Here is a 286,743-nt window from a genome sequence, read left to right as displayed (position 1 = left end):
AAGGATATTGCAACACTGATTGATACACTTAATATGGAATTAGGTAATATTTCGAAATGGTTTAGAAGTAACAAGCTTTCACTGAATATTGATAAAACATGTTTTATACATTTCCATACTCTTCAATCCCAACCCACCCTTCCTAAAAGTATTTATATTGATGGTATAAACATTGCTGAGAAACATTCAACCAAGTTTCTAGGAGTGACCCTAGATAGCGATTTAACTTGGAATACTCATGTGCAGAATATTACTACAGCAATATCTAAAACAACTGGTGTTTTAAGGAGAAAAAAGTATTTGATTAATGATCAAACTTTAATAATGTTATATAACACTTTATTTTTACCATATGTAATGTATTGCAATATTGTATGGGGCAACTGTAGCAAAAGTAAATTAAATACAATTTTTATTCTTCAGAAAAAGGCTCTTCGTATATGCACACACTCAAATTTTTTGGCTCACACCGATCCTATATTTCATCGCCTAAAAACTTTAAAAGCCCATGACATACATATATATCTAACTGCTATATTTATGTATAAACACACTCGAAATTTATTACCATTTTTTCATAATGCCTTAGTAACCAATGACCATATTCATTCATACCCAACCCGTCGTTCCCATGATTTTCATTTAAGTAATCCAAAGCTTTTACTTGCTCAAAAATCGATTAGACATCACGGTCCGGATACATGGAACACTCTTCCTGAGGAGTTGAAACAGTGTGCCTCCTTGTATTCATTTAAAGCAAACTTAAAGAAGCACATTTTATTACAGTATACTTCAAATATAAATTAAAAACAAATAATTCATATGATTAATGTTGGTCTCCCAAATACCAACATCGCATATTGTTCCCTCTTCCAGCAAACCAATTCGATTATTCTACATTCCAGCATATCTGCCCTTCTGCACTTTCTAGCACTTGCACGCACATCCACCACCATCACGTTTATTTTCCCCTGCTATCTTCGCAGCAGAATTTGTATTGTATTGTATTGTATTGTATTGTATTATTACGAAACTAGTATACGTCCCTACTTTTCCCTCTGGCCGGCCATCTTTTCAAGCTATGCTTACAATGGCGGCCCTCTGCATTATCGCTCCATAATCATAATTGTTGTAATCCCCGCTGCATAGACATGCATACTGTATATTGAATCATTAATTACCTTTTATATCTTTGTTTACGCAAGTCAAACGACTCTGTTTTGAATTTATTTTGTATATTTCCCACATGTTCATGATCATGTGCCTTATGTATATTGATTTGCTGATTGATTTGTTGATTTGCAGAAAATAAAGTATCTATTAAACAAACAAACAACTCCGGTTATCGAGACCATTCAGTTATATTCAGATATATGTTATATAACTCGTTAATATTATCGTACATTTCATATTGCAACATTGTATGGGCAACTTCAAAAAGCCACATTGATAGTATATTACTTCTGCAAAAGAAAGCTATACGTATATGCATAATCTCCGGTTATCGAGACCATTCAGATCCTTTATTTGCAAAATTAAAAACACGTAAGGTAAATGACATTAATTCTTTACAAAATTCACTCTTTATATTTAAGGGTCAGTTGCCATCTTCTTTCTTTTCACTATTCCAGTTAAACAAGGACATACATTCTTATCCCACAAGACAATCTGATAATTTCATTTATATAATCCTAAAACAGTGATGGCTCTGAAATCTGTCAGACACACCGGACCCGATGTTTGGAATTCTCTTCCTTCTGAAATTCGAAGTTTAAAATCCATGTACTCTTTAGAAAGCTGTCAAAACAATGTTGCTTTCTGGATATCAGCAATTTCATTGTCTTTGTTAGTGCATTATACACGAAATTCTTTCGCAGAAATATCGACGGATTTAATCTTTAACGTAATCATGTAACCGATCATGAACTGTATTAACTGTTCACCTGTACCTCGGTGAGAAAATATTTTGTCATGCCTTGCTGATCAGTGATACAGGTGAACTTACTTTGTGTAAACCATTAATGAAAGCAGACAGATCTCTCCTTTTCCCCTCTCCTTTCTATTATCCTATCTCTATAATATGCAAGTCATCCCTCCCCCCTATTCTCTTTCCGATGTGTAGTAGTGTGTACGGGGGCTGCACGCAAATCAAGCCACGCTTATGCTGTAGCCCCACTGTATTATTCATTGTTGTATCGCTCATACGTTTTGCTGTACATTGTGTAAAGACAGTGAAGAAAGTTTTGTCAAAAACTTATGTTTATGTATGCATATATACATGTACTATATGCGCGATGATAATACAGAAACCAATAAATCAAATCATATCAAATTGAGCAAAGGTAATACAGCAGTTTCATAAAAATCAGCCTCAAAATTAGGAAGTGAAAGAATCTTTTTTTCCCCGTTATTTACGTATGATCATAGTGTTCAATGTCACTCATTTCCGTTGATTTGTAATGAGGGACAATACCGATAGATATGGAAATGGCGATTTCGTTATTAACTTGTATCTCTAACTTTTCCAAGTTTTTGCATATCTTCAATTAATTCGTTACTGTACATGGAATGAAATATACAAATACGTATAAAACCAACCAAACCAATCTTAAAATTTCACCTTTTTTTATGAGCAACGACAACTATTTTCTACGCTTTTGTTTGTTTCATGTCCATCTGAAAAGATGGCTGGATAGCCCATATTCAGCTGCAATAGCTGGTCTTCCATGGGGTCCAGTTGGATGTAGTAGGCGGGACCACTCCATCGGGTTAAACACCCTTTTAATTCTATTATTTTATTATCAGTGTGTTTGTATTAATAGCGTGTTTGAGGATACATTATGTCTGTACATGGGAACCTACCTTTAGCCCGGGACCTTTAACTGTTTTGTGGAACATTCGCTTCTCTGATTGGTGGAAGCCGCTTGATAGTTATCTAATTTGCATATATTCAGCTGCAATAGCTGGTCTTCCATGGGGTCCAGTTGGATGTAATAGGCGGGACCATTTCATCGGGTTAAACACCCTTTCAACTATATCATTTTATTATCTGTGTGTTTGTATTATGGGCGTGTTTGAGGATACATGTCTGTACATGGGAACCTATACCTTTAGCCAGGGGCCTTTCACTGTTTTTCTGAACATTCGCTTCTGATTGGTGGAAACAGCTTGACAGTCATCTAATTTGCATATCAGTACTGCTGGCGATGTTTCTCTGTGTCCTGGTAATGTCTTTATAAAGTGAAGACAACGATTTCGAAACCATCAGAAGGAACATTGATTCTCTTCATCAGCCGTGAGAGGCCGCTGGTGAGTTGTGATTGTCTCATTTTTGTGAACCGCTATTTCTTTATTGGCAGACATGCTACAGAGCAAACTGTAAAATTTGGTGATAGCTGATAAACGATTTCTTTTACATCTTTCAATAGAAAGTTATATACATCATCTACGGCGGATCTAAACATTAAAGTCTAAAATAATTTCTATTTTGGAAAATAGAACTTTGTTTTGTTTTTAAGAAGTAGAATTATAAGCATAATGATTTCATTTTATATTAATGTTTCTTAGCGCTTAATCTCATATACATTCTTGTTTCCAACTAATGCACTGCATCTAATGACTTCAATTCTTACATCTTTCTTAGTATTTTCTTAGTTTTTTTTTTTGGTAATAAAGTGAAATCAACTATATCTGTATACATTATGTATTTATAAATGTATATACGTTGGAAAGCTTGGTGTCTATAGAAGTGTATTAAACAGCGAAAAGAGCAGGAAAAGTCGAGAATTAGCGACTTTATCAAGCTCCAGTCTTGACAGATTACAATACTTATTTGGTGTTTTTATTTTATCAATTTTTACAGGAATACATGTCATATCACTATCAAAACTTAAACATTTGAAGGATAACTTGCATTATTTTTCTTCTTGCTGTGTGAATTACTATTTTTTCGGCAAATAGGATCTGCTGCATTATCCTCAAAAGCATCATGCAGCGTAAATATTTAGCACTTTGCATGTTATGCGTCTATTTTATCAAAGATTGAGTTTAATGTTACATCAAGCATAAACTTATTGATTAAAACCTTCAGGGATGTTTGTTTATGTTGTGAGGTCGTAGAAATAGGGGCCTACTACAGTAATTCCCTTCAGTTTGTTAAAGATTTAATTTCAGCTGTCTTGTACTGTCGCAATGTGAATATCCATACCAGACAAGTTGACGACAATATTATAGAATCAAGTGAAAACAGAACAGCAAAAATCTAATCAAGGCTTGATAAAGATCAATAGAAAGGGAGGTTTGTAGAAACTGTTGCTAGCATTTTAATTCGGTTATAATCAAACAGATTTACCGACAATCTAATTGAAGCAGCATCGCGTGTCGTTTCATTTGCATATTAGTTAAATTGGGGTGATGGTCATTTTTCCGAAGTTCGCTGATCCGAAAATAAAAAGCTTCGTGAACCTACGGAAGTGGGAACATTATTTCGTTTTCGGATTAGGGAGTTTCATAACAAACCCCTTTCATATTTTGACTAACGAACCCTAGGGATATTGAGGAACTTTACTTCATTTTCGGATTAACGAACATTTGGTATAACGAACTCTATTTTGCTTTCGTATTACGAACCTTCGGAATAACGAACTGAAAATTCTACAGGTTACGGAAATCAGACGTGTTTGGTGCATGTTAAACTGTTATGTCTATGATTTTGAATTTTTTTCAAACATTAATTACACCTGACAAGTCATGAACTTCTTTACTTTTAAAAGCTCGATTGATCATCACTATACTCTCACAAATTCTCTTTTATATCTCTATCTCTCTACATGATTATCATGGGAACACCTTACCAGTGTGCTGTTGTGTACTCCTTTTGCCTGTTTGTGTTCTGCATATCAAAACAGTTATTGTATAGTTACAAAAAGGAGAAAAGTCCGAATATACAATGTGTGACGGAAATGAAGAGATTGATCTCATTCTTGTTAAGTAAAGCTAATTGATATTAGAGCTGTTTAACTCTTTACGTGCCACGTTCGCACGTCCGGCTCAGTCGACGGCGTGCCAACTTCGCATATTCTGCTCAACAAACAAAGCCGCCAAAACCGATCGATAAATCGCTAATCCCGCGGTACAATCAAAGCGTTTCTCACGCTTTTGTTCCTCTCACATACGGCTTCCATTCTATGTGGTGATTGACTATCAAGCGGTGTTCACAACTAGATTTGCGTGTACATTCTAAGTTTATGTCACTTATTTTATGTGCAAAAGTCATGCCTTTACAGTAATGAAGCTACTGGTAATTCAAAAGAAAAATTGAAAATAGAATTGTTATACATTGTATTGGGAAGCAAAGTTTGGCATTCCTCTTTAACTCTGCTCACTATTATGTCCAGCTTAAAAGAAATTTGTAGAAGTTATATAAATTGGAAAAACAGAATTATTTTTCAAAGCATGACTACCTTCGTGTCTCAGAATAACGTGGCACACAGGGGGTTTCCACCATGGCACATAAAGAGTTAAACAAAGAAATAAATAAGAGACTTTTATATGACAGAGTACTTCAAGAACATTCCATGTTTTGTTCAAAATCAGGTATCACGGTATCTGATGACAGGCTTAGTTTAGAATGTTTTGAAATGGCGCTTAGTCCATTTTGTGTTGAAACTCTTCATATTTTTTTTTAATTGAATTGCAGTAGAGTTCATTGAAAGAGAAGCAAATCGATATGGCCCATGAAGGGTGCTTAAGATCCGTATGAACTAAAATACAAATTTCCTGTCGTTCTAGCTTGAAGTTCAACATGGCATCGACATTCAACAAGTGTCTATTTGTGGTCATTGGTGTTGTGGTCACTCTCCTACCCTTCATTCATGGTCAAGTGGATACTAACGGTAGGGGATTGAAAACACAATTGCAGCTTAGTCCATCGTACAAATTGTAGCAGAACGTTTAACTGTGGTTGACTCTCAAATGCGAGTAATTCCAGCAGATTACAACTGATGAACGTGCTGTATTGTACCCAGATGAGCAGAGGCTCCGCTCCATTTCAGAAAATACGTTACCACAACCGTTCTGCATCTCTAATCATCAAGTCGATATTCCCTCCTGTTTGCAGTTACAGATTCTCATAACGCATTCCCTTGATCGAATATCACTAAGAAGTTTTATCTGCTGTCAAAAACTAGCTCAAGACGGAAGAAACCAGTGCCTCGCGATGATTGCCTGCCGATGATAAATAATGCACAGGTTAGACAGGGCAAAATGAAAGACTGGGGCAGGGGTGGCACTTGCCCTCCCAAATTATGTGAAATAAAATGTTGGGGGATAAAACGAGTTTTTGCCCCCCCCCCCCCGTGCCCCCTGTAACAAATAATGAATCAATTTTTAAAGACCAAAATGAACAATAAAGGCACTTCTCTTGTCTAAAAGTTTTCAATTTCATAACTGAAAATGCAAAAGTTTCGCCCCTAACGCGGCCAAAATCATAATTCATTATTAATATACATTATAATATACATACACTGATATCTACTTATGAGCAAATTTAGTGTATAGATGGTAGCCTCGCGTCCTCGTGTGCCCCCTGAAACGTATCTTTAGTAAACCTTACATTTTCTCTTTCTTCTATGCTTTTTAGCAATATAAAAATAATTTTTATTGCTTGAACAATGCGATCGCGTTTAAGCTTTTAATGAATACATTTCAGACGAATGGCAAAGTGAAAGTGGCTCGCTCGCTCTGCCCGTACATAGTAAAATTAACAATTTTCTTAAGTTAAGATGATAGCCCTTCGCAGTGATGTTTGTTTTACTACGTTTAATTCCCTATAAATTTAAATTGAAATGTTCTATAAACGCGACTTTTACACCCTGTTTTTACAAAAAGTCCCTACCGTCATACCCCCTCCAAAGCTCGGTCGCTTCCCTCCCTCTCCGAGGATCTCACACCGTCACATAATGTACCCACGTATGTTATAATCATAGTCCTTCGCACTATTTTTTTTCACTATGTTTAATTTCGTAGAAATTTGCTTTTAAATGCTCTTTAAACGCGACTTTTGTACTCTGTTTTGACAAAAAGTTCCTACCGTGGTATCCCCGCTCGATCGCTTCGCTCCCTCGCCGAGGATTTCACACCGTCACATAATGTGCCCCCGTCAAGATTTTGCCTCCCCCCCCCCCAAAAAAAAAAAAACACAGAAAAACAAAAACAAAACAAAACAAAAGTGTTCCGGCGCGATTGCTTAAGTTGTTTAAACACCATGCCAAACGACTAGTTGGAGCCCGATGGTAATGAAAGGCTTATAACAGATGATGTTACCAAATGCATTTTTTGACAGGTGTACTGTGAAATGGACCCGAATGGAGGGGGCTGGGTCCGTTAAGGCAAGTCCGGCATGGGAAGTGTCTGGCACTACGTCGAAGAGAACGGGGCGGAGGTCGACTTGGAGATCATCCCTCCGTCCAGCATCAAACAGATGATTGAGTTGAAATTCACCGAGTTCTTCGTGCAGACCGACGTCGTCTTCCTGATGGTTGGGGACGACAGCGTGAACCCATCGAGTCTGACAACGCGGACGATACCGTGATTGGAAGAAAGGAAGGTGTACATCGACGGATACGCCAACGACCACACTCGGCTGCAGTTCCAGTCAAATAGCGGTATTACAACAAGATTATTTTGTACCCACTAAAACTGATAGCTGTATAAGTATTTATTACTGGAATCTTTTCGTTTCATCTTACATTTGGAACTACACTTCAATGTTCATTACAACTGATTGACAAATTGCCCTGCATGGACGTAAATAAACATTGAATTGATCAGTGTTTTAGTAGTAGCCATGATGATAATATATTTGGCGTACATACGCGAGCAGGATTCGAACCTACGACCTCCTGATCTCTGAACAGGCGTCATCTCCACTAAACCATCGAGCTTTCGCCCGACAGCAAGTGTTGGTTCTAATCTTTATAGCATGCAGCGGGTACTGCGTAATTATTCAAATTCGTGAAATTCTTCCGTCATGATGTTTTCATTAGGCGTTTTCACATCAGCCCGATAAAAATCCAAGCTCCAGATATTTTTCGCAGAAAATAGCAAAATAGCGCGCTATTTTCTGACTTGGGAAATTAACCCGATCACGAAATAGCGCGCTATTTGATAATGTGAATACAAATTAGCGCGCTAATTAGGCGTTTTCACATCAGCCCGATGTTTCGAAATAGTGCGCTATTTTCTGACTTGGGAAATTAACCCAATCATGAAATAGCGCGCTATTTGATAATGTGAACACAATTAGCGCGCTAATTGTATCGCTCTGATCGAGAAAATTTCTCGAGTTCAACTCGGGAAATTTCTGAAATAGCGGGATAGTAGCGCGCTATTTGATACTAGGCGTTTTCACATCAGCCCGATAAAAATCCAAGCTCGAGAAATTTTTCGCGATTGCGAGTTACAGCGCTATTTCATTTCTTATTCACATCAGCCCGAAGAGAATCAGCCTGAATTTTTGTCGAGCTAATTCGACAGCTGAGCATGTGCAAACAGCATAAGTAATGTGTGTGCCCTCTCAAAAATTTCTCGTGATTTGTGTGCAGTTTGCCTGGATCGATGGGGTCACACACGCTAGGCATAATGGGATGCATCGCGCTAATTTCTCGAGTCGTTTTCACATTATCAAATAGCGCGCTACTATCCCGCTATTTCAGAAATTTCCCGAGTTGGACTTGAGAAATTTTCTCGATCAGAGCGATACAATTAGCGCGTTAATTTGTGTTCACATTATCAAATAGAGCGCTATTTCGCTATCGGGAAAATTTCCCAAGTCAGAAAATAGCGCGCTATTTCTAAACATCGGGCTGATGTGAAAACGCCTAATGTGAAAACGACTCGAGAAATTATCGCGATGCATCCCATCATGCCTAGCGTGTGTGACCCGATCGATCGAGGCAAACTGCACACAAATCATGAGGAATTTTTGAAAGTGCACACACATTACTGATGCTGTTTGCACATTCTCAGCTGTCGAATTAGCTCGACAAAAATTCAGGCTGATTCTCTTCGGGCTGATGTGGACAAGAAATGAAATATCGCGCTAATTCGCAATCACGAAAAATTTCTCGAGCTTGGATTTTTCATAGGGCTGCTGTGAAAACGCCTAATGAAAACATCTCGACGGAGGAATTTCATGAATTTGAAGTTCAATTTTCAATGAATTTTCAATTTCCTGTGTGGATATTGTCCTACGTACTGACGTACGGTATACAGATGGAAACATTATACTTCACAATTAAAAAAAAGAAAATCGCAATGAAGGTTGACTATCAACAAAGCACCGTCTTTACGTACGCAAAAAGGTGGCCACAGTGTTGTTATCTTTGTTGTAATTATACATCTTCTTGATGCCTCCCTGTCATTTTTCGCTATTTGTATTCTTTGTTCAGTCGATACCATGACGTGTATCCCTGGAAGTTCCAGCAAGTGTGGACAAGGTGGGACGCCCTCAGCCAATGGAGAGTCTAAACCTTTCTTCTTTGAGTCCGTCTACTTCGGCCCGCGGGCAGCAGGCGCAGAACTGAGCTCTAATCTTGCTGGTCAGTGGTTCCGTAACAGGTACTCCTGGAACGGGACCTACTATTTTGTGTTTGCAAGAAATTAGAAGCACTGAGCATAGCGACAAATTTTAATCATGAGACACCATATGTAACATAGACATTAGGGTTATTACACTTTGTCCTAAAAAGTGAGACGGGGGGGGGGGGAGGGGATTAGGCCTATAAAATGAACCAACAATGTAATCAATGAAGAAGAAATCAGAGCAATTTCACTTTTCCAAGTGAATTCTAAAAAAAAAGGTTAGAAATTCTTTTCACCACAATTCACAGAGCGCATATCTTTGGCGTCATTTTGGAGGCCCTAGGTCAGCACACGTTACCATTACTTGGGAAGGGCGGGGGACGGGGGTGCTCTCTCTAAGAACACGGTTGTTGCGAGAAATCTGTAGAATGCGATACAGAATGGACGTAAACCATGGCGCCCCCTTTGTTATTATTTTTTTTTGTAAAACAAAAGGAAAAATGTAAAAAGGCGCGTGCCCCCCTTTACTTTCTTCATGAAACCAGAATTGCGCTGGCCTTTTTTTCTTTCTTTTTTCTGCTTGTCAGCCGATGAAACCTTTAAAGGGGTCCTGAAATCCAAATGCATGCTGATTTGTGTTGACTTATGATACCCTCAACATCACTTTTGCGGTGAAACGAATATCTAGAAACATTCCATATTATATTTTTAACGATTTTTTCTTCTATTTTTCTTCAGATTACTCGGGAACATACAGTAACTTGCATGTTTCCTCGTCATATCTTTTGTTAGTCACATTAATATCACAGAAACATGCAAGTTATGCTGATTCGAGGGGAAGGTGCATTCCAATGTCTTTTGTTAAACATTTCAGTACTTTAGCAACGAGTGACAGATGAAGTCATCTGAGGAATATTGGTTTGGAAGAAGTTTTTGTGGGCGTTCCCAAGTAATCTGAAGAATAGAAGAAAAAAAATCGTTGAAAATATATGGAATGTTTCTAGTAGTTTCACCGCAAAAGTAATGTTGAGGGTATCATAAATCAACACAAATCAACATCCATTTTTTATTTCAGGGGCCCTTTAAGTGGTGCGAAATATATTGCGCTGAAAGCGTTTTGTTTTGTTTTGTTTGTTTGTTTATTTGTTTTTGTTTTTGTTTTTTATCAGCCCGGCAGTGGGATGAGAAACAGAAAAATTGCGCTCTAAAGCGGTTTTTGTTTTTGTTTTGCTTGTCAGCCGATGAAACCTGGAAGTGGCAGTAGAAATATTTTTTTTGCGCCTCCCTCCCCCCCCCCCCTTTACGGAATCAAAATTCTTCGATCCGCCCCTGCACAAGGTATGTTAAATCTACTAAAAACAAACCAGTGTCAATAGAGGCCACACTGACATATTGTGTAAAAAGTATGTTGTGATGGTGTTGAAAAGTCTTCAGCTGACACTTCGTGGTGTTAATTTGACACTGTAGCTGGTGATATTTTTGACACTGGTACTTGTGTTAATTCAACAATGACACTACGAGGTTTTAACCGTATCCGGGCAATTATCCCCAGAGGGCAATTACAATCTATAAAGATTATTATAAATACAAAGTAATGGACACATTTTTTAATCGCAATTATATCATGTATCATGTTTTCGCTCTTTCTGTCAACAAGCTAGCATTTTTGTTTATTCAGTTCATTTTTATTTGAGTGCCCGACCAAAATTGGTAGTAGGTTTGATCTCATTTTGAACAAGGCGGAATGAATCGAATGATTAAGAGTCTGACCAGATATCCAGTTGAAGCGTTAAATGCTTGTCCGGACACACGCAAAACATGTTTACACAAACATGCTTTTGTTATACATTGCATTGCGTTACCCTGTAAAGTGACTGGAAACTATCGACGCTAAAAATCAATAAAGAATAATCTTAAGATCATGTTGCTCTGTCTGTCTTGCTGTCTGTCTCTCTAATGAAATAATATAAATATATAAATATATATATATATATATATATATATATATATATATATATATATAATGGTATTATTATCCGCGTGTTGGAATAAAAGCATGAAGACGATGAAGACATTGCAACTTCACTTATTTGTAAACCAAATTTTCGACCCTTGCACGGATCTTCCTTAGGGTAACAGTGATATTTGTATTTGAAGCTCAGCACAGAAAAATAATAATAATAATATTTATTATTTATTATATGTAACATTTTTTTTTTATTATAATGATGTGACTGTGCATCACAAAACGAACAAAAAGTCGCACACAGTGAATTTGTGCGAGGACTGAAAATAGGTGAAATGTGTCAACCTAGCCAATCTTGAGTTTTTCATATTTCCTGAAAGAGCAAGTCTTCTTCTACATTATGTTAAAGTTTGGGATTATAAAACAAACAGAAAACTCTGTTTTTAGCAGTTTTTCTCAAACACTTTATAGTATAATAGCACAGTGTGATTAGATGTTTCTAATAGAGTCCACTTTTCATTTCTTGAAAATCCTGTACACACTCTTCACTTTCAACTCTGATAATTTTTGAAAGGATAATGCTACTTTTTTGAAAGTTGTCATCAATCATGGACAAAATGTGTTGATAACGCACACCTAATTTAAGCTTAATCTTATAATCCCTTCATTGTTATCGCTCCGGTGTTTAGCAACCCGTTTTTTGTCCCTTTCATGGCATAGCTATCGTGGCTTGGAAAAGATTAAGCGCTTGAATAGACTCTTTATTTCAGAGCCTCTTTTCTCAGTTCACACTTTTCCAGAGTGTGTGCTTTCTTTCCAACATTTAGATAGGTTAGCAGAGTCCATTTGAATTGAGTTATACATCATTTTAAAGCTTAGAGTCTGTTCTTTTAGAATCTGCCCCTAACTAAAAATCCATGTCTGGCGACTTTTTGTTTGTGCTGTGGTGCAGGGTCACATATTGTAACTTAGCATCCTTAATCAAGACATTTACACATCGCCTTTGTGCATGATACATCTTCTTGTGAATCTCCAGTTTTTTTTTGAACTTGACTTTCACTGTCTGCGAAGCAGTTTGCTTGGCTATTTCTGGGGTATACCATTCAGTATTGGGGTGGATTGTGACCTTGATTCGTTTCTCAGGTGCCAACTTATCAAGGGTAGCAGTGAGTAAGGTGTTATACAAATTCACCTCATCACATGAGATCCAGCTGATATAAGAGACTTAACATGAGTATCAGCAACAAACATATTCGGCATTTTAATTTTTTGATCTCTTTATTCATATTCACTTTGGGGCATTGGATTACCTTTAACCTCATTCAAATTAAAACTTTTTTCAACTGAAATTCGTAAGACAAGCACAATTTCGCAAATCAGTCATTTAATGTAGAATGATATAGTCACGAATTCGAATTAATTTTTGGGCATCCAATGTAACATGTACTGCAGTCAATTTAGTAGACATGTTTATAATTTTATTCTTTTTTTTTCTTCCATCACAGTTATTGTTTTGTATAAGCATTATAACATTCCATATTTTCGTATTCATTCTTTATTCTTATATCATCTTGGCAACAGTTCTTTTAATATGTCATCTTGAGATAAAAGCCTGTATCTAACTTGTGCTGTCATGACTGTAAGAAGACGGAGTTAATCTATAGCACTGGTACATGTTGGCCTATAATGACTTGTATGAAAGAAGAGAGACGTTACAGAACAAGAAACTCGAGTTATTTAGGGTCAAAGATATGATACTTTTACTATCTAACAGAGTGTGGATGAAACAAAAAGTCATATCTAATTCAAAATGTTTAGATGTTCTCACCTTTTCAAAATTGAAAAAACGTGATGTTAAATCTGAATGAATATGTTTGGAATTTGACTACCCATTCGCGAAATTGAATGATCGAAATACAGTGCTGGCGAATTTGAATGAATCTAGAGCATTTGTCTATTTGAGTACCATTTTTACAACTTCGAAAGACACATGTGCAAATTTCAATGATCAAGATGCTAAATTGAAAGTAAAAGTTGCAATTTTGAAAGACAAAATGTGCGATAACTAGGTTTATGCTAAATTGAATAAATTTTTTGGCCCATTTTTTTTTTTTTTTTTTTTTTTTTTTGGCGTTGGAGCAAAACACGTGCGAGGGTGACACTACAGAAGCTTCACCCGCTTTCACCCGCTGCAGCAGGATATTTTCATATCTTGGTAATCCCAGTATCTGTCCACATACTTCCTCTTTATGCGTGTGCGACTGTGCGTGTGTGTGTGTGTGTGTGTGTGTTGGGGTGGATGTGGTGGAAACCGGAAAACACACGCACACGCACACAGACACACACAATGAATAAGCACAATTCGTCGAAAATCATGTAAACGCTTAGATACATCCGCCCTTACTTGCGTCTATCACTCTTCATTCACAGTTTGAAGTACAAGTTGTAATGTTTTACTTACGAGCTATTATAAGTATTGTTCTTCAACAAACCATCTCAGCGAATGGATAAAAAATTGAACGATTGAATTATCAGCTTATCACAATATTACACATGGATGATAGGTGAATCAGTCTGTCTGTCATCTTATAGGGCCTGCATGGTCACACAGAGACTTATAGCCAACATCCAGCAACCAACAATTTCTGGCGACCATTCACAACCAATCCGCGACCAATCCCCAAATTTTTGATCGGTTGCTTACCGTTGGCAAACCATTTGACGTCCGGTTGGAGAGGTCTTTGCGAACATTTTGCGAACAGCAAAAACAAAAATGATGATGAACGGTCGACTGCTCGAAGAAAGGTTTGCAAATGGTCGGCAAATGATCGGCGACTTAATGGAAACCACTAGAAATTGACTGTCGATTAGTTGCTGATTTTCGTTTGGGGCTCGGCAACAATTACTACAGGATTACAATTAATGCGTATGCACGTAGACTCAGACACTCTAGAAAAAAGAAGGTTCTCAGTATTGATTGTTATACATGTAATCTGGTCGGCAACCACTTGGCAAAATGGTCAGCGATCAGTCTTTATTTGGTCAGCAATTGGTAAAATATTCAAGGGCCAAGGGCCAAAAAATCACAGCAGATAAGTCGGGTCTAGGGCAATCACCCGCTGGGCAATTGCCCCGGGCCCTAAAGCCTAATCCTAATCCTGAACCTAATCCTAACCCTTACCCAAACTCCTAACCCTAAACCTAACCCTAACCCTAATCTTTACTCTGACCTTACCACTGACCAGCATTTAGCAGGGGAGTAATTGCCCTGGGGAGAGGGGGGGGGGGGGGGGGGTATTGGCCCTGATACGGATCAGTCCTATAGACATTAGTAACCAGTCGGCGACCGATTGCTGACCGATTTACAACCAAGGGATGGTACTGTATTGGTGGAGATGAGATTTGGGCTTTTAACTTTTTGCGAGATACCAAGAAACCACTTATGAAACAGTAGAGAGCATACTATTTTAAGAGGAATTCAAAGATTAATTTGATGAAAATCGGTTTTGGAATTGCTGAGACATCCAAAAACAAAGTAAAACAAAGGGATCGTAATAAAATGTGGGTCCCACATTTTATCATGATTGCTCTATTTTGGATATCTCAGCCATTTCAAAACCAATTTTCATCAATAAACATTGAATTCCTCTTGGAATGACATGCTCTTTCACATTTTATAAGAGGTTTCTCATTATCTCACCAAAAATGTTAGAAACCTGAAGTTAGGTCTCAACTAAAACTATACGATCCTTTTGAAGACCAAGAACCTTTTGCCGACCAGTTTCGCTGGCTATATATCCGCCCTGAGATGATTGCAGTGCAGAGCATTCCGCTGCAAATCTGAAATCAAACACTTTCGTATACAATGCACAACACGATGTTGGAAACAGCTGCCCATTCCTAGAACCAAAACATGAAATAGTTTTTTTTTCTTTCAGAAACATAAGTTTCAATGCAGAATAAGTCCTAGACGTAATCCACTCATTTGTCGATTGGTTGACAATTATCACAATCATAACTTCAACGGTTACCATGGTTACACGCTTGCCTTGTGTTTCGATGACGCTTGACCGAATAGTGTTATCCCCATTCCATAGATCATCGGTCACTCGTCGGAAGCATATATATATATATATATATATATATATATATACATACATACATACATATATACATATATATATATATATATATATATCTATATATATATATATATATATATATATATATATATTCATACATGATGAGAGGCTGACAACTTTCATGAAACGGTACCCAGATGAACCCCCGATGGTCAGTGGAATGGGGGCTTAAATTCATACAGACAGAAGGAATTGACTCCTTGTCAATGAGTCACCTCATGCCACAACCAGTTAGCACAGGCGAAGGATTAATCGGGCATGTAGAGTTTGGCAAACCGTGGTAGCTGATATCCCCATTCCACAGAGATTTTTTCTCATCAGGAAGTAAAGTTTGTTGCTTCCGCCACCCAATGAAGGTATGTTGGATCGCAGTCTGATGAATCCGACTTGTGTTGGTCGACTATCAGGTCAGTGTCAGACATGTCGCCTATGATCCTCATTTGACGATCCTGCCTCATCGGATCACCGCCCGACATGTCGACCTGATAGTCGACAAAGACAGGTCGGATTCATCAGACTGTGATCCGATACACCTCGGTTGGTGGCTAGAAGCAAATAGCTTTGCTTCTTACGAGTGACCAATGAGAAAAAAAAATGTCAGTGGAACGAGGATTTAATAACTTTACAGGACAAGTTCACCTTCATAGACATGTGGGTTGAGTGAATGCAGCAATATTAGTGAAACACATCAATGAGAGTTTGAGGAAAATCCGTTCAAAAGTTATGAATTTTTGAAGTTTCTGCTCAGTCACGGCTGGATGAGAAGACTACTATAGCTTGTGATGTCATATGAGTACAACTATATAAACAAAGTATAAAGAAAATTCAAGATATTCTCACTTTTCTCACATAATAAAAGAACACTCGACTTCTCTCTTTCAGAAGTCAGGGGGAATGATATCACCCCAAACATAACTCAGTAACAAGTCGAAGAAATGTGCACTTCATTCAAAAAGTCAAGTTTTGTGAAATTCTCTTTTTATTTTCCTTATATCGTTGTACGTATGTGACATCATACACTGTAGTAGTCTTCTCCCCCAGCAGTGATTGCACAGATATTTAAAAAATTCATATCTTTTGAACGGATTGTCGGATTTTCCCCAAACTTTCACTGATGTGTTCTACTAACATTGTTGCCTTCACTCAATCCACATGTATATGAAGGTGAACTTGTCCTTTAATTGAAAAGTAATTTATGCAATAGCAGCAGAGCGCAGCGAAATCATCCATACAATGGTCGCATGCAGAGAAGGTCAAAGAGGCATTGAATATAATGAATTCATTTTATGACAAGTTAGTGTCAGTTTAATGTGTTCATTAAGGTCATCATCATTTTGCCGTGGAAGAGAAGCTCAGCTTCCTGCTTAAGAAGAAAAAAAAAAATTATCATCTCCGTCACCGATCAGGAAATGTCTCAGCCCCGTAATATCATATGATAATCGCAACTTGATAATGGAGAAAACGTACTGGACTCCTGACATGTGATGCTGAGCACGATATCCTGCCCGGCTCGAACTTCCCTTAGCACGTCGTTTTTGTTTGATAGATACTTTATTTTCTGCAAATCAATAAATCAATCAGCAAATCAATATACATAAATTACATAATCATGAACATGTGGGAAATATACAAAGTAAATTTAAAACAGAGTCGTTTGACTTCCATAAACAGCGATATAAAAGGAAATTAATGATATAATATACAGTACGCATGTTTATGCAGCAGGGATTACAATAACAATATTGTAGTTAAGAAGCGATTATGCAGAGGGCCGCTATTGTAAGCATTGCTTGAAAAGATGGCCGGCCTGAGGAAAAAGTAGGGACGTACTTGATTCGTAATAATACAAATTCTGCTGCGAAGATAGTAGGGGAAAATAAACTCTGATGTGTGATGGTGGTGAAGGTTTGACCATCTTTGTTTACATCTCTTGATGTAGATTGACACCTCACAATGCTCGAGTGAAGACAAGGCGAACCTTTACCGTAAGCCCTTCTCCTCATCTATAATATATCACTATGAAAACTTTCAATCAATTACACACAACTAAAACTCATTCTTTTGCTTTGTATCTTTTCGTATTGTATTATCTGTGTGTATACCTGTATTTTGGATATACACGTCTGTATGTGCAAGTGAGAATGTGCCCTAAAACTATTTTGCTACGTATGCCTTTCTCTGATTGGTTGCAGCACTTTTACAGTCTCCTAATTTGCATATCACTATACTGTTGGTAATGTTTACTAAATCTGTCATATATATAGTGAAGGCAACGATTTCGAAACCATCAGAACGAACATTGATTCTCTTCAGCTGTAAAGACCTCTGGTGAGTAGTACTTACCCTATTTTATTGGCACTTTATATGGCAGACATGCAGGCGATATAGATTGTGATATGAAAGTTTCTTTTTATTTTCAAATCGAAAGTTGAGTATTACATCTAGTGCCGATCTGAATTTCAAAGTCTAAAAAGAAAGATATATATTTTGAAATGTGAAGCTTTGCTTCATCATCAAGCATTATCAAGCACAGTGGCTGCGAAACGTTTTTCAGTGTGAGGGGGCTGCGGGGGGGGGGGGGTGTCAAGATCAATGCTCCCCCCCCCCCCTTAGACAGGAAGAATCTAACGGCGGAATATTTGGAAATTGAGATTCATGGGTCTTTGGATTTTCTAGAATTTTTGTGTAATTTTGGGGGGTGTGCTTTTTTTCGTTGGAATAGCAAAATATTTGTGTTTGTGTGTGTGTATGTGTGTGTGTGTGTGTGTGTGTGTTCGCGAAGCTATGATTTCAAATGTAAGATGGTCGTACACCAAGCATGACTCTCCATGGGACCTTATGCTGTGAACTTTCCTTTTTATCAATGTTTCTTACATTTGGAATAGGGGAGAGGGTAGACCAGTACAAATCTCTTGTGCTGTACTGAGATTGGCGTAATGATAATCGGTTGATGATGAACTTTGTAGAAATTGCTCCGCGAGACTCTTGCACAACATCGCGGAGGAATTTGAAAGACATGAGTTCAAAATCTTGTCATCATGCCAGCCGTGGAAATGTGAAGTATGGCTTTCTTTTGGACCAGAAGACAGCATCATTCTTTGTGTCTGGGAACTAGTAACTCATTAGGCATTCCATATCACATGTATGATATCACTGCGCTTGCAGTTCCGCGGCCCCTGTATCACTATGATATTTTAAATTAACCTGATGTGTCGATGTTTTAATATCATGGATGGTTGTTTGCAACGTCTGTACTGTGTCGATCTAGTGACTGGCTTTCTTCCCTTTTTCATGGTAGATTGTTTTTCTTTTGATAAAGTGAAACAAATCATACATGTGAATTTTAGAAAACATTGTGTCCACACACAAAAAAAAAACCGTGTTAAACACCGAATCAGAAAAGTCGAGCTGTAGCGACTTTAACTTGACACTCTCGTCCTGACGAGTTACAACAAGTTTAGGGTTTTTATTCATTTATACAGAAATTCATTTGTACGTATGTCATACCACAAGCAAAGTTCAAAAGTTTTTATAAAAGTTGGCACACACCTTTTAAGTTTCTTCTAGCGCTTCTATTTTTGCAAGTTTTCTTATGTAACATATTATCACCAGAGAGCGTATATGTATTTTGCATTTATTTGAAATTCATCTGGTATGAGTCCCTCTTATTCATGATTGAGACTAATAATACATCAAGCATAATTAAGATAAAAAGCAAGTCTGATAGTGAGTATGTTTGTGGTAAGGTTGTTGAAATACTATTGACAGTAGTTTACATCAGATTATCAAGATTTTATTTCAGCTGCCTTGTTTTTTTCACATTTTAATGGCAGTGTGAAAATCCACCGTGACTAAGCAACTTTCCCTTATGATGACATCATGACAGTATACTCTCGGAAACAGAACAACACAGACTTTACTAAGTCTTACAAAACAACTATGAGTCAGGGAGGGGTTATGATAAATGTTGATATAATGTCTAAGATTATAATCAGACACATTTTCTGACAAGCCAAAGAGTCTTGAGGCGATACATCGTCTTTCCTAAAGGGATCGTACACTGTGAAAACATCGGTGTTAGATTATCACCATGGGTGTTAAATCTAACATCGATCAAGTGTCAATATAGGACCACACCCACAGGTGTAGAAAATATGTTGTAATGTTGTTGAAAAGTGTTCACCTGCCACTTCGTGGTGTTAATTTGACACTGCAGATGGTGATATTTTTGACACTGCGCTGTTGTTTATTCAACAATAACACCACAAGGTGTCGATTCGATATTGTTGGTGTTAATGTCAATGGTATAACACTCGCCCAGCTTCAATAGTAGACCAATTCAACTGGTGTTATTGTGGTGTAAATGTGTTCACACTTTTTTTTTCGAAAATTAAGTACTTTAACGGAAAATTCTTAATTGTCTTATTGAAGTTTAAAATCAACAAGAGGAACAGTGACTAAGAAACTATTCAACAAACAATTTTATATTTTGAAGTGGCACTCAGAGGTGTTAATCCAACACCACAAATAAGCATCAGAAATTTAACACCAGCACGGTGTTTCATATTTAAACCGGAATTTTTGTAGTGTATAGTGTCGGTTGAAAACTAACCTCGGGTTTCTAGCATTTTGGGGTGAAATCAAGAGAAACCTGTAATGAAATATGGAAGAGCATGTGATTCCAAAATGAATTCTACGTTTATTTGATGAAAATTGGTTTTGAAATGGCCAAGATACCGAAACAGAGCAGTTCTGATAAAATGTGGGACCCACCTTTTATTATGATTGCTTTGTTTTACTTTATTTTCGGATGTCTCAGCCATTCCAAACCCGATTTTCATCAAATAAACTTTGAATTCCTCTCAGAAAGGTACACTCTGTACTATTTTGCAAACGGTTTCTTAATATCTCGCAAAAAGTTAAAAGCCCAATTCTCGCCTCTACCAATCTTGCATATATAGTTGGGTTGTGACCGAAATTACACAAGTTAGTGTCATGTGAATATCCACAAATTTCTAGTTTTTCGAACGTAAATTGTACGTGTCCAGAGTTATTTCCACTTTAAAAGTAGGATTGAACAAGAGGTATCCAGATTTTCTATTTGATGTAGTGCATGTTCCTTGTTGAGTTCATGTAGGCCTATCTGTTCTAAATTCGAGCACATATCAATATCTGCATCTTTAAATTAACTTTACATGATAACCTGATTCCAAATAAGTGATTTTTGTGCGATGCTCTACGTCATATATATATATATATATTTATATATATATATATATGTATATACACACCTACAGACTCTCTCCCTCTCTCTCTCTCTCTCTCACTCATTTTACAAAAATGTTTTATTGAGATTGCATTCAAATCAGAATTGAATCATCATAATGTCGAAATTCACTCAGAGTCATGTGTTCGACTTTATTAAGATAAAGTCCCAAAAAACCCAGAACACATACATAATCATAATATGAAAGTAATTTTCTTAAACTGTCATTAAATAGATAACTGATATGGATCATTGACAATATCAGCACTTATAACACAAGTGATTAATTTCGATAAAAATCTTGATTTTTGTACTTCCCTAACACCCCACATCCTCTCTTAAATCGCACATACCATAGTATGCATGTGCATGCACTCATACACACACACACGCACACACACCCAACCAGCTCATTGCACGCTTCCAGCCTTTCATGTTTGAGTTCCTATTCACAATATTGAATAAATCTGGCCTTGGTATAATTACCATCTTTACTTCCTGGCAGTAATGATGAAAGTGAAAGAAAGAAATGGAATCTACACACACACAGACACACACACACACGCACACATACGCACACACAGACAGACACACACACACACACACCCAACCAGCTCATTGCACGCTTAACCACCCTTTCATGTTTCAGTTTTTATTCACAATATTGAATAAATCTGGCCTTGGTATAATTACCGTCTGTACTTCCTGGCAATAATTGTGAAAGTGAAAGAAAGAAATGGAATCTACACACACAGACACACACACACACACACACACACACACACACACACATCCAACCAGCTCATTGCACGCTTAACCACCCTTTCATGTTTCAGTTTTTATTCACAATATTGAATAAATCTGGCCTTGGTATAATTACCATCTGTACTTCCTGGCAGTAATTGTGAAAGTGAAAGAAAGAAATGGAATCTACACACACAGACACACACAGACACACACACACACACACACACACACACACACACACACACACACAAACACACTTTCCAACTAAAAGCTCCACCTGTGTTGTACTTTCACATGATTACCACGAGGACACGTCAGCAGTTGCGTACTCCGTTTATTTGTGTTCTGCACAATAAAAGTGTTATTTTGTAATTTTACCACAAAAAAAAAAGAGGAAACTTCCCGTATATCATGAATCGCAGTCGAGGTCATGGCTGGAAAATGAAATTGATTTTGCAGTCACGAGGGGTGCTTAAAATGCTGGTAAATATAAAAGAATGTGTATAATCATTTCCCCTTCTTTCCAGCTTGGCTTTCAATATGGCATCGACCAGTAGCAAGTGCATTCTTGTGGTCATCGGCGTCGTGGTCACTCTTCTTGTTCATGGTCAAGTGGATGCTTATGGTAAGGGATTAAAGGGATCGTATAGTTGTGGTCAAGACTTAACTTCAGGTTTTTATCTTTCTTTTTTTTTTGGTAAGATAGTGAGAAACCTCTTATGAAATACGAAAGAGCATGTAATTCCATGAGGATTTCAACGTTTATTTGATGAAAATTGATTTTGAAATGGCTGAGATGTTCAAAACAGAGTGATCGTAATAGTAAAGTGTGGGACCCATATTTTGATTCGATAATTTTGTTTTACTGAATTGTTTTTTGATGTTTCAGCTATTCCAAACCCGTATTGCATGCAATGGAATATCAATGAGATTCTGGGGAAAAAAAAAACCCAGAGGAAACAGCTTGGTTACTGCAACACCTATTTATCAGTATTTATATCGTTGTTAGAAATCATTGTTCTTCTTATGATAATATGATATATATTAATATAAATACATATCATCAAGAACACGTATACTTGGAAGTATGATGTATAAGCTTTTGTATTTCTGATAGGTGGCTGTTCATCCTCTCTTGGTACCCCGGATAATCCTGCCTTCTCTTGTCAACATATACTGGATGTCTGCTATAAACCGAATGGATATTACTACATAATTGCTGCTGGAGTCTACATCAAGGTTAGAACAAAACAGGACAAGTGCACCCATCCAAAAACCCTTTGATACACCTCGATCCTGGTTATTTATCCTAAATGTATATGTGCATTCAGCATATATCAGTGAAGTTTGAGGAAAATCTGACAATCCGTTCAACAAATAAAATAGAACAATCAATCGATCAATCAATCAATCAACACTTAAGAAATCTTAAAGTTTGGTTAAATCCATGTGCCGTCATTGCTGGATAAGAAGATTACAACAACATACGTGTTGTTACGGTAAGGTAACGATATAAAAAGATATTTCAAAATTTTTCATTTTTATTGAAAAATACACATTCTGTGGACTTGTTTCTGACATGCATAAAGGATATTACTTCCCCCTGCCTGCTGAATGTGGTATAAGTCAAGTGTGCTTTCATCATGCTAGAAATATAAGCAGATCCAATCTTAGCAAAATACATATCAAAATGTCACCACCCATCTCTGCAGATTTTCATATGGGCGGCACTTAACCCGTCCTGTACGGGAATCTGGTGGCTGCATGTTGAGTCTATGGGCATTTCAGAATTCAGTATGGAACGGGATGATTAACGTAAACACTGCGAAGTAGTTTTTAGCCTCACATTAGTATTCCTCTGACATTTGGACTCTGAAATATTGATTTCTAAAAGATTATGGTGGTCATCCAGGATGCGAAAGTCACGGAAGGGCTCAAATTTTCATTTCAGGTCATTTATTATAACAAGTTTTATGAAACGGGACCCTGGGTTATACATAGACCACCAAATTACAAAGCTGAGATATTTTAGATAATTTTGATGAATATCTACATAGATTAACACAAGAAAACAAGGAAGTTTTCATTTTGCACGTTATGGGTGTTATAATATTGATAATATATGAAGAAAGTGGATATTTTAGCCTGATAAAAGTCCAACTATTCTTTTGTCGTACGTTTTTCATTTCCATATTGATAATCTCACAAGAATATCCCGAACATCTAAAACCCAAATGGAAAAGAAAAACATAGATGTAATTTCAGTAAATATGTATATTTTCATTTTAAAAAAAAACACTTTATTTTGCACTCCTCCGGGTGGGGAGGAAATATTGACATGATTGAAGATTGCTGAAAGCCTGAAATAGAGTAGGTCGAGTGGTTATGATGATATAAGTGTCTGGGTATTGAAGAAAATAGTACCATATATTTTTAGTCTTTCTCTGTGTTCAGGGATCTGTCCAAACTCTCTTAAAATAGCGAAAGCAGTTCCCGTTTTTAAAAAGGATGACCCTTAAAGGAATCGTATAGTTTTGGTTGAGCCTTAACTTCAGGTTTTTATTATTCTTTGGTGAGATAGTGAGAAACCTCTTATAGAATATGAAAGAGCATGTAATTCCAAGAGGGATTCAATGCTTATTTGATGAACATTGGTTTTGAAATGGCCGAGATATCCAAAACAGAGTGATCCTAATCAAGTGTGGGACCCACAGTATTGTTTGGGGAAACTGTGTCTCAACCAAAATAAATTCTTTTGTTGCTATCCAGTAGCCTATTGTGCGATTAATCACAAACTCTCATCCCCCTTTTTATCTCTTACTTAATGTATCAACTTGAAATATTGAAAATCAGTGATATTCATATTCAGACATATTCAGACTGCTGCTTTTATGTTGAAATACGTTGTTGTTGAAATAATTTCAATTATGATAATACGTCTTTTTCGTATTGTATACCACAACAAAATGTATGTCAATCGTACATACAAAGATGCCGCCACTTTTTAAGTTCTTGTATCACTGTATTGACAATGGAATGTAGAAATAGACTTAAACTGAACCGAACACCATGGTGAGACGGTAAACTTTAACTATCTTAACACAAATACATGTACTTTCAAAATGTCATTGATACTATGTACAAATAGGAGGCCGATGATAAAGAAAGGATTAAAGCAGATGATGTTAACAAACTTATCATTTGACAGGTGTACTGTGAAATGGACCTGAACGGAGGGGGCTGGGTCCGTTACGGTAAGTCCAGCATGGGAAGTGTCTGGCACTACGTCGACGAGAACAAGGCGGAGGCCGACTTGGAGATCATCCCTCCGTCCAGTATCAAACAGATGAGCGAGCTGAAATTTGCTGAGTTTTTTGTGGAGACCGACGTCGTCTTCCAGATGTTCGGGGACAATAGCGTGAATCCGTCTAATTTGACAACGCGGACGATACCGTGGTTGGAACAAAGGAAGGTGTACATCGACGGATATGCAGACGACCTCACCCGGCTGCAATTCCAGTTAAACAGTGGTAACAAGATTATTTCGTACGCAGTGAAGCTAAGAGAATTGAGCAGTTCTTTTTCATCTATATCTCAAGGTTTAAATCTTTATCATTTGTTCACAACCACATTTACAGAGGACATGAAATCAGATAAAGAATACTAAACGATTTTATAACTTTGATTTTTTTTTCAAAGTGAAACATGTATTTCTGCTTTCCATATTTATGTCACGTTAATGTATTTGTATTCCATTTCTAAGACTAGACTTCATGACTCGTTTGAGGATTTTTAGCGAAACGGGGGGGGGGGGGGGGGCAGTGAGACCTTTTCTTTATCGAGTAGTAGGTCCTACCTAAATAGTTGTTTAAATGATATTACTAGTGATAACACTGCAACAATGATAATATCAAAATATTCACTTCTAAGCTTGCGGAAATGGATTTTATTTCCTGATATACATACGAAAACCATAAATCATATAGGCCTACATGATAATAAACATACACTGTAAATTTCTTTCGACTACACTGAAAAACAGAACAAATCAAAACAGAGTTAAGGTTGGTTTTGTCTTTAATCATGCTTTAACTATAAGATAAAATGGCAGTTGTTATCACTTTGCTTATAGTATAAGTCCTCTTAGGACTTCGTAACATTCTTCGCTATTTGTATCCTTTTTTTCAGTTGAGATCATGACGTGTATCCCTGGAAGTTCCAGCAAGTGTGGACAAGGTGGGACGCCCTCAGCCAACGGAGAGTCTAAACCTTTCTTCTTTGAGTCCGTCCACTTCGGTCCGCGGGCAAAAGGTGCACGACTGCCGAGTCATTCTCGTCGATGGCATCGTAACAGATACTCCTGGAACGGCACCTACTATTTCGTATATGCCAGACATTAGAAGCAATACGCGTAGCGACAATCATAAATATGAATTCCTATTATAGTGTTTACAGGAAAATTAGCATAGGTATATTGATATTAGTGTTAGTGATTTGAATTGGTTTATTTGTCTTTAAATGGCATATCACTTTACAATTCCTTATTTTCTTTTCATGCAATATCATTAAACATAATATGTACATGTATCGTACTATATGCACACTATAGATATTTCCCACAATTTTTACAATTTTCATTAGACATACATCTGGGACATAATTACATACGTTTTTAAATACCATGACAGAACGGTCACATCGACTTAACGTTGGAAAATGAGGAAACAACAACTGCAGAGCATACATAGTTCATGATTGTACATCGCCCTACCAGGGCGTGTAGAAGAGCATATATTGCCCGACATACCAAGAATAAGAAGCAACAGAGACAAAATCTTATTCCACTTTATCCTATAAAACGAGACCGCTGGGGGAAGACGAACCAACAATAGAATTTAAAAGTTTGGTAGTTAGTCAAATAGATACTACATTTGCTTATGTTTGATTCAGTTCCTGTAATGATTATGCTTAGATTTCTATGGCAAAGTCGGGTAGAAAAAGTAAGAAGGCATGATGTTATCAAATAGTATTCAAATGGTGGATTAAAATGGTGGGTGTGGAAAAGCTGGTGTTAAATTTTAGGTTAAGGTGGATTGGGAGGATGGTTGATGACACGACAGCCATTTTGTGGAAAACCCTTGCTCATTATTGGTTTAACCGTTTTCGAGGTTTAGATTTGTTTTTGAATTGTGATTTTCAAGTGTATAATGTTATGTCCATTTTTGGTTAAAACATGCCTTCGTTTTATAGTGAAATGATGCGCGCCTGGTCCTTGATAGACAAAGAGATATTGGGAAAGAAGCCCCATGTCATGCCTGTGGAAAAGAACGTTTTATGGCACAACCAAAATATAGCTTTCAAAAAGAAGCCTCTGTTTTACAAAGAACGGTTTGAGAGTGGTATTAACCGATTAGAAGACATTTTGTTGGGAGGGAGATACAAAACGGTGGAAGAATTCCAACTCATGTCATTACTGAAATTTAGAAATAGTAAAAGAAGGGCAATGTTTGATTATTCGAAACTGCGGAAAGCTATACCGAAAATCTGGTTGACTCAAACATCTATGGACAGAGAGCAGAATATTTCATTAATATGTGCCCCACATTTCGAAATTTGAAAAAAAAAAATGTAAAGAGATTATGTGATGTAACATCGAAGTATTTTCATAATCAATCGATCAACAAGAAGGAGTATACACCAGGTGTTGTTGTTTTTTTCGGAAAGCGTATAGGGGATGAAGATAATTTGGAATTATTGTTTTGTACGTAATTTGGTTAAAGTAAAAGATAAGAATTTGATTTTAAAGTGTTATATGATTTATTACCAGTGAAGATGAATTTGTTTAAGTGGAATATAAGTAATAATTTTAAGTGTGATGTTTGTCAGCTAGATGAGGATATAACACATGCTTTTATTAAATGTAAACTGAACAGAAGTTTCTGGAATTATATTTCTTGGTTAATTCAGCAAATTTTCATGTTTCTGTTGACATTGATATTGCATTTTTGTTAAACAGCAATGAAGAAGAGGAGGTAGATGGTCTTATGAATATAGCTTTTTGGAGTATTACAGAGTTGTTGATAATAAAGAACGTAGATTGCGATATATGTTTCTATCAGAATTACGGAAAAGACTTGAAATAAACAAAACACGTTGTGGCAGACCTTTGTTTAATCTTCCAGATGATTTATTTGATTTTGTTTTAATTTCTAATTTATTCATATAAATGAAATTTTTAGTGTTATCCTTGTTGTTTGAAATATGAATAAACGTTATTTGAAAAAATCGATGAAGAAAAAATCAGAGCAATATCAGTTTTTCAGGTGAATTCTTTAAAAAAAAGTTAGGAATTCTTTTCACCACAATCCACTGAGCGCAGATCTATGGCGTCATTTTTGAGGCCCTTAGGCCAGCACACGGTACCATTACTTTGGAAGGGCGGGGGACGGAGGCGCTCCCTCTACGCACACGGTTGCTGCGAGAAATCCGTAGAATGCGATAAAGGATGAACGTAAACCATATAACAAGAAAAGTCAAAGCATCCCGAAGATTATAACGACTATAAAGGGATGGACGCATGTAATTGCAGTTATATCATGTTTTTGCTTTTCCTATCCACAAGCTACCCACATTTTTGCTTCCATTTTATTCAGTTCCTTTTTATTTGAGTTTATAACAAAAATTGGTACTAGGTTTGATCTCGTTTTGAACAAGGCTGAGTGAATCGAATGATTATACAGAGTCTGACCACTTATCCAGTTGTAGCGTTAAAAGTTAAATTACCCCGCTCTAAATTAATAAAGACGAATCTGACTATCACGACTATCATGCATCTCTGCCCCCTGTCTGTCTGTCTGTCTCTCCCAATCCTACATCGTGTCCCACAAAAAATGCTAATGGCACATTAAATGAGTATAATTTGAAAATTACCAAGTCATATTGTATGTAATTTCATAATCCTAAACTAAATTTTGTGCAACTGGCTTAAATTTTATGCCATATGGTCATTGAACACAGAGAAATGTGCCTTCTTTCAGCACCCATCAGAAAACTTCTCAATCCAAGTTTTGTTATTACGTTGAATAAAGTACATAGTCCAATTACGTGTGGGACGCTATTTCTCCCGCTACTTTGTCGAGGTTCTTGAATGAGGCTTTGCCTCATGTGGTCCATGTCAATGTTTTCTCGTATTCGAACTGTTACTCTTCTCCCGATCTGCCCTTATTAAGGTTTTTTCCCATTTCCCTGTATTTGAGCACATTTCTGAGTATTGTCGCCTTGCATGGAGCTCATTGATTGAGTTCTGCCTCGAATTCACTTTGTACCCTGTTCAAATTTCGATCAGATTTCGTCATGTTTCGCTGAACGCACAGTCGTAAATATGCAAGAATTTCTATTCATCAGAGAGGGATGAATAGATGTTGCACCACTTGAATAGATAACAAATCTTATTAGCTGAATCTGACTACACATACGTACTGACAACAAAACTTGGATGGAGAGGCTTCCTGATGTGTAATGAAAAAATGCTCATCTTTGTGCTTATTGGACCATTTATCTCATAAAATTTCATCCAGTTGTAGAAAATTATTTGTAGTGTACGGGTGTAAAGATATAAGCAATATAATGTTGTAATTTTAATATTATACCCATCTAGAGTGCCATTAGCATTTTTGTGTGGGACACGCTGTATATATATTATGTATATATATATATATATATATATATATATATATATATATATAGAGAGAGAGAGAGAGAGAGAGAGACATTATATATATTGTATTTGCTCCGCGTATTGGCAGTACTAGAAATAGCAATAATTATGCCATAATAGAGGAATGCATTAAATGCCAGTTGCCTTGATTTTGATTCAAAATCCGAAGTTTGGGGGGCCTCCTCCTTCGTCAGGGATGAAAGTGCTAATGAATTTTCACAAACAGTGAAAATTCACAAACAGTGAAAATTCATCTAAATGAGTCAGTGTGTTGATCCATTTGATTCTTTTTCTGATTGTTTTTTCCCCTTGGTCTACATTTTGCCATCAACTTTCACCTCTTGATTGATTTCTTTACTCTTCTAGCCTTTTCAATTTTGAGTGACTAGACGGGGAAAAAACGGTAATGCCTGAAACAAATCTTTGTGAGTATCAATTTCGGCGTAGATTCAGAAAACACGTGAAAGTTTTGAGTTATAAAACCGTAGTCTTTCTTTAGAGACCTCCGAGCGGAGTTTCAGCAAGAAAAATCCTTTTGCAATTTTCAGGACTTCAGTGAAATAATTTCCTCTACCTCGTTATCAAACTCGAAAGACGCCGAATATTTTGTGTATTTCAATTTTTTCTAAATTTCCAATTTTTAACACGTGTCAATGGTAATGATAAAAAGAATAATGGAGTTTTCTGAATGTGCCTTGTCTGTAAGATAGTGACACTCCTGATGCAGAAAAACGAGACCTCTTTTTGACATTGCTTCAATAGGGAAGAGCTACGATTGAAAGAAACACAAGAGAATGCAGGGCCCCCAGTAAGAACAGTACCTGCCTACTGATGGGGCTACCTTGTTGAAAAAAGACTGAATAAATAAATAAATAAATAAATAAATAAATAAATTAATTAATTAATTAATAAAATAAATCGAGAACACTGTTTAAAGGTACTAGCCCACATTTGTAAACCTGCAGCAATTGGTCTCATAGTTAGCATGGAGTTTGGGTATGATTGCAGTAACACCTGTGCAAAATTTCGTTCCAATTAGTCCATTACTTTCATAAAAATAAATGAAAATGCACCGTATGCATGCGTATAACGCTCGCTAGCTCCGGTCCACGTACGTACTACATGCATGCGATACATGACTGTGTAAGTTACATGTACGTAGCTAGCCCGCGCTCGTAATTCGATTTTGGGTCGGGTTGACCCGGTTTGAAAATTGATTTTAAAACGATGATTTTCTCTCTTTTATCGAATGGTATAGACAAAGAGCAACAGGTGAGGTATGTTACTGTTATAACTTGTACTTGAAGTCATATTGGACCTATTTTATGCAGTTTTGATTTTCGTGGGTTTGCAAATGTGGGCTAATACCTTTAAACATGCGAGACCTCTTAGGAAATTGCTGGTGTGAGACGTCGCAGGAATATGCAGGAAGGTGGATCTCTTCCACCTCCCGGAATATGTAGCTCTGGAATCTTTTGGACAGGATTTCCCGTCACTTAGTGAACAGGACATCCTGATATCTCGGTACCAATATACTTTACTTTTTTAAAAGTAATGATATGGTCTTACTATTAACCAAGAAAGGGGGGGGGGGGTGGAGGGCATTTCCTGAAGCGTTTTGTCAGATTTTTTTTTTCTGACAAACTGTTATAAGCTACTGAAATAGTTTGCATCTGATTGGCTGAGATCAAATTTGTCGGACAAAACGCTTCAGGATATTGCCCCCCCCCCCCTCCCCCCGATAGCCTCTCTATGCTGATAGCACTGGTCTTCCAGAAATCGCGCCACTATCATAATCCCAAGGCAGATGGACACATAACTATTTTCAACATCTGACCTAGGGCACGCAGGAAGCAAACTCCATCAGCTCTTGATTAACTTGGTGAGTTGTGTCTGTCTCATTTTTGTGAACCGCTATTTCTTTATTGGCAGACATGCTACAGAGCAAACTCTAGGATTTGGTGATAGCTGAAAAAGGATATCTTTTACACCTTTTCTAATAGAAAGTTGATAGCTGCTCTAGGGCGGCGGATCTGAACGTCAAAGTCTAAAATAATTCTTATTTTGCAACGTACAACGGCCTTTGTTTTTGTTTTGAAGAAGTAGAATTATTAGTATGATAATTTGATTTGATCATGTTTCTAAGCGCTTAATCTCATACTTTCTTGTTTGCAACTAATGCACTGCATCTACTGGCTTCAAGTCTCCTCTATCTTAGTAGGTTTTTGGTAATAAAGTGGAATTAATCATGTCTGCATAAATGTACTGTATATACGTTGGGAAGCTTGGTGTCTAAAGAAGTGTATTTAACACCGAAAAGAGCAGGAAAATCGAGAATTAGCGACGTTCCCAAGCTCCAGTCTTGACAGATTACAACACTTGTTTGGTGTTCGTATTTTATCAATTTTACAGGAATACATGTCATATTACTATGAAAACTTAAACGTTTGAAGGATAACTTGTAGACGCCATTACTTTTCTTCTTGCTATGTACTTTGCTATCTTTTTGGCAAATATCTGCTGCATTATCTTCAAAAGCATCATGCAGCGTAAATATTTAGCATTTCGTATGTTATGCGTCCACTTTATCAAAGATTGAGTTTAATGTTACATCAAGCATATACTTAATGATTAATACCTTCAGGGGTATATGTTTATGTTGTGAGGTCGTAGAAATACAACAGTGATTTTCTTCAATTTGTTAAAGATTTAATTTCAGCTGTATACTGTCGCAGTGTGGAAATCCACACCAGGCAAAGTTGACATACAATATTATAGAATCAAGTGAAAACAGAACAGCAAAAGTTTAATCAAGGCTTGATATAGACCAATAGAAAGGGAAGGTTGTAGAAACGGTTGCACCTCGTTATTCCGAAGGTTCGTTAATCCGAAAATGTGATGAGGTTTGTTATTCCGAAGGTTCATTAATCCGAAAATGAAATAAGGATCGTTATTCCGAAGGTTCGTTAATCCCAAAATGAAACAAAGCTCTTTGTTCCGAAGGTTCGTTACGGACCCTATATCATTTCGGAACAACGAACCTTTGGAATAACGAACCTTATTTCATTTTCGGATTAACGAACCTTCGGAATAACGCCACAAATGTTCGGATTAACGAACCCTTTTTCATTTTCGGATTAACGAACCTCTAGGTATAGGGAATTGTGTGTTTCGGATTAACGAACCTTCGGAATAACGAATCTTCGGAATAACGAACCTTCGGAATAACGAACAGCACCCGTAGAAACTATCGCTAGCATTTTAATTATAGTCAAATAGATTTACCGACAAACCAATTAGGAGCGGCATCGCGTGTCTTTTCATTTGCATATTAGTTAAAGTGGGGTGATGGTCGCTATTCCGAAGTTCGCTGATCCGAAAATAAAAAGAAACTTCGTGAACCTACGGAAGTGCGAACATCATTTCGTTTTCGGATTAGGGAGTTTCATAACAAACCCCTTTTATTTTTGGATTAACGAACCTTCGGGGTATTAAGGAACTTAACTTCATTTTCGGATTAACGAACCTTTGGAATAACAAACTTTATTTTACTTTCTATATTACGCACCTTCGGAATAATGAACTGTAAATTCTACTGGTTACCGAAATCAGACGTGTTTGGTGCATGTTTAACTGTTAAGTCTATGATTTTGAGTTTTTTCACACATTAATTACACATGACCTGAACTTCTTTATCTTTAAAAGCTCGATTGATCACGGGGCACAGGGGCGGATCCAGGAATTCCGTAAAGGGGAGGCGCCCTTACAAAATTAAAGGGAGGGCGCACGTCCCCCCCCCCATTTCTTCTTCTTATTTCTTTTGTTCTGACAAAAATAAAGAGGGTACTGTATTACAAAATTACTTTTAATCATAACTTCAAGAACATTCCCTGTTATGTTAAAAAATAAGATATCATGATACAGCGTATCTGATGACGGACTTAGTTTAGAATGTTTTGAAATGGCGTTCAGCCCATTTTGTGTTGAAACCCTTCATATATATATATATATATATATATATATATATATAGCGAAAACTTTGAGCAAAGAAAATGGGTTTTCATTGGGATTCGAACCCGAGACCTCCGGATTACTAGACCGGTGCTCTACCGACTGAGCTATTGAAAGCCCTAGATCGGTATTCGTCCCAAACCCTTAACTCTCTTTGCTCGTGTGGTCAGATGCTATAGTGTGTGCATGTGTGCCACACACACACATTAACCTGACATAATTATTTTTCGCTATTTATTATTACAATTGTTTCTGGTCAGTTTTTCCTTCCCTGTTTCAATATATATATATATATATATATATATATATACACACACACATAATATATATATATATATTTCATTGAATCGCAGTAGAGTTCATGGAAAGAGAAGCAAATTGATATGGCCCATGAAGGGTGCTTAAAATCTTATGTCAGTATGTACTAAAACAAAAATTTCCCGTTGTTCTAGCTTGAAGTTCAACATGGCATCGACATTCAACACGTGTGTATTTGCGGTCATTGGTGTCGTGGTCACTCTCCTACCCTTCATTCATGGTCAAGTGGATACTAATGGTAAGGGATTAAAAACACAATTACAGCTTAGTCCATCGTACACATTGTAGCAGAACATTTATTGATGGGGTTAAGCTCCGGTCACACAGCACTCCACGTCTAAATCACGTACAAAAAGTTATGAAAATCTGGTGGACGTGGTCGTAAGTGGTAATTTTTTGGTCAATTTTGGTTCGGTACGGGGTTTTGTACGGGGTATGGCCGTTGGCGGCTGTTCCACTGCAGAAGCACTGTCTAAGCACGGCTAACCACGTCCAGCCACGTGTATGTACGCGGAAAATCCATTTGTGAGTGATAAGCCGCTAAACACACGCTATTTCCCGTGATACCAACGCGTAACACGCGTCAGATGACCGTGCTCTGCCCGTGACAGACCGCTAAACTTTCGCGTCTTACCGCGTCTCCCCAAGTTTTAATCACTGCCGGAACACGGATTATCACGTGTGTTTCACGTGTGTTGCACGTCTTTACCACGTGCGCCGCCCGTGGTTGTCCGCGAAATAAAATTTTGAGCAGTTCAAAACTTTTTACCGCGTCCGACGCCGTTCCGATTTTTCCCCGCGTCCTGTCACGTCTATAAATTGACCGTAGCTCGTCTTAAACTCGACATCAATGCGAACAACATCGTCTGCTTCACCAACGTGAGTTATTCTAGCAGATTACATTGATGAACGTGACATATTGTTCCGGATGAACAAAGGTTCCGCTCCATTTCAGAAAATACATTACCACAACGGTTCTGCATCTCTCAATATCAAGACGATATTCCCGCCTGTTTGCAGTTACAGATTCTCGTGACATAATTCCCTTGATCGAATATAACAAGTTGTATATCTGCTGTCAAAAACTAGCTCAAGAAGGAAGAAACCAGTTCTTCGCAATGACTATCTGCTGAGTATAGATAATGTACAGGTTAGATAGGGCAAAATGAAAGACTGGTCATATGATTGCTCTCAGCTAATCATTTGATAAGGATCGATATAACAATTTCATAAAGCCAGCTAGGGTTTTACTCGCACATTTTATTGTATTTTACTTAGCACACATTTGATTTAATATAAGTAGTGATATGCATTACTTACTAAGGAAATATCATGATTTGAGATTCTGCGAAAACAGAGGGAATGTAAGTTTTTATGAGGTATTCATAAATAATTGTGCTTCTTGTGATCACATGACATATCAATAAAAACATGAAAAACCCTGCAAACTTGGTATGATTTAAACATGAATGTGTTTGGAATACTTTAGGTGGCTGTTCATCCTCTCTTGGTAGCCCGGATAATCCTGCCTTGTCTTGTCAACATATTCTGGATGTCTGCTATAAACCGAGTGGATATTACTACATAGCTGCTGCTGGAGTTTACACCAAGGTAAGAACAATTAAAGCAGGACAACTGGATCCATCCACAAACTTTTTTATTCACTTCGATCCTCTTGGTTTGCTCCGAACATGCCTAAAGGGGAATTCATTCCAAATAGATATGTGGGTTCAACACATATTAGTGAAGTCTGAGGGAAATCATCAAACAATCCGTTTCAACGAGTAAAATCAGTCAATCAATAATCAATCAATCATTCAATCTATCAATCGACCAATCAATCAATCAACACTTAAGTAATCTCAAAGTTTCGTTAAATCTACTGTATGTGATGTGCCGTCAATCCTGGATAACAAGACTACTGTTTCGAGGTGTTCTTCAGGATACATTCTAAAGTTGGCAAACGGCATGCCAAACGTTCACAATCTCAACACAAACCACTGTGAAAATTCCATCGATACTCCCGCTGTGGATAAGTAGTTAGAGCCCGACGGTAATGAGAAGCTTGTAACAGGAGATGTTACCAAACGCATTATTTGACAGGTGTACTGTGAAATGGACTTGAATGGAGGGGGCTGGGTTCGTTACGGCAAGTCCGGCATGGGAAGTGTCTGGCACTACGACGACGAAAACGAGGCGGAGGTCGAGTTGGAGATCATCCCTCCGTCCAGCATCAAACAGATGATTGAGTTGAAATTCACCGAGTTCTTCGTGCAGACCGACGTCGTCTTCCAGATGGTTGGGGACGACAGCGTGAACCCATCGAGTTTAACAACGCGGACGACACCGTGGTTGGAAGAAAGGAAGGTGTACATCGACGGATACGCCAATGACCACACCCGGCTGCAGTTCCAGTCAAATAGTGGTATTACAGCAAAATTATTTCTTACCCAGTAAAACTAATAGTAGTATAATTATTCATTACTCGCATCTTTAAGTTTCACCACTTTACCTTACATTTGGAACTATACACTTTTATTTTCATTAAATTTGAATTTCCTGTGCCGATACTGTCCTACGTATTGACGTCCGTTATACAGATACAAACATTACACTTCATGATTTAAAAAAATAATAATCACAATGAAGGTTGGCTATCAACAAAACACTGTCTTTACGTACGCAAGATGGTGGCCAGTTTGCTATCTGTGTTGTAATTATACATCTTCTTATGCCTCCCTCATAGAGTTTTTGCTATTTGCATTCTTTGTTCAGTCGAGATCATGACGTGTATCGCTGGAAGTTCCAGCAAGTGCGGACAAGGTGGGACGCCCTCAGCCAACGGAGAGTCTAAACCTTTCTTCTTTGAGTCTGTCTACTTCGGGCCGCGGGCAGCAGGATCACACCTTCCCTCAGTCCATTCTGGTCAGTGGCATCGTAACAGATACTCCTGGAACGGGACCTTCTATTTCGTGTATGCCAGACATTAGCAGCACTGCGCATAGCGACAAATTTGAATCATGAATGATATAGGAACTCCCGTGTTTGACACGATAAATAACATGGACATTAGTGTTATCCCACTTTATCCTAAAAAGTGAGACCACTGGATGGAGAGGGGATTAAGCCTATAAAATGAACCAACAATGTAATCAATGAAGAAGAAATCAGAGCAGTTCCAGCTTTCAAAGTAAATTCTAAAATAAAAAATTAACGAATTCTTTTCACCACAATTCCCAGAGCGCAGATCTTTGGCATCATTTTGAGGCCCTATAGGTCAGCACACCGGACTTTGCCATTACTTGGGAAGGGCGGGGACGGGGGCGCTCTCTCTAGAACACGGTTGTTGCAAGAAATTCATAGAATTCGATACAGGATGAACGTAAACCATTATTTCATATAAAAAGAAAGGGCCAAAGCAACCAGAAGATTATATGAACGAATCTAAAGGGATGGACACATTTTTTCGCAGTTGTATCATGTTTTCGCTCTTCCTACCAACAACAAAACAAGGTGAGAGTTTTTGTTTCCATTTTAATCAGTTCCTTTTTATTCAAGTGTACGACCAAAATAGGTACTAGGTTTGATTTTGGTTGAACAAGACTGAGTGCATGAATCGAATGATTATGATTATACAGTCTTACCAATTACCAGCTGAAGCGCAAAAAGCTAAATTTCCACGCTATAAATCAATAAAATACGAATCTGAGTCAGATTATCATGCAGGTTTGTCCCCGTCTGTCTGTTTGTGTCTCAATATATATATACATATATATATATATATATATATGTCCATATACATATATATATATATATTTATATATATATATATACATATATATATATATATATATATATATCATATAATATATTATGATGTATATAAATCATGAAAGGCGTGAGTACTAACGAGAGAGAGAGGGCAAGAGGGGGAGGGAGAGAGAGGGAGTTAGAAGGGGAGTATTGATCATAGGCATAAGACCCATAGGCTCTTTATTCTATTTATTTATTTTTTATTTTATTTATTTATTTTTTTTTTTTGGTGGGGGCTCAATTGTTTGGCATCGTCCGTTGCAAAACACGTGCGAGGGTGACACTAAATGAATCGTGTGTATGCATGGCGAGAAGATGCACATAGGTATACTGCGTCACCTACTGCAAGGTATATCTAAATTTCGGCAAAGCCGCGATTCTAAACGTCCTTCTTTTGAGGAAGTGTTGGAGTGTGGGGGAAAAATGAAGTCACACACACACACACACACTCACACACATACACACACACTTATTTTTTTACCAATGATATTTATTCACTTTCATTCAAATTATACAAAAAATATGAATTACATTTGGTATTACTCTTATAGTACTTAACAAAAACATTTCCTTTTAACGTCAAATTTCCGCATGTAGAAATAAAAATTAACAAAGGTAATGATTGTAATTGAATCGAAGCCTGAGATGATCGCTGTGCAAAGCTGCATTCCTAGGCAATTCAGAAATTAATCAAAGTCATTATTTATCATTTTCAGATGAAATATACACCAGCTTTAGTACTTCAAAATAGTTCTAAAACGCGAGTTATGGATAGAAACAACGAATGTAAAAATGTTAATCAGTATTATTAATGTTAAGTATCGTTTAATATATAAAATGTGAACAATAGTTTCATGAAAATTGTTTCTAATACATGTATAAACCGTCTGCAGTTATGGTTTATTGACAAAAATAGTGACATCTCCTTATATTTCAGGCTTTATTGCGAAATTTTTATACCTTGGGATGATTTGTGATACAACTGACCTTCATGGACCAAAATATATGTGATAACTTAAATATCACTGCTCCCTATGGTAAACAGTGGCTTTAAGCATTTTGATACACAATGCACTAAAATGATGGCAACCACTACCCATGTACAGCTGTCATATTTTTGATAAAGCATCATAATATTCAGAATAAGAGACATACACTTGTCTTTTGTAATATGCGACAATTCTTTTACCAGCTAGCACAGCAATACCCAATCGAAGTATTCCTTCAGTAACATATAAGTTTCAATGCGTGTCAACATAATCCACTCCACTCCACATAAATGTAATTTGTTTTTTTTTTTTTCTCGTTTTCTTTACTATGTATAAAATGTATTTTGTAACCGTATGATTTTTGAAGGTGATGGCTAGTAACTGATCAGTGGGAATCAGTGGGGATGCTGGGAGATGATTTAAGAGTATATCATTGTTGTGTGAAAATTGTTTGCTTCAGAATGGTCTTATATTTCAGTAATGTGCAGTTCAATGTTAACGGTCGCCGCGACACTGTACAGGCATGCTAACCTGGAAACATTGAACTGCACATTACTTGAATATGAGACCATTCTGAAGCAAATGATTTTCACACAACAATAGATATACAATGAACTCTCGAATGAATCTCATAAGGATTGGAACAATCATCCCTCAGCATTCCCACTGATCAGTTACTAGCCATCCCCTTTAAGCTACACGGACTCACAGAAGAACAGCAATTGGCTGAAGTGAGTGACCCGTGGTGAAATAAACTGATCTCAACTCAAACTCAAACTCAAACTCAAACTCCTTCGTAGATTGGTTACCAAATGTGTAGCACAAGAATCAACTTCAATGGTTACAATCATGTGTGGTTTGATGACCGTCGCATGGCCGGCGTCAGACTTCTGGTACCACTTCAGGTTTTCACCAGCTAACAAGCAACAAACAAACAAACAAACAAACAAACAAACAAACAAACATAACAAAACAAAGCAAAACAACACAAAGACAAGGTCTTCAGCGCAAAAACAAATAACTTATTGCGCTCACACACATCAACGCTTCTATCTACATGTATTTGTTTTTTCTAGTGCCACTTAAGGATTTCCGGGGTAAAAAAAAAAGAAAAAGTGTGTGTGCGGGGGATCCCAAAGTGGTGACACCTTATGTATTCCTATGTATCGTACAAAAAAAAAAGGCCCCCCCCCCCCGTTCCGCCGGCCCTGTGTCGGGAGAATTAGGTCATTATTTTTTCATACAGATCGAAGAAGTGGACTCCGATAGCAGTCCGTGAATTTTGTGATGTTGCTAAAGCCACTGTATCTTGGATAACTCTCAATGGGTCAACACATGCCACAACTAGTCTCCACATATGGAGATTTGAGCGAACCGGGGTATCGCTATAATAAAGGACATGTTCACCTTTATAGACATGTGGATAGAATGAATTCAGTAATTATATGTAGAACACATCAGTGAGAGTTTAAGGAAAATTAGACAATCCGTTCAAAAGTTATGAATTTTTGAAGTGTCTGTGCAGTCACTGCTGGATAAGAAGACTACTACAGCTTGAGATGTCACATGTGTTTAACAATATAAAGAAAATACATATTACGCTTCAACATAACTATCGAAAAGAGGTCATTAATGCAATGACGAAATGACAGCGATATCGTCCGTACGATAACGGTCATGAATGTGCCATAATCGTCTGGAATGTGAATCATTTTGACGGCGAAATGTAAGGGCTTTTTACACTTGTAAAATTTTGCTTAGCCCCGGACTAACGATGGGGCTAAGGGGGGGGGGGGGGGGGGGGGGGGCCTTAGCCCCACCGTTGGTACGGGACTATCCTTAGCCCACTTTCTGTTTACACTCGTTTTTGCCAAAGTGGGCTAGCCCCACCGATAGTACGGTACTATCTGGCCCTGCAAAATAGCAGGGGTTAGCACCGCAATTGCGGTGCCAAGCAAGTGAGTGTAAACAGAACGAAAAAATAATCCTGGGCTAAGCGACGGAGACGAAGTCCGACCCTCACTGACCAATCAGAAACGAGGTAATCAAGTGCTGCCGGTGCGTGCGTGTACGTGTACAGTACACAGCGTAATTGTGAATATTCATGTGGTTTGGAAAGTCCGGGGCTTAGAAATACGAGTGTAAAAAGGTCAGTTTTCTCCTTAGCCCCGGACAAGAGATAGTACGGGACTATTATTGGCGAGTGTAAAAAGCTGAAAAAATTGGTACGGGACTAACGATAGTCCTGGGTCAGAGAAAGTCCTAAGAAACACAAATGTAAAAAGCCTTGTAATGTCTCATTTAGCCGTGGAAGATACATCATGGAGAGAAACTCAATGGGACATGCCACGTCAGCTTCGTGCTCATGGCCCATGGGGATGTCATCTCCGCCATCGATCGTGAAGCTCTGTACTGTTGAAAATGTTCTGGATTCTTGAATGACTTGTGCGAACGTACGCACTTTCCTTCGGCAAGACGTTTGATTTTGATTATCTTCATCTAAGTTGGCACGTGGACACACACACAACGACACACACACACACACACACAAAAAAAAATGCTTTTTTACGCTCTATTAATAAAACAACGATTCCACTACAGTGTGATTATCAATTACCCGCATAGAAAGTAGGTGACTACAAGCATTGATGATGGGTTAAATACACATATTAGGCAAGCTCTGTGTGTTTAACATATTTTAGTCGAGAACCGCTTGCATATAAACTCACACACACACACACGCGCACACACGCATATTATACAATAATGACAGTTGACCTGACGCTGTATACTGCGTGCAGACAATGAAATTAATGCCACATAATATCTGCCTAAGTAAAAGGAAATTATATGTAAAAAAACACAATTACGTGAATATGAATACATTATCAGGTCTTTGTTTGGCATATTGATTTACTCTTGAATTCCTAATGAATTTAAGAAATTAGATTTACACATAAGTACTTATATAATACACGCGTAATTTTAACAGAAGGAAATGAAAGGTATTAGCACATTTTGATATACAAATTTATGTAATAGCAAATACATGGTGTGTTCTACAACTTGGACTGCGTAAGGCACTGGGTTTATAAGTTACAAAAGGGAGCTTTAGATTTTCACGACGGGGACGTTCAGAGGGGTGGGGGTTAGGGAAACATGTTCTGAGCATGCGCAAAATCGTGTATCAAAGTCGATCTATTTTTAGCTGAGTTTTCACTACGCGTTTTGCGCTATTTTTACGTCCGCTCAATTCACGACGTAGAGAGCTTATACTTCATGCACCGATCATAATAAATGGGGGCGCCATTTTGATTTTTATAGGTTGCGTCTCCTTTCAACACGACGCAGGGAGACAGGAGAACGCCCAGCTCGAGCATCGACTCAAACGTCCGCGCCGCAAATCTAAAGCTCCCTAATAATTTATGTGATCTCTTCAATACGACAGGGTGCTTGAATTCAAAAGCTGCGACAAACTGTGACAATCAAAATCATATTTTTTGTCAGTCATCTCATTGCACTACAATCGAACGCAGTCTCACGTTGCAATACATGAAATCGCTTAAAGATGAAGCAAAATGGGAAGAATATCTATTTTACACACAAAATAATGTGAATGTGCGCGGTTTCTGTTTCCGACAAACCTGCCTCACAAAGTCAATGTAATGCCTAACTTAAGTCATTGAGATATTTCAAACCTCGATCACGACTACTTACAGCAGTATAATTTTCAAATACTGTAACACTATCTCGTAGGTCCTACATGGTGTGTCATTCACGGACATTTTTGGACAGGGGGTTACTAAGCAAGACTTTACTTGTCTACATCCTAGTTAAGCTGAAGTACTTGTACAAATGTACGTCATCTCAAGAGCAGGTCGATCCCTCGGCTCAGCAGCTCGACAAATCTGGCATAAGTCCAATGGGGCGCCATCTAGCGGTCATTGTTTTGCTTCGGGTTTTCGAAGTACATGAAATCCTTTTCGGGGAAAAGAGCACAATCAATATAACAAATATAATAACAAATAATAACAAACAGCAATATCAAAATATGTATATAAACAAAAATAGAATGGAATGCGCTCAAGATGGGGAAGAGATAAGTGACATCAAATCCGAATACATATCACAGATTTCAAATGAATTGCAAATTCACCGGAAAAAAAAAAAAAACTGTTACGAGTTTCACAAGATATTCATAAATTGATCTTGTCATTTCAGTACTGAAACTGAAACTGAAACAGTAATATCTGTGAAGGTACGTCTGTTTTCCGGAAGATTTCTATTTGTACATATTCATATTGATACAAATTTACAATTTGATCCAGGCGTATAGATATTGTAATTTGCAGTTCTCTGTCTTCAAGGTGCATCATTGCGATTTGCAGACTGAATCATTACCTGTCGCTCGAAGTCACAATAACAAGGTCTCTTCTTTAAATGTTTTCTTCATTGATAAGGAGCAGTGATGTCAGTGATAATAGAGCATTAACGTTTAGAAATATGTTTATGATTGGACACTAGTGATTCATATATTTTTCATTTCTACATCTGTTGATTAAGCCAAAGCATCACTCGAGTGGAAGGAATGTTGAAAGTGAACAGTAATTTATAAAGAATGTCTCAGAATGTTACTTGTTTTCACAATTGTATTCATAACGCGCTTTTTTTTTCGGAGTCGCTGGTGATTGATTGATTGATTGAATGATTGATTGATTGATTGATTGATTGATTGATTGATTGATTGATTGATTGTTTGATTGATTATTTTATTGTGTGCAATGGAAATTCATAGTATATTGAAACAACAACGATGCATGAAATACATACAACTACACCCAAATATATACAAGTGCAATTGAAACTGAAACTCAAGAAACATTGTGAAACAGTGCTAGAAGTACTACGTATACAGTCTGGAACATCAACTCACAATCAGGAATGTGCTTGCGAGGATGAGCGCTTTCACTTTCACGTCCAAATCTTTGGGAACTGATGAAAGAAAAAAGGAAACATTTTAATCATCCCCTTATAAATACGCGTCAAATTTGGTGGACACGATTATACAAGGGAGGGTGAAATGATTTTTACCTCCCTTGTTATACTTTGAAACCTACACTCAATGCAAAATGTTCTTACGCATTAATACAAGGACCTAAAATGTGTTCTAAACTCACCCCGAGTAAAATGTACAAACTTGGAAACAGTATGGTACAGAAAAAGTGGGAAAGTCCCCCCCCCCAAAAAAAAAAAGAAAAGAAAAAAAAAACAAACAAAAAACAACAACAACAACAAACAAACAAAAACATAAATAAGAATGAGAAAGAATTTCAGATTAAATAGCGCCTAGATATTTCATTCTCTAAATACTCTGCCAAAAAACCGATGACCACAGCAACGCAGGGTTTCCACGGTGGTCACATTTCAGAGTCAATAGCATGGCGCTTAACGTGCTCAAAGTGTCTTTGTTTTTATGATAGACATTTCCTGAATAAAGTCCTTCTGATTGGCGACTCGGATTAGTCAACTTTGGATTGGTATTTCTGTTAAAAGGTGATCCGAATTCTGTCTGAACTGGACGAGGCATTTTGAAAGGACTAACAGGTAACTCATTCAATGTTCCAACGAGGGTTGGGTTAATTTATAGGAGAGCGGCCGCCTGCGTGTTGTAACACTATTTTGTGCTGTCACTGCTGTCGTTATCATTTCGAGGGTTTTGCTTTTTCATGCATGACCTTTATGAGTTAAATGTACGCTTTTATTCATTTATGAATTCATTCTGTATAATATTGGGCAATGGATTTGTGAGTCAAAAGGACATTATCGTCTTTATTTAGAGAACCTGCTAATGGTACTATGATTTCAGTTGTGTCTTCACGTATTACGACACAGACTTGTCAGGAGGCATTACAGCTTTCACAAGTAGCGTCTGCAATGTCAATATTACCCACACAACGACACAATCCTGTTTTACATGGTAACATGATTCCTACCTCAGAAATTATATAGAAAAGATTACGAAAAGAAAAGAGAGTAGAGCTAAGCAAATATTCACTTAGTTTAGGCAAAGAAGAGAATCGCAGACGAAAGATATCGTTCCGAAATGAAGAGGTGGATGATCGTGTAGGGTAGACGCTGGAAATGGCGTGATTAATGCCATTGCCAATTTCTTAAGACTTACATGTGGCTCCGAAATTGTCTGCTTGTGTGTAGTTCTCCCGGAAAAAGCCTCCCCACTGCTTCGATACCTTGCCTATCTCCTCACTCAGATCATTCGTCAAGATCTGTGAATCAGGAATTCATTCAATATTTCATGCGTAAAATGAAGCAAAACAAGCAAAAATATACGCGTATTCAAACGTTCGTTGTCATTGTCAAACTTTGGAGCGGTATACCTCAATGTGCTTTGCTTGTCCCACAATGAATAAAACACGTCTTTTATCTACTGTGCATCTTAAAAGCCGAGAATTTATTAAATTGGTTGCAGAAGTGACATATCATGCATATTGTCTTGATTGTCACTGGCTAAAAATAATTAGGTACAGACATAGGCGTACCCAGGATTTTTTAGAGGGGGGTGTTCAGTGGCGTACCGTGGGTCAAGACATTAGGGGGGGGGGGGGGCGCACCTCATGGCCGGAAGCAACATCAGAATTGCATAATTGTACAATTAAATGCGAGCGAGCGGAGCGAGCGAGCTTGAAAATTTTGATATTTTACAGTCCCCAAACTGCCGTTTGTAGCTATGTATAATAATATATGTATATATATATAATAATATATATATATATATATTTGCTTTGGAAATTAAGGGGGTTGCACCGGGTGCAACTGCTGGCAGTTGCTGGCAGTAACATCAGGAGAATGGCATAACGATTAAATGCGAGCGAGCGAAGCGAGCGAGCTTGAAAATTTTGACATTTTAAGTCCCCAAACTGCCGTTGGCAGCTATATTTTTTTGCTTTAGAAATTAAGGGGAGGGGGCGCACTGGGCGCAACTGCTGGTAATTACTGACAGCAACATCAGGAGAATTGCATATGCGAGCGAGCGAAGCGAGCGAGCTTGAAAATTTTGACATTTTACAGTCCCAAAACTGCCGTTTGTAGCTATATTTTTTCGCCTTAGAAATTAAGGGGAGGGGAAGCACCGGGCGCAACTGCTGGCAATTACTGACAGCAACATCAGGAGAATTGCATAACGATAAAATGCAAGCGAGCGAAGCGAGCGAGCTTAAAAATTGTGACATTTTACATTCCCAAAACTGCCCTTTGTAGCTATAATTTTTTCGCTTTGGAAATTAAGGGGAGGGGGCGCACCGGGCGCAACTGCTGGCAATTGCTGACAGCAACATCAGGAGAATTGCATAACGATTAAATGCGAGCGAACGAAGCGAGCGAGCTTGAAAATTTTGACATTTTACAGTCCTCAAACTGCCGTTTGTAGCTATATTTTTTCGCTTTAGAAATTAATGGGAGGGGCGCACCGGGCGCAACTGCTGGCAATTACTGACAGCAACATCAGGAGAATTGCATAACGATTAAATGCGACCGAGCGAAGCAAGCGAGCTTGAAAATTTTGATATTTTACAGTCCCAAAACTGCCGTTTGTAGCTATGTATAATAATATATGTATATATATATATATATATATATATATATTTGCTTTGGACATTAAGGGGGTTGCACCGGGTGCAACTGCTGGCAGTTGCTGGCAGTAACATCAGGAGAATGGCATAACGATTAAATGCGAGCGAGCAAAGCGAGCGAGCTTGAAAATTTTGACATTTTAAGTCCCCAAACTGCCGTTGGCAGCTATATTTTTTCGCTTTAGAAATTAAGGGGAGGGGGCGCACCGGGCGCAACTGCTGGTAATTACTGACAGCAACATCAGGAGAATTGCATAACGATTAAATGCGAGCGAGCGAAGCGATCGAGCTTGAAAATTTTGACATTTTACATTCCCAAAACTGCCGTTTGTAGCTATATTTTTTCGCCTTAGAAATTAAGGGGAGGGGGCGCACCGGGCGCAATTGCTGGCAATTTGACAGCAACATCAGGAGAATTGCATAACGATAAAATGCGAGCGAGCAAAGCGAGCGAGCTTGAAAATTTTGACATTTTACATTCCCAAAACTGCCGTTTGTAGCTATATTTTTTCGCTTTGGAAATTAAGGGGAGGGGGCGCACCAGGCGCAACTGCTGGCAATTACTGACAGCAACATCAGGAGAATTGCATAACGATTAAATGCGAGCGAGCGAAGCGAGTGAGCTTGAAAATTTTGACATTTTTACAGTCCCCAAACTGCCGTTTGTAGCTATATTTTTTCGCTTTGGAAATTCGGGGGGGGGGGGGGGCGGGGGCGCACCGGGCGCAACTGCTGGCAATTACTGGCAGTAACATCAGGAGAATGGAATATAACGGTTAAATGCGAGCGAGGGAAGCGAGCGAGCTTTAAAATTTTGACATTTTACCGTCCAAAAACTGTCGTTTGTGGCTACATGTATATATATATTTTTTCGCATTGGAGGGAGGGGGCGCCCGGTGCGCCCCCTGGATCCGCCACTGGTCGTCAAGGGTGTCGGTTTATGTTCATGATTGGGGGAGGTATGACCAGCGAGCTTGAAAATTTTGACATTTTACAGTCCCCAAACTGCCGTTTGTAGCTATGTATAATAATATATGTATATATATATATATATATATATATATATATATATATATTTGCTTTGGAAATTATGGGGGTTGCACCGGGTGCAACTGCTGGCAGTTGCTGGCAGTAACATCAGGAGAATGGCATAACGATTAAATGCGAGCGAGCGAAGCGAGCGAGCTTGAAAATTTTGACATTTTAAGTCCCCAAACTGCCGTTGGCAGCTATATTTTTTCGCTTTAGAAATTAAGGGGAGGGGGCGCACCGGGTGCAACTGCTGGCAGTTGCTGGCAGTAACATCAGGAGAATGGCATAACGATTAAATGCGAGCGAAAGTCCACTTGATATGCTTTTTCGAGCACTTAAAAGTTTTTTTTTTTTGAGGGTGATATAAAATCTGATAAATTTAAGAGGGGTCTTTTGAGGGTGATTTAAATGTATAAATAGGCAACCCTAAATTTTGATATATTTTGGCGAGCGAGCGCAGCAAGCGAGCCGAAAATTTTTATATTTCAGCTTTATACATAACATGGAATTCTTGTCTTTTTGGTTATTAAATCTTCAAATTACAATTCTAATCATAGTGACGGCCTTATAGCTAACGATTTGTTCCAACAGTGTCCAACCCCATCCCGGTAGGGACTTAAAAAAAGTCCACATGATGTGCTTTTTCAAGTACTTATAGAAGGGGTCTTTTTGAGGGTGTTTTAAATGTAATAGATATTGAAGAATTTTGGCGAGCGAGTGCAGCGAGCGAGCCGAAAATTTTTGTATTTCAGCTTACAAAACATGGAATTCTTGTCATTTTTGGTTATTAAATCTTCGAATGACAATTCTAATCAAGATATAGTGACGGTCTTATAGATAACGATTTATACCAACAGTGTTCAACCCCAATCCCATCCCGGTAGGGACTTTAAAAAAGTCCACTTGATGTGCTTTTTCGAGCACTTAAAAGGTTTTTTTTTTTTTGAGGGTGATATAAAATCTGATAAATTTTGATAAATTTTGGCGAGCGAGCGCAGCAAGCGAGCCGACAATTTTTGTATTTCACCTTACAAAACATGGAATTCTTGTCATTTTTTGGTTATTAAATCTTACAATTCTAATCAAGATGGGATAGTGACGGCTTCATAGATAACGATTTATGCCAACAAACTAAGGACTTGGAAAAATACTCTAAATTACTACGAGTGAGTGACCCGAAATTTTTATATTTCCACGTCATCATTACGTTTTGTTCTTCTTTTTTTTTTGGATAAATTTTGGCGAGCGGGCGCAGCGAGCGAGCCGAAAATTTGTATATTTCAGCGTTACAAAACATGGAATTCATGTTTTGTTTTTATCTTGTTTGATTTGGTTTTCTGTTTGCGCGTCAGCTTCGCGCGCGGCGCAGTAACGTAGTATTAACACGTACTGTACATTCACGAGTTCTTTAGTGCGTATAATATTATGTAACTCCATAATGTATCATCATCCACACAAACATTAAAACAAGGAAGAGAGAGAGAAAAAAAAATGAACGCAAAAGAAAGGAAATGCGCAATTCAAAACGGAAATAAAAGCGGTAAAGACAGCTTTTGTTTCATTTGTCAACATCTAAGCATTGCTGAAGAGGGGTGTGGAATAGCTCAAACACCTCCCTCTTGCCCAAGGGGGGTGTTTGAACACCTTAAACACCCCCCTTTTGGCAAAGGGGGGTGTTTGAACACCCAAAACACCCCCCCTCGGTACGCCCTTGGGTACAGAGTATGAATGACTAGTTAAAGAGTACAAATTATTAAAGGGGCATTCCGGACGATTTTCATAATTTCACATCATGCAGTACATAAATCGACAGCTCCATGTATAGATTCGTGGAATTTATTGTGGTCCTTGAGCAGAGAAACCAATGAATTTAAAATCTTAAACAAATTACACTGAACAGTGTTGATGACATCAGAGCCTCATATATTTCAGAAATGTAGCAGTGTAATTCCATTATAATACCACTTGCTCAACAAGTTCACCTGTGAAAAATATATGCATGCCTTCTTCTTTTGTTCTGCTTCCTTGAGCCCCAACTCATACATTCTTATGGTGAGGCTGACATGTCATCATCCTTGTTCATTGCAATTTGTTATAAATTTTGAAAACGTTCTTATTTCTCATCCCAATCACTATAAATTCCAAAACTCTGTACTCAGTTTAACTAATTTATAGTTGTTCAAATGTAAAAGTCTGAAAATCATCCGGAGGTCCCCTTTAATGACAGAGATTAAACGACTATTTCACAGAGTATAAAGACTAGGTACAGAGTACAATGAAAGGAATTAAACAACTATTTCACAGAGTATAAATGACTAGTTACAGAGTTCAAATTACTAATGACAGGGATTTTATTTTATTTGATTTGATTTATTCCTGCTTAATTCCGTTACATCAGATATGATTATGTACACGTCATTTATGACAAACAGTATATCGACACATTATTCTTAGTACAATTATACAAGACAAATACAAACAGCTTAGGGAACTTAAACAGAAGGGTCTCCAATATAAGCCGAGGCTTGACGGTATGGAGACTATGCTGAGCTACTCTGAATAGAATAGGGGATAGAGAGAGAGAGAGAGAGAGAGAGAGATAGGGAAGGGTATAGGGGAAAAGGGAAAAGGGAGAAAAGGGAAAATTACAGCAAAACTGTTAGTGTTGGTTCTAATCCTTATAGCATGCAATGGGTACTGGGTAATTACGCAGTACCCGCTGCATGCTATAAGCATGCTATAAGAATTAGAACCAACACTTGGTGTCGGGCGAAAGCTCGGTGGTCTAGTGGAGATGACGCCTGTCCGGTGATCAGGAGGTCGAGGGTTCGAATCCCGCTCGAGTATGTATATACTCCCATGGTTTTTTATCATGGCTACTACTAAAACACTGATCAATTCAGTGCTTAATACGTCGATGCAAGGCAATTTGCCAATCAGTTGCAAGTAACCACTTGCTGCACACTATAGCAGTTGCTCTAATAGCAATTTTAACATGGGAGTGATAATGTGAATACGACATAATTTTAGGGTTTAAACATTCCGGCTTCCATAGACACGGGGAAAGATTCGAAAAATGGAAAACATGAATCAATTGCAATTCCTATATGTGATATACCAGCCAGCTGCAATGCCGCATAAAAAAAAGGAAAGAAAGAAAGAAGGGGGAACTATGACGCTATGCGACACGACCGAAGGTCTTACTTGAAGTGGAAGGAAAAACATCGATTAAAATGTCTATGGATTAAGATGAGCGAGGGGGTAATAGCTTACGTTGAATTCGATGTCACCCGTGCAACAAATGGTCTGACATCGGCACCAGGGCCCACGGATTTTCAACACACTCTCGTTCTCCGCGTTGCAGATGTCAAAGTGAGGAGATATGAAACTCCGTCTGACAAGACAAATAAAGGGGGAAAAGAATGTTTAGAAGTAGTAGATCAAACGACAGGTAATGTATTCCTATTCAGTATAATTCATGTCCACCATCATGCGCCGTAAGGATTTAGTCTAAAGGGTTTTCTGAAAGATGAAAAAAAAAAACCAAAACAAAACATAGTGTTCATACTCTCTGAATGCAACGAAAGCATTTCATATTTCAAGAGAACTTCTTCCGAGAGCCACAAGGACTACATCGTTACTTTGATGTAATATGGCGTTCTTTCATTTTTCAGCATAAAGAAGACAACATACGCTTAAGTCATTGTAAGTTACAAATATCTTAAGTGCCTAAAAAAGTAATGCACCCAAAACAACGCTTAATCTCCGTTAAGTTGAATAAAAACAAAAACAAAAAACAAAAACGGAAAACCCTTCGACTTACGTGAAATTCGACTTAAATAATAAAATTAACACAAAGTCATGTTTGTCATTTATCTGGGTATAGTTTTTCTTCGACTCATCCAATTTTTCGACTTACGCGACGTCGACTGTATCACCTTATTCTCTGAAGGGCCTATACTGGAATGTTCTAGTTGTATGGTAAACCCGGAGGACGCTCTTTCATCATGAACGAATGTTCGCTCCTGACCTATACCCCTCCTTTTGGGAGCCAAAACCTGTTAATGCCCTCCACCCTATGTCATGTTCACTGACCGCTGAAGTTTTCTATCGTTGGTAGAGTTCAGCGCGCACCCTATGCTCTGATTGGATAATATCTCAACTTACGACTGCTTGACGTAGCCAATGGGAGAGCCGGGCGGGGCCTCCACTGTAATCATGTAGGCGCAGTAGTTGTCATTGGCACACCAGCAGCATCCGGCGCAACACTTGAACTCTCGAAACACTCGAATTACTTCCTGTGGGGTCAAGAAGAGAGTTACAAGAATCATATAGGGCTCACACGGGTATAAAGGTTAATTCCCCATAGAGACGTGTGTTAAAATTCAAAATATTCAAAAAATTCTGTAAACTAGCTGGGAGAAATGAGATGTTTCATGTTCGGTAACCTAAAAAGTGAGATATACCCTTCACCCATCAAATTTATAAAGGGGGTTCTTCGGCTCAAACTCTTTCCAAGGGTTTGCAAAGCCAGACTACGAGTTCTTTTTACTCAAAAAATCACATATTTTCTGCACATACACCCAAGCAAATACAGTCCTTTCAAATTCCATGAGAAAAGCTTTCATCTTCCAACCAAAATGCAGTTTGTAGAGGAATTCATACTCAAGATCTGCAGGTATTCAATTTCTGCCAAAACGCCTTTTCTGATTTTTTATTAAATTTTTTCTTCATTTATTTTAGTATCTTTGGTACGATTTTGTGATGCGGTCAGGGATATTCTATGATATTTACAGGTGTGAGCCCTACAGAATAATATTATGAATAATCACTCCATACTATAAGTTTACACATCACATACATTGATGTTTTGTTCTTTGTTCGATTATCTTCTTCTTTAATCAAGTGAATACAAATTCCCTTCAACTGACAATAAATACGATAAAGCCATAACATGTCAGATGCTGAAACTCTCAATTCCCTATCGTTTTCAGGAAAAGTTTATTAACCTTTGCTTGAAAGAAATGCGTGCTCCTTGCGACCTTCTTGTCAAACAAGTATCTATAGTCTATTATACATAGGATCCCATGATGAGCCGAGAACTGAATAGTTCTGCTCATATTTCCAGATAATCAATCCCATGACAAAAATGTTACTTAAATTTGGACGTAGTATATGGAATATTTAGCTAAACCCTGCTAGATTAAGAAGTAGGCCTATCCACATCGACTATAAAGCTCTGTCATAGCGATTACATTATTCATAAAACTGCGAGAGGACAGACTGCCTGACATCTTCTGAGCGGAAATCTACAAGGGATTATAGCCACCGTCAAAGTGTCAAAAGAAACTATTATCAATGTTACCACAATTTTTTTCTAGACAAACTGCCGTGTTTGGACAAAATATTTGTCTATCATAATTCGCATATGAATTGTTATATTCGCATGTGTTTCATATGCAAATATCTATTGATATCATTCATAATGATTATGAAAGGTTGAAATCAAGACACAACAAAAACATACAAATTACAAAGAAAGGTTGCGAGGTCAAAGAGCATGAAAGTAAATAGATTGATTGAACATGTTGAAAGGAGAATCTAAATACCCTGCTAAAGTTGTCCAGGATATGGAATTCAAACCCTCTGGCGGCTCCACACATGATACGCATGCACGGATCGGACTCTGGAAAACAACAACCGTACAATTTACATTGATTTGATAGAGAGTGGTAAGATGATAACAATTCTCACATATCGTCATTGCACATAACATGTAAAAGATACAGCTCGTTATTCCGAAGGTTCGTTATTCCGAAGGCTCTTCAGTCCGAAGATTTGTTATACCGAAGGTTCGTTTTTCCGAATTTCATTTTCGGATTAACAAGTCTTCGGAACGAACCTTTCTTCATTTTCGGATTAACGAACCTCTAGGTATAGGGAAATTGTGTGTTTCGGATTAACGAACCTTCGGAATAACGAACCTTCTGAATATCGAACCCTCGGAGTGACGAACAGCACCCCACGTAACACATACAACTAAATGAAAACCTCGTATAAGTTTTACAAACTTGGAACAAGTAAAAACAACTGAAATGTTTTGTGGAAGTTCCACTTTTCAGTAAGAATAAAATGACATGGTGACGCAAACTCTTGGAAGGATAAAGCATTAACGCAAATTATCATAGACACATTTCAGAAATATCTTCCTTATCAGAAATAAACAGCATGGCATGCACAAATCAACCCCAAATGACATACATTGTATACACGTTATGGGCTTAATTCGCTCCATCGGCCTCCACAGTCATCTTTAAACCAAGCTTTATGTATAACATCTTTTTTTCCCCCTGAAAATCAGACAGCTATTATATCGAAGTTTGCCTGGTTTGGAAGCAACCCGAGGACTTAACCAGGTTCCTGACATTTGTCTACAAGGGATAGCTGAAAATAATGCTATAGATTACTTTCGATAACGGACTTAGATATACACACTAAAGTGTAAACTGGTCCATTACAACTTCGCTTTAATGTACTTATTTCCGGGGAAAAACTCCGAATACGTCAGCAATAATCAATTTGAAAGGGGGTATCTCACTGAGCGGCGAATGCTTGCGAGCGTAGCGAATTCTATATTATTATGTATATAGGGAATGTTAGGTTATGTTGCAATCAAATTCGTAAACAATTGCATTCAAATTCGCAAACTGTTTACAATTAAAACTGTTTGCGAATTTGAATGCAATTGTTTACAAATTTGATTGCAACATGTTAACAATCCCTGAAAACCTTAGAATATTCGCTACGCTCGCAAACTTTCGCAGCTCAGTGAGATACCCCCTAATTAGGAAAACATGATGACCACCCCCCCAAAAAAAACAAAAACAAACAAAAACAAAACAAAACAAAACCGAGAGGTATCGTGGCACATACCTTCCGTAGCAAAGAAAACCTGTTGTCCCACGTTGTTTTTGATGAGATATTTGTTTGCAAAATCGACATTTAATAACACTAAAGAAGAGGAGAAGAGGGAGAGAAAAATATAGAAGCAAAAATTGCGCATTCAGAGAAATTGTTACAATATTCAGGGCGCATACGTATATTTCATAGATTGCATATAGGCCTATCTAAGATGTTTATAAAAAGTTTGCCTTCATTTCGTCATCACCGCGCCAAGAAATCAAAGATCATAAGACATGGCAAAGTTGATTGAAATGAAATTTGATATCTAGACTTGGTTGATTTCAGAAATTTATAAATAGATATGAAGAAAATTTCTGAGAATGTGGCTTTGTTTTTAGTGCCTGGGAAGGGGTTTTCATTGTAAAGGGCTGTGAGCGACACGTTATATATATATATATATATATATATATATATATATATGTAGACAAAATGACTTTAAGCGAAGTATCGATGAAACGACAAATATATCATATTTCTGTATCTATCAGATTGTATATTCTATATTCTATTCTGTATTTATCAGTCTATTTGCATACAAATTTACATATACATGTACTAAGGTATATTGTATATTTTATGCAATTATCTAAATCTTTGTGTTTGTATGTATACATGTTTCTTTATGATTAAAACTCATACTGAGATACTGCCTGACAATAAAAGCAATAGGGGTCAATAAAAGCCTAGGGTTTTCTGACCGCACGCTACGGCGAAAGCTTACCCTCTGCTAGTTCTATCTGTTGATGTATGAGGAGTTGGTCCAACTGGGACAGGTATTCCAGTCCGGGGGGACACCCCGGTATACTGGGAGGAGCTGGCATCATGACAATCGGTGCCGGCTGTCCGGGAAGTTGCATCGGCTGCGCCATCGGTTGTCCGGGTTGCATCATCGGTTGTCCCATCGGTTGCCCAGGCTGCATCATCGGTTGCCCAGGTTGCATCATCGGTTGCCCAGGTTGCATCATCGGTTGCCCCAGGTTGCATCATAGGTTGCCCCGCCTGTCCCATGTACGGCTGGCCGGGATACGCACCAGGCGGACCCTGCTGCGGCTGTCCCGGGTACTGCGCCATAGCGATTCCCTGCTGCGGTGGATATGTACCAGGAACCATTTGCGGCTGAGCTGCGGGGTTCCCATCGGGAGGGAGCTCACCCTTCTCTTGATTGGGGTTTTCCTTCAGTAATCAAAAGAATGTAAATTATAAAATTATAGACATAATAATACATGCAATAACAGAAATAACATCTAACATTCATACTGGGCTTCATTATACGGGCTTGTTTCTATAAGCGCATTGACAAACGGAACAAAAAAAAAATGAATTATAAGATACAGAATAATAGATACGAAATTTGTGATATGCATATGGCAAAAAAAAGAAAAATATATCATGAATGATAGAATAAGTATAAGACGGTTTTGAGCATCGATTTAAACTTGTATACACTTTCCATTATGCGTATTCGTATATTTATATCGATATGATCATATTGGAATTTTCCTCGTGTTGGACTTCGAATATTATTATAAGAAGAAGGAGTGTATCACATTATAAACACTGACGAAGGCCCGAGGTGGGCCCAAAATTTTGTGAATAAAAATCTTTTTGTTGGAGCTACAAATGGCGTACTGGAGACTCCTTCTTATATATATATATATGTATACAAAGAGAGAGAGAGAGAGAGTTCCAGCAAAATAAGGATATGAATGCACATAATTTAATTATATATATTACATACCCTATATACACACAGTGTAGGTCCTATATTTCATACAATGTGCAAAGAAAGATAAATAGGAATGTGCAATTTGCAAATGAAACGTGGTATATAATATATATAATGAGTGGCCCACATCTCTACAAGCTTGTCTTATAGGCGGGCCTCTCTTTTCCAATGATACAAAGATTTTAAATACATAGTTCTGTCATGTATGTTTTTATTGTTGTATTGAATGTTTCTTTTTGGAATTGTGAAATGTGATATTAGAAACAGAATTTGTTTTGAATTGAATTGAGATGAATTTAGTATGTTTTGTATTAACATCAATCATTATACGGGTGGTGTAATAGTCACTTATTATTATTTCTGCTATTCTGTTTGTCTGATTTTTATACACTTTTAATGTAACATAATTATAAGGGCGAAGGGTATATTCATAGCGAAATAGCCCGTTGTTAACACACAGACACACATCACATTCAGATAAGTCACCTGGTTTAATCAGACAATATATCGCGTATCCAAACAACATACCATGCACACAAGATCATGTCGCAAACTATAATGGAATCATTCCTATGATCATAACTGGAAAAATAAAATATATAGATTTGCTTCACAATGCAGTGACGTATATAGGGCCGGGCAGAGGGTAAGACATAATGGGCCTAAACGACTCTGGAAACAATTACGTGCCCCAGGCCATCAAGCTAAATGTGTTCTTCTTTCTGTTGTTTGTTTGCACACAATCTATTGGACACCGACTGATCAAAGGTTGATTTACAAAATTAGCAAGCCTTCGTTTCCCCACGTAATGGCATCTTCGTAACGCAAATCAGCGATATAATCATTTCAAGCTGTTGTTATATATAAACGTACACTAAATCTTGTCATGCATTAGACTAGCGCTCCACCCCCCCCCTCGAAAAAATGAAACTGTAATATCATAGTTGTCAAGTTCAAATATATACAATGACTTTAAAATCACAAGAAGGCATGATCAAATTGGCATAAAGATATTGAAAATAAATTTCAATTCTTTGTTTTTCTTTTATGTCGGCTACCACTACTTGAATAGAATTGGGAACAAAAATTCAAAGCATGCAAGAAATGATAATTGTATTGTATACATAAATCATGAAAAATCTGACTGTAATCTACGGACAGGACAATGAACACTAAATCAAGAGGTTCTTAGTTCGAGTCCTTTGGCAGCTTCGGTTGTGCCCTTAAGCAAAGCACTTTATCCTCATTGCCTAATTATTCGGAGAGGATTTAAAGAAGCGTAAGGTGCTGATATGCTACGCAGATGTTGGACAAAATCCTTCAAGGTTCCAAGGTCAGAGGTAAAAGGTTGCAGAACCTTGATTTAAATGATACTTTCCAGCTGTAACTTTATGAAGAACTTTGTAGCAAATGGTAGAAATAAAGCAATTGTTTATACATATTGTTTACATAAGATTAGTGTGATAAAAATGTGTATTACATGATTATAAGTTATTTGAGCTCGGAATGGTTTGTGTGTGTGTTTTGTGTGGTTTTTTTTTGTGTGTGTTTGTATGTATGTGTTTTGTGGAAGGGTAGAAATGAAAAGACAATAAAAATTGTTTCCATGGCCAAATCAGAATATTTATGCAATAGCTCAAAGGTTAATGTCAAAGGTCACTGTTTTCAGATACAAGATGATTTTTAGCCATAACTTCACCCAGTACAGTGCAATGGTAATATCAAGATTTAAGATTCAAATTTATCTTCATTTCCATAAAATAAACAGAAATAGTATATACACTGTATAAGCGGAACATATTTGTAATAATTGCAAAAACGTAACTTGACAAAGTACATGAGAAAATGAGTAACAATGAAGAACACACAATTGTATTTCTTTTTTAAATATAATTATAGGTATACCTATACACAGGTTATGCATATAATACAAGCAAATAAAGGGTGGGAATGGAAATGGAGGGACCACTAATTATCATCTAAATATCATCTAATGAGAACGAATAATATTCCTAAACATTCCTATGACAGGAAAAGGTGAAGACCAATCTCATTTCGACAAACAATTGGGAAAAAGGACATTGTTATACGTGAGCAAATTGCGTATTTGTTTTTTTCTTCTTCTTTTTGTCGTAAAGCTGTTGTCGACTCTTCTCTACGCGTCAAAAGTGGAGTCATAAAACACGAATTTCACAGATTTAGATCAGCAGCTATCGGGAAATGTCTATTGAATCTAAATCAAGCCTTTCTGGCATAGGTCAGACAATGGTCAGTTTGTGTACCAAGGGCCAGTTGAAATCGCGGACTTTTGTTTGTGTACAAAGAGTACAATGAAGAGACATCAAACCTTTACCAATAAAACACCGGGATGCGATGGAATGTCTCCTTTATACAACCGGGTTAAAGTTCAACATCTTACTTCGGTCATAAATATGACAAATTTAAATAGACGCAACAATTTTAGTAACTATACGCACGCTTGTTCACATTGTACACAATGGGTAAAGTTATTTTGGTCGTATTCAGGCATTTCTGTCAAAATGAAATGAGTCCTTCATAGAAGTGTACCCGCCATCCCCCTTCATATACCAAAGATGAAAGATTATAAAGGATAAGCACTAATTATTTCTCGGCGAGACTTGCTATGCTCACTCACTGTCTTTTTAGAGCTAATTTATGTCCGATACCGGGAAGGGTCAGTTTGCAGTTTGTTCGAGATTCAAGATTCAAATTTATTTTCATTTCCATAAAACTATAAACAGAGAAATTATATACAATGTATAAGCAGAACAAATTTGTAATAATTGCAAAAACGTAAATTAACAAGGTACATGTGAAAATGAGTAACACATAAAGTAAACATAATTGTATATAAGTGTTTTTTAATATAATTATACATATGCATATTTATAATGGAGGGTCCCACTAAAAAGCATAGCTTGTACGATATGGAACCCTCGGAAAATACATAAGACAGCGTATAATGAATTAACGGAGCTACAAACCGATATAAAACAAAATCAAACGAGCCAATGTCAACTCACATAAAATCGAACTGGGAAGGAATAAAAAAGAAAAAAAGAAACTACAGCATGTGCCATTGTGGACGTAAGCAAACTGGATTCCATGATGTAAGAGTAATGATAAAATACAACCTGGACTGAATACATCATTGCAAAGAATTTTGTACATAATAATCTTGAATCTTGTTGAATATTGCTATTATTATTGTTAGTGTTGAATAGTATTGCTATTTTTGTTAATGTTGAATACTGTTGATCCCCAGGGCTACAAATTGGTCACTCAGTGATCAAAGCTTGGAAAAGTAGACCCTCTAGTTTCACGAGGCTTCCTAATCAACTCAACTCCAATAATTTGATCATTGTCCTCGATATCTCACGACACCACCAATATCTACGTCACAATGCAGGGATGTACTTCCGGGACAAACTCGACAGTCCGGTCAGGTGCTGGTCATAGAAGTAATAGGCCTTCTTCATGAAATTTGAAAATATGACTTTCGTTTTATATGGATTGTGGAAAAGTTTCAGCAAGTTCGATTGAATATATATCAAAACTTATACAAATAACATCTAAAAATAACATCAATCTAAAATGGAAGTGACAGGTGACCGTTGTTGCTGAAAGAAGAGTATTGTAACTCGATCGGTGCTGGATAGGACTACGGATTAAGAAGTTCCTGATTCTATAGTTGCCTGGATACAGCATGATATGTCCGGCACAGGGGTGGATCAAGGAATTCCGTGCACCGCATGGAGAGGAGGCGCCTATACACAAAATTATCTAGCGTATGCACCCCACCCCCATTTTTTCTTTTTATTTCTTTTGTTTTTACAACCCCTGCCTGGATCCGCCACTGGGGCAGACAAGTGCCCTTTCCTGGTCAAGCTCTGCACTTGGACCGTCATTTCCTACGTCTTCAGAAGGGATTTATACATATAGCCTTTGGTTTCGTTATTTGCTTACTATCTTAGCTTTGCTTCCTTTAACCGTCACACAAAATAAAATCATTCAAATAAATTCAAATTCAAAAAGATTCCGACATTCTTATTCGCGGATGAGTTTTGCTTTGTTTTTTGACGGCGCAAAAACAGAGGGGAGTCACCAGTCATGACCCGATCACCAGTCGTTGATTGGTATCTTGTTAAAAATATCAGAACCATTTAGACATGGTGTATCTAGCTATTACTGGTAAGTTCGTTTTCAAGCCTCCTCAGCGGCCATCCATGGACCGCTACGTTCGTTGTACTTGCAGGTCCATGATACACCCAAACACTTGGTTCAAACGAAAAACATCACGTATAGAATACTACATAAAACAGTGTTATTCTTTTAATGCACTGAAAATATGCATGAAGAAAAAATTACAGGGAAATATCCAACCGATATGTATTCAGTTTCTTACCGAATTAGCTTGATCCGCCATGTCCGTGCAAAATTCACCTTAGTCCGTTCTTCAGAGTAAAAATTTTAATGAAGAACTCAAAGCTACACTGTGCTACGTCCTGTACAGCGGGGTGTGGTTAACTTAAATGACCGTGCGCCTGATGGATTGATACCCATTCTTAAGAGCATTGCGCTAGACCAGGACTTCGTACACAAACAGTGTGGCTCTTATCAGATAAAGCGACACACTTGGTGATGTGCAAATTTATCGGTTCATCTCCGAGATGACGCAAATCATTCATTTTGATAAAGCAAAAGAGCTTCCTTCTCACGTTGCTCCTTGTGAAGGATACGGATTTAACGGCTTGGTTAAATGGAAAGCATCGTGGCGACAGCCCACTGAAACAGCACTGAGCATGTTTTCTCTCTCCAAGGACGAGTCCACGTCGGGAATATCTGCTATATGTGACCCATTTTCTCAATGAATTCCTTTCTGTTTAAACTAATGATTCTTGCGTCCAGTTGTATTCCTCTGCAAGTGATTGACAAATTTACCTTCATCGACGTAAATAAACACCTATCGTACACTGAATAAACGTTGCATCGATGTGCTTGCCTTATCATAATGATAAAGGACATTTATATTGCGCAGCTACTATAATGATATACTCTACTGCGCATAAATGAAGGGCAATTTGTCAATTAGCTGCAATAAAAACAAGAAAAGTTGCTATCGGCGACCTAGTATGCCTATGCTATATCGCTTTATCCTCCCATGAATAGCCTACTGCAATACACCTGTACATTGTAACAATGTGAGACGACAGTTTCACATGATTGGACAGATCTTTGACCCTTGACCTCTGACCCTAGACCATTTTAATCTTTCCCTATAGACATATTGTGCGGTGATGTATGACCAGTTTGAATTCAGCGTAAATAGGGGGGGGGGGGGGGAGTCATTTCCAAGGTATGGAGAAAATATCTAGCCGTTAATAGTGTAATTTTAGCATTCTAAAATATAGCATTCTAAAATATAACAGAACTGTCCTGTATCGTTGAACGTGTATGAGTTACAATGTCACGCTGGTCTAGAAATCCGTTTCATATCGATTGAGAATCTTCATATATTAGGCCTAATGCCTTTCTCTGTTTTGCAGAAACTATAAACAGTGAATACATTATCTGTCCATGGTATAGACCTGGACGTAAAAGAAGTCCAAGTACAACTGTCCATAAGCGAACCGAAGTTCCTACACTCTCAAGTTTTCGTTTGGTGAACGCTTTCGAATGCACACACCAAACGTTCCGGTGATTCACAGCCTATTCACGGCGAGTCTAATTAGAAGCTTTAACGCCAACGAAGCTTTCAATTTTGTTTTGTCCCCCTTTAATGTCATATTCATTTCGCATATCTACACAATCATTCAAATCATGCATAATCAACAATATTCGTATTTTTTTTTTCCAGCGCTGTGAGTTTTATAATAGCGTCATGACTGCTGTTTTTATCATTATCATTGTCATTATGTAGGAGCGTATAGTTATCACATTAATCTGTTTTATTTATTAGTGTTGTGATATACCGGCACTTGATTGACGCGGCGGTTACAGTACGTAATTTCGAAGGTTCTTTAGTCCGAAGATTCGTTATTCCGAAGGTTAGTTATTCCGAAGGTTCGTTATTCCGAAGATTCGTTATTCCCAAGGTTCTTTAATCCGAAAATGTGATAAGGTTTGTTATTCCGAAGGTTCATTAATCCCAAAATCATATAGGGTTCGTTATTCCGAAGGTTCGTTCGTCCAAAAATGAAACAAAGCTCGTTATTCCGAAGGTTCATTACGGACCCTATTTCATTGTCGGATTAACGAACCTTCGGAATAACGAACCCTATTTCATTTTCGGATTAACGAACCTTCGGAATAACGAACAGCACCCGACGCGACACGCCCTATCACAGCGGTCCTGGTCAGTCAGCTGATTTCGCCTGTACATGTGGCGTCACACATTCCTGTTCGCATCAACTTGAACGTTGACTTACGTAGACCTGCCACAAACGACGCAACATAGACATTGAATAATGACGTAGCCTCCTGTACAAACAACTCCTGTTATCTCTGACATCTTGCCCTCTTGCAAAAATCGACTCCATCCAATGGCTATAGTGTATGTCATCTACATTAAAGGGGTGGTTTAGTTTTGTTTGAGATGGGACCTCAGGTTTCCAACTTGTTTTTAAAATGAGATAATACATCCATTCATTTATGTTATTTCCACACGGTAACTCGTTTAAGCCACAGGCTGTTCTTCAACAATTTTTTTGAACCTAAATAAAAAACAATTACATCACGTATAATACAAAAACATCATAATACACATGGCCGGCGGAACCGTGGGGGCCGTGGGGGCTCGGGCCCCCACACTTTTTGTGCACCATAAAGGAATACATAAGGTGTCATCACTTTGTCAGGTGAAGAAACCCGGAAGTGGAAGGGGGAGAGAGATAAGCCGAGGACCTTTTTTTTTTTTTTTTTGCTTGTTAGCTCAGGAAACCCGGAAGTGGGCCCCCACACTTTTGAAAACGCTCCGCCGGCCCTGATACACTGTAAAAACATCGGTGTTAGATTTAACACCATGGGTGTTAAATCTAACACCGATTAATCTTCAATAGAGGACCACATCCACAGGTGTAGAAAATGTATTGTGACGGTGTTAAAAAGTGTTCACCTGGCACTTCGTGGTGTTAATTTGACACTGTAACTGGTGATATTTTTGACACTGCGCTAGAGTTAATTCATTAATGACACCGCATGGTGTTGATTTGATATTGGTGGTGTCAATTTCAATGGTATAACACCCGTCCAGCTTCAATAGGGGACCACACCAACTGGTGTTACTGTGGTGTAAATGTGTTTACACATTTTTTTCAAAAATCAAGTACTTTATCGGAAAATTCTTCATCGTCTTGTTGAAGTTCAGAATTAATAAGAAATTCAGTAACTAAGAAACTAAAAAAAAAACAACAATTTTATATTTTTGAAATGACACCCGGAGGTGTTAATCTATTACCATGAATGAGCACCGGAAATTTAACACCAGCTCGGTGTTTCATATTTAACACCGGACTTTTTGCAGTGTACACACATTCATACTGGAAAAAGAGGAATAAAAGGAAGAGGGAGAGGAAGAAGAAGAAGAAGAAGAAGAAGAAGAAGTAGAAGAAGAAGAAGAAGAAGAAGAAGTAGAAGAAGAAGAAGGAGAAGAAGAAGAAGAAGAAGAAGAAGAAGAAGAAGTAGTAGAAGAAGTAGAAGAAGAAGAAGAAGAAGAAGAAGAAGTAGAAGAAGAAGAAGAAGAAGAAGAAGGAGAAGAAGAAGAGGAAGAAGAAGAAGAAGAAGAAGAAGAAGAAGAAGAAGAAGAAGAAGTAGAAGAAGAAGAAGAAGTAGAAGAAGAAGAAGAAGAAGAAGAAGAAGAAGAAGAAGAAGAACACTTGATCTTACAGGCTATATGATAAGAAAACTCTTATGAAATATTAAGGGGAGCATAATACAATATGTTTAAGGAATTGAAAATCTATTTGATGAAAATTGGTTTTGAAATGACCGAGATAGGAACCCATCTTATATCAGGACCATTTTGTTTTTGGATATCCAGCCGTTTCAAAACTGATTTTCATTAACTTTATGTTCTTTAATATTTCATAAGTGATTTCTAGTTATCTCGCAAGAAAAAAAAAGAAATACTAGAATCTGAATCCTTACCTTAACCAAAATCGCAAACACTCATATGTGTCTCCCTACCTCTCTAAGTAATATATCAAGTCTTTAATGGCGGCAAATAAACAGCAAATCTTTGTTAAAGTCTGAGGCGAAACATTTTGATGCACAAACTTTAGCGATGTATTTTAATCTCTTGTAACAATTACAGGCGGTCAAGTTCAGAAAAGGTTCAGAAGGTGCGAAGTTCCGTATGGGTATCCTCGTGTGTGTACACAATGTGGCTTACCCGATCATAGTTCATCCTGCATTTCGTACACGCCTTTAGTGATTATGGACGTGAACAAACACATTTCGGTAACATCTATAAATAGCTCAAATCTGTGGCCCACATTGCCATACAGCGTACTTTCCGTGGCATTCTACGCTGTGCTTCATGAATATTCATGAACATTAACTTCGCAATTAATTAACTCAGAAAGCTGGGAGTGTACATGCGAGTTAATTGTTAACTTTTAAGCCAAACTAAAACATCACTGTATGCATGCGGTCTGCATTACTCATCTGCGTGGGAGTCAGCGCAAGAAGGGAAGAAAAGAGAAGAGTAGAAAAGAAGAGAAAAAATAAAAGGAAAGAAGGGAAGAGGAGAAAGAGTACAGAAAAGGAGAGAAGAGAACGAAAGAGGGAAGATAAGAGGAATGAGAGATGACGAAAGAATCCTAGTTATTATTGCACCATGTTTTTTTTTTTTTTTTTTTTTGTATTCCTTTCATATTGATACCTGTACCTGAGTACACTGTATTTTGAGACAATACAGTATAAAAATATTGACCTGCTATCGCTATTAAATTGCTTCAATACATTTTGGATATACCGCGTGCGTACAGGTCTTTCTATTTTTTTTTTGATTTTTTTTTTAATATCAGAAATAATTGGGTAGTAATAATTTCTATGAAATTCCCATGATAATGACACCAAGCCTTTTTGGCTCGGACGTCCTTTTTTTTTCTTAGTTCGTTCAATGTTTTGCATGTTAAATATCTGTATTTTTTTGTAATCTGCTCTTATAAAAATGCACATGTGTACACGCACACACACACAAATATATATACAGATCTATCATGTATGTATGTATATATATATATATATATATATATATATATATATATATGTATGGATATACAGGCCCGTAGCCAGGGGGGGGGGGGGGGGGGGGGTGCGTCGGGTGCGTACGCACCCCCCCCCCCCCAAATTCTGAAAGGTCCACTTTTTCATAATAACGGTTTTTAGCAATTCTCAAGATAACAATCCAAATAAATATAAAGACACATTATATGCTACGTAAATGTGGAAGAGTACGTTTAACAATGTTAAAAATAATTGTACGAAACCCTTTTGTTGTATGAACCATCGGATCGTCCCCATGCACACAAACACAAATGTTATGTATCAATTTGTGCGAGCTATTATCATATTGGCACTGCATGCCATGGCCCTTGGCGCGTGTGACCGGTGTTTTTTTTTTCCACTGGCCGCCCGAGTACGTGCGATTCGTGGATGACATTGAGGTTGACACTTGCATTTTTTCACAGGAACAGAGGTAAGTGGATGAAAATCTAATAGCCTCAAGTTTACATATATGATAAAAATTAAAGAAATTTCCTCGAAATTACTATAATCGAAAACCTGAGACATTTTATATCTATACGTCTCACAAAGATATATAGTACATGTACATATAAGTACATGTTGGCATGATAATGCCTGGGGATAGATTATTATGTCAACTATTTTCCATTATGAATGCATGCTCCAATCAAATTGTGAAAAGGTGGTCATGAATTAGCATTTCTTACGAACGATCAGGAGAGACAAAACAAAATGAAAGGCCTGTCTTACTCCAGTTCTCTATTAGTTATACATTTTCTCATGTTGTGACAATTCGATTGGTTCTCATTTTGAAGTGAGCCAAAACCTAAGAACATTCTCACTTATAATTTCCAAAGAGTATTATGCAGGCACGCAAACTAAATTTAGTTGTATTTCATTTAAATGTAATGGGTAAGAGGGTATGAGAGAGAATGCTGAGCTATGAAGTAAAATGGTAAAGTAAAAAGTTTGTCAGATAGTATTACAAAAGCCTGAATATTGCAAGAGCTCCGGAGTAAAAACAGTCAGGGAAAACCCCTATGTATGATAACATTGTGAGAGCGTTAGACTGCATTGTGACGCGTCGTTATTTAATTTACATTCTTTATTCATATTTTTCATAAAAAACACAGGTAATGAGCCGGATTGGGTTAAAATTCTCACTTACAGCTTTGTAGAAGTCTGAGTCAACAGTATCACACAGTACTTCAAGACGTATTAGTACAAACGATTTCTTGAGCCTGCACCGTTTCAGGCTCTGTTCTGGATACGGCGGTAGAAACTCATTCTTTTTTGTTGTTTATTTTATCATTATTTACTAATCTCTTTTCTAACTTACAGGTAGCGGATTTCTTTGCAGGCCAAATTCGGAAATGTACCGTTGATTATTACTTATACATTTTCTCATGTTGTGACAGTTCTATTGGTTCTCATTTTGAAGTGAGCCAAAACCTAAGAACATTCTCACTTATAATTTCCAAAGAGTATTATGCAGGCACGCAAACTCATTTTAGTTGTATTTCATATAAATGTAATGGCTAAGAGGGTATGAGAGAGAATGGAAAGTGCTGAGCTATGAAGTAAAATGGTAAAGTAAAAAGTTTGTCAGATAGTATTACAAAAGAAACTCATTCTTTTTTGTTTATTTCATCATTATTTACTTATCTCTCTTCTAACTTAAAGGTAATGGATCTCTTTGCAGCCCAAATTCGAAAATGCCTGGAGACAGCTAGTAACCAAATATGCTACTATAATTTAATAAATAAGAAATAACCATTCCAGTATATATCTTAGTGTGCACAGTAAGACAGATCAAATCAAATAGGAAAACATCTGAGCACTAAGCCTGAGGTCTGAATTTGCACTCAACTTCTTCCAATGGCTAACGGATGTTTAATTTTTGAATTTCACTGACCTCCAAATTTCATAAAAGAAAACCTTCTTAGCATGATGGTTAATATGACATTTGACTGACATTGGAGATGTTTGCGAATCGGATCTACTACCTTTAATATTATTAAATCTAAAATGATTATTTGAAAGTTCGGAAATGCTGGAAATATCCTACCACAAGGAGGCAAAATATAAATGGTTCATATTTACAATTCATTTTGTTTTAAAAATTTTCTTATTTATTTTCGTTTTTGACAAACTCGCATACCAACGGCTGATATACTGTATAGTAAAGTGAATGTTTCATCTTCCAAACAGCATCCAATGGGATGGAAAACTCCAACTGAAAGGTGGACATCGTGACCATACTCGCTAAAGAAAACGCGTGATAGGGGTCGTTTTTTCTCACGGATTAGATGGAAAGTGTGATGTACGAGCGTATATAATCAAAGGGTATCAAAAAGGCCGAAGTTTGGGAAAATGGTATATTGTTCAATCATGATGAAGTACTTCTTTAGGGTGCAGGAAACATTTAAGGAATACTTGTTTTTAAGGCCCGAAAAAATCATATGATCATTACTCGTTTAGGGGCCATTTTGAAAGTCCATGTATGAGCATGGTGTCCACCTTTTAATTGTCGCTACCCCTCCCGGGACAGTATCAAAGGACCGTTTTGTTAATTAACGCAATCCCCCCTTCCTTTAAAAATCCTGGCTTCAGGCCTGCTAACGCGGGTATACAATAGAAAAAATAAAAGTTAAAACAACACCAGGAAAATCACTATTCTCAATTTTGCGGCGCGCTACGCGCGCAGAGTCTCGAACACAATTAAACTTTGCAACTTCCTGGCAAAATGAGTTTTTACTATTTCCTAGATGAAATACCGTAACGCGATTGCATGCAACAGACAAAAATACAAATTTCCTCGAGACTTTAAAACGTCATTAAAACAGTCAAAATTCACAATTTGCGGCGCGCTTCGCGCGCAAATTCTTATACAACTTTTGTAGTTCGGTCGTCCAAAGAATATATATATATATATATATATATATATATATATATATATATATATATATAATTGTGTGTGTGTGTGTGTGTGTGTGTGTGTGATCATTGGTATTGGTACCGAAGGTCCGTTTTTTTAGTGACCGCACCCCCCCCCTTGAAAAATCCTGGCTACGGGCCTGATATATAGTAAATATGAATATATTTCTATACATTATATTCCCTTTTCTTAAAGGGATAGTACAGTATTGGTGGAGATGAGAATTGGGGTTTTAACTTTTTGCGAGATACCAAGAAAACACTTATGATATAGTACAGAGCATACTATTTTAAGAGGAATTCAAAGTTTATTTGATGAAAATCGGGTTTCGAATGATTGAAAAATCCAAAAACAAAGTAAAACAAGGCGATCGTAATAAAGTGTGGGTCCCACACTTTATAAGAATAGCTCTTTTTTGGATATCTCAGCCATTTCAAAACCAATTTTCATCAAATAAATGTTGAATTCCTCATAGAATTACATGCTCTTTCATGTTTCATAAGAGGTTTCGCATCCTCTCACCATAAAATGTTAGAAACTTGAAATTAGGTCTCAACCAAAACTGTACGATCCCTTTAACAGGAAAATATATAGTATATATACATACACACACATATATATAACACCAATTAGTTTCTACTCGGAGTTAAAGAAAGTATATATTCACAATAGTACATGTAGTTCAATATGAAAACTCCGTGACAGAAGTAGTTTTGAAGAATTTTCGCCCCTAGGGCATTGTCAAGTCAATGGTAGATTTTATTTTGAAGCAGACACAGATCAAAATAAAAGAAGCGTCGTCAGTGGTAGCGCGTCCATAACAAACTGCGCATTTATATCTGCTTCAAAATCAAATCTGCCATTGACTTGATAAAGCCCTATGGGCGAAAATTCGTCAAAACTACGTCTCTCACGGAGTTTTCGTATTGAAGTACTGTTGTGAATATATACACCTTGTATATATATTTATCACATACACCCGTACCTATATTTGGAAACATCAGACTGAACTGAATTGAATTATCACTACGTGCATTACATAAAAACTTGAAAAGAAAGTAGTTTTGGTTATCACAAAACGTGTCGAATTTCCACATCTTTTTTTTTCAATTTTCATGACTTCTCTTTTTATTTGTTCTTTATTCCCACAACTTTTCCCAGCCTGGAAAAACGTGTACAAACATCCAGGACTCTTCTAGGTGTTCTGGAATGGAAGGTCTGTTTTCAGGAGCTCAATTCATTTATTGAAATGAATGAAATAGACCAGGCGCATTAATTTCACCGATGTCATTTGCATCATATGTTCTTAAAATTGTGATGTGCAACTTTTGATGTATACCTGCAATTTTCTAAATGGATAATCGACCTGTTTATGTATGTGAAACATTTTCTTGAATAAAGAAATGATTCAATAAAAAAAAAGTCCCAGTGGAACCAATTCCTTTGTGTATTACATTTCTCCGAATAAATAATTCGAGTTGTCGTTTTTATTGAAACTTATTGACAAAAATTGCATTTTATCAATGTAAGTAATCACCGATTATGCAGTGTTTTAGTAGTACTGTATCTGCAGCCATGATAATCAGGGTCTAGGGCAATTACCCCGGACCCTTCCTCTGATCTAACCCTAACCTTTACTAACCAGAATTTAGCAGGGGGTGGGGGGGGGGGGGGGGGGGGCAATTGCCCTGATACAGATAATCACCATGGGCATAAACATACTCGGGTTGAGCCTGACGCAAGAATCATGAAAAAAAATAGATATGCAGTACCCACTGCTGGAAAGGATTAGAACCATCACTGGTTATCAGGAGAAAGATCAGTGGTTCAGTGGATACATCACTTGTCTAGCAATCATAAGGTCATTACTTCAAGTGCAACCCGAGTATGTATGCCCATGACTTTTATCACGGCTACTACACATGTACTAAAACACTGACTGAGATGTTAATTTACACCAATGAAGGGCAATTTTCAATCAATTGCATTAATTTTCTTTCATTTCTGATTTACCATGTACATGACATTATAAACACAATTTCCCAGTCCCAAAGGCTCTTCACAACAAGTGTTCACTTGACATTTGCATTTCTAAACCAATTAAGAACCAAGAAAAACACACTCAATCTTTCAAGTAGTAGTTGGAAACAATTGTCATTTATTTCAAGTTTGTTAATTAAAACTCACAGACAGATAGCTACAACACTTTTTCACTGACACACTGAACCTTACTCCATATCTCTCGCCACCTGGCAATTAAAAAAATTAAACTAATTCATCACTGATTCATTCAAATCAAATTTACTCCCCTACCAAAACAAAATATAAAATTCAAGAGTGCAACACACTGCAGGTAGTCCATGACCCGACAAACTTCCAAGGCCAGCATGTACTTGCCACATTTACCGACAAATGACTACGAGCAATACAATGCTGTTGTTGCTGTCGTTGGGTCATCAAAACTCTTGATTACATCTTTACAAACACGTTATATCCAGATGTGGCCTGAAGAGGCCAGACTGAAATTGCTCAGTGATTGGGAGATAATACCCTTTGATTTTGCCTCAGATATGGACATAGTCACAAAATGAAAGGACACTGCAATATGTTGCACCCTCATAGCTAGAGAGAGTTAATTTTTTTTTTTTCAGGAGGTCCGATAAGACAACGCAAAATTAACAGGAATCAACGCACATTGGATACATTTCTCCACACTTTATCCTCTTCGTTCATCTGAATGACTCACAATCACTGAGTGCTGAGTGATAATCCCTAAAACAAAGGCTGGTTGCCTTTACCAACCGTAACAGATAGTTTGTTCACAGATTCTACGAAAAATACACAAGTGAATGCTTCCTATGAAAATCTCATACAATTGTACATTAAAGTCAATCTGTTCAGCTCCATGCATCCCACATTTTCACATCCTCCATTGCCAACTTTTCTAAAATACTTCTGAGCATTCAAAACATTCTTCACAAGCTCGGTGTACAGATGGCTCTGGTCATACTGCTTGTACTTACACACCCTCTTCAAATATCAGAGTTAAGAAAAAACTTGCGCTTATCTTTCAACCAATCTTTCCCAGTCCCATCTATACATCGAGTATGGCCAACTCTAATCACATGGGTAGCACAATGGTGGCATGATACTTTGTTAGGCAAGCGTGTAACAGAGGAATGTAAGCCACATTGCAAAGCAACTGAAACCAAGTTGGCCAAACTCGGTCTACAGATGGCGCCAGATATACTGCTAGTTACATGCCCTCTTCAAATATCTGGCTGAACAAAGCACTACTTACATACATCACTCCCCTCTTATAACTGAATACACTGTATTCATACAGACATATGACATTTCTTCCTGATGCATTTCTCCCTCTCGAAGATAATATCAGTACAAAACCTCAGTGAAAACATACTTCTGCTCAAAGTACTCATGAAATACTGTCAACCTCGTACAGGTGAAATCTACTACGAATCAACAACAGTGATAACTGTTAAATCATGTTTCGTCATCAATCAATTTTGAGCTTGCTTCTTGGAGGGTAGGCTGATGTTGTGAGGTTGACAGCATTTGAATATCATGTGTCTTGCTCATCTCCCATGCCGACAACATTAAACTTACAAATCAGTAGGAACTTGTACACCCAACAACTCTTACTGAAAGATCCTCTCTTCCTCATCTTGTACATTATCTAAAATAAGGTACCTTCTTTGCTTGGTCTTTGCGTACATTGCAGTCTCACACTAATGTACCTCATTTCTCTTCAGACATTGCCTCCCTCATTCACATCTTTCCCATCCTTCCTCCCTTTCTTTAGCCATGTTCACCCTGTTTCTGAACTTTCATCATTTTCATCCCGCAACTTAAACAAACAAACAAACTCTGTCTCTACGAAAAATCCTCCCGCCTCCCTCCACTTCCAGACCACCCTTCAGAAACCGGCTTTCGTTGTTATCTCGTTTGCTCTTTCCACGAAACTCCGTCACTCAGAAGTCGCTTTCACCTCTGGCTTACAAGCAGAAACCCTTCTCAGGAGCTTGCATGCATGAAACACACAGTAATCTCCACTTTGGCTTTGACAGGGTTAAACGACTTACCTTGAGTGACGTTGTATCTCGTGCTACGGAAGATTTCGGTCCTCAGAGGAATGTGTGTAATGAGTGTGAGGCTGGCACGTCTTCATGAGTAGAGAAATTTTCTCAACAGCTCTGAACATTTGCAATGTACCAATGTATACTCTTCTCCTTACCTTACATTGCTAACTACACTGGAAAACTGTATCAGTTCAAAGCTGAATGAACAAGATCAAATAGGTTAATTACAAGTACTTATAGATATTCTGTAATTTTGAGCACTAGCCAATTTTATGCAACACTGTTATATATTTACATGCACATTACTCTTTTCAAGCATAAATTTTACAAGCGTTTCGCTCCCAAATATTGCTACTTTTGTGAGACAAGTGCTTTTACCTTGACGCATTTTGATTGATCGTGTAAATGCAACAAGATTGGACTCTTGAAACAAAGCAGTAGGTATATTTTTACAAATTTGTATTTTGGTGATTTTTCGCTATTTAACTTTACTCGACTGACAGGAGAAAAAAAGAGCAATGTCTACGGCATTGGACTGAGTACAGGACTGAGTAAAACCTCTGAGTGCTTGATAAGACAAACATAAACAAAAATGATAATTTGGATGTCGGTAGCTGTAACATCTGAGGAAAGAGTGCCGAAAGTATTTATTCAACAACATATGATTAAACTGCTTTAAAAGCTGGAGAAATATGAGGGCAATATTTTGTCTATGAACATTACAGTAAGAATGTGTAGACTCATAGATAGCAGTATTTGACACTGTACAAGAGAACAGAACCTAAGCTAGTGACTTCATACCTACCAACCAGATGATTTGTTGAAGAACTGGCCCCCTGAATCTCCGCTGCCTTGCGTAGACTGACCACTCCATGAAGGATTGGAGTAGCCCACATCTCCCTGACCCTGGCCGGTGCCCTGGCCACCACCTCCCGATCCACCTCCACCCTGCCCCGAACCTCCCGAACCTCCCCCTCCTCCTCCCCCGCCCCCAGGACCCATACCCTGGGCCAACATGTTACCCATCATGCCAAGCCCCGCCTGACTCAGGGCCGCGGCAAGGACCGCCTGGTTCAACTGCATCTGGTTGAGGTTACCCTGGCCACCCCCTCCCCCACCTCCACCGCTCCTGTCCATGTGTCCGCCTCCTCCACCACCATCCCTACCCCCACCTCCACTACTCCCTCCATAACCCCCTCCTCCTCCTCCTCCCCCATACCCACCCCCACCACCTCCCCCATAGCCCCCTCCCCCACGGCCATCTTGCCTGAAACGGCCTCCATCGCGTTGATACCCGCCTCGATTGAAAGCTGCCGAAAAATCGTGCAAGAGATGCAAATAAAGTGACCAGAATATGTCTTCCTACACCGAACAAGTAAGCAAAACAAGTTTTCATCTTTATCAAGCCACAAAATTGAATCCCTGCATCTGGACTTAACTGTTTTACTTCTGAGAAGGGATTCACATCCAATCCTGGAGGCTGCATCAGCTTGTCTGATTTGGTGGCGGGAAAATGTTATTAGCGATAGGTACTGATGCAATGTCGATGTTATTGTTACGGGTCAGACAAGCCGATGAACGCTCAGGATCGGACCTGAAATGGTCCTCGAAAGTAAATAAGTAAGTCCATATGAAGCAATCTAACTTTGGGCCTTAGTTACATTGAATGTAATCAAGATGAATCAGAACTTGCATCAATCGTTTTAATCTGAGGTAATTGTCAGCCATTATTGTAACGTTCCTTAACCATCAATCCTCTGCTGGAAATGGTGTTTGCTTCTTACTTTCTCACATAATTAAGCACAGGATACAAAATATGAAGTCAGACTAAAGGCAACTGCACAGTCCGATGACTTTAGAAGGAAGTAAAACTGACATATCCTAGGGTTGAAATGCAACATTATGTAAATAAACCTCCCTCTAAACAATGAATGTAAATGTCAACACAATGATTGCAACCCCTCTAACATCTTTTCTGTTTATTTTAACTGTCTTTGGTTTATATAATCTGAAAAGATATCAAGCAGAGGATTCTCCTATTGCAGCACAGTGAATAGCAGCTGTGCTATAGAAAAGTACCTTTCCATCATTTTCATTATTTGCTGGATTTTCCCCTTATCTCTCCTTATTTTATTACTATTGATACTTTTTTTAATTAGCCTGTCCTATTAATAACTTGCTAAGTAAATGGTGGCGGATTGCCCTTGTAGAAAAAATACATACAAAATAAAAACGAATAAGGGTTGACTTACAGTCCATGCTTCCGTATCCTCCGTTGCCACCTCCTCCGCCGTATCCTCCACCACTACCATAACCAGCACCACCACCACCTCCATCGCCATAGAAACGGTCCCCCTTGTTAACCACACGCTCCTTGGGTTCAGCTCTGCTGATGTAGACACTGTTTCCCTGAAGAGTGGGGCAAATAAAAAGGGAAAAGATTATGTAATCAATCAAACTCTACAACTCCATTGTATATCTGCCCCTGCCCTTTATCACTCTTCGCTGCATTACACGTAATCACTTGTTTTGGCCATCATATTATGTTTATACTGTATGCAACTTTTGAGTATGACATTTTCGGGAATGAGGCCCCAGACATTTTGTGAGATGTTTCGTGATTTGACACTGAGGTTATCATTGGTGTACTAATGCCTGTCCATTCACTTTGCAAATTTAATGAGATTAAGATCAAGTGGCGATATTTTTGTGTGTTGTTAAAGTCGCAGTCTAACTGCATTTTGCGACATACTGTATGTGAAAACAAGTACACAATTTTGCCAACAGAGTTTACGTAAATGCACATAATTACCCACAAATGCACAGTGCTGTGTTTTCAAGAAATACCAACGATGAACAAATTGGCAAACTTTCCTATTGCTGCGATGTTACATCCTGCAGTATCTGTAAACTGTCGTAGCCTGCTCAGGCAACAATGACATCACATGGACTTAATTAAAAGTTTAAAACTTTGTAACTCCTGAACAGATCATCAAATTTTTCTCAGGCATCATTGATGTCATGTTCAAACATTCTATTAAATCCATCAACTGAATTCAAATATTCAACTGCATTCCAATCCACCAACTGAGACCATATTTTGGGCAGAGTCCCCTAAGAGCAACTCACATTGATAATGAGGTCTTCTTCGATGATCTCATCGGCATCCTTGGAGCTGTTCATGGTGACAAAAGCAAAGCCCCTGAAAGGCTTTGGGATGAAGACGTCCACCACCTCGCCAAATTTGCTGAAGATGTCGTACAGATGCTCCTTGGTGATATCCCCCGACAGTCTCCCTATGAACAGCTTCTTCCTGCTCGGTTGCTGCAGGGAACAGAAAGAGCAAAAGGAAAATCAGAACAACAGACTAAAGGAAATATTTGTACCCCTTTCAAATTTATTGAATGCAGGAGCTCTACAGCAAACCTGTTCAGATCTAAATCTTAAGTGCATATACATTTTGTTATGTCCCCATACATTGTATCTTCCTCTATAAAGAGCACACAAACTCTGTTCAAAAACTAACCTAAGCAGAGTGGTATTATTTTTACCATGTGCCTGGCACTTCTCATATTGAACCCACATGGGCTCATTTCTACCACTATACCCAAAAACTCGCTCCAATACAATACATACAATTCAATACAGAGGGAAACCTTGTACAGTGTAATATTGAGCATTCATACTTACAATGAGGTACTTCTTTCACAAGGTGAATTCTGCAGTCCTGATTGTACATTATTGCCTGTAGCTGGTCTTGATAAGATTTTTTTATTTTATGTTTTATCATAATCTATGCTTACTCCCCTCCCCCCCCCCCCCAAATACAATAAAAAAACATACCAACTAACCAACCAACCTACATTGTACTTTTGGTCTTCTCGATTTGCTATCAGAAACATATTCCTACATGTACACTTTCTATGTTATTACTGCTAACTATACTGTTTACTGCTACACTTTGTTTAAACGCATATTTGGTTTTACTTGTTTCACATGTTGAAGAATGGAATTTCATTAATAAACACACGCATGAAGTTGGCGGTTACACTGTCATTCTTCATATATGAAATGAGATATTACTGATGCTGATCCATCAAAAAATTTTGTTCTGTATTTCTGAAAACCTTACATTTGTACTTTTACAATTTGTGTCTTTGCAGGATAATATATTGTACAGCTGTCTTCCTTCATATGCATTCCTTCTACATGTATGTATACTGTATCAATGTGACCCTGCATCACAAAACCAACAAAAAGTTGCCAGACATGGATTTTTAGTTAAAGGCAGATTCTGAAAGAGCAGACTCTAAGCTTTAAAATGATGTATAACTCAATTCAAATGGACTCTCCTAACCTATCTAAATATTGGAAAGAAAGGACACACTCTGGAAAGTGTGAACTGAGAAAACAGGCTCTGAAGTACAGAGTGTATTCAAGCGCTTAATTTTACCAAGCCATGCTAGCTGTGGGATAAATGGAACAAAAAACAGGACGTTGACCACCAGAGCAACAACAATGAAGGCATTATCAGATTAACCCTTTGAACCCGAAAGGCCGGAAAACCGGCCGCGCTCAGAACGTGCAAATACCCTAAAGGCCGGTATACCGGCCAGAAATCATGTGACTTTGATAACTTGAGAGTTAACTGTCAGGTGACCCCCTAAATATAACGCCATCTCACGACAACGATGTGGAGAGGTTCTTCGGTCTATACTTTCGTTGATTACGGTTTGGATTTGCAAGTTTTGAGCTATAAAAATGACAAAAAGATGCTATTCTGCAGAAGAGGCTCATGCGATAATCTTAGGTGAATCATCTGGTGATTATGAGGAAGCTATTGACAAGTCATATTATAGTCAAAATCAGTGATTTTGAAGATGAAACGGACACAGATGATGAGCTAGATGCTGCACAAGGTGATGTACAATCTTAGCCGGGTACCAGCGGGGGAAATAGCAGCTGGGATGCCGTTAGAGCTGGAGCTGGAGGTGATCATGTTGGTGATCGTCGAAGTCAAGGGGGCGTGGCACAGTCAGGGAGTGAGGTTGTTTTTATAGCTAACATTACTATTGTTGATTATCATTATGATTATAATCATTATATTGTCATGCTGAGCTATTATTGCAGCTCAAATAAAATTGGAGTAATCATAACCACACTTCACAGACCTTTGGTTATTTGTTTTTGTTGTATTTTTTGTATGTATTACCAATGTATTCAGTCATTTAGCAAAATATGCTCAATATGTGCAAATAATGCAGGGTGAGGGTCACGACCATCTCAAATAATGCAGGGTTCAAAGGGTTAAGCTGAAATTGAACATGCTTCATTATCACATTCTGCAGATGATTAATGCCAACTTTCAATGCAGCAGCTTTAATCTTAGTTATTAGAGTTGAAAGTGAAGAGTGTGGACAGGGTTTTTAAGAAATGAGAAGAGGGTTCTATGAGAAATCACACTATTCCACCAAAAAGTGTTTGCGAAAAACTGCTGAAAACACAAGTTCCTGATTGTTTTATGATCCCAAATTTTGATATGATAGAGAAAAAGACTTGCTCTTTCAGAAAATATGAAAAAAAATCAAGATTGGTTAGGTTGACCCATTTCACGTATTTTCAGTCCTCACACAAAATCACTGCATGTGACTTTTTGTGCGTTTTGTGATGCACGGTCACATACACTGTATGCACAAACTAGATGCCCACTCACCGCTCGGCCTCCGGTGTCCGGGTACTTGACCTCACACCAGCGGCTAGCCGGGTCAATCTTGTGTCTCTTCTCCACCACACTCTCCTGGGCATCTATGTCTTTGTAGCGAATAAAGCCAAACCCCTTGGATCTGCCTGTTGTTGGGTCCTTTTTCACCTGCATTAAAACATTTGCAGTGTAGTAGATATGGGCATGATGATGCCTTCAAATGCATGTACATTGTACATGTAACCTGTAATAGTCTACAAACTTGAAAATAATTATACAGTGTATAGACAATTTGTCTGTATCTGGTTTACAATTACATGTACCTCTGCAATGAATACCAGACCTCATGGTAAATTTGACATTTATTCTCAATCAAAGTCCACATAAGGACAGTAAAGATTAAACAAACAAGAAACAGAGGACAATCATTCTCTACCATTGTACTGAATGCTTATAAGTACACACTCAGCTACATGTACAGTATGCCAAATGTGTTGCAAATGTGCACTTTATATCCCCCTGATAACACATAATGCTGATTTTAATATCCATGAAATAACATTATTTATGGTTATTAAAGGGACTGTACAGTACTGGTTGAGGTGGGGATTCATGTTTTGAACATTCTTAAGTAAGATAATGAGAAACCTCTTATGTAATATGAAAGAGCATGTAATTTTAAGAAGGATTCAACGTTTATTTGATGTAAATTGGGTTTCAAATGGCTGAGATATCCAAAAAAGTGATAATAATAAAAGGCGACAGGTCACAACTTTATTAGGATCTCTTTGTTTTACCTTGTTTTTGGATATCTCAGCCATTTCAAAACTGATTTTCATCAAATAAAGTTTTGATACCCCTTAGAATTGCATGCTTTTTGACATCTCATAGAGTGGTTTCTGAATATCTCACAAAACGTTAACAGTTAAATCCTCACCTCGACCAGAACTGTACACACCCTGCATATCTTTCTAAAAATTTTGATTTGTGTAGCATTATTTCTATTCCTTTTTTGGCCAGACAGTCTCATAACAAGGGACTTCATAACCTTGAAAGGGCAAGTGGGCCCAGCATTCCAGTATTAAAGCAACAACTGCTAGACTTGACTGAAAAACTTTCCTTTGGTTCCCATGTTTGAACTTCAATGCAGACAGACGCACAGAAAAAGATCACCATAGTGCTATACCTGTCCCATGACTAATTCGCCATATTTCCCAAAGTACTCCTTCATCTGATCATCGGTCGTGTTGTAGTCAAGGCCTAGGACTATCAGGTCTGTGGTACGAGGGTTGTCAATCTTGCGCGTCTTTCCGGTAGGATTTTCCCGCGTGTCATCTCCTTTCCTCTTGTTATCTGATGATGTTAATTCAGCTGCAAGGGATGAAAAAAATCCACATCTGAGGTAGACCAATACAATATAGACAGTATCTCATATGTACATAGACAAGATCTAGCTGTCACAGTAGACCAAATGACTTGAATTGTCCACGGAAAATTTGTAAAGAACTGTCGCTACATTCCACTGATCTGATTATCATCACTACTTTAACATTATCCCCTTTATTTAGGCTACACACTGTGTAGGCCCTATGTTTATCTGCCTTTGTAAATTTAAACATCTCCTTTTTTGTTTGAAATGAACTGGATAGTACAAGTTAAGAAATATTATTATTACACATGTAATTACTTGTCACTTGTTACTTGTTGAAGTAATCCCAAAACTGCAGCTCCGTTGAATGGATGTACACAATAAAGCAGGCACAGAAGAAAAATAACACATTAAATAAATATATCCACTGGAACCAAGCCACTGATTCTGGTGCTGCATTACCAATGCCTGGATATAGCTTACATACTTTGTACAAACTGAACATTGTACAGTTGTATGTTAAAGTGGCTATAAAGAAACATTAGAATACTGTATAAGCTGTCATTTTTGAGAATTAGAGGGTCACAGACATTTTCGCGAGATGTTGCTTTCACGAATTGACACCAACGCTATCTTACATGCATTGTTACCCTAGTGCATGGCGACATTTTCGCGCGTTGTTAAATTCGCGACCAACTGTGAATGTAGTGTGATTCGCGAAATTTGCAAATTAAACCCTTGCGAAAATAACTGCTTAGAAACAGTAAACATGTATAACAAGAATCAAGATAATTGAATTCATCCCTTAACCCCTTGTTTGTTGGGCTTGTTCCGACGTGGAAGATTCTTGTTCTTGTTCTGTCATGAATAGGCCAAAAATATATGACTAGATCTAGATCTAACATTACAGTAAAGAAATACAGCGAGTATGAGTAAATTCATGACTTCTAAATTCTATTTCGATCATCTAGTAGATCTAGGGGGTCTACTTCATCTACACTTTGTGAACCCCCCTGACCCTGTCTGCACGTCTGTGGAGTGTGTGTGGGAGCGGGCTGGTCGCATCCACAGTTACATCAATCAATGACTGCAGCATGCAGCAGGAGTAGATTTATTCTACTTCAAATTAAAAGGCACTCTCCCAAATAAAAGTCGTAGAAACTAGTGTACTGTAACACTGTTACGCCGACCAATACTCACAAGCTCCTTTTGGGAACGTTGCAACGTAAATCAGGTCGTCCCATGAACCATCAGGCCGTGGGGCGAGAACCCGTTCGTCGATGACTCGCAGACCACGTATTCCCCCACTATCGGGGTTGCGGTATTTCAAGCCCGTCGCACCGGGGAACTGGGCGACAATCGTTGAGAGCATAATGGCCCCATCTGGCTCTACGGGCAGTTCGATGATAGAATCGGGATCGGTCTCTCCCTCTGTCACTGCGACCCGAATAAAGTCCATTTTCCTTGTGGGTTGAAGACCTAACTAGCTCAAGATTGTCTAGAAAACTCAGGGTATGTACCTCAATCACTTTTTATGCCATGTATCAGCTGAAAATTGTCACACGAACTGGTTTGAGAACAGTACCCAGTACGACTTACCACACGTGTGAATAGATCAAACATGGACGCCACGCGTAAGGCGCATTTTGGAGTAGTCTTATTATTCATACCTTACCTCATTGTGCAATTACCACATTATGACACTGCACTCGGCACAGCTGTGGCGCCATACGCTCTCACAGACGAATAAAAAGAAATGAAGCAAAAAAAAAAAATCCTCTCATGGCTCCTTTTGACATAAGAATAATCTTAAGAAATATTTGTGTAACTTGACTTAAAATAGGCCTAATTCATTATCTTTATTGTGTATCAGGTCCGGTAGGCCTACTGTTTTGCTTTGTTTTCTCTTAGAGCATGAATTATCAGATGGATTTGGCACCTTATAAGTAATATATATTATTATCATTGTTATTATTATTTTTTATTATTATTATTGTAATTATTATTATTATTATTATTATTACTATTATTATTATTATCATTATCATCGTTATTTTTGTATTTCTGGATTTTATTGATCAGAACAAAACATTGTCCTTTTTCATAAGTCATATGACATACATTTTTGACATCACAAAAACAAACATTTTTAACAGCATTCAATGATAGCAAAATTACCAGGCGTCTGATCCTTTTTGGACTATACTCTCTAACACGTTAACATCAATTTACTCTAGAATCATATACACAGAAAACGATGGGGGAAAAAAAAATGAAAAATAGCCTTTAGTGGAAAAACTAAATACTACCCAAAACAAGACAAAACAAACCAAAGGCACAAAAACACACACTACAATCTTTAAAAAAAATCAATTATCATCGTTATCATTGCTATTATTATTATCATCATCATCGTTATTATTATCATTATTATTATTATTATCATTGTCTTGTTCTTGTGAATATGATGCCCAATTTCCTCTTCTTGCATTACTTTTTTGCACCCACCTGACCAACATCTACATACTTCTGTCAAGTTATTACAAATACAATCTTTAGAAGTAATAAGAATACTTGCCTTTCTCTAAATCCGTTATGTTTGTTCTTTTTTTTATACTGTATTACTGGTTTCCACTGCTGATTGCAACTCCTGTCTAGTCTGTTACACAGTATTCCAAGTAATTTTGAAATGAGGTCTGCAAAAGAAACTAGCCCCCAAGCCACTTTTGTTTTCTTGAGCTTTTCGTCCCTTTGTATCGAATGAACTCGTCCGAATGAGACCGGTGCCTTATTTTAGACATAAACCGTGGATTAGCACCGTGGCTACTTTGAAAGGTAAAAGTATCACCAGTCGAAGGAGCGTCTCGTCGCCGTGGTGTTTATATTGCACTGTCTTGTCCCCCTTCATACAATCAGCAAAGTTTGCTGTACAGCCGTCTACGTAAACTTCTGAAGTAGGTGCAAGTGGATTTGAGCTGTATTAATTTGAGCGGATAAAAGTTGAATACACCTGAGATAAGATGCCTTCTAAAGTCAAGAAGAAACGAAGCAAGTCCAAGTCGCCGGCTTCAGCTGATAGATCGAAAGTGCAGCAGAATCAAGATCCAATATCTTCCCAAGATCTAGGACCAGAAAAACCGAAGGCGTCCCATCGTGAAAGTGTAAGTCATTCATCATGACTTTGATCGTACCGTGCGAATGTATAGACCCTACATTGCAGAATGTTGGTTGAAGTTGTAGAATGGGTTTACAGATAGCGGTTCTAGAATAGAACGATAACGGTCATGAACTCAGTTGTAATCAGATAACGTAGTTAATGTTATGCGGTGTTGATACAACTACACACAACAAGTTACAATGGTGATGCATACCAGCAGAATTATTGCAAACAATCAATGAAGTCTGACATGGGGGGGGGGGGGGGGGGGGGGGGGATGTATGGGTCAGATCAACACTTAGTTGTTGTTGTTATTTTAATTTTTTGGCGTGTATCATTCATTTACGAATATTTACGCCTAATGCCTGTTAAAATTTATGTGAATATCTGTTTGATTATTATTATTCAACACAAATTCAAAAATTTTCCGCTGCATTATTGCTGCAATTGTGGAGATTTTATAAACAGACTGTCACCCACCCATTGGCCGTTTTTGTGTGTTACTTTAGTCTTTAATAGTCTCTAGGCTTACTTACTGTTGTCAGTTGTTGTTGTTGTTTTTTTTTGATTTTTTTTTTTTGGGGGGGGGGGGGTTAGTGTTTGAGTTTTTTTTTTCTTTTATTGAGACTACAAGCGGGACCAATTTCTTTAGGTTGTTCTAAAGTTTCTAATTTTTCTTCTTCAAACTACATTTTGTAGCATAGATGCAGTAAATATTTCTGTGCAAAAGTACTAGTGTAGAACTGAGTCAGTGAGTGCACTTTTGATCCCCAAGACTTTGAATGATCTATGATGCAATTTTTGCAATTTCTTCTGTCATTTTGGAGACCGATAAGTTTTGATACTGAAAGTGAAATTAGTGATAAGCCGTCACTATTGTTTTCATCAGTATTAGTATTACTGTTGCTCTATGTGTCATTGATTTTCTCTATATTCAGCTTCAAGCAGTACTGACTGGTGACCGTGTGGACCTGCAGACCAAAGAATTTATGGGATGTCGTATTTCAACTAAAGTTTTTGAGCAGCTGACCACGCATGAAATTCGGGACCTGAAGACGGTCTTTGATGCCTTTGCAGACAAACGAGGGTGTGTCAGCAAGTCTCTACATTGTACAATCTAACCTTTGATCCTTTTTCATTTTTTTAAAGATGATATAAAGTTTTGGTACCTCAAAAGTTTCCCTGAGTTTCCTTGTCTTAGTTTGTGTTTCAGGTTAAAGTACAACACCTTTCATATAACTAACACTGTGAGACCTACTCGCCCCAAAGTGCTCTCATGTTTTAGAAATCATGCAATAATGGTTTCGTACAATACGTGTATATTGATTGTCGCGGTACCACGTCGAGTCAAACTAACGGCTCGTTCAAATTTTTCAGAGCCCACTCTGCTCTGGTACAAAACCATTATTGCATGATTACTAAGTCATGAGAGCACTTTGGGGCGAGTAATTCTCACAGTGTTAGTTATATGAAAGGTACTTTAACCTGAAACATGTAAGACAAGGAAACTCAGGGAAACTTTTGAGGTACTAAAACTTTATATTATCTTTAAGTCATGTACTCACTCCCACCAGAATCTATTGCAATGAACCAGGAAAAATTTTCTTGTGATTTTAACCCGTTGAGGATGAGTCCCAACTTTACTCGGGCAGGTGTCTATGGGAAATGCATGTTGTAGCAAAATCAGTCTGTCCTCAATGGGTTAATGAAATTTGCTGAACCAGTGATATTGTTATTTGTTCAATCTGGTGAAAGATTCATCCATGCCTATACAATGTAATAGTCATTTACATAGCCCTGGATTTCATCAAGATGATAATCTTGCAATCAAATGAGAATCTATCAATCTCATTCATCTTCTATAGTCATTGCAGGGCCTATTCTATATAAAGTGCATAGAACTATGTAAATGGCAACCACAGTGCTGTAGAAGTAAAATATATGTTCTACACAGGAGTTTTAGAGTGAATGTTTGAATAGGTTTTCTCACTTTTCTTTGAGATCATCTACATTTGAGTCATATGGAAATAAATCTTGTCATAATTTACAGACTTCTCTTTATTTTTCTTCCTCCTGTATGTATTTAATCATTATTGAAGTTTGCATTTTAACTTTCTTTTCTCTTCAAGTTGTCATGTTGTATGTACATGTAGAATTACGTACATTATTCCAGTTCAATGATTGTATGTTTCACTATGTAATGTGAAAAAGGAACTAAAAGTGGAAGTGAACTATATCTCAAATGCAGACTAGCAATGAACTGGTACAGGGAATACATTCTGCAATTAGAAGTATATTGACCTTTAACCCCTGCGGTCTTCCTGCCTTTGTGTGCTAGGATGATCCGAGCTGACAACATCCGAAGAGCCATGCGGTCTCTGGGCTTCAAGGTGTCCAAGTCAGAGGCTGCTGACATGGTGGCTGATATCGATCTTGACAGATCAGGGTGAGTGGTCGGAAATCTTTACCACTTGAGAAAACTAGCTCGGAGTATACTTGAGCAGATGTATGTGGGAAGTGCATGTTACAAGAAAAATTATCACTCATCCTCGACTAGTTAAGACTGAATATCCAGAATGACATAGTGCTCCATTAGACTGTTTGACAGTGTGCTAAATTTTCGTGTAATTGCATTTTTCTATGGCAGTTGGCAAATGTGATGAATCCGCTTCAAAAACTGATATCATAGTTTATACTTGATATGCAGATTGCATGTACCACTTGTTACTATGTTGAGCAAGCCGTAGGGCATGTTGGGCAATATTGGTTTTCACTTTATAACTCCAAGAGACAAAATTATTGTATGAATGATCTACATTACTTTAAAAATTCTGCTCCAGCCGTCACAGAGGCTTTTTTTAATAGAATTTCCTACATTTATAATAAACAAAAACCTAAAACCAAATTCTCATTTGAATCTTATCACCTGAAAAGGAGGACAGTTAGACTGCTAGAAATTGAGTGTTTTCCCAGCATCATGAATAAGGTGGCATGGAGGCATTATCATGATAATGCTGTGTTTTATGTCACAATTTTACAGTATTTGTTTCGTTTTCTTTCTTGATACTTACAATCATCAGGACTATTGATTTCAATGAATTCCTGCTGTTCATCATTGACAAGCAAGGAACAGCCAGGGATGTCCAGGCAGAGATCACTCAGGGCTTCAAAATGATGGATTATGGTAAGAAAAGAAATGCAATCCATCCTCCTCTCGAATCACAACTATAAAAAAGGGTACCTGGTGGGACACTGAACATTTACCATTAATAGCTGTGAGCACACTTGCAAAAGCTTGTGAAGTTCAAGATCGCGATTTTAAAAGTATCCAAGTTTTACTAGACGACAGCAAACTTCTCGCGAAACTCCCCGCGAAACTTCCCACTCAAACTTAAGATATTTCTCTGACTCCTGCCAATCTTCTTGATCTTTTGACAGTGTTAATGCTATCAACTGAAACTTTGCAAAGTTTGTCACGTGACTAGTCCACCATCTGTTTGCGGGCGGTGTCTCCAAAGCACACTTTTACTGTGATGTACGTGTGTGTGCACCGGCTGCCAGTGTGGACGGACGACCAAATATCGCAAAGACTTCATGATCCTTAACTTCGCAATCTTTTGCCAGTGTGACCATGGCTATTTTCTTGGAAAGTTTGCTGCAAAACTACCATCTTGACATTATTCCATGGGCACCTCTGACTTTCATTCCGTATTTCATTTCAGAGAAGGATTTTCTAGGAACTGGGTAGATCCATTGAATCTGCAAAGAATCAGACAAAGAACCCCAATTTTTCAGTTTTAAAAAGGAGGAATTTTAACATTCTAAAATGTGCTGCCAGTGTAGGGATTAGTGGAATTCACTCAAGTTAGTATACAGCTTTAAAAAAAAAATTATGTAAACTAGAAAAGCACTCAGAGAATGCAGTTCTCCGCCAAGCCAGCAACTCACCCATACACACGTTACCTATTTCCCAACATAAAAGCCTTTTGTTTACGTCATCAACTTTCACCTGCGTGGCAGCACCCTGCCAGAGCAGAGCACACACAGCTAGAACTCCAAGTTCATTGACCTTATATGCCAAAAGATAACAAAATCCTTACAAAATCCATAAAAATTCCTAGATCACTACCAAAATTTAATCATCTGTTCCTTGTGTCATTATTGACTTTTCGTTCAAGTTTCATTTGAATTTGGTTCTGAGTCATCGCTACGAGCTCATTATAAGTCACCCATTATGACATTATTTGTGATGTCATAATAGGTCAAAATAATTTCACACAATTCCACGTTTGGAGGACATCAAAGGGGAACTTGGTCAAGGTCTGTTAGAAGACATACATAATAATGTGGAGAGAAATCAAATCTTATTCAGTTCTTTTTATAATTCCTACAAATCGTCGGTCTGTTATGACATGGATTGATAGTGGTACATAAAAAGGATTAGTGGAGGATAAGTAGGTCCGTATGTGAAATATCTCTGCTAATCGTCGGCTGTATCTTTTGTTTCCTGTAAGATAACACTGGTAAGCTGACCCTGGAGAACCTGAAGAGGGCAGCAAAGGAGTCTGGGGTGAAATTCACAGAGGCAGAGCTTCGAGAGATGATCGAGGAGGCGGATCGAAACGGGGACAATATGGTAGACCTCCAAGAGTTCAGTGCTGTCATGCTGAAAACCAATCTGTTCTAACTTGAGCTGATTCTGCACAGTTGGAGTGTCTGTAGGCCTGCTCAGTGTGGTGCAATTAACAAACTGTGGACTATTAAAGGGATCGTACAGATTTGGTTGAGACATAATTTCAGGTTTCTAACATTTTTGGTGAGATAATGAGAAACCTCTTATGAAATATGAAAGAGCATGTAATTCTATGAGGAATTCAACGTTTATTTGATGAAAATTGGTTTTGAAATGGCTGAGATATCCCAAAAAGAGCGATTCTATAAAGTGTGGGTTTTATTGTGATCGCTCTGTTTTACTTTGTTTTTGGATGTTTCATTCACTCCAAACCCGATTTTCATCAAATAAACTTTGAATTCCTCTTAAAATGGTATGCTCTGTACTATATCATAAGTGTTTTCTTGGTATCTCGCAAAAAGTTAAAAGCCCAATTCTCATCTCCACCAATACTGTATTATCCCTTTAAACTTAACCATTAGAAGGCAGAAAATCCCCACCTGTGGCAGTCTATAAATGAAGACTTCATTTTACCTGTGCATTATTGTTAAAGGGATGGTACAGTATTGGTGGAGATGAAATTGGGCTTTAACTTTTTTGCAGGATACCAAGAAAACACTTCTGAAATAGTACAGAGCATACCATTTTAAGAGGAATTCAAAATTTATTTGATAAAAATCGGGTTTGGAATAGCTGAAACATCCAAAAACAAAGTAAAACAAAACGATCTTGATAAAATGTGGGTCCCACACTTTATTAGGATCGCTATGTTTTTGGATATCTCGGCCATTTCAAAACCAACTTTCATCAAATAAACATTGAATCCCTCTTGGAATTGCATGCTCTTTCATATTTCATTAGAGGTTTCTCACTATCTCACCAAAAAATGATAAAAACTTAAAGTTAAGTCTCAACCAAAACTGTATGATCCCTTTAAACTTACCAAAAGCTCTCGCATTGCAGAAGACTATTATGTACATATGTACATAGGTTTTGTACAATATACTTACAAATTGAAATTATCATATTATGAATTTATGAACAAAATATAATGGGAGAATTCCAGATCAATATGTTCATTAAATGTCTCAGTCAGTCAGGAGTGTCAAAAGTACCTTGACCTACTGTATGTAATTACCTTGTCAGCTGGATACTGTTCAAAAATTGCACTAGCTATTCCAAGAAAATGATGTTCAGAATAACAATATTTTGTTGGTCTACTTGGGGGTTTGAACTCCTGACCTGGGCCCAGATTCATGAAGAGGTATGCACTTGCTGTTTACCTGCAATAATGTTAGTTACCACGGTAACACATTTAATGCCTTCAGATGATGGTGTATTGCTGCAGTCATGCAGTGTCGCTTGATGCAGATCTTGTACAATATGGCCTTGTGACATTGAGGTTCTGGTCCTCGTCCAGATTTTAACCTCCTGCGAAATATTCCGTGGTAATGCATCCATCACTTTGCCTCTTCCAGTGAAATATCACCATGAGTTTGAAAATTGTCAACATATGTACTAAGAGCTGTTCTTCAAATTTGAATAAGATTCTAGCATATGCCATGCTGTGGCAAGGCATGACATGAATGTGAAAACCCACATTTGCTCCTTGGTGCACTAGTGTAGTGTGTAATAGTAAAAAGAATCCATTATTCTGTCCTTGAAAAATGGGGTCTGTATGTAGCTACCATGACTTCATTATCAAGGTTTGTTGTATCAGTCAAAGGGGGCAACAGAGAATCAAGATGCACAGTGATTTCAGAAAGAAGTTTGAGAAAGAAGAGGAATCCATCTGTCTTTGAACCAGATAACACCTTGCCACAGGTAGAAAGCATTCAGAGTTGCAAGTTTTTTTTTTTTCTTTAAGGACAAGTTCACCTCCATAGACATGTTGAGTGAATGCAGCAATATTTAATAGAACACATCAGTGACAGTTTGAGGGAAATCTGACAATCCATTCTAAAATTATGCATTTTTGAAGTTCCAATACAGTCACTGTGTAGAATGCATAGAACGATATAAGGCAAATATGAATTCCATAAATTTCATATTTTGAAAAAAGAACACTTTCCCTTGACTTACCACTGACATATGCCAAGGGTTATAATTTATTCTCCCTACCTTCTGGAAGAGTCAAGTTAAACGCTCTTTTATTATGCAAGAAAAGTGAAATAATTTTCTTTAAATCATTCTACACACATGACATCACCAACTGTAGTAGTCTTCTCATCCAGCGATGGTGACACTCACATTTCAAAAATTCATGTATTTTCTTCAAACATTTACTGATGTGTTCTATAAATATTGCTGCATATTCTCAATTCTCAAGTATATATGAAGTTGCACATATCCTTTAGATAAGGCTGACTAGTTGACTCTGTTTTTGTGCAATGAGAAATTAGACACCAGAGCAACCCACTGGAGAAAGGAAAAAAATTGCAAGGGACCACTTTGAGCAGGCCAATGGTGAGCAACCACCCAGGATCAAAGTTCAGAGCGACTCTTGCTATACAAGGAATGTTGATAATTTAATGGATTCAAAGGTTGATGTGTTCTGCATGTAATATAAATCACCCTAGTATGAGAGGCTTATCAAAATGTTGTTCATATGTTGTTCATACAAAGAAGTCAATTATTGAAAGACAGTTTATTACAAAGAGAAAGCTGTTTTGCAGCTTTCTGTAACACCCTGTTTATTACATTTATATAATGCATTCCACCAATTGCGATGGAGTGGGGGGGGGGGGGGGGGGGGGTATTGTTATGTGCTCTTGCCAATTTTGATAAGTCTTTATGCATTGACCTGGCATATCTTATGGACACAAAGTTCATTTGTTTTGCAGTTCATGGTTTTTGCAGTGATATTTCTTCAAAAGTAAACATTTTATTCCTTTAAAAGTCGTTCTTTACTCGTTCAAGACTAGTCCACGAATATACTTGGGCAGGTGTCTATGGGGAATGTGTGTTATAGCAAAATCAGCCGTCCTCTACCGGTTTTAAAAAAACATCAATTCTGTTAAATCCTCAGACATACTGTAGTACATTCTGTGGATTCAGGGCTTCTGAGTTAATTTTATAACTTTCTACAAAATAAAAACAAAACAGTGTTCACTGGAGCATGAAAAAAAAATCTCTCTTCTCTCTCTTTTTTTGTTTTTTGTTTTGTTGTTGTTGATAGCACAAATCAAAGCTGTCCTTATTAGGAGATATGGCAGAAAAAGAGGCTGATTATACAGTGGAAAAGTTTGTGTACTGTTAGCATGCATGCTTCCTCAATGTGCCATATGGAGGCAATGTCAATCTACCCAAACAGTTTATAACCAGCTGCTTGAGACCATGGAGAAGCCCCCATTTTACATTTATCAGTTATCTCATTACATGAGATAGAAAATAAAAAGAATATAAAAGGAATGAGACCTGCAAATTTACTGTGTTATATGAGGTCATCTCTTTATATGCGACCGTGTTATAATAAGAGTCCAAGGTATTCTGATTTATTACCGCCACAAAGAAAAAAAGTGCAGACCAGACACTTTGTACATTAGATTGCATAGCTTACAGTATATCTACAAAAGTAATCAAAAGGGCTTTTTACACTTGTAAATTTTTGCTTAGTCCCGTACCAACGGTGGGGCTAAGGGGGGGCCTTAGCCCGACCGTTGGTACGGGACTATCCTTAGCCCACTTTCTGTTTACACCCGTTTTTGCCAAAGTGGGCTAGCCCCACCGATAATCCCGTACTATCTGGCCCTGCAAAATAGCAGGGTTAGCACCGCAATTGCGGTGCCAAGCAAGTGAGTGTAAACAGAACGAAAAAATAATCCGGGGCTAAGCGACGGAGACGAAGTTCGACTCCCACTGACCAATCAGAAATGAGGTAATCAAGTGCTGCCGGTGCGTGCGTGTACGTGTACAGTGCACAGCGTAATCATGAACATTCATGTGGTTTGGAAAGTCCGGGGCTAAGAAATACGAGTGTAAAAAGGTCAGTTTTCTCCTTAGCCCCGGCCAAGAGATAGTACGGGACTAATTGGCCAGTGTAAAAAGCTGAAAAAATTGGTACGGGACTAACGATAGTCCTGGGTCAGAGAAAGTCCGGGGTTAAGAAACACAAGTGTAAAAAGGGCTAACATGTAGTAACCTGCCATAACACAAGCTGTTGTTACAGACCAAATCTAGAAGATGCATCTTGGGAGAAACATGTACATGTATGTTGTTGTTTTTTAAGTGCATATATATGTATTTTACAGATGTTTATATCACATGTCACTTTATGAACATATATCAATGTGATGGTCAAGAATTATATATCAGACATATGTTACAATAAATGTGGCAAAGATGAGTAAGTTGAACTGCTTGAAAACCCAATTGTTTTCCTTGCATTGAATCTCCTTCTCATCACACACAAATTACAATGCCTAAGACTGTGATATGAACCTCATCTCCTTCTCATCACACATAAATTGCAATGCCTGGGACTGTGGTTTAGACCTCATCTCCTTCTCATCACACACAAATTGCAATGCCTGGGACTGTGGTTTGAACCAAGTGGTTGTCATGAAATAGTTTATTTCCAGTCATATCTTTCAAGGCATCCGATATCACAAATTTGATAAAAATGATTTCTCGTTAGACACGAGTAAAGATTTGATGAAACGCTCATATAGGTGAGCGTACAAATGCATGAACAGAACAAATAAACATAGAATCTCTACCGTACCTAACAAATCACCACATACATGTCATCAATCAATTTCAAACAAAATGGTAAATTCAGTCCAGGATATAATATAATTATTCTTTAGATGTGAATATACCCCAACATTTATTCTTAAGTTCTTTACTGAATAGGTATGAGTTGCTAGCACGAGTTGCTAGCACATGTTGCAAGGCTGGTTACATTTACTGTTTGCAATCTCCTACCTTTCTAAAATAGTGATTGGCTAGAACAGACTTTAATACCATCATGAACATGTATCTAGATTTCTGATGGAGTTTTAGTTGATTCTCTCCAGCAATACATATACAGAATTGTTTTAAAGGAGATTAGTTTTCTGGAACACTTGCAACTATTCGCCTTGATTTATCAGTATTTCTGTGGATGAATGAACAAATGTTTTCTTAGCACCCATTGTCATACAAACAACTGATTTTGAATTATATGGATGTTGACCCTCATCCCACAAGAGATACTGTAATAGGCAAAACTTACAACAGGGCATGCTAAAATCAATCTTAGCACAGTGCACAGTGATGGCTTAATAAGAGTCAGTCAATTACAGATATTGACCAATGAAAATGTCAGACCTACCATATTTGAAGGAACGACAAGTTTGAAGGAACGACAAGCAATGCATTCTGGGACGATATTTTGCTATATGCGATATGGAGAATCGTCAGATAGTCTACCTGGGCTAGTGCCACGAATTGATTTTGACATGGATCTGTCAATGATCTACTTAATTCTATATGGATCGCTTTGCAGTAGGTTTCAATCTTGGCAAATGCTTACTCGTACTAATCCATACATCTAAGCTCTAGAATGTTCAAACACTGCAAATACTGTTGGGGATTTGTCATGTGATGAATTCAAACTCTACTGGCCATTCGCATTGAGTTTGTCAACTGATGAATCTCACGTTTACGGTCATTCCTGGTATTTCCAAATTCCAGTCGCTATCACTGCATACTGTAAAACATGATATATTCGTGGCATGAATTTTTCGCGAATTGGAGCCGACGGCCTTTTTTGCGGCACGACATTTTCGCGAACTGACACTGGCATTCAGTGCATATAGTGTACAGAAGAACTTTCGCGTGCATTTTAATTTCGTGAATCTTCACGCTCGCGAAATTCGCGAAATTAAAATGCACGCAAACATTTCTCGTTTCACAGTATACATCAATACCTTCCTAATAGAAACTCATTACGAAGAAATCATGCAGCCTGAATTTCCATATCATATCATATCAAAAGTTGTCTGAAAAGTGTAAAAGTTACAAGTAATAGATACAATATACATTAGACACAGACCACAATATTTTGATAGCAGGTACAGTATTATACTAAACATAACCATACCAAATCAGTACAATAAATAATAATTCCTAAAAGTCAAAGTCAAATCTTTCAAATGCAGGTAGCCATCTGAACTTTTCTCACAGGGAAAATGTCTCTCCGAGGTATAAAGCCTGCCGCACACTATACGACTCACGACCTTACGACTGACAGACTGTCAGTGACAGAATGGGTTCTGATTTCAAGATTTGGTTAAGAGTTAGATTGTACTAAAATAAGCTGAAATATGTGACTAAGTAAATTTTCATGAATTTTCAATATACGTTGTTTTGCCATCTCAAGGCCACATGTTGATTTCAACCCTAAAAATATAAAACAAATGGTAAACCCTGAACGGCACATAAAGGCATGATTTTTTTTTCTTCATCTTTTGAGCATGTGGTACTGGGTCTACAAGACAGAGCGTACTGACATGAAATCATTCTTGGAGTACAATTTGCATTCGTGCAGTTCCTGGGAACAAGTTGGTTTCTGGTGACTGATAAAACATCTGATAACATCTGGAAGAACAATGACAAATACTGACCAATGGCAATTCATTGAGAATGATAATAAGTCTACACAAAGTTTAGATTCTACTTCATTTGTGACAATGAAAATCTCACTTCATATATTACATTCATTTTTCCCCCTCTCTCTCTGGTTTGTGACCATATGTGGGTGAGGTAATTCAGTGGTGTTTTTTCTTTTTCTCAGTAATACTGCTAGTTTCATCCATGTCTGGACAAGGCATATGTGCAGGCCAAAGAAAAATATTTTTGCAGAAATATTATGACCCGACAGTCTGTCAAATCATTATGTATTCCATGATCAACACCATTGAGTAAGTAGTAATTAGTTTAATACATACATTATAAATCATGATGTATGTAAAATGACCCTAGATAGAGATCTATTTCCCCACTCTTTTTGCAAAATCTATCTGTTTGAATAAACCTTTGTCATCAAATTTCAGAACGTTGCTGAATAGTGCCAAATATACACAATAATCAAGCTCATTCCTGTTCAGTGAAAGCCGTATCTAAATTGTTGGCTCTGAGTTACCACTACAGTCTATTAAAAGAATTTATACCAGCCACACACGGTTCCTGTACATGATGAGTTCATTAGTCAGCATAGCGTCTGCGTGCATTTCATGTAACATACAGACTGATATCAACATTAAGTTTAGGGGAAGGCTGGTTTTGACAATATACTTTTGCCTATACTTGTTATTATTGTAGTAGTTCCTGTTATTGGATTTTATCCAACTGTTCAAATAGAGTCATGAATATTCCCTTAATCTTTAACACCACGACATCCCTTTGCACCTAATATATAAAATAATGATTCATGAAATCTGCATATATACATTGCCGACAGCTAGTAGAAATATATCAATCCTCTGCAAGATCTTGAGGTCAACTGCAAAAGAAGACATCATATGCCAGTATTCTTTTTCAACCAAATAGAGTCCTTTCAAAACAAACAAACAAACAAACAAACAAACAAAAAGCATGCAATATATTAGATTATAACTTTGGACAGGAGAAATTAATGTTTGCCATGAACAGTGTGATCAAAAATAAATCACATAAGAAAAAAAGAAAGAAAAAGCTGTCAAAAAATGGCAGTAAGACCAAAAATGTGTATTCTGGACTGCAAAGGGCAAGAACTTTTCAAAATCAATTAAAGATGTTTGAATCTATTAACATAAAAGTATAAAGAAGCAGAAAATAAAAGTCTTATATTCAACACATATGAGTGACATACATTTAATAGGAAAAATATAATAAGAGATCTACCTACATCAGACATTCAAGAAAATAAAATTAAGAGTGTTTTGTACTTGACAGGAGACTAATCTATTAACACTCCCATGCAAAGGGTATGCAAAAGCAATCAATTCATTCATGAGCATTTAAAATACTAAGGCTGCTTTCAGACACACCGATTTATCATATATTGACCATATATGTTGTATTAATATGAAACATATTGATATGACATCATTCACACCGATGTACTAGAGTTACATACAGATATAAGGTGCATGGATATGAGAGCATTCAGACACAGCAAGTGTTCCCATACTATGTTAATCATATTCCAGCATCAGAAAGCAAGGAACTTGTGCTTGAAGCTCCTTGCAGGACCTGTGCACTCCTGTATAAGCTGTTATTTCTCCGAGGGTTTAATTTTCGTGAATTTCACGAATCACAGCTGGATCGGGACTTTAACAACACCAAAAAATGTCGCCATGCGCTAGGGTACTGGTGCATTTGTGATAGTGTCGGTGTCAGTTTGTGAAAGTCCCGTGCAAATGTCTGCGACCTCAATCACAAAAATAACAGCTCATACAGTATCATGTTTCATACGAAGCTCATATGTATGCACGAGTCTCTCCCTTGTGCAGTATGAGCCCTGTGTATTGTTTATACTCTGCAGTGCGTTTGACCGGTAGTTCGTGCTAAAACCTGAGCGAGCACTGCAAATAAGCCCCGTCTACTCATACAACGTACGGATATGAGAGCATTCAGACATAAATAAATGTTGTATGGATATACGTCATATCAATATATGAGCATTCAGACAAATACATATTAAACATTCCACATCCATATGTCATATATCCATCTGAGAACTCTCTAATCTGGATGGGGGCTAACACATTTGTCAAATCTATCTCTCTGCATATAGATTCTCACTCCAAAATAAAATTTTGATGTACGTATTGGTATGAATGACATATTTCCATAAAGTCAGGCCATATCTAATTCTTTGAGTCAATATTTTGATTGACAGAAGATCAGGCACTTTGAACTGGAAACTATGTATCTAATAGCAGAGGTAGTGTTACTTTGAATAGTGTTCAAAAGACATGTCTCACTGTAGACTGACGGCTGGTTTTGATAACTTTATGTTGGCCATTTCAAACAGGTAACACACAAACTTGAAAATTTGTTGGGCTTTGTCATTAGCATAAACCGCTAATTGGTTGCGGTTTCTGTATGTAGCAAGCCTGGGAATTCACCTGGGCCATAGTTCTTGCTTCCGACCTTGGAGCTCCGATGGAAAGTGAATTTCATGATACTTGTATATATTATACAATTATCAGAGTGGCAGAGTTATGCTTCTATGCACACTGCAGAATTTCATATTGACTTGCCTCACAGGTAATCACAGACAAGGCAATCAATTACTGTATACGCCATATATTTCACGAGTCTAAATTTTCGCGAATCAGGAATTCCCGACGATTTCGCGAGTGGTTAAATTCGCGATCGTGGAGTCTGTACCGAACAGAGAAGTGTACACGCGTACGTCACATTCACATCGGCATCAGAGTCAATATTTTCGTGTGTCTTTAATTTTGCGAATAGCACCTGACTCGCAAAATTCGCGAAAATAAAAACCTCGCAAAACATTTGGCGTATACAGTATGCCCCACCTTTTCTGTGCAGTCAAATGACATCTAGTAACTGGGGAAAAAAATTGATTTTTTTTTTTTTAAGAACAAGGTCAGTCTACATTGATATATCCTTGGTATTTTGTTCTAAAACTGGATGAGGTCTCCACATATGACATCCATTAGATTCTATCATGTGAAGAGTAGATGGAGAAAGTGATTTCAGGGTAACTATTAAAGATGGCACATTATACATAACACAAATCATACTAGCTCAATGAGACTCAATATGATTTACGGTGTGCAATAAAATAAAATCAAACCAGTTATACCAGGGCCCTGTTTCATAAAGCTGTTTGTAAAGTTACGAACAACTTACGAGCGACTGGTGATCAGTTCTGATGTGCTATACTTATCAGAATTTCCATAATTTAGCACAAGAACCAATCACCAGTCGCTCGTAAGTTGTTCGTAACTTTGCGAACAGCTTCATGAAACACCCCCTGTATTATCAAGAATATTCTGATTGGCAAATTGCACAGAATAAGACAACTACTGATAGTTTGAAAGACATTTAAAGCTACTGTAAAACAAGAAATATTCATGGCATGAAATTTTCGCAAATTGGAGCCGAGGGTCTTTTTCAGGGCATGATATTTTTGTGAATTTTCACTGGCATTCAAAGCAAACAGTGTAGACAAGAACTTTTGCATGTGATTAAATTTCACATATCTTAGCTCCTCACGAAATTGACAAGAATTTCTAGTTTTATAGCAAACGCTACCCAAATGAAAATAGAAAGTGGCATGAATTAACCACCACTTGCCTTGAGTACATGTATTTAGCACAAGAATTCACAAAAAAAAGAAATGAGTTTAAAATAAGAAACATTTTCACTCTAACTAATAAAGATGATAGACAATCCCCCCCCCCCCCAAAAAAAAACACTCTTTTAAAATAATATCTTCATAGAGTTCCTGTTTTGATAAAGAAACACTACCCGCAGCATATCAAATAAATAACTGCACAAATTGTGACGATTATGACATTCCATATGTAGATACATTGTATACACAGAAAGCAAATAATTGACAAAATCAAAGAATGCTATATGACCCATTCTATTTCTAGCTTTCCTGTGTGTACAGGAATACATTTTGGTGTGCCCAAGTTTTATGTTAAATAACCAGTATCTACTTGTGATCCACCAAAAATGAGTAACGCTGAAAGCTGACACAATGTGACAAATTTTTCTTCTTGTTATTATTGCGGTGAGAGGCATAAATCAAATGATCTAAGCATTGCCACAAGCTATATACAAAACAAAACAAACAACAAACATAATCATATTGGCATACCATAATTACCCAGGAAAATACATATCGTTTTTTTTGTTCTTATATGCAAGTAATGGACAAATTTCTGCAAAGTTTTATGTCATGCTTTATAAGCAACATCTTTTCGCATTTCAGCAGCTGGTACTGCATTCCCTCTCTCATTAGCATTTAAACATAAGGAATAAAATTCAGGTGTTTCTTGAAAAGTGTCGAGCAGAAAACTTTTCATTTGCACAATAACATAAAACAAACACAAACAGGGAATGAATAAACATGAATTATGCATGCTCACACAACTGGATTTTGACTTGCAAAAGAAAGAATAGGCCTGTAAGAAAGTCAGCATTTACATGCCATGTTATTAAAATCTAGCGCCACAAATCAGTAGTCTCCAATCCAGGCACATGACATTATAGCAGGTTTCATTCATCCTAGCCTCCAGTCAAGTGATATCAAAGCACACACCAACATGGAAGCACTTCACATTTCATGCTCATGATATTTCTGCCTATCATGCCCACGATGCAACACAAGCATAGACGAATGCAACATTTATATATCTATCAGAACGCAAGTGCAGAAAAGCATAACGAATAAAAGACATCAAAATGTAGGGCAGCATCATATGGATTATTGAAAACACAACATGCACTGATTAACACAATACTTGTGTGTAATATATCGGAACAGACCAAAGATTCTAATTTGAGCTGGTAGGTGGGACTAACAGAGCATTTAAAAGATTGTCTTATTTCATTAACTTCCCTTCATCCCATGCCAACGCGGACTGCCTTCAACAAAAACAATCACAACAAGATGTGACAACAAGAACCTTGACTCTTTTTCAGAGGAATGACACAATTTAACTTGACTACCTGAAGTTTGTCTTCTGCAAAAGACAAAATGTTTTCTGACAAAACTTTGTAGCAAACAAATTCCATGCCTTGCCTGTAAGCTACATGTCCATGAAAATTCCCTACATAAGATAATCATGAATCTGAAATTCACTCACAGTGCTCAGTATGGACTCGGTTTGTGTTTGTTTGTTTTTTGCTCATACAGATACTAAATACGGCATTTGACTAGAAGAGAAAGAATAGATTTTGCTCACAATGAAAAACAACTCCCCAATTCCCAAACACAGTCAAAATTTGAGATTCCTCCCAACCAAGTTGTACACGAGTTGTACAATGTATATGAGTTATATGAGTTGTATATATGCTATATCCAGTTTATGTGAACAGACATCACTATACAGCCACTAATATTGCATTCACAATGTTCTGTAGCCCCAACTGAAATGATGGGGATTCACAAAGCTTGACCCCCCTCCCATTAAAAAAAAAAAAAAAAGACTAGGTCATGTGAGCCACATTAATGCACTACAGAAAAGGGCAAGTTTTGCTCAACATTTCTGCAAGATCACTTTACAGTACATGCAATTAAAACAATGCATCACAAGCACTTTTTAATAGTATGCCAGTTCATTGTTTTGCATGTCCATGAGCGGAAAAAGGTCATTTGCATGAACAGGCATGTTGATTTCTAAATTCACTGAGATAAGCATCTGTGATGCAATCCTTATAGATGGTATTTGCTCGAGGTGTAGCACATCCACCTGACTGCAATGTAGTGTTTATTACAGCCTGTGGTATTTGGCAAAATTAATAGAAAAAGTTTGTTGATGCATTCTATGCAAAACAATGACATGAATGCTTCCAAAAGTGTGAATGGCTGTATTACTCTGGTAGCTTAGTTTACACAAGTTCATCGTTTGGTTGAACATGAATGCTATAAATCGTTAAATCAGGCAAGCTTATGCATTGTCGCTTTGAAAACAAGTAAGTGAGTAACCAACTTGAACTAATGTGCACATGAGCTAATTACGAACTGGCTTATTGGATTAGCTTTGCACAGCATGGCTACAAGACACAACCCTCCATTGCAAATTGAGGTATAGTCGTAATTTATTTGCATACAAAATTCTTTATCAACACACCATCAAATGAATTACACATTGAGTACAGCACTTTACGAAAGTTAACATCGCTGACCTCAATAGCAAAATCTCTGAGTTGCATTAAAATGCATTGAATATTTGAAGCGTGTGTTCTTAAATCAGCTCAAATTATCCTACCTTTCAATAGCAAAAAGGCATTTAATGTCTTATCCTATCTTTTTCTTTAGAATATATATACATCCAAGGCATTATGTTTTGTTTTGTTTTTAAATACACAGGTCTACTTCATGAGTAAAACGTTTTTTCAAGACATATTCCAAATTGTCAGGAATGGTCATTCTGTGAGAGGGTCAGCAAGATTCTACCTCAGACCCCATACGTGGTCTGCTGAGACGGTTTTCCAAGATTTCCCGACCAGTAGCAAAAAAAAAAAAAGGTAACTGACCACAAGGTGCAGGTCACCTGCTCTGGGGCATGCTGACCACTAGATCAGTGCCTTCACAGCATCCTATTACAGACACTCTATGTAAGCTGGTAATCAAGACACGTCTTATTGTTGACCGTCAGAGTCCAGAGAGAAATTCTGGCACATTTTGGAGAGTTTTATCATTTTTCGGATATTGTCAATTCCTCATCATACTAAAACAGGAATTCTAGCATGAGCTTTCAACTGATAATATTCTAAAACTGAATTTTTACCCCTTGAAAATGCGAGCAGATAATTTTCCAGTATATTTGATGTATTACGGTAAAAACTTGTCTCCCATAGAAATGCATCGAGTACACAGAGTGAGGTTGGAGGGTGAAATCTCACAGCAGCACTATTTCGCACAATTTCACAATCACATCACCTGCCGTTGTGCACCTCACGCTTGTGATGTCCATTTGCCGCATCTGGACATCAAGATTTCAATACCTGAAACACAACAGAAGTGGCTTCAAATTGGCAACGGCAGACTACTAGCTTGCATTCAGTGCAGGATTGGATGAAACCTTCAGGCTTTCATTTAATAATCAGAACACTAGTATTGCATAATCATATTCTCAATGCAATATCCCAGATGCATCTTATTTCATTGCGCAAAATTCAAAATGCTACATTACAAATATTTTCACGTACATGTTTAACTTAGAGGAGTATGCAATGAGATTTTTCAACTAACTTGTCCTTATCAAAAGCGGCAATTGTAAGAATTCAGTCTACCTGTTGCTATGTTAGGCAACTCCAATAGGCTTTCTAATTGTCAGGCCAGACCTTTTCTAAACTGATATGAATAAGATTTGAATAAATTAAATAGTTAACTTGTTTCTCAGATCAAAACATTGCTGTACATTTTTATTGAAATGACACAAGAAAATTTGGTATCACAATGCATCTGCACCATATGAGAGAGAGAGAGAGAGAGAGAGAGAGAGAGAGAGAGAGAGTGTGTGTGTGTGTGTGTGTGTGTGTGTGTGTGTGTGTGTGTGTGTGTGTGGGTTTGTGTGTGATAATCTCTATACAAAGTGAATTGCCCTTTTGTATGTAGATGAGTGTGATGTGCAACGTTTTCTGGTATGAATAAACAATGACTAAACTACACTCAATTCAAGTGTATCTTTAGTTCTACATTATGGAAAAGACAGTCTCTTCCTTTTTGAATAAGAATATGAGTCAGTATTTACTTTTGCAAGGGACAGAAAATAATTTTCTGAATAATAGCTTAGTTATAACTCATGGCTTACATACATAGTACAATTAGAAGAGCACATTTAGCTCCAATCCTATTCTATGTTAAATCAGAAAAAAAAAATATATATATACAAATATAGATCAAGAAATTGGGGACGAGCAGTAGATTTACTAGAAAAATGACAAATTTGCCAGAAGATTGTATTGTAGTTCAAAATATTCACATAAGGTTAGGGTATACAGAGCATTTTGTTGATATTTGGGTATATATCTCTCTCAGAAAATGTAATACTGTGCAGAATCTGAGCATAATTATCAGCTCTATAAACAATGTTTGTGGAATTTCAACTTTAAGGCACAGTTTATTAAAGTTTCCAGATAAATTATTCGGAGCTGTAGGATACGCAAGTCTCTACTACTGTTTAAATATGAAGCTTTAAAAAAACAACCTTAGGTTGACCATATAAATGCTTTGAAAAAGTGAAAATTATCTGTGGGAATCTAAATTTACCACAGTCAATATTTCCTACAGACAGAAATGTTAAGATCAAAATTGAGTACTAAAACACATTAATTTATTTTCATGGCGATATTTGTAGATCTCTCAATAGCACCAGCATAAAATACAAGTCTTGTTCCCTGGGAGCACTTTCTCAGAAATTTGAATGTCATTATACAGTTCCGTCAGTGAAATTTGACAACCTAAGATATGGAGTCTCCCTGATGATAAATACTGCCTGTATGACAGGTGGAAAATGGTGTTTTATTCAGAAAATATATTAACCCATTGAAGACTAATACGGTGTATGCAGGAGATATGTGTAAAAGCAAAATTGGGTTGTCCTCGATGATTTTTGAGTGAGGGGATATTTTCACAGTATCTTCCTTGGTGGATTCTTCAAACAATTTATGAACAAACTTTCAATCACATCACATCTGCTGTTCTGCTGAAACCTCACCATCCACTAGTTATCCCACCTGCAAAAGAATGCTATGCAGCCTAATTATAAATTTGAGTGTACCTGTTTCTCATATTAAGTTTCTAAATTCATGAATGCACCATTCAATCATTGGATTGCACATGCAACACTGATACACAAACACACGAACAGACAGAACAAAATGCTCACAAACAGAACTGAACGAATAACATTAATATTGTCATTTATCTGCTATTGACAGCACAGGGAGTAATGATTGTAAAACTGTTTTCTCTACAGCTCAGCACTATCCATGTGAAACAATCATATCATAATAACAATCTAATAGCTTAGATATCTATAAATCCTTCCTATCAGAATAAACAGTAAATACAAGTAGTAAAGGTACTAAATAGCTTCTCTGATGATTTGTCTATCAGGACAAAAATAACTAGTTCTAACAATCAACATGAAATGTTCTCTATAAACATAGTAAGCAGGCAAAATCAATTCCAAGTTATTTTCTGTACTAATTTAATTTCTTTGAAGTTCTCTCTGCCAATACAAAAGCTAATATTATCAATCATTTTGAAATTTTCTCCATCCAAATATTAAAGCATGTACTGCTGGACAGGGAAGCATATTATACATACCACATGTCACACCCAAGAGCAGAAACCTAAATAATTTTGCTTCCATTACCGGGAATTACTAGACCCTTCTGATTATCTTGGTTATATTGAACACAAAACAAATAAGAAAACCAAACTTTGAAAAAAAAAATATATATGAAAACAGAGAGCATATGTACAGGGATATCCAGCATAGCAAGCAATAATTATCCATCTTCACAAGCTACATGCTATAAAGTTGATATGTTCCCTATTAACTGTGCAGAGTGATACCTACTGTATCAAAAACAGTCGCAGTGATAGTGGAAAAATTGAGCAAAGAAGATGGGATTCCATTGGGATTCAAACCCTAGACCTATGGATGCTAGCCCGGTGCTCTACTGACTGAGGTATAGAAAGCCCTAGTTCAGTGTTTGTCCCAGAAACCCTAAATTCTCAATGCTCGGATGGTCAGAAGCTCCAAATGTGTATACATGTAAAGTGTGTTGTGTGTGGAACACACGCACACACTTAACCCTGGAATAAACCTGAAGGATAATTCAATTTGGGGATAAATGCGAGGGATCACCAAAGTGGTGCAGCTTTTTAAGTATGTAACAAACACAAACAGAAGAAAACTGACCAGATATGAATAGTGACAGACAAGTAGTGATAAAGAAAATCACTTTATATGCTGAGATGAATATGCTCAAAATGGCATGCATACCTTTGCATGTCTAGCATTGCTGGTTAGCAGCAGTAAAACTATTCTGTCTATAACAATCAAACTTAGAGAGAATCTGTGACTAACATATCTTTAAAAGCAACAATGGAAACAGACATTGTGCAAGTTATTGCTTCAAAGTACTGACAAGATGGGGGGGGGGGGGGGGTAGGAGAAGGAGGAGGAGGAGGTAGTCGATGCCTACATTGGTAAGATATTCTCATCGTGCTCCTCTTCCTCATCGAGGCCAAGTTGGTCATCGCCGAGTCCCTTGTAACTCTTCGACTCTTCCTTCTTTTGACATCGACATAAAAAGTCACAGCCATCCTGAGAAAAATGAAAATGTATAATATACAGGTACATAATAATGTGTGGGTATGTTTGCAATATACAACTGAAAAGGTTGATACTATTATGAAGTTTTGGTGAATAGGAGGCGACGCCTTTCCACGGCATGATATTTTTTTTTTTTTGCGAATTGCTGCTGGCATTCAATGCATTTAGTGTAGAGAATAACATTTGCTGCCACTTTACCTATTTGAATCTTGGCTCTCGCAAAATTAAAATGCATGTGAACATTTCTAATTTTGCAGTACAAGCAGTGTTAACAGACATTTTAATGTGGTAAGTGCTTTATAAATATGTGTATTGTGAATAATCTTTTATTATAACACAGTTGGCACAAATACACGATAAATTACAGATCAATGGCAGAGAATAATACGAAGAATATAAGACCAATACTTAGCTATCCCTATCATTTGTTGCCCTCTATTTGTCAATCTAAATTCTGTAAAACCGTACATATTCGCATGCATTTTAATTTCGGAAATTTCATTAGAGGCAAGATTCGCAAACTTATAAAGGACACAAAAGTTCTCCTTCACTAAATATATACTGAATGTCAGTGGCGATTCACAAAACATTTCTTGTTGTCAAAAAGACAGTCGGCTACAATTTGCAAAAATTTCATGCCGCGAAAATATCTTGCTTTACAGTACCTAGTCTACTTCCTCTACACTGATATGCAAGTTCTTTTGCAATTTTGAAGGACTATATAACATGTGTCCACAAATAAAAGACACTCACTGGGCTTCCAGAGACTCCAACTCTCCCGCTTTCGACGGGAGATCTCCCGCCAAAAGCTAATTTTCGCAAAATCTCCTGTTCTCCCGCTTGAGATGTAATTTCTCCCTATGGCTCTGTGTCTCTGCCCTAAGATGTATTTTCTCCCACTTGAAACGATCTTTCTCCCGCCAAAACATCTTTTTTTTTTAATATGAAATGAAGTTTTATCAAGCCAAAATATATGATTTTTAGTACTATCATATGTTGAAAAATAAGCCTGAAATAGCACATATCAAGTTGGAGTCTCCTGTTTGCTAGGGGTTTCAGGCGGGAGAATCTCCAGATCAGAAGGTGTTTGGGGTTGGAGTCTCTGGGCTTTTACTTCATTAATGAATTCTACATCTTCACATGGGGATAGTTTGGCCATAAAGGAAGCAGGCATAAATGTCAACTGGTAGGACTAAGCAAATCAGTGACATGATTGCAATTATATAACACACACACACACACACACACACAAGAATCCTGTAGCTTTGGAGAAAAACATTCACGTCTGAAATAAATCTGTAAAGCTTACCGCCGTTAAGCTGCCAAAATTCATCCAGAAATGAACGTTGGGTATCTGCTCCCTGCCCTTGGCGCCCAAAACGAATCTTTTGTACGCCAGGCCCAGAATAAGGTAGGCTCCTGCCACACTTAGCGCCCTGGGCAGAAGCAGAGATTAGGCAAAGAATGATTATATTCCACTGGCATGAACAAATGGATTGAAGACTGATTTACATATTGTCCTGTCAACACACACACACACACACACAATTAATGATAGTCATCAAACATCCATTCCTAATTTGGTACCCATAAATATTCAAGCTCTATGCTATCCAATGATGTACATCTTGCCCCACTTCATATAAAAAGAAGTCATCAAAATAGGTGATGTGGCTGGCGACAAAATTAAGACAATTTCATGAAAATCACCTTGAATATATAGTACATTCAGTCGAACATGCAATGAATTGGCTACATAAAATCATTGGACAAATAAAAAAAAAACATAGTAACATGCAGCCTGCCAAAAAGAAACTGAATAGTCACAGACTTCAAAACATTTCTACACTGAGTTATTGAGATGGATTGCACTTAAAAAATCAAACTCTGGATTCCTCAACAATATATACATTTGTACATGTTATACTGTAAGAGCCACTTCACGTTGTTCTCAGTATTGACATCTGTGACTGTAGGGCAGTGTATCACAGGTAATATGTAAGAGTCACATGGATATTTCCATAAGTATGTTCTGAAAGTAAAATTAGAGACACTCATGGTAGTATTCTGGGTTAATATGCAGGGCTTGCCCACAATATTTCCCATACAAGTTGGAAACTGAAACTCATTTTGTCTGAAAATAGGATCAAGAGGCCTTGTAAAATGCCCCAAATTAAGAACTGCTCGAAGGATATTAGGGAGTTTGATATTGATACTATGTACAGTAAGTGATGAATTGTAATATTCTGAACAACTAAGACAGATACTAGGGTAACAAGTCAATATGAACATAATGTAATAAAAATATCCATTGGGCATTTCTTTTAGAATCATGAAAAGAATGTGGGATGGATGGATGTACAGACATGGGAACAGAAAGAAGATCATGCCTCCAGAAAAAAAAAATGACTAATACTGTTGCACATGGACTTAAATATATGGATATCTTCTCGCCTTCCAAAACTAGTAGTTACCATAAATAACGGAGTATTAACCACACTTTTTCTCCCACTGAAATGGGTCAAAATGCAGGGGACAGTCTCTACACACCGTTACAGCCAATACCTACTACATGTCTGCATAATCGTGTGTAGACAATGTATGTTATCTAGAAATGTGTACAATCTACCATTCTCAGCTTGTCTGTGGATGGTTAGGATAGTTGAATGTTCAAATATGTCATGCATTCTGCTGCATATTTCCTTCTGTTTTTATGGCATGAATATCAACACATTTTCTCTCCCAAACATCTTACTCAATTCAAGCAACATGTCGGCAGTATCTTCATCCATTGCAAGGTAGTATTCGGCAGGCTGTAAATCCTTTTTTTTTTCTCCCCATGGCCGAAAAAAAGGGGGTGAGGTTAATAAATGGGTGTGTTAATACACCATTATGTACGGTACATTCCAGCATACTCACGTTATTACGATGATGCCACCAACACCCATTCCTGACGAGGGCGCTGTTGTTGAATTTGAACACACAACAGAGCTGCCCACTTCAAAGATATAAGCACACCCCTCGTTTTTTTCATTGTTTTCCTCTATCAATGTTGCTTCCCCCTGTATATAGAGAGAAGACAGGATGAAAGTAAAGTTATTTCCTGATTCACACTAGATTTGGTGTACTTTAAAGGTTAGTTTGAAAAGAAAGATTTAAATTTCTATTAGCACAACAGTGATGATTGGATCAGGATTGCATAAAAAATTAGGGATTTTATGAAACTGTGAAGCTTTTCTTATTTTTGTAAAATTCTAACAGCTGATATGAATATGCAAATGAGTGAGTTGATGGTGTCATCACCTCACAATTTTGTAATGATTGTGTAAAGAAAAAAAACTGACAAAACTTCAAATTTGTCTGCTGTAAAGTGTAAAACATATATCATTTTATATCTTGCTGAGTAACTTAAAAAATATTGATCAGTGTGATATAGCGTACCTTGTACAGATTAAAGGGTGTGTATAGTTCTGGTCGAGGTGAAGATTTAGCTTTTAACATTTTGCGAGATATTCAGAAACTACTGTATGAGATGTCAAAGAGCATACAGTTCTAAGGGGTATCAAAAGTTTATTCGATGAATATCGATTTTGAAATGGCTGCGATATCCAAAAACAAGGTGAAACAAAGATATCCTAATAAAGTTGTGGCATGTCGCCTTTTATTATTAGCAATTTTCTGGATATCTCAGCCATTTGAAAACCAATTTTCATCGAATAAATGTTGAATCCTTCTTAAAATTACATGCTCTTTCATATTTCATAAGAGGCTTTTCATTATCTCACTTAGGAATGTTCAAAACATGAATCCCTACCTCAACCAGTACTGTACAGTCCCTTTAAAGCATAATTGTGTTAGAACAAAAAGATTGGAAATTTCAAGATTTTGTATACAAACGTTTTGGCAAGTTCTAAGGTAATAATACCATTAACTCTCTCATCTGTTGCATTTTCATATTGACTGTTCAAGTACTGTTTTTTTTGGTGAAAATTAGCGAAACTTCATAATTTCATGACTTCCCTTGCACTTGAATCCAATCTTGATCAAATTTCATCTGTTGTGCTTATAATAATTTTACTCTTTCCTATCAGACTAACTTTAAAAGTCGTCTGGAATTTCCTTGGAAAAATTGCCACTCAACACAACACAACCCTTTTGCATCCAAAACTTTCTTGCAGCACCGGTTTACTGTACTGTCACACTCCTCAATGGAGGACACAATGCATTTAATACTTGAGGCGGACACTACAAACAAGATCGTGACCCGCTACAACAAAAGGATCCTAAAGTCGCTGACGGGTGAGCCGAGAAAATCAAGTTTGAAGTCAGATCATCACAATCCGTCAAAACATTAGGATTTCTGTTTTTGACATAATTTTGTAGTCTAAATGTATCTTCTATCATCTGCCGAAATTTCGAAGCTAAATGATCAAAGGAAAGGCAAGAAAATAGCATTTTTCTGGGCCATGATTTTCAGACTTTCAACGGAACGGGAACGTGTCCAAAGATTTGGATTTAGCGCCGCAGCTAGACTCCGCCCCTAGCAACGAGGGAGTGATCTCATTGGTCAGTGCGTGGCATTCTGGTTACTGATTGGTCGTGCGTAGACCGCTGGCGCTAAGCTCGAATGAACATCATGGAGGTTGCTAGGAGCGTACCTTCTATTGTCAAACGGTGAAAACTGTCTTGCTTCCCCTAAGATAGCCTTGGAAGGAAAACTTTGAAGGCGGTTTTCTCGAAACGCTGATTTCTTAAATCATCCGACATGTGCTAATAAAATCAGCCATATCTCCGCAACTGAGTACTTTAACGAGCCATGTAGATTGTTATGTACAATTTGTATGACATTAAAGTGGAAGAGTAAGGGAATTATGTCATGTCATTTTCAGAAAATTGTCCTCCCCCGACTTTTGGATCCTTTTGTTGCAGCGGGTCAAATATCGTGGCATGAATTTTTTTGCGAATTGGAGCCGACTGCCTTTTCAGCTGCAAAATTTCCACTGGCATTCAATGCATACACTGTAGACAAGAACTCTCAAGTGCATTTTAATGCCGCGAATCTTGGCTCTTGCAAAATTCACGAAATTGAAATGCATGTGAACATTCCTCATGTACGGTGTAACAATAAATTGTAGAGTGAAATGATACAGGGGTGACACGGTACATTCATCATGCAATGAAACGCACTTACTTCCATATATCTCTGTGCCGATACACTTGTAAACTCTTCTATCCATATGCACACACACACACACACACACACACTGCACAAACACGATATGTATAGGCAAAGAGAGAGTAATAAGAAGAAATTTCCTGATTTGGGACATTTTGCACAACTACAATGTATGTAAAGAAAACATCTACAGTGTACATCAATGACAAAAGGAAGCAGGACTTTAAAATATATTGAAATTTTTTAAGGAAAGTGAAAAAGCACAGATTGAACACACAACGTGCACTTGTGAGCACTGACACAGTTGAATAGGAAGCTCAGGCTTGAAAGTGAAAGTGATTTATTTATTTCTGTGTGCTTCAAGTACAGCAGACAAAGAAAGCACCATGAGACTTTTCCCCATGTCATACAATTTGAGACAATTGATATTTCTATGGTACAGTATTCCATATATGATATAGATAGGCTAAAATAGATCAAGGAATATTGATCGACTTGAATATTTTTGGAGAGGGTTGATCCATGAGGTACAGGTGAGTTAATGAGGGCATCATATTCCATTGACTCACATAACATGCCTACACATTATAGTTAATGAAGTGAGTGTATAGACACATGACTGTATGCTTTTATTATTTTTTTTTTATTACTGGTCATATCAGTTTTTACCAGAACATCTTTACTGACAAATAGCTCAATGATTTAATGGAAGTGAATGTTGCTTATCTATTTTCATCATGTCCACTGACACTGACATACAAATGCATTTAGTGCAAAATCTTACCAAAACAACTCGGAGTTCATGGTCATATCACCTTTTACCAGAACATCTTTACTGACAAAGAGCTCACTGGTTTAATGTAAGTGAATGTTGGACACCTAGATAGTAAAGAAATATAATTTTATGTCCAGCAATCAGTCAGTCAGAACTCAGATTTTCTGAGACCAATTTTATAATTAGTGTCTGATACAGTGATTTCAATTTCTTTACTACTGTGCTTCCTTTAGCTTCTACTGCGCTTTATTCACAAATAGAAACATCCGCTAAATTGTTTTCGCTGTCGACCAGCACAGATGTCTAGAAAGAGTGAGCTATAATGACGCAATCCCCTAATCCCTTGAGGGTACTGTATAAGTTTTTATTTTTGCAAGGGTTTAATTTTCACAAATTTTGTGAATCACCATTGGGTCATGAATTCAACAACTTTCTGAAATATCCCGAATGGGCAGGCATTAGTGCACTTAAAATAACCCAGATGTCAAAACACAAAAACAACATCTCATGCAATTGTCTGTGACCTCATAATTTGCAAAAATAACTGTATGTGAAAATAACAGACTGCTATTAAAGTAAGTCATTCAAAAGAAAGTGACATGAATTTGGTGGATTGATATGCTTTATGCATCTAATATCTATTAGATATAAATCTATTCAAATTAGTTCGTACAGTGCAGCAAAATAGCATTAAGGAACACTTGTAGTGCAGTAAACTAATATATAGACATACAAAGTTTCTGCACACATTAAATGATTTATTATTATTATCATTATTGTCATTATAATTTTTTTTTTAAAGTTCATGTTCTGACTACCTGTTATGTGAACATAAAGGGTTAAATAGGAAGTCAGCAACTATGTATAATCAAGTTCATTTTAGTATTAAGAGTCAATCAACATACACAATCAGACCAAAAGAAATCATTGAAGATATTGATGGATTTAAAGTCTCATGTGTGTGGACAACCAAATTAGGAAAATGTAGACCATACAATAATCTCTGGGGTTTGCATCCAATTTTCACTTCAAACACTCTCTTTGTAAAATACATCTGAAAGAGTAAATTGTATGTTTCATATCAAATCATCTCTCAGTTCTGATACCAGTAATCTAGCAGGAGCAACTCTTCAAAGTGGCTGTTATTGTTGCTTGGTAACCAAGAATAAGAAAGAGTATCTGGGCAATTCCGCGGTTAGTAACGTTACATTTAAACAAATTTAGATACGTATTTTTACTGCTAAATCACCATTTATTCATTTAAAGTCAAAATCATGTTAAAAACATGTTTGTCCTTCCCAGGTTTATGATATAGAAAAGAATGAATACTGTCCAATAACTATTAGAATTGCTATGGCAACTAAAAGGGCTGGTTAGTAACGTTACGAAAAAAGGACATGACAAAAAAATCAATGTCTTGTAACAAAAAGTGTGCAAAAATTAAAGTTACTTCAAACAAAGTGTTGCATTAATTTCAATTAATGCATCATGACAAATGTTCACGCAAATATTTCCAGCAATTTGACCGATAATTTATCAGCTACACCGCCAAAAGCATGGTTAGTAACGTTACGGTTAGTAACGTTACATTTGTCCGGAGTAATTCCGCAGGTCATTTCATCCTTTTGTAATTGACAAAATGTACCATGACTTCTGGAGTACTTAAATGTATTCATCTTCTACCCTTTAGCAAAACTTTGAGGAAAAATGTCCAAAGCAACCCACTGTAATTTGCATTGAAGTGAATTTCAGCATCCCCAGTCCCACATGTACATTTTAAATGATGGTTTCAGATCTCGCAAAATCAATAAATTTGAAAAATAAAATCTACTGAACTTGAAAGACCTTAATGATTGGTGAACATCCATGGCATTAGTTGATACCTAAATTAAGAGTAAGATAAAGAGGCACATTTCTTTTATCCGTGTCATGTCCACCTAACTGCGGAATTGCCCATCTGCATAAACTCTTGGATCACAAAAAAAAACCAACAGTTGTGAGGGAACAGCATCTTCATCTCATCTAGAAAACATGAAAAACTATTAAAGTCAGTAACTTACTTATTTTGGTGTGACCGTTGTAAAATTGTCTTAATCCTGTTGTGGTTGTTGTTGTGTTGTTGTTTTTTTCTCATTTCACTCTATGTCTTATAATAGCATTCACAAAAAGGGAGCAGAATTTCTCTTCAAACACTACCTTCTCAGCTAACTTACCAAGAAATTGTTTGGGTCACACATGATAAAGATGGTAGCTCTTCTGGCTTCCTGGCCACAGTGGCTGTGATATGGTTCTCCATCACGGTATTCAAGGAGCAGCCAGTTAGCTGAAAAAAACAAAACAAAAAAACATATGAGATGATATTTACCATCACAAGACTGGGTTTAAAATATAGATTGGCATCCGTGCTTGGTTGAACAGGGTGACTAGCCTACTGTAAAAGTGGAAATTTTCGCGGTGTTGAAATTTTCGCACATTTCGCGCAACGAGAAGCTAGCGTGAAAATAAAAGCACGCGAATATACTTGCATGCCATATGTTCCAGTACTTGATGTCTTGATTCCGCGGAATTAAAAACACGTGAAAGTCTTCTGACACGGCCAAGCGCGAAAAATTAGTCTCACGAAAATATCCACATTTACAGTATCTGATTGTTACCTCTGCCATGGGAGAAGCGTTTTCATCGGCCTCAGTTTGTTGGTTTGTTTGTTTGTTTGTTTGTCCGTGTGCAAAATAACTCATGGAGTTGGAAGAAACTTGCAAGAAAGGTTGATAATGACACAAGGAACAGATTCTTAAATTTTGGTGGTGATCAGGGAATTTCTATGGATTTTATTAAGGATTTTTGATGATTTGGCAGGTAGTGTCAATGAACTTTGGAGTTCAAGCTACGCACATTTGAGGTTTGCCTACACTCACTAAAGTGCGTACTCTTAGTTCTAGAGTCTGCTGGGCCGGTGAGGTGCCACGCAGCTGGAAATTGATGACATAATAAAAGGCTTCTATATCATTGGGAAGTCGGGCGATTTTCAGCATGCATACAATGGGTGGAAATCAGTGATCTCATTTGGAGAACAAGATCAGTGGTGGAAATTAGCTGCTTGGTGGAGGTCTGTGCTCTCAGAGTGCTTCACTACAGGGTGTCTACAAAAAACTATACACTTTTGAAATGGCTGCCGAATATATGATTCTGGGGGAAAAGGTTTATATGTATGGATAGCTTATGGACTCAACTTTCATATGACACCAAAAAGTCTAAAAATAATTCATGCTTGAATGAGCACTGCATACTTTTGTAAAGGGTATGAAAATTAGGCTGTGCAGGAATTATCTTTTTAAATTTGCAACAGGTGAGTCTGTTGGAGCTTACAAAATTGAAGTTGACATGATAAATTTATGATCAATTGCGATCAGTTTGGGTTTGCTGAGTGAATTTTATGGTTAATTAAACCAAACTTTTATGCATGAGTAAACCGCAGTTGCATTCATTTTATTGTAACATTGCAAGTTTCCCTGGTACACTCAGTGGTGTGTTCATGTGAGTCTTTGCAATGAATAAATGAAGCGGGATCTTTTATGTGCATGAGTTGTGAATCTCTCACACACGGGACCTCTATTTTATGTCCTATCCGAGGGACAGAGTGTTGTGATTACACACAACATTGCTCAGTCCAGACTCGGGTATCAAACCCAGGTCGCTTGGGTCGGAGGCAATAACAGCAGTAAGCCACCAGCATAGAATTCAGTCACTTTTCTCCATTTGGGGATGCAAGTGCCTCTAAAGTAAACAAGCAAAATGCACACAAAAGTCCTACATTTTCCTGATATTTGATATCTGAACCGATTCATATTTTTCATCATTTCAGTTTGCCGATATTTAAGAAATTGAAAACATGGAAAAAAAGGGAGCTTTGTGGTCCTTCACATATTGCATTATCTCTAGGCTGACTACTGCCCTTAACATCACCCAACACTCTTGTCCATCCAATTAGTACAGTTCGACCTCGATTATCCGGCCTCCTTTTATCCGGAAATCTCTATTATCCGGACGCGTTCACGCAGTGAAGGACTTTTTTTTTTCCATCTAAAAGTTGAGAAAAAACAGTGACTTTAAACTCAATTAAAATTTCTAAACAACTGACACAATTTACCTACAATATTCCCCACAGAACTAACATAAATTCACACCACATTATCTTCGTAAAAGTAAGCAGTCATGATCTATAAATTCACCATAAGAACATGGATGGAAAACTTGTCGGTAAATCACAACGTAGTCGAGGCCATTACACCACCGTTGCGGGGTACGCTACCTGCCTAGCTGCCAGTGCACTGGGACGGCAGCTTGCACGGCAGCTATACATTAACATTGTGTCTCCCATATCCGGCCAATACGCTTATCAATCTGGATTTGCACCGGTCCCGACATGGCCGGATAATCGAGGTTGAACTGTATGTTCAAATCATCATGAGCCAGAGTGTGAGCTTCTGAACAGGGATGCTTCTCAGAAAATGTGTCTAAGATCGCATGCTAACTTAATCAGCATTCAACGCATTCTTCATCGTAATAAGACGATGACTCGTGACACTTTTGACGATGGTCCATCACCAGTGTCTGGCATGTCTGCCAGTAGACAAACAAACCAACAAACAAAACCACTGGCAACTGAGAGAAAAATGAGTATAGCTCTTAGTATACTCACTTCCGGCCATAATGTTTGTAGCTGTGATACGACCGATGACATTGATGTGTCTGTCGGGATTGTGAAGATCAAACTGTTCCACTCCGGCATCTACAGCCTCTCCCTTCTTCACTGGCTGGCAGAAGCTGATGTAGTATGTGTAGTTCTCGCTAACATCTGTTACACTTTTGCTGAAAAAAAATATGAAGAGTTCATATATATGCAAAAACAGATGAAAGACATATTTTCATTTTTTTGTTAGGGTCATTGTCAAATAGAGAAAAATTGTATATTTCTAGTTACACTGCATTTGTTACATTAACAAGGAACATATGCGAAGAAATCATCAGGTATATTTTAATTATGTTTTCGGGCGAGACTTCCATATGTAGTCACCTCCCCCCCCCCCCCCCCCCCCCCCCCATACCCCACCAACTGCCAAATGTCTGTGAGTGCATGCAACCATGCATAAACAAGGATAGGGTAATATAAAGTGGTATGGTAAGATAAGTGGGGGGGGGGGGGGAGGCATAACAGATTCTATCCATTACTATAAATCTTAGTGTCTGTAAATAGGGAAATGTCAATTGATTTTGCTGTGCTTTGGGCCTCCTAGTGTCATCAGTAAAAATCACACACTTTTAATGTTTTTTTCCTCCTCTTCTGATGATGACTGATGTGGAATGTACGTATGTATGTTGTACAACAAAATATATTCCACTGAGCTCTGCCTGCTGTCTACCTCATTATTAATAACACAATTCCAGGAATCAACACTGAAATTGCACTCTAATATCTAATTGACATGAATTTCTGTGGCCTTCTTCTTCTTCCTTTTCTTCTTGTGAAGTACAGTCCACCTTCTGGTGTACATACCAGAAGAGATCATAGAGATCACAGATCATCACTGTGGCACCTCCCAAGGCAATGACACACACAAAGTGTAGTTCATCCCAGTATAGCTTCTTGCGATCTTGGAGCTGCAAGAGGGATTACAGTACTTACAAAACTTGTATCATACTACATTGTCACAAATGTACACACTAGTAGTTATGTACATGTATGATGTACTGCATGCATGGTTGTTTTAATGTGTATGTATACAGGTGGACCAGATTAATGGAGAACATTCTATGTGGTTATGTAGTACATACAGGCTGACCAGATCAGTGGAGAATTTTCTAGGTGGTATACAATGTAGCTATACAGTACATGCATGTAACAGGAAATAAATTATAGCTCACTCAATCTAGAATGATTTCACCCATTCCAGAATGTTCTGGGAAGTGCTTACATGTTTGGCTGAGTGAGGCACTGTCCCTGTAGCCCAATGTGATTGGTAGTTATTCTTGGCAATGATGTTTTGTACATAGATAGGCAGTGAATCATCCAGGATTCCTGGAACTTGGACTAGCTAGAATGTTCATATGTGTGGCCCCAGGTTGGAGAGAGTTACAGAATGTGCTAGAAGGGGGTGAATGGATAGTATATAAGCCAGAGAAATTCTGCAGTAGGCAGAGTACCTAACACCACTGCTCTGAGAGTTACATCACTTCTGGCTCTGAAGCGACTTGTTATAGTCAGTCCTGTGTTACCTGCTGACCCGTTATGTTTGTGGAGATAAGGCCTGGGAGACATTTTGCCTGCAGAGAATTAATGTGCCCTCATTGGAGATAGACTCCATTTTTGTGTCAATGGACATTGCTACGGCAAAGCTGTGACGGGCTGGATTCCTAGCTGGACAACATAAAGTCAATCATCATTCAACGCATCGACTGGACGTGGTTGTCATAACGTTTGGATTCTGCACGTTTCGCCGTGGACCCCCCGGATTTTACCCCGGATTTATAACGCGGACTATTGTAACCTGTGCCTCTGGATTTACGTCGAAGGAATCATTCATCGGTGCATCGCGGATCATTCATTTGTGCATCGAACATCGTATCTGGACACTACCAGGGAACTGTAGGGACTTTGCGATTTAAGATTTGGATGCATGTAAGTGATTCCATTACCGATTTTTAATTGTTTCTATTGATCATTATTGTACTGATGTGAAACCAATTACCAGTCTGTACCCACAATATCACTGTTAATAAACCGCCTGAACATTAGTTGATTGTTTCTTTTGTGCGATCATTCTCAGAGTGATTTTGGTTGTAACAAAATGCTGTATCAAGTATCAAGTATCAAGTATTACGTACTCATAATTGCTCTGCTTCAACTTCAATTTTATTTAACAACAAACCAAACATCATTTCAAAGATAACATGAATCACATCACACTATGTACAACAGTACACTTGTACATGATAGATACAAAAATCCAAGGAGTGAAGCATTTGAATGGTTCAAGGGTCCCTTCTCATGAAGCATTTAATGCTGTAAGTGGGGCTCCATACAAAGTTGGGACTCAGTGCAGTGGCACAATGGGCAACAGTTGATGATGTCTACGTCTTTAAAGTAACAATGAGATCATGTAAACCTAAGTTTATGATCAATCAGATCAGTCGCAGAGATCACCGACAGCAGATATGCCATGCAATGTCACTCAAGTAAATAAAGTAAATATTAATTAAACTTTGATTTATTCAGACTTGTAAACCCAACAAGGCTATTAAATTTATGGCTAAAGTTATGATTAGTATCATTGAATGATTAGCGATAAATGGTGGATGGCATGCAGATGGAATTAATAACTAGGGACTAGGGTTGACTTCATAAGTCATGTAAAATGAAGACCATAAACTCACAAATATTTACACACACACACACACACACGCAAACAAACACACACACAAAGTGTCACATCCACAAAACACAGAAGTAGAACTGAGTGTCAGTGACAGTGTCACAAGACTACACAGTGTGACAGTACACTAGGCTGGTAACTGGTACTGGCCAATATTTTAATAATATTCATCATCCATTCAAGTGTTTACATGTACATTGTATTGTAAACATTGCTACCATTGTAGTGTGTGGTAGGGCCGACGACGCGTAAAATTTACGTGTACACGTGTGCTAGACACTTTACTAATGCCATACTGGCATGGACTAGATCTATAGTGGTACTGCATGCATGCTGCTGGCTCTAGTGTCAAGTGTGAAGTTCGAATGGTCACACATAACCAAACGTATGGGACTGCACATACGACCCGTCGACCCTGGAGCGCGAGCGCTGGTGTTTCACTTACGTTTGTCCTTTCAGAGGTTCGAGGAGGGAAAGATATTGCGTTTCTGATGGACTGGTCACTGTACAGTCAGACAGGACAGAATGAAGGGAAGCAAACAGGAACAAAGCCGTGGTGATGAGATGTAACATCTTGAGTTGTTCGTTACACGGTACACACTTGCCGAAGATGATGAGATGAGTTGCTGGGTATCGTTATCGGCTCGGGCCGGTTGGTGCGTGCGGATTGGTGTCGATGTCTAGCGCAAGTTGGCGACGTGTTCACCCGATCGTACCAGGGAGGTGAGAGGAACGCGTCTCACCTCCCTGCTCGTACTCACGCACGGTTCACTTCCCCGTTCATTGTCACGTGGTATTTTACTACCAGTTGAAGTCACGTGCAAGGAATTTCATCCCTGCCACACAGCTCTATGACGGATGTTAAAGAAAAAAAAATGAGAGGAGTTGGCATAATGCTTTCTGGCATTCTTTTTTTGTTTGTTTGTTTGTTTGTTTGTTTGTTTGGGTTTTTTTTTTTTTGCTTGTCAGCTGTGATGAGGCACCACAATCGAATGACATAATGTGACATAATTTCACGGCAATTTAGCATAATTTTAGGCCTCTTCAAACATAAAATGCCATGTTTTTTGCTTGTCACACTGTGTGGGGTTCTCTTATTCCATGACAATGATCCTGCGACTAGGCCCTTGTCCATGAAATAGGCCTATCTGCGAGCTAAGCCAAACATAAATCTTACCTACAAACTTAACCCTGTTCGGGTTTATACCCTAGATAATCCTAATCCTCATACCAATAAACCTACAAATCACAACCCTAAATGGGCCCGGTTAAAGGCCATCTTCGATGAATGGTGTGGAGATGTCATCGCTCGCCGGGATGGGGCTGATGTTCGGAGTTTCCGATAATGGGAGTAACTTTTGGAGGTGCCTGCGTGACGCAACGCTGAAGAGCGACGCGAGTTATTCGGATCCGTGTCGTGCATAGCGCACAATCTAAACATTGCCGTGCAAAGCGCCCTTACGTCGCAACGCCTCGTCGCAGACGGACTTTAATGCGTGCTTCGAAAGGTAATTTCGAAGATATTTCGAAGATAAACAACTCTGCACCACGCAGTGCGCCGGAGATATGAGGAGTTGCTTCGCCTTCACTATCCCAACAGTGACAGACATAACCTCGCGGCAACGAGACGAGATGGAGCAGCACGCTCAAAAATGCTGCGTGTACTATATACTGCCGCAACGTTTGGCGTTCGAGGCCCTCATCCAGGACCGTGTAATGAAGACATCATGAAGTTCTTTTGCCAAGAAGCTACAGACACTGGACGGAGGTGTGTTAAACGATGGAGAGGGTGGTAGGGATGTTGGACCCCTACTATCAAGCCACACTGCTATCCAGCCTCAACGAAACCACCCTCTCCTCCAACCTTCCGACTTCCAGAGGGCTTCCGATCCCGTACAAGGAGTCGGGAGCACGCAGGACCACCTTCTATATAGGCAAGTGGGAGATCGTGGATAACAGCGTTTTGTCCGAAGACAACACCCACGTCTATTTTGCCGCAAGCCTCCTCGATCCACGGTAAGTAATTGGATTAAACTGTCGATAACTAATACACCATTCTGGAAAAAAAGGGGGATCCGGGGGAATCCAGTGCAAGATAAACATTGTTCACAATACATAGTATATGTTTTGTTGTTGATGTTTTTTGTAACGAACAGAAAGTAAAGTTTGACTCATGTCGTAAGAATAACTAAGCAAGTGATATGTTATTATTTGATTTGCATCATTACACTTTGTTAAAACCTTCAGCAAAGGACGTACTTGTAATGGCTGAATTTCGGTATTTATATTTTCCTCTCTCATTTATTATTTTTACATTTCATTGTTGTATAGCTACAAGAAGAAATTCATTCCCCGCAAGAGGAGAGATCGAACTGTGCAGGCAGTATTGGATGTCACGGAACGTATTGCCCTATAATAAGGGATATCGGGCGGGAAGATGCAGCGGCAAATCGAAGACAGGACGCTATAACCGAAGGGGATGATGACGGAACGCAAGAATACGGCGTGGACGTAGAGGATGAGCCCGAGGCGAAGTCAACGTTGCCGACCTCCTCAGCTCCTCAGATGAGGAGATACCTCCGGAAGTGAGAGGTGACAATGACCGCACCCATGAAGTTTCACCTGTGAGACGAAATGCACTGATGGAAGGGATTTTGACCGCAGGAACCAGTGATGAGGAAGAGGCTCGATCGGATGTCTCGATCAGGCAGAGAGCGGAAGATGACTTGAGGCGATACCTCGAGCAGCCAACTATCGACATCCAGTCTACCCCAGATGACATGAGGCGATACTTCGCCGAGCGGGGCCCCGAATTTCCGCTGATCGCTCGGACCGCTTTGTACTACGCGTTGTACCACGCATGTCCGCCATCTAGCGTGACATCCGAGCTGTTTTCCTTGGCAGGAAACATTATCTCCAAAAAGCGTTGCGCTTTGCTCCCGGAAAATCTCAACAAATTAGCTGTGATCAAAGTCAACAGTCACTACCTACGGTAAGCGTAGTAAGGTGTATATGTTGCGGATTTTTTTTTGATTTTTTTTTTAGTATGTTTTTTTCTCATTTGCCATTACTTTATCGAGCGCGGTAAAACATATTTCAACTCATTGCTTGTACTGTCGATTACGTGCCAAACATTCAGTTTAACGTAATAATATAGGAGCTACAAGTTTCCCGCCATGATCCTGAAGAATTTGAATACACTACACTGTTATAATCAAAGTTCGCCATGAGACTACCAGAAATGAAGATGGATAACTCAGGTAAAATCCATCCTTTTTTGTTGCATGTTCATTTTCTTTGACCCATTGAATTGTACTACAGTGTACATCATTCACATAATCGTGATCTTTCTCAAGTAGAATCTGAACGTTAAAACACTGACCAACAAGAAAGACGGTTCAAGCAGATTACGCAATCTAATGCCTTATTTCCTATTGACGTATGTACTTTTTGTCCACTAGACACACTTTACTGATACCAAAGTGCATTTACTTTACTTTGATTATTTCCGATCTCACGTAGTAATGCATCGTTTATGATTGCATGTCTTTTTCGTGTTGAAAATGTGGCGTTTTCTTTATCACAATGAACAGTGTTGCATATACTGCAAGACAGCACTTCATGAGAAGCATACAATCGGTATCTATACATAGACCAAACGAGAGTTGGTTCATCGTTCATAGTAGGCAAGGAGGCCTTCAAGTACATGCAAGAAGTTAAAATGTGATATCATTTGTTATGTACAAACGATTACAACCAATAACTTCGTCGAGATGTATTGATTTGTATTACCTAAATACTTTACTGTTATTCATTACTATTTTGCAACTTATCAGCCTAAGTGATAACTACCCAGTGATATTGAATCATTTTCTTTCTATTTCCGGTAAGTAATTTGTTCATGAAGTGCCAAATAGAGGTTACAGGATTTCACAAGAACGTCTTACATATTTCGTATTGATCGTTTCATACAAGAATGCAATCGAATATTAGTTGAACTAATACATTCATCTTTTATTTTCAGTTCGGATGATTGCGGTTGCATCACTTTCGTTAAGAAAAACTGAAAGCATTCATAGTCATGGTATTCATTGATATTTGTTTCTAAGTATCAGATGTATGCGGTGTGATTGTTGTTCCGTTAGATAATTATTATCACGCAGCTTATTTGAAGATGTTTTGTTATTCACTTTGTCTTACATCATATTTTTCATACTTCTGTTTTGACATACATGTATTACTTTGTATTAAAGTGTCATGGAATGCTGACCCGATTTCTGAACAAGGTCTCTTAAAGTCTATGTCAATTTTGCGTCCACATGCCATGAGTTTGTCGTTGCAGCATATTAAATGGTGCGAGCGTGCAAGACAGTGATGGATCAGGGGCGGATCCATGCAGGGAGGACCGCAACCGGCGCACGCCCCCCTTTATTTTTTGTTGAAACAAAAGAAATAAAAAGAAAAAATGGGGGGAGGGGTGCGTGCGCCCCCCCCCTTTAATTTTGTTAACGCGCCCCCTCTTTACGGAATTCCTGGATCCGCCCCTGTGGATGGTGCGGTTTCTGAGTGCACAAGCGAATCCGGCGATGATAGAATAATCGTTAGCTTTACGTATGCAGTGAGAGTGAGTGGAAGTGTGCGTGCTTGGATGTATCTTCTAGAATGTAACATGAACTGAGTTATAACACAAAACAATATGAAATTCCATTTAAATCAATTCAAAACATCATATTATAGGCCCACTCTGTATACATTAAAAAAATCATCGCATAAAATATACGAAGATTGCGTTGACTAATAATAATGATGATGATAATAATGATAATGATAATAACAATTATCATTATCATTATTATTATTATCATTATTCTTATTATTATTATTATTATTATTATTATTATTCTATTATTAACTATCATTACTATTATTAGATGATAAATGAAGAAACAAACTGATAATGCATTTTTGGCCAATAAAGCAGGAGTTTATTCGACTCAAATTTTCGGCGTCCTACACCATATATAGGACGCCGAAAATTCGAGTCGAAAAACTCATTCTTTACTGGCCGAAAATGCATTACCAGTTTGTTCCTTCATTTCTTCGTGGAGCCAATACGTGAAATCTCAACATACACTGTATATTATATATAAATTACCCTAACCCTATCATAGCCCTTTTTACACTTGTGTTACTTAACCCCGTACTTTCTCTGACCCAGGACTATCGTTAATCCCGTACCAATTTTTTCAGCTTTTTACACTCCCCAATAAATCCCGTACTGAGCTCTTGTCCTGGGCTAAAGAGAAAACTGACCTGTTTACACTCGTATTTCTTCAGTCCCGTACTTTCCAAACCACATGAATATTCATGATTACGCTGTGCACTGTAAAGTACACGCACGCACCGGCAGCACTCGATTACCTCGTTTCTGATTGGTCAATGGGGTTCGGACTTCGTCTCCTTCGCTTAGTCCCAGATTATTTCTTCGTTCTGTTTACACTCGCTTGCTTGGCACCGCAATTGCGGGGTTAGCACGGCAATTGCGGTGCTAACCCTGCTTTTTTGCAGGGCCATGTAGTATACGGGATTATCGGCGGGGCTAGCCCACTTTGGCAAAAACAAGTGTAAACAGAAAGTGGTCTAAGGAAAGTCCGGTACCAACGGTGGGGCTAAGGGCCCCCACCCCCTTAGCCCCACCGTTGGTACGGGACTAAGCAAAAATTTGCAAGTGTAAAAAGCCCTTATAAGTCCTTGTAGAAAATAAGATAGTAACAATTGTTAAAGCCGCAGGGGCAAATTTTGTGTCTCCATTCGTGACACCCCGTTCTACCGAACCTCCTTGGACTTTAGGCTTAGGCCATCCAAATCAACCAGCACTTCTGCCTATGGTGATTGATTTTATCTAAAATTAATCTGGATACACTCTTAAATCCCTTTTTTATTTGCTCCCCCATCAGCGTGTAAAGGGTCTCCCATGATTTGCTCGTCACAGTGCAGGATAAACCTATCAAAGTTTGCTATAAAAACTATATATTTAGGCCCCAGTACGTGGATACCGGTACCACTATAATCCCTTTGTTTATCTGCAGGCCCCTGATAACGTGATTTTTATTTATTTATTTATTTTTTTTTTTTTTTTTTTTTGGGGGGGGGGGAGAAGGGGGGTTCAGAATTAGAAAGAAATTTGACCTTTTTAGTTCGAGTTTATGGTCAGTTCCGTACCCATACACATACCGAGCAATATTTGCTTATCAAGGAGCAAACGGGGGGGGGGGGGGCAGGGTCCGTGGAACCCCCTGAACCCCCCCCCCCCCCCCCCAACCCGGCACCGATGATAAGTTACGGGCCTGATCTGTGTACGAACGATTCATTTCAAATGTTCCAAGGCAATAGTTTCTATTATCACATGCAATACTTAAGGTGTAGTATACACATCAGTCGTTGCTGACAAACCTATAATACGCAGTGCCTATATACTGGATAGCAACGACCTGATGTGAGCAAAGAAATAGGACATCGTAATGAATTATGTTTAATTATGTTGAATTGAGGATCGAGTAGGCCTATTATTGCCGATAACATTTTAGTAGCCTGATTCCGTCCCGGACCGTGATACGAGGGTTACGACATTTTAATTTGATAACAACTTTTTTTTTCAAGTGAAGTACACGAACATTGTAGGAATGCTACAAAGAATATTATCACCAAAAAATAGGCAATTAGATGCTTTATTTTCTGATTTAGAGCAGAATCAATATGTATGATTTCATGATTTTATGATTTTTTATCAATATAAAATACATAAATCTAATTTCTCTTTTTTTTCATAGTTTGGTAGATTACGCCCCTGGATATGAATGTGCCAATTTTCATGGCAATTGTGCGACCGATATTTTTTTTTTTTTTTTGGGGGGGGGGGGGGGGAGAGATCTAGAGATTCAACCCTTCCCAGACCACAGAACAGCAAAAAAAAGCCCGGCCTGGTTAGGGTTAAAATGAATTAACTCTAATAACAATATCATTTACCGAATGCTCTTGCGCAAATTCCCAAATTATTATCATAATTGATGTCCGCACATTGGAGACAAGAATTACTGTATTTGGACTGTTCACTTAGGAGCCTTGAATATTTACGGTATAATAGAGACATCATCTCCGGCAAAAAGCCCAAACTTAATACGGAGTATGAAAAAGTCAGAAGTGGAAAGAGATGTTTCCCATCCTCATATATGTCTAACCCTACTTCTCAAGTCATGTCACGGTATTATAAAATTGGAAACAGTGATCCATTACATTTCACATTTCATTTCCTCCATGATAATACCGACATTAATTGCCAGTAGCGGATCCAGACGGGGACGCACCGGGCGCGCGACCCCTCTTTATTTTTTGTTAAGTACAGTTCTGGTTGAGGTGAGGATTTAGCTACTTACGTCACCACTTTTTGCGAGATATTCAGAAACCACTTTATGAGATGTCAAAGAGTATGCAATTCTAATGGGTATCAAAAGTTTATTTGATGAAAATCGGTTTTAAAATGGCTGAGATATCCCAAAACAAGGTGAAACAAAGAGATCCTAATAAAAGGCGTGGCCTGTCGCCTTTTGTTATTATCATTTTTGTGGATATCTAAGCCATTTGAAAATCAATTTTCATGAAATAAATGTTGAATCCTTCTTAAAGTTACATGCTCTTTCATAATGATAATAATGATAATAATAATAATGATAATAATAATAATAATGATAATAATGATAATAATAATAATGATAATAATAATAATAATGATAATAATAATAATAATAATAATAATAATAATAATAATAATAATAATAATTGACAGTGCTTATATAGCGCATAACACAAAGTGATAATGTCCCTATGCGCTCAAAAAATGAAAAGATTATACAAAAACATACCATTCCAATTACTGTGATGGTACCGAGCCTCATATTTGCTTACACTGTAAACAAATTTACATTTCAAAGGCAGACTTGAATCTATTTATATCAGTGATTTGTCTTAATTTCTGAGGTAAATTATTCCATAAGGTCGGGGCATTAAAAGCAAATGTTCGTTCTCCGTAAAATTTGGTTCTTCTGTTTGGAATAACAACTTGAATCTTTACTTTTTGAACGAAGGTTCCTCTCTGGTGCGTAGATTTGAAGTAGCTCCCTTAATAATGTTGAGCAAACGTATTAAACATTCAAATGCCAATAACATTATCTTAAACTGAATCCGATTTTTCACTGGAAGCCATACCCAGTGTAAGCTTCTTAAAATTGGTGAAATTTGCTCATGTTATTCTTGATTTTGGATACTACTCGTGCAGAAGAGTTTTGTATTGATTGTAATCTCTGTATCTGTTCATATTTCATAAGAGGTTTCTCAGTATCTCAATTCGGAATGTTATAAACCTGAATCCCCACCTCAACCAGTATTCCGAAGGTTCGCTATTCCGAAGGTTCTTTAGTCCAAAGGTGTAATTCGTTATTCGGAAGATTCGTTATTCGGAAGATTCGTTATTCCGAATATTCGTTATTCCGAAGGTTCGTTAATCCGAAAATGTGATGAGGTTTGTTATTCCGAAGGTTCATCAATCCGAAAATGAAATCAGGTTCGTTATTCCGAAGGTTCGTTAATCCGAAAATGAAACAAAGCTCGTTGTTCCGAAGGTTCGTTACGGACCCTATCACTTCGGATCAACGAACCTTCGGAATAACGAACCCTATTTCATTTTCGGATTAACGAACCTTCGGAATAACGAACCCTATTTCATTTTCGGATAAACAAGCCTTCGGATTAACGAACCTTCGGACTACCTTCGGAATAGCGAACCTTCGGAATAACGAGCTGTAACCATTCTCGCAAAGTGCCCCAAACTGGGGACACGATAGTTTGCCCTAAAGGCAATTTGGTACATTTATTTTCACCACTTGTTTCTTGAAAAAAAAAAATCACTTGTCCTCTTTTTTTCTTGCCATAGACCGACCAATTAAAACCGAAAAAAATAATCAGAAGTGAAATCTAAATTAAAAAAAACAACAACACCACACACACACACACACACACACACACACAACAACAACAACAACAACAACAACAACAACAACAACAACAACGTTAACGCCACAAATGTTCGGATTAACGAACCCTTTTTCATTTTCGGATTAACGAACCTCTAGGTATTGGGAATTTGTGTGTTTCGGATTAACGATCCTTCGGAATAACGAACCTTCGGAATAACGAACAGCACCCACGAGGATACAATATGTGCGCTCAAAAAAAAAAACGGATTTTGTTTTCTGTCAAACGAGTCATAATGTTAGATTGACATATCTCGATCTGTACAATGTTTGTGCATAATGTTGTTTTGTCCTTGTAAAATGTTTTGTTTTGTTTATTTGGTAATGTGAATTTCGTGGCACTGAACGAAATTCGAATAAACACCTTTAAAAAAGTGGATGACCTGCGGGCTTAACATGCAATCAATTGGCTTCATCCACAAATGGTTTCCTTCTGTTCAGTATTCATCAAGTTACTTTGTGTAAATTGTCGGGTTTCTTATGTATCTTTGTAATGATTAATAGGCCTACCGCAAGGCCCTACAATTAAACAATGAATAAACCAACAAATCAAAATGAGGTAGCAGCAATAAAAAGAATAATGATATAAGTATAGGCCTATATACACTATCGTACTACTAATTTTGTACTTACTAACGACAATGATAATGATATATTATCACGGTATGAATAAGTTATGATGATGTATAACAAGAGGAAAATAACAGATAATAGGCCTATCCCTTGAATGAACTGCAAAATTTAACATTGCTTAAATTTGTTGATTTGAAAACAAACAAACAAACAAACAAAAAACAAACATGTGAAATTTACTTAGTCGAAAAGTAGGCATACTTGTCAATTTATACCATATCAAATATGTTGTGAATTGTGTGATTTTCAACTCCCCAAAACACATACTCCAGTATTCATAATGATGATTATAACTTATAATATCCATTGATCTCTCGGGTTTGCCCAAAGAGATTCATAAATCTCTTTGGGTTTGCCGTGATTTAGTACTGTACTGGCGCTCTTCAGCAATCCTGCGTTTTTGGACGTATGGTACGGGCAAAGATTCACCGACGGGTACCGGTGGTAGAGTGCAAGTACAGTGCACGACGTAGGATCTTCTATTACGGGAAGTTCTCAGTGCCGTCACGCTGGTGGTGTCTTGGCGTCAGTTCCGAGGGCCGGTGAAATCAAATGGATCTGTTTTCAGATCTTCCGGAACCAGAAGGTAACGGATGTTTTATGGTTCTAATTTACATCGTTTCAGTTTATTATTGACATTGTCTATGGGGTATTTGTAGAAGACTTCTAAACCTCACTCATTGTTCGGTCTTTTTTTTTGTGCGTAGTCCCGTATGCTAGTTTTTGTGTAGCAGGATTATGCTGTTGGAGAAAGTTGACAGAACCTCATTTGCACTCGGTTGCGTTACACTTCAGACACTTGTTATTGTCATATTTCACGTCAGGACTTGTCCAGAGAACATCCCTGATGAAAGATGCTGTTTACTGTTGGAGCAGGCCCTATCATGTTTTACATCATACCCATCTAATGTTGTAAATTGTATAGATCTACAATGTAACTGGGTTAGAATCTATTATAAAATAAATTTACTTGAGTGACCTGCACCTCGTCTTGGCAAGCGAACGGGTTCAAGTGAAATGCGCCCACACCAGCTAACAGAGAGCAATCGAATGGGGCGCCACACACATGTATGATGTCGCCCAGCAAGCAAGAGTGCCTGGACCCGCGTGGTCAAAAAGGCTACTCTGCTAGTGCTACTGACTCGTGCAAGAGCAGTGCCAGAGGTTTCAAATCCGTCTTTCAGAGCAGTTGTTGTTCTCGCAGATCTCTCCTGACCGAATCATTTAAAGTCATCAATTTGAACAGAAATGAAAAGCGGACTATTCCGTTCTCTGTATCCTGACCATTCCTGTTGTCAATAATTGAACTTCATCATCTGCATAGGCCCTAAGTATTCAAATTGACACATTTTTTAGTATTTAAGGTGAAATTTAGCCACGATGTAAGGGAACATAATATGTAAACGATTGTAACAGATACGCTGAGAGAGGGCGGAAGGAACAACGAAAGATGGCGATTGTCCTCGGAGGACTTACGTTGACGTTTTGGTACCGAAGACTGAATTAAAGTGGGCAATTTCCTGTCTGGTTCTAGTGTCATTCCCTGTTGTGCAAAGTTGTCCCCTTTCAACGATACTAGGCCTTCCCAGATCCAAAATCCTGCAATGCGCAGCCCGAACGCTTCGAGTTCGGGCTGGTTGCAGTTAGGAAGGGGCCTGCACCTCGCCACCCCACCCCACCACCCTCCCATAGACAAAGCACATAAAAGACCAATGTGGGTGACTGTGCTGTGATGATATGGGTAACACCTATTCCTTTTATGATGTTAACATTTTTGAGAGAAACTGTTCAATTTTCACCTCGGTTTGCCTGGTTGTGGTAACCCTGCAAAGTTTCAAACGTACATGTATGGTTGAGCATCACGTTCTGAGCTGAGTGATGCTCAACCTGAGCTTTTCAGAGTAACAGATCCAGATCCAGATGGTTGGTACTGACAACAGTCCCGGGTGTAGCCCGACCAGACGCCATGCGTTTTTTTTCAGCGACTGGGCTGTGTATAGTTATTCCAGGTGTAAATTTTGTTCTTCGATCGGTACACTTGTAGCAATTTACGCAGGGTGACAATATTGGGGCCCCTGACGAAGTGCGGGCACCTCACTATACTACTACTAGGCTCTGTCTCTCCTACTTGGTTCCTCAACCTTGAACCTGGTCGATTGGTCCCCCCCCCCCCCCCCCCCAACCGAACCCTAGGGTGCTGTACCAATGTGTGTGGGTCACCGGTTACCATACCCAGCCCTGTGTATGAAGCAGCTCTTTCTGAGCTATCCAAACCAAACATTCATTACCAGACCCATAGCCCTAGGGCCCAATTAGAAAGTGAAAACTGAGCTGGGCTGGCCTAGGTGATGGGTAATCTTGGTCATGGGTGCAGTCAGTCAGTTATTACGTGGCATAACATCTATTTACTGTGATGAATGTATACAATATATAAGTATACAATGTATATTATATATACAACTGTACATATAAGCAGTTATTTTCATGAACAGACATTTTCACGAATGAGTGGGTTGCAAACATTTTTGGGAGATGTTTTTTTCACGACTTGACTGACTAGTGTTGATTATTAAAAATAACAGCTGATACAATTAGCACAAAAAATGATGGTCGCATCATATGAAAGAGCTTTCCTTGAATACAAGTGACTTGCCAAGAAAGCTTCCTTTCAAATATTGCCAGTAGACAATATAACCTGTCTGAAGGTTTGATTTTCTTTTAAGGAAAAGGAAAAAGACTAGATGTGGTCAGCCATAATGAGCTGAGAGTTTGTCATATATTGTCTTTCTTTCTGTTTATAGGTGATGAGAAAAAACAACCAGACGAAAGCAACGAGGCAACTTTGCAGACCTCACACAATGACGTGCCTACCTCGCCTAGACTGTCTGAAAAGACGCTGGAAAGAAAAACAGAGGACATCCAAAGTCCTTCAGCAGAAGTAGTCAGTGAAAAAAGTGATGAGAATGCAGTTTCAAAGAGACAATTCAGGGATGATGATGAGGATCGTCCATCTGTCAAGAGGTTAGCGATGGGTGAGTAGTATGGAGTAGTCAGGGTTAATCTGCACGGACTACCCTAAATGAATTTATTTATACTGAATGTGACCCTTTGTGCAATTAAAGTGAAATATTTGCCATTCTGAGTCTGTAAACTAGACACACTGATTTGAAATTGTTGTCATGCTGATTAAAGCCAGAACAATTCTTGTCTGCCAGCAGAACTGTCGATTATTGCTCTGAGATGTACACATATGCATAAGAAATGTGCACGATGTAACACGATTTCAGTCGGATTATGACGAAAATGCAAAATATTGGCCGAAAATGTTCACAAAAGTCCACAATCTCCTAGCCTACCCCTCTTCTGGAATGAAAGTTGTGTACTACGACCAAAATTACTCTACTCTTTGATCTCAAAACACTCCAAATCAGCTCATCATCCTGGCACATCATGTCAGCCAGGTAAGTTTCTTGGTAGACCCTTTTGATTGCAACTGATTGACAAATTGCCCTACATCGACGTAAATAATTTACGTCAATGTAGGGCAATTTGTCAATCAGTTGCAATGAAAACATCTCGACGGAAGGATTTCATGAATTTGAGACCCTTTTGATGTATTGAAAGTAAATTCCAAGTGACAGAAGATTACTTTTGAGCCCTTCCAAGAACTATGTTTTGACTTTAATCATTAGATTTTTCTGGCAACTTCCAAGTGGAAAACTAGTCCTTAAGTGATACTCTCAAGGAGGAAGACAAATAGCTCTAGGATAAGGAGAAGAAAAAGAAGAAGGAAAACCTAAATGAATCCTGTAAAGTCAGCGCCTTATTCAAACTGTCTCGTGCTTGACAATGACACAGGTATTTACAGGTTGCAGGGTTTCAGCGCTGAGAGGCAGGGGGAGAGGGACAGCATGCAGGACGCCCATGTCATCTTGGATGATTTCACCTCCCACCTCACCAATTTGCCTTCCACAATGTAAGTTACACTCTCTAGCCCTTGTATGTCCCAGAGTAAATACTTATACCGTATGTCCCCAAAAAAATTACAACGGGACCCTCCGCAATTATAACTTTAAAAATAGTGAATCAATCCAAATACAATTTCAGCGTACGAAACTATAACTTATTGCCCACATCTTACAGAAAACCCCATTCGATTTGCTTTTCGTGGTCAAAGAGAAATGAGGAATTTTGTAGAGCATGTCAGGAATCTCTTCCCTCCAAGTTCTGTCTATTTTGTTCACACACAAAAGCATCCAAGGGCTAATCTTGGAAGAATCAGACTCATGACATGCTTTACAACAATCCACATTTCTCTGTGACCGCTTAACCAAATTGAATGGGGTTTTCTGCAAAATAGAGGTAAGATGTTAAGACCCTGATGTAGCATTTAGACAGTTTAATCTTATTGGGTTTTGTCAATACGAAAATCTGATTGTAATTTTTTGGGGGGACATACTGTAATGTTAAAGTGGAAATTTTTGTGATGTTGGATTTTTTGTGCACTTTGCACGACACGGAAATAAGAATGCACACAGATGGGTTACTTGCTATGATTGATATGTCATATAATTTCTGTTATCTCTGATATCAAGGTAGGTGTATTGTAGGGGCTCTTAAATGCTACTTGTAGTTTTCTTCATATTCACTGTTCCCGTAACACGAGTAAATTTGCTGTCGTCCGACCGGTTACCTTTTACCACAGTATGTGCTGTCAAAGTTGTTGACTGCCACAGGAGCAGTAAGCTGTTTGAATTTCAGTGCAGTGCTACGAAATTCACATTACCAAAAACATTTTTGAATTTCAATTGTTGTGAGTGTTTGTAAGACTATCAACTTTTGAAATTCATATTGCCTGGCCAGGTATGAGATATTACTTGGGTTAAAAAATATGCTTATATTCAATGAAAAATGATAGTGGTGATAAAGAACAATATTTGCTAATTGTCCCCGCCGAACAAGTTCGAGCAGGGGACTATGAAACGGGCTCCGTACGTGTGTGTGTCCGTGTGTCCGTCCGTCCGTCCGTGTGTCCGTGTGTCCGTGTGTCCGTCCGTGTGTGCGTCCGTGTGTGATCAAAATGTTCAAAATGCTACTCCTTCGCCATTTCTAACCCGATTTTGATTCTGTTTGCTTTATATGATAGCACTACATGGGAGCTTTGAAACTTTTATACAGAATTTCAGTTGTGACCTTTGACCTTGACCTTTGACCTATATTGTACATTTTGCTTCAAAATGCTACTCCTTCGCCATTTCTAACCCGATTTTGATTCCGTTTGCTTTATATGATGGCACTAGGTGAGGGCTTCAAAACTTCTACACAGAATTTTGACCTTTGACTTCTTTGACCATTGACCTTGATTTTTGACCTATATTGTACATTTTGCTACAAAATGCTACTCCTTCGCCATTTCTAACCCGATTTTGATTCCGTTTGCTTTATGTGATGGCACTAGGTGAGGGCTTCAAAACTTCTACACAGAATTTTGACCTTTGACTTCTTTGACCTTTGACCTTGATTTTTGACCTGTATTGTACATTTTGCTACCAAATGCTACTCCTTCGCCATTTCTAACCTGATTTCGATTCCGTTTGCTTTATGTGATGGCACTAGGTGAAGGCTTCAAAACTTCTACACAGAATTTTGACCTTTGACTTCTTTGATCTTTGACCTTGATTTTTTAACCTATATTGTACATTGGCTACAAAATGCTACTCCTTCGCCATTTCTAACCCGATTTTGATTCCGTATGCTTTATGTGATGGCACTAGGTGAGGGCTTCAAAACTTCTACATAGAATTTTGACCTTTGACTTCTTTGACCTTTGACCTTCATCTTTTTACCTATATTGTACATTTTGCTACTAAATGCTACTTCCGGCGGGGACATATATTACGCACCGCGTAATTTCTACTTTTCCTTGTTATATTCTTCACTGATATTGATAATCAAAAATATATAAAGAGAAATGGCGATGATGATAATGAGGATGATAAGGATTAAAATAGTAATATAGATCGTGCAAGTGAAGAAAGAATCCTGAATTCGTAATAGCTAACGGTGCAATAAATACAATTATATATTCAGTGAGAAATAGCATCTGTGGCAAATATATGGAAACCTGCTAGACAGAATGTTTGTCAACTTACAGAAAAATCAGGCTGCTGTAAATATTTTTAAACTCTGAATAGATCTTACAGCTGCGAATGAGTTACTTACATTGCAGCAATGTAAATTTCCTTTTCTTGTGAAGGTTGTAAACTTGCAAGCCCATCGATTTTGTTGTCGTTTTCACGCTCTCTTTGATTTCTACCCAGATCCCGAATGGCATACTACGCCGTGTTTGATGGGCACAGTGGAGATAGAGCATCCAAGCACGCCGCCAGTACTCTCCACACGCACCTCGCCATCAAGTTCCCTCAAGGAGAGGCTACCAATCGGGACAAGGAGATTAAGAAATGTTTGATTGATACCTTTAAGGTCACTGATGAGGCTTTTCTGAAGCAGGCTTCAGCAAGGTAAGATATGCAATATATTTTTCCAGTCTCTGGCAGAAATACAGAAAAATCTAACCCAACACAGAAGTACCTGAGTGTTGAAATTCATCCCATAGTCAAGACTTTTTGTACTCAGTTGAGTAGAGTCCCTGTGGTGTATTAAAGTGTCACATATCCTCTTGATAATTTTACTTTCTACTTCAATCTTTCTTCCAGTTCTTATTTCCAAATGTAACAAAAATACATGGTTCTATGCTATTTTTTTGTTTATTGTAAAAATTACTGTTTGACATGAATATTGCAAGAGATTACACCATAGCTATAGCAGGGCTGCACACTAACCCACTTTTTCTACTGGTCTGACCTGTCTGTCATACCAGTAGGTACGGTACCCAGTTTTTCAATTTTTTACCCGTCAACTCCTGAAAAAGTTACTGGTCAGACAGTATTGAGTAATTTTTACTGGTCCTGGACCGTTGGACCGGTGCCAGTGTGCACTTTTGGCTATAGGTTTATTTCAGAACTTAAATTACATTGTGTCTGTTCTTCAGTGATTCACTCTGAAAAGCATGAAGTTTGGAAGGTACTCCATTTGTTCCATCTACTGCATGTGATACGAGGCATACAGACAGAAGTCTGAATTGATGAAAATCTTGGGTCAAGTTGTTTTTATTGCCACTGATCGACAAATTCCCCCACATCGACGTAAATAAGCACTGAATTAATCAGTGTTTAGCAGTAGCGCCAAAAGAAAATACACCTAAGGCCAAGTAAAAAAAGAAAGCAGTTTCTCGTCCGGGTTTTTTGAGCAAGGCGATGAGGGAGGTCTTTACTATTTGATATCTTACTATTTTTTCGAGGATTGTCAAAATGTAAGTAATATGTGTTTCTCGTCCGGTAATTCTGAGAAAGGTAACGAGAGAGGGGTTTACTATTTTCTATATCCAATTTATGAAATGAAATATCACTCTGGTAGCTGTGTTATGAGAGACCAGGTCCCAAGTGTATGTCTTGCCTGCACTCTGTGCATTTTCAAACAAATAGATATATTATGTAGGCCTACCATACTTGAAACGAAACTTCATGCATGCAGAAATACATTTGCTTTTTCTTTCCACTACAGATGTCAAGGGAAAATGACCATCTTAATGCTGGCATTTCTGATACCAGTGTACTTGCAATTCTGATGTATTGTGCTATTAATTGAAACAGGTATAAAACATGGCTTTCAACAAATGTACGACTGAAATTAATTCCATGATATTCAAAACACTGCTTTATTTATCATTTGTGTTTGTGACTTTTTGAGTCCACACAGCTGGTATGTATAGTTCTTCACAGTACAATTGTAGCACATTCAACTGGAAACTGGCTTGTACAATTGCAGATGGATGTCAAAATGATACTGATATGGCATTATAGCATTAAACATTTAAAGATGTTTCTTCATGTTCTAAAAAGACATTTGATAATCACTCATCATGTGGATGATGAATGATTGTATACCAAAACTACATAAATGTAGTAAAACATGTACCTGCGCAGGTAAGTCACATTCTCCCTTCATTTCTTCCATGGCCATCATTACAGTGCTACCAAGAAGCAGCAGTGATATAAACAGCAAAACTCAACGTGTAATGACAATTTCAGTTCACGCTCATCAAAACTGCTTATTACTTTTCAAAGTTTTGGCTATCAACATTCGTTTGTGGGTGTATTTTGTTTGTTTGTTTGTTTTGTGTGTTTTTCCCTCGTGAAAGACGTACTGATTTCTTCGTATCGAACGTAAACTGCATGTTTACCGTAAGCCATTCAGCTCAGCTCAGCTACGGCGCATTCGATTCATCGAACTTGCAGTAACCTCTTATAGGCAGGAGCACATGGCGCATTCCTTTAAACTTGAAAGTGAAGCCACGTGTTTGCACATCGGCGCTTCCACACACAGCGCGGCATTTTGCGATCATCGTTATAGCAGACTTTCCGATTCCAGTCAGGGGAAAAGGAATTGGAATACTTCGGAAAAGACTAATGTTTAAAATCCAATAAAATGAAAAAAGCCTGAAAACAACGCGTGATTATGTTTTCATAGTAAACGATAATTGAAAACACGGAACAGAGTACCGGTATCGCATCCGCTCACACAGAAGCTCTCTTGAGAAGATGAAAGCATTCCACGTCCCCTGCTAGATAGTGGAAGCTTCCATAATCATCCCAGCAAGTTTTTGGAGGTACATACTTGCACTCGTACACATTCATTGCGAGAAAGCAATCAATCAACGCTGAACATTGCGTAGTTTGGCATCTTTATCGTGCTGGTGACCAGCTCGATGCTTCGGCATGTGTCATAACGTTATGTTTAGAGCCTGTAGGCCTCATAAGTCGACGCGTTTAATTCAAAATAGCAAAAAGAGGGAGATTGAAAAAATACGAATTCTGGTGGAAAAATACGAATTTTGGAGCTGCTGAGTACTAATTTGTGCTTCCAAAGGTTGGCAGCTCTGGGCCCCGTTTTATGAAGAGTTAGAATTGATTATGAAGTCGATTTCAACTGTAAGTCTATGGCAGACTGTGTAGTAAGGAAAATTAAAATTGATTTTATCTTTTGATAAAACGGGGCCCTGGTATTAAAGCCGTTCGCTGTGCACACGTGCGCTTGAGATCGGTTCTCTCCATCACTGCACTCCACGATTTTTTTTTTTCCAGCTCCAGAACGCGCGCATGCTATATATGCTGGCTGGCTGGTCTCCTCTATGACTAGTATGTGGTTACATTGCGCAATCAATCTAGCAGCACATGAAGCGGGCAACAGTCTGCACGAGAAAAATGTACAGAAGGTGCTCAACGTCCTGTCTACACCACGACGTACCGAGTGCGCTGTACATCACAGCCCAGGCCGCGCCCGCCCGCGCCCATCCAATTACAGTTCAACTGCTTTGTGGGTCATTCCTTCTTTCCGAGCTCGCAGTGTGAAATGCATGCGTTATTACATACGCACTACAGAAGCTACAGCTGTACTACAGCTATAAAGTAGAGGACGCAAGGCGTAATTAGAAATGAGACATCACGATTGGTAGGTGAATTGTCGATTTTTTTTTTTTCGGCGGCCGAAAAAATAGTAAAATATCAGAAAAGTCGATGCGGCAACTGAAAATCGATGCGGGCGGGGAGCGGGCTGAGACGAGAATTATGAATTTCTTGGTATTTTCAGCGCCATTTTGAAAATAGTAAATAGTAAAAAAATCGACGCGGCGGCCAAAATCGATGCGCGCGAGGACGAGAAACTGGTTTCTTTTTTTACTTGGCCTAAATCATGGGCATACACTCCCGGGCAGAATTCGAACCTATGACCTTGTGATTGCCGGACATCCAGTAGACTACCGAGCTTCCACCTGACTGCCTGTGCTGGTTCTAATCCTTACAGCGTGCAGATGGTCAGGAGGTCATAGGTTCGAATCCTATGTGAGTATGTATGCCCATGATTTCCTTTATCATGGCTGCTACTAAACACTGGTTAATTCATTGCTTATGTACGTCAATGTAGGGCAATTTGTCAGTCAGTTGCAAGGCAAAAGTCCTTTCATTTTGTTCCCCTTTCTGTTAAATTTGGCAGTAAGCCCGTCTGGAAGGATGGTTCCACAGCCGTCTGTGTGCTGGTGGTTGACAACACGCTCTACATAGCCAACCTTGGTGATAGTAAGGTTCTCTGACTCAGTCTAATCTATGACTTGATCATTTTTGTCAGCACTGTTTGGGCAGAATCTTCAATTTAACCTGTTGAGGACGAGTCCCGAGTATACTCGGGCAGGGGTCTATGGGAAATGTGTGTTGTAGCAAAATCGGTCTGTCCTTAATGGGTTAATGTTCCCTTTGCTGGAGGTCAACAGCTTTAAGCTAAACAAAAGCCAACAAACCATAACTATACATGTACAATTGTATTATTGTACACCGATTCATTATAATTGTTTTTGGATTTGAATTCGTGCAATAAATCTCATCATATTTTTGTATTTTTTGTGCCATACAATGTATTTGTAATACAGACTTGCAGTTAAAGTTTTTAGTTGACAAGATTTGCTTCTCCTTTGTACAATGTTATTGAGATCGTACACGTACAAGTGATGTCAGTGTTTTGATTTTATTGCTGGCTCTTGATTAAGACTTTCCTAGGGTGAGATAAGGAAATCGTTTACTTTTAAGTTGATCCCAAAAGTGGACACAAAAACATGTATTGAATTGTATATTGATATTGTAATTTGTCTCTGTGGGCTTTACTTTTTTACTGCGTTTTATTTGCCAATTCCACAGCTGCTGTAATATCTACTTTATGATTAGTCAAGAATGTCCTAAAACTTAGCTCTCATTTAATAGGTGATTAGATAATCCCTTAATCCCTAACTGTGTTGGTAGTACTTGTAGAAGGATTGTCGGAGGGATTAATCGTGTTTTTAGTAGCTGTTGTTGCAGCAGCAATTTCAGATGCAGTTCTGATGATTAAAGTATAATCACAAAGATAAGAAGACTAATACTTGATTTATTACCCACCAATGATAATAGTTCCTATGATAATCATTATGAGTGATATCACTGCTAATGCCAGGACCATTACTTTTCCTGCAACTCCTACTACTACAACAATCATTGTGACAGCAGTAGAACTAGCATATGACTCGATCCTTCGAAATGGTGTACGTCAATTCTGTTCTGTCCTGATTCCTCCCCCCCCCCCCCCATGTTGTCACTCAACAGGCCATTCTGTGTCGGTTCAACCCTGAGACGGGTCGACACCAACCCCTCCCTCTGACCAAGGACCACAGCCCCACCCATTACGAGGAGAGGATACGCATCCAAAAGGCAGGGGGCTATGTCAGGTAATGCTGGAGTTGACGTTTAATTCTTTTCAAACTGAAGTTGTGTTTTCAGGCAGTTAAACCCTTTATGCTAAATGCAACATGATATGCAACTGTCGTTCATCATGAACCTCAGGCTAAATTAGTCATTTCTGATTGTATAATTTTCAAGGTGATTAAAAAGAAGAATGAAACTTAAAAAGGAATGATACCCAAATATACATGTGAATTGAGTGAATGCAGCAATATTAGTAGAACACATCATTTTTTCTATATCATTGTCCATTTATGATGTCACAAAATGTTGTATTGTAGTCTTCTCAGCCGGCGATGGTGGCACAGAAACTTTTTTATGCCTCCGCCACGAAGTGTCGTCGGAGACATTGTGTTTTCGGGTTGTCCGTCCATCCGTCCGTCCGTCCGTAATCAATTTTGTGGACAGCGTATCTAAAAAACTTTTAGAGGTATCCTAATGAAACTTGGCATGTATATGTATGAGTGGGCGAAGTTGTGCCTATCAACTTTTGGGCGCACATGCTCGAGGTCAAAAGGTCAAGGTCAAATGCTCAAAATTTCACTATTTCCCCTATATCTATGCAATGCCTGGAGGTATTTTCTTGAAACTTGGTGTATACATAAACTACCAAATAAAGATTCCCCAGAGAGAGCTTTGAGTCATGTGGTCAAAGGTCAAGGGTCAAAGGTCAAGTGGAAATGTTAAAATTTCACTTTTTTCTCCTTGTCTCACAAATATTTCAAGGTATCTTCATGGAACTTAGTATATATGCATGTACCGACTGACAGTGATCATGTAGGGAATTTAGGGGTCATGGGTCAAAGGTCAGGGGGTGAAAGGTCAAGGTCAACTCATCAAAATGTCATAATTTCTCTCTTATCTATGCAATGCCTGCAGGATTTTTTCTTGAAACTTAATGTATGCATATTACCCAATACAGATTCTCTTGGAAGTTTCTTGCTTAAAGGTCGAAGGTCAAAAGGTCAAAGGTCAAGTGAAAGTGCTAAATTTCACTTCTTCTTTAAACTTATAAAAGGGTCAAAAGTTGGGTACAAACCCTCAAATCCCCCAAAACCTGCACTCTTTGACAGTATAGCCATTCATCCAAATAAACCTAGTTCAAGGATAGTGAACACTCAATGCATTTGTGACAAACCTGTCATTTTAATATTTTGCCAGTTATTTGAAGCTGTCATCACACATTGTCAAGACATTGTGCTATAGACGTATTCAGAGAACCAAGCATTATGGCGGAGGCATACCACTCGCCAGAGCGACATTTCTAGTCATTACTTATGAACGTATTGTCCCAAGTTTCCTCATACATCAGTGAAGTGTTCTAAAAATATCACTGCATTCACTCAATCCACATGTATAATTGTGACCCTGCATCACAAAACAAACAAAAAGTCGCCAGATGTGGATTTTTAGTTAAGGGCAGATTCTGAAAGAGCAGACTCCAAGCTTTAAATGATGTATAACTCAATTCAAATGGACTCCCCTAACCTATCTAAATACTGGAAAGAAAGCACACACTGTGGAAAAGTGTGAACTGCGAAAAGAGGCTCTGAAGTACAGCGTCTATTCAAGCGGTTAATCTTTACCAAGCTGTGCTAGCTGTGCGATGAAAGGGACAAAACACAGGATGTAAACCACTGGAGCAACAAGAATGAAGAGATTATCAGATTAAACTGAAATTAAGCATGTTCTTTTAACACATTCTGTCCATGATTAATACTAACTTTCGAAGCAGTAGCAGTATCCTTTCGAAAGTTATTAGACTTGAAAGTGAAGCGTGTGCAAAGGATTTTAAGAAATGAAAACGGACCTTTAAGACATACCTGATCATTCTACTCTCCTCCAATAAAGGGTTGTAGAAATACTGCTGGAAACACACTTTCCCATTCATGTTATGATCCCAAATTACAAAATAATTTTGAAGGAGGATAGCTCTTTCAAAAACTATGAACAACTCAAGATTGACTCGGTTGACCAATTTCACCTTTTTTGAGCCTCACATAAAATTAAGGGGTGCTACTTTTTGTTCGTTTTGTGATGCACGGTCACAATTAGGGAGACTTCCCCTGTAACAAGGATGTAGCACTCTCATGACAATAGACACACTCATGGAAGTTTAGCATTTAAATTAATAGTGGAACTTTCTTTAAAGACATAATTTACCATTTGCAGATGAAACAAAAACCCAGTATTAGTACTTCAAAATAGTTCTGAAATGTGAATTAGGGATAGAAACAAATGTAAAAATTTGAACCAGTATAATCAATGTTAAGTATTGTTAGATATACAAAATATGAACAATAGTTATAATAAAAATGTTTCCAGACTAAACCGTCTACAGTTATGGTTTAATGAGAAAAACAGTGATATCTCCCAATGTTTGTGGCTTTATTGCAAAAATTTTATATGGTAGGATGTTTTGTGATACAATTGACCTGCACATACAGTAAGTATCAAAAGTGATATCTTAAACATTTATTAAAATCACTGCTTCCAAAGGTAAACAGGACCTTTAAAAGTACAATGCAGTTGACGTATTTAGATATCATATACCAACTGTGCCTTTACAAATCCGAAGCTACGCATACAATGTAAAGTAGTTGGTTTGAAGTCATTTTCATCTCTGCAGTTTACCCTGGATGGTTTCCCGTTTTACAATTCCTGTCAAATTTCTCAAACTTTTGCTCATAAAAGCATTGGTATCCTTTAATCAGTTAAGGTTTTAAGGCACTTTACATCAAATGTATCTCCTAGATTGCTTGTAAGAAGTTCAGTTACTTTCCTTGATTTTTGTTTGACAGGTTTGCTACTTGAATATCGATATGATGTAAGCCTATCAGTCTATGATGTTTTCATTTGAAGAGAGTGATGAATAGTGTATTTAATTAACATTGTGTAAGTACGCATTAGTTGTTAGTTTTTTGTAGCTTTCTTTGCTGTTGGTTCTGTGCTGACTTAACTGTCACTCTCATGTTGTGTGGTGCCTTCAGATGTTTTGTACTGCTGCTGATTAACACACTTCTTAAAAGTACTGGGGATTTCTGTATGCTCTTTTTGGCACTAATTTTCTTTCCGTTGAGCAATGTAGAAATAATCTTGCTTTTGATTCCAAACGTTTCTTGCCGACTCCCTAAAGGGATGGACGAGTGATGGGAATCGTGGAGGTGTCACGGTCCCTTGGAGACGGCCGCTTCAAGCACTGCGGCGTGTCGTGCGTACCGGACATCAAGAAGTGCCAACTAGGAGTCAGTGACCGCTACCTACTCATGGCCTGCGATGGACTATGGAAAGGTTTCAGTGAAGATTCAGCTATCCAATTTATCAATGAGATTCTGGATGTGAGTTTGACTGGTATTCTACCGTGTGTCCCAAAAAAATTACAATGGGACCCTCCGCAATGATATCTTTAAAAATAGCGAATCAATCCAAATACAAATTCAGGGTATGGAACTATAACTCATTGCCCACATCTTACAAAAAACCCCATTCGATTTGCTTCAGTGGTCAAAGAGAGATGAGGAATTTTGTAAAGGATGTCAAGAATCTCTTCCCTCCAAGTTCTGTCTATTGTATCCACACACAAAAGCATCGAAGTGCTAAACTTGCAAGAATCAGACTCATGACATGCTTTACAATTTTTCATATTTCTGTGTGACTGCTTAGCCAAAGTAAATGGGGTTTTCTGCAAAATAGAGCTAAGATGTTATATATAAAGACTCTGAAGTTTCATTTAGACAGTTTAATCATATTGGGTGTTATCAATGCAAAAAATTTGATTGCAATTTTTTGGGGGGACATGCTGTACAGTCAACTCTGCCCTAGTCGAAGTTGCATAAGTCAAATAGTCGCCTAAGTCAATTGCATATACTGGCTCCTATTCCTTTGTTTTCGTTTGTGTTTGGTGCCTCATAAGTTAAATTTTCCCTACAAAGTTGAATTGTTTTGTTTTTTCGGTCCCAAGGATTCACCTTGGGCAGAGTTGACTGTATTTTTGTCGACATTTGAAGGAAACTTTAGCATTAAAAAAATAGTTTAAATGTCACCAACATCCCAGTGTTTAGGAAAGAGCGTTCGGCATAAAAGGAAAGTAAAGATTAACTCATTATCGGGCATATCAGGATACAGGATGTCCCATACTTGAAAAACTAGCAATGGGGCCTTCCATTAGAACTTTAAAGGCATAATTTACCATTTGCAGATGAAACAAAAACCCGGCTTTACTGCTTCAAGATAGTTAATATAAAATGTGATTTAGGGACAGAAACAACCAACGTAAAAATTTGAATCAGTATAATAAATGGTAAGTATTGCTAAATACACAAAATGTGACAATAGTTATGATAACAGTGTTTCTACACTAAACCGTTTACAGTTATGGTTTATTGAGAAAAAAAGCGATATTTCTTTATATTTTAGGCTTTATTGCAAATTCTTGACACGTTAGGATGTTTTGTGATACAACTGACTTCTTATACAAATATGCATCAAATATGATATCTCGAACACTTTTTCAATCACTGCTCCCAAAGGTGAAGTGTTCCTTTAATGATATCATCACTGAATAAATTGAATGCCAGTGATATTATACTTGCCAATAACCAGAATTTTCTCCTTTTAAGATCGATACCTAACTTGCGGATGTTTTTGTTGTTTGTTTCCCCGATAAAAATTAGCCGTGAGAACTGTCGTGTTTGAATGCACTCAAATGGAAATGTACTCAGCTGGATGCCTAAGTTTTTGTGCGTGCATGTGCACTGGCCTGAATTGGATAAGGCTATTCAAACTTATGGGAATGAATTGACCTCAAATCTAGTACCAGTGCACTCTTGTTATAATGAACATAGATACAACGAAATTCCGGTCACAACAAAATAAAAATCCCTGATGCAAAATTATCGGCTCTATTCTTTTTTAGTGTTTATTTGTTCCATTATAACAAAATTTTGGTATAACGAAAGAAATTTGCCGGTCCGAGGACTTCATCGTAACAGGAGTCCACTGTACATGTATGATTGGAGTATGATCACAATCCCTTTTTGTTTGTATGTTTGTTTGTTTGTTTGTCAGTGCAGACATAAGCATTTCAGAAGTGACAGATGAGAAAAAAAAATCTGACGAATACTTGGAGATTTTTAGCCACTTGTCTGATTGTTAGCCACAAGGTATCACTAGATTTTGATGTGTGAAACCAATAGCCCATTAAAGCAATGTCAGGGGAAAGGAAAATTAAAACTCTGAATAGATTAAACCTATAACTGCCATTTTAAAGATTTTCAAGTAAGGTCATCAACAAATTAAAAAAAAAATCAAATCTTTTTCAGTGATACCACACTTGTTACATATCAAAAAGTATTTTTTGAAGATATCAAAATGATCACATGTACATACATGTATTCAATTAGTTTCTATGTTTTTCAACAGATCTCACATGTATCCAATTGCTAAAAATGGATAATACATTATATCCATTTTTGTCCCCGCCGAACGAGTTCGAACAGGGGACTATGAAGCGGGCTCCGTACGTGTGTGTGTCCGTGTGTCTGTCCGTGTGTCTGTCCGTGTGTGCGTCTGTGTGTGATCAAAATCTTCAATTTGCTACTTCTCTGTCATTTATGAGCCAATTTTGATTCTGTTTGCTTTATATGATAGCACTACATGGGAGCTTTGAAACTTCTACACAGAATTTGACCTTTGACTTCTTTGACCTTTGACCTTGATTTTTAGACCTGTATTGTACATTTTGCTACAAAATGCTACTCCTTCGCCATTTCTAACCCGATTTCAATTTCGTTTGCTTTATGTGATGGCACTAGTTGAGGGCTTCAAAACTTCTACACAGAATTTTGACCTTTGACCTTGATTTTTTGACCTGTATTGTACATTTTGCTACAAAATGCTACTCCTTCGCCATTTCTAACCCGATTTTGATTTTGTTTGCTTTATGTGATGGCACTAGTTGATGGCTTCAAAACTTCTACACAGAATTTTGACCTTTGACTTCTTTGACCTTTGACCTTGATTTTTTGACCTGTATTGTACATTTTTTGCTACAAAATGCTACTCCTTCGCCATTTCTAACCCGATTTCGATTCCGTTTGCTTTATGTGATGGCACTAGTTGAGGGCTTCAATAGACACAGAATTTTGACCTTTGACCTCTTTGACCTTTGACCTTGATTTTTTGACCTGTATTGTACATTTTGCTACAAAATGCTACTTCCGGCAGGGACATATATTACGCACCGCGTAATTTCTACTTTTCCTTGTTGCATTTCAATTCGTCAAATACTAATAGTCTAGCGTATAGGTTGTAATGAGCAGCTTCTTCTTTTAATTGTTGTAAAAAGAAAAATGGAAATCGGTCTACAATTAGCATGACTGTTCTGCTGACTTGTTGATGGTTAGCATGGCTACTTTGTGTATTGTAGAACTTTTGGTGCATTTGATACAATTTTGATAAGGTGCTATATGTAGGCGTACAGATAATTATCATTGATTGTCATACAGTCACAAATACACATTCAACAATATGAAATCTAGTTCATGAACCCTCACAATCATACTATTACTGCTGTGTGCTAAATTCACAATATGGACCACTGTTTGTTTTATGCATGTGGTAGAGATTGATGTTCTGATGTTGTGCCAAATTGAGTATTTCATATCCACATAAATGAGTAATTTCATAGGTTTGAGGATATTTGAAATAGATGTTTTTAAGGGGGAGGGGAGAAGCATTGACCAACAGCATGGCAATGTATGCTATTACAGTCAGCTATTAAGTATACAATGTATTTTTTGTGTTGCAATCTTTTACTAATGCCTGAAGAATGCTTTTGTATTTATGTAGTACATAGTTCCTTGTGTGGAAGACATTTTGTTTTCACAGTTTTAAATTTGAATACTTCAAACTGTACACGACATTTTACATGCAACTGTATGAAGGCATATGGTATAAGCATTGTTTTCTTGCAAGATATGCAGTCTGTGTTTCTTAGTTCATTTGTTTGCGAGTACTTTGTGTGTGTGTCTAAAATACATTTGCAGGGAATTTACGCATTTTTCTTTTTGTGCGTCAATATGCGCGCACACACACACACACACACGCACACATTGTTGTTGGTGTTTTGAGGGCTTATTTTAGCTGGCATGCTCATTTGTTTTAAGTGGTGATAACAACAATCAAAAGATGTAAAACTAACTTTTTTAGGAAAGGTGTCATGGCAGGTGTATTATTATTTGTGGAGGTTTCAAGACACTCAAGGATATTTCCTTTGAGATCACAAGGAAATCATTTCTGAGGACAACTTGTACTATTATTAAGAAGACACTTTTACACTTAAAAGAGAAAAGTGTCATAAAATGATGGGAGGAAAGAGAAAACTGTGAAATTAGCAACATGGTTAGAAACAAAATAAATACAATATATGTATTTGACTTTGAGTAAATTCATCAAGGACCCTACGACCCCTGTCACGGTCTTCAATTTCTTCAACCTGGCTAGTATTTGACACCTCAAAATAACCATGCTTACTTTATTTTATGTTGTGTAAGTGTTTCATCAGAATTTGTCATCCTTGGATATGTCGTCATGATATGTATAATGATAGAATGCAAGGAAAGGGTAAACTCCAAGTATAATTCTGCAAAAGTAACCACTTGTCCTAGAATAACACATACAGTGTGCTGTAAAACCAGAATCATTGGCGGCATATATCTTTTGTGAATTGGATCCTACTAACTTTTTTTTTTTTTTATACATGAAACTTTCACGAATTGCCATCTATGAAGGTGTGCAATGTTGTACTGGCATTCTGTGCATTGTGTAGACAAAAAACTATCGTGTGCATTTTACTTTTGTGAATCTCGGCTCTTCTTGAAATTCGGAAAGTTTCATGCAAGCAAAAATTGTTGGTTTTACAGTACATTGTACTTGAACATCTGTAGAATTTACATTCTACTGTATTTTAGTTGTATATCTTAAAGGGGATGGCTAGTAACTGATCAGTGGGAATCAGTGGGAATGCTGGGGGATGATTGTTCCAATCCTTGTGGGTTTCATTCAAGAGTACATTATATATCTATTGTTGTGTGAAAATTGTTTGCTTCAGAATGGTCTCATATTCAAGTAATGTGCAGTTTAAGGCCCCGTCACTGACTAGGCATGCTAACCTGGAAACATTAAACTGCTCATTACTGGAATATGAGACCATTCTGAAGCAAACAATTTTCACACAACAATTAGATATGTAATGTACTCTTAAATGAATCCCACAAGGATTGGAACAATCATCCCCCAGCATTCCCACTGATTCCCACTGATCAGTTACTAGCCATTCCCTTTAAATTAGTGGTATGCGAAGAAAATGAATGTGGTAATGTTCCTATTTTGAGGAGATTTCTCTTTATTTTACCTTCATCAATTCTTATGGACCTCGATTTCCAAATTGATTTGTTTTTGTTTCTTTCAACAAAGTGCAGATTCATTGATTGAATTGAGAGAAAAGAGACCAATGTGAAAGATCCAATCAAGACATACATGTATGTAAGCATGTCATACAAGACCCAGTGAAATGTAAAAAGAAGGCTAGCTACCTTGTCTCTATCGTACTGTGGAGCAAACTCCCCCAGGGGGCCAGATAATCCCCTAAAGGAGCACTGTGCAAATCTTTTGTGACATTTACTAATGACAGGATCACGATTAATAAAATGATCCAAATACATCTCTTGCGGTTCGAGATTAAGATGTCCACCCCTTTCTCTTCTTTGCTTTCTTGGAATTCAGTTGTTGGAATAGAATGAGGTAGTTTCTTTATCACATCTGACATGGCTTGGCATGCAAAACAAGTGCATTGTTGTCTGACAGCTGTGATTGATTACCACTCATACCACTCTCACTAGGAAGAGGACGTCAAACAGGTGGAGGGCAGGTCCCAGGATGAAGTGCGCTTTGAAACAGCCTGCAACAGACTGGCGTCGGAGGCTATCAGGCGAGGGAGCTCTGATAACATCACTGTGGTGTTGGTGAACATACAGAACAAATAGACTACAAACCCAGGAGTTTCGTACCAGTGTGTGAGCATTTGTCACGAAAGTTGCATCTGTGATCCTTGTAAGTGCAGTGTTGTTTGCAGCTGCTGGCTGTGTGGACTGGAATAGGAGCCCAACAGGCAGGAATATTCAGGTGAAATCACTCTTATTTGGAATGACAGCAAAGAAAATAGATTAGAAATCTAAGAATTTGCTGATGATAAACATGTTCTCTCTTTTTACTTTTTGGTTTCCTATGATGGAGACAGTTCCATTTTAAGCTCACCTCGGCTGCCGCATTTGCACCCAGACCAATTTAAAACTTGGCATAGCGAGCAGTCGGCAATGGTTCCATGACATTTGCTCCTGTGACAAGTGCTCCCCATGAACTATCTTCGCGCCAAGCCAACCATGAATTCTACCCACAAACATAGCCCTATTCCTAATCCGCAAATCCTCACATCAAAATAAACCCTATCGCAACCCTAACTCTAAGTTCTTGGAGAAAATAAGACTGGAGCAATTGTTGCAGGAGGAAATATATCACCGTCTACAACAGATTGAAGGAATGAAGGACAAGTGTGTGTAGTAGCTGTCTTCTCTTTATTATTTTCCATTTGCCTTCTGTACTGTACATGGCTGTAAATTACGTTGTAAGATGACTGAAGGTGTAGTAGGGCTTTTGATGTACACTTGTAGTAAGATCATTTGTTTGGTGGTTTCTGTTTATTTCTGCACATGACATACCATGTGAGGTGAAAAACCCCCCCTGAATATTAAAGGGACTGTACAGTACTAGTTGAGGTAGGGATTCATGTTTTGAATATTCCTAAGTGAGATAATGAAAAGCCTCTTATGAAATATGAAAGAGCATGTAATTTTGAGAAGGATTCAACGTTTATTTGACGAAAATTGGTTTTCAAATGGCTGAGATATCCAAAAAAGTGCTAATAATAAAAGGTGACATGCCCCAACTTTATTAGTATCTCTTTGTTTCACATTGTTTTTGGATATCTCAGCCATTTCAAAACGGATTTTCATCGAATAAACTTTTGATACCCCTTAGAACCGCATGCTCTTTGACATCTCATAGAGTGGTTTCTGAATATCTCACAAAACGTTAGAAGCTAAATCTTCACCTCGACCAGAACTGTACACACCCTTTAACATTCTCATGGAGGTCAAGTTTCAAGACTCAAATTCAAACTTCTTTTGTGATCGTTAGATATTAATATATTATGTTTCAATTTACATCACATAATGTCTTTCCTGCAACAGTATGTCACTGACTGAGTGACATTCATTACTTGCTTTTTCAAATGATGTTTCTTCCCCATTTTGGTAGTGACAAAGTTTTGATGCTTGGAATAAGCGGGAATTTGATTTACATGTTTATACTACCTTTTCAATTAATTATCATTGAGTGAAATATGTTATGATACACAAATAGTACTATTCCCTGAATTTACTGTAGCTCTCTGCTGTTTTATGGCTGTGTACTTGTGACAACTTGTAGAAGTCTGGGAGATCACTTTAAAAAGGATGAAAAAATATATATTCTTTCACAATTACCATGGAAGTGACATGGAACAAGTCTATGAAGGCACATGTGAGGTTTAGAAGAACTTACCTAAAGGGTGCTATTATGCAATACATGTACACTATGATGGAATACAATGTACAGTCAACCTCGCGTAAGTCGACATAATCGGGACTGAGCAAAACACGTCGACTTACGCGAATGTCGACTTATGCGTAAGTCGACATTTTGTCGACTTATAAATGAAAGATTTGGATCACGATGCGGATCGCTACCCATATCTTACTCCTTTTGCTGTCAAAACATGCCTACTGCCATGAGCAACAATAATGTTTTAGTTCATGCATAAATCTTGCGCGGGTTAGTAACGACAACGCACAATTCCCATATCTCTAGAGAGATTTTGAGAGAGCGGGATCGGAAACCTAGGCCCGTTTCTAGACACTTCACGTTTTAAACTTGATTTGAAATATCGAAGGCAAATTCCCCAAAATTGCATTAAACTTTGCGATTTTAATTCAAATGCGTTGCTGGGAAGATATGGGTGTGATTTCGCATGATTCTGTCGGGATTATTTTTCAGTGCCGACTGAGTTGAAATATGTGTGATTTTCCTTCCCTAAGTCGCCATATTTTTTTGTTCTGCTTAAATTTGTATTGCCATACTCTGAAAAGGAATTGTTCTCGCGCTCCGATTCGCAACATTACCGCTCTGTACGGCGCGGGCCCGTCTGAAATAAAAAGAAGAAGAAAAGTTTGTTCATCCGAAAACGACATCTTTCGGGCTACTATAACCTTCGTAAAAAACAAACCTCTTACCATTGTCGGACTAATTTAACTTTGTATTGAGATTTAAAACTTCGGCATAGCGAACTTTAACAATAATTCGTTATCATTTTTTTCATTGACATTTTGTGAAGCAGCATGCGTTTCGGTAGTTTGAAACGTGTAAATGTTGCGATGTCTTTCCCCTACAAATGCAGACTAAGTTCGGTCATGGCGAAAGTTCCGTTACGATATAAGAAATAATGCGAGACTTTTCAACAATAACGCACTTCCGTACATTTTTATGCGTTTAAACGCAGTTTCTAGTTTCGGACAAGAATCGCAAGTCTTTTCTGCAACGCTCTTGCGTTTTAATTACAGCGTTGCTTGTGATTTGACGGACTTGCATTTGATTTTTTAGAGTTGCGTTTAAGCGCAATTGAGTTTAAATTTCATACAATTTTCTAGTTTTGTGTGATTATCAAACGCAAGTCTTTTCAGCGTTCCGTGTGATTTGATGGACTTGTATTTGATTTTCAGAATTGCGTTTTATCTGTATTTTTAATATTGCTTACGATAAGTCTTTCAAACAATAACACATATGTTTAGAGATGCGTTTAAACGCAATTTATTTCTTATAGTTTCGTACAAAAACCGCAAGTATTCTCTGCAACGCTGTTACGTTTAAATACAGCGTTGTATACGTGATTTGATGGACTTGCATTTGATTTTTAGAGTTGCGTTTAAACGCAATTGAGTTAAAAAAAGTTCCCTACAATTTTCTAGTATCGTATGATTATCAAACGCAAGTCTTTCAACGTTCCGTGTGATTTGATGGATTTCCATTTGATTTTTAGAGTTGCGTTTAAACGCAATTGAGTTTAAGTTTCCTACAATTTTCTAGTTCCGTATGATTATCAAACGCAAGTCTTTTCAGCGTTCCGTGTGTGATTTGATGGACTTGCATTTGATTTTCAGAGTTGCATTTGATTTGTAATTTTGTTTACGAAATAGAAAATAATGCAAGTCTTTTAAACAATAACACACTTCCGTAGATGTTTAGAGATGCGTTTAAACACAGTTTCTTATAGTTCGTACAAAAACCGCAAGTCTTCTCTGCAACGAACTTGCGTGTAAACACAGCGTTACGTGTGATATGATGGACTTGCATTTGAGTTTTAGAGTTGCGTTTAAACGCAATTGAGTCAAAAAAAGTTCCCTACACTTTTCTACTTTCGTATGATTATCAAACGCAAGTCTTTCAGCGTTCCGTGCGATTTGATGGACTTGCATTTGATTTTTAGTGTTGCGTTTAAACGCAAGTTGAGTTTAAGTTTCCTACAATTTTCTAGTTTCGTGTGATTATCAAACGCAAGTCTTTTCAGCGTTCCATGTGATTTAATGGACTTGCATTTGATTTTCAGAGTTGCGTTTAATGTCTAATTTTGCTTACGACATTAAAAAAGTAATGCAAGTCTTTTCAACAATAACGCACTTCCGTAGATGCAAAGAGATGTATTAAAACGCAGTTTATAGTTTCGTAAAAAAACCGCAAGTCTTTTCAGCAACGCATTGGCGTTTAAATGCAAAAGTTGCGTGTGATGTGATACACCTGCATTTGATTTTTTTTTTAGTTGCATTATTACACGTAGTTGCATTGTAATAAATCTTTTTAGAAAGGGCCCTGGTTTTAATACCGCTTCGGAATAATCAACGTTAGAATATTCGGATTTACTACTATTTCATGTTCGGATATTGAATAACTACTGGGACATATAAGTGTACAAAATTTGTGCGATTTGAGAAAAACGAGAGGGAGAAAAGGGGTAAAGTGAACTGTTTTGGGTACTACATGTAATGCTCCAGTGTAAATGAGCGTATGTCCTTTCTATATTCTGGCATACAAGACAATGGACGCATGGCGCGAACGCTACCGCGCCGTACACGCAGCGAATAGGAGCGGGAAAACAATTCTTTTTCAGAGAATGGCGATAAGATTTTGAGCGAAAAATTATGTCGACTTAGACGAGGGAATTAACACGTATTTCAGCTCAGTTGGCACTGAAAAATCAGGTCGACTTACGCGAGTTGTCGACTTATAAATGTCGACTAAGACGAGGAAATTTTCAAGGAATAACAAAAGCAAAAATCGGGACTTTTTTATTGTGTCGACTTAAGCGAGTTGTCGACTTATGCGATGTCGACTTAGGCGAGGTCTACTGATAAGATATTTGTAACCCTTTGCATTCTTTGAGTCCTGATTGGCCCAGAAAGCCCAATAGTGCTGTACACACTGCACAAAACCCTGGCACAGAAAGGGTTTAAATTAAGTCCATGTCCAGGGAAACGGTGATACCCGTTATGATCTTGTTCAATTTTGTCAAGGCAAAGGTATCGTTGTCATCATAACTCTTACTTGCTTGTATAGGAAAATTGCTGTCATTCATTTTTGTTGGTGATAACTAAGCAAGATTAGTCCCCTCCCCTGTTCAAAATCATTGTAAATGGATTTCAATCCTTGAACAAATTTTTATGAAAGTAAGCTTGTTATATCAGATTTCTTACTATACCAGGGCTCAAGAACAATAAAATGAAAGAGTTGGTACATGTACCTGCTAAAGTAGCCTTATTTTTATGGAGGGTTTTGTTAAACAGTGTATGTGACCTCTTTATAACAAAGTTCCATTGTACAATTTGCTTTATTCATCCAAGTCAATTTGAATGTGAAGACCACTTTTACAAGAGTCATTCAATGCAGAGGTAAAAACAAAAAATGAGAGAAATGTGGTTTTTTTTTTTCCCCAGTAAATCATGCTGATCATGTTCCAGTGGTTTTTTTTTTCTTTATCGTATCAATTTGTCCATACTTTTTTTCTGTTTTTCCCCCAATATTTATGAATGTTGTGTGTTTTATTGACTACAAATGCAGACCTTAAAGAAGTGGAATAGAGTTTATGAAGTCACTGTGGTTGCGTCTTATGTTATTATTAATGTACTTACTGTATGTACAAATATTTCTCATTGTTTGGCTTATTTTTTTCCCCTTGCTGTCTTGCATTGATGTATACTGTTTTTTTTATTTGTGAAAGTAAATGAGATTGAAACAAAATGAGAAATGTGTTCTGTTGTCTAATTTTAGTGTAAATTATATTGATGGTCAGGAGTGCATTTTGATGACTGTAGTCTCCATTGTGAATGAATAGTGGATAGTTCATGCTCATTCATGATTTTGCTTGTTTTCGGAGGCGGGAAAATGTTTCTGGGGTTGTTGGAAAAGGAAGAGAATACACTAGTTCCAGTGCATGTTGTTTGAAACATGACTGAGGGGGGAAAAATGTTATGGACTGTTATGCCTATCAAAGAAGGTCATGCATTTTGTTGTCGTTGTATACACTTTCATATTTTGTAAATGAGGAGTATTATGACAAATTGTTTTAAATAGTATCAGAAACTTGTTGACAATGGTCACATGTTTTGCTGGAAACTATACAAAGATTTGAGCACTGGTCTCTTGGTATAGATTAGTGGACTTGAGCGTTTCCTTGAAAATGCGCCCTCTTTTGTCATAAGCATTTGCGTGTGTCTGTGTGTGTGTGTGTGTGTGTGTGTGTGTGTGTGTGTGTGTGTGTGTGTGTGTGTGTGTGTGTGTGTGTGTGTGTGTGTGTGTGTGTGTGTGTGTGTGTGTGTGTGTGTGTGTGTGTGTGTGTGTGTGTGTGTGTGTGTGTGTGTGTGTGTGTGTGTGTGTGTGGATTCCAGTTCGTTATTCCGAAGGTTCTTAAGTCCGAAGGTTCGTTAATCCGAAAATGTGATAAGGTTTGTTATTCCAAAGGTTCATTAATCCGAAAATGACGTAAGGTTCGTTATTCCGAAGGTTCGTTAACCGAAAATGAAACAAAGCTCGTTATTCCGAGGGTTCGTTACGGACCCTATTTCATTGTCGGATCAACTAACCTTCGGAATAACGAACCCTATTTCATTTTCGGATTAACGAACCTTCGGAATAGCGAACAGCACCCATGCCGACGTAGTATGATTACATTGTATGTGTGTTTGAGTATAAATGTGTCGTGAGTTTTCTCATGTTTACCTTTACCTTTGATCCTGTTTACAGTGCTTTAAAAAATGTTCAAGATATCACTTTTGATGCATATGTGTAGGCCAGTTGTATCACAAAACATCCTACCTTATACAATTTTCAGTAAATCCTAAAATATAAGGAGATATCAGTATTTTTCTCAATAAACCTTAACTGTAGGCGGATTAGTCTGGAAACAGTTTTATCATTACTATTGATCACATTTTGTATATTTAACAATACTTAACATCGATTAAACTGGTTCAAATTTTACAGTGGTTGTTTCTATCCCTAACTCACATTTTAGAACTATTTTGAAGCACTAATGCTGGGTTTTTGTTTCATCTGCAAATGGTAAATTTTGCCTTTGATCGTGTTTGAACACATGTGCGTATAAGCCTACTTGTGTGTTGAACATAATGTGTGTAAACGTACAAGATTGAGTCTCTTTAGATATCGTAGACAGAAGTATTGGAGCACGCGGTACTTGTGTGTTGAACATAATGTGTGTAAACGTACAAGATTGAGTCTCTTTAGATATCCTCAAAGGAAGAGCTTTAGACAGAAGTATTGGAACAAGTTCACGCGGTTGACAGCAGGTTCATCCGTATTTTATTGCTACTCATGCCACCTCCATGAGGGGCAATCATCAGGCAATCATCTCCGACTAGCAATAAAATACGGATGAACCTGCTGTCAACCGAGTGAACTTGTTCCAATACTTATATATATATATATATATATATATATATATATATATATATATATATATATATATATATATATGATTACTCATTTTACAAACGGCAACGGACATCAGCAACAATTTGTTCTCCTTGCCAAAAACACGTCGGAGTGTAATTGAAATTTGGTTTACAACTGCCTTTGTGAAACGTGCGTCTCCCAAGCAACTCGTAACACAAGTCAATCTTTGTCCATTAACTATCATCTTATCAACGTTCAGTTTCCTTCTGTTTTCTTTTACCGTTATGATTTCGTCATGTGCCGTGTTGTCTGTTGTATGTTCCTCTGGTGCCAACTTTAATCACCTTTTTGTTTCTGTCACACATCAAGTTTTGGCAGTATCCCGAATTGCAAAAGAAGAAGAAGAAGAAGAAAAAAAAGACGAACAACAAATTTCCGAGCAATTTATTTTTAACTTCTTCTTCTTCTAATGGCAGGTCTTCTTCTTCTATCCTGCTGATATGAATACTTAAAACAGCCACCGCTACACTTTAATGACCAACAACAAACATGCACGATCTATGGCTCTAAGCCAGATTTTTACCATCGGTAAGTCTCCCGTATCCGTTTTAATAATGTTGATGGGAAATGACATGATGTTTGTGGCTGTGTAGCTTCCTTTACAGTCCCCAGCTTCCTCGCTGATATGAGCTGAAAGACACAATTTTCTTCCAAACCATCGTCAAGTTCGGAGGGGGAGCGTGAAGTAAGTATAGCCTATACCCTAAAAGGAGGTTTCATATTTCGTTCCTCCCTTGCTGTACGCTAATCAAACTGTACCCCGAGACAAACACCGGTCTATAGTCATGTGGTGGCTTTCTTTCACACTTGCCACGTGTTGTTTGTTTGTTTGTTTGTTTGTTTGCTTGCTTATTTTTTTTAATAACCATACATTTCCAAGAGCCAAAGTACTTCTGCAGCTACACTCACGTATTTGCGGAATATCCGTCTGCTGATTTAAAGGGATCGTATAGTTTTGGTCGAGACCTAACTTCAGGTTTCTAACATTTCTTGGTGAGATAGTGAGAAACCCCTTATGAAATATGAAAGAGCCTGTAATCCCAAGAGGAATTCAATGTTTGTTTGATGAAAATTGCTTCTGAAATGGCTGAGATACCCAAAACAGAGCGATCTGAATAAAAGGTGGGACCCACCTTTTATTGGCTTTGTTTTTGGATGTCTAAGCCATTCCAAAACCGATTTTTATCGCATAAACTTTGAATTCCTCATAGAATGGTATGCTCTGTTGTTTCATAAGTAGTTTCTTGGTATCTCACAAAAAGTTAAAAGCCCAATCCTCACCTCAATCAATACTCGTTGCTTATTTACCTCTTTCACAGGGTCGCGGAACATTTTTTTTTTCAAGGGGAGGGGGGGGGGGGTCTGTGGATCATTGGTGTAACGATATAGCATATTTCAGGGCTGTACAAAGATTCGCTGAAACCAGACATGTCTAAATCTGTATAGTTTTATGGGAAATTTCAAACTTGCATTTGTGAAAATCGTTAGAGTTTGTTATTCCGAATGTTCGTTATTCTGAAGGTTCGTAATTTGAAAGGTTCCATAGTAAGCATTTTTTTTTTCAGATTAACGAACCTTTGGAATAAAGAACGTCACTCGTAGAACTGATTGTATGACAGAATAGATGGATATCACATGAAACATTTACAAATGTAACGATGTTAGGAACATACTCCATTATTTTGCATCATTTTAGTAATGAGAATTATCAGCTAGATTCCTACTCCTGTTTTAATCTTACTAAACTTGTTAAGGGTATAAAAAGGTATTACTTTGCTTAAATAATTATGTTTGTTTCCTTATTAACTCGCTAAATACAGTCGTGTCGTTAAAAACGGGAGTTTTGGATTGTGTCTTTTTAATGGGTAAAGGGTTAAAGGGAAACGATACAAAGCAACAACGACGACAACAACATTTGGATCTATAATAGTTCGCCGCAACTTGCACACACTCTAACATAATTTTGATGCATAAACTTATCAAATCTTCATGCTTTGTACTGTAAATTAAGTGCAAAGCGGTTAAAATCTCAAAAACTACCTGAAGACTTACACATGCATAGCGATACCATTACAAATCAGGACGCTTTGTTTAGAACATTTTATTATAGAATCCTTTTTACATAATATATCAAAGGTGAAATACAAATGTATCAAGAAATGTATCAATTGTGTGTGACAGTAATTCGCGAATACGCTTTCGCAGAAAGAAATATTCGCTATATATCATGTTATCAATGTGAGCACAAAAAACTGTCCATTTCATAACTTTCAAACTTTACAAAATTATAAGAAGTCACATGGAATCGATTCGGCTATTTTGATCTAATTGTGAAACTTGTAGTCTTCAAATACTCGCTATCAAGCTATTGCTATCAATACAGCAGGAGAGGTATACATTATTACCAGACACGTGTCGATATTTCCTATCATTCGCACAAGGCAGGAACATTCTAAAGGCCTATGCTTCTACTATTATATTGCTGTGGAGAAATTTCATGACATAATTTCTATGCTGATGTCAGAGTGGTAGAAAAGGAAGATGTCTGATTAAAAGTTGGCCTATACGGTGAAAATGCGATGTCGAAGGGTTCGTTTATAGGACTGGGTAAAATTGTTCACTATACCGATGGCAAGGAAAACAATTATTTTTCCTCGCGACCAAAGGCAAAAGTTTGTCAACAATTAGGTACTTCGTTATATCGAGTTTCCACTGCATGCATCTGGTTATGAGAAACCCTAGGATCGGGTCGACTTCTGGGTCTGAAGCTGTTTATCGAATTCTTGGAAAACTTGGTAAAGCTGGTGGACCATTTCCATTTTACGCAATTTCTATGTAAAGTATATTATATTGTTTTCTCTACATACACGAGATGTGAAATACATACGTAAAATTAACCCCAAACACATCAACATGTCTTTATCTTTGCTAGACTTCAACGGGGGGGGGGGGGGGGGGGATGATGGGATTATACAACCTGGCAGTTTAGATTCTAAGAAAAGCATAGAAGACATACACAAAATATCTTCACTGAAACGTATCACAGCAATCGTTAATCTGTTTGCCATAACGTGAATTATTTTAAATAGCATTATGAATTGTTAGGCCAGATAGGATTTAGCGGCTGATGTGTAAATCCATGTAATACTCTTTCACCTCAGCTGGATCCTTTGCCTACTAGTATGTTAATCATGTGGGAACCATATGGCGCAGTGGGCAAGGCTCTGGACACTCAAATGTAGATCCCGGTTCGAATCTTGTTCATTTTGAACATCTGAAGACCAGAATCTTGCTGGAGGCCTACCAACAAATGCTCCTCTTGACCCAGATGAACGAAAAGCTACCTAGCAATGCTGGGATAATAATAGGGATGCACGCACCCACGAGTCATATAGTCCACGAGTCATGCCCACGAGTCATACTGCCCACGAGTCACACTGCATACGAGTCACACTGCATACGAGTCATCATACAGCCCAAGAGTTATACAGCTCACGAGTTATACAGCCCAAGCGCTACGTGAAAAATGCCTACGAGCTATACCGTCCACGAGCCAGACAATAGGAGTTATTTGCCTTGTGTATAGCTCGTGGGCCTGTTTTACTTGGTGTCTAGTTCATGGGCTGTATGACTCGTGGGTGTAGGCCCTATATGACTTATTTACTTTTTTAATATCTATAGCTCGTGGGCCGCATGACTCGTGGGTGTCTACAGCTCGCGGGATGGCTCTGATAATAGCGACAGGACCCTCTGGTGGAGCAATGCTAACACTTTTCAAAGAGGTTATACCTATTGTAAATTGGATCCTTTCATGATAATGCCCCGCCATATTCGCTGTGTTTGTGTCACAAAGAGAAAATAATGATCACGCTTCACAAGTGGCTAGTATCAAATTGAATATATGTCATACAAATGAGTACGATGAATAGAAAATGGAATCTGGAATATATTCTACGAAGGCGATGTCAAGTAAGAGGTATCAGACGTAAAACCATAATTTATACAAATCATGAGATAATATCAATAATTTTCTATCCTAAGCAAACAACAGGAATTTATACAGGCATGAAACATCAGAGCTATAGACTAATTACACAGTATATATACAACATAGAAACAATATATAAAGTATTCACATTCCACGATGATAGTACAATTTGAAAAAAAGCCGCATCAAAGTACTTTTTGTAGAAAATACCCTGCAAAGGTTATCCTTTCCAATATTCGGCTCTTTTGCGATGATGGCGATGATTTATGGAGAGTGATGCGGATGAGGAGGTCAAAGGTCGTTCAACTTGAACAAAAGGAGACAAGCTAATGCACTTCTATCATCCCCCGTCTCTTCCCCTATACATGTATCATAAATCCAATGTATGTAAATGATGTAATTTTTCTCTTTTCATAAGTCAAATTCAGTGATACGCCATTCTAAAAGTATAGCAACAGACATGACGATTTTCATGTCAGTCAAGGTTTACAGTATTTCACCCCAAGTAACTTCAATGTGTCATCCGTCGCATGATTCTTGATATCAATCAATGTCCGATAAATTAGGAAGTTTAAATACACATGATCTAACAGCTTGCGTATATCTCGTAGCTTTTTAGATAAAAATCATACTCCTTGACCAACTGGAAAGAACACAGTGTCCCACGGTGTGTACACAGTGTGTTCACAGTGTGTTCATATAGTCGACTATGCGGAGATGATTTCACACTGTGGTTTGGTTTTCACAGTGTTCACATAGTAATGCTTTGTTTCACACCATGAGTTGATGACTCACATTGTGTTCACACTGCTAAAACGCTCGAATTTAAAAGTGTGAAGAGATTTCACACTGTGTTCACAATGTGTTTTTCACACTGTGGGACACTGTGTTTTTTTCCAGCAGGGTGATTACACGCCTCCATTTCTAATCGAACATACGTGTATATATATATGACATTCTTTCACTAGACTGGATATCTCTCTGATGTGGATAAAAAGCTGATTTCTCTGCCGTACATAGATACATTATATACAATTGTATATCCGCTTTCAACTCATTCGCAACTATTTTGTTAATATTTTTTTCCAATTGCTTTTCGCCAGTTCTAGTAGCACCGGTTGTTTATTTTTTATCGTTCCAGAATAATGTTAATGCTTGACTATAAGAAAATATGTTCAACTTTGCACCATTACCAACGTCACACTATGGGAGTACCTTTACAGGTTCAACTTTGCACCTTTCAGACCGGTGTCATGTTGGTAGCACCTTTAAAGGTGCATCTTTACACCTTCCTGGTCTGAATGGTGCAAAGTTGCACCCGTAAAGGTGCTCCCACTGGGACATTGATCTACATCTTTCAAGGTGCAAAGTTGAACCTATTTTTCATAACATAGGGCGAGATGTAGCAGTTGAAAATTTTCGCCGCGTCAGGACGTTTAGAATTCACCTTTTACAGACTAACACCCGTCCTCTCAGTACAAGGTGAGACTACTTTATGTAGGTCCTACTTGTAAACTTATCTACAATTCATGGAAGACGTTGGTGTGTGATATTTGGTCTCGAAATCCTCGATATGTGTCGAACTAATTTTGATAGATCGCCAAATACAGATTATGTTTATACCTGACTATTGTATGTACACATACTTTACAGTAGATATTGTTTATTATATCACAGCTAAAATTCACAATACATAGTAATATGGAAGAACATGACATCGTGTTTTGGTAAATGGTGCTCTCTTTTCATCCCGACACATCTCTGGAACACAATGCTCTTGCGTTGTTGTGTGACTGCGCGGCCATTTTCTTTTTCTTTCAGAAAAGAGGATTCATGTTTTTAATAATCTGGATTCATGTTTCTAATAATCTATTGTTTGCATGATAAAAACAGAATTAGTACTGTACAATGTAATGTAAACTGGCGTGTCTTCTCAATAGTTTACGGGCAGTTTTGTGCACCTAAGATGTATCTTTTGCATCTCTCTTCCAATTTTCACGTTCATTTGATGTGTGTGTGTGTGTGTGTGTGTGTGTGTGTGCTTGTGCGCGCGTGTGCTGTTTGTTTGTTTGTTTGTTTGTTTGGTTGGTTGGCTTTTTTTTCACAGTATCCTCAACTGTAAACATTTGCAAATCTAATTCACGCAGTCGCAGCCTTGTGCAATACTCGACAAATACTTCAAGGGTAACATTATGCAAGGTTAGAAAAAATACTCCTGACATCAAACTTTCTTACCTTCAAAGACATAATAATAGGAGTTTGAGAGGAATGGACAATAAGAGAAAGCAGTAATATTGTGCAGTAAATTTCTTCGTAGGAAAAATATACATAACTCTCCCTTCTCAGTATATTCTTACACTTTCATATCTTGATATATCAGTATTCCAAAATATAATATAATATCCTCCTGTATCATGCTTAGTAATTCGTATCTCAAATTACTTTCTTGAATTATTACTTAACAATTACAAGCTTACATTCCAAATGCTCCTAATTTGTTTTTGTTTTTCAAAGAAATGCTTAAAACTCTAATTTTGGTCTTTCGGTATAAATGCCCACATTTTTCGAACAATCATTTAAGCCAGTTCGCCTTACATCCTAGTCCAACTATAGTCGCGGAGTATAAACTTACATGAATTTACTCAAAACGACCTGCAAAGCCTAATGAGTGACGTCACAAATCAGAGATCCGACTGAAAGTTTTGAAATTTAGCCAAGTGTATAAAAAGACGGGATTTATGACGCAGAGGGTGAAGAGTAACACATTAATCACTGAAGTCTACTTTACGTACCTCCATTAGAAAGAATCGTTGATGGTTTCTCCAAATATACTTTACCCCCAAATCTGTGTCAAAGGATTATCATTTATGCCATTTCTAGACACATTACAGAAATATATTAAGAAAACGTATTTTGAAAATGAGATTTTTTCCTGATTCAAAGACAACACGAACATGAATTGCACATAGATATTTAGAAATAAAACAATGCTAAATATTAATTATGCAAAACGGGTATTTACAGCACTTTGTCGCTGTACGAATTCAAACATGTGGATAGAGACATACCGTGTGACATGTGTATACATGTTGTGCTTTTGTAGCTATTTCTCATAGGCAGCCTGAAAGTGCCGTGAAGATTGAAGTCATGACAATACGGGAACTTAACAAAATCTGTTCTTCCATACAACTCCTATTAATTGCAAGCCGTTTGGTATTGATGTAAACTCACAATCCATAAAAATAATATGACTGAATTTACACATAATGGCGTAAACTGTAAAGAACCGCAATTATTATTCGATAACAAGACAATATAAGGTGATGATCTGCACACACAAAAAAAGAGAAATAGAAAATGAATAAATAAATGAGGATGCAATTACATTTAAAGAGTAAAACCTCCTAACATCATAGTCCCACGGGTAAGATAATTGAAGCATTTTATTTTCCCAACATGGAAGCTGTTTGTTGAACACCTAGACGGTGCGATAAACATTAGTCATGGCATTTTGTTGGGCATGCAAAAGTCCCTTAATAAAAAAAAAATGAAATCTTTGGTAGTCGTGTATGATTACTCTTACTGCCAGTTTGGTGTGTATCAACCTTTGTAGGAGTAATACATCGCAGTGCTCTTTGAAACGTGAGAAACAAAAGCAGTAATTAAAAACTTACAGTATTGAATCAAATGACCTGGAAACCTGAATAAGACACATTGAGGAATGTATGTTGTTCGAGTTAAGATCATGGTGACAATCGTTATTGCTTTTGCTCGTCATATTAGTATGGATATAAAAGTACATTAATAAAATTGGGTTCTGGCACTTGGATGTTTGTCCTTTTTCTGTCAGCGACTCAAAAATAAAATCACTGAGATCTAGTGAACAGCAAGACTACGACGCTGCTCAAAATTTGGAGGGCTCCCCCTCTCCTTCGTAAACTTCCGGCCGCGCCTCGGGTGTCTGTCGACGCGTCCGCGAACGTTTGGTCCGTGGTTCGGCTCTGGCTCGGCTTTCCGTCCTCGCACCAGCGCGCCTGTCCGTGTGTGCAGTGCTCTGTCTCGCCGCCGATGCAGGCGGCGTAGCGGACTGCTAGCGGAATGTAGCTCTGTTCCTGCACTCCGTGGAAAAGGTGCGCCATTGGGCCGTGGGCGTAGACCATTACGTCCTGACCCCCGTGGGTTTCCTCGTCAAAAGGAACCAGCGCCTGCTGCCTGTAACCGGTCACATCTGGAATGAATCGTCCAAGACGAACATAAAATCTATAATGTTACTTGAGCGCGCCTTCCTTTCACTTGCGTGGTTTTGGCGGAACTTTTGGCTGCAGAATATTATCAATAATCGTCATCAACAATGGCATCTCTACATTTCATAGCTCAAACTGGAGAAAGACTGCATGGAACTGGTTGAAATCCTTATATTGCATCGTCAAAATTGTAACGATATTATGATCATTATACTCCACAAAACCATAAAAGTGTGAAGTGGTGACTGAACTAAATGGGCTTCAAAGGAGATAACTGGAATCAACGGCCACAGTCGGTTCAAGAGAAATCTATCTGTGTACTTTGACCTATATTTTGTAAGCCACAGCTACACTTTATTTTCTCTTTGCATGCAGTGATCAGATTTATACAGAGATAGCTAAGGTCAAGGCTGGTCCAGGCGACGATCTTCAAAATGTAACTATCATTGTAAAACATCAGAGTAGAGAAAGTGTGGTAAAAGACGAGAAAGCGAGTAAAGTAAAAAGAAAGGTATATCGCGTTACTGCCAGAGCCTTCAGATGAGTTACTCTGGGTAAAGCATCACGAGGTAGGGTACCTAGTACATTATAGCTACAAGTGTCGCAACCTGTTCCACATAGACCTGATTGTGATGCATGCAGTTCTACACAACTCTAGCTCTGTCCCTCGGATAGGACATAAAATGGAGGTCCTGTGTATGGGAGAGTCACAACTCATGCACGTAAAAGATCCCGCTTCATTCATTCATCGCAAAGAGCAGGATGTTTAACCCGGTGAAGTGGTCCCACCTCACATCATGGAAGACCAGCTTAGTGTAGCTGAATATAGGCTATCCATGCAGCCATCTTCTCAGATGAACAAACAAACAAACAAACAAACAAACAAGTAGACAAAATGTTATTGTCTCGTGCATGTTTGTTTGTTTGTTTGTTTGTTTGTTTGTTTGTTTGTTTGTTTGTTTTGTTCTCTTCATGGCATGAGATGTTCGTCTGCCACGGATACAGCAAGACATGTTACTCACCCGTCTCAACAGTGGTAAGGTTCTCTCTGGCTCCGTACTTTCTGAAGGAAAGTTTGAGGTTCTTTGCGCCTGGACCGTTGGCGTAGCTTAGCGTGGAGTAGGGTAGGTCGTCGTCAGCTAAGTAATGGTCCTCTAGGCCTGATAGGTACAGCAACAAAATATGAAAAATTATGATTATGTTGATATGATGTGGTTACAAGGGTGGGTGGAAGAGAATAATCATCATAAATTATTATTAATACGGTCAGACTCAGACAACTGCAATTAACTTGACAAGTTATTATATGTTTAGACTCCTCTCGTGCGACTGCACGTATAGTATCTAGAAAAGAACAAGACTTTCCTAGACAGTCACAGGTTCAAACCAAGGGATCAGGCTTTATCAAAAGATTGCAGACAAATATATAACTTCCTTGAATTCTTCCTGAGGATATCAAAACATTAATTTTGCTCCAAGTTCTACAGCTATAAATGGAATCGCACGTTGGATATTTGGAGGATTCGTTGTGCGTCTAAGCTACAACGATCTAAACCTTACAAACCCATTTCTTCATTGATTTGAAACTTACAGAAATGTCTTTTAGTTATTTCAGTGAAGGCGAAAGACCACGTGACTATGAGGTGAAGGAAATTAGTTCGCTCTTTCTGCACGGAATTCGTTAAGTTAATCATGGTTTATCGAATTGATCCTTGACTGTGTTTTGTCACTTAATCAAGATGTGCCTCAGATTGTATCTGGTTGGTATGCACCAAGTAAAGCGTAGACTGGGACTTACCCAAGATGGGGTTTCCCCGAGAAGGGTATCCCGCCATTGTCATCACGTGGGCGTGGTCGGCCGTCACTATGATGAGCGTGTCTTCCGAGCTGGTTAATCGGAGGGCGGCACCCACGGCATCGTCCATAGCCAAAGTTTCGGTGAGGGCGTCGCGCGCCATGCCGTCGTGGTGACCGTGGTCGATCCTCCCGCCTTGGAGGATGAAAGTCAGAGGAGAGATTGAAGATTAAGAGTTAGAAATAATATTTGGTCATCACTAAACTGATGTCAACATAGGATTGTTGTATAGTTTGCTGAGTATAACGCACACCCTGCAGCCAAATACAAGAGTCACATACACCTGCACAAAACATGTAAACACATACACTTCCAACACACAAATACCCCCTGTTCTTTTAAGAGCTTTAGGACGCTATTTTTGACGTTAAAAGCTTCACGAAAGAAATTATTATGAAGTTAGCGGAAATCCCTTAATGTATCCATAGAAGGATATCAATGTTCTTTTCATTTTTGTAGATATCTATAAATGTTTCATTTTCATTGATCTTTTTTTTTTAAATTTGTTACTAGTACTTGCTCGGTGCATGTCTCTTCTTGTGTATCATTGTGCTTATTTGAAGTTTTTCTGTGTGTATGCTTTGTTACTCGATATAAATCATGGCCTAGCTGAAAAACAGCTGTCCAGCTGAAAGCAAGTTTTCAACCCGTGTATAAATAAAATAAACTCAACTCAACTCAACACACACGCACGCACACACACGCACACACACACACACACACACACACACACACACACACACACACACTAACACACACTAACACAAACACTCACCATTTCCCAACACACTCAAATGCCAGACGGTCACTCTTGCGTTTTGAAAATGGTGGGAACAGAGTTGGCCGTCCAGCATCACGTGTTTACATTCAATCATCTCTGATGACATTGGAAGCTTTGGAAAAGATACCAAGACGTCTCAGAAACGCATCTACATCTAATCACCATGGCAACGTGGCCCGCTCAGGATCCTGTCGTCGTCATACAATTAAACTTAAAGGCACTTTTTCAAAGTTGTGTGGGTTTTTATTACTATGGAAAGCCAACTGATTATCTTTCCTTTCGACAATAAAATTTCACTCTGGTTGATTGAGCTTTGAGTCAACTTCAGCATCTTCTTGTTAAGACTGATCCATGGAAGTGAAGTAACCTATCTAGGAAAAAATATTGTTCGGTTTAAGAATGTTCAATGTAAATCATAGTTGCTTAGTGGTCTGGGATGAATTTGTCCAAACATTTTTTTTTTTAATTCTTTTGTCTTATTTCGTGTGTGTTTTTGTTTGATGTTTTCACTATCCCTTTTAACACTCCACAAGGCGTGTTTAAACACTATAATTTAATTATGCTTTAATTAGATTCGTTTCTAGGGGGAAATTTGACGCAAATCGTTTTTATAAAGATCATCGTTACCAGAGCGGTGTATCAACAGCGAGAAGCTATAGGAGACAAGGGGGACAGGATTTTTTTTCCTTCTGGACAGAATTTCACTGGTGATGAACTTTCTGCCTTCGGTTCGCTCTCTATACCTCATCATCTTCTGGGCCAGAGAAAACAACGTGTAGATTCCATGGGTTAGGACCACGGGTGGACAGGGGTCAAAATAAACACGACACACGCATTCCTTGCTCTCTCGCCATGATGTGAACGCTAACTCTTCAGCGATCAGCAAGTCATTGAATGGCCATACAAATCTACACCAATGGAAGTGTAGTGCCTACGTACACGTAGTTATTCGGTTGAAACTATGCAACGATGACGCTGGGCATATACAGGAGACCGAGATTGCATAAAACATGCAATATTTTTGAACCTCAAGAATTCAAAGTAAGGTGCCTTTTCCTTTGCGAATACGGAAACGGCTCACGAGTGGATGATACATAATTTTAAAACAATGCGAATACACACACACAAAAAAAAAAAACATGCACGCACATTGATTGGTATTAACCAATTCCTGGCGCGCGGGTTTCAGACAGCAGAGGAGTTAAAGGACAAATTCACCTTCATAAACATGTGGGCTGAATGAATGCAGCAATATTAGTAGAACACATCAGTGAGAGTTTGAGGAAAATCGGACAATCTGTTCAAATGTTATGCATTTTTGAAGTTTCTGCTCACTCAAGGCTGGATGAGAAGTCTACTATAGCTTGTGATGCGTACAACGATATAAAGAAAGAATAAAGAAAATTCAACATATTTCCATTTTCTCCCATAACAAAAGAACACGCGACTTCTCTCTTTCAGAAGGCAGGGGGAATAATATTACCCTTAACATACGTTAGTAGCAAGTCGAAGAACTGTGCACTTTATTCAAAAAGTAAAGTTTGTGAAATTCTCTTTTTATTTTCCCTATATAGTTGTACGCATGTGACATCATACACTTTAGTAGGCTTCTCTTCCAGCAGTGACTGCGCAGATACTTCAAATATTCGCAACTTTTGAACGGATTGTCCAATTTTCCTCAAAATTTCACTGATGTGTTCTACTAATATTGCTGCATTTTCTCAATCCTTATGTATATGAAGGTGGACTTGTCCTTTAAGCACATTACTCATGGATGTCCTATAGAAATGTTACATTTGTGGCATGAACAGGTGTAGAGGGTAAGGATGAATGATTACCAGATATAGTTATACGTAGAACGAGAACTATCACCGGTACGAGATGGGCCGAGGTATAAGATCATACACTCTAACATGATATGCAAAATTTCAATTTGGGCCATAGATAGCACCCTCTACCCCGTTCCCACACTTCACTTCAGAGAAAAATCTGATGTTGTGCGCTCTTGGGGGTGAAATCAATATATCAATATTATCATCTGCTATCGTTTGTCGAGTGCTAGTGTTTATTTTATGTCACGTCATGTTGGCATAAATACGTTTCCAACCGTGTGGACAAGCCGCTGGAGGCAGTGTTCAATGACAAAACAGGACACTCGCCGAGATGTAAAGCGCGAAAATGTCCCTCTCTTGACCGGAAGTGACGACAGAGGTAGTACAGTTGAGTCTGAGTGCCGACAGCACGATGACAATTTTGAGTGGGGTGTTTGTTTCTCATCAAAACAAAGTAAACTTACGAGAAAGATGGGAAAATTTTCGGCCTAACAAAATATTCGAGCACGTCAACACCTCACCGTGTGGTTGAGAACACACGTGAAGACGAGAATGTTTGCAGGAGCTTCTAATATGCTTTTTCATTCCTGCTGAAATGTTCCATTTATTTCCATCACGTTTGGAAATAAACTGAAAATCATTCCACGAAACGTGACAAAGAACACCTTATCACAATGTCTTTATATGCACGAAGATACAGAGTATTCTAACGGCAGTCGATGCCGGCAACAAATCCGTTTGATACAAAAAAAAAAAAAAAAAAACTCAGGTCAAATATCGCTTTAGCAGAGGCATGTAGAAGCATGTCTTCTAAGATGTATTAAAAACGATCATATCTTTTGTGCAAAAAAAGAAAGAGATGTCGAAGTCACATAACCAAGACGACAATCATGCTGCATGGCATTTTGTCCACATTCGACTGGAGGTTCACTGTGAATAGCATGGGGATCATCCCACGAGACCGACACCCACGAAACACACAGCCCACGAGTTTGACATTGAAAAAAGGTACACGAGTCGTACAGCCCACGAGTCAAACAAGCCATGAGCCTGACACTAGGTAAAAACAGCCCACGAGTTCAACATTACAACACGGGGCCTAAATGTGTCGGTCTCTTGGGCATTGTTTGCTAAGTGTCGAACTCATGGTCTGTACGACTCGTGGGGTGTTTAACTCTTGGGCTGTACGACTCATGGGCTTTATGACTCGAGGGCTGTATGATTCGCGGGTGTCAAACTCGTGACGTGCACGCACCCATGTGACCCATTTGACGCAATGTTGATTGTGCAAAGATCCGTGGTATCTATTTTACTGCTCCTCGAAAGAAGAACGTATGGATCGGATCCCTGTTTGTCAATTCAAAAGCGCCAGAAAGCTGTGCGAATCATAAATGATTCAGATCCGAATACGATGTCAGTACGTGATCATGGTGACAGAAGTGAAGTTTTTGTTTTCCCGCGGGATCGGTAGCAATTTTTTTCTTTCCCGGGCATGCACTCTTTTTGAACTGTCGATGAAGAGCAGCGCGGGTCTTTAAAATACCATTGACTGGTATCGGATTCCTGTTCGACTATTCTTGTTGCCGCGGGCGGCAAGGTGGGAAAGGAGGGGTCTCGTAACCGCTGGGGTTTTTTTTACCAAAGAGCTATCACAGAAACTTCTCGGCTTCACCTGTTTCGATATCGCCTACATTCTTACCAGAGGAAACCATTTCACAGAAAAATTATGAGCTTTCTAAATTTCTATGTTTGTCTTCCATTCTACTCTCTTGTTTGTTTTCTTTGACAACACTTTCCTACGTTGCATACTGTTACTTTTGAATTCAGCGAGATATCTTTCTTGAAAAACGATGTTTTGTAGGCCTACTACATCTTGAATGTCTATACCATAATTATGTGAAAGTCATCCAATCCAGTGTTGTGATTACATTCTCCCGTCAAAACATTTATCTATTCTTTTCTCGGAAACCAGTATATAAGTTAAGAAAAGATCGTTTCAATCTTTCTTGATTCACATTAATTTATAGATTTAAATTAACGTGTCATTGTAATGTTTTAGCCCACAATGGTTTTGGTGATCATGGGTGAGCACAACTTGTGAACTGGCTATTTGTGGAAACAGTGTAAATGCACTTTATCCGCCAATAAGCCTTTGAGCATAACTCTGCCATCATCACCTGTAGGTCCCCAGGGTGTGTTCATATATACAAGTCAGGTAGTTCGATACGCGCCGATAGCAGGCCGTGTGTGTTGACGATCCGTTCGGATTAGGCTCAGTGACAAGTTGATGATCGATAGTTATGCCATCTCTGTAGTCTAGATTCTAAACCCCGACCCGATTCTTTTTCAAAAGTTTACCGTACTGGGGTAGTTAAATGTACGTTCTCACGCCCGTCCAGTGCACGTGCTCTTTTCATGAGATTGGCGTTACCATGAAGACACTAGGGACCTCAGATCTGCGACGTGAACGCTAAGACGACGCCTCCTCCCATGTTAGACAATGGAAACAGCTGTCTCGCACATGTGCAGAACACTATTGTTTGCCTAATAACGTTCGCGTCGCATTTCTAAATCTCGCTAAAGACCGTGAGAAATTTACATGTATCGCACATCATTCTTATTTTTTTTCACAGATAATCTATTTTCTGAAGGTTTTTCTGCTCACTATTTGATAACACTTGGTTTGATACGTCGAGTGTCGACAATGTATCTACAATAATAATTGCTTATGATACAGCTGCTGAAAAGAAAATTACGAAAATACCCGATGATAAGCATTAAATCACGAATTTTATTTCCCAGTCAAGACGCAGGAACGACAATCACTTAAGCCACATTAATTGGAGTAAATGTCCCTTTAAAGTTAGAAAACTTGTACGTTTTTGTACAGATTTTGAATTTTTTGTAGATCTAGATGCTTATGTGCAGGACTGGTGTGTGTAGATGTTGTATGTGCATGTGGTGAGTCATTTTTGTGTGTATCAATGCGTTGTATAATAATCATGTTAAGTGTGTGTGCATGATCAATGTTGCATTGGACGTGTACACGTGTGTGTGTGTCTCTGATAAGCTGTATATGTGTACTCCACACACCTACCTTCGACAAATAGAAAGAATCCTTCTTTCTTGTTCTTCTGCAGGATTCTAATCGCCTTCTCCGTCATCTGAGCTAGGGAAGGTTCCCCGGCACGATCCCAGCTGCGGTCCGCCTCGTACTTCATGTGTGACGGCTGAAACAAGCCTGCAAGTTTTAAAGAAAATAGAGCTCTCCATTTGAAAAAAATCCGCGGTGGCATCTTTTTGATAGCAGCACTGTCAATTAAAAAAAAATGTGTCACAGCAACTATAAATTTTACGACAAATGCGGCGCTGTATATCATTATCACCTCCTTCCCTATCGGTGACACGGAAAAGTTAGACTAAACAGGGCCGGCGAAACTGGGGGGGGGGGGGGGGGGTGGGGCGCCCCCCCCCCCCCCCCCCCCACACACACACACACTTTGGGCCCCCCACCTTTTTTTTACTAGAAAAAAAAGTAGAATGAAACCCTTTTTTTTTTGCTTGTCAGCTGAAGAAACCCGGAAGTGGAATGAGAAAGGTGCGCCCCGGAAGTGCCCCCCCCCCCCCCCTTTCTGAAAACGTGGCGCCGGCCATGCTAATTCAAATCTGGTAGCCTACCAATCAGATGATCCGTTTCGACCGGGTCAATGCGGTTGAAGTCGCGTAGATTCCAAACATAATGCGCCCTCATTGGGTCCTTGTCGGCCAGCCAGTCGTTCACCAGGTTGCGACCGTCACGCCGTTGTCCGTAGTCCCCATCGTACTCGGGATCCTCCACGCTCCGGTGGGTCAGCTCTCGACGGCCACCGCCCATAATCACCTGTCGTTAAAGCATAAAATGACCACGGGTTTCTCGGAGATGTACTGTGAATAGACAATGTACCTTCATTACGTGGAAACATTCATTCATTTATTCATTCACTTTCCCTCTATCTAAATCAGTATATAAGTGTAAGAATCTATTCATTTATTTACTTACTTAAAGTTATCTTAATGAATATATTTACATTGATACATTATTCAATTTTTCATTGTTCATTAATTTAGCTATTGCTTACACACCTATCTACATTTGATTTATTATTGATTTGAGTATCCCTCCCTCTGTCTATCTTCCAATTATATTCATGCAGACATGCATGCATGTGAAATTTCATAACATTTTGATGGAAGTTGAGCAGGCAGAAACAAACGATGCAGTGTATAAGGTGAGTGTTAATCAGGCAAAGTATCACGAAGCTTACATTAAAGTTCTTTCCGTTTTCGATGAGCTGCAGGGCGATGTCCTTGCAGCCTTCCCTGACGGTGTCGGAGTCGAGATCGTGGTCGTTCTCCCACCTTCGCTCGGGAGTGTGTGCATAAAGCGCCGCTGGAGAAGCGTGCGTCACCCTGGCAGTCGTCACAAAGCCTGTGTTTTTACCTGTCCATACAGAAGGATTATATCAAATGCATCCTTTATGCTACATGAATTAAGCACAAGAGGACTGTTTTTGCAAAGGGAGAGAGCAATCATAGAAGCAGTAAGAAGCAGGTGATGGTTCAAATTAAAGGCTGCTTCCATCTTCTTCACGTGTCTTTGTTTTAGCACAGAACAAACATAGTATCACATTATTGACACTAACTTAGAAACCTACTCTTTCTTTTTTCAACTAGCCCACACCTCTATTTATTACTATGAATTACTATAAGTGAGCTTTTCTGCTGGTATGGGCTCTACATCATGTGTTTCTGACATGAAAAACAACAACAGAAAAGGATTCTGGTGGGTGACGAAGGCAGGAAAACATTCCTTACCTGCTCTCAGTGAATCGATCATGATAGAATCTACCGCAGCGCCCTCTATTGACGAACATTTGCCACGCTCGACGCGGTCATCGACCCCGAGCGTTCCAAACTTGCTTTTGACTCCACAGAGGTAAGCCGTGGCTGTGCCGGCGGAGTCTGGTACCTGGCGATCAGTGTTGTATGTCTGAAGCCGAGGAAAAAAATGCAGAAAGGATGATGGTATTTATAATCAAACGCTCGGTATATAAGACACTGTGGCAGAATGAATTGGGCTATGAACTCAGCAGATTCTTGGTTTGATTGCTGCCTTGGGTATTCTTCCTTAGGCAGAACGTTTTACCCATAATATCAGTGTTAGTCAACGTGTTCAAGGGTATCTTGTCAATTGTGAGGTTGTATGTAGGTAAGACTCTTTGCGCTGGCGAAATTTCCTGGAGGACTATACCTAGAGGGGGTACGGGATTGATAAGATCGAGAAAGTCGGAAAGTCGACAACAACTGAGATTAACGGAGTGCTAGGCGACACAGAATGATCGATTAAAGAAATGATAGCCTAAAAGGCCCTAAATTCATCACTGACCACTTACCCCACCTCTCTCCTCCACTAATCAACATCACCCCACATTGGCGACCCTTTCATCTGTGTAATTACGTACATTGACCCTTACCGTACCCGTACCGTATATCCGCACGCGAACCCGCATACCCGTACATCGTTCTTCCCAACCCATCTGCGCGACAAGCTTTCTTTATGTCATAATTTTCTACATCATCCCCTTCTTCCTCCTCCCTCCATCTCCTGTTCGTTCTTCTCACCCTCGTCCGCCCCATCCCCGCCTTCCCCTCCTCAACCCCCACATTACCACCACCACCACCTCCTCCTCCTCCCCAACATCCACAGCATTTTCTTTCTTCTCCCCTCCATCACGTTTTTCTCATTCTCAACGTTTTCCTCCTTCTCCTTATTGTAATAATAGTAATCACCCTCTTCACCACCACCATCATCATCGCCACCACCACCAACACGACTATCACCACCATCACCAACACCACCACCACCACCATCACCACCATCACCATCATCACCACTATCACCATCACCATCACCATCACCATCACCATCACCATCACCATCACCACCACCATCACCATCACCATCACCATCACCATCACCACCACCATCACCACCACCACCACCATCACCATCACCACCACCACCACCATCACCATCACCATCACCATCACCATCACCATCACCATCACCATCACCATCACCATCACCATCACCACCATCACCACCACCACCGTGAACATGACCATCACCACCATCACCACCACCACCATCACCACCGTCAACATGACCTTCACCACCATCACCACCACCATCATGATCCAACTCCCCACACCTTGACTAAACCGACGTGCGGGAAGTACTCGAAGTGTAGGGACGCTTCTTCCCCCGTCTCTCCGTTCAGCTGTCCCTTCCGTATCCGTGCAGCCGTGGTTGTCGTTACGTCCATTCCGTCCCCGAGAAAGAAGATGATGTTCTTAGCGACGTTCAGGTTCAACCTCTGCCGCTGGAGGGCCTCCTCCAAGGCTGCTTGACCTTTGACATGCCAGTGGAAAGCATCTACAGATGGAGAGAAAAATGAAGCAGAAGATTCCGGAATTATCATCATAATTATAAAGTCATTAACATTTATAATCATTAATCACTAAATAATGATTGCAATTACTAAACTTAATTAATGCATTCAATTCATTGATTGTTACAACAATAAGATTTGTCAAATGTATACTTTGCATCGTGTTTTACTTTTTATTCAATGGAAATAAAGCATAATTGAATGAATTTATTTGAATGGAATTTATATCAATGGTTTGGAAACACTACGAGTTGAAAAATCGAGCTTTTTCATTAACACAGAAGGTGCTCGACAATGATAGTGCGGATCATGCCACAATACTACCGCATCCTTATCACAGTCATCAAAAACATTTATGAATATTCATAAATGAATGAATGTTGTGTGATTTTTCTTTCGCAAAGATTTAGTAATTGTGTCTGCAATATTTCAAACTGCTGAAATAACCGCGACGAGCAACAAGACAAATAGTGATAAGGAGGTCACACAGTTATACAATTTAGGTTTTGAGGACAAGGCCAGCGTTAACCGACCCCCCCCCCCCGTGATTCGATAAATGTACAGAAGTTCAACAATACGCTTCGTCTACCTGCCACTGAGAATTGTGTGTTAAGTCCATGAGAAAAACAATATTTCAAAATATCCTTTCATTTTAAGAATTTCTGTCGGATTCAGGAAATTTTCTCACTTTTTGCTTGTTTGTTTGTTTGTTTGTTTATTTTGAGGTACAATCTCCCTCTCTCTCGCTCCTTCCTTCAAGAATCGAAATAGAAATGTGCTAAAATCGAGGCAATTCGGATGAAGATGATGAGAAAGCCGCATCCCGGCTGGGAGTGCACAGAACAATGACGCGACTGTGCTGATAGGTGTACATACGAGAGGTCGCGGACCCACGAGCCAAGAGAGGGGTGCGTTCAGCTGGAACACACAGACGCAACTTTTGCGGCGCGGGGCGGTGTTCTTGACGTCATATGTGACGCTTACAATGGATGTACTCATACATCAACGCCGGTATTGTATGAACCGCCGTCGTTTCCGAATAAAAGCGTGGTACGAGGCGGGTGTCAAATGTTGACGAAAATTATTACCGCTTTTGAAATCAGAAAAAAAAAGGTGGAAAGTGGAAGAAAAGGGAGGTAAGTAAAAGTGACAGGTGATGTTCGTGGAAAACCTCAGACTGAAGGTAAGAACCGGCGGAATTCAATGAAATGTTGACATTCCAACAAATCGGAAAACATTCGATTATTCAGCCGGTGACAATCGATTTATGTTACACGCGCCTATTAGAGAGAAGTTCATCGGAAAGGACTTGAGCTGACGGAGCGTCATCGCAAGGTTGCCTTTAGCTGCAGGCCGCTTCGTCCCCCAGCCTCCAGTGGGAACGCACACACGCCGTCACACGAGCACTATCCGACCATCGAACCAACCCAGATCAGCTCTTCAACCACCTGTTAACCCTATAAAGCCCAAGGGGGGGGGGGGGCACATTGTGCCCCCCCTATCAGATTTTCGTTTGCCACTCCTTCGCCCTTAATCCGATTTCAACCAAATTTGGTGACTTTTCCTAAAATCTTATTGCGAACATTTTTATATAATTTAGCTATATTTGAGATGTGTCAGTCCGAGTGCCCATTTCATTTAACAGCATCAGAGAAATGGGTGTTTCTTGGCTGACAGACGCTTATCGCTCTTGATCACTTCTCCCGACTTTTATGGTTCGCTTGACATAACTATACATGGCTGGGGTAATCATCTCGCAGGACGCGCGCCATTTCTGACGCGCCCTCCACTTCACAATGGGGCTGATGCTGATACACGCAGGGTGATCAACTACGATGGTTTTTTGTAAGTAGCCACAGACGCCGCTCTTGATGTATGGTTCGCTTGATGTATATGTACGCCACTACAATGTATATGTATAACTACACATGTATATGTATATGTATATGTAAACACATGTATATGTATATGTATATGTATATATATATATATGTACATGTGCGTGTATGTGTGTATGTAAACATGCATTTTAGTGGTTATTTGTTCACTTGTCTGTCTTTCACTTCTGTGTTTGTGCTGTAAGCATAGCTGCATTTTTAAATGGCTTATAGTTATCATTTCTTGTATATGATTTATACTTACATATACATAATACATATACATATACATATACATATACATATACATACATATACATGTAATACACAAATGCAATATAGCTGTGCGTGCTCTGGATGTGTCTGACCACAATATTGGCGCACTTATTACTACAACCATATATTTCAAAGGAATGCCGGGAGGAAAATTACGCGCACTTTCACAGACGACTTGATACTCGTCGAAAATCTCTCAAGATGCCTTGCTTAGGCCAAGAGAGCAAAAAGGCGACATGTCCAAACTCACTCAGGTGTCATGTTTGGGATAAAAAGGCAAAAAGGTGACTTGGTAATATTCGCGAAGGCAACACGAGTGGCATCACAAGCTATAAAGACATTTGGTACCTTAAGCAAGGTTCTTTGCAAGTTTAAAGGGATGGTACAGGTTTGGTTGAGGTGGGGATTCAGACTTTAACTTTTTGCGAGATAATTATAAACCACTTATGGAACACTGAAGAGCAAAGAGGAATTCAAAGTTTGTTTCATGGAAATCGGTTTTAAAACAGTTGAGATATCCAAGTAAAATAAAGTGGCCCTAATAAAAGGTGGGTCCCATCTTTTCTTAGGACCTCTTTGTTTTTGGATATCTCAACCATTTAAAAACAAATTTTCATCAAATAAATGTGGAATTCCTCTTAGAATCGTATGCTCTTTCATAATTCATGCGATGTTTCTCATTATCTCACAAAAAGTCGGAAACCTGAAGCCTCATCTCAACCAAAACTATAGCGTCCCTTTGTGAACTATAGTAGCTTCCTCATCGTCTATTTAAGGACACTGTATTACATTGCAATGGCTCTATGAAAACGTCATCGAACTCCTAACTGAGCAGCAAAATTATCATATTTAAGGGATGAAAAAGAAAATCTCTCGACCATAAAACGCTTTGACAAAGTGCTCTCGCTATGAACATGTCTACGTTAAGAGTCACTTTCTACTAAACTATTTTATTAAACGATTTATTCTCGCACTACTGTTTGAAGGAAAAATTAATGTATTAGAATAATGACGTCACTCATAGCTTTTCCTACATGTTTCTTTTTTTTAAATTTTAGTTAGCCTTCACTTTTTAGCACAATATCATACTAGTATACCAATGCAGTATTACCTCGGATATTTGAAATGTTATCATTTCTGCCATTTTGGTATCATCTCAATTTTTGTTTTTAAGTGTCCCTTTAAACGACCATGATGAGGAGCATAATCTGTGTCCATGACCGTTTGACCAGTAATGAGCGAGGGAAAAGAGATATCCTCAGAGAGGGAGAGAGAGAAAGGGACGGTTGTACACCTTTACTGACGAGAAGATAGTAGTCATAGTGGGGACAGTGTGGCTGGGAATCAGCGGTGAAATCAAGCTGTTTCCATTCCGAATTATCGCGAAATCATGGCCAATCGACTCGTCACAAAATGGGTCATTCATTTCTCCGATGGCTTTGCCGGCTGGCATGCGGATTCCCGCGGTCAGTGTCTCCCATATAAATGTTTCTTGCTAGCAGGAAGTCGCCACATCCAAGGTATAGTGACGAATATATCCATTTTCCATCCATCATCCCCTCCCCCCCCCCCCCCCACACACGCTTATTCTTAGCTTATTCTTATATTCAACCACCACCACTTTACCACTATGTCCAGCCCAGTATTAGATCTGGGCAATTCATGAATTTCACGACCCCCGCACATCATGGACGAGCCATTAAAACGCGGAGCAGATGAATCTCGTGGGAAAAATGAGGAATAACAGTTACAGAAGGTGAAATAACAAGTTCAAATTTGATTTGGAAAAAAAAAATCGTGGGTGTCTTGCTCGTAAAAATGGCTAAAATTCTCGAGGCAGTACATTTTATTACATCCTGATACCCACTTTCTTCCGGTATATGAGGTCGTCCAGCATTTTCTATCACTTTAGAGCGGTTAAAGTACCCTCTGTGAGGTTGAAGGCGAACTTTATTGTTACATGGAAAATTCGTTTCATCAATATTCGACTGTAGTAACAACTACAATTGAGTATTGATTACACAAAATTTTACAAAGAATAAACAAATGACAGCGGAAATTCATAATAATTCTCCAAGAAACCATTAAGCTTATATCACAATGTCTGATAAGAAGCATACTGTTTGTAAGGGAAACTTAACATTAATGATACATTTTTCTACAATCACATTATGCGAAATCATTGAAGTATATCATAATGCGGAAGATCAATGGTGATTCTAATATCTAAAAGCCTGCATTATAATGTGAAATCTGCCGAGCCTGACTGCCAAGCGCGATCGACTTCTACGGCACGGGGCGGCATGCAAACTGTTTGTGATTGGTTGAAGAACCAATCAAAACGAAGCGTCGACCTCGATTTTCGTCACTCTGCGCGGAATGTCATGTCCAGGCACCGTGCGCCGCACTGACACGGCAAGGCCTGAAATGCGTCGCTGCAGAGCCAAAAAGGCCATAAAGGAAAAAGGATATCAATGCTACTCTTTGCTTTTCCCATTTTTCGACAACTTTAAGGGCTTGCACTTAGTCAAATTACTGCCTATCTGAGGGTACACTTGTATATGATATTGTCTCCATTATGGCTTGTTATTACTGCAGTTTTTCTTAGTATCGTCTTTGTTTTATTTCTTCTTTTTTTTCTTCTTCTTCTTTTTTTTTTTTGGGGGGGTGGGAGGGATAAAATTCGTTTTCTATGTATGATTGATTAAAGGAAAATCATCTTATGACCATTATCCCAGATTCACTCTGTATCACTGGATCTGTTGTCTGTGTTGTTCCCCACAGCTAAAAAAAAATAAATAGATAAATAAAAATATAAAAAAATCGAGCTTTAATATCTGTTTCATTGTGACTTTCTTATTGTTTTCAGCGAAGAGTGACACCTTTAAGATGATATGAAGTCAACAGAAACAATTAAGCTTATGAGGGAAGAATTCAACATAAACTAAACAAATAACAAAGGATTGGATTTATTGCCTTCTTGCTCTCGTTCGGGTATAACGGACCAAGGTTAATTTGGCTTTCTTATCGAGTTCTTTCCTCTTCTAGCCATACCTTGGTGTTTGATCCCTTCATTCATTCGTTCCTCTGATCCATGCTAATAAAACTATGTCGCAGCCGAACCCTATTTAACCGAGTCCAATTCAGAGGTATGACGTCACAAACGTCCCTCGTCAAAGCCGAGATCATAGAACTTCGCCACAATTAGGCTTTAGAGGTAAGTGATAGCTTTCAGCAATCTGACAGTCTTTATCATGTTTATGCAACGGCTCGAAAAGGAGACTCCGTTCTACGTTTCTAACACAACCCTGGTGCTGAGCAAAATCGGACTGGTGATGGGAGAGTTTGGAATTGTAAAAATTTTATTAGTTTTCTTTTTAATGGAGAAAAAAAAAAGCAAGCAACACTTTGAATGGCAATATATTGTCAATCAGTTGCCATGGTTGCGAAATGGAAAAAAAAAAGTAATCGACACCGGAATCATAAATTTGAATAGATACGCAGTACCTGGGATGTTTTGACTTATAACTAGTATCTGTTACCTCTGTGTGCAAACTGATGGCATTTTAAGGTGACAGTGTCGAAAGGGTTAATGAGATGATGTCATTTCCGTTATCTGTCAAAACATTACTCAGCAGCCTTCAGCACAGGAAAACGAATCAAATCAAGCGAGTCACATGACAGCGTCACATGACAGAGTCACGTGTGGTTGCATGTCACATTCTCAAGGTGTCGCGCGATTTGATATAATGTTGTACGCCCACATGGGCAGAATGATCTCTCCAAAGTCCAACGAACAGAGACACTACACGCCTACACACACACACACACACACACACACACACACACGCACGCACGCACACACACACACACACACCCACACACACACACACACACACACACACGCACACACACACACACACATAATTATATACACAGACACAGATCTAGGAGGTGAAATGAACGTTATACCCGCATGTATTATAGTCTTGTTATCAGTGTGATTATATTTTATCACAAATACCCATTCATGTACTTGCGTGTGCACAGATGGATATTTTGAATAGCACAAAGGAAAAAAACCAACATAATAGAAAACATGTTTAAAACTCTTTATTCTTGGTCTATGTAGACCTAAAGTGGATTAAAGGTTTACATAAAAAGTTAAGAAAGAAAATGAGCAGCAACTAAACGATCCCCATAGCCAAGCATGTTACACAGCTATCGGGCACATTGATTAGAAATGACGTTCTGAGACTTGGCAGATGTACAATAATGAATAGTAGGTTGTCTTCGTTATTCGTTGTCGGCGCTATTGCAATCTTTATCATTATTTGCTTCATTCGAAATCCCTGCATGGACAACAATCAATCTCCAGTGAATTCCGTGAGACCTACAAACCAGGTAAAGATATCATCCACCAGATGACAGTTTATTCTCCGTTCTCCCCCCCCCCCCCCCCCCCTCCCCCCTCCCCCCCCTCCCCCCCCCCCCCCCCCCTTGAAACACAAAGCCTGTACGTGCTACCCATTTGCCCACGGACGATCGGCCCCCTAACGGCCCCCAACGGTGTCTGCAATGTTACCCTCCCTCATTTCTGATATGCGGTTTATTTTCTTGGTTCAAAACGATCCATAGCATGTAAATATAATTGATAAAACTGTAAACTATCCATCGTACAACAGTATTCCGCTACCTCCCAAACTGGTAAATATCAACTTTATTATTGAAATATAGTATTCAAAATATAGCATGCAGAGTCGACATTTATTATTAAAGTCATGTTTTTCCATAATATTTTTTTTTTCCTCAGACCATTCAGACCAGTCTCAGCTACTTAAAATGAAGGAAGATCTTCAACTCTGTAAACTTAAAAAAAAAACCAGCAACAACCAACAGCACTAGTGCTTCCTGCTGATGTCTTTGACGCTGCGTGACGGGGAAGAAAAAAAAATATATAAGAAATGAGGAAAACAGAGCAAAATATCCTCTATGAATATGGAAATATCATTACGAATTGTTTATAACATACAGCACAATGTGTCACTGAACCTGGCGTTTCTGTACCAGAAGGTAAGACGATTTTGTTTGATTCTATCGCTCTCTCTCTTTTTTCTTTTTGTGACGAGAAAGGGCATGCACTCCTGAGGAATACACTCGCTGAGTAAGAATCTCTCCATGAATGGTGGTCGTTTGACATCTAAGGTCCAATTTTGTTTTGGCAATGAACCAGAGCCCGAAAGCAGTAGCCTTAATTTTGTTCTACACAAAAATGCAGTTATTTAAAGATATCCCCAAACATTGTGAATTATCTGGAACAACTAAATCTATATATTTAAACAGAATACATCAATCATCATGCATCATTCGAACTGCGAACAATTATGTTATATGCTTTTAAGTAAAAATTGGACTGGTGCGTTCAACTCACAATATTTATGCCTCATGTAGGTGACACAGGCGAACCTTTAATGTTGTTCCTGCCATGTATATATAACGTCATTGGAAGTGATGAATATGATGATAATAATAAGATGATCCTCTTTACCTGGGGTAGCCTCTTCATTGTTTCCACTACCTTACCAGAGGGCCCTGCCATTATCATTACCCTAGCGTTGCCAGGCACCCATTTATACACCTAGTATAAGAGGGACATGGTGGGTAAAAACATCTTGTCCAACGACGTAGGTAGTTACAGGAATTTGAACTAAGAACCTCCGATTGAACATGGAGAGTCTTATCCACTATGCCACACTGCCCACACAATTGTTAACCTTTTCCCATGCATGCATCATATTGATATTGCAATCTCACAGAGAATGAAACTCAGCTAAGTCTGGAATGCAATGGCCAGTGATTTGAAAAGTACGTCAGAACTTTTGACACGTTAGGAAAGGCGTGGTATGATGAGAGAAGCAGACGCCCTTTGGAATGGGACCGCCAAAAAGGGTGACGTTAACCCAATGCGCAGGTGTGGTTTGGATTGGGACGCGTGGGTACTAAATTAAGGTAAGAGGAATCCGCGCCTGGTGTAGAATCGGTGGTACCTGTCTGCTGGCGAATGGCATGGGTGAGATCTTGTCTAGATATTGACGAACTGGTCGAATTTGGTTCATGATAATATAGCAGATTTTCCGACAGGTGCTTAACTAGGATGTGTGTATTTTGTGGGAAAAGCAAAGAAGACACCAAGTTGGCTCCTCATCAAATCATGTGCAACATGTCATCCGAATGTTTGGATTTGCAATCGGCGCAAAAAGGAGGTTATAAACGGAGAACTGAAGAACGACGACGACGACGAAGAAGAAGAAGAATTAGAAGAAGAAGAAGAAGAAGAAGAAGAAGAAGAAGAAGAAGGGGGTGATGAAGATGACAATGAAACAGAACTCTTTTTAGTTATCTAGTAGTTGGACATTATGATGATGACGATGATGATAATGACGATATTGCGATGATGATGATGACGATGATGACGGTGATGATGATGATGATGATGATGGTCGTGATAATGGTGATATGGTGGTGGTAGTGATGATGATGATGATGATCTTGGTGATGATGGTGATGATGATGGCAGTGATGATGATGGTAATGGTAATAATAGTGGTGATGATGACGACTGCCAGAAATCCGAAATTATTTAACACAACGTAAAGACTATGTTCTTACACACGAATCTCCACAAAAGTTGATTTTTTTTTTCAATAACTGTCCGAATCAAGTAAAAAAGGTCCAGCAATGAGGCACAACGGAAGTACTAAGTTGTAAATACGAAATACGAAAGTGTTGGTTATCACAATGTTCGAGCGCATCGAGAATAATATGCTGCATGGAGCAAATGTAGAGTAAAGAAGGGGGGGGGGGCTTCAAATTGTTGTGAGGTTGATGGAAGCCATAAGTGAGTGGGAGCCGCCATATTTCCAATCGTTGATATTGAAACAACGATTGCCCACGCTGCACTAGTGATACCACGGCAACCGCGGGTGGTAGACCAGTTAAGGATGAGCCCAGGCAGGATGTAAACTCGAAAGGGTCATTCTGAGCGAGTCCGGAGGATTCCATTTCAGGCCAGGCATTACCAAGAGCATGATAACTTCTCTGCATTACTGGGGTAAGGCTCCCATTTGTCCGACCTGGTAAACATGGTCACTAGATAATGACCCAACGCGGCACTGTGCGCAGTGATAATCAACCGGTGACCGCCGTAAGTACTACTGACATCGCCTGCCATTAAGATCAAAATCGCGCGCATTGCGCGGGAAAATAAAAGTTTGTAGTGATGGTTCGTTCTCCCCCCCCCCCCCCACCACCACCCTCTCTCCCATCAAGCTATTATTCATCTGCTTCTCTCTCTTCCCCTACTCTCCCCCCCTCCCCCCCCCCCGCCTTGTTCGAGAAAATTAGCCGCTAAAGATAGACAGTTCCCCTCCGTAAGCTTCTTCTTTCTTTGTCAATGATGACAACTTGGCGGAATGTTAATTACAACGGTCATCTCACCCCGCCGTGAGCCAGCGCTCACCGGGCATGTGGCGGGGCGGCATTCCATCGGCGCCCCGCACCCAACGCTCCCTGTACCATTTGGCCGTGACCGCTCGAAAGTCCTTCGTCAAAGTAGACGAGGTATCGAAACCATTGATTTATCTACGTATGCTATTAAACCTCTTCTGATACACCATCACCGAACAAAGAAACGCAGTACCCTCTATCTAATGATAGTATTATTACTATAGTCACTTTTGATATAATGATTATCATTACCAGTATTATTATTATCATCACTATTGTTATTATTATAATCATTATAATCATTATCACTATCATTATTACCATCATCTCTAGGACTACTAATTCTACTGCCATTACTACTATACTCCTACTTCTATACTACAACTATACTACTTTGTCATTAGCGTTTATGAGCTGGGCGAGGATTTTAAGGAGTTACTCCCTGATGTAGAAACCAGTGTAATCTGTCAAACCTGCGTAGTTTGTCAGAACTGTAGGGGCTACAAACAACGTTCTACTTTTAGGCAGAGAACGACTCCGGCGTCTTGTCACTCTTACGTGGGCCTGATTGATAACTCGAATCGCGTAGCATCGCAAGAGGCCAAATCACATAATGCCTGTGAAATGCCCTTACAAATGGGATGTCCCGGTAGACGTTATCAGACAACGACTGCTAATCGTGAAGTTGCGATTGACTTGTTAAAGAGACTGATGCGACAAAAACAGAGATGACTGCTGTCAAAGGAAAGCTGTTCTTAGACCACAGCAACACATTCAGAAGCCAACCGAAAATCAAAGAATCAGTCTGTCAAGAAAAAATGATGGCAGAACGGTTAAAACGATAATAATTTTCTTTAACATGAACAGTTACGTGCCTCCAGTCTGAGGTCCTACTTCATCATCACTTTCGCCATTGTTCGCTATCTCCATCAACTACAACCCCATCATCATTGCCAGGTATAATACTTTGCACTCAGACCACGAGAGACACTGCAGGTAGATCCTTAAGGAAAAAAGGAGTAAAACCGGGAAGGATTCGAACCCCTATCTCCTGTTTACGAGTCCAGATCCTGAACCAGTACTATAGGTTTTGCGCTTTATAGACTAATATTATTATTATTATTATTATGACAGCTCGTTATTCCGAAGCTTCGTTATTTCGAAGGATCGCTATTCTAAAAGCTCGTTGGTCCGAAGGGCCATTATTCCGAAGATTCGTTATTCTCAAAATGAACAAAGGGTTGTTAGTCCGAAGGTTCATCATTCCGAAGATTCGTTATTTCGACGAGTAACAAAGGCTCGTTATTCCGGAGGTTCATTAATCCGAAAATAGAATGTGGCTTGTTACTCCGGAGGTTAATTAATCAGAAAATGAAAAAAGAAAAGAAAAAAGAAGCTTGTTATTCTGAGGACTCGTCAATCCAAAAGCGAGCAAGGTTTGTAATTCCGGTTTGTAGTTAGTAAGCATCATTTTCCATTTTCGGATTTACTAACAGTATTTCATTTTCGGACTGTCGAACCTTCAGAATAACGAACCTTCTTACATTTGAGGATTAACGGACATTCGGAACAACAAACCTGATTTCATTTTCGGACAAACGAATCTTCAGGATGACGAACCTTCGGAATAACGCCACAATGTTCAGATCATGAACCCTATTGCGTTTTCGGACTAACGAAAATCTATGTAGGTATACAGCTGGAGTAGGGAATTCGTGTGTTTCGGATTAACGAGCCTTCGGAATAGCGAACATCACCCTCCACTTAAATTTTACCACCGTGCTCACAGTAATGCGAACGTGATGTGAAGTCAGGATCTTGCTCGTAGCTGCCGCAAATGCACGATTGAAGCAGCAGGTAGGATGGAGGACTCTAAATAATTCACACTTTGAGGTCCAAAAGTAGACGATAAAGAAGAAGGATTTAAAGTCACTGTTTGTGCAGTAGTCTTTGAGGTCCCCAATATTTTGACATTGTACGTAGTAAGATATTTCCATTTCAACCGCTTTTAGCTGAGATTTGAGTCCGGTTATCGATACCAATCCAAAAAGGACAGAGATAACTGACAGTATACAAGCAAATGAAATCAGAAATCAGAAATCAGGATCGGACGTGAAACCGTCCTTGGAATTTAAAACAGTAAGTTCAAATGCAATGATTTGATTTATACCTTTATTGAACATTGACTGGATGGCTCAGACCTTACATTATTGATTATAAATACAAATCTGTGTTTACGGTTAGAAGTTATCATGCTTATACATTTAATCTGATATGTCTTTGGGATCAGATGTACACAACAATCGTAAGGACAATTTCTTAACCTTGGACATAAGGACTTTGACAACGTGAGTTGAGTCAATAGACCTACTGGCTTGGGACAAGATTTAAGAAAAAAAAGAAATAAAAAAGGGTCAATTTGAGCAAAAAAAAAAAAAAAAACAGAGACTGAAAATTAGCAGACGTCACTACGTCTCCTACAAAGGTAAACTTCATCATGTCTGAACTCTCTCTCTCAGTGCACCAGCGTTACCTCCCTCATACTACCATTTCTTTATCATGCATGAGGTATAGTTATTTCCATCAGGGTTCTTTTTTTTGCCCCCTTTCCAACATCTGTCTGGTATCAGGGAAATTTAGTCATGAACTCTTAAACTCACTAATCCCGCGAATTATTGGCCGTGGACCATCTGACTGGCTTCGACTATCGACCACTTGATCGGAACTCTCAGATATTAATCGCGTATCGTGTTTCGACGTGCTCGCGCCAAATAAGGGCAAATTGGACGCATTGCGGTCGCCGCCGCTTTTGTTTCTGCTGACAACATAAAGGGGAAAAATCGCAAAACGTCTGCACTTTCATCATTGGAACCATGTCGTTACGCGCGTACAAATTGCTTCCTTACACGCGACGGTAGACCAGCGGGTACTTCCTCAACGTCCTCCCCTATCTCTCGAATCGTTGTCGCCAGCCTGTACTATGCGGGGTTCTGCCGTGGTGGACGGCGGCGCGTCCGTACGGACGTGATGCGATTTTAATCCATCTTGGTGCCATGACAACACAACATTATTATAGTGTCATCACTCTCCCTAAAATAGCGTCTGCTCAGAGATGTCACATTAACTACTCTTGCGAGGCCATTTCGAGATAAGTGTGGATGAAGAGCAAGGAGTAAAGTGAGTGTGCAGTTGAATACCAAACTGGAGTATTGGGAGACAATGTTTATTAACACACTCAGGAATACCCAGATATATAGACTCAGAAAGACTAAGTTTTTGGATCATTATGTATTAAAAAACTCATGTCATGTCCGCTTCACATGCAAAGAAGTAATAACTCATCATCTGATTCCTTTCTGTGAATATTTTTGTATCAGATTACATTCTACACTGCAAAAACAAAATTATTTTAAGATTTGGGATGTCAACCTTTTAAAGAGTTTTAACGGCTCAGTGGGAAGATCATTGACTATCAGTCTTAAAGTGATTCGTGATTCGAGTCCCCGGCAGAAGCGGTCGTGTCCCTTGGTAAAGCCCTTATCCTATAAACTGCCTAGTCCCAAGGAGGTAACTCGAAGACGTCGGTCCAGTGGTTGCTGCTGCTCACAAGCCTCCGTTTGTTTTACACGGTTGCCAAGGAAGCACGTGTTTTCTTAGCAACCATAGTATACAACAAAAAAAAATCAATACAAATAAAGTTAATCATTTTTTCATTTTCTTTCTCAAATACACAAACAAACAAAGAAACAAACAAAGAAACAAACAACCCAAACACTTTCTTTCTATACAAGGCAAATATGAACGTTTGTGAGCTTTGGGATACAATATTGAGAGAGAGAAAAACAAACAAACAAACAAACAAAAGAATGAACGTACGTTTCTAATGGAGCACAACTTAGAGCGTTGTTTACGCGAGAATCTGTTTTTTGGTTGTTGTTTTTTTTTTCGGAATCCGCACACGGCACAAGACATGAATAGTGTCGGGTTACAGTGCCGCATTATTTTCGCAGGAGCTCAAATTGCGTCAATATTGATATATCACTATTCCAGTAGCCAAAGATCTGATTTCATATTCGTCTAAACCCATCGTGAATATAGCAGGATAAAAAAAAACCCCCCAAAACAACAACAACAAACGGATAAAGTCATCAGCTAATCCCCGGAGACGAGGTTGCTCCAATTCCGTCCCGGCAAGGCAGTGAGATTATCTCGACGGATTACTGTATCGCCTCTCTCAGAACAAAACACTATCGACAATAGTAGAACAATTGACATTGGCAATTGAAAAAAAAAAGGCCGACAGAGAAAACATCTAGTACCTCTCTCCCCCCCCCCCCTTTCTAGATCTCTCTCCCCTCCCTCTCTTTCCCCATGGTCATGGTAGTGTCTCAGTGTCACGGCAGAGTATGATTTGTTTCTATCTTCAGCCTATTTGACGATATGCCACTTTGGGTAGCTGTAGCTGTGTTTGTACTCCGCTGTTACTAAGTGAAGTTACAAATGGACTTCGATCTTTTGATTAATCATTTGCTTTGCGCAATAATTCATATCTAATTAACACTATAAGCAGTGTTATCTTTCATCTTGGAAGTTTTTGTAATGACGCAATTTAGTTGATGGTTTGTTGAAGGTAATTATGAGAATGTTTCTCCTGAATGTTCAAACAGTTTTGTCACCCACTTTGCTCAGATGAGTTTACTCGTGAAAACTCAGACAATCTCATGAACCTGAGACTTTCTCTCGCTGCGCACATTCGCAATCTCGTCATTAGATTCTTGGCCCATAAAAAAGTAACCCTCTGAAGATAGTGAGTTACTCCAAGGTTATAATACGACTAGATAGGCAGTGAGTATAACGGAACCACTTTGGTTACTCCAAATACAAGTTCCTCACTGAGTTCCCAACATCAGATGTGTTGCGCTAGCTCAGGAAAGTTACTTCGCCACTCATGCTGAGGGATCGAGGTGAACGCACGCATGCCTTCGGGTTGGTCATCCTCCCCCAATTGGGATACCCTTCGTAGCTCGCTAATCAAAAGTGCACTTTCTGCCGCTCCTCGTGGGCGAGACTAATGAGCTGAATCCAGGAAGTCTCTGTGACCTTAACGCTTGGAGGCGCACTTTTAGCTCACGGCGTCACTCTGTTGTTTCGTCACACCCTATCCACACACGACCATTTTACTCTCGTGACAGACGTCTTCTTTTTGTTACCATCAAACTCAAAACTAATCTTTGCATGTGGCGCGAGCGTGAATGACGATTCTGGGTTTGTCGTCAGGGTTTTGCTTCCTCTTCTACTTTGGCTCAGACGCTTTTGTTCTTTGCTTGGCCCCTCGCTGATTAATATCAAAAGATATAAAGTTGGCACCGCCTTTTGACGAGTGATTGAAATTGGGCCGCGAATATTGCATTCTCCAGAATTTAAGTGCGTCATATCGGCGAATGTAATACTTTCCTGTGACAAACTAGCCGAATAGGCTTGATTATTCATATCGAAACTCACGATATATACACTGTACATATATTTCGTGAGTTTTCGATATGAATACTCAAGCCTATTCATATATATATATATATATATATATATATATATATATATATATATATTATATACATATATATACATATATTATATAATATTATATACATATATATAATACATATATATATTATATATATTATGTAAATACATGTATCTCTGTGTGTGTCTATAATCAATCAAGGAAGGCATATCTTCCTTAAACTTCTCAAACAAATCAAGGATATTTTATTCTCCCTCAAGAGCATTATATTGTTATCACTTTGAATGTCATGAAGCATAAAGACACTTCAAGGCTTCCTATACATCATTGTATATAAGCAGCATTCCTGCTTTAGTGCATTCGATTCAAGATTAAAAATCTTGACCTCGTGTTGGTCAAAGGATATCCTTTGACCAACACGAGGTAGGAGAGATGCTAAGGTGGCAAGATGATGAATGACTCTCCTCATAGATTCACAATTGCCTTAACCTCGAATAGAAGGGTGTGTAGTCTGGCTAGAAGCCGTAAAACATTCACGACAACCATGACAAAATTTTGATATGTTGTTACGATACCATTTCCAATTACCACAGATATCCAAACCTTATACATGTTATACACCAGTATTATATACTGCCCCCTTCATCGTTGCGTCTATAGTCCAGTATTGTCACTGAGCTACATGTTGTGAATTACTTGCTCTACCCGATTTTGACATTATTTTGTCTGTTTGTCTACCCCAAACCCCTCACCACATTTCATCTTCCAAATGTAATTTTATTAATGTAAGTCGAACTCTGTACACACGGCGCCAGTGTGGCAATGCGTTATAGAGGTATGATAAACTCTTTTTATGTCATATATCTCATCAAACGATGTACACACGAACACTAAAACTGCAAAGGCAGATATAATTCAAATATATAAATATACCGCAAAGCTGCAGATTTGTAAGTAAGGAAGAATATCACTGCTATTCTTAGGATGAAATCCCAAACCAATTCGTTTCATTTTGCACTTTCGGTCCACAAAAAGGGGGGAAAAGTAATCTACCACTTGTCTTGAGCGGGTTATATCACTCCACCGTAATTCTCAAAGACACTTCTTCAGCTGCGCTAATATTCAGCTCTTGAGACCCCGCAGTTCGCAAAATTAGCTCTCTGCGTTCACCACGCTTGTCATTGTCACCCCCAATCTGAGTTTGCAGCGAACATTTGACGAAAAAGTAACAAATTCCGACCGGGTTTCCCGCAGAGTTTGGCTACTTTACAGAGCTGCGACAATATAACTTATTATAACATCCCGGTAGGAATTTCCGAGTATCAGAAAGAAGGCGATTCACGTTGATAGCAATGAACCCTGCGTGTTTTATAAAGAAGTACAAACATTGATGATAATACACGATTTGCGTGCGGAGGGACAATGATTGTATCGAAATATCAATCCCCTCCCCATCTCTCATTTCCCCTCTCTCTTTCTCTCCTCTCTCTACTTTCTTTTTTTTTCTAATAAAGAGCATGTGGGCAATGACAGAATTACATTGTTTCACCCATATACTTACCAATCAGCTCCAAATTGAGAAAGATCCCTTTTATTCTGTTTGTTCATTTTGTCGCATTCAAAAAGAATTCCGAACAATTTCTTCGCAGTCAGAAGTGGAAACCATCAAAATCAATCCTTTATTTATCAAAGGATTTTTTTAATGAGAAACAGCAGAGAATAGTTGACGTTGACTACTCTCTTGAGCGCTTCGAAATACATTGTACTTTGTTTCATGGAACTGTGTAAGGAAATAATTTTTGAAACAAACTAAAATCAGTAAACGGCTCATCATAAGTTCAGGAATGCAGTGGAGGAACCAAGCAGAGTAAATGTAATTTGGGATAACTATGGAAGGCCATGTGTTGCAAAAGTCGAGGAAACCACTGATCAGTGGTTTCCCCGACTTTTGCAACACATGGCCTTCCATAGATAACCGACGGACGTATTTTCACATCAATGAATTTGTGCTTTCTACACATCATTTGTCGTAGAGTGTTGAGAGTGCAAGTTTCCATGATAGCTTATGAAGGATGGAGACCAGTAATCAATGATTAATCTATCGTTCTTCTTTTCTTCTTCGTTTTCTTCTTCTTCGTCGTCTTCATCGTGATGATAACGATGGTGGTCATGGAAATCATTATCATTAATGTTGTCATATATCACTGTCATCACCAGTGTCACTATGATGATGATGATGATGATACTCATGCAGCACCATCATCACTAGTAAAGTAGTATTAGAAGAAATAGCATCATCATCGTCATCATCGTCTTCATTACATTGAAAATCATCATCATTGACGAACACAGGGGATATAAGTGCGACTGCAAACTGCGACCTGTACGTCCAGACCTCCATGCTACAAGTGGTCATTCCTTCTGTCCCCAGCCCACCGCAACTCCTGGTGTGACCCCCTCAGAGCAGCGAAGCTTTGCTCCCCTCCTCTCGCCCAGAGTTCAGCCAGTAGTAGGCCCTACAATTATATGTACCACGAAGGAGTTATTTCACGACTCTATTCCCATCCCTATTTCATATTCACCCTTCACTATTAAACACAAAACATTTGCAAAGGCAACGGTGGTAGGTGACTTGAGTTGTCCGATGTTTTTGTTAGTTTGTGAGTCCGTTGATTCATAACTCCATCACCATTTTACGCTTTAGCCATGAGTTTTGTGCATGGCAAATAGATTATGATTCGAACGGGTGGGAATGAATCAATCAAAGGAAATTGCGTGTGAAACTACATCTGGTATTTTGTTCACTTTAGGTCAGCGATATATGTTTTTACATTTATTCATTTTTATTTTACAACACTGCAGCACTAGTGCCTCAGCCAGACGTTTCATGTGGTTGTTCCTAAAAAGTTGAAGTAGGAATAAAATTGCCATTCAGGTGTCTCCAAATTTCATATGGAGCTCCCCCTCTCAACCATTTGATTACCGTAATTACACCTTAAAGACTTTGTTTCGTTCATCACTCTTTTCAAGACCAGTTTTTCAAGAAACTGCAGCAAAGAGTCACGTGATAGTCAAGGTATCGACGAAAAAGGACGAATGTCATTTAAAGCGACTAAACCAGATGTCATTTAAATCACATCACATCGTGGCACGCCTTTGTTATCATCTTGTATAACCCCTCAGAACCACCGGTTCATATTTCAATTATTGGTGAAATGATTCGGGAGGTGAGTGAAGGAACGCCCTCCTCCATTATAGTATATGATATAGCCTTCCTTTCTGAGATGGGTTTAGGAATTAAAGGAGAACCATAGATTATGTGAATGAGGAGAGAAGAAAATAACGAAGAAGAAGAAAGTGAGAGAGCGTATGTCGGTGTCTACCGTCAACTTTTTGAGAAAAAGAAAATCATATCAATGTTTTTTGATTTGACAACAAATTTTGGAAAAAAGGACCAAATCGGAAATGATACGATGCGTGTGTTTGCACGGAATCTTTTAAGGTGTTGAACATCGCACGGATTGTGCACACAAAGGCACGCACCACGGAACAGGCCTGGGGAATATAGTGGGCAGTTATGAAATATGAAATCATACCGCGTGACTAATTAGCTTCGACAGACCAGACGACGTATGCTTACTCGACCTGTGACCTTTGACCTAAACCGAAGTCATAAAGTCGCCCGAAGTCAAGTGACTAATTTTTCGGCTGGATTCTGACAAACCCCCTCTCGCTTCCCATGTTTATACCGTTATATCAATTTTGATAATCCAAACAATCCCGTGCGATTCCACAGGTGTTACTTGTATGAAGTGCGGGAGGTGTGTTTACCGTTGCCAATAGCGCCCTCTGGGGTTTGTTGTCAAATGCTAATTGCGCTTTGTGCCCATGTTTGTTATTCGTCGACGGGCCGAGGTTGATTTTAGAATGTATCGAACACCGGAACAGACAACCTCCCAACCTTTTAAAAGCCCCGGCACTTCAATCGAGACTAAACATACAAGAAGCATTTCCATGAAAAATGAAATCCCCACACCCCCCCCCCCCCCGTTATTAAAAACACAATTGAAAAAAAAAAAAAAAAAACGGTCTCCATATTGGGTTCCTCTCCTCAACATGCCACCTCCCCCCCCCCCCAAAAAAAAGAGTCATATTGACGTTGTGAAACAAGAAAACACATAGTTTCTTATTTCCTACTGAAAGTAAGCGAACCTACCTGTTAAAAGACGACAAAGAATTATGTCATATCTAAATGAGGTCACAGATGACAGTATCAATACATTTAACGACCTGCGTTTACGGGTTTCCTGGCACTAATTTTCACCGCAAGTGTTCTATTTGCTACTCAGTATACACAGGGATGTGATCACCTTCCTTTATACGTTTCCCCCATGTAGTTTATGATGTTTATATAAGAACACATATTTCATCTGTTATGAAAACAATATTCTTTTTTATAGAAACATTACTAAATCAGCCACGATATTGCTCTATGCCATACGTTTCTTCATAACTTTCAGAATGAATCAAACATGTATCTAAACATTGCCGCCCAATTATTTGAAGAGCGGATCCAAGAAATGTGCATGGGTTTGTTTTTTTATGGATTTGTGCAAACAAACTCTGTAAAATCAAGAAGATATCAAATCAACACGATAAAAGATCTTTTCCTCTGTGGGCGAACGATGTGATATGTAGGCATGATATGCAATATCAGCTTAAATCATTGTTATGGCATGAGATTTTTTTTTCTAAAGCATATAGGTCTACACTTCCATTTCATCCATTATTTGAAGTGAACACCGAGAAGGGAAGGAATCGCTTTGAAATTTTTTTTTTGATGATGTCGCAGTAGTGAATATGCCTATTTGTGTTGGGTGGTTTACTGTACATATCAATAAATACATCTCAAAACGCAACATTACCGTCATAGTCTACACTTTCCTTAATTTTTGTCTGATTGTAATTAAACTTCTACATTTCATTTTTTCTTCCTCTTTTTTTTTCCTCTACTAGCAGAAATATATAATGGGGTTACATATTAAAGCCACTAGCAGTAATATTATGTAATGGGGTTGCATATTAAAGGGGAAAACCAGTCCTAAAGTTAGTCTGATGAGGAAGAGTAAACAACAGTGATCGAAATCGGATGAAAAATAAGGAAGTTATGACATTTTGAAGTTTCTCTTTTTTTTTGGGGGGGGGGGGGAACAGTTCTTGAACAGTCAATATGAATATGCAAACAGGAAAGTGAGCATGTCATTCCCTCACAACTAACCGTATAGTTTGACCTTAAAATTGTGAAATTTCCAGTTTTTCAATCAAACGCAATTATGCCCGAGGCTCAAATCCTCATATTTCTGTCTGATCACTATTCTGAAGTTATTCAACCAGGACTAACGTCATGTTTCAGACTTCCAATGACAGAAACATTGAATTTTCGTCATTTTATTTTTGTACTCGATCAAAGAAAAATTGTGAGGGTATGAGATGGTTAGCTCACTCATTTGCATATTCATACCCACTGTACAAGAACTGTTTGGAGAAGTCATCAAAACTTCAAAATTTCATAACTTCCTTATTTTTCATCCGATTTCAGTCAATGTTTTACCATTGAACTCGTTAAATTTTACTCTTTTTTATCAGACTAGCTTATATTTGGACTAGATTTCCTCTTAAGGGGTAATATTTTGGCATAACAGATTGATGCCGTCAAATTTGTCGTATATGTCGAAGGGGCGGCGGAACACTTTTAAAGGTGGGGGCAGCAAGTCAATGATGCTCCATCCTCCTCTTAGACGAAAAGAATCAAACGGTGAAACCTTCGGGAAAATACGGTCGTTGTGGTGTTTTTTCCTCGATTTTGTTAATGTTTGTTTGTTTTGGTGGGGTATTTTTGTTTTTACCCCACCCCCTCCAAAGGGGGGGGGGGGATGCAGCCACCCCTCCCGCCGCCCCTGCGTCGCATCGTTTCCGTACGATACATAACATACTATGAAAGCATGTTTGATGCCAGCACAGCTGTAGACACAGGGGAAACATTCGTATAAAAATATGCTGAAACTTAAAGCTGAAAAACCTTTCTTTCTTTCCGATGTTGATGAAGAGTTTCACAGCCACTTGTCTGCTTTTGCTTTTTGCATCAAATTCAACGCAATGGAATCGAATTATCGAACTATGGTTTGAAATCCTCGTTTCGTCACAGTTATACATCACGCCCTCTCGACAGGCCACAATGACACTTTCGCGTAATGATCGCTAACTATAATTGGTTTCGAAATTAAACAAAATAAGTTTTGCCAACAGCGACATAATATACACAGCCGTCTATCACTGAGCACTATAAAATCTCCATTAAAATGATAATGGCGGCGGATGACGGCCTCTGGAATCCTCCAACGCGTCTCCCTCTCGAGAAGCACACAGCACTAAATCAAGGTTATGTCAAGACAAGCCAAGAGCAATAGTGACCTCTAGCGACGATGGAGGAGGGAAAAAAAAGTGGTTGAGAGGCAGGAAAACTTTCTGCACATATTTCGTTACACTTAATCGCATATAACCCCATGATGACAATAAATACACAAAATGGGCAGTTATTTGTTTTAAGGACCTTTCCCCTCGCCTGGCGAAACCTTGGAAGTCGAGAGGGTGATAACTGTCGTCGGTTGTCTTTTTTTTCTACCTGTTGGCAAGTTGCAGAGACGACATTTTCGTAGGATTTCGGTTAAAGGTGAATGTTCGCATAGGAAATCCGTAATTATATTGAAGTTATGATCATTTCCTATAACTTTTCTTTTGCTACGGATGTTACGCATGTTCTACTCTGTATCATGTTTCCTTTTTAACTTAGGCACATCTTTCTAACTCTCTGTTGTTGTTGTTTTTTGTCTCATGCTTTAAAGATTTTGAAAATTCCATGTCTCCTAACCGCAAACATTCTTACCTTAATTCAGTATTTTAGGCAAAAGCAAGAACAACTTCAATTTCCGAAAAGTTATTCTTAAAAAGAATATGGGCATGTCGATCAGTAAGCAAGAAAACAGCAGTTGATAAGGAATAAATTTAAAACCAGTAGGAGGAAAGGATGTAAAAAGGAAGATAGAGAAGGTACAAGGTAAAAACAGGGGAAAGGAAGAGGAGAAGAAGAATACCAAAGAGGATGGCGAAGAGGAGGAGAAGCAGGTGTGGATGTTAGAACTGGAGGAGTGATTTGGATGAGGAAGACAAAACAGGAAGATGAGTAGGAAGAAGGAGAAGAAAGAGGAGGAGAATGGGCGAAAGAAATAGAGAAAGAGGAAGAAGAGAAGTTGAAGGAGTCGGTATATAGAAGAAAGGTCAAAGAGGAAGAAGGGCCACTAAAGGCACAGAAGAAAGGTCAAAGGGAGGACAAGGATCAAAGGGTACAGATGAAGGGTCATAGGAAGGAAAATGACTAAAGGGTACAGGAGAAGGTCAAAGGAAGGAAGATGGTCCACGGGTACGGAAGAAGGGTCAAAGGAGAAGGGTCAAAAAGGAAAATGGTCCAAAACGGTGGTCAAAAAGTTCAGAAGAATGGTCAAAGGAAGGAAAATGGTCCACAGGTACAGAAGAAGGCCCAAAGGAAGGAAAATGGTCAAAAGGTTCAGAAGAATGGTCAAAGGAAGAAAAATGGTCAAAAGGTACAGAAGAAGGGTCAAAGGAAGAAAATGGTCAAAAGGTTCAGAAGAATGGTCAAAGGAGAGAAAATGGTCCACGGTTACAGAAGAAGGGTGAAAGGAAGGAAAATGGTCAAAAGGTTCAGAAGAATGGTCAAAGGAAGGAAAATGGTCCACGGGTACAGAAGAAGGCCCAAAGGAAGGAAAATGGTCAAAAGGTTCAGAAGAATTGTCAAAGGAAGGAAAATAGTCAAAGGGTACAGAAGAAGGGTCAAAGGAAGAAAATGGTCAAAAGGTTCAGTAAAATGGTCAAATAAAGAAAAATGGTCAAAGGGTTGAGAAGAAGGGTCAAAGGAAGGAAATAATAAAAAGGTTCAGAAGAAGGGTCAAGGGAAGGAAAATTGTCATAGGGTAGGGAAGGAAAATTGTCAAAGGGTTGAGAAGAAGGGTCGAGTTGAGGAAAATGGTCCAAGGATACAGAAAAGGGTCAAAGGAAGGAAAATAGTCCAAGGGTAAAGAATAAGGCCCAAAGGAGGGAAAATGGTCAAAGGGTTCAGAAGAAGGGTCAAAGGAGACAGAAGAAAGGGTTAAAGAGAGGAAAGTGGTCAAAGGGTAGGCACCCTATAGAAAAAGGTTCAAAGGGAGAGAAGGATGAATTACAAGATGGAGGAAGGTGAGGAAGAAGGAATAGAGGAAGAGGGAGACAAAAGGGACTGGGTTAGTAGAGAAGGGATTGACATCTTCCGTCATCTGGTATTCCTTGCCACTAACGGTGTACTATCACAACTATTTCGTTGTAACGCTTCCAAATGACACACTTTCGTGGAACACACATTGGGGTGTTGCACTCGCTAATTGCATCAACCCATTAACGACTCTGATAAGCACAGTAATAACGAAAATATAAATATGCACGCTTTGTGTTTATAGTGATTACCAGTGATTTCCTGGATACCAGTCATCCGAGGCTTCATTACGTCCACCTGGTAGCAAAAATTCTACTAGTTCATTGCATGATCTTTTTTAGTGACTGCATCTTGCCATAAAGTCCACATCGCCAGTTGAATCGTTTGATCTACAGGCGACCGACCGTGGAATGGGAGGCCACCAGAAATTGCCCGTTTCAAAGAGGGTAGATATAGTAAGGCACCGCTTGATAAAAAATGTATAAATCACTTCTCTCTTTTTTCGAGGAAAAATTGATATTCCTTAATATGAAACAAAAAACAAACACCAACCAAATCTGGTAGCCAAATAGTCTGCCTTTCTGACCTAATGACGTTGACTGAGTCTAGGATGATATATGAGCCGACTAAATCAAACATATATTGATATGATGCGATAATAGTTCGGATCTGGAAGGCATCAAATCGCGTATATTCCATTTTACTGTTCACCACAAAGAGAAGGAAATCCAATCTAAATACTCATTACCGTCCCGCGCCGAGTTGTAAATTCAACTTTCACTGATTTTGTGCCCTTTGATATCATATTATTTCCGTCCGAATTGTTACCAACTGTTTTCTGTCTCTCTCCTTTTATATAGTTACAAATTATCCTTCCATACTTCGCCATCTATCACAAATGTTAGTGGAGAGTCATTTTGTGGCATATTGGCTTAATAGAAGTACACAGAAACACAATGTAATTGTACATAATTATACAGTATGTCCCCCAAAAAATTACAGTGGGATTTTCGCATTGATAACTTCCAATGTGATTAAAATGTCTGAATGCTATTTCTGTTTCTAAAAACATGGGCCTTTAACATCTTTAATACCTATATTTTGAAGAAAACCCCATTCAGTTTGGTTAAGTGGTTACAGAGAAATGTGAATTGTTGTAAAGAATGTCACGTGTCTCATTCAATTAAAGTTTAGCTGTTGGGATGCTTTTGGAACTGCATATCAATGTGTGAACACAAAATGGACAGAACTTGGAGGGAAGGGATTCCTAACATGTTCTACAAACTTAGATCCTCATTTTCGGATGAGGGTTTCTGTAATATGTGGGTAATAAGTTATAGTTTCATACCCAGAAATTGTATTTGAATTGATTCACACTTTTTACAAGTTATCGTTGCTGATGGTCCCGGTATATATATAAATATAAATATATATATATATATATATATATATATATATATATATATATCTTATATATATCTTCTTTTTTTTAGGGGGACATACGGTATATATATATATATACATATATACATATATGAATGTATATATATATATATATATATACATATATGTATGTATATACATATATATATATATATATATATACATATATATACATGTGTGTGTGTGTGTGTATGTGTGTAAAGAGAGAAAGAATGAGAGAAATAATGAAAGAGGAAGAGAGGAGGAGGAAGAAACAGGGAGAAATATATCAACTGTCTATAATACGCCCACAAATTGGCTGGGTGGGTGTGAGTAATGACCTCAGAAAGTTTCGTGGTTTCTCTTTAGAGAGTGTGCCAAGGGGCAAATCTCACTGATACAAGTTGAGCTATTTTGTTCTCTCGAAAGAAGAATCAGAAAAGAGACTACACATAGAAAGAAAAAGAAAATGCAGAGAATATTACAAATTGGACGCCAGTGAGTCGGAATCTACAGCCGGAACACTTGACCCCAACGGCTCCACACTGCCTATTTCTTTGCCTATCTAAACACAAAATTTTAACCTGAACTTCCATATTTCTTTCATGAAAAATCGTTCGTACGCTTCTTGATTGATTGCAGAAGCATACTGCTTCGAATATTTTGCATCGAAATACTTATCCCCCCCCTCTCTCTCTCTCTCTCTCTGGCCGTTTTATGTGCTTTCGCTATGTTCATTTTTCGGTCACATCCTCGACGGGCTCTGTCTCACACAACCTTATTCTCTCTCTTTTTCCTTAACTTTTTTTCAGTGTCGAAACTACTTCCTCCCGTAAGAACTTGTTTCCAGTAAAAATATCCGACAGTCAATTTATTGCTTTCAGAGACCATCCCCTCACAGTCTGTTGGTTGGAGGAAAGAAAGTCAACAGGATTTGGGGGAAACTGCCTCTTGTCGTCTGCAAAATGTAGATGCAAATCATCGTAACATAAAGTTGAGACTCTGCGTTCAGACTCTGTCCATTCAAGTGAGAATTCATTTTAAAACCTCGCATGATTAGACAGTTGACATCGATTGTACATCACCTGAGGCTCGTGAATAAATTTATCTTTGTCTTAGATTCTCCGCCTCTCCAAAATGAAAATACTTTGTTGCTATGACAATCAGGAAAAATACTCCGACCTGGCAAGTGGTGTAGTTGCCACCAGGGATGTTTGGATACGGAAATGTGCTAAAGCTTTTGGAAATTGAGTGGGTTAAGAAACGACTGATTATGCAACGAAAAAAGAACAAAGTAGGCCTACAATGTAAACCAAAACAACGCTGTAAGACACATAAATATTTACACACACACACACACACACACACACACACACAAATACGTGGGGAAAAATCGTATGCCAGTTTAAAGTTAATCTGAGAAGAGAGAGAGAGAGAGAAAGAGAGAGGGCCTACAATTTTATATGACAACAATGAAAATATAATCAAAATCGGGAAAAATTGAAGTTAGGCCTAGATTTTTTTTTGTAAGTTTCGCAGTTTTACTATAGCAGTTCTTGAACAGTCAATATGAATATGTAAATAGTAAATTGACGATGTCATAGACACACAACTTGCCGAAAAGAATGTAGGCCTACACACACACACACACACACACACACACACACACACAAATCGAACATTTGTCAGTTGTTGTTGCTTTTACATTATCCAATGTATGGCAACAAACATTGACAAAACAAAGTCCGAATTGCCATACCTCACCATGAGCTCAATGATGAAAACACGACACCATAGAGGTTGTGTTCCAGCCCTGTAAACTCTTAAGGCAAAATATCCATTGGTATACTTTAAGTCGGACGAAAGACTATCTTTTTGTTCCCTTGTGCTTGACACTACTAATAGTTGTCATATGAACCACGCTACTTCCCATGGGCTCAACGGAGTTACAAGTTCGCGGGCACTTTGAAACAATCGATAGTCTATGTACCACACGCATGGCAAGATGGCAAGCGTTGCTGAAATTGGATGCTACCAGCGCGAGCGCATCACTTCACATTGCATAAAGGAGCAACGACAACAGAGATGAAGGTGTGTGTGCATTTCGTAATGAACAAATATAACGTCATTTTCCCCATCATTTAGGGCAACAGTTGAGGCAATTATCATTTGTAAGTTTATGATGCGAAGCCACAGGCATTGTCGAGATACTGTCGGGTTCGAAAAGCGCCGAATCTGAAAACAAAAAAACCGCCTTGCGACTGTAGAAAAGGTAAATGGAACAGCCCAGACTTGAAATACTATTAGATGAGGCTATGTGTGTGCTTATCATGACTTGAAGTTAAGATTAGAAATGAAATATATAAACCTTTTCACCGCAATATCCAAACGCGACGTTAGACCTAATATACCCACACAACCGTGTAATAGACTGAATAAAGCAAGAAGCGGCAAACTCTGACCATCGCCGCCAAAGACTAAAAGACAAAGAATTCTGCCAAAAATGACATTCCACAAAAAGTGCAGTGATAAAGCAAAAGAAGAAGAAGAAGAAGAAGAAGAAGTGCAGCGTTCCGTCCTCAAAAGACTGAGGGCGTGACGCATAAAGACATTATATTATACAGTCAAATCATCTACGAACGAGACCTTCTGGTTGGGCACGTCTCCTTTCTCACACATCCCACGCACAATCGTGATACATTCACTGACAGGAAAAACCTGTTAACCAGTCTGCAACAACACAAGTTGTCCCGTTGCCAAGAGCAACGGAATTAGCTGTTGATGTTGCTGATTGCTTAACAGTCCCCGTATCGATCCAATTTGAACGGACGAGGTGTGTGGGGTGTCATACAGCACGTGACTTCTCACGTGGTTAGGCGCTAAATCCCTGATCGAAAGTTCACCATGCTCAACTTGTTATACTCCTCTTCAAGGCTTCCACAGATGACGGAAATTGCTACGTTTTGCAAGAAAAATAAGAGGTCAAAGTAGCAGCACAGACTTTGTGTCTTTAAACGAATGAAATAGCTTTGTAAATTGAAAAAAGAACGAGACAAAATATAGCCACACGAAGACCTGAAATGTTCAATTATGAAAAGTTGATGGAAACTGGAACACGCAATAAAGGTTGGACCAGATTTTGGACTTTTGTTGTTAAGTGGGGTTTTTTCAGTTACTATTACGGTAACCTCCGGCATATAACTCGAAACCAAGTGACCTAGTTAGGAAATCGCGTATGACTGCAAACATCTCTGATAGTTTATTGCGTAGTTACCGTGTATTCTTCTGAGTTTACTTCGTAGCTTAGGAATTGACATTGTCCCGTTGTACTTTTATCGAACCCTTTCGTTTCTCCGCTACAGATGTCTTTTTCTAAAGCTCTGGCGGCAACACAGAAACTTATGGCTAACTTTCACCGTCATTTCCTACTGTTGTAACTATATTCATTACGTCACCCTTCTCTTCGTCCCTGTCATCCCTAAATCTTACTGAAGTATTTCCAAAAATTAAAAACCAAACAAACACAGCCCATTGAGATTCGAACCAGTGGCCTTATGATTCATTAGTAGTGGACAATGCCCTTAACCACCTGACCTCAACATTATAATTGTTCAAAGATACAATGTACCACATTAACTCGCGGCAGCCATACCCTCATAGAGTAGTAAGAGCGATCTGGTATATATCGAGGTAATATAAAGCCTGTTCATTGTCGTTGCCATGGTTACCAAGATATAGTTTCCGAGCTCAACATTTAACGACCGTTAATCACATTCATAGAGTTTCAGATTGACTGTCGGTACTTCGAACTCCGCCCACACAACTGAAATTCTACGACTGATGCGAGACATATCGGGTTCTGATGACGTAGCTAACAGACAATCACACACATTCAGTAACATAAATGGCACGATACAAATACAATGACGTTCATACCATTAACTAAAAAAAAGTATTAATACCCTCGGAAAACAATCACACACTGTGTGATAACGAGCAAACAGGGCACTAATTGTGATGATAAATAGACAGAAATATGTAAATGTTTTCAGAGGGGACTATAATTGACGGCCTCCTAAAGGCGAATGTTTAGTAAATGCACAACGTTCTTTGATGTTTTGTGTGAGTGTTTCTTTTTTCCCCCCTCTCTTCAACTTGCCTCTTAGGAATGTTACCTTGTAAAGTTGCTATTTATGTACACTTTGATGTGTAGAACCTTCAGTCTATCAAGCTTAAAGGGGAAGGCTAGTAACTGATCAGTGGGAATCAGTGGGAATGCTGGGGGATGATTGTTCCAATCCTTGTGGGATTCATTTAAGAGTACATTATATATCTATTCTTGTGTGAAAATTATTTGCTTCAGAATGGTCTCATATTCAAGTAATGTGCAGTTTAATGTTTCCAGGTAAGCGTCCCTGGTCAGTGACGGGGCATTAATCTGCACATTACTTGAATATGAGACCGTTCTGAAGCAAATAATTTTCACACAACAGTAGATATATAATGTACTCTTAAATGAATCCCACAATGATTGGAACAATCATCCCTCAGCATTCCCACTGATTCCCACTGATCGGTTACTAGCCATCCCCTTTAATACCTGGTTGCTGATTTGATTATCACTGGTTTTTCATGCATAGTTCTTTTGAGTGAGTTCGTTGAGGTTGTGTGAACTATATCATGACTTTACACGGCATTTTAGAAAAGCATTACTTTGACATGGAAATTGGTTTAAAAGCACGGATTGAGCGAGTATATAAAGACAATAACCAAGCACTAAAGTATTTTTTTTGAATGCCAACAACAGAACATTGCATTTTAAGGTCTTAATAAAAACTGGTGGCATTTTCTGAACGAATTTAAAAAAGTGTTAAAATAACGAATATACTGACTTCTTCAGAAATTTATGAAAGCTGTAGGGATTTTGTTTCAAAACTCAACTCTCGAACGCGCACAAAGTACAGACTTAAGTAAGTGCAGACTTAAGTAAGTAGTAATAAATTCATGGAAGCCATCATTCACCTTATGGTCAAAGTATATATATATAATTCAGTTATGTCTCTGGTCTCCCGGTTCTGCTATGTCAATATCTCCATATGAAAAAAAAAATCACAATTGAGTTTATTAAGGTGGAGTGCTTTAAAAGATAATTTGTACATCAAATACTGACTAGATGTTTATCAAGCAGTACGCCACGACTGAGAAATAGCCTCCAGCCATTATAAGCAACGCTAACCCTTTGTTTTTCGTCATCCGAAAATGCCGACCGAGAGAAATCTTACCCATTTATATTTCCCACAGACTTTATGTCGATGAAAAATAAATGGCAAGAGGAGTAAAATGAATAACCTTGCCCATTCTTATGATGCCTCAGCAACACTTGTGCCTCGGTAAATCAATGAGAATCGGCTCGCAGAACGCCAAAATTGATAACCTTGCCCACTACATTTTGAAGAGCGTAAACTATGTATGTCGAACGGAATGGGTCTGCTTCACCCAGTTGGAGAAAATCCTCGAGGGCTTTTTACACTTGTAAAATTTTGCTTAGCCCCGGACTAACGGTGGGGCTAAGGGGGGGGGGGGGCCTTAGCCCCACCGTTGGTACGGGACTATCCTTAGCCCACTTTCTGTTTACACTCGTTTTTGCCAAAGTGGGCTAGCCCCACCGATAGTACGGTACTATCTGGCCCTGCAAAATAGCAGGGGTTAGCACCGCAATTGCGGTGCTAGCACCGCAATTGCGGTGCCAAGCAAGTGAGTGTAAACAGAACGAAAAAATAATCCTGGGCTAAGCGACGGAGACGAAGTCCGACCCTCACTGACCAATCAGAAACGAGGTAATCAAGTGCTGCCGGTGCGTGCGTGTACGTGTACAGTACACAGCGTAATTATGAATATTCATGTGGTTTGAAAGTCCGGGGCTAAGAAATACGAGTGTAAAAAGGTCAGTTTTCTCCTTAGCCCCGGACAAGAGATAGTACGGGACTAACTGGCCAGTGTAAAAAGCTGAAAAAATTGGTATGGGACTAACGACAGTCCTGGGTCAGAGAAAGTCCGGGGTTAAGAAACACAAGTGTAAAAAGCCCTCTATGTTAGCAATCTTTACATCATGATTATCATCCTTAGTGGAGGTGAGAATAAATGAGAAATAAACAAAGAAAAAGAAGGAGAGAAGAATAACAAGGAGATTTTAGACAGCAGAGATAATGAAGAGAGGGTTCTTTCGTACTTTGAAATTGGAACGTGCATTGCAAACAGACAAAAGCAAGGATAACATCGTAACGATTGTGGAATATACAGTTTGTTGCGAAAGAGAGAGAGAGGGAGAGAGAGAGTCAAAGAAAGAGACAGAATATACACCAGAAGGTCACAAGTCTCTTGTTAACAAAAGAAACATTTCCTAGGGCAGTCTATACCCACCCACCCCCACCCCTCCCACATACACAAATGTGCACACAAAATAACGAACATACAATCCAAAACACAAGGACCTGCCAAACTACAACGACGAAAATTCCACCGCAGTTTACACGCTTCACCTAATCATCACCTAATCTTCACTTCACCTCGTTACTATGGTGCGAGTCTCGCGCAGGGGAGAAAAATCCTTAGATGATGAGTAATAAAGATTAAAATAAATTACTCCTTACCTTCATAATACCCAGTATAAGTCTTATCTTCTTCTTTTTGTTTTGTTTTTTCTTTCTCTCTCTTTGTTTCCTTCCCTCAACAGTTCTCCCCCTCTCTCCCTTTCTCTTTGATTGTGAAAATTCAACAGATTTTATACTGATCCTCAAATCGTCATATTGCGGCATTGTTCAGCGTCACTAAATACAAAATATTAAAATATTAAATATTATCTTGTGCCATGCAGACAAAGAAGATTTTGCCTCTGAAATTTATGGAAAGCAGTTTCCCCGCCTCCAGGTGGGGTGTATTTCGTACGGGTATTCAACCTCGTAAAACAAAACTGCCAAGCTTATCGGCAGACGTTCTTTTCTAATACTCAGTGTCTTCTTTGTGATTCGATCAGCTGTCATTGGGATGATCTCAAAATGCGAGACAAGGACAAACGTTATAGAGGTGATATTGCGGAAAGAAAAAAAAAAACAATTGAAAGAAAATAAAACTGAACAAAGGCAGCCAGAGTTTGACATGAGGCACACTACAGCCCACACAACTGTTCAAGAACTCCAAACGTGTTCTCGGTGTTGGGTTTCGGCCAGGGCAAAGAGCAATAATTGATTGTTCTCTAGGGAGAAAATATGTACAGTCATATGATATACATAATTAATTACCAATCACCCCTGTCCCCTTTTCACTCTATATTGGAACCGTCGATGTACCCCCGCAACGCTTCTTCAACTCATATTAGTCGTTTTCATGAAAAAAAAGAAGAAATAGAAATAGAGCTAAAGAAGATTACACAGCGTGTATAAATCGCAGAAAATGAACGACTTGAAATTTGATGCCTTCTTGATTTCAGGCGGTGTACCATTCTCTCTTTGATGATCTATGTTTAGTCTTCTGCTGCATTGTTGAGAACAGGACGGTTTAGAACAGGACGGTAATAATGACAGAACAACTAAATTTCCAGATATTTCTGCTTTTAAGAGGAATATGATGCTTCTCACAGACTGCAAAGAATGTACTGGCAACACTTAATATGATCGTAATAATATAATGATATTGCAGTGCAAAAATTCTATCGATGATGTTATCAAAAGCCATTCAAAAACTGTTCGTAAACATTGTTCGCAAACAATGTTCGTTGTTCCGAAGGTTCATTATTCCGAAACTCGCAAATTCCGTATACCTATGGATGTTCGTTAGTCCGAAAATAAAATGGGATTAATCCGAACATTTCTGGTGTTCTTCCGAAGGTTTGTCATTCTGAAGGTTTGATAGTCCTAAAATGCAATAGCGTACGTTATATTCCGAAGATTCGTTAACATTATAATGCAATAGGGTTCGTTATTCCGAAGGTGCGATAGTTCGAAAGTGAAAAAAGCGTACAAGTCTAAAGATCCGTAGGAATTACAAACTCTATTTCGTTTTCCGATTAACGAATCTTCGGAGAAATCAACCTTCTTTCAATTTCGGACAAACGAGCCCTATTTCTTTTTCGGATGAACGAACCTTCGGAATAACAAACCTTCGGAAAACGAAAATTTGAATGACGAAGTGTATGTCGTTCAGTACACATGACCTTTAACGAAAAGCCTTCAGTGACCATCATCTTCAAGTGTCTCAATATCGGAGCCCTCTGATCCAGTACATGAACGAAAGTAGATATCAAGTGAATTCAATGGAAGACAACTGTGTCTTAATTAATTTTTAAACTTTGTTTGATTTGAATTACAATGTCACTTCTCTGTTGCTTAGTCTTCCTCATTGTCTTTATGAACGTGTCCCTTTAAACATTAGCAGGTGCTCTGATTTGCCTAAGACCCTTTAAATACAGATACATGGTATCCTGTATACTCATCCCTCATTGGCATTAGTTGCGGACATCCAAGTCCCAGGTATGGGAGAGCTTGGCAGAGATGCATAGGGCTGAACGTCTCACATATCCGCCCCTACTATTTGCCCCCTACTTCCCTATGAGACGAATGTGTCACAACATCCACGAGTTCCTCTCCCTTTTAAACGCTCTACAACAGTGTTGCTGATGTCACAGTGGCATTAGAGAAATTGTCTGAACACTTTTAACAAAATTATGGAACAGTCTTCCCGATGGCGTTATAATTAGCATGGTACAGTGAACTCCCGTTATAACGAAGTTCTTGGGAACGGCAGTTTTCTTTCGTTATATCGAAATTTCATTGTAACCGAACAAATTAATAACCAATAAAAATACACAGAGTGGATAATGTTGTGGCCTGAATATTTACTTCGTTGTAACCAGAATTTCGTTATAACCGTGTTCGTTATAATGGGAGTGTACTGTATAGTACTGGAAATAGTATGCAATATTACCTACATTGACATTGATAGGGTTACGTGGGACTAGTTTATAATTAGAGGAAAGACTTGTTTTCGTATTTCTGTGTATGTGGGCTCTACTATTTTTCGTTACGAAAAGTGGTGATATCTGGAATAGGTTACTAAATTCGTTCTGACCTGTACTCATGAGAGTGGTGTATTCTTTGAAGGTGTGTCAGAAAAGTTCAAAGCTTTACCATTTTTCTGGGTCCCCCTCATAGGTACCATGGGCCTTTAAGTCTTTACCTCTGATAGCTCGCTGGTGATGTGTAATTCTGATTTCCCAGCGTTGCGCGGTTCTCCACATCGGACGTTCAATGTCACTGTCACTGGTGCTTGCCCCAAAATAGAAAAAAAAAAGAAAAAAAAATAAGGATCGCTTGATTAAAATGCGCGAAAACTGGTCTGTCAGCAATGACACGCGACATGACCTTGGCCAGAAATGGCGGCATAAATTTCCTCACTGACCACCTTCATTATTTTTCCAGCTGTTGTTGTTGTTGCTGATGAGGATGCTTTTCATGTTCTCTCGCCATGGTGTGATAGGTCCACTGATCTCTATGGAAAATTTCCTAATAGAGATCAGTGGATACATCTACAAGGGTACGAGATAAGCGGACTCTGCTGCATCCGTGTTCATTCGAAATGGATAATAAATGGTGACGAGACGAGTATGGTATTGGTAGTGCTACTATCCGATTTTACTATAATCGTTGTTGAGTTCATGGAAGGTCAATTCACAAGTGAACTACGTCATATCATTTTGAAATCGATGGTGGTTGAACATTCCGCGACATTCAAGTTTTATTTTTTCCTCCCAAGCTTCAGGTTTTTACCCCAAAATGACTTAGCCTTCAAGCTAAGTCTACGATGCAGAAAATCCACCCTCTCACTGATACTTCTGGTTGTTTCTATTGGTATTCTTTTCATTTTTTAATCTGTTGTGACATCTGATCGGAAGAGAAGTCATCTTAAAGGGATGGATCAGTCACTCCACATAACACTGGCTGCCCATTCTTCCGTTCTTATCCTATAGCGTAAACCCTCTTCACGTACAGTGGAACACTGATAACCCTACACATTTTCCGTTATCAGTCTCACAGTGTTATCTTGGTTATCAATTATTAACTGCTATATATCTCCCCATCACAGATCGATCTCTCTCTTTGTCTGTCCGTATGTCTGTTTCTGTCTCCACTTCTCTCCCTCTCTCAACTTAGTACTGTATGTGCATTTGTTTTTTTTTTAATGTACGTGTGTTATGTTTAGTCGAATCCAAAAGAAAATCCATCGCCTTACGTGGATTTCGACTTACAAAATAGAATTGACACATTAGTAGGGCCTATGTATATATTCATCCGGGTGCAAAATTTCTTCAACTTAGTCAATATTTCGAGGTTATGGTTCGAAATTGTGCGTGGTCGAGTTAGGCGAGGTTGGCTGAATGTATATATGTATAACATATTATAGGCCTATAATATTCGTAAACTCATGTAACTTACATCACTCTCACATTCATCATCAAGTCTCTCATCCACGTTAGATCATCATTCGGAGGTTTCTTCAGATGACGTCATCTCTGTCTTCCCGTGCATCCATTGTTTCCTTGACACAATTCTCATTGTGATTCGGTTTGAGTGACCTGTAACAGGGGCGTATGTACGTGCCACTGATCGGACAGTTGTGATCTTCTTGAGCGCACCGTATCGTGGTGCGCTCAGAAATTGTACGTTGTTATGCGACTAAATATGGAAGACGAACAATACATTGTAAAACTGATATCAATAGAACAATTGCGATGAGATGGCGCTGGGTTGACTAACCTGTTTATTTGGATTATAAAATCATAATTATTTTCTTTCGTTCTTTTTTCCCCCAGACTTGGACGATTATTAACTCATGTCAATCATTGCAGCGACATTGACATTTAGCCGTGAACGTATTGGACAAGCCTTCAAGCGTCAAAACTCACCAAAATATTGTGAGACAAATTTACATAGCGTGGGTCTGACATTCAGAATAAACGAGCCAAAAAAGAAATAATTGCATACTGATAGCTGCTTTTTGCAACAGTACAAGCGCTCTTAAAGGCGCTGTTTATTATAAACTATGTTCCAGTTTGAAAAATCTGAACGGCATAGCACTTAATGCTATTAGACTAATGAAAGTCTATGATCAGAAGAAAAAAAAAAAAGAAACTACGGATGACAACATTAGGGTCGTAAATAACGCTTTCAAAATGAATATTTATTTCGTGACCGGATTCACCATGCTCAGAAATTCCTATGGCAAGTAGCGTAAGGATAAGCCAATCAGTGCATGGTTTATGAGTATGGTGATATTTGTTCCTAGAACTCTTGATAAAGACATGATCCTTCGGTGAGCTTGAGTGGTTTTTTAATACTTAATTCATACGGACATCATCACATGGCTTCGTAGGCAGCAAAGTTTCTGAAAGCAAATTTCTGAAACTATGTCTTTTTTTTATGATAATCGCCTTCTTAATTGTTGATTGGCATTGCTTTCATTTATTCAACCACAATGCACCTTTTTTTTAACTCGTACAACAATGCACCTATCTCTCATTAATTTTATTGACAGCCAAGACACTTGAGTTTTTATGACAAGGACAATGACGTCCATGCTCTGTAGCAGTCTTTGGCACGCTCAACAGATATGGCAAAATGACAACGATAAAACAAAATCGAGTGTTACCATGCGGTTTATAACTTTTTGGTTTTAGTTACCTCTGCTTTCTTTTAAACGTTTCAGTCGGTTTACAGCCTTCTTAACTTGAAGAAATGCACTCTCATTAAATCAAATTTGCAATTTGGCAACGAATTTGATTTTAGATACACAGTACGATAAATTTGTTTGCGATGTTCACCTTGAGGCTTTGAAAATCAGAAAAAAATAATTTTGCGTTTCTTTTGATTTCTAAAGATATACCATGATTGTCCTTAGAGGTGAGTATTTATCTTATCATTTGTCTTTTTCTCATTTGATTTCATGATTTGTCTTATATTTTCATCTCATGTCTGTATTCTTGTTCGTCTATGACGTCACCACGAGAAACATTAGACTCACGAAAGAGACAGACCACTCGAATAGGTCAATGAACTTCACGTTTTTCTTTCACCTCTATTAAGTGACTGGTTAGTGCCTTTTGAGGAGGGCGCTTTTAATGGATGTACCACTTGTAATAGCTGTTGTTCCTGTAAGAGAACAAAACAAATTCTTGTCACAATATCATAGACAATACATTCATTAAGAGGTGTAAATTTAGACTGGTGCAAATTCATGTACCATGTCCCAAAGAATTACGTGCATCTCGGAACGGAGCCTTGTACGAGAGGGTACCGCTACGTGCCCGGGCGGTCTTCTGGAATGCTGGTATGGCGGAACAGGCCGGAACTGGGAATAAGGTTTCTGTGGGAGAAAAAAAAGTCGACATCTCTGGCGCTGGATTCTCGATCACCGATTCGACTGATGTCAGGCGCAATTCGTCAATTAACGAAGTAAGAGTCTGACTGGTGTTAACGTGTCTGCGATGCATGTGGAATAGTTTCCCCATACCTGTGTATCACCTAACAAGGAAGTTGAGGTTTTATACCAATAGGAAGCGGAGGTATAGGTCCTACTTAACTAAGAAAGGATGACTTGCTTTAAGATAAAGAGACATGGATACCCAGTCATTCGTGCCGGTCGAAAACAGGAAAGGATCAACTTTCATAACGTAGCTTTCTTGTGGTGGATAGATTCCTACACGGTCTGACTCACCGAGAACCACCACCACCACCTTGTGATGCACGTTTTGGCACCATAACCCTCTCCCATTCAGTCAATGTTGCTCTTATTATTGCTAAGGGTGCTGTTTGATTCCATCTTCTTACAACATCTGTTCCTTCTTCTTCATTGTCCCATATTCCTCTCTCTCATCCTTCTCCCTTTATTCCGCATCGTCGGCTTATTTTCGTCATCCTCCTCATCCTCCTGTTTCACCTTATGAACTTCTTCTTTGCATGACACTCCTAGGTTGCTTAGCACCGACTTCATCTCTTCTCTATTTTCACCACGATTGGTAACCATTAGTCGCCTTCGATAATTTCTTGATTGCTGTTGGATTGTGGTTGCCATCCACATACTACATCCTCGCTTTCCAATCACCCCGCCATCCCGTTCTCACTGGATTTAACCAGATTCTTCCATCTATCCTATTATCGGATACTCTAATCGCGACAACCTCGGTCAGTAAGGCGTGCAAGCAGACTGAACTCGTCATCCGATGTATCGCTGATCGGTCGATGAATGATCGATGAGGGAAAGATATCGAATGACGTCACTTCATTGATGGATGTCGTTACAGGTCGAGAAGAGTAATCACGCTTTCGTTTCCTTACATGCGATATGTTCGTCCTTTTGTAGGAAGTGAACAAGGTTAAAATGAACGACAGAACTCTCATACCAATTTAATCAAGACTCCTACACATGATCATGATGATCACCAGGCTGTCGCGAATGTGTGCGAAGATAAGACTTCCTCCTCCTCCTCCTCCTCCTCCTCCTCCTCCTCCTCCTCCAGGACCTCCTCCTCCTCCTCCTCCTTCTTCTTCTTCTTCTTCTTCTTCTTCTTCTTCTTCTTCTCCCCTCCTCCTTATCTTCGTTTTCTTCTTCTTCTTCCTTTTTCTTACTTCTTCTTCCTTTTTTTTTTCTACTTCTTTTGCTTCATCATCATCATCATCATCACCTTCTTCTTTTTCAACTCCTCCTGTTTGTTTTTTTTTGGGGGGGGGGAGAATTGGGAGGAGTTGTAGAATCTCATTTGACTGTAAAAAAAGAAGAAAGATCGGCAGCAATCAAGAAGCGATCAGAATGATGAATGATTACTTTTTAAAGTACTGCTCGGGAATTCTATCCCATTTCACTTTGTCATCACTCGAGACAGCGATTTGCACTAAATAGCATGCATCAGATGCCGTTTAAAATCGTTGAAGACACACACCATCGGAAAGGTCACAAGAAAAATGATATTGCTATACACGCAGATATTGATACCATGGCAAGATCTTTGCTGTATTGAGGACGAGAATATTAGCATTCTTTTTAAATCGGAACCTTTTGGAATCGCCCTGCTGTGTTATCTGTGGAAAGTCCTCTTGGTTCGAATTTTATCCGTTGTGTTCAATTTTGGACAAGATGTTTCACCCACGGTCCGTTCATGTTGGCCAGGCTGTGTGAATATGTACGTGGCAATGTTGGGAGCATAATAATGACAGAGCCGATTGGTTGATGGTAGAGCAGGGCAAAATCCTGAAGTAGCCACCGTGGATAAATAAGATCATCATCACCACAATCATCATCATCATATCATCATGATCACCATTGGAGACAGATGTGCGCAATGCCATGGAGTCATCTACTCCTGATAGGTAACATTTCTTATTAGGAGAATCGAATATTTCCACATAGAAATCACACCAAACCAAACGCGTCTATCGCACGGCTGCTCCTACAACGCGACTGCAGAGACTGATCCTCAACATTAATAGAACAAGTCTAAAAGGTGCAGCGAATTTCGCCCCAACCACTGATCTCTCTCACTAAATAATCTGGGGAGAGATATCAGTGGCCCCTGCAAGACATCCACTTTGCAAACTCTTAATCTGTACGCATCCAGAGACTGAGAGTGGATGCCTCCCGGATCAGTGATGTTGTGAGTCGAGCGATCAGCTTCTCGTCTCCAGGATACAGATCATTACCGGTCTAGACAAACTAAAGAAGAATCACCTCTTCTCCCCCCCCCCCCCACCCCCGCCCCCCCCCCCCCAAAAAAAAAAAAAAACAAAGAGAATCTGGTGTTGCTGCAAGCAGGAAAATTCACAGCTGGCTATATACAAAGAAAAAAAAAATCATTTCTAAGTTAACAATTAGGGTCCTACTATTAGAAATAAGAATGTCGATAATTTGAAATTTAACATCTCAAATTCAATTCCAATAAGGATGAAATTTACTCTGAGAAAACCCCGATGAATTAGTCATGTTGGTGAAACAAAAGTACTACCTTTAAAGGTCTAATCAAATGGACCCATGATCGCTTCTCTCAAACATGATTTTAACTCACTTTGACACCGTCGCGCGATACCACATACCTTAAAACAAATGAACTCAATTCAATAACAAGTGTTAAACCGATTAAATCAGATCGAATTAATTTTCCAATTAGGATCATAACGAGAGGAAACCGCACTCCCTCTCTTACCAATGTAACTGGGTTATCGACGTTACTGCTCTAATCTTTAAAGGAGAGTAGCCGCAGTGATGAAGAGCGTTACGTGGGTAAGTGCAAACAAGAAAGAAGTAAGTTCATCGTTTAGCATTTTCAATGTATAGTTTTGAAAACATCACAGATCTCAGAAAAAATCTAACCTCAACACTTTTGCAATCACATAGTCAAAATAGACATTTAACAACACAAGTATACAGCTGAAGTTTTAGGTGAAGCAAAAATTTGCGATGATGATGCTAGAAACAACGGTCACAAAGTATTTGACATTGAATAGACAAAATGATTATTGTATTCATTTCCTTATCTCCAGTTTAGTGTTGGTTTGGCCTATAGGATTACCAACCAGTTAACGTAATGTAACCTGTCCGTGCTATTAGGAATGCTGGTATAGTAGCCACAGTTTACAGGATCTACGTGTTACATTGTACTTAGCTATGTGCGCTGTGGGTTACATTTCGTTATTCCGAAGGTTCGTTATTCCGAAGGTGCATAATTCCGAAATTAAAATAAGGTTCGTTATTCCGGAGATGAGTTCATCCGGTTTGTCATGTTTGTAATTCCAAAGGTGCGTTAATCCGAAAATGAAAAAAAAAAAGTTCAAAATTCCGAAGGTTCGTTATTCCAAAGGTTCGTAATTCCAAAAGTGAAGCGAGATTCGTTATTGCGAAATGGCGTTTATCCGAAAGTGAAATACTCTAGTATGGTTCGTTAATCCGAAGGTGCGTTCATCCGAAAGTGAAATAAGGTTCGTTAATCCGAAGGTGCGTTATATAATCCGAATGTGAAATAGGTTCGTTATATTCCGAAGATTCGTTAGTACGCACCTTTTTCCATTTTCAGATTACCAAACTTTGTTTCATTTTCGGACTGACGAATATATCCAGGTACATGGAATCTGTGTGTTACGGATTAGCGAACCTTCGGAATGACCAACATAACCCGCGGTGTGCACATTTTCGTTTAATTTCATGAGGGTTTATGACGTGGTATCGTTATCATTATGGCACTATCATCCCGAAATATAATAAGGACTTGAGAATGAGGACATTAAGTGAACGTGGCAACAATTTTCTTTAAAACATATGACGACATAAGAACAAGGCATTCGACAGTGATGAGATGTGATCAATTTTATCAACATATATTATGAAATTCCACGAAAAGATCGCGATTTGTTACCGTGTGGTCTCGAACCACCCACTGTTAGTTTCCATTTCTGGGCATTCGCAAGACACAGGAGGGCGTCCTCTTTTCTATAGTAGAAGAAAAAGAGTTTCGAGACCCGGGCTTGTGCCACTGACAAGGCAATACAAACGGCTTTCTCATTACATACACTAATAAGAATCCATGGCAAATTAAGTACGGTATAGTTTGGCCTCATAACACTAATGACCATTATGGTCTACGGTGTTTTTTCCCTTCTGTTCAGTAATTTCTTACACACCATGTGCCCGTCCTAATTCAAATTCTTAGCAGACCCAGGGAACGAATGCTAAGACCGTTAATGGGTCACGACTTTCCAGCGCCCAACCGACAGCCTTCTGGCCGAAACCGTGTAGGCACCCCGCCTTGCCCGCTCCGCATTCTTGCTAATTTGCCTTCCGCGAAACGCATGGGGCAGGCGCCTAAACCAGCCATTAAGAGTCAATAGGTCATCGAGATATCGCTAAGAAATCGTGACTTAGAGAAAGAGGATAAGTTAATATTTCAATTATATCATATTGAGTCTTTTCTATAAAATAACTTATGTGCAACAAATCAGGCACAATTTATTTGCAAGCATTGAGATCTTTCAACATGGCAACATGAATTAAATTGAGATCAAGGAAGGTAAAATAACCTGGGTCAGGTTGTATGAAACTTTTTGATAAAATAATTGTCGCACTACAATTCAAAGTCAAGCGGTAGCGTAACTCATGATCTAGGGGAAATTTCTCCCTTTTACTCTTGTTTTTCAGGACTTATGCTTATTATCTGGGATGGTTCAGTTGAGGTATAAAAGGTTGTATGATGAGTTGTAACCAAAAACGAAAATCATATTTAGTGTGTCACCATCATGGTTACTCGAACAAACGACTCCAATCTATCTCATGCAAGTTTCCTGCGTGCTTACGTATGCTTGTTTGTTTCATGGTCTTCCATGGTGTCCAATTGTAGGAGAACTTTAGATCTAAGACGAGAACGCTAAGACGACTCTAATTAGGGGGGAAAATGGTTTCTGCACATGCTCTTTCCATTGTCAAACCCGCGAGGAAGCGTCGTCTTTCATAGCATTCACGTCGCATCAGATCTAAAGCTTGATAGTGTATATTCATATGGAGCGGAATACTTCACCGGATTATACATCCTGCTCCTTGCGACGAATGAATGAAGCGGGAAACTCTCTCACATAAATATATCAGAGGTCAAGAGCTTTTTGCCTTTCTAGAGAGGAAGACGGCATGATAACACACAGCATTGCTCACTGGGATTCGAACTCGAGTCCGAACTTGACATTGCTGCCTGAGTCATGTGGTTGAATGGCAGATGCGCAGAAGGCTGAGCAGGGAGGTGAGTCACCTCCCTGGACTGAGCCACCTCGCTGTGCGTTTTTCCAAACTCTGTAGTTTCACCTTTCTACGTGCCTTTCGCACACCTCCAGTACGTTTAGAATTCACAATTTTGTTTTTGTCGCTATTATTCCTCGATAGAATAGCAATATGATGCGAGCGGAAGTTTATTAGACAACCATGATCTTTTGACTTGAGGGAACATGATGAGTTTGAGGTATTTGTTTGTTTGCCTAGTTTGTGTCAGTTTTGTTTAAACGGATATCTCGTTATTAATCATCAACTGTCCAGTTAAGATACTGATAAAACCCTCGCTTACTATGCTCTTATTGTTGGCTGACTGGAGTTACAACTTCTCTCACATTTACTATTTTCAATCACTTAGCAACTCGCGACTGCTATGTACAGTCAATTTTTTTTTTCAAAGTACTCAATCTATTTTATTTTATTTTATTTTATTTTATTTATTTATTTATTTATTCATTTATTTTTATTTTTTTTATTTTTTTATTTTTTTATTTATTTATTTATTTTTTATTTATTTTTATTTATTTATTTATTTATTTATTTATTTATTTATTTTTTTTTTTTTTTGGGGGGGGGGGGGGGGGCAAAGTTTTTACTGTATAAAAAGACCGAAAGCAAAGTAGACCTAAAGCAGAATGGAATTCTAAATGGCAGAGTTCGACCAATGGAAGGTACAGTCGCTTATATTTCAAATCGAGTAGGCTACACTTCAGACCCCTTCATCCTCACCAACCCTCAACCTCAACACATACACAAACTACTACCTTCCCACTTTAAAGGAATTTCACCTACTTGTCTCAAATTATGGCCATGCACCTTAAAGTAATAATATCATCCTCTTCCCAGTGGATACTGCTGGTTGAGACAAAGGCTTCGTTCTCTCCCGTATCAGTTTCTTTGTGACGTCACTCCTCCACAGAATATACCTGCCCAAAGGTCACGTGACTATATTGCATTTTTCTGTCAAACTCCGCCGAGACAGAAGTAAGCGAATCACCCTTGTGTGTGTGTGTACATAACCGACTTTATCCGTCAGTCAAAGTTCGTGTTTTCTTGTCCATATCGTGTATCGTGTTCATTCGTCACTCCCAGCAACAAATACTATCAATCAAAACACACATTGTGAGTGATACGAATCAGGGAAGTTCAGATATTTCGGGGGGGGGGGGAATGGTAAAAAGTGCATGCATGGTAGCACAAAGTTCATAGGAAAGTCAGCATTTTTTTTTTTAGGACTATTCAAAATTCTTGGCAAAATTTGACGTCAAATACAAATCAGCTCATATTAAAAACTTTTTTGAAAACCTTCATTACTGACATTATGAAATATCAAAGCGATGAGAAGCATTGAGGATTTACGCCATTTTGTTCATATGTTGCAAATCTAAAAAAAGATTGCATCTTGTCTTGACAGTGCTCTATTAATAAAAAGAAGAAGAAGAAGAAAAAAAACCTAACTCAACAAATTATTTCCCGTCTATCTTTCAATATTTTAAGAGAATACATCTGGAAACGCCATGTGTCGAGAGCGCCTCGAGTGAAGTCTAACCATTGATTCCCACCTACAACAACTAGACGCAGCTTCTGAGCGAACCGGAATGCGAAGCGGGTGGAATTCGATCCGCTAACACCAGTTGACACAAGTCAATTGTATCCCCAGTGCCGAGGCCCTCTATCAACACGCTAATACCCGCATCGATGACAGTTCGGTTTTCAATCGGGCAACTGCACGGAGCCGGATATCCGATTTTATCCATTTACATTTGAATCACTGATAAGCTGCGTTTGAAGCTTGATGTATTGAGTCACGGTTAAAAATACATCGTTTGTTTTATCTCTATCTTTTTTTTTCGCCATTGGCATTTCCCTTTGTTTTTCTGATTCGAAAACAATTTTACGTTTCCAACCGCATTTGTCAAGATTTCGTAATTAGGGGAAGGCGTTTTCGTCCTTTTGCTCATAATGTTTGCTTCGACAGCGATATTTTATTCTCAGAGTTATGATTTGATTTCGATTTTTAAAATTTAGCATTTAACATCCATACTCCAAATTGAGAGCCTCAAGTCGTTTTTGGAACTTGAACCACACACACATTCCAAGCAAAGACTGTAGGGGTGAGGCTAGTTATTTCGAAAGATACAAATTCCCTTTACCTATAGATGTATGTTAATACGAAAAAATGAAATGATATTCGTAATCCAAGCATATGTGGCGTTTTCCCGAAAGTTCGTTATTCCGAAGGGTCGTTAATCCAGAATAGAATGGTTCGTTAATCCAAAATGGAAATATAAAATTCGCAATAATGTACCTTTGAAATAACTTGCTGTAATTGCTGACTTACACTACCCCATTATATCCTATATATTCTTCCATAAAAAAGATGGAGATGGAAAGGAGGCTCTTGTGAGGGGACCGAAGCATGAAAAAGTGGCAGAAGAAGATAGGCAAGTGTGGTCTTTTCCCCGTTAATGGAGGAATATATACAGGTAGAAACGTGTGGCTTCTCGATATAGAGTCTCTGGCCAGTCAACGAGCCAGGGATATTTGATCTTCACCGGCAGATTGAGGGATAAGGGAGAGTATTACACCGTGATCTAAGGTATAGTCATGAACGAAATGATTTTCTCCAAGAAAAATTAGACTTTGTTGAAGTGCGTCTCCCTCGCAAAAGTCTGTTGTACAGATGTGCTCAAGTTTTCTTCTTCAGAGAGGAATGATTGGTTGGATCTGCTTCAGGGATTCAAGACTGTTCGGGAATTGGAGACCAGTGAGGACGTGGTGTTGAATTTGAGTTTTTACGACACGGAAGATGCTTTTTTTTTGTCATTCACTTGGCATCATTTCTTGGGGTCAGGAATTAGTCGTTTATCCAGGGTTTTGCATCCGGGTCGATACGGGCATCGTGATATCGCGCGCTATCACGATGATTGCCGTTCCAGTAGCATTTTGGCGCCAATTCTTGCTTGCAGACGACCGGAAGCTTGACAAAGTATTATGAGAGCAGTCTTTGATATGCCTACCCTATCTATCGCTCCTGACGAAATAGCTCATCCTCTGACAGGGGATTCAAACAGGTGGAATCTAGGATGAATCCTTCTGGTTGACCTAACAATAATAAAGTCCCAGAAACCCTTACTGTAAACTTTGATCTATGCAGGACTGTTAACCTTTATAGCGAATAATTGGTATCTATCTATTCATCTATCTATCTATCTATCTATCTATCTATCTATCTACCTATCTATTTACCTCTCTGCAATCTATTACCTATCCATCTATCTATCTATCTCTACCACCCTATTTATGTATCTACCTATATCTATCTGCGTCTATTTATTCATCTATTTATCTGTTCATTTATCTATCCATCTAGATTATTCAAAATATCTGTATATCTTTCTATCTATATGCATAAGAAAGTTAAGGATTTGAAATGAAAAGTGCCACAATGAAAAAGAATATTATGCCTAGAAAGTTAAATTGAAATAGTTAAATGGAACAGAGTGATACATAAACTAATGTGGTGTAAACTGAGATAATCTATTTGTTTACTACATGAATCATATTATCTTTCAAAAGTGATCATAAAAGTCGGTTTAGATCTTGCTGATGCGAGCTGTGACCGATTGATTACACGCGGGTTGTCACTGATACATGGACCAAAATTATTCTTATCTGGGGACTGGGTATTCTTGATTGGCGAGGGGAAAAAAAAGCAATTCATGCTCAGGCAGCTAGATATTTAGCATTGGAAGTCGGAAGTTATTAGACAAATCCCCGCCATTCCGTCGGAAGTTAGTCTACTGTCTTTCACAGATCAGAATCTAACTCTCCCTGAAATCGCGCTTAAATCAAGCTCATATCAAGTTTCTCCTGTTTTTAAAAAGGGAAAAATGGTTTCCAAAATATAAATCTCACCCAACCTAAACTGTTAAGCAACAGTAGCAGCCCATACAACAGAATCGCTACTTTTTGTTCAGCGTATAATACAAGGTGATTCAGCAACTTTCACTCAAGATCTGAAAAATGTGAGCAATTGGTGTAATTATATATGAACACCAGTGTCCTCGTTCCCTGCTCTTACGCTATTGTGGACAAAGCTGTGTGTTTGTTTGTTTGTTTGTCTTTTTCTTATCACTATTTTTTGGGGGGAATCATGGAAACACTGAGATCTTGCTCGTAAAGACGTTTGAAGTCAAACGGTATGAGTCGTACATAAAACAGAGCATTTCGTTCAGGTCAGTTATTATCCCTCTATCTTTTTTTCATTGTCACAATTTGTAAGGGTCTCTTCTGTAGCCAGGACATTTAGGTATGAAATCAGAAATAAGCCACCGTCATTATTTTCATTATTATTATTAATTATTATTATTATTATTATTATTATTATTATTATTATTATTATTATTATTATTATTATTATTGTCATTATTGTTATTATTATTATTACCATTATTATTATCATTATTAGGCCCTATTATTACTATTACCATTATCATTATTTTCCTTTTTGGCATAGGTTCTGTACTTTCGCTTATAAACATTGGCTATAGTACAGGATAACAATTTTGTATATTTTGTATAGTGCGCAATGAAGAACATTCGATTGATTAGGCCTGCATTAATCGCGCGCAATCGATTAGTTATACTGTATCTACATAATGATAGAACATATTCACTCTAAGGAAAAAAATATCATCCTGGTATGTTCAGTGCATGGTCAGACGAGAAGCGGAAGGAATTCAAAAGCCATTTTAGACTGGTGTATTGACTTCTTCTCAAAAAAGAACATAAAATTGCTTTAACAATTTCGAAATTAGAAGATACTGACTCCACAGTGTGTTTTAAAATATCTAATTTCATTGTGGGGTAGGGACTGGGGCGCCGGAGCGATTCTTTTGTTGAGTCATAGGAGGAACTGCTTTCACAAAAGCGCTCGAGGGAGAGTCATTTTGTGCTCGACGATTATCGTCAGTTATTGAGGGATGTACAGATGTAGCCTACGCGTATTATAGTGGGTCGGTCTGTACTAAATCCTAGTTGAGCGCTGGCCAAGGTACTAGTAACTGATGCATTCTCGTCTAAAGCTACTCATTCAACAAGCTGCGGGGGTAGTCTACCCTGGACATGACTCGAGTGTTCAAGTCCACAGGCACTGACCACGTAGATTACAGACGCTTTGTTCATCTCTTTGCAAATTGTGAACTTTCGAGATTTCCACGCGACTTTCCATTTCGCTTTTCCATTCTACGTACTTTTACACAGGGAGACACTTCTATCGTTTTGCCCTTTGATGATGTAGAATATTCGTTTTTCTGGTTTAAACTTTTTGTTTGTTTGCTTGTAATGTTTTTGCAGTTTGTCGTTGGAAATGGCTGGCTCAGTGAAAAAAAAATAATTATATCGCCAATTGGTTTGTCGTGACTGTTTTGTTTTCAAGGGCAATGAAGTGGCAAAAGTTGAAGGTGATGTCGAAAATAATCAAATTTTGTGTCCAACCACAGACCAAAATGATTTCCTTCATCCACCACAAACCTGTTCGATCTCATCCCACGTAGAAACAATCATCGAGTGTAAACTTGTTTAGATTTTAGCAAAAAGAAAATAGTTACGATTAAAAATCAAGGAAGTATTGGAAATGACCCACTCATATCTCCCTTTCTCTTTCTTCTCTACATGCATAACGCTCTCTTTCTATCTTGCTCTCCGTTTATTCATTTATTTGTTCATTCATGTATACTAGGCCTATCAATCTCTATCTATCTATCTATCTATCTATCTATCTATCTATCTAACTATCTATCTATCTATCTATCTATCCATCTATCTATTTGTCAATCTACCAAATTATCTATCATATCATTTTACTATCTTGTCTTGTGCTCAGTTTCTCTCTATCTATTCTTACATAATTATAAAACTCTATATTTCCATTTAGGGTTTATTATGTATCTTTTTGTGTATTTATGCTTATGCACTCGTGCAAAAACTTAAAACCTTGCCATGCTTTGATACGCAAAGTTTGAGGACGTTGTACTGTTGCTAGGGTCCGGTTGTCAAGGACGCAGGCCTCTGCTCTACTCGCAGGCGATGGATTAGCTAGTAATCCGGTGATTGACTTTGGAGGTGGAACCCCTGTAACGGCCTTGTTCTTGGTCTCTACCCAGGAGGAATTTACATCTTAATAGATCTGATGTCTAGGTCTCTGTACCCAAAACAAAATTGATCTCTCTTTCCTTTACATTTCTAGCTGTTTGTTAACTCACAGTCATCATTTTCTTGCGTGCTGCCTCTGGCTGTGATTGCACGGCACTTGTTTAAGTTCATTGGTTCACTTATTTCGGATAAAATCACTTCCATTCACTATTGATTGCAGCCTTTGATAGAATACACCAGTGATTTACCGAGCGATGGCTTGCTCGATATGATTTGTACGATGGGGTCAAGAGGCTGAATACGTTATCCACAGATGGCACTCATGAGACCCCCTAAAGAAACTAAAATAACGGCCACTATACCACACCACTCCCTCATACTGTTGTCTTGTTGCAAAATTCTGCTCGTTGCAAAACTTGTTGCAAAAATCATTTTGATTGGCGCAAGACACTGAACAAATAATGTCATTTTTTAATGTTTGCTACAGGAATAATTGACCCGACACTTCGTTTAAAAGGATGTCCTCTCTTTAAACAAGTGGCACGCCCGCCGAGACAGAATTTCTGTTATGGACCCTTCAAAATGGGGGGAAAAAAAAGATGTGCGCAAGAACACGTCGTTTAAAAAAAAAGCTTTGACCCTAACCTTGCACAATGACGGTAATTCCACTAATGATACCACTAGCCCCTGGAAAAAAAAAAATCACCACCATCCGCCCACAGACGGGGCATTTGCCCACACAATAACAAGGGCCTATAGCACATGTAAAAAGGCAAAGCTTCGTGCATTCTGCTGTATCATAAAGGTGCTTTCCAGGGATGATGCAGTTTGGGTTGACATGGGACTTCAGGGTTTCCAACGTTTTTTGATGATCATATTTTGAGATAATGAGGAACCTCGTATGAAATATGAAAGAGCATAGGCTTATATAAGAGGAATTCAAAGTTTATTTGATGAAAATCGGTTTTGAACTGGATGAGATATCTAAGAAACAAAGTGATCCTAATAAAGGGTGGGACCCAGCTTTTATTAGGATCGATTTGTTCTTTACTCTGTTCTTGGATATCTCAGCCACTTTAAAACCGATTTCCATCAACAAACTTTGAATTCCTCTTAGAATTGCATACTTTTTACCATTTCATACAGTTGATTTTTAAGTAGGCCTACCTCGCAAAAAGTTTAAAGCTGAATTCTCACCTCAACCAATACTAAACCATCCCTTTAAAATGTGACCTGGGCTGTCTTTTCAATAAAAGATGGGTATTTCACAATCTGACTTCCGTTACATTGTTATATTGACGTGAACTATTCACAAACTGATAGTTGTTTCGGTGACGTAATTTTCCTAATCGGAAGCGTCTTCCCTCTACACTGGCCATGCATGAAGATAAAATTACCTCAATCACCACCATCTCAATGACAATAAGCTGTCGCCATCTAGCTGCGAGCCTGGGTCATAACATCCGCTTGCCCTACTGTCCTATACCCTACCCCGACAATCCGCTAACAAACTGTCATTACAAGCAGAACCCTCATGGTATAAGCCTACACGATATCATTATGACATTTTCAAATACTAGTAATGACATCGACAGGGCTTATGTCGTCTGCGCGCATGCGCATGTGTGCATTTGATCACATGTTCACCCACGGGGAGTTTTTTTTTTTTCCTGTCAGGAAACTAATAAGGACACAAGACGATCTTCTGTTATTACGTCACAAGTATCGTTTCGACTCATTAGTCTCGACGTTTCTGACTCCACGATGTAGGCCTAATCTTTGAGCGCAAGTGTACGCTTTATTCTCCCCGCTAATTCGATTGTAAAACATCCAGAGCCCATGAACTGATGTTCGTTACTCAAAGCAAATTAACAAAAGACATAATTATTGTCTGTAAGTGTTGTCACCTGCAGACCAGTAACTCTCAGCTGTGAGCTGTTCATGGATGATAATAATCTGGTCTTCTTTATCCGAGGTAGCCTCTTTAGTGTTGCCACTTCTCTATCCAGGGAGTTTCGTCTCACCTCCCTGCTCTGCCAGAGGGCCCTACTATTATCAGAGCTACCAAGTCTCACGCATTCTGCGTGAGACTCAAGCATTTAGGGTCTGTCTCACGATCTCACGCATGGCACCTATTTTTCTCACGCATCTGGTGAAGTCTGCAATTTGGGCCAAAAATAAGGAGCATAGCTCAAAGGATTAGAGTGATAGTTGCAATTGAAGGTATATTTCCCTTTTGCCTTTCAAAATTAGTAAAAAATAGTCACTTAAGTATGCACCCGATCGCATCATTAAGAGCTAATAATTTTAAAAAGCTCCTTATCATGGGAGGGGGACACCCTCCTCGTTCGCGTGCGCATGCGCGCGAGCGCCGAGACGCCGAGTCATAAAAAATCTCACGCATAAAAGTTTTTTGAACTTGGCATCTCTGTATTATCCTTGCTGGAGGGTTGCCAGGTACCCATTTCTACACCTTGATAGAAAAGGGACGTGGTGCGGATCAAACATCTTGTCCAAGGACTGATTCGAACTCGGGCACTCCGATTAAAAACGTCAAGAGTCTTATCCACTATGCCACAGTTCCCCAACTATACCTGTTAACATTTTAGTCACAATAGTCAGCATGGTCAGTCAGGCACAGAATCTTGGCATTCCCATAAAGGAACGCCGAAATGGCCACATCATAGGCCTGTACATGTATACCTAGATATAAGCGTAGAGCTGCAATCTTTCCCCGCGTTTGCATCGAACTTTTGCAGTGCCACATTAAGTAAAAATAGTTTGCGCTCTGACCAATATAGCATTTCGACGGAGACATGTTTGATGTTGATGATTCAGGGAAAACAATCATAACCCTTTGTCTTGAAAGAGTACAAAATTAAATCAACTCTGTATTGTTTCTCAGAAGATATCATTCAGACAAAGGCTGACAAATTGTCAATCTTACGTAGCTTCTATTCACTACAATCATGATGAGGTGAGAAAGAGAGTTAAGTTTAGTGACAAAGAATCCGAAGCTGTGTCACTGGTTGTTGTTGTTGTTTTTTCTCTCTTCGCAACGAAAAATCAACTTGACTCATGTGATAGTTTAGAACATGTACATGAAAATACATCTTTGGCGTGCAATACATCCTTCTGACGCCATTTTGTTCCTTAACACCTGCAAGAAGAATGTTAACGTCAATCATGTATGTTTCTTAATCCTCGTCAATCAGAAAACTGTCTGTAAGATCTGAAAACAGAGATTAAAAAAATACATCTATCTTTCCGAGCCAAACTAAAATTACCGGGGTCTATTGCGTAGGCTATGATTGAACTTTTATTTTTATTTTCTGGCAATAGCGCCAACAGAGACACCCATGTGACAACAGTCTTAACTTTGGAGTGCCAAGTTATATCAGAATAACTGAACATGGATTGGGGATGTCCGCTGCAGTCATCGCTGAGTAGCCTTGGCTATCCCGGGCGCTTAACCAACTGAAGAGGCGAGGGAGCCAGCAAACGCAACTTTTTTTCCTGTTTTGGATTGAGATACGAATCAAAAGGTTAACGACATTCTTTGAGTCATCCGAGCAGACGACGCAAGCAAGTGGCAAAATGTTTTGACGAAAACAACCTCTATTCCTAATTATCGTCACCTTCGACATCATGGTGGGTTTAAAAAGAGAAAAGAAAGAGAAACTATTTAGAAGAAAATCGTGTTAGCTGTACTTTAGAAACCTCTGATTTGGTGGTACACAACTGCACTGAATGGTTGTGAGATACTGAAAAGGCCCTGTGCGAATCGAGCTTAGGGAGGGAGTCACACTGCCAACTATTTATAGCTTTATAATCTCAAAAGTCAGCAAATTTCATGCAGCGTCATAACAGAAGTGTGACGAGGAACAGTGCTTTGAATTCGCTCAGACTTTTACTAAATTAATTTCATTTAAGTACACTGGACACTTCCAGTAAGATTTGGGGATGCATATCTTCAAACGTTTACTGTTATTCACTGTCATTACAAGTACACATGTACTGGGATTATGGGGGTTTCAGCGTGTATGTGTGGGAGCTGAGAGCATGCAGCAAGCGATTAGAAAGCTCACAGCTCGTGTCGACATCTAGTCCCTTGAAAAGTCTGACTCATTAAAAACTCGCCGTGAATTAGGCGGGAAAGCAGCTTATCTCTTTCGAATTGAGTCATCAAGTCGTCTGCCATTGCCATATCTAGATATAACTTGTCGCTGTTCCACTCTTCTTCTCTTTTTTTTTTGAACATGAACGTTGGAATCTATGAGTTTGTAGAAAAGTACGTGTTGCATTCTGCAGGTGATTGATGAAGCAATATTAAGCGACAAATTCTGATGTTGGGTTATATCTTGACTTTTTGTTAGTTTGTTTCATTCGCCTCTGTCAACAACATGGCAGCGTGAGCCAGGAGAAACAGACTAGCCACGAAGTCCTCAACTTGATCAACGCGCTCTCAAGACCACAGCCATTTTGCCAGGATAATTATGGTGTCACGTGACAAAGATCAGCCAATCCCGAGCCACATAGACACTTTCTCGGCAGGCAACGAGTATGGCATGATGTATCGTGTTATCTTTAGATACCCACGACGAGTCATAACGAACATTATTTAAATTGATAATTTCCGAACTTCGTCTGACCGCTCATGTTCAAGGAAGTGACGCAATCACATACATTATATTTCATTTTATTTTTATTCGCAAACTCTTTCTTTTCTTGAAATTTATGTTCTATTTTAGTCCAACCTTTCATGTATTTTTTTCTGATCATGAGAAAAGCTGTAGATTTCACACCTTTTTATGTTAATCCTGTTAGAAAGCTGTAATTACATTTATACTTTCATCATACTTTCTACAGAATATGAACAATGATACAGGGTAAATTCTATATGGGTGAATTATCTCCTTTTTCCGTTCTGATATTTCTGATGGTATTTTTTTTTCTTCTCGACTCACAAAACCTTCATAAACCTAAACTATACTCGTGATTTACCAGCAAAAACTTCTCGGGTATTGTGATTAAAAGTTAGGATCCTTTGATTTTATAAAAGGAAATAATCCCAGTCTTGGCCTGGGATATACTTTGTGTGAAAGACTTTACTTTCAATGAAGTTTAGACATTGTTATCGAAATAGTGTGAGATTTGAATCCATATATTATGATATATGATAATTTCTCACGAGAATTATAATATCGCAATATGATAACGATAATATCGCGATATGATAATTTCAATGAATCATGTTTTCTTGTGTACGATTTTGTTGGTTCTATATAGCTCTCCTTTTGAAATCTGAAGACATGCAGGCTGATTGCATGAATAGACCCCTCAGTCTTTTTACCTTCTCTAAAGAAATCATCACGTTGGGTTTCTACCACAACACGATCTCCGTGGAGCTGGCAGCCAGCGAAAGGTACAGCGACCGCAAGATTCCCCACTGCGATAAGATATCCGGAGCCAGCGAAACCATTATCCGAGAAATTGGCGTTTGACAGACATCTTATTGTGAGCAGATTCTCTTTTTTTTTCTCTTGTATGGTAAGCCAAACATCTCAAAATTGTTACAACTTTGTGGAAGAGGGGACAAAATACTGGAAATGATCGCAGATTAATCTCAAAATAAACATTGTAGTCAGAAAAGCCTGGAAGTCCAGAAAGAAACTTGGTGATGATATGTTTTCCTTACGACTGAAAGAAGTTTTAACAAGAGAACATTGCCCTATGAGGACACAATAAAGTACAATGGACCACCATTTATTCATTCACTTTTATTTACTTATTTATTTATCTATTCGTCTATTTTGCAAAATGAGATCTTCTATGAAAATCATTTTCAAACATAACCAGTCATCTCTTGAGGTGCTTGATTGGTTGGATGTTGCTGCTCGCTCAAGTCTATCGGGCTATGATTTGCTGATGGCCCTGTCCAATCAGACCCCAGGAATCTGTAAACAACACTTGCTGAATTGAATGTAAGTTTGGATTTGATTGGACATCCGACATTAGCTCCGTAATGTCCAGCTAATGCAACTCATCTCTCTCGATGCCATCGTGATAGATAGACAGCGTTCCATTCATATTGAGGACACACCCCCAATAAAAGGAACAATGTTTGACGACTAATGGATATTGAAAAAGGTCGCTCACGCGGTGTAACAACCCATGAACTAACCGTGCCTTGCGTGTGGTATTGACAACCATTAACATCAATGCCACACAAAAGTCATCGTCCATCTAAATCATCGGGAAATTATCGCTTGACATCAAACAATGCAATCGAACGCAGCCGGCGGGGCGTTTTGTCAATCTTACACTCGGTATTAGTCATACAGAACTCCAAGGACATATCGACTCAATTGACGTAGGACGATCAAGACTTGAAAAGATTTATTTAAATCTCAATGGAATTGACCCCTTTGTAAAATTCAAGCTAGATCACAAAAGACGTTGTGACAGTGAAGTCATCAAACTATTCAAACTATTCGTTGGCTAACCATCTGTAAGTGTTGTCGCAAGAGAGTGTTTCAGTGCCATAATTTCATTAAAAGATATCAATGGGTGGCTTTCATTGGAATCTAGAGAAAGGTCTTGAACGGAGACTGTGCTCTTTTCTGCTCTTTGACTACTCTTGAAAAAAAAAGGAGAAACAACCCGAAGTTACTGACAGATGAAATCTGTTAGAACATGATTTCAAACTGATTGAGTTGAATCATCGTTTTGTCTATGCTTTCCAGTTTTTACAGGTTTGTAACCCCGCTTATAACAATGCCGAGTGCTAACGAAGCGACTCCCCTGAAAGGCAGAGTAAGAAAAAAAAAACCAAGCTTAAAAGAATGCCTTGGAATATCACCTCCTTCCCATTATCTTTCCCCCTCTGCAGTATACGGTCTCACATCATTCATGGATTGTGCATTAGGGAATCGAGTGATATATTATGATTAATGACTGTTGGGCCGTCCCTTAATGTCGTCAATGTTGCGAATTGGGTGAGGTCAAGGTGATCTTTTTCCCCTTTTCCCAAAATCTACAATCTCACAGTGTATCACCTCAGCGCAACTCACCAAGACGGCCCTCGAGTCGTAAAAAAACCTCAGATAAGAAACTTGTTATAAAGAGCTCGTCTGCACTGCAATGCAAGAAAGCACTGAACCAAAATTCAGAAGATGGTTTAAAGGGATGGTTTAGTATTGGTCGAAGTAAGGATTCAGCTTTTAACATTTTGCGAGACACTCAGAAACCCCACTTTATGACACTGTTAAAGAGAATACAATAATGTAAGAGGAATTCAAAGTTTATCTGATGAAAATTGGTTTTGAAATGGCTGAGATATCCAAAAACAAGATCAAACAAAGCGATCCTAATAAACGATGGCTCTTACCTTTTTATTACGATCGCTTTTGGATATCTCAGCCATTTTAAACCAATTTTCATCATATGCACTTTCAATTCCTCTATGCTCTTTCATATTCCATCAGAGGTTTCTCATTTTCTTTAAAAAAAAATCATCGTCAAAAAAAAAAAAAAAAACCTGAAGCCTCATCTCAACTGTAACTGCACCATCCCTTTAAAGGTCAAAAAGAATCAAAGAATGCGCGAAACAATTTCGGCGACTTCCATTTTGCTAAATTCTCTTACAGCATATTCATGTCAAAGTAGTCTTGTCACCTCCTAACTCTTTGGCAACACTTCCATTACACTATTTTGTAGCTTTGTACATGGTATAACAATGGAGTTTCGTAGTATATAGATCCATGGTATTGTATCTTCTCAAAATATACACATTTGTTGACGGCAGTATTACTCGGTAAAGTTGTTTTTTCACATCCTTTAAAGGGATCGTATAGTTTTGGTTGAGACCTAATTTCAGGTTTCTAACATTCTTTTGTGAGATAATGAGAAACCTCTTATGAAATATGAAAGAGCATGTAATTCTATGAGGAATTCAACGTTTATTTGATGAAAATTGGTTTTGAAATGGCCGAGATATCCAAAAAAGAGCGATTCTAATAAAGTGTGGGACCCACACTTTATTACGATCGCTTTGTTTTACTTTGTTTTTGGATGTTTCAGTCATTCCAAACCCGATTTTCATCAAATTAACTTTGAATTCCTCTTAAAATGGTATGCTCTGTACTATATCATAATTGTTTTCTTGGTATCTCGCACAAAGTTAAAAGCCCAATTCTCATCTCCATCAATACTGTACTATCCCTTTAAAGACAGAGGAAATACTTTCTTCTGATGAATCTATTTCAAATAGCATTTTAGTCGTTCTATCTGTAAAGCAAATGGGAATTTCTACGCAATCGACGTAGGGGCAAGAGACGAGTACAGCATTTCATTTTTATATTACGTCATCGTGTGTTGATATACACTGATATTCAAATTGACATACATTGTATATGCTGGCTTTTAACACTAGTCGTGCATATCGCTCAAATTTTCCCTGATCCCTCGCATAATTTCCCTGATTTCTTTTCCTTGTTTCAGGATTCTTTGTTTTTAAAGATCATAATCATTTTGTTGAATGAAAACAGAGCCGAACCTTCAGTTAATGCAGCTCCTCGACTCCACTCGCGTGCATAGCTCGCTCATTTATATACGCGGCATTACAACATTGATTGCTTGACCTAATTCGAAGACATATCAATGGAAAGTGCGTGTGTTTTTGCTGTAATTTCATACACATATTTTTCGAAAAGAATTGAATTAATATAAATCTTCATTTTGACAACCTCACTACGTGCATGGGTGTCTCGATTGAGGGGTTAAATGAGGCGGCGCTGGAAGGCGGGGTTCTCTTGAGGTCGTTCGATTCAGTTCGCAGCGTTTTTCCCCTCGATAAATGCCTGTCCTTGGGCTTCTGACGAGCGGCCTTGAGGCCCAACCATTTAGAGGTAGTTGCCCTTAACGGTAGAGTACCGCAAAGTTCCGAAGAGAGATATAAAATTCTGATGATGCTTAAACGATGACCTGCTAATAAATGCGTAACAACAGTCGACCCATAACCATTAAATAACAATATACTCGACATGTGATACTTTCGGTCTCAAAGTCCGATGGGCTCCAGAGCATTATTTTTCCTTGACCCATCGAGTTTGGTCCATGTCAAGGTACTTGATGCTGAAAAGAGTAGGCCCTATACACGAATATATTATCTTGACATCCTGACGATTGATCATACCATGCACTGAACATTTTTATAACCCCAATGGTCAATATTCGGCTATCAGTCATCGTCGCAATTTTAAGAAAGATGAAAAGAAAAGTACTCGGGAAACTGACATTGCGCAAACATCTTCAGACACTTACACATAAGATACGTGGATCAGCAAATCTCATGAAAAGTCAGCAAGCCTCTCCAATTTAATTCACTCATGCATTGAACATCAAAGTTTGTGGGAACAGTCGGAGGCAATATATTTCTTTCTTGAACAGACCTTCAAACTTATATCCTCTATGTTACAGCAAAGAGAATAACCTCTCTGTTCGTCATTTACGCTCTTTTCCTCACACACCCCGGGGCATCATCACTCCTCGCACGACTATCCCACGAGAAGTTTAAAACTCATATAATATGGGAAGAGCCGAAGAAGAAAACGGGCAATGTTCGTCCAATGTTTCAGTCAATTTAAATCCTGCACCATCATAAATTGGTCTTTCTTAAAAAGACGGACGAAATGTTCCCACCACTTTGTACTGTGAGATGATTTCACCTTGAGTCGTCTGGAGAACTCATGGGCGTCACCAGGGGGGGTGCGTTGGGTGCGAACGCACCCCCCTTCAGACTAAAAAAAAAAAAAAAAAAAAAATTCAGTCTGCGAGCGACCTCAACGCCGGACACTAAATGATTATTATTTTTTCTTATATTGTTTTTTTTTTTTTTGACATTTTGCATCGGGGACAAAAACAAAAACAAAAAAATCGTGCGCAAAAGCAATTCGCACCCCTGGTTCTGGCAGCACTGATTTTATACATAATTATCTACTAGTACAAGTGTATTCTATACAGTGTTGACTATATACATAGATTTTGGACATCCTTCCCATACTTGGTCACTTCGACGCCACCTCGCTGGTCATACCTCCCCCAGTCATGAACATAAACCGACACCCTTGACTACCAGTGGCGGATCCAGGGGGAGGTGCGCACCGGGCGTCCCCCCCCCCCGCCCCCTCTTAATTTCCAAAGCGAAAAAGTATAGCTACAAATGGCAGTTTTTGGACTATAAAATGTTAACATTTTCAATCTCGCTCGCTGGCATTTAGTCGTAATGCCATTCTCCTGATGTTGCTGCCAGTAATTGCCGGCAGTTCCACCCGGTGCGCCCCCCCCCCTTACTGCAAAGAATATAGCTACAAACGGCAGTTTTGAGACTGTAAAATGTCACAATTTTCAAGCTCGCTCGCTCCGCTCGCTCGCATTTGAATTCTCCTAATAATTATTGCTGCCAGTAATTGCCAGCAGTTGCGCCCGGTGCGCCCCCTCAATTTCGAAAGCAAAAAAAAAAAAATATATAGCATCAAACGGCAGTTTTGGGACTGTAAAATGTCAAAATTTTCAAGCTCGCTCGCATTTAATCTTTATGCAATTCCCCTGATGTTACTGCCAGTAATGTCTGCAGTTGCGCCCGGTGCGCCCCCGCCCCCCCCCCCCCCTTAATTTCCAAAGCGAAAAAATATAGCTACAAACGGCAGTTTTTCTACTGTAAAATGTCAAAATTTTCAAGCTCGCTCTCTTCGCTCGCTCGCATTGAATCGTTATGCAATTCACCTGATGTTGCTGCCAGTAATTGCCAGCAGTTGTGCCCGGTGGCATGCGCTCCACCCCCCCCCCTTAATTTCGAAAGCGAAAAAATATGGCTAAGAACGGCAGTTTTTGGACTGTAAAATGTAAAATTTTCAAGCTCGCTCGCATTTAATCGTTATGCAATTCACCTGATGTTGCTGCCAGTAATTGCCAGCAGTTCCGCCCCCCTCCCTTTATTTCCAAAGCGAAAAAATATGGCTAAGAACGGCAGTTTTTGGACTGTAAAATGTAAAATTTTCAAGCTCGCTCTCTTCGCTCGCTCGCATTTAATCTTTATGCCTTTCTCCTGATGTTACTGCCAGTAATTGTCTGCAGTTGCGCCCGGCGCACCCCCCCCCCCTTAATTTCCAAAGTGAAAAAATGATTACAAACGGCAGTTTTTCTACTGTAAAATGTCAAAATTTTCAAGCTCGCTCTCTTCGCTCGCTCGCATTGAATCATTATATGCAATTCACCTGATGTTGCTGCCAGTAATTGCCAGCAGTTGTGCCCGGTGGCATGCGCTCCACCCCCCCCCTTAATTTCCAAAGCGAAATAATATGGCTAAGAACGGCAGTTTTTGGACTGTAAATGTAAAATATTCAAGCTCGCTCGCATTTAATCGTTATGCAATTCACCTGATGTTGCTGCCAGTAATTGCCAGCAGTTGTGCCCGGTGGCATGCGCTCCACCCCCCCCCCTTAATTTCGAAAGCGAAAAAATATGGCTAAGAACGGCAGTTTTTGGACTGTAAAATGTAAAATTTTCAAGCTCGCTCGCATTTAATCGTTATGCAATTCACCTGATGTTGCTGCCAGTAATTGCCAGCAGTTCCGCCCCCCTCCCTTTATTTCCAAAGCGAAAAAATATGGCTAAGAACGGCAGTTTTTGGACTGTAAAATGTAAAAATTTCAAGCTCGCTCTCTTCGCTCGCTCGCATTAATCTTTATGCCTTTCTCCTGATGTTACTGCCAGTAATTGTCTGCAGTTGCGCCCGGCGCACCCCCCCCCCCTTAATTTCCAAAGTGAAAAAATGATTACAAACGGCAGTTTTTCTACTGTAAAATGTCACAATTTTCAAGCTCGCTCTCTTCGCTCGCTCGCATTGAATCATTATATGCAATTCACCTGATGTTGCTGCCAGTAATTGCCAGCAGTTGTGCCCGGTGGCATGCGCTCCACCCCCCCCCTTAATTTCCAAAGCGAAATAATATGGCTAAGAACGGCAGTTTTTGGACTGTAAAATGTAAAATATTCAAGCTCGCTCGCATTTAATATTTATGCAATTCCCCTGATGTTACTGCCAGTAATTGTCTGCAGTTGCGCCCGGTGGCCCCCCCCCCCTTAATTTCCAAAGCGAAAACATATGGCTATAAGAACGGCAGTTTTTGGACTGTGAAATGTAAAATTTTCAAGCTCGCTCGCATTTAATCGTTATGCAATTCACCTGATGTTGCTGCCAGTAATTGCCAGCAGTTCCGCCCGGTGCGCCCCCCTCCCTTAATTTCCAAAGCGAAAAAATATAGCTACAAACGGCAGTTTTTCTACTGTGAAATGTCAAAATTTTCAAGCTCGCTCTCTTCGCTCGCTCGCATTGAATCGTTATGCAATTCACCTGATGTTGCTGCCAGTAATTGCCAGCAGTTGTGCCCGGTGGCATGCGCTCCACCCCCCTTAATTTCCAAAGCGAAATAATATGGCTAAGAACGGCAGTTTTTGGACTGTAAAATGTAACATTTTCAAGCTCGCTCGCATTTAATCGTTATGCAATTCACCTGATGTTGCTGCCAGTAATTGCCAGCAGTTCCGCCCGGTGCGCCCCCCTCCCTTAATTTCCAAAGCGAAAAAATATGGCTATAAGAACGGCAGTTTTTGGACTGTGAAATGTAAAATTTTTAAGCTCGCTCTCTTCGCTCGAGCGCATTTAATCTTTATGCAATTCCCCTGATGTTACTGCCAGTAATTGTCTGCAGTTGCGCCCGGTGCCCCCCCCCCTTAATTTCCAAAGCGAAAAAATATAGCTACAAACGGCAGTTTTTCTACTGTGAAATGTCAAAATTTTCAAGCTCGCTCTCTTCGCTCGCTCGCATTGAATCGTCATGCAATTCACCTGATGTTGCTGCCAGTAATTGCCAGCAGTTGTGCCCGGTGGCATGCGCTCCACCCCCCTTAATTTCCAAAGCGAAATAATATGGCTAAGAACGGCAGTTTTTGGACTGTAAAATGTAAAATTTCCAAGCTCGCTCGCATTTAATCGTTATGCAATTCACCTGATGTTGCTGCCAGTAATTGCCAGCAGTTCCGCCCGGTGCGCCCCCCTCCCTTAATTTCCAAAGCGAAAAAATATGGCTAGGAACGGCAGTTTTTGGACTGTAAAATGTAAAATTTTCAAGCTCGCTCTCTTCGCTCGCTCGCATTTAATCGTTATGCAATTCACCTGATGCTGCTGCCAGTAATTGCCAGCAGTTCCGCCCGGTGCGCCCCCCCCCCTCTCCCTTGATTTCCAAAGCGAAAAAATATGGCTAAGAACGGCAGCTTTTGGACTGTAAAATGTAAAATTTTCAAGCTCGCTCGCATTTATTCGTCATGCAGTTCACCTGATGTTACTGCCAGTAATTGCCAGCAGTTCCGCCCGGTGCGCCCCCTCCCTTTATTTCCAAAGCGAAATAATATAGCAACAAACTGCAGTTTTTGTTTGTTTGTTGTTTTTTTTTTACTGTGAAAATGTCAAAATATTCAAGCTCACACGCTCCGCTCGCTCGCATTTAATTGTTATGCCTTTCTCCTGATGTTGCTGCCAGTAATTGCCGGCAGTTGCGCCCGGTGCGCCCTCCTCCCCCCCCCCCCCCCCCTCTTTATTTCCAAAGCGAAAAAATATAGCTCCAAGTGGTAGTTTTTTTACTGTAAAAGATGAAATCCTAGCTACGCCGGTGCCCTTTCCCCGCTTGGTTTCCCTCAACAACAGTAAAAGTCTAGGGATTGAGAGCTTCCTATATTCCAAATGTCGGTCCAAAAAAAATCTCGTTACATTAGGGTCAAAACGCACCCCCCTTGAAAAAAAGCTGGTGACGCCCCTGAGAACTAGATGTTACTGTATATTATCTACTTGCTTTTATAACTCCCAATGTGATTAATATTTCGAGCGATCACGACATCAAATTCGAGACGTGGTACTACAAATCGCAACCTCGTCACGAGAGATTGATTTCCCGTACAGACCTAACTTCAGACGAATAGACAGGGTCTACTGTATGTATGTTGTTTTTTTTTATGTTTTTCGTTCTGCATGGTTATGGCACGCCACTTGTTCCAGTGTGTCTTGAAAAAAGAAGAAGGAAACAATAGTGTGTGCGTGATACGGTTGCTGCCAAAGCGCCCTGTAATGCAATCGAAGTTCAGAAGTCCACGTGCGTATACTTTACAAAGGGTCACAAATAGTTTTCGGTATTGTTTTTCTTACAATTTCGTCGCAGAGAATATTTCCTACATTTTCAGAGCAAGCACCTCATTGCAAGAAAGGGAATGATAAGACAAAAAAAGGGGGAACCTGAAACAAGAAGAACAAATGAAAGACATTTGTGAATATTACTCTCGAAAGCAGTCAGCTATACCACAAAAGATGAGTCAGAAAATACGAGAGGAAGACGATAAATGAGAAAGACTCTCATTCGTCACGTGGTATTTAAAGATATCAAGATTGTGCAAATCGCTGCAAAACCTAACATTACCACTTATTACTTAATCAGTGTGTAATCATTTCCTTTTATTCAGAATCTCCACAAACCATTTTACGCGGAAGATTGGCACATTATTTCTCGACTTCAATTCGATGCAAGAAAATCAGAGAATGAATAACATCTGTATAGTGAACTGTACTTCGATCTGCAGTTACACAGGAATAAGTTCTGGAGAACAACACTGTGGTGAATGACACATTATATTGTTTCCATGAATTAATGATATGCACAGTCATCTTATGGAACTGCAGAAGAAGTGGTTGGAAGGATGGGATCAAAACAGTCTTATAGCGTGGAAATTAATTTGCTATGAAAATGCGTTATTGTGAGACAGTCGTAAAAATTATCTTCATGGTCTGTTACAGTCGTTGTGCAATGAAGTTCGTGTTGTCATGGCAACTCATTGAAAAATGACTATTATGTTGGACATTTTTCAGGCAGAACGGCTCATTGTAGTACAATCCATACGGTAAGTAAGATGGAAAGTGTAACAAATCCCCCAAGATAGCTTTCTGTGCTAAGATGCAAGGCTATTGAAAAACCTTTAAAAAGAGCAAACCTTATTTCAATATCATGGTTCAAATAACCGCTTACTAAAGGTGATGATGAACAATACTGAGGAAATAAGGGTCTGTTACGAAAACTGAAGATTGTCCTTGAATCAATTGCCTAATTAATCTGAGTCCTGGATTCCCAGACCAAAAAATTGAGGTAAACTCGTCCAATCTCTACTTCTTTCATTATCTGCATTCAACGCTGGCGTGTTACAATACACATAATCGTGCATAGTGCAACAACCTGAGTTTGCGGTCAGTGCTGCTAAACCTGTTCCTTGCGCACTTGTTTCTTGTCTACGTCCTGTTGTGCAGTTGTCCCTGTAACATCGTCTGCGCGTTACTAGGTGAACTTTCAGGGCGACGGAGGAAGCGCGGGAAGTTACAAGCGGAAAACAATTTTGTGTCATCGATCGATAAACTACGCAATTATCCTGTAAATAGTTCCACGTTTTCTGTCGAACTTTGAGCACAGGTTTCCACTGTTTTCCAAAGATGTTTTTGTTGTTATTGTTATTTGCCTCATTTATGTCATGGGTGTTGAACACAAACGAGAGAATTATGCAAAAACTTTTGAGGTCTTGATTTTCAAAGAGACTTCTTGTAATTTGAAGTTTCGCAGGTCTAAGAGGTCTCGGATGCATTGTTGTTGTGCGTTGTTGTGATGACCAATGATGCATTGCACAAATAAAAAGTAACGTTTCGTTTTGCATACGAATGTAGACTCTTTACGGAACGTTTATTTATCTATTTTTTCTAGATTTTTTTATTCACCTTCTGGATAATCCACAAAAGATATAGGCCCTAGGCCTACGTGATGGATGAAATAAGGGGTTGCCGATATATATCATAATTATTATGTATATGACTTGTGAGTCTTAAACAATACTTTAATTAGACTTATTATGATGGAAACTGCATTAAGACGGCAGTTGTTGATTTTTTTTAATTGTTGGCTAAGAGTAATTTTGCTGCTTTTTTTTCTGAGAAAGAGATAGCAAGCAGTGCATATAGCACGTCATGCCACACAGCTAGTACTTTTATATCAGAGCAAGTGAGTGTAAAAAAGAAAAAGAAAAGTGGTTCGCGACAAAAAGATTAGAAACAAAACAAAAAAGAGAAGCAGAGTTCACAAGGTACAGACAATGTTCACAACGAATGAGACGATTGTAGCTACAATGTTTTTGAGAATAATAATGTGACTTACCTTGAATTTGGCTCGCTGCTAAAACTTGGAAGGTAGAAAGAACAATTGTCAGTACAGCCAACAGCTTTTCCATAGTCACTGATTCCATTGCGACGTCAGAGAAAACACAAAGCGGAAAGAATCATAAATATCCAGCTGGACAGCAAGCGACGAAACGGTTCGAACTTGCCGGAAGGCACGGGGGAGCTAGGCGTGACTAAAGCGATCAGTGATGAAAAAAACGTGCACGACAAAATTATGAAAATCACGTAGCAGACGACGTACTGCGTGTTGTCGGCCAATTCACTTCGCCTCGAATGAGCCTAAAAACAGAAGGATGACTTTCCTACTCCCGCACTTGTAATATCTCTTGCGCCCTCTAAGCCGTCATGACCGGATCTGGAAATGAACAACAGTGACCTTCAGAAGTCATACGAAATTACGATTCATTTGTTAACAGTTTTTCCTCTTTTTTTATAATCACTGTCCTGTGATACGGCGATAGAGGACTACGCGTCGAGAGGGAAACGAACGCCCGTGCAGGCTCGTCGTGCGTGCGTGTCGCGGGTACGCTGTCCACACGAATCAATCACAGACTCCACGCAGCGCTGTACACCAGCTCGCTACGAAACTCAGATCCGCCAAAGTCATTACTTGTGCCCTGTTCGCCCCACCCTGACTCTCCCCTCCCACACACAGGTCCTTCCTTCCTCCCTCTCTCTCTCTCCCTCCCCCTCCCTCCCTCTCTCCCTTTCTCTTCATATAATACCTCCTACTCAACTTCGTCATCGAAAGTCGGCGTTCAGTGAACTCAGAGAATCGGAATTTAATGAGGTGACAAGCCACTGGGTTCCAACCCTATCGGTGGTTCATTCTTAACTTGAGATTAACTCATCACAAAGGGATTAATTCCAGGATTTACTTTCATTATTTCTATTTCAACAGAATGTGTCTTTTGTGAAGTGAGATGAATCTAGTAACAATGACTTACTGTAAGAGGAGAGAGTTGCGTTTCTAACGTGGCACTGATGGAGATTCATTAGGGGCCATTTTTTCTAAGTAAAAAGAATGTGTTATCACTCATTGATAGAGTGGCACCGGTAGACCGTATGTCTGATCATGGACCATGGTCTGATCGACAGTCATCCCTTGCCAGTCCGCAAAAACAGTGAAGAAAGGGACTTGTCATCTTCCTTCTAGTTCTCCAGCTTCTTCTTTTCTTCTTTTTTTTCTTTGTTCCCGTCCCCGCATTCATAGTCATCGTCCTCTTTTTCTCCTCCTTGTTTTCTTCTTCTCCTCTTCTTTTTCTACTCTTTGTAGAGCAAGGTAACGATTGATCACAAATGTGGAAGGAAATTAACAAATAGGGATACAATCTAATGGTCTGTTCTCTAAGCATCATGATATGAGATGAACATCTTTGTAATTCATGGTATCTCTTCAACACTACAGTTATAAAATGACGATTCCGGTGTATCGTATGCCAGAAACGGCAGTGAAGTAACCGTTGATTTCAATCTGTTAGAAGCACATTGTATATCTTTTCCCTATTGTTCGTTGGCAGACTCCGCCTCCTCCCAAAATACTGTGAGCTCATTGGTCCATTCTTTGGTACTTGATATGCATGTATCGTGCCACGTCACGTTGCCCCTCAAACTTTGAAACTGTGTGGAGAAAACTCAACTCGTCATTGTGAATACTCGGTATATACTGAATCGACAGGAGAGGGGGTTGGTCAAAAGCGAATTTTCCGATGCTCCCCCGAAAACCCCCTTTTTTTGTTATCCATAGGTTGTGTATGAGCCGACAAATTTCTCACCGTCAAATTCTCACAGAGTTTTTATTGACTTGGAAAACTTCACCAGTTGCTCAATGTAAATCTTACATAAATGCGAGCTCCATTTCTAAACCATGATGTTCTTCATTTTAGTTTATTTCTATTTTTTGTGTTGGCACGTGTCCGATTTGTTCTCCCTTTTGCTGTTTACACTTGCTGCTTTTTGTGCTTCTGTCGGTTTCTTCGCGGATGCCTGAATGCCAGATCACAATCCCATGTCATCTTGAAAGCTAAAAGGGACGTTACTCCACTCACGGGCTGTATAGCTCTCGTCAAGTCTATGTGGGTTTGTGCCACAAGAGGGCGTTGTTACATAATGTTACAAATGACTTTTGGTTCGAAGCGTGAAGTTGACTGACCCTGTAAAGCTGGGTACCAAGGTATTTTCATACACGGCTGGCGTGGGAGGGAATGGTCAGCAATATATGTGCATTATCTCGGCTTGATACAATTCATTGAATTTGACGATAAAAACAAACCAAAAACAATCTCAACATATGTACAGAAGCACTGCACAACTTCTACACAGGCTCTGCGCTGATATCAGACACCCAAACACACTACTTCACAATTTTGTTCTGATTCTATTTCCACTTTATTTCAGCATAAAGACAATACGAAAGACTAGTTAAGAAACATTACTCTCAAATAAATACATCTCTGAACTGTACTTAACAGTATTGTTTGTGTCTAACGTGCTCCAAAGAACATCATAACTGAAACACGCCCCTAGGAACATCTAAGAGATCTCTAGGTTGGAACTTCATCCCTACGATATTCAAAAAAAAAAAAAAAAAAAAAAAAAAAACCTTTCCATACAACTGGATAGGTTCCTATAGATTTCGTTAAAAACTGCAAACTTTGTCTGGGGTCAAGAAATGTTTCATACACTTTCCTCCGTCACTCTGAAAAAGGAAAACAAATGTCACCTGTTGCACACCTCATCTGACCACCCTCCTCCTCTTCTTCCTCCTCCTCCTCCTCCTCCTCCTCAAAGGAAAGTAAAACTTCCAGTCCCCATCCAACTACATTGTACAACATGTTAATACAATTTTACATGCTTGCAATTCAATATCCTTATAGGACAACAATCACTCTACAGAGTAACTCTTTCTTCCTGCCTTCAAGAAGAACAAAGAGGGGAAATTATTCTACCATCATTGAATAGGTTACAACCGTATGTTTAGTTTTGTTGGGACACAAATCTGATAATATTCAGGGCAGTTGTTACGACATATAACCACAACTTCATCCAGTGGATAACTCATGAATGTTAGTTTGATAGGAACCAACAACAGCTGACTACTTTAGCACCAGGCATCTTAGTAGGCAATCAATGTACATTCAATGTATTGCACTTTGGCTCCTCTTTCGAAGGCGAGTGTGATTTTTCTGGTGCACGTCACGAGACCGACATCCAAGAGTCATACAAGCGTGCCAGTTATACAGCCCATGAGTTATACAGCTCACGAGTCATACAGCTCACGAGTTCGACACTAAGCAATTAACCAAGGCCCACGAGACGGACACATTAAAGCCATGTTGTATCTGTCGAACTCGTGGGCTTTTTTTACCTAGTGTCGGTCTCATGGGCTTTATTTGCCTAGTGTCCAACTCGAGGGCTGTACGACTTGTGGGCTGTATGACTCATGGGTGTCGGTCTTGTGGGATGACCCTGATTTTTCTCCCGTTATATGGCACATTGGCTGATGAGTCAACCTGGGTAATCTAGACACTTGAAGTAAAATAAACAAGGGTTGTATTCCTTGCTCATTTTACAGCATGCCAGTGAATGACAGAGACAAGTTAACCCTATTTACAACGTAGTCTTTGCATGCGAAAGTGGAATGGAATCTTTTAAGAGTTTCGGATCGTTACATTCTCAAATATAAGACCTCTACTCTTATGTCCCATCTAAGGGGCAGAGCACTTGGTTGCCTCTACACAGAGGGGAAGACATGATAAAGCACAACGCAGCTGTGTTCATCTGACTGGGTTTTGAGCCCAAGATTTCTTGACTGTAAAAGCAGGCGACCAACCATGACAGCCTGGTGAGAGAAGTTCACATGCTACAAGTAGACAACAAGTAACAACTTTAAAGTAAGTTTTCATATCATTGATCAAAAATTTGATAAAGCACCAATCATGGAATTCATCAGACAAAGTCTGAACTACTCTATTCAAGTTTCGTTTACAAATTACAAAAAAAACAACAACATAATTCACAATGCACCACCATATTATTCACATTTACAGGTGATCAAATCATCTTGACCCAAACACTGGATATTTACTCTCATCAAAGTTGATGACGTTCAAGTCTTCCTTCTTCAACAATCGAAAAAGGAATCAGGACCTATTTTTGATACAATCTTCCTCAATTTAGGTGATGGGGAATCACAAATTATACATAATTTTGTTCAAGATGTCCTTCTTGATGCAGGCTATTAAACTCAAATACAAAAGGGTTTTGTGCACAACAATTCATGCTCATTATTACAAGATCTTGTTGCAAAGATTTGCTGTTGTTGTTTAAATATTGCTTCTGATCTTTGAACTTGAAAATTAAGTTTGTCTAATAGAAGCTTACTATATCCATGCTACTTTCAATAAAATTTCTCCTTCTTAACACTATCGCACTCTGTTTACTGCGATATATCCCTGAAGGAATAATTCTATTTCACCAAACTTGTGTCCCTGTATTTTTGGGGTCATATGCAAGGATCCACAGCAAAAACCACTGCTGACATAAAAACCAAATAACAAAGAATTGGCAGCAAAGTTCAATGTTGGAACATTTTCTCAATCCTGATAAATTGTAATCTGTATTTACATACTATGATAAACTGCTGTACACTATGGAAGACCAAATACCGGTAGCAGTGTCGAAAAATGCTAGCAGTAGCGCTACTAATACCAATTACACTTACATGAATATGTACACTCTATTAGTTTTTCTTCACTTTGACTATCTTGACTAGCACACAATTTCATGGCCCATGCATAATTTTGGAGACAAAATTTCACTTCAAAATTGACTAAATCTTGGATCTGAACTTCTAAACAGCCCATTTCTCTTTTAGCCATCAATAGAACGGGCAAGCAAATTTGGAGCAAATCTACATGGAACCAATGTACCGGTACTCCCCTTTATTAACATCACTTGGAAGTGATATTTTACTGAAATATACATGTCAAAATCAGTTGTTCCAAAGAATTTTCTTCTTTATACGTTACTTTTTCCTACATGATATAAAAAACCCCCAAAGTTTTGCAAATTTTTGTCAACAATTGACAAAAGACCACACCAGTACATAAAGTCCCCAAATGCCACAGGAGACCTCTCTCTACACAATGCTGTGGTATTATGTAAAAGCGGCCTACAAAGAGTTAACTTTTGGCAAGAGTAACATATTCCAGCTACACATAATATTCACAACATACTGTATATCTGCATTTTAGCAAAACTTTTTCACACACTTAGCTGAACATATATAACATGATATCAAACATTACATCTGTATAATAATATGATTATGAAAATGAGATTGATATTAATTTCAAGGTTTGACAGCTCAAAACCATAAATCTTCTAAGTTAGTCAGTGCTTGGGATGGATTTGAATCATGGCTGCAGTACAAACTCCCATTTAAGCATCAGAGCCAAGAAACCAATGCTGTGAATCAACACATTCAACCTCAAATGAGTTAGTGTAGCAGCAGCGGCTACTCGGCTCAGTCTCAGCTTTAGGAAGTTGAATTTTGTTAAAGTTGAAAGTTGAAAGTTTGAACTGATTAATGATCTCTAGACAACGTAAGATTCACACCTACATCAAAAACAATTTTTTTGGTCTCCTCACAAACTTTCACTTGAACTTAAATGTAGTGATGTAATGCAGTAGTGCTACATAATTCCTGTAACATTGAAAGTGATCAATGGAATTCACAAATTGTACAGCTGTAGATCTATTGGTGAGAAAGGCACTGCATACATGAACTGAACATGACTATCAGTAATTGCAACTGATTGACAAATTGCCCTGCGTTGCTGTAATAATCACTGAATTGATCAGTGTTTTAGTAGTAGCCAGGATAAAAAATCATGGGCATACATACTCGGGCTGGATTTGAACAAACGACCTCCTGATTACAGGCGTCTTATCCACTAGACCACCGAGCTTCTGCCCGAAAGCCAGTGCTGGTTCTAATCCTTATAGCATGCAGCAGGTACTGCGTATTTATTCAAATTATTTAAATTCTTGTATTGAGTTGTTTTACGTCGATGTAGAGCAATTTGTCAATCAGCTGCAATGTAAACAACTTGACGCAAGAATTTCAAGAATTTGACGATTAGTGAAGTGTGCTAAAGCATCCTTTCAACACTGATATATACACATAAATGCATTTAAGGCAACAATTTTGTTATTGATTTGATGCCAGCCATCTCTTGCATATCAGTTTCTGGTAAGTAATACAAGCATAACCATTATCATCTTGATTACCGTCATAGTTGACACCATCACCATTTTCTAAGGGTGATCACAATCAGCTTCATATTACTGAGCCTTGTTGCAGACATTTTCACTCCACCTTCATATCGTCTTCAACACATTTTTACTATTCATTACTATTATCATTAGTGTCAGCTTCATATCAATCTACATCATCATCATCATCATCATCATCATCACTCCTACCAGTTATCATCATCATAATCACTTTCATCATAAACATAAGAACATTTAACACTCTCCTCAAATCTAACACTCTCCCTAAATGGATGTTCCCCTTTTTACTGTCCTCGTGCTGAAATGGAGGACCAATTAGCTCTGTCTTTTGTAGGTAGCACAAAGCCACAACAGTCAAACATGGCCAAGAGAGAGCTCCTTTCTAATACAAGCTAAAAACTGCAGTTTACAAAAGGAATTTACCATAACACAACCTCTCCATCGGGACACTGACTTTGAAAGACCTTTGCATGAGTCATTACCCAGTGTTTACCTTACAGCTTCAGACATCAATGTCAAAAGGGGTTTGATGTGACATAAACTCATTATGTATCAAGGCAGCTATTCAATGGCACTCATTGAACTCTGTATCATTAAAGTTTACTATCTGGGCAGTTCATTGAACTCCAAACCATGGGGATCATTATCAGGGGAGTTCAATGAACTCTGTATCATAAAGTTCATTATCACTGGAGTTCAATGAACTCTCAAACATGGAATCTGCTATAACGGGAGTTCACTGTACTCTTCAGTGGGGGTCTTCTCCTCCTCCTCCCCCTCCCCAGCCGCCTCCCCAACCTCTTCCTCCTCCTCCTCCTCAGCCAGATAGCAGACACACATGTGATCCTTGCCGGACAGTAGGATGGCCTTCCCCTTGGGATGCCAGGACAGCGAGGTCACTTGGAAGGATGCTGTGGTCAGTCAAAAGATCAAATGATATGTAAACAGTCAGTAGTGATTAGTAGCAATGATGAAAAAAAAAAATGATGACAACAATGATAATGAGGTGTGAGTCCAATTCGTCTCTCTCATCAAATGAAATTTGTAAGAACGCAATGGCTGATCCATAATTTAACAAACATGTCAGAAAAATATTAATAATAATAATAATCAAAATCATAATAATGGTAATAGTAGTAATAATGATGATGATAATGATACTACTACTACTACTACTACTACTACTACTACTACTAAAACTACTACTACTTCTACTACTACTAATATCAACAATGAAGTTCTGGGATGGAAGTTGACATGATATTGATCTCTAAGAGACATCTTGTGATGATAGAGACAAAAGTGATAATAACAATGAAAGTAATAAGACTATTAAAACTAATGTTAATAATAATGATGATGATAACAATAATAATGATAATAACAACACAATAATAATTATGAAAATAACTATACCATTACTACTATTAATAACCAATGAAACAATGAGCAAAATACGAACAGTGAAAAAAAAATAATGGCACTCATTGAACTATTAAATGATTTGTTTGTTTGTTTGTTTTTTTAAGGGTTGCCTATCTATCATTTACCCTTACTTTTGCAGAGAGTCCAGTTGTTACTCATTACCTCAGCATTACCAATTACCCATTTGAATACTTGGGTCAGAAGGGAAAACAGTAAACAGTACATCCAAAAATGAAAACACTGTAAATCTTTCCCTCTAAATCTCCTCCCGAGACCCAACCTGCTTCACAGGGACAGGGGAATAAGTCCCAGTGAGTGTCAACACTATGGTTTTGGAGGGGTAACTCCCACCATGATGTGGGACCTAGTGTGAACACAGGGTCTGTGTAACAATAATTCATCCGTTGAGAATGAAAAGGGCGTTAAGTTGCCACTAAACCATATTGTTCGAGACACCCTAACGCCCTTATCATTCTCACCCGACAAATTATACACTGCCTAATAACTCATAAAGGCCAAAGTTGGGCAAGCGCTCATGAAATGTAAGGTGCATGATTGCAACATAAGACACAATGAAGACATTAAAGGACAAGTCCACCTTCATATACATAAGGATTGAGAGAATGCAGAAATATTAGTAGAACACATCAGTGAAAGTTTGAGGAAAATCGGACAATCCGTTCAAAAGTTACGAATATTTTAAGTATCTGCGCAGTCACTGCTGGAAGAGAAGACTACTACAGTGTATGATGTCACATGCGTACAACTATATAAGGAAAATAAAAAGAGAATTTCACAAAACTTTACTTTTTGAATAAAGTGCACATTTCTTCGACTTGCTACTGACATATGCTAAGGGTAATATTATTCCCCCTGCCTTCTGAAAGAGAGAAGTCGAGTGTTCTTTTGTTATGCGAGAAAAATGGAAATATGTTGAATTTTCTTAATTCTTTCTTTATATCGTTGTACTCATGTGACATCTCAAGCTGTAGTAGTCTTTTCATCCAGCCGTGACTGAGCAGAAACTTCAAAGATTAATAAATTTTTAACGGATTGTCCGATTTTGCCCAAACTCTCACTGATGTGTTCTACTAATATTACTGCATTCACTCTACCGACATGTCTATGAAGGTGAACTTGTCCTTTAAGAAAAGTTTTCACTTGATATCTCCCTTTTACCTTCAGCTGGCACCTCCACCGAAAGACAGCCGTCAGGAGACCAGAGGTATAACTTGTTGTTACCGGTGCACACCGCCAGACGAGCTCTGCAGGGATCCCACTTGGCCACTGATAACAAATATTGGATTGGATTTTATATTATATGTACTGGATTAGACTAGATTAGCTGGATTGATTTAAGATGAATTGATCAGGACAGGATTTGAGCTGATCTTTTGATCTTTTTTTTTTAGAGGGGATTGGATAAGATTGGATAGGATGGGTTTGGCTTGAGTTGGTTTGGATTGGATTGAATTAAATTGGATGGGATTGGATTGGATAAGTTTGGATTGGTCTCATTTGCTTTGGATTGCATTGGATTAGGTATGACTAGATCGGACTGGTTTAGATTGAACTGGATTTGGTTGGGTCGCATTGAGGCCCATGAAATTAGACTGGACTGGATTTAATTGATTGATTGCCTAGAACATACAGGATTTGACTAAATTATGTGTTAACTTAACAATCATTACCACCATCACAAGTGGTCCAGTTCTTCTTCTATTTCAACATGAAACAAGGAGTGGAGTAAGCCTACCGGTTATATGTATTGAGATGGTATTGATACAGATATTATGTATCCATAGTGAACCCAGAATCTTCTTTTTGAGAGCCCAAGACCTTAACCACTACACCACAGTGTTAGGAGGGCAATCCTTCTAAAGAATTATTTTGGCAATGAGTGAGGGCAGACCCAGAGCACAATGATATACACAGTCTTATGGGGCTTGTTCTCCTGCATCCTTAAAGGACAAGTTCACCTTCATAGACATGTGGGTTGAGTGAATGCAGCAATATAAGTAGAACACATCAGTGAGAGTTTGAGCAAAATCGGACAATCCGTTAAAAAGTTATGAATTTTTGAAGCTTCTGCTCAGTCACGGCTGGATGAAAAGATTACTATAGCTTGTGATGTCACATGAGTACAACGATATAAAGAAAGAATAAAGAAAATTCAACATATTTCAATTTTTTTCGCATAACAAAAGAACACTCGACTTCTCTCTTTCAGAAGGCAGGGGGTATAATATTACCCTTAACATACGTCAGTAGCAAGTCGAAGAAATGTGCACTTTATTCAAAAAGTAAAGTTTTGTGAAATTCTCTTTTTATTTTCCTTATATAGTTGTACGCATGTGACATCATACACTGTAGTAGTCTTCTCTTCCAGCAGTAACTGCGCAGATACTTAAAATATTCGTAACTTTTGAACGGATTGTCCAATTTTCCTCAAACTTTCACTGATGTGTTCCACTAATATTGCTGCATTCTCTCAATCCACATGTACATGAAGGTGGACTTGTCCTTTAACCACTTCTCTCTCTTTCTTTTAATGATTGTGCAGCCTAACTTTGGCATACTTAGTACACCACAAAACACTTTTCTCAGGCCTGATGGAACAGTCCCTATGGTGAGTACAAATACAACAAAAGTACACTTACCTTTGATGTTTCCAACTTGTAGGAGCATGGCTGATTGGGCAAGTTTCTGGACATCCCAGATCCAAAGAGCATTAGGCATATTGTCTGTCAAACAAAATCAAAACACAAGAACAAAGATGCAAGCAAAGAACTTTACAGCTAATAGTTACTCCTTCTACCAGATGATACCTTAGCTGGGCATTATTGTGTGAATTAACCTGCTATGGAAATCATACTCTCTACAAGTTGAAAGTTTTCCCTCAGCTGGAGTTTAGTAGCTATTTCTCACATCACTCACCCAAGTTGCCAATATCAAGTACAACATAATGCCACAGACTTCTAGCACACCTGTGGTAGGCACCCAAATGAGTTTTTGGGTGTGCATGTGATGTGTGACGCATGCAGTGATACATGAGCTACAGCAGTGCACACATAATCAAGTCTACTTCCACATATATTTGATGTGAGTTGTGGACACTGCCATTGAATGGGGAGATTGACCTGGGGGGCATTTCATGAAGCGTTTTATCGGACAAATTTGCTCCCAGCCAATCAGATGCAAGGATTTCAGCAGCTCGTAACAGTTTGTCAGTAAAAGTATCTGACAAAATGCTTTATGAAATGCCCCCCTGATGCCTACATTGGTCAACAGCTCCCAAGTGACTCCACCACTGTTTATGTACCATCATGTCTTTCATTATCTGCCTGATTCATGCTTAGCATTCAAATGTAATGATTGATGAAACAGGTAATTTGTATGGCCTGCACAACCTACACTGCTAGTAATACAGCGAAATCACGTTATAATGAGGTAATACATGTATATAGCAAGATACCTTATGTAACGAGGTACTGTAAAACAAGGAATGTTAGCGTGCATTTTAATTTCGTGAATTTCGCGAGCGCCAAGATTCGCGAAATTAAATTGCACGCGAAATTTGCTATCTACGCTATATGTTTTGAACGCCAGTGGCAATTCGCGAAAATTTCATGCTACGAAAAAGGCCGTCGGCTCCAATTCGGGAAATTTTCGTGCCACGAATATATCATGTTTTACAGTAATTTTGCAGGATCCATTCCTTTTATATTCTTTTGTTTTTGCCTCCGCCAAGGGAGGAGGTTACGTTTTCGTTACCGTTGGTTTGTGTGTTTGTTTGTTAGTTAGTTAGTTAGTTAGTTTGTTTGTTTGTCCGTGTGCAAAATAACTCAAAAAGTAGTAAACAGATTTGGATGAAACTTGCAGGAAAGGTTGAGAATGACACAAGTACCAAACGATTAACTTTTGGTAGTGATCCGAGAATTTTGGGGGAATTTATGAAGGATTTTTGATATTTTAGCAGGTAGGGTCGATGAACTTGGAGTTCAGGCTGCGCGTATTTGAGGTTTGCATGCGCGCACTAAAGTGTGTGCTCTAGTTTCTGCTAGGGCAAGGTGCGCCGTGCAGCTGCGGGTTTATGACGTAACAAAGGCTTCTATATTGGGAAATCAGGCGACTTTCAGCACACAATGGGTGGAAATCACTGATATCTCCATGGAAGAACAAGATCAGTGATGGAAATGCGCTGCATGCATGGCGGATGTCTGCACTCTCAGAGTGCTTCTCTAGTTATCCCTGTCATAATGAGATAAGCCGATATAATGAGGAAGTTTTTGTGGTCCAAAGCAGGTCATTATAAGGAAATTTGTTTGTACTAACAATGCATGAAAGTTTCCTCATAAAAGTACAATGTACTCCTACCCTCATTTACACATAATCATCCTTTTCAGCAACTACTCTAAGTCTTTTCAAACCATCATACGCTGCTGTGTAAGACTCGTTCACTCACTCACCATTCTTGGAGACCATGTACCGATTGTCTGGGCTGAATGACAATAGACTGATCCCAATCTTGGGATTAGCTTTATCCGGATCAGGCTTAACGCTGGGGACTTGCATTGTACCTTGGTGAACTTCATCTAAACCATGGAAATTTAAAAAAAAATGCAGAAAGTGGGAGTCAAATTCAGAGAATACAATAATATCTGGATGATGTTATACATGCACACTCTACTTTGCATGTTAAAGAAGAGAAAATATTTTTTTGTCACTCAAAAAATGTGTAAGACAAGACTCTCTTGAAGATAATAATCATCATTGTATAAAGCATTTGAATTGGTCATTTCACCTTAGTTGCTTTCTCAAATGAATGAATTCTTGAAATTACAAACCGAAATTGAGGAGTCATGCTTTGAAATGCTTTCGAAAAGAATGATTTGAAAATAGCTAAAAGGAGTTAACAAACCAGCATAAGTCAATTTTTGCATTGCTTAAATAGGTTTGTCCTTCATCGTCACATTTGGACTGGATGCAAAGTATGTGTAAAACATAAAATGCTCAGTAATTCATTCCCCCCCCCCCCCCCCCCCCCACCAGCAACGTTGCTGGGACCTTCCTTTGTGGGGTAATGTGTGAAGTGCAGGGACACCCACACAGGTGCACTGGCAAAAAGGTTTGAATTCTGGACCTTATCAACTACTGTACAGCAAAGAGTGCAAACTACAAGAACATGAACTACAAGAACCCCTATCATTGTATGATCTAATTATGGTGATATACAGCTAGCTATAAAATCAGTCCTAATGAGAAATATCTTTGTGTGTTTTGACGTCAAACTTACATTTGCTTTGCACACTGAAGATACTGGAATCTGGCGGCCATTTTTGAGCACCTGCATCGAAGGCTTGAGGGCGCTGTTCAACCTCCTTGTACACCACCTGCACGACACACAGAATAAATGAATATTTCACACACATGAATTATGTAGTACACACCCTCTAAAACTGTCTGTAAACAATAAAAAACAGTAGGTCTAACTTTGTGACATGAGCTGGAATTAATGTTGTCTTGCACACTTCTCCATTAATGCAGGGTGATTTGATTGGCCACTCATTCATGATCAATATTACCACAAGATGTTTCAAAAAAACATACTGAGTTTGGGTGAATTTGTGTAAAGAGATGCATTTAGTATATGAAATGCTTTATTTAAACACATAATATGAACATCCTTGGCCATGTGAAGGTTTGATCAGTGACATTCCATGTTCAATGGAAACATTCCTACCAATCAGCTATCTTTATTCCACACCAGTTTTTACTTATCATTCATTAATTTGATTTCTGGAAAGGCTCATATAGAAAGACACAACATAAATAGTCCATTTATCTTTAAATCTGTTAAAAAATGTTGAACTTTACTTTAAAAAATAACCTGCTCAGAAATCTACATGAAAATCACTTCAATTCCAAAATACAGCACTACATATGCTTCATTTGGATTGGCCACAAAAAGAGTTATGTAAAGAATCTATGCAATACAAAGTTTGTTGCTTTCATAACACTCTGAACTAACTACCGCAGTGTGTGACTTCCAAACATGAAAAGAAATCTGTTGAGTCCCTCACCACAGATGGGCTGTCTAGGCTGGTGGGGTGATTGTGTTCTACCACCGTCTTCCAGGTGATATGGTTCAAAACTCGTACCTTGAGAAAAGAAGACAAATAGCACCTCAAAGATTACTCTCCCATAGTCATACTGTATATGCTGTTATTTTCGCGTACAGATATTTTCGCGAATGAGGAGGTCACGGACATTTTCGCGAGATGTTGTTTTTGCAAATTGACACAGAGGCCTCTATAAGCGCACTACTACCGTAGCATATGGTGACATTTTCGCGTGTTGTTAAATTCGCGGTCCAACTGTGATTCGCGAAATTCGCAAAAATTAAACGCTCGCGAAAATAACAGCTTATACAGTATATCAAATATCAACAAAGTAAGCCCTCATCTAGTACTGGACTAGCCTTTTGACAAGGCCTCGTGGCTGAAGATTGAGACTAACTCGCCGCACCGAGCACTGCGAGAAGCGGGTGAACGCGAGAACGAGTGGCGCAGCCACGAGACCTTTTGAAACCTGGGTTTTTTTCCTTACCGCCTCCCGACGAAGGCGAATATGAATTATTCATATATTCATGAGTCAGATCACAGTTGGTATGCTAATGAGGACGTGTCAACGCTGTGCTGGCAATGCAGGCAGCTACGGATGAGCGAGCCGCCCACATGCATACTTATGCTTATTCATTAGATGCGACGGCGTGGTGAGCAATGCGGTCGCTGATTGGCTGCTACCCTTTTTGGTAGGAGAATCGGCGAGAAACAAGGCTCAAGTTAAGAAATTAATGTCAGATTTCAAAAGGCCTCGCGGCTGCACCGCTCGGTCTCGCATTTACCCGTTCTCTCGCAGTTAGTCTCTTTTTCAGCCACGAGGCCTTGCCAAAAGGTTAGTACTGGACATGCTACAGTCCATCTGAATTCATTAAAATGTTACAGCACTGATAAATTTATCCTCTGAAACTGACTAAAATGACTGAAATATAAATTCCCACTCTTGTACAAAAATCTGGCCATGCAGATTTCATGAATACTTGAGTTTTGATGTGAACAATACCCTGATAGCTCATGGACCCTACAGCATGAATGGACCACAAACACGCAACCACTGACTGTATTGCTGATGACATCACAATGAATATAATCAATTACTTTAAGAGTCAATGGAAGCTTTCCTTGACAGTAAAAAGTGTTACACACTGTAAAATCTAAGCTGACACTGGAATAGTTGTCTTATCATAGACACACACTTTCATCTAATTCAGAAATTTTCCTACAGGAGGTCATTCATAATCACACAAAATGAATTAATTCATCAATTTTACTTTTTGACTCCTCATTCATTATAACATCATTGGGTTGAACAACCTGCTGTCTTCACAGTTAACAGCAAATTCAAAAGATATGATTTATTATATATATATATTTTTTTTTTTTTTCTCCCCAAACCTACACTTGAGAACTGTTATAAGTGGTTGGACAGATTTTCGAAGCTCCCTAAACTTCTTACCTTCTGGTCATAGCTTCCAATGGCCAGGAACTGGCTGCTTGGGGACCAGCAAACAGACTTGATGCCCAGGGCATACTCATATGCTCTGAATGTTGCCATACAACGTCCATCCACAGAATATAGAAGGAGATTATACTGTTTGGATGATGAACAAAGACAGACAAACAAGCTGTTACATATATCACAAAAAGAGGGACATCAATGATGTAATAGGGGAAAAAAAAAACACCCAGAAAGCTACCCTCTGTCAAAGATGCATTGAGGAAAACAAGCTAAAGTGCTTCATACAGCATTTGCCAAAATATTTTGCTACAAATAATATACTAAAAAACAGTACCAATTAGCATGGGAGAACTTGCAATGCATGACCAAAAAGTAGACTGAATAATAACATAGAGTACAGTCAGGACTACTTTATCCGCTATCTGCATGGAGAAATAATATTAGCTACACCATTTATTAAGTACTTCATATTGACAAAAGATACTGGGTGCACTAATTTTGCACAATTTGTCAATAACATTGGAGAGTGAAGTGAAAAATCTCATGAATAAAACCTTAAGAATGTTTCAGCATCTTGTTTTGCTCTTTCTGTGGTATTGGAGAAAATACAGACAAAGTTTGGTGGGGATTTTGTCACTGTACCTAGTATGCAGTGAAAAGTGTGCCAAGAAAACTGTGCATCATCTGTACAGAGAGCTCTATAATTTCTGCCTACCTCTAAGACTGAGTTCTGCCTACCTCTAAGAGTAAGATCTGCCTACCTGTAAGAGTGAGTTGTGCCTACCTCTAAGAGTGAGATCTGCCTACCTCTAAGAGTGAGATCTGCCTACCTGTAAGAGTGAGATCTGCCTACCTCTAAGAGTGAGTTCTGCCTACCTGTAAGAGTGAGATATGCCTACCTCTAAGAGTGAGTTCTGCCTACCTCTATGAGTGAGATCTGCCTCCCTGTAAGAGTGAGTTGTGCCTACCTCTACGAGTGAGATCTGCCGTCCTCTAAGAGTGAATTCTGCCTACCTCTAAGAGTGAGATCTGCCTACCTGTAAGAGTGAGTTATGCCTACCTCTAAGAATGAATTATGCCTACCTCTAAGAGTAAGTTCTGCCTACCTCTAAGAGTGAATTCTGCCTACCTCTCAGAGTGAGTTCTGCCTACCTCTAAGAGTGAATTCTGCCTACCTCTAAGAGTGAGATATGCCTACCTCTAAGAGTGACTTCCGCCTACCTGTAAGAGTGAGATCTGCCTACCTGTAAGAGTGAGTTGTGCCTACCTCTAAGAGTGAGATCTGCCTACCTCTAAGAATGAGATCTGCCTACCTCTAATAGTGAGTTCTGCCTACCTCTAAGACTGAGATCCGCCTACCTCTAAGAGTGAGCTCTGCCTACCTGTAAGAGTGAATTGTGCCTACCTCTAAGAATGAATTATGCCTACCTCTAAGAGTGAGTCCTGCCTACCTCTAAAGGCTACCGCACACTACACGATCAGACTGGGGCCTGTCTTATAAAGACTTGTGATAGAAATCAATCACAAGTTTTATGTGAGCTTCAATGCAAGTTGCGATTGATTTGGGGACTTGTGATTGATTTGAAGGCTTTATAAGACGGGGCCCTGGTCTTAAAGTCTTAAGACAAGCTGGGTCTTAAGACCAGTCGTACGACCGGACACCGCACACTATACGACCGAGTAGGCTTACGACTGTAAAGCGCGCGCAGTGCGCACTGCGTGCGCTTGCATTTTGCTGCATTGTGAATGGCTGAAAGCTCACGACTGGTCGTAGAAGATCAACATGTCAAATCTCTACGACTGGCGCTGAGACCCAGTCGTACGACTAGAAAATGGCAAGACTGTGACGTCACACTTCTAGTCTTAAGGTCTTAAGACCGGTGAATCGGGGCAAAATCGTGTAGTGTGCGGCGGGCTTAAGAGTGAGTTCTGCCCACCTCTAAGAGGGAGATCTGCCTACCTCTAAGAGTGAGATCTGCCTACCTCTAAGAGTGAGTTCTGCCTACCTCTAAGACCGAGATCCACCTACGTCTAAAGGCCACCGCACACTACACGATCCGACTGGTCTTAAAGTCTTAAGCCAAGCTGGGTCTTAAGACCAGTCGTACGACCGTACACCGCACACTATACAACCCGACTGTAAAGCGCGCGCAGTGCGCACTGCGTGCGTTTGCATTTTGCTGCATTGTGAATGGCTGAAAGCTCACGACTGGTCGTAGAGATTCAACATGTCAAATCTCTACGACTGGCGCTAAGACCCAGTCGTACGACTAGAAAATGGCAAGACTGTGACGTCACACTTCTAGTCTTAAGGTCTTAAGACCGGTGAATCGGGGCAAAATCGTGTAGTGTGCGGCGGGCTTAAGAGTGAGATCTGCCTACCTCTATTCCTCTAAGAGTGAATTCTGGCTACCTCTAAGAATGAGTTCTGCCTACCTCTAAGAGTGGGGTCTGCCTACCTCTAAGAGTGAGATCCGTCCACCTCTAAGAGCGAGTCCTGCCTACCTCTAAGTGAGTTCTGCCTACCTCTAAGACTGAGATCCACCTACCTCTAAGAGTGAGATCTGCCTACCTCTATTCCTCTAACAGTGAATTCTGGCTACCTCTAAGAATGAGTTCTGCCTACCTCTAAGAGTGGGGTCTGCCTACCTATAAGAGTGAGATCTGTCCACCTCTAAGAGCAAGTCCTGCCTACCTCTAAGAGTGAGATCTGCCTCCCTCTAAGAGTGAATTCTGCCTCCCGCTAAGAGTGAATTCTGCCTACCTCTAACAAGTGAGCTCTGCCTACCTCTACAGAGTGAGTTCTGCCTACCTCTAAGAGTGAATTCTGCCTACCTCTAAGAGTTCAGCCTACCTCTAAAAGAGTGAATTCTGCCTACCTTTAAGAGTGAATTCTGCCTACCTCTAAGAGTGAGTTCTGCCTACCTCTTAGTAAGAGTGAGTTCTGCCTACCTCAGAGTAAATTCTGCCTACCTCTAAGAGTTCTGCCTACCTCTAAAAGAGTGAATTCTGCCTACTTTTAAGAGTGAATTCTGCCTACCTCTAAGAGTGAATTCTGCCTACCTCTAAAAGAGTGAATTCTGCCTACTTTTAAAGGTAGGGGATACCTTTTACAGACCTCCCAAAATGCAGCAAAACATTAAATATGAACCTCAGGGGACTCGTTTAGGCCACTGCTGAGAAATTTGGAAGTCAACAGTTATCTACAATTTGAATAATGCACAAAACTCAACTACTCAGTAGTTCTGTGTGTCAGCCACACTTAAGCCTTTTTGTTGTAGTCTTCTGTATCTTTTATCTATAAACACAAATCTAAAAGTATAAAAGCTGATGTAATAACATATAGAGTGCGTGGCAAGAATGTATATAGAAATGTTTGTAAGTTTTGATGAACTTTCTTTACAAAATATACGTGATGGACACACATGCAGTGCATGGGTCTGCAAAGCTAGCCTAGTAATGTACTGGAATTTACGGTGAGCCCCGAAAAAAATTCAATTCAAAATCTAACGGTCAATAAAAATGTACTAAATGTTACCTTCCACTTTCAATACTTTATGGAAGTTTCTAAAATGATACTCTCTTCAACATACCACTGTATTTATACAACTCTTCATTTAAGGCATGCAAATGGGATTCCCTACCTTTAAGAGTGAATTCTGCCTACTTTTACGAGTGAATTCTGCCTACCTCTAAGAGTGAGTTCTGCCTACTTCTTAGTAAGACTGAGTTCTGCCTACCTCTAAGAGTGAGTTCTGCCTACCTCTAAGACTGAGATCTGCCTACCTCTAAGACTGAGATCTGCCTACCTCTACGAGTAAGTTCTGCCTACCTCTACGAGTAAGTTCTGCCTACCTCTAAGAATGAGATCTGCCTACCTCTAAGACTGAGATCTGCCTACCTCTACGAGTAAGTTCTGCCTACCTCTACGAGTAAGTTCTGCCTACCTCTAAGAATGAGATCTGCCTACCTCTAAGACTGAGATCTGCCTACCACTAAGAGTGAGTTCTGCCTGCATCTAAGAGTGAATTCTGCCTACCTCTAAGAGTGAGATCTGTCTACCTCTATTCCTCTAAGAGTGAATTCTGCCTACCTCTAAGAATGAGGTCTGCCTACCTCTAAGACTGAGATCTGCCTACCTCTAAGAGTGAGATCTGTCCGCCTCTAAGAGTGAGATCTGCCTATCTCTAAGTGTGAGATCTGCCTCCCTCTAAGAGTGAGATCTGTCCACCTCCAAGAGTAAATTCTGCCTACCTCTAAGAATGAGTTCTGCCTACCTCTAAGAGTGAGTTCTGCCTACCTCTAAGAGTGAGTTCTGCCTACCTCTAAGACTGAGATCTGCCTACCTCTAAGACTGAGATCTGCCTACCTCTACGAGTGAGATCTGCCTACCTCTAAGAGTGAGATCTGCCTACCTCTAAGAATGAGTTCTGCCTACCTCTAAGAATGAGTTCTGCCTACCTCTAAGAGTGAGTTCTGCCTACCTCTAAGAGTGAGTTCTGCCTACCTCTAAGACTGAGATCTGCCTACCTCTAAGAATGAGGTCTGCCTACCTCTGCGAGTGAGATCTGCCTACCTCTAAGACTGAGATCTGCCTACCACTAAGAGTGAGTTCTGCCTGCATCTAAGAGTGAATTCTGCCTACCTCTAAGAGTGAGATCTGCCTACCTCTATTCCTCTAAGAGCGAATTCTGCCTACCTCTAAGAATGAGGTCTGCCTACCTCTAAGAGTTGGATCTGCCTACCTCTAAGAGTGAGATCTGTCCACCTCTAAGAGTGAGATCTGCCTATCTCTAAGTGTGAGATCTGCCTACCTCTAAGAGTGAGATCTGTCCACCTCTAAATTCTGCCTACCTCTAAGAATAAGTTCTGCCTACCTCTGAGAGTGAGATCTGTCCACCTCTAAGAGTAAATTCTGCCTACCTGTAAGAGTGAATTCTGCCTACCTCTAAGAGTGAGATCTGCCTACCTCTAAGAGTGACATCTGTCCACCTCTAAGAGTGAGTTCTGCCTACCCTCTAAGAGTGAGATCTGCCTACCTCTAAGAGTGAGATCTGTCCACCTCTAAAGCCCGCCGCACACTACACGATTTTGCCCCGATTCACCGGTCTTAAGACCTTAAGACTAGAAGTGTGACGTCACAGTCTTGCCATTTTCTAGTCGTACGACTGGGTCTTAGCGCCAGTCGTAGAGATTTGACATGTTGAATTTCTACCGACTGGTCGTGGGCTTTCAGCCATTCACAATGTAGCAAAATGCAAGCGTACACATGTGCGCACTGCGCGCGCTTTACAGTCGGGTCGTATAGTGTGCGGTGTCCGGTCGTACGACTGGTCTTAAGACCCAGCTTGGCTTTAAGACTTTAAGACCAGTCTGATCGTGTAGTGTGCGGTGGCCTTAAGAGTGAATTCTGCCTACCTCTAAGAGTGAGATCTGCCTATCTCTAAGAGTGAGATCTGCCTACCTCTAAGAATGAGGTCTGCCTACCTCTAAGAGTGGGATCTGCCTACCTCTAAGAATGAGATCTGCCTACCTCTAATAGTAAATTCTGCCTACCTCTAAGAGTGAATTCTGCCTACCTCTAAGAGTGGGATCTGCTTACCTCTAAGAGTGAGATCTGTCCACCTCTAAGAGTACATTCTGCCTACCTCTAAGAGTGAGATCTGCCTACCTCTAAGAATGAGATCTGCCTACCTCTAAGAGTGAGATCTGCCTAAATCTAAGAATGAGTTGTGCCTACTTCTAAGAATGAGTTCTGCCTACCTCTAAGAGTGAGTCCTGCCTACCTCTTAGAGTGAGATCTGCCTACCTCTAAGAGTGAGTTCTGCCTACCTCTAAGAGTGAGTTCTGCCTACCTCTAAGAGTGAGTCCCAGACACACAGTACTCTGCCATCTGGAGACCACTCAAGACCAGCCAAGTCTCGTGTGTCTGTCTCAAAATGCTGGAATATAAAGAAGGGTGGGATGACGATGGTAACGGACAACAGACAGACAGTGAGACAGGTAAGGACAGAGGAAAGACAAAGAAAACAACAAATAAACAAGAAAGAAAGATGTGAGAGACAAAGATATTATGTAATTCATATAATGTTATCTAGAGAGGGAAAAATATTACAAGGAATGATCATCTTAATATAATTAGTTCCAAAAAACATCTGCATCTGTAGGCATTTTCATTTAAAGCAGCATTTTAAAGCATCTATATCGAAAATGTCTCAAATACCCTCAGAAGGATGTAAGTTAAATGATGTTCATTTGGATCGATACCATCTCAAAATGGAAAGATGTGAGATACATTTGTCTGTCGATTCATTACATGACAGGAAATTTACAAGGAGAATCATCATGATGTGGCAAAAAGTTGCATCTATTAAAGCCTTACAATCGTGGCGAGTGGTTTGTGCGGCACGGAGACGAACGCAACACACTGCCTCCCCCCATTCTGTATCAAATGTCGTGACACTGAATGAGAATAGTGCTAGCGCTGGTTCAATGGGTCAGCGAACACCACTGAGACTCAAAATCACCTGACCCAAAATGGCTGTCCGAGCCACACGATCTTCCGAATGGACGCACACTCTCAGTGCGCATGCGCATGAAGAGAGGCCAAAAGAGCCACGAGTCTTCTGGCCTCTCTCCTCCAATCACCGCAGCTCGCGGTGACAATGTTTGTGTATGATGCGTACACACACGCACACACACACACACGTGTCTCAGTGGCAGCATTGTCCCACACGTTTATGGATATTGCACTGAGTCTGGCATTGCGCAATTGCATGCACAAACTTCGGTTGTTCGGGAGTTTACAAAATAACGTACCATTAGGGGTGAGGATCGTCCGACTTTAAGGTGGCAACCTGAGAGAAAATTTTAGTTGTGTTGGACAGAAGCCCTCATTAAAGTCTAGAATACATAACAAATAAAAAACACATACATTTTGTACACACCTACACACACACACACACACACACACACACACAAATATATTACATAACACCAACAAACAGAAATATATCTTGCATGTTACCATGCGATACATGAATGTAAGGTTTTTGTGTTAATGATAATCTATGCCACCTATCGAAACTTACAGGGTACCAGTACAAAGTAATTCATCATACAATTTATAATGACCATGCAACAAAGTAATAGGAAATCTTTGTTGTTAATGTCGATTTTAGAATTTACAGATGTACTCACCTTCACAAGCTGCCAAGTGTTGCAAGCAAAGACGCTGATAAAGTCCTTACAGTCTCGCCTCTCTGCTAGGGCCAAGTATTTGCCGTCTTTGCTGAAGTGCATACCTGCAAGATATAATTGATGAGACATTTAGTAAGTCTTCTTGATTTTTTTTTCTTAAAGATGTATTTAACATGGTCAGGACATGTGGAATAATCTTCCTGACAACATAAAGTCTTGTTCAACTATTTACTCCTTTAAAGCTACCAGTACACTAAAATAACAATTGATACAGTCATATGCTCCCCTCTCTTTAAATTAGTATACTGCAAATATCACAACCGTAATTCATAATCTTTATCCTTTATCATTCAACTGCTTTCTGCACCCACATCTGCAATTGCACTGCCCCACTTGATCTATGATCGATTTTCCAAAAGAGTTACGTTGCTGAATATTTTTATCTTTATGAGGCCCCATCAATTTTCAGCCAAACTGCTGATGATGGCAATCTATAGGCGTTCAATTTATGTTACATTTATTCAAGAAAAAAATCTGTTATAATTATACTTCTGATCCACATGTTTTTGTATACATTTATTGTGTGATACTATTGCCTATGTTTTTCTACTTGTGAAATACTTTTGCTACCTAATGAAATTCCAATTGTAAAGAATACAGTGGAAATAGAATCACATGCCAGGTGGCCTCCACCTACATGTACCTTGCTTTGCTTCCTTGGGGTATTTGATATAGGACACTGATCGGTTCACAAGAGACCAAACAGTGATCCTGAGGTTGAACTCTGCTGTGGTGAGGATGTGACGGCCATCAGCGCTCCATCGGACGGAGACAAGACCTGCTGAGCCCTCGTCGATCTTACACGTCCACTCCGGCTGCTCTAAAGACCACACCTACGTATACAAGTCCAAGCCAACACTGAAAGGTTGTAACGATGGCTTTGCAAACACATTGTGAGTTAGTAATCAAGATACGTGAGCTTTTTGTTAATTATAGTTGGAGACATATGAAGTAACAATTTATCATCAGTCATAAAAAACATCACACTGGAGATTTTAAATGATCAATAATGCCTCTGGTAACACTTCATCGCAGAGGTTTAACAAAAGGAGGGGGAACCAAGACTATCAAAGCTCTAAGTATGTAAGTATACAATTCCTTGTGTTATGGGAGCTGTCACCCCAATCCCAGGTATAAAAAGCTAAAATCAGTTATTCTGAAAGTACTATGTCTTTGTAACTGCCCATAGATTAGATTTGAAATGAGGTATCTAGAAAACACAAAGAGTTAAAGCAGGACTCTTTCTTTCTGAAACATTTACCAGTTGGTGCTCAGGATTTTATTTCACCTATTACTTCAGAACCTGACTGCATCTTAACATCTTTGTCAAGTTTTTTTTTTTTTTTTTAATGTCTCCCTGTAAAGTTTTAAAGCTGTAAAGTGTGATGTAAACCAAATATGGTTAGTCTTCGGACTTTTATTTGGTGTTTTTTAATAAAACCGAAACCGAAAAAGTTGAAAGAAATTTTTACCTGCACTATTCCTCTCTTGTACATCCCACACAAGATGAACTTTGAATCTGACGACCACTGAGAAGACAGAAAAGCAGATGGAAGAGAAAAGATGAATCATTGCAGTGTCAGTTCTGAGCAATTCTTATTTTTAAAGACAACTATTTAAAAACTCAGACCTTCACTGGGGCCCAAGAGATTATCTACAATTCTACATATAAACCTTACACACGAAACAAAATAACACAAAATCATACATGGTGTCACCGCAAATCTTTCTCTCTCATTTACTTCACCATGCAAACCTTCAAACAACAAAAGTCATACAAAATGGAGATGTGAATCACCAGCACTATCTAAATTCTTTGCCCCACTGACTGCACCAGTCCAGAAATTCATGACCTTTATCTACTCTAAGTAGCTTTAGACAATCAAACAATCATTGTGTTTGCCATTAAAAAGACTTACACTTATGAAACTGTACATAGTATCTATTGTATATCTACAAAAACAATAGTACAACGACTGACAGCGATGTGTTGTAGACTCATCTCAGCTTAATGTGGCATCTAAATATTAGTCAGGAAGCCTTAATTTTCCTGCACTGTTGAGCCAAACACTCTCACACACTTTTAAAAGTAAACCTATGAAAAATGTCTGAATTCATTCCAATGAGTTGTTCGGATGAATCAAAAGCTGCAGCTGATAGTAATATGAAAAAACAAGTCAACAGATACTCATTAGCCAAATTATTTTACTCGCAAATCTGTCAGGCCTTCAAACTAATTTTAATTATAGCATTAGCATTCATAGCAAGCAATTTCTTTCCATGTACAATGTACTGTAAAGGACCTAGGTGGATATTTTCGCGTAACTAATTTCTCTTCTTTTTTTTTTTGCGCTCGGCAGGGTAAGAAGAGTTTCACATGTTTTAATTCTGCGGAATCAAGACATCAACTATTGGCACATATGGCAAGCAAAAAATTCGCGTGCATTTATTTTTGCGCTGGATTCTGGCTGCGCGAAAATTTCAACACCGCGAAAATTTCCACTTTTACAGTATGTCACATGAAGTGATTAGTGATTAGTTTCTTGCCAATAAAAATGACCAGGGTGTATGCAGTGATGAAGATTTGCAGATGGCTAGATAATGAGTTCAGATATTTACCTCAATGTACTGAACAGCATCCAGGCACGTGTACAGTTGCAAAATTTGGAGAGTGTGGACATCTCGAACAATGAGTCGATATTGCACACAATTTGCCTGTAAGTCAGTGGTAAAATGAGAGTTGGAATAGAAATAATAAACAGAGCATTTGGCAGACATGATGATGGCAGGGAGTTATTGAGAATAAGACCCTATCTAGGCAACCATGCAACAATGTTGATGGGATGGTAATTAATAGCATACAATTTACTCCATTTAGTTACATTACTGGACTAGTACCTTACACATACATGTCACTTGTGCATGAGCCATGTGAATTTACCACCTTGGACAGCTACTCGCAAGTGGTGAAAAAAAGGCATTGTGACCCTGTGAGAGCGCCTCTACTCCCCAGACCAGTACGAAACGAAACAGATCATCTAACTTCAGGTTGTCATTTGTTGCGTGCTGAATGAAACTTAATGCACATGATGATTATATTGGGGGTAACAATGGCCTGACTCCTAACAAATATTCACAGTCTCTGTTACGTTACAATATCTTTACCAGAATCATCATTAATTAAGCACATCCCAACCTAACCCCGGGGCGGTCCATTGTACAGTTCGGGCTGGTAGCAGCCAGTGAACCCCAACCGTTGAATTCCGATCCTTCTTCTTCTTCTTTGTTTGAATTCCTCCAGTCAGGAGAACTGCTAAAGTTGCAGAGTGAGGTCGAGAATGAATAGTCACAAGGTCACAGGATAACAACAGGCTAACAACGGGATAACAGTTAATAGAACTACATAGCTGTGCGTTTGTTATGTATGTCGAAAAGAAAGCTCAGAGATGCATTATGAAACAGAGAGGGGTTTTTCCAGTCAGAGAGGGAGATAGTGGAGTTGCAGCAGGATCCAAGAAGAGTGAGTCTGGTGAAGCATTCGGGTGGTGTTGCAGTTTTGGTGAGGTGTGTTTTCCATTGCTTTGGCCACTTGGTGAGGAAGCTGTCTCTAAGGGTTTGGTACAGTGAGCATTTGCCCACCAGGTGGGTCACTGTTTCATCAGTGTAGCCACAGAGGCATCCTGGGCTTGTTTTGCTCCTTATGGTGTGAAGGCGAGAGTTGGTTGGGTATACCCCGCTGAGCAGTTGGGCAATTCCACGGTAACTAGGACACAGGTGCCAAAAATTCAAAATGATATTTGTTTCAAACACCATACATTTTCAGACAGTACTTGAGTTGAAGTTTTAAGAATCATTATGTTTTCTGATAAAAGCGGCCATTTTGATTTTCAAAATGGCTGCCAAAATATGCCTATAACTCAATGGTGAAAAGAGTGTATTGTCGCATAACTTACTCTCTGTATATCCACTTTATTAGTACTCTAAACAACAATCTTTCATATGTATGCAGTTACCAGAGAAGTCTTTTACCACATGATAGAAAAAAAAAGCTGGTAGCTTTAAAGAATTTGATAAAAACTGTTAATTACTTTGATAATGATGGATGTAACGTCAGTTACCAAAAACAAGGAATTTTTAAGTTTATTCATCAAAGGAAGTGAGCTGTATGATGTAACTTGGGATTTCTAATGTATGCCCATATGCCTTTATTTTAATACCAGAAATAAGGATACTTGGCATACTGGAGAGTCAAAATGAACACTACAAAATGTGTAACGTCAGTTACCGAAACGTCATACACGAGTATGTAACGTCAGTTACCATGACAGTAATTATAACTGAGGCAAATTTTTTGACTTTTGGCCATTGCAATACATCTGGGAAGTCAACTTACAACAAAGAGCACCAATCCCTTTCATAGGAAATGATGTCATTACCATGGTATGTCCATGGATATTTTTTTTTAATTATTTCTAAATTCATTTATTCATTCATTTACCATGATTACCTTTTTTTTTGGGGGGGGGGGCTTGAGCTTTCGATTTTTGATTCAGCACAAGTTTAAGGTTAAATCATCTGGAAGTTTAGTTTGCCACATGCAGTATATGCACTCAAATTAGTACATTCCCAGCCCTACGGGATGATAAAGCTACCAAAGTTTGTAGGCCTAATCAGTGACATGATTGCATGTTAACCACATTTTCTGTACAAAAAAAAAAAACAACAACAAACTTCTGCACAGCTGTATACCAACAGTTTAACAATCTTCACCAATGTTTGCTTTTGCTGGCATTTTTCTTTTTTTTTTCAGGAAGCTTAGTCAAGTTTCTACCTCAAGGCAAATGCACAAACAGATATTTCTTCTCTTGCACTTAAATGTGTGGTGTAGTTAACATGGCTCATCTTGTATTATGGTACGTAAGGCATGTACTCATTATTGTTTGAAACTTAACACTGATGTTGCTCAAAGTGAGAGAGGATTCTATAGGGTTTTAAAAAAATTGTTCATACAGTGTGTATTTGTTGATTACTTTATTCTATTCATGCAGGGACATTTTGTAATACAACACATGATAATTATGAACAGGAAGAGTTTTTTATATTGATTTTAGTATTCTTTCGTTGCAAAGTCCGATTTCTTGGTATCTTGAATGTATTTGCAAGCCGTGATATATCAGTGAAAAGGAAAAGAAAAACAGTTAAATTACTTCAAGCTAGGAATAAAACAATAATGCTCTTTTAACCAAAAAAAGCATTTAATTTTCTTCTTCACAGAGAAATATTAAAAGTGCGACACTTTTCATTTAAATCAATTGATGATGGTGATCATCAGGAGTAAAATAAAGAAAAGAAGGCGAAATAAATCACAATAGATTTCATACATATTTATGCATATTTATGAGTTGATACATGTTTTTTTCCCCAAGATATTTTGATATTTTTTTCAAGCACAAAAATATCCATGTTTTGTGTAGTACAAGGTATTATGGGTGGAGCACTCTATGTACAGATAAAAACTTTCCTGTTCATTAAAAAACAAACAAACAAACAAACAAACAAAAAAGCCCTTAGTTACGTCAATATATTTATACTTGGAACTGCTTAATCTACTAATGACTCTGTGTAATCATAAATGTTGAATAAAAATTAAATCTTCAGACAAATGTCAAGAAATATCCTCTTGTGCATTTACATTATTTTTGCCCAACTGTGCTATGGCATGGGGGGGGGGGGGGGTGCCCCTAAGGGCCCACCCAATATTATTTGTGTCTTTAGATTTTGTTTTAATTTGTTGCTGTAGTTGCCTGGGATTGTCACTGGTACATTGCAGCAGTATAATAGCCTGTTAAATAAATTAGTTCTCTGTAAACCCTACGGCAAAGTATGTGTAACGTCAGTTACGTAACGTCAGTTACTGACATATTTTCCTTTAAGTTTTCATAGAACACAAAGAAAATGGACTACTGTTTCATTTCATTGTGTATTTATGACTGATGAAACAAGGTATGACTCCATATCAACTAAATCATTCTGAATGGTCAGAATTATGAAATATCACATAGCTATTCCCAATCATGATTTTGCATGTGTAAACCCTATGGCAAATGTAAGCGTAACGTCAGTTACGTAACGTCAGTTACCGTCATGCCTTCACTGAAATTGGCATGGTGGTAAAAGGAGGCAACTAAAGTGCACATTATTTTGCACACCTGTTCCTAAGAACCTAGGTGTATTGCCATATTAAACACATAAAGGCTAAAAGTCAGGGACATGAGATATTTCCATTTACATCTACACCATAATTTCCCATGTCCTTTTTCCGTAACGTCAGTTACCGACACATTTTCACTTGCTATGTGATAAGAAATGCAGTTTGAGAGAAAAACTTTCCACCTATTTCTTCATTCTCATGAACCTATTCATCAATGCTAATTGCAAGCCCAAGGTGCTTTCATTCACAAAACTACAAGGTAAACAATTTCATGAAAATCCTTACGTGTAACGTCAGTTACCGTGGAATTGCCCAGTTGGGCTTTGACTGGTATTGCTGGTCGGAGATGTTGTGAGGGAATGATGGAGGGAAGGAGATTGTGTTCATGACTCAGGACAGTAGAGAGTAGGTGTAGTGATGGTTTTGTGCTGACTGCATTCCTGGTGATGTCTGTGCGATGCTCTTCTACGGCACCTCTCACCATTGATTTCCAGGTGTGTGGAGGAGGTGGTGAAGTGAGGAGTTCATCGATGGAGGGGAGTTCATACACAGAGAGCTTGGTTTTGAGGTCCTTTACAGTGCGACTAGAAGGTACCTGGCAGATGGCGTTCATGAGCAGCCTCCTTTCAATTCTGTCATGAGGGAGCAGGAGGACTTTTCCGAGGAGTCTGAGGAACTGTTTGTCAGCTTCATCACTGACTGGGGGGAGCTTGGCGAGTATGGAGACTGCCTCATTTCCTGTTCTGCGGGGGAGGCCAAGGATAGCTTTGAGCAGACTGCCCTGCGTCCTGTCGAGGTCGGCAAGCATTCGTTTGCTCAGGTGATAAACCTCCACTCCGTAGAGCATGCGTGGGAGAAAGAAACGCTTCCAGAGGGCAGTTACTGTATTTGGTGCCAATCCACAACGGTGAGCCCCTGCACCAGCAAGGGCATACAGAGTTTTTCTACCTCTTGACGTCATTGCTGGAGTAGGGTCAGAGGGCAGGAAGGTACGGTTGATGCCCAGATGTGGGTGTGCCTCCACTCGTGCTATGGTGTCTCCGCCAAGATGCCAATGGCATGATGAACTGTTCGTAGAAGAGATGATGGCACTCTTTGATGGATTGATCTTGTATTTCCACTCAGATGAGTAATTGTGGGTTACATCCAGCATAGTTTGTAAGCCTTCTGGTGTTGGACTGATGAGAGCCACATCATCGGCAAGGACAAGGGCACCAAGGAATTCCTGACCTAAGGAGCATCCTACATTTGTTGACCTCAAGGCCTTGATGAGATCATCTATGTACACCAGGTACAGGCAGGGGGATAAAACTCCACCTTGCCTCACGCCTTGAGTGACAGGGAAGGGTTGGCTGAGGTTTCCATTCCACAAGACCATGCTCTCTAGCCCTTTATACATGTTTCTCAGGATTTTCCACAGGTTTCCTTGGATGCCTGCCTTGTGGAGCTTGTAGAAGAGTCCATCATGCCAGACAGTGTCAAATGCCTTGGTGGCATCCAGCAGAGCAATGTAGGTGTCTTGTCGCTTGGAGGAGTTCATCTCCATGACGAGGTTGAGGGAGAGAGCTGTAATGATGCATGAGTGATCTTTTTGGAAGCCGGATTGCAGGATGTCTGGGATGTGTCTTTGGAGCAGTTGTTGCTCTAGGTCTGGTTTCAACAGCAGCTCAAAGACCTTGCAAAAGACTGAGCTAAGTGTTATACCTCGATAGTTTCCAGGATCTGTGAGGGGTTTACCCTTTCCTTTGTGGATAGGAATGATAATGCCTTTCTTGAAGCTCTGAGGTATATAGGTACATCTGAGGAAGGTGTTCAGGATGGTAAGAAGCAGGAGTTGAAAGACTGGACCTGAGTGAAGAAGGTGCTCTGGTGCCACATGATCCAAGCCTGCGGCTTTCTTGGGTTTGAGACCTTGTATAGCAGTGTGGAGATCTCTTGAATTGAAGGTGATCAGTTGGTCATCATCACTATCAGGTGTCGCAGTGGCATCAACTGTCATGGTATGCGCAGTTTGAGGGTTGGAGAGTGTACAGAAGTATTTCTCCCATCCCTTCAGGATTTCTTTGTTGGAGTACTGGACGCCATCCCACGCAATGCATTCTGTGAGGGCTGAGGAGCTAGTTGGGGTGTTCTCCCTCACGAGTCTGTTGAAGAGTTGAGGATCATCATGTTGTGATGCTTCTATCTCCTCGACCATGTTATTGTGTACTGCAAGTCTGCTCTGCCTCATCTTTCGTCTGAATGTGCGTTTAGCCTCCTTATATGTTGTCCAAGTAGAGTTGTTTCCAGATTTCGGACGACCATCATCCTTCCAGGATTTCCAAAGGCGCTTCACATGTAGGTAGGCGTCATCTACATCTTTAGACCATTCTGGTCTGCGCCGCTTGCTGGCTGACGTGAAAGAGTGTGGAAGATTGTTGGTAGAGATGGATAGGATTACATTTGTGAGATCTTCTAGTATCTTCTCCGCCTGTGTTCCAGTTAGGCGCCTTGGGTCAGTAGATAGTTGGCGCCATAGCGTCTTGCAGGCTTCTTCTAGTGGAGATGTGTAGCCATTTACAATATCCTGTTTGGATAGATCTGCCCACTTGACCTTGAGTTTTTTGAGCTTTGTCCCATACGGTTGCTGGCTTTCCCTCTTGTTCCTTTGATCTTGCTCACCAATTGTGATGTTAATCTTGACTTGGACAGGAAGGTGATCAGACACATTCTTCGGCATTTCTGGTCCGATTCTGAGGGATGAGAACAATTCTGCAGCCTGCTCATTTACAATAATGTAGTCCAGGTGAGACTTACATTACCCATCATCGCTGCAGTATGTGTACTGTCCAGGTGCTGTTCTTGAGTTGTTGAGACTTGTGAGCTTGTTTTCACGCAGGAAGGAGTCTAGGTCTTTTGCTTGCCGTTTCCACTGATGTTTTGGGGCCAATATGTCAGCGTTTAGGTCCCCAGCAATAATTACACATGTTGTGGGAGAGATCCTTGATGCGGCATGGTAAGACATCTCATCTAGAATAGACTGATACAGGTGTCGTGAATCTGCAGTATTTCCTGTTGGCATGTACACATTGAGAATGAATATCTCTGATGCTTGCTTGGGATGCTTGATCATCATTGCGAGAAGCCTATCTGAATCTGTGGGAATCTGCTTGATGAATGGTTCGAGACGCTTGTGACAAAAGATGGCTACACCACTGGACCCTCTATGGGATGTTAGTTCACAATGTTCACTTCCATTACACTTACTAAGGACGATGTGTGTATCACAAAGGTTATCTAGTTTGCACACATTACTGTCATGAAGCCAGTGTTCCTGTACTGCTACTATATCATTCTGAGACAATAGATCACACAAATAAAACTGAGAGGATGTGAATCCTCTCATGTTGTACGTCACCATGTCTATACAAGATTCCGTCCGTCCAGGGCCATCAGGAGATTGCAATCTTTGATCATTGTCGAGATAGTGTGGAGGTGAGCCTGTAAGAGCATGTTGTTTGTCGTTGGTGGGCGAAGGTGGCTTGAGTCTAGGAGGTGTGTGGCTGCTGTTGCAGCCTTGGCAATGATGGCCATACTGCTTCTGTATGTCATCTGGGCTGCTCGGCCATGCCGAAAAACCTGGGGTTTGCTGGGATCTCGGGGAGTTGAATTAACGTGCATGCTGGGACCTGGTGTAGATTCTTTGGTGGAAGGACTTGGTAGCCTTGCAGCGGGGTCAGCAGTCTTAGGAATGTAGTGTTCCCTCAGAGGATGATTGTTTTGAGAATGTCTAGGTACAGAATTTGATCTCGTGGCCTGCCTGGTCTTTTTAGGTCTTGTGGAGGCTAGGTGGCTGGAAGAGTTACACACCTGATTTTGGCTTTGTTTGTGATCATGCCATGCTTTCTTGTCTGACCTGGTTAGTGTACGAGAAGGATTGGGATTGGTCGCAGTGCGCCTTGAGGTATCGGTATGCTCTTGGATGTTCGGACTCTGGTCCCGCTCTTGGCTTGAGTGTTCATCTCTTAGTACATGGAATCGGTTCATAGTGGGTAGAGATGAGGCTTGGTTCGCATTCTCTTGGGATTGTGTAGGATGCACAACCTGTTTGGCTCTCCATTCAGATGTTGCGTTGGCCTCTTCAATTCCATGTTTTAGGCAGAGGGCCATGAGGAAGTCATTTCGAGCTAGCAGATCATTGAACTTGGCTTTGACTTTCTCTAACTCCTTAACTGTGTCAGCATGCTCATCTGAAGTCTGTCTGAGCCTTTTTCGCATGTACTGGAGATCCTGTGATGTTTTACTAAGATCGGTCGTCTTTTCCCTTGACAAGCGCAAGAGGGAGTCATTGTCTTCTTGTAGGCTAGCATTGGCAGCTTGGAGACAGTCCACCTGATGTCTGCTTTTCAGAAGCAAGTCATCTTTTTTCATACATTGTTTGCAGGTCAGCGGGTCAGTCATTGTTGCTACATTCTGGTGTTTACTGCAAGAAATGGAGGTGAGCGGTGTCTGCTGGCTTGAAGTATCAGATAGATCGCATTCATCAGAGGAAGAAGGCTGTCCTGCTTGAGGGTCAGTTGATGAGTGTTCCATCTCCTTGACACCTGAATCCAGGTTAGGTAATGTTGCTCCTACAATCTCATCGTCGCTCTTGACATTCTTCTTAGAGATTGGTGGTTCTGGCTGGGAAGATGTGTGGGTGGGTTCACTGAGGTCTCCTGGCTCCACAAGGTGAGGTTCATGTGTGGCATATTCCTTTTCTTCGGGAGTATTATTGCTTGAGAAGGGAATACTGGGGGGCCAATTAGAGTCACAACTTAACCTTGAGAGAAGAGATGCATCTGGGTGCAAGTCTGAGCTCGGTGATAAGCTGGTGAGTATTTCTGAAGAAACAGATGGGGACTGCCCTGCGGAGCTCTCTCCTAGTTGCGAGGTATCACCTAGTGCAAGGCACAACTTGCAAGTAAAGGGTTGGGAGGCATCTTTTTCATGTGCTTTGATGTCCTCTGCACACATGTTGAGGCATTCGTAGTGGCACCAGCTCTTGCAAAGGTTGCATTCAATTACACCAGAACACGAGTGCTTCTTGCAAATTGGGCACAGAAGGAGTCTATCCATGAGAGAACAAGTACATCTGTTACCCTCTGCATCTTTCACTGGAATCTTGAAATCTTCTTGTGAATCTTTGAGATAGTTCCTAATGCTCTGGAGGAGCAGTTCTATCTCTACGTGTCTACCACAGCTGTTTGGTTTAATACTACCCAGGATTTGTGGCAGATGTGTTTTAATGAGTTCCTGGATATGAACGTATGGTCCAGTTGCTGTGATGGAGTTAGACTCTGGTATAGATGACAGGTTGATTTTGGTCCGTTGGCCAGCAGTTCCCTGTTTTGCCAGTTTATTGCAGATGCGCATGGAGTATCCCGAGTCTGAGTTGTCAGAGATTACTGCTGCAAGAGTATTGCTCTTGCTACAAAAGGATGTAAAGTAGCTTGTTATTTCGTTTGTGATCAGCTTGTGCACTCCTTGGCTAAGGGTAATATCCACTCTGCGTCCTTTCTCTTTAACTTCAAGCTTTGGGCATGCCATACATGTGTCCGAATCATCATTGCCTTGGGCTATAGAGTTCTCCTTTGATGGCAGTGAGTTGCCTTCTTCTAGGAATGATGATGCAGCAGAGACAACTGACATTTTGCAGTAAGTTTTTTTTTTCTTCTTCTTCTTCTTCTTCTTCTTACTTTCTTTCTTTTTTCCTTTCTTTGGTGTGTTACACAGGGCAGGGAGTCACGTTTGCAGTAGAAAAAGTATCTAACCACCAATTTCAGAAGATACAGTATGAGCTGAGGCAGTATCCTATGTACAATGGTGCAGAATTATGTAGCTGGGTATAGTGTACACAAATGGAGTCACAAGACATGGGCATGGACGGGATACTGTTGACAGTACAACTTGCTACAACATGCACTGTTACAGGTAGGGTGAGGAACATACAACACCAGTTCATGCAGGAGTGGAAGTAGGTCACAAGAGCACAAATATCCGACAGTATGCAGTTATGGTTTACAGCATGCAATACAGGTGATCCAGCGGTATGCAGTTGACAGTTACAGAGCTCTCACCACTGGGCACAATTAATGCACAATTCACACAATGCAGGAATAACGCGAGCATGAACATCCAACAGACAGTATTTTACAGTAAATTTATGCAATACATGTATGACAGACAGCATGCATTATAACTACAGCAACAGTTTTGACATCACCACAGCATGCATACAGGACTGGACAGGTTACTGGACAGGTCACAATCACAGGAACACGGACATCCAGCAGGACTAGTAGAAGCTTGCTTAGTAGTAGAACGTAGCAGAACTTCTAGAAAAATTTTCTAGAACACTTGAGCAGGATACGGTAAATGACAATTGAATTTTACCATGTGTGGGACGAGATTACAAAGCCAGGCACATGCACGAGACTCTTGGGAGATATCCACTACAGGTACTAGGTTGAGCTTCAGAAGAGTCAGCCAAAGGCCGAGTTTAGTGCTGCTGTGGTGGTAGTTGGCGTTGTGTTGCGCGGATGAAGAGTTTCCCGCCAAACTGCAAAGTCAATAGGTGGGACTGGTCCCCCACTGTTGTCCACAGGGGCATGAACCTATCGCTTTAATTCAGCAGTGGAATTGCTCCAAATATCGCTGAATGTGTGTTGGCGTTCAGACAGGTCATCCACAAGAGTGTAAGAGTCAAATTAGTACCAGCATAAATTCAAAAGTTAGACACAGAAATAGAGAGAAAGAGGAAGATTTCAAGAGAAAGTTGAAAGCACGTCCAGTCACAGTCACAGTCACAGTCACAGTGCACGCTGGCGAAGCAACACAATAATCAGCATGTGGGACTACAAATTATCATTTCTGGTTTAAGTTGACTTACCAAACATTGGCCATCAGGAGAAAACTTCGACAGATGTCCACTCTGTTTGAATAATTCTGAAAAATTCATGATCTTGCCATTTGTGAACTTCCTGTGAATTAAAGAATCGGACACTGAAAGAACAGAAAATACACTGATTCGTTCTCCGCTCTGGTTCGCCTTGGACTGTGTGTCTGCGCAGATTCACAACTCGCACACGTACACACACTCGACTCGCAATTGAATGCAATGCAACGGTTGTGTTCAATCGGACCGAAATCGCATACACTTATCATTGACGTTCAGTGTTCAGTGTTCAGTGTGCACGTACACGGTGTCAACGAATCTCCGACAGTTAAACCTGCCTTAGCGGCCACCTGTCTAAAGCGGGCACTGAATAAAAATCCCCCGAGAGAAAAGCCCTGTTAAAGACCCTGTGTATAGCGGCCACCTGTCATTTTGTTTCCCCGGCGGTAGATTTTAACCTGTCTATAGCGGCCACAGACCCGATGGAGCCGTTGCCGAGCCGATAATTCAGCATGTTTTTCTGCTTTGTAGCCGTGCCAGTCATTCCTGGGTAACGTTCTGTGATCGCCACCGCTGCATTCATCAGTGATCCATAAACACTGTCATTTGTCAATGCATGAAACACACGTGAGCATACGTAAAATAACACATTGATTAAACATGTGCATGTAGGCGATGCTCACAAAGTTGGATAACCTGTCTGTAGCGGCCACCTGTGTATAACGGTCACTTTCTTCGTCTCCCTTGGGTGGCCGCTATAGACAGGTTTGACTGTATTTCGGTGAAATTCGGGCTAACAGCCACACAGTGACGTTGCGAGTATTGCTGGGGCGCTACGATTGTTTTTTACACACGATCGAGTCTGGGCCCCGTTAATTGCGGCATTGATTCGAATCAATCGTAATTTCTCCCAGTCAATTGAGTTCAAGTCTATCTTACATGAAAGTTGCGATCGATATCTTTACTGCAACTAACTATTCGATAGACATGATAGATCGCTAATCTGTCAAATGTTGCGATTGGATACAGGAAATACTAAATAAGAAAAAAGATCAATCGCAAATTGTAGGTTGCCATGGAATTTGCAATTAGTCAGTCATTGATATCCACATTAGAGGAGATTTGACTCTTATACTATGTTAATCAATTTCAAGGTCAGTGGGAATTTACACAGGTAATGGGAAGAGATACAAAATTATGTTCATGAGGTATAGGCCTATACTTTTTGTGTCGGTGTTAAACCAGGGAAATTAATACAATTCAAGGTCAGTTTATATATCATATACGCTTGACCACAATTTGAGCTTGATCTTTATATTAACACAAGTATGGGTAATAAATGGCAATCAATTGAAAGCTTTAAATGTTATTTGAAACTGATTTTAATTGCCAGTGTTCACATGTGAAGATGATTTCCCACCGTAGTGTGTTTTGTTTTTTCACAGAGTGTTGACATAATGTTCTGTTTCACTGTGTTCTATCCAGCAAGGGGTACCCGTTTGCATGAGTTTTTCTTATTTCTCTTCCCCTCTTTTTTATACTTCTCGGTGTTTTACTCTTCTTCGACCGGCCCCCTCTACCGTCCTCGACCCTCTTCTTTCAATTAGCCCTATACTGAAAACAATGCATGAAACATAAAACTGAATTGTTATAGTGTCTTAGCGATACATTTTTTGTTGTATCCTTCCGATTTTAATCAGAATACTAGAATGGAAACGAACTAAGCACTGCATTGCTTTGAGGCAGGGTAATACTCTTATTGAAATTTGATTTATCGTTTGATTGAATTACAGAGTGTGACGCTCATAACCTTAAGAGGAATCACGTGTTTTAAAGCATGCTCATGCTGAACTGACCTGACTTTTGTCCAACTATACCAGCGTGGGATGGGGGAAGGGCGACTAATACGGCTCAATGTCAGATTTTGTGGTGAAACGTAGTCTTCTCCATTATGACTGGAGGGCCGATATAGGCAATAAAGAAGAGTCATCGTCGGCAATCAAATTTTTAGGGGGTCTCTGATTCGATTTCGCCTAAGTGGAAACATGTGGGTAGCAGCGTGCGTTCTCCATTTATGCAAGAAATTAAAATCCCCATTGCATCTGACAGTCATTTTTCAGGTTATGCAAGTTCAATGTTAGATACAATAAAAACAAAATGAATCTGCAGAATAGTGGGCCCGAGGGAGGGAAAGGGAATCCTGACATGCGTCCGGGCTTCCAAGAACAATCATATCAGCCAAAGTCACTTATGAAGCGATGACATCATTTCCTTGTAATTTAAACATTTGTAATTATGACAGTTTCAATTTATTTTTTATAGAATAATATGTTTAATTGCAATTACAACACATGATTGTGATATGTCGTTGTTGTTTTATAGAAAGAAAGAAAGATTGTGATATCAATTTCTATATCATGCAATATTCAATGAGAGCCCGCACGGGTTCTAAGATTCCGTAGGGATACGCTTTGAGCTGGTAAATTCTTCCCGACAAGCCATCAGCTTCTGGTTTGAAAAAAAGTGTGTTGTGCTACATCGTGTTTGTTCCTCTTCGTCAAAGCTTGCCTCACATAGCACAAAAGTAGAGACTATAGTGGATTTACATTGACTTAAAAAGAAAATATCAAAGGGATTCATACAATGGTAAATGCTAACAATTTCGGGCGGTCTTACGCGAGTAATTGCTGTTTAGCAGTCTCTGCTGTCATGGCTCTTGTCTTATGTCAAATGTGGCATTTCAATAACAGCAGCAACAACAACAACAAAAATGAGGGGAAGGACGATAAATTTGTTATGTTTAGTATTAAGGTATAGGCAGTAGATATGATTACTGCGTCCAACACATTCTATTACATCACTATAGATGATTAAGACCTTCAACATTGAAGGTAACAATCAATTTATTAAAAAAATATAATATTCTGGTCTTTCACATGACATTAAGGGTTTCTTTCATTCTCCATAATTATGTAGACAAATAAATTAGGCAAATTGTATGTAAATTATCCTTTTTGTGCAATTTGACTTTTTCCCCTCTTTACATGCTTATGCATACTACAAGCTCTGGTTTTTAGCAGTCCCCTCCATTTCCAACAATTTCGTTTCTGAGTTTACTATAATGATATAACATTTATTTGTGTTTTTAACAATTCACCTGTGTCTTTATTAAACCTTATTATGTTCATCACATTGTTGTAATGATTTCGTGACATTATTTGTATACGCGAACATTTTCATTGTATTCCTAATCAATTTGTTGCAAATTTCAATACAATTTCAATTCAATTTAAGTTGAATAAATCAACTTAAACTTGAACTTGACAACTTGAAATATATAGACAAATGTTGTTGCAAAATACATGTTGTCGCTCTCTCTCTCTCTCTCTCTCTCTCTCTTTCTCTATCTATCTATCTATCTATCTATCTATCTATCTATATATCTATCTATCTTTATCAATCTCTGTAAAATTCTGATAGGTATAAGTAATAACGCCTACCATTCCGATCCCAGGATGTAAGTGTACATTTTCGTTGTCAGAAATTATTAATATCGTTGTTCAAGAGCAACAGGACACAAAGACAAATTTCAATCTTTCCAGATATTGCTAGTGAAAACTTGTCTATAAGGGCATGACAATATAAAGACTTTCCCCAATGGTATAAATTTTTCACAAAACTCTGAATAAGCGATCAGACGGTAACCTAATACCGTGGCCTTTACCGCCTGCGTGCCGGACACAATAGGCTGGATACACCGTGCCGATCGCCCCTCGGTCTCCCCAAATTGTTTCTGGTTTAAATTTCAAATTATCGCCTGTCGATCTTGCTGGAAAATGCTGAGAAATTTCACTTCAAGGGCGTTCCTGAAATACAGTGCATGCCAACGCTGTTTGACAGCCTTCATTTCGCTCTGTAATATTGATAGTTCTTTCTTTTTTAATGAACACACATAGCTTCATCTATAGAAACTTCCTGGCGATACATTTGCAGCACCCTTCAACGCCTTTGCTTTGCCTTCTGAAGTACATGTACTCTAATTTTGATGCAAATAACCTTGAGCTACGTGACAAATGGTAGCGATGCAGGTTGCGCTGTTGAGGTTTGTTTGAGCTCACTGCGTGTTCTGATATGGGGGGAAAAATGAAGGGACATCTATGACGTCATTGAAATTGATTTCGTTTCACTTATTTCGCATTCAAGTCCTCCTTTTTGTCAAACGATGATCAAATGCTGTATTTGCCTATAACTGTTTTGTGTTGGTTTAGGGCCACTGTCTCTGCATTATCACTTCTCGAAGTTTGCATATTTGGCCACTTCTTTTCCCATTGTCTGCATAATTGCTCAGTCAAGATTGTGATAAGATATTGCTTCGTGTCTCCATTCTGCATGCTCCCATTATGAAAATAACCGCCTTGCTACTTCGCAACGACAGTATAGAGCATGTTAGACGCAGAAATGACAATAAATTGTATACGGCTAATATAGACGATAACATATTGTATACTCAGTTAATATAGACGATAATGATTTTATATAATCCATATCCTCAGTTAATAATTAGAACCGAGCTGTATACACCAGTGGATAGTGGGTGTGGATATACACAATTAGGGCCTACACAACTCTATACATTTCTTGGATCGTAAGGGTGTATGAGTGATCTTTAAAGAATAAGTCCACCTTCATAGATATGTGGATTGAGTGAAAGCAGCAACATTAATAGAACACATCAGCAAGAGTTTGAGGAAAATCGGACAATCCCTTTAAAAGTTATGAATTTTGGAAGTTTCTGCTTAGTCACTGCTGGATAATAAGACTATTACAGCTTGTGATGTCACATGACCTGCGTAGAACGATATGAAGAAAATATAAAGAAAATTCGAGATATTTTCACTTTTCTCGCATAATAAAATAACACTTGACTTCCCTCTTTCAGAAGGCAAGGGGGAATGATATTACCCGTATTATACGTCAGTGACGAGTCGAGAAAATGTGCAATTTTTTCAAAAAGTAAAATTTTGTGAAATTCTCTTCATATTTTCCTTATATCGTTGTACGGATGTGATATCGTACACCGTTAACAGTCTATGAAGCAGAACTTGTTTGCACCATATCGCTGAATACAGTTAATGGAAACTTAGAGCTATATTGAAAATGGGGCAAGGGTCAAAGAAATGTGAATAACGCGAGAGATTTGATATCAATAAATCTTTTAGACATAGCTGGTTCGATGATTTCTGAAGACAACAACAACAAAAACGTTTTTATTAACAGTTATATCTGTCAATTACAGGCGAATCGGATGGGATACCTTGGGCACATCGTTGAAGACGTTAGTTGGGGAAAAACTTTCGTATAGAAAATTCTAATTTACTAACATTCGTCATTCTTCTAAACCAAATTAATAAGGTATATTACTTAAGCAGCGTCCCTGTCACGTCAGTGCGTTTTAACGCCATCTCAAATGACCATTGAGCATCTCCGTGGTCAAGGCGCTACACGCTGCCGGTGTGGTTAATATTTCACTTATCTGTAGCCAGAATTACACGAAATAAAGGATTTAAAAGGTTTGCCTGTCTGTCGGTGTGTTTCCTCACTATATACAGAACAACTCCCCTCATAAACGGTCTTTGTTCCAGCTGGAAGTTCCATTTGGTTTGTGCTTGTGGGACTATAACGCCTGCATACCGATTACATAGTTACCAAAATTTGAACCAATATTTGACCAGACATAAATTATTAATGAAGTCATCACGTTTGTTTCATGGTTGATAAACAGTTCTTTTGTTCAGTATCAGTAGTGTGTTCAGCCTTATGAATTGCATCATGACACCAGTAACATATAGGGCCTACAGTGCACTCTCATTATAACGAACACGGTTATGGTGAAATTTCGGATACAACGAAGTAAATATTCAGGCCGCATCATTTGCCACTCTAAGTTTTTTACTGTTTATTATTTTGTTTGGTTACAGCGAAATTTCGATGTAACGAAAGAAAACTGCCAGTCCCGAGGACTTTTGTTATAACGGGAGTCCACCGTATATGCAAATATAATTGTTTCGGAGTCGTGACGGAGTAAGAAGGGCTGCTAGCAAGCTTTCTACCCTTTTACAGGTCTTCTTCAAATCCAAGGGCTTGGGATGTAAACAAGAGGCAACCAATTTGCAAACACTTGAACAGAATAAGGCAAAAACAAGGTGAAATAAAAGAAAGCCAAAAGAAAGCCAAAGGGGAAAAATAAACAACAACATGACAAATGGTAACATTCACTATATACAACAGAACGACAATGTTATTATTATGACATACATTGGCATGCACGGCAGCGAACCAAATGTTTGAGATCCTCAATGTGAGTTGTTGAGCTGCATGTCGTGTCATTGCTGTTAGCCTGTTACCGAGGTTGGCGATGTCGATGTCGTTGCAGTTGCTGTTCTCTGATTGTAATCGTGCTGTTGTTGCTGTCGTTGCTGAAGTAGTGATTGCTTGTCAGGGGCGGATCCAGGAATTGCGTTAAGAGGGGGCTTGTTTGCAAAATGAAAGGGGGGGGGGGCGCACGCACCCCTCCCCCATTTTTTCCTTTTTATTTCTTTTGTTTCAACAAAAAAAAAATAAGGGGGGGGGGTAGTGCTGTTAGTGTTGTGTCCCAATCTGATGGTCTGGTTGGTGAACATTCTGCCGTCAATCTGAGGAAATTGTAGAGAGTTTCAACAAACGTGGTGCCACAACCAAGTGAATTACGAGAGAGGTGCGAGCATCATACATATCAGTAATAACGTGCTCTCGCCATGTGCTAACTGTAAATAGAAATTTTGAATATTTATGATATTGATTTTTTTTTTTGGGGGGGGGGGGTTGCGGGGTAATCCACATTTCACAAACTCCACGTTTCATCATATAGATCACTCTTTTCCATCGCTATATTTGTAATTACTTTTTGTCACCATTGAAAAGGATGTATTATTTCTATCGCTCTTGCATATATTTGGTATTAAACCTTGTGATTTGTATTCCTTACAAATTGTTAACAATTATGTTTTATCAAATGTTTACTTTGTATTTGTATCAATTTTTTTTTTTTTTTTTTGGGGGGGGGGGATGGAAATGAAGCACACTTGAATTGAATTGAAAGGAACGCCATGGATCATGTATATAAACATTCCGGCGGCCATCACCCCTACCCTTTTCCCCCTATATAAAATAGACTTTCTCATCCCGTCTGAGCTAATGTTTCCTCTGAATATTTGCGCACTTTTCATCCCAGTGATCTCTGTTTTAACGACCACTACAAATTCACAATGTCGAAAACACATCGCAACTTTCCAGGCATGGAGGGTTCATGTTCCAGGTATATAACTGAAAAGTATCCTTCTTTAAACCGTCTGATCAGCTCCATTTATCAACTGGCATGTTGATAGGCCTCCCATCAGCCTCCCAGACCCTGATAATGACAAATACAGCACCGCATTTCAGATGTAAGGACATGTCATGACCGCTGGGCTGTGCCTGGCGAGTGTTCCACTGAAAGTACTTTTTTTTTTTTTTTTGCTAGAGTTAAACCAGAACCTCCCGAGATACCAACGAGACAAAAGCAACGAAAATTCAAACAAAGAAGGAAAAAGCAAAGCAAACAAACAAGCAAGTGCGAGTCTGTAGTACTTGAATCTAATTGGCTGGCGGGGGGAGATATGCAGCTATGAATGCTGTTCTATTTCTTTAACCCGTTCTTTGCCAATGAGTCAAATGTGCAAAAAATTTCACACATAAGCCAATGGACAAGAAATAAACGTGCCACACAAAGGGTTAATCGCTGAATTTCTATGTATATACTGAGTAACCCTTTCTGAGTCAGGAGCTTTGGAATATGTGTCCAATGCTACTTATTCTTCTATGCCACAGCCGTACTCAAAGCACACAAAAGGTTAAATAAACATGGACTTGGAGTGGAGTTTTATCTATTTTTTTTGTACATCCTGATATGGCATCACTTTAGGATAGAATTACAATGTATATGCAACAAGTTGTGAAAATCAAGTAGTTTCTCATTAACTCTTCTGCTTCCAGGGACTTGGGGTAATGTGAACAATCCTATGGGGTTTTCTTTGCTAATGGGCATTCAAAACACACAGAGGGTTCATTGAGCCTCTTCGATAGACGTGAGGAGACATTAAAGGATAATGTTCTTGGTTGAATCGATGTTCCTTCTGCCACTTGGTGAGGTGATCGCATTTGCGGGGCGAGTAACAATGCATCCACATGTCAAAGAGATCGTCGAGGAAAACTAGTAGAAAAGAGAGAAAAAGGATGCAATGATCGGGCCGAATGTCATCAACAGATGAACAGTTAATGAGTCAGGCAAGTTACACTTCATGAACACGTGAGAAGAAAAGCTTTTGCAGCCTCCAAACCAGTTGGAAAAAGATCTAAAAACATGCTCTTCTTATCTTAGCAGGCAACTTTGGAAATTTCTCGGGAGTGGATGAGGGAAGGAGAAGGAATATAAATAACAGAACATGGCAACGTTACTTCTAAACTCATTAGCAGCAAGTTGTCTGATTATTTTCGTCCAGACCTGCTGATTTCATATCATTATAGAATCCGGCACTTCAAAGGATGGTACAGTATTGGTGGAGATGGGAATTGGGCTTTAACTTTTTGCGAGATACCAAGAAAACGCTTAAGATATAGTACAGAGCATTTTAAGAGGAACTCAAAGTTTATTTGATGAAAATCGGGTTTGGAATGACTGAAACATCCAAAAACAAAGTAAAACAAAGCGATCGTAATAAAGTGTGGGTCCCACACTTTATTAGAATCGCTCTTTTTTGGATATCTCAGCCATTTCAAAACCAATTTTCATCAAACAAACGTTGAATTCCTCATAGAATTACATGCTCTGTCATATTTCATAAGAGGTTTCTCATTATCTCACAAAAAAAAAATAGAAATGATAGAAACCTAAAATTAGGTCTCAACTAAAACTATACGATCCCTTTAATGTGGGCACTGTTAAACTGCCCAATTATCTTCAAAATAAGACATTATCTTCGTAATGTTATCATTATTGCACTTTCGGACCTTCGTTCTTTCGTTGGGAATTATAATCAGTATTCTATCAAAGTTCGAGCAATACTGCGCGATGTCTGGTTATTCACTCATCCGACAATGTCCGAGAGAATGAGGATAATATTATACAAATATCGACTGCTGCAGAGGGAGATGGTAAAACTATTTGCACCGAGGTGATTTCTCAACAGTGCTATGTCCCGAGACGAAGTCGAGGGACATGGCACTGTTGAGAAATCACCGAGGTCAAATTGTTTTACCATGGCCCCAAAGAAAGCAGTCGATATTTGTTTTATATCCCTCTCGAGCATTTTACTAGAGTGATGATGGTTCCCTTTTGGAAAAATGTGCAGGTTCCTGAACGATAAATCTAACGTTAGGCCGTAGCAGTGTAGCAGCAGTGCGTGCAGCGCGTAGCGAACGACACCGTTGGTTCCTACACACGAGCTACACTAACCGTTACAGTGTGCAAAACAGTGTGGCTGAGAGCAAATTTGTCCGACAAGTTGTCGGACAAAAATGCTTCATGAAATGCCCCCCAGGACTACGTTAGAAGTAGGTCTAAAGCGGCTTGGTTACCCACATCATCTTCAAAATCGCTTTTAGTTTATTCCTAATTCGTACCTGATCTGATATGGTGTCCTTCTGCTGCAATCATTCCTCCGTTACTTGAAGCGCAGTCACTTTGTCAATAATGAGCTGAACTGCATTGATCACACTAACGAATAACACACACACGCCATAAATCGCACCACAGATTTCTGTAATGCCGTCGCGCAATTCCAAAGCGCTGCTAGCGCTAGCTACAAGCCACGCACAGGACTGTCGCTCAAAAGTATCGCTACTACGCGCACTGCGTACATTCTTAAGTGAGAAATGTCGATATCGATCGCACGATCACGATTGGGTGCAGATCGTGGATTCCCAAAAGTACTATATCCCGCTGGCTAGTAACCAATTGCACCGCATCCAGCTGCTCGTAGCTAGCTAGTAAAACTACACCATGTTCGTGCTCTGTACAATCCTATGGCAAGAAGCTTTACATGAGGGATATAATACTGTATGTATATCCTACACACTAATACGCGCAAACATGAATGTGTGAAGTTGTGTGCATGCATGTGTGTATATAATGAAGGTAGGTGTTATCATTTCATGCATGTGTTTGTAGGTGCAGCTGTACACGTACGATACTTTTGTAATATTATTGTTTGCATTTCACTTTTTCACCTGTTTGTATACAAATTGATTATGCTACTTTGCAATTATTTTATATTATTTGGATATGGAAACAAATAAATGAAATGAAATTAATGTATAATAACGTATGCACCAAAACGTATTTTGTACATTTCTATTTTATCTTTCTTCAATATATGGAAACTAATTCATGTTGGTTTGGAATGGAATACATGAATGAAGTAGAACCAACACGTATGCGAAATAGTTCATTGCAAAGTGACCCTATAATGTAACAATGATGTGACTGCAAGACTGTGTATGTAAAGTGTGTATGTGCGCATGCGTGTGCGTGTGTTGTGTGTGTGTGTGTGTGCGTGCGTGCGTGTGTGCGTGTGTGTGTGAGTGTGCAGATTAAAGCGTGTCCTTCACTGTCTTTCATTCGTCCATTTCATGAAATGTGATACAAAACATTTACTTTGATGGCAAAGAGTGAATCTAAAGCCAACCAACAAGTAACAATAGAGCAGAGCATGTCTAACTTGCTCGTAAATGAAATAAATGCGTGGGTGTATTATCGTGGCTTACGACCTACTGCGTGTTTCCTTGACAGGGTTTAAACAGGGAGATGGTTTTAATTCTCCAAGAAGTCAATCTAAAGCATCAGAGGTGCTTTTAATCGATGGCTTCACGTCAGCTCCAATGCTTAATGCGATCTCTGTTCCATTGTCCACTTTTGTTCTCAACGAGTCTTCGAGGCATTTACGAGCTCCAGAGCTTTTAGTCTTTGATATTGCAGCGGAAGAAAACAATATTTCAATAGAATTTACAGCCTCTTTTTCAGAGAAATTCATAAAACATTTACCAAAGGAAGAAAATGATTGAGGCATAACTGACATGAAACTGGCAGCCCACGATCAAGTCTTTGAATTACTGTCAGATTACCGCCATAATTTTCGACGAACTAACAGCCGCGAAGATCCTCTCAGAATTAGATTTAAAGGAGACAAGTGAATTTGGAATATATCAGAAGTTGTTTTGCTTTAGTTCGTAGTCACAGTATTTACGCAAACATGATTTGTTTTCATTATTATTTTTCTTTAAAGTCGTGCACAGATGACAATTTTCTTCTGGAGAGTGTAATCATGACCTTGGTGAACAGATTAGTGAACATTTGGACGAAAGAGAGCAAAATATTGAAGAAAGGACACTTAAAGTGAGCTTAGATGTTTTCTGGTACCTCGAAAATGGTAGTTACGGCCACGTGATTATGACATCACATGTCTTTTGTTTTCCTTCTTTTTCGCACTTGAGGAGAAAGTTCTTATTTTCCTGACAGCTTTTTTCTTTATACCTCTACAAAACTTTTATAACCGATGATTATGACACTACGCATGTCAGCGAGTTATTTTTTTTTTAAATAGCCTCTTCAGTGTTGCCAATGCTCTACCAGAGGACCCTGCCATTATTACCCTAGGCGATGCCAGGTACCCATTTATACACCTGGGTGAGAGGGACATGGTGGGTAAAACATCTTGTCCAAGGAAGTAAAC

At 38.9% G+C, this 286,743-nt stretch overlaps 9 protein-coding genes, 1 long non-coding RNA gene and 2 pseudogenes across 10 annotated transcripts; 7 read left to right on the top strand and 5 right to left on the bottom strand.

Moving 5' to 3' along the window:
- The first annotated feature begins 5,803 nt into the window (after window positions 1–5,803).
- Window positions 5,804–9,664, top strand: LOC139719592 (echinolectin 1-like; annotated as a pseudogene).
- A 12,579-nt stretch (window positions 9,665–22,243) lies between these two features.
- Window positions 22,244–26,103, top strand: LOC139719591 (echinolectin 1-like). Its single transcript, XM_071631003.1, has 4 exons — window positions 22,244–22,328; window positions 22,821–22,942; window positions 24,912–25,233; window positions 25,892–26,103. The coding sequence occupies exons 1-4, from the start codon at window positions 22,244–22,246 to the stop codon at window positions 26,101–26,103; spliced, it is 741 nt and encodes a 246-aa protein (XP_071487104.1).
- A 5,178-nt stretch (window positions 26,104–31,281) lies between these two features.
- LOC139719659 (uncharacterized) lies at window positions 31,282–35,342 on the top strand. Its single transcript, XR_011710113.1, has 3 exons — window positions 31,282–31,302; window positions 33,884–33,987; window positions 35,239–35,342. It is a non-coding gene; the product is annotated as an uncharacterized lncRNA (long non-coding RNA).
- Window positions 35,343–35,864: 522 nt separating this feature from the next.
- LOC139719590 (echinolectin 1-like) lies at window positions 35,865–36,777 on the top strand. Its single transcript, XM_071631002.1, has 2 exons — window positions 35,865–36,174; window positions 36,525–36,777. The coding sequence occupies exons 1-2, from the start codon at window positions 35,865–35,867 to the stop codon at window positions 36,737–36,739; spliced, it is 525 nt and encodes a 174-aa protein (XP_071487103.1). The 3' UTR covers window positions 36,740–36,777.
- A 5,671-nt stretch (window positions 36,778–42,448) lies between these two features.
- Window positions 42,449–60,365, bottom strand: LOC139719589 (phospholipid scramblase 2-like). The gene is given in 10 exon segments (XM_071631001.1): window positions 42,449–42,530; window positions 43,485–43,543; window positions 44,733–44,835; window positions 50,503–50,623; window positions 51,397–51,527; window positions 52,839–52,915; window positions 54,163–54,240; window positions 54,914–55,166; window positions 55,168–55,365; window positions 60,345–60,365. Coding segments are annotated over 10 exon segments (1,086 nt in total). The 3' UTR covers window positions 42,449–42,485.
- Window positions 60,366–70,275: 9,910 nt separating this feature from the next.
- LOC139719652 (TAR DNA-binding protein 43-like) lies at window positions 70,276–80,911 on the bottom strand. The gene is made up of 6 exons (XM_071631056.1): window positions 80,497–80,911; window positions 79,114–79,298; window positions 77,940–78,095; window positions 75,356–75,550; window positions 74,479–74,635; window positions 70,276–73,536 (listed from the first exon to the last, which is right to left on the bottom strand). Exons 1-6 carry the CDS (start codon window positions 80,753–80,755, stop codon window positions 73,028–73,030), a joined length of 1,461 nt encoding a protein of 486 aa, XP_071487157.1. The 5' UTR covers window positions 80,756–80,911; the 3' UTR covers window positions 70,276–73,027.
- A 1,405-nt stretch (window positions 80,912–82,316) lies between these two features.
- On the top strand, window positions 82,317–87,176 carry LOC139719653 (uncharacterized). The gene is made up of 5 exons (XM_071631057.1): window positions 82,317–82,457; window positions 83,392–83,540; window positions 84,792–84,899; window positions 85,534–85,637; window positions 86,968–87,176. Exons 1-5 carry the CDS (start codon window positions 82,317–82,319, stop codon window positions 87,138–87,140), a joined length of 675 nt encoding a protein of 224 aa, XP_071487158.1. The 3' UTR covers window positions 87,141–87,176.
- A 16,815-nt stretch (window positions 87,177–103,991) lies between these two features.
- Window positions 103,992–118,151, bottom strand: LOC139719626 (cation-dependent mannose-6-phosphate receptor-like). The gene is made up of 6 exons (XM_071631034.1): window positions 117,982–118,151; window positions 114,806–114,975; window positions 112,320–112,429; window positions 107,075–107,217; window positions 105,465–105,591; window positions 103,992–104,146 (listed from the first exon to the last, which is right to left on the bottom strand). Exons 1-6 carry the CDS (start codon window positions 118,107–118,109, stop codon window positions 104,021–104,023), a joined length of 804 nt encoding a protein of 267 aa, XP_071487135.1. The 5' UTR covers window positions 118,110–118,151; the 3' UTR covers window positions 103,992–104,020.
- A 61-nt stretch (window positions 118,152–118,212) lies between these two features.
- Window positions 118,213–120,532, top strand: LOC139719588 (uncharacterized; annotated as a pseudogene).
- A 7,199-nt stretch (window positions 120,533–127,731) lies between these two features.
- LOC139719625 (integrin-linked kinase-associated serine/threonine phosphatase 2C-like) lies at window positions 127,732–147,814 on the top strand. Its single transcript, XM_071631033.1, has 8 exons — window positions 127,732–127,841; window positions 130,057–130,287; window positions 131,114–131,231; window positions 133,576–133,776; window positions 137,366–137,453; window positions 138,502–138,623; window positions 141,773–141,974; window positions 147,537–147,814. Exons 1-8 carry the CDS (start codon window positions 127,808–127,810, stop codon window positions 147,678–147,680), a joined length of 1,140 nt encoding a protein of 379 aa, XP_071487134.1. The 5' UTR covers window positions 127,732–127,807; the 3' UTR covers window positions 147,681–147,814.
- A 14,849-nt stretch (window positions 147,815–162,663) lies between these two features.
- On the bottom strand, window positions 162,664–239,338 carry LOC139719587 (alkaline phosphatase-like). Its single transcript, XM_071630999.1, has 9 exons — window positions 239,224–239,338; window positions 173,761–173,984; window positions 172,364–172,538; window positions 171,814–171,989; window positions 171,188–171,389; window positions 170,607–170,750; window positions 164,840–165,031; window positions 164,064–164,201; window positions 162,664–163,025 (listed from the first exon to the last, which is right to left on the bottom strand). Exons 1-9 carry the CDS (start codon window positions 239,309–239,311, stop codon window positions 162,664–162,666), a joined length of 1,701 nt encoding a protein of 566 aa, XP_071487100.1. The 5' UTR covers window positions 239,312–239,338.
- Window positions 239,339–246,269: 6,931 nt separating this feature from the next.
- On the bottom strand, window positions 246,270–275,103 carry LOC139719586 (WD repeat-containing protein WRAP73-like). The gene is made up of 13 exons (XM_071630998.1): window positions 274,934–275,103; window positions 264,432–264,527; window positions 263,285–263,341; window positions 262,456–262,645; window positions 261,753–261,856; window positions 260,408–260,494; window positions 254,550–254,684; window positions 253,055–253,132; window positions 252,268–252,364; window positions 251,441–251,566; window positions 249,632–249,715; window positions 248,151–248,258; window positions 246,270–246,457 (listed from the first exon to the last, which is right to left on the bottom strand). Exons 1-13 carry the CDS (start codon window positions 275,000–275,002, stop codon window positions 246,270–246,272), a joined length of 1,419 nt encoding a protein of 472 aa, XP_071487099.1. The 5' UTR covers window positions 275,003–275,103.
- Window positions 275,104–286,743: the final 11,640 nt, after the last annotated feature.

Source organism: Diadema antillarum, unplaced genomic scaffold (assembly GCF_040938485.1).
Source record: "Diadema antillarum isolate AM-2024a unplaced genomic scaffold, OU_Dant_1.0 scf00000112, whole genome shotgun sequence".
Taxonomy (NCBI): Eukaryota; Metazoa; Echinodermata; class Echinoidea; order Diadematoida; family Diadematidae; genus Diadema; species Diadema antillarum.
This window is presented reverse-complemented; position numbering and strand designations above follow the sequence as displayed.

Coding starts and splice junctions, on each gene's coding strand:
- LOC139719625 (XM_071631033.1), top strand. CDS start 127,808: ATGGATCTGTTTTCAGATCTTCCGGAACCAGAAG. Junction 127,842..130,056: donor AGATCTTCCGGAACCAGAAG/GTAACGGATGTT, acceptor TTCTGTTTATAG/GTGATGAGAAAAAACAACCA. Junction 130,288..131,113: donor TGTCAAGAGGTTAGCGATGG/GTGAGTAGTATG, acceptor ACAATGACACAG/GTATTTACAGGTTGCAGGGT.
- LOC139719590 (XM_071631002.1), top strand. CDS start 35,865: ATGGACTTGAATGGAGGGGGCTGGGTTCGTTACGGCAAGTCCGGCATG. Junction 36,175..36,524: donor GCAGTTCCAGTCAAATAGTG/GTATTACAGCAA, acceptor TTCTTTGTTCAG/TCGAGATCATGACGTGTATC.
- LOC139719586 (XM_071630998.1), bottom strand. CDS start 275,002: ATGAATTTTTCAGAATTATTCAAACAGAGTGGACATCTGTCGAAGTTT. Junction 260,495..261,752: donor ACACTTGGCAGCTTGTGAAG/GTGAGTACATCT, acceptor TTTATATTCCAG/CATTTTGAGACAGACACACG. Junction 254,685..260,407: donor TCTGGGACTCACTCTTAGAG/GTAGGCAGAACT, acceptor TCATCCAAACAG/TATAATCTCCTTCTATATTC.
- LOC139719587 (XM_071630999.1), bottom strand. CDS start 239,311: ATGGAATCAGTGACTATGGAAAAGCTGTTGGCTGTACTGACAATTGTT. Junction 171,390..171,813: donor AAAACGGAAAGAACTTTAAT/GTAAGCTTCGTG, acceptor CTTTAACGACAG/GTGATTATGGGCGGTGGCCG. Junction 164,202..164,839: donor TCGGGGAAACCCCATCTTGG/GTAAGTCCCAGT, acceptor TGTACCTATCAG/GCCTAGAGGACCATTACTTA.
- LOC139719653 (XM_071631057.1), top strand. CDS start 82,317: ATGCCTTCTAAAGTCAAGAAGAAACGAAGCAAGTCCAAGTCGCCGGCT. Junction 82,458..83,391: donor AGGCGTCCCATCGTGAAAGT/GTAAGTCATTCA, acceptor CTCTATATTCAG/CTTCAAGCAGTACTGACTGG. Junction 83,541..84,791: donor GCCTTTGCAGACAAACGAGG/GTGTGTCAGCAA, acceptor TTTGTGTGCTAG/GATGATCCGAGCTGACAACA.
- LOC139719626 (XM_071631034.1), bottom strand. CDS start 118,109: ATGTTACATCTCATCACCACGGCTTTGTTCCTGTTTGCTTCCCTTCAT. Junction 114,976..117,981: donor GAACCTCTGAAAGGACAAAC/GTAAGTGAAACA, acceptor ATTTTTTTTCAG/CAAAAGTGTAACAGATGTTA. Junction 105,592..107,074: donor GGTGGCATCATCGTAATAAC/GTGAGTATGCTG, acceptor GCTTCTGCCCAG/GGCGCTAAGTGTGGCAGGAG.
- LOC139719652 (XM_071631056.1), bottom strand. CDS start 80,755: ATGGACTTTATTCGGGTCGCAGTGACAGAGGGAGAGACCGATCCCGAT. Junction 78,096..79,113: donor GCGAATTAGTCATGGGACAG/GTATAGCACTAT, acceptor GTTTTAATGCAG/GTGAAAAAGGACCCAACAAC. Junction 75,551..77,939: donor CGGACACCGGAGGCCGAGCG/GTGAGTGGGCAT, acceptor TGTTCCCTGCAG/CAACCGAGCAGGAAGAAGCT.
- LOC139719591 (XM_071631003.1), top strand. CDS start 22,244: ATGGCATCGACCAGTAGCAAGTGCATTCTTGTGGTCATCGGCGTCGTG. Junction 22,943..24,911: donor CTGCTGGAGTCTACATCAAG/GTTAGAACAAAA, acceptor ATCATTTGACAG/GTGTACTGTGAAATGGACCT. Junction 25,234..25,891: donor GCAATTCCAGTTAAACAGTG/GTAACAAGATTA, acceptor CCTTTTTTTCAG/TTGAGATCATGACGTGTATC.